The following is a 288,358-nucleotide window of genomic DNA, read 5'->3' as shown; positions in this document are numbered from 1 at the left end:
CTTGACGGGGGAGTCGAGGGTGTTAGTTGGGGTTGAGGCTGGAGTTGGGGTTGGGGTTGGGGTTGGGGTTGGGGTTGAAGTAGGGGTTGAGGTAGGGGTTGGAGTCGGAGCTGATACTTCATCTTCAGTTGCAGCAATTGCCGAGGCCGAATCTTTGCAAGCTGCCATCTTTCCTGGTTCAGGAGTTAGAAAGGAAGAAATAATCACCGGAAAGAGTACCTGTAGACATAGACCAGACTGAAACAAATATATTCAGACCTTATTTAGTTCCTTAATATAAACTAATTGTACAATATTATCTATATACTATGTCCCACCGAAATACTCAGCACTATATTATATTAAATACAGGTAGAACGCAGGACATATTAAAATAAAATGTACACATAGGCTATCACTATTACAAATGTGTTAAATATTATTTTAGAATATATTTTGAACCTCTGCAAAAGGTTCATGTGTATTTGGTTTAGTAATGGGTTGTAGAAAAAAATATCCGAACCCCAGAACTCGAAATCAGTTGTAAAATATTATATGTAGGTACTGTATTTACTTTAAAGTTTGGTGTAAAATATTCATATCGTTCAGCCAGGATATTGTGTCCGAGGGAAGCAATTTGTAGGAGCACAGCGGAAGCACGTGTTTCTCATGCTCGTGTATATGTGTGTCAGTTTCGTACTGTTTCCTGATCTCATGCAGTTGTTCTCCTTACATTGGTTCTGTTTTAAAAGTTTCCTTCGGTATATGACACGTAAATAAGAAGTATATGTTGTAGAAGATTATATAAAAACAGTTTTTGTTGCACTGTTTAATGATTGCTGTCTTAAAAATAGCATTATACAGGTAGTTTGTTTAAAAAAAATGAAAATAACTCGCCAGAAACATGCCAAGAAGTACATCAGTTTTTATAAGTACAATTTTAAATTCCGACCTCCTTTTCAAATACTGATTGATGGTACCTTCTGCCAAGCTGCTCTGAAAAATAAAATTCAGATTAAAGAGCAGATGCCGAAGTATCTGATGGGGGAAGTACAGCTATGTACTACAAAGTAAGTTGGACTTGCGTTACACTCCTTGTTTTTCCCTAATATGATTTGTTAGTTTTAGAAGGTAGGTATTCACCCTACATGTTATGCTACTGGACCGTACTGTTTTCAAATAAAATCGTATTGCGCTTTTATTTGTGTACATTTAATATTGTCTATTCTACGTGTTTCACAGTAGTTGTGGGTGATATAAGGCCTAGGGGTATAATGATTGATTTTTTGTGTTATTATTATTGTTGTTGTTGTTGTTAATATTATTATATGTCATTGTGTTTTAGTAGAACTAGAAGTACTGGTAATTAAGATGATGTATATTACAGATATGTCGACGAAATATGTTATTGTAGCAATGCATTTTAAGCCAGTTGAGAACTCAAACTTATTAAATTAAGGGCTTTTTATATGTTATGTAGGTAAGGTATTTTCTGTAAAATCTGATTGGGGGGGGGGATAATTTGACTTTAATTATGCTGCTCTGTGAATGTGCCATTTCTGGTCTTGCCATATTGTACAATCTCTGTCTCTCGATGAAGACCATATAGTCGCAGTATCTGTTTTGCTAAGTGTGTGATGTGATGTTTAAACAATAGTTTCTAATTGCAGCTGTGTTTTAAAGGAACTGGAATCACTTGGGAAGGAGTTATATGGAGCAAAAATAATTTTACAGAGGTTTCAGGTTCGGAACTGTGCACATATTAAGAGTCCAGTTGGTGCATCTCAATGTCTGCAGTCAATGATTGATGGTAATAACCCTCACCACTACTTTGTAGCCACACAGGTAACTACATCTTTATTGTGTTGTACTCATTTGTGAAACTTACTTTCTATTGTTGGTCTGCATTTCCGTCATTAATAGCCATTCAGGAATCGCAGGCATTTTTTATTTATTTATTTTTTTGTATCAACTTATTCATTTGTTTAACAGCAGTTTAAATGTGTGTTTTATTAAGCTAAGTGACAAATGAAGCTATAGTGTGTTTCTTAGATGCCCTTCAACTGAAATTAAAGTGAAGCTGTTAAGGTAGGTATTCTCGTCTGTTTATTATGAGAAACACTTGTATTTTTCCTCGTGGTTTACTGTGCATGAGTTTCATGGCAGACTACAAATATCATTTTTAATATTTCCTTTTGGTAGGACCAAGACTTGACAGCATCAGTAAAGAGGATACCAGGGATCCCTCTGATATTTATCATACAAAACACAATGGTTTTAGACAAACCTTCCCCTAGTTCTGCTGCCCACGTCCAGGCTGTGCAAACTGGACAACTGGTGACCGTTCAGCAGAAAGAAAGCATTCAGACCCTGAAGGAGGAGCAGGGACTAGTGAATTCAACAGAGCGCAAGGGCAGGAAACGCAAAAGGAAAGGTGGGCCAAACCCCCTGAGCTGTCTGAAGAAAAAAAAGAAGATCCAGGGGCAGCAGCAGCAGCAGCAGCCTGCCGGGGAGAAGAAGAAAAGGAAACGACACAGGAAGCGTACAGGAGGGGGAGGTTTGCAGGTGGAAACCGTTGCTCAGATTGAAAAAGCTTAATACAGAGACGGGGGATGGTTTGTTTCCACCTTATTAAATTGAAAACTCCCAACATGAATACATTATCAAGGCTGTAACAAGCTACTGTTTAACCACATTTGTGATTTCATGAGACCGCTGTAGGTAAACCAAACCACACACCTGTAAAGAGCTGATAGGTCAAACTAAAAGAAATTAATTCAAGAAGACAAACAGTGTGACTAAAACTGTTGAAAGCAATAGACGAAACAATTGTCTGACCAATATTCTTATAATGTACTGTTTGAATGTTTAAAGAAGCCAAAGGTCTTAAATCGTGAAGTAATTTATACAGTGCTGTGTAAAACAACATTACAACCCATAGACAAATAGTGTCCCTATAAGCAGTTGTTACTTGGGAGTCCTCAGATACCAGATCTATTCTTACCTTTTGTTGTTCTTGAATTCTGTTGTGTCACCACATGCCAACTTTCATTTCTGTGCTATAAATAGTTTTTCTTCAGTAGCAGCACAAAGTTCACATCTAATTCTGTAAATCTCTCTAAAGAGTGAAACTGTACACCACTGATGTGCTATTTTAGAGGTAGCAAGATTGGCAGTTTTTGTATTTGGTAATATAAACATGGGGCTCATTCAAGATGTGGCTACCAAAGCTATACATAGTGTAATTATTCACCATATGTTCAGGTTATAGGAATCATATTAAATCTTTACTGAATTTGTAAACCTGTTTCCTTCCATGGTTCACTGGACCTTGATCAGCAGTTAATCAATTAAAAGCACACAGATAAGACTTAGTACTTGTACAATACCAGTTTTTTTGTTTGTTTTTTAAATCTGATCAATTCAGAGCAGATTTAACTGGTGCCAAGGTGTTTAGATTGCTTGCACCTGATCATTTAAAAATACTGTTAACTTAATTCTCTAAAATTAAACCAAAATGCTAGTGTCTGAAACCTCCTAGACCAGATACAGTCAATCAAAGGAGTGAGTGTGTGATTGGCAGTTCCTACCTTAGCGCTTGCTTGTTGACAAAGCAAGTCACCGATGGGCCGATTTAATCCACGGCCCCTTATTTCGCCCCAACTGGAGGGGAGGATTTATTCATATTGTTTTCATCCATGATTGTGATTGACTGTCGTGTGTTCTTTGAAATGAAATCACAAAAGTAAGAGCAGTTTATTGTTTTTTTTTTAAATATTTTTAGGATTTTTTTTACGTGTTTTCTTTAGTTTAGATATGTCAGTCTAGTAAGTTTGCTCACCTTCCTATATTTTCCATGTAAAATGCTTTAATTCGCCCTGATATTATACAAGTAGTTTTAAGTTACACTAAGAATGAGTGTGTAAAATATTTGAATTTGAAATTCTGATGTGAAATGAATTTTATAAAAAGCATTTCAACTTGTAAAAACAATTATGAACGTATTTTCTGCTAAATAAAAATAAATACATAAATGAAGACCAAAGAGCATTCTACAGAAGTTAGAGATAAAGTAATACAAATGCATAGATTAGGGAAAGGGTACAAAATAATATCCAAGTGTTTGGATATCCCAGTGAGCACAGTTGGATCAATAATCAGGAAGTGGAAGCTGTATCACACCACCCAGGCACTGCCAAGAAAAGGCAGTCCCTTAAAACTCAACGCTCAAACAAGTATGAGACTTGTGAGAGAAGTCACAGAGAGGCCAACAATCACTTTGAAGGAGCTACAGAGTTCAGTGACTGGGTGTGGAGTAATGGTGCACCAGTCAACCATATCAAGAGCTCTGCATAACACTGGCCTGTATGGGAGGGTGGCAAGAAAGAAGCCGTTACTCAAAAAGTTTGCCAGAAAGTATGAGAGTGACCCAGCTGCGATGTGGGATAAGGTTTTGTGGTCAGGTGAGACCAAGATAGAGCTTTTTGGCCAAAACTCAAAGCGCTATGTGTGGCGCAAACCTAACACTGCCCATGCCTCAAGACACACCATCCCTACAGTGAAGTATGGTGGTGGCAGCATCATGCTGTGGGGATGCTTCTCATCAGCAGGGACTGGGCATCTTGTTACAATTGAAGGAAGAATGGATGGAGCAAAATACAGGAAAATACTGCAAGAGAATCTGCTTCAGTCCGCTAAAAAAACTGAAGCTTGGGAGGAAATTCACCTTTCAGCAGGACAATGATCCCAAGCACAAGGCCAAAGCAACATTGGAGTGGCTCAAGAACAAAAAGGTGAATGTCCTACAGTGGCCCAGTCAAAGTCCTGATCTCAATCCCATTGAGAATCTGTGGCACTATTTGAAAATTGCAGTCCACAAGCATCGTCCAACCAACCTGAACAACCTGGAGCAAATCTGCCAAGAAGAATGGGCCAAAATCACTCTGACACTGTGTGCAAAGCTGGTACATACTTACCCCAAAAGATAAAGCTGTTATTGCAGTGGCTCTACCAAATATTAATGTGTGGTAGTTGAATACTTATGCAAGCAAGATATTTCAGTTTTTTATTTTTCTTAAAAATATTTCCCAACATAAAACCAATGTCACCTTACAATAATTGATTCTGAGTTTCAGTGTTTAAAAATAAAATATCAAACAGAACGAAATTTCAATGTACCATTTGTAATTCAGTAATATGAGAGAATTGGTCAGGGGTCTGAATACTTTTGCAAGGCACTGTGTGTGTGTGTGTGTGTGTGTGTGTGTATATATATATATATATATATATATATATATATATATACACACACACACACACACACACACACACACAGTGCCTTGCAAAAGTGTTGACCCCCCTTGGCATTTTTCCTATTTTGTTGCCTTACAACCTGGAATTAAAATTGATTTTTTGGGGGTTTGTATCATTTGATTTACACAACATGCCTACCACTTTGAAGATGCAAAATATTTTTTATTGTGAAACAAGAAATGAGCAAAAAAATCAGAAAACTTGAGCGGGCATAACTATTCACCCCCCCAAAGTCAATACTTTGTAGAGCCACCTTTTGCAGCAATTACAGCTGCAAGTCTCTTGGGGTATGTATAAGCTTGGCACATCTAGCCACTGGGATTTTTGCCCATTCTTCAAGGCAAAACTGCTCCAGCTCCTTCAAGTTGGATGGGTTCCGCTGGTGTACAGCAATCTTTAAGTCATACCACAGATTCTCAATTGGATTGAGGTCTGGGCTTTGACTAGGCCATTCCAAGACATTTAAATGTTTCCCCTTAAACCACTTGAGTGTTGCTTTACCAGTATGCTTAGGGTGATTGTCCTGCTGGAAGGTGAACCTCCGTCCCAGTCTCAAATCTCTGGAAGACTGAAACAGGTTTCCCTCAAGAATTTCCCTGTATTTAGCGCCATCCATCATTCCTTCAATTCTGACCAGTTTCCCAGTCCCTGCCGATGAAAAACATCCCCACAGCATGATGCTGCCACCACCGTGCTTCACTGTGGGGATGGTGTTCTCAGGGTGATGAGAGGTGTTGGGTTTGCGCCAGACATAGCGTTTTCCTTGATGGCCAAAAAGCTCAATTTTAGTCTCATCTGACCAGAGCACCTTCTTCCATATGTTTAGGGAGTCTCCCACATGCCTTTTGGCGAGCACCAAATGTGTTTGCTTATTTTTTTCTTTAAGCAATGGCTTTTTTCTGGCCACTCTTCCGTAAAGCCCAGCTCTGTGGAGTGTACAGCTTAAAGTGGTCCTATGGACAGATACTCCAATCTCCGCTGTGGAGCTTTGCAGCTCCTTCAGGGTTATCTTTGTTGTCTCTCTGATTAATGCCCTCCTTGCCTGGTCCGTGAGTTTTGGTGGGCGGCCCTCTCTTGCCAGGTTTGTTGTGGTGCCATATTCTTTCCATTTTTTAATAATGGCTTTAATGGTGCTCCGTGGGATGTTCCAAGTTTCGGATATTTTTTTATAACCCAACCCTGAACTGTACTTCTCCACAACTTTGTCCCTGACCTGTTTGGAGCTCTCTTTGGTCTTCATGGTGCCGCTTGCTTGGTGGTGCCCCTTGCTTCGTGGTGTTGCAGACTCTGGGGCCTTTCAGAACAGCTGTATATATACTGAGATAATGTGACAGATCATGTGACACTTAGATTGCACACAGGTGGACTTTCTTTAACTAATTATGTGACTTTTGAAGGTAATTGGTTGCACCAGATCTTATTTAGAGGCTTAATAGCAAAGGGGGTGAATACATATGCACGCACCACTTTTCCATTATTTATTTTTTAGAATTTTTTGAAACAAGTTATTTTTTTCATTTCACTTCACCAATTTGGACTATTTTGTGTATGTCCATTACATGAAATCCAAATAAAAATCAATTTTAATTCCAGGTTGTAAGGCAACAAAATAGGAAAAATGCCAAGGGGGGTCAATACTTTCGCAAGCCACTGTGTGTGTGTGTATATATATATATATATATATATATGTGTGTGTGTGTGTGTGTGTGTGTGTGTGTGTATATATATATATATATATATATATATATATATATATATATATATATATATAACATGTTCATATAGTGACGTTTATAGTGTATTCCCATGCCCAACAGATGAGTGGAATGCACTCACCTCTGTCAGGCACACTGCCTTCCTTGTTGTGCAGATGCCTGTTCTGTTCCTTTAAAAAAAATTTAAAAATTGTGCGCCATTTGGTTAGTATTTTTTGTGGTGGTGAAGTTAAAGTTTTCTCTCAGTAAAATGTCTTTAGCCCATCTCTATATTTTAAAAGCAAAGCAGCCCAGTTGAGAAGCTGATGTTATTATCTGTCTCAGTGTGGACATTGTTGAAGATAATACTAAGAAGGAGGCTGCACTAAAAATCCAATGTGTTCCTCTGTCAAATAATACTGGGCAAAAACTAATTGAAGACATGTCCGATGATACAGGTTTGCAGCTGAATCAACGGCTTTGCTCTCCAAATTGATTCTGAACAGCAGTATGTATTTATTTGTATTTTTTATTTAGGATGCCCAATTCTTTTTACCCCTGATTTTGTCCTCAGTTTGATTCACCACACAGCTGCTCAGGAGAACTGAAGGTTCAGTGGGTGTCCTCCGATCCCACGACCGAGCCAGCTTCTGCACTCAGGAACTCGAGAGTGGATGTCAGCGAGCTACCGACCTCTGAAGGACAAAGGCCAGTGTCTGCTTTTGAGCGCACTGGGCACCTGGCCAGCAGGGTTTGCTCTGACAGCCCCTGTCAGTTTTGCCTCCCTAACCCACAGGACAGCCAAAACCAATGCAATGCTCCCTTTGGAATCCTTAGTGAGGACCAGCTACTTCGCACAGCCAGGATGAGTACTTGCACTATATGACTCATCCTGCACACGTCACGGCTCTGATTTTACCAGGTGAGCCACTCAGGGACCCCTCAATAGCATGTATTTTTAGGTACTGTAACCTTACTATGTTAATACTCCTGCATTTCATTAATAGAGTACCGCATGCTGTATGTTGGGTAGTAGTATTAGGTCTGCAACAGTTTTCCGACAGCAGTAAAACACATTTTGGACCAGATCTTGTCCACGTTTCAAAAGATTTTAGTTTTGTATCAATTTTTCATCATATTGTAGCAGAGAAGATTGGACAGAGGAGCGCGCTGATTGGCTTTCATCATCGATATGCAAATCAGTTACCTCTACAGAGACACCAATCGGGGGGTTGGGGGACTATTTAAAGAGGCGTGCTAGCCAGTTTGGGGGGCTGTCACCTACAATAAAATTAAAGAGAACTTCCACCATTTACTCTGCTAAAGATAAATATGTCCTCTACATCAAGCCTGCATTGAGGCTTTGAATGCCCTCACTAAAAACGGAGTATGAATGTTATCAACTTTTTAACTTCAGTTTTCAGTAAGAGCTCAATAAAAACTTTTCAAATGAATCCCTAATGTCTGGAAATCTGAATACTGTCACATCAACTGTTTTCACAAGAGTTGTACTAGATGAAACATGCTGACTTAGAATTTTGAAAACAACTCTCGTCAGACCCCTTGTTTCTTAAACAATAAGGTATCCCTGAATATATATACCAGATTGTTATCATGATTTGAAAGACAAACTTCATATCAATCCCAGACTTGCTGTGGTGACCCAAATGTTTGTTTGTTTTTTTTTCTTAAATACCAATGCAGAGCTAATTGATGGTATGTTTGTTCATTATTTTATATGGTCATTGCCAAGACTGGCCCAACTTTCCCTTATTCATCAGGATAGTTTATATGGAGCCAATAAAGCTGATTAGGGCAGACGTGCACAGCAATTCCCCCTAGAAAAATGCTTTAGATCTTGAATTTGTTTCAGGAGGCTTGTGTGAATGCTCCGCTGCCCAGCCATATTACTGCCATGCCAGTTGGTCACTAGAGATTATGTTGGAACCCTTCCAGATGTAATAGTTTCACTGCCATTGTTTTAACCCTGCGAGAACCAAGCATATTTCCAAATACATAAACAAAAATATTGCAAGATAATTATCTAATTGTTTTATACCTTAGTGGGAAATGGATATATTTTTCTATTTCTGTTACTTTTTTTGGAACTGTAGCATACAGCATATGCAGCACCAAGCTTGAGAGACTAACAAAGTGAAATAGCTAAATCTGTCTACACACATAAACACTTCATAAATCATTAGAAATAATTTACAATTTTTGCCAAATTATATTTTATTGCATATGTATATACCCATACTTCTATATGTGCTATGTGTACTTGACAATGAACAAGTCTGGAATATTTCTGCCACTCATTAACTTATTCTGCTGGCTAGCTATCATGGTACAATTAATATCTATGTTCACATTACTGTTTGTTTCCCCCAGCTACATAAACAGTTCGTTGTCCAACAATGTAAGATGAATTAAGTGTAACGCATGTTTATTTGCTGTCATGATATTTGCCTGACAACAAATACGGTGTCCAGTGCTAAGAATAATGATTAAGTATTGACTTGCTGTTCTTATTTGCAACATAAACAAACTGCTACAATGTTAGATTTTACCCTAGATTTTTAGCTGTAGAATATTTGTCTAAGAATAGGTTACATTGATTTTTTCTTTTAAGATTATTCTCCTGATACTGTAAGATTGGAGCTCGAAACTGTAGGAAGATGATACACATGGGAGGAGGTCAAAATTCCCTGGTCTTGTGTGGCAATACCATTTTACCTGCAGGTGGCAGCACTCACCAATCATGGGTCTCAGGACAGAAAAACAGAAAACACCGCCACACACTTTAGCAGGTAAAAAAAAAAAATGGTGCATATTTCAACCGTGTGTCTCACAGGGGAGGAAGAAGTTTCAAATGACATTCATTTTTATTAGAAATTTTTATTGGCCTCAACCCTTTTATGATGGTTTGAGTTGTTCTAATTGTAATTTCTAAAATCTTTTAATAATTGTTTGATTGGATTAGAGTTGCCAGATTCTTTCACCAGGCATATGCAAAACAGGCAAAATCAGTGTGTTTAGGCTTAAGATCCAGCGTCACTTAACAAAAGTGTCCTTTTATATCACCGTCAAAATGCAGTACCTGTTCACTAGATGCAGCAGACTAGAGCTGCTGCTGATTTCAGGTCACAGTACCTTAACAGAGTATATCACAAGCTAATGTAATATTGCAGTAATTACAAAAAGAATCACAAAGATCCAGGTGGATGGTAAACACATTCAATTGTTACTTTTATTGTAATGCATCAGGTTTCCCAGGATTTTCCATCAACTGTAACTAAATTATCAGAACATGACATTCGGGTATATTAAAATCTCATGCATTCGGGGCTCCTCCCGAGTGGCGCACAGTAAAGGCGCTCCACGTGGAGTGCAGGATGAGCTCTATAGTCTGAACATCGCCGGTTCAAGTCCGGGCTATTCCTTTGCTGACTGAGGATGGGAGCTACACACAATTGGCTAAGCGACGCCCAGGCGGTGGGAGGGTTAGGTTAGCCAGGGTGTCTTCGGCTCACCACGAACCAACTACCCCTGTGGTCTGAAAGGGCACCTGCTGGCTTGCCTGTAAACTGCCCAGGGCTGCATTGTCCTCCGATACTGCACCATTTTGGTGGCTGCATGGTTAGTCTGCAGTGTGTAAAAAAGCTGGCGGCTAAAGGCACATGCTTCGGAAGACAGCGTGTTTGTCTTCGCCCCTCCTAATCAGCGCAGGGGTGGTAGCGGTGACCTGAACAGAATAATTGGACACTACTAAATTGGGGAGAAAATAACAAAAAACAATAATTGGTGACTGCTAAAATTTTGAAAAAAAAAACAACCCCACAAAACACACATCTCATGCATTCAGTATTATGGCTTTAAGGCTTTAATGATACACTAATGTCATGACATGGTACTATATAGCATATAGTTGCGATATACAGGGCATGATACAATATCATGATGCATTGTCCTTATGAGGTACTTTTATGATGCAAAATAAGATCAAATACTAATTTAATGAAGGACAATTTTGTTAAGACAACAATTGAATGAGATAGGTAGAGTATGTTTTCATACCAATTATATAACACACATTTTATTCAAGAACCATTTGGTGAACTATGTTATGCAATGAAGTACAGTATCTAGTGCAGATCTTCCTGTATACCTAAGCACCTGCACCCACAGTATTTACACATACAAATGTATTAAGAAAAAACATAGGGAAGGTCAGACATATTCCAATACAGATGCATGTAGTTATATATACACAGGGCCAGGCTTAGGCCGTGCAGGCCCTAGGCAGTGATGATTAAGTGCGGGGTCCAGAACATCAAATGAATGCTACAGTAGCAACCACACCTTAAAGTTAGTATATAGGTGCATCATGTAATCATATGCACCTACATATACGAACGTTAAGATATGGTAAATGATAGCTATTAAAATGTTAATGAAAACTTGTTTGTTACACTAACATTTTATAAAATTCACAACTTGAAAAGCACTCAGAATTCCAGTCCTCTTCAGACATCACTTTTTTTTTTTTTTTTTTATAAGTTGACCATGCCCCAATAGCCCGATTGAAAAATACTGTAATCCCAGACTATAATGAGTTGACAGGTCGATGGAAAAAATACATAAACAAACAATAACAAAAAAATCCCTTTAACATGACAATGTAACAAATTAACCCCTGGGCATTCCCCCCCGCCCCCCATTTTATAGTGTTCTAAATTACATAACATACATGAAAGACATTTTTCTAGCTTTATGGGCAACAATGTCCTTTACCAAATCTGAGTATTTGAGTCATTGTTGAGCGCAAACACATCTTTATCAACATCAGCCTAGATAAGCTACTCACCAGAACCAAAGGTCACTGGAATTAATTTAGTTTTTACTGTTGTGTTACAGTAAATATTTTACAAAATGTACCCCATATCCAATCACCCATATTTGTAAAAAAAGAAATTCTGCTGCATCTCAGCCATGGCAAGACTCATAGCAGCCTGTAATGACACTTTTCTTAGTAAAAAAAAATGGGTTAGAGGGAATTTTACATATAGGTACATGTAGTTTGTCATTATTAAAATTATTCCATTCAAAAACAGTATGTTACTGGATTAAAAAAAAAAAAAAAAAAATTACAAAATGAACGGTATTAGAAACATTGTGCTGTGTGAGATTATATATCTCAACACCAAAATTGCTATATTAAGAAATCTTAGACAGCAGACATGAGTAGCCCAAACATTTGACATATGAATGAAACAGCATGTGAATTCAGCTACACTGAAATGTATTAATGGATTTACATAGCTGCATCAACAGATTATGTTAAAAATATGTGAATATATGCACTTAACCAAAAGCATGAGCACTTTTTAAACTAATTGTTTATAAACTAGCAAATCTTAACTTTCGCAGTAAATGAAGAAGCTTGCAAACACAAAACATTATTTAACAATGTATTGTTACCTGCTAAGTCTAGTATTGCCCACATACCTTTTTGACTTCCTGAACAAAGATGTAATTAATAACTGTGTAAGTGTGCTGCAACATGTTTGCTACCACTTTCCCCACACGACCCTGCTCTCCTGTGTAGGTGGACGAGTGTGAGTGGATCATGCAAGTAGTCCAGATCCAATGAAAAAATCATCTATGGTTGCCAAGGAATAAAAATAAAAAAAAAAAAAAAAAAAGTCTGGCACCAGAATTTAATGTTGCTGGTGCTATATGGGTAATCCAAATTTGCACCCCTGAACGTTCTGAGCATACGTAAGGAGCCCATTAAAATCTCAGGCAGTTCGGTTGAGCGCGGAGCCCCATAAAAGGGGTGGGGACCCTAGGTGGCTGCCTCACTCGCCTTGCCTTAAGGTCAACCCTTTACATACATAGGATACACTTTGGAGCCATGAAATCAAAGAAAGGTGAAGAGACAAGTATATTGTGAAACTGATAGTTTAAAAATGGATTTAAGATTTTTTTTTTTTTTTTTTTATTAGAAAAGTTATACATAACACAGCCGCTAATTTAGAAACAGTAAGTGGAGAACTAAATAAGCATTAAAACAACTCCATCTACCAAAACAGTTCTGTCACACTTGCAAATGATTATCCTTTCCATAATTAGCAGTATCTACATGTTCTTTTCGCTTGTTTTGTTTTACAACAGGGGGGAGACTGTTTAAAATTCAAAAGCTGCATGATGTTCAATTATTACAAAAAAGTACTTATAAAACATTACACGGAAAACAATTCCACCTAAAGGATTTCCATACATTTGTGGGGTCTAATTTGAAACTGCTATCATTAAATGATTGAGTTCAAAATTATCAACAAAAAAAAATTTAAAAAGGTAAGTGCAAATGCCAAGAAAGAACCTTCACTTTAGTATTTAACTTACAAATTGTGGAAATATTAAATGGCACTTTACAACATGTGTTTTTCCTATTCATAAAAATAATTGTTTACTTTAAAATAAAGTACTTTTAAAATATGTATTTAAAAAACACCAAACACAGCTGACACGGAGAATGCAATATTAGATTTTTTTTTTTTTTTTTTTTTTTTTAAATAAGTCTTTGAGAATGTGTAACTATGAAACACAGCACTTCTGCATAGATAAGTGTTTGTGTCTTCATAAACCATGGGGGGGCAACATTTAAGCTAGGTTCCATAACCAAGTTAAGTTTAATACTATGATCACCTATGAACTGACGAGGCTGAAATGTTACTTTTCAAGCCAGCCATGATCCAGGCCTTATTGACAACCACCTTTAATTATTGTGTTAAAATCCCAAAATTGCACTCCATCTGAGCTACAAAATAAAACGCAAGAACAGGTTTTACTCACTGACCATCTTCGTTTAAAAAAAAAAAAAAAAAAAAAAAATGGAAAAAATCTTCCCTATCCAATGCTCAGACAGGTTTAACAGTAGATGAAATAAAATAAAAAAATAAAAAATAGAAAAAAAACTTTATACAAACAAATAAAATAACCTGCAATAACCTGAAGAAACCCTTCATACAGGGTAAATGCTTAAAACCTTCGTGTGAAATGTACTAGTCAGAATTATATTTTTATATAATATGGAATCTTGGTCCTGGTGTGGCGACGATATCACTGTAAGGTTCTTCTTGTGTGAGCTCAATGGCCTGCTGCTTTTTAAGTACCAGAAAGCTGTAGAATTTTGCTGCCGCTTGTTTTTTGTTGTTGTTTCGACACAGCTCAAGAAGACTGATTGATTCGGCTCCTGTTTTTGCCAAAGCTCTCTGTGAAAAGACAAAATGACTAATGTTTGCAACAAAAACAGCAGATGACAAAACGGCTGCAGTGCATCAATTACAATTTAAATGGCAAATCCCCAAAAACTGCACCCAAAGATGTTGGTCTACTTCTCATTTGGTCAGAGCAGCTATTAAATACAGGCGACCCAACACCAAATTTCTATCCCCCCCCCCCTCTCATTTAACTAGAAAGAAATCATTCCATTTAGCAAAATGTTCTCCATTTTATAGAGGATCCACATGTTCCGACTAAAGTGAAGCCATTATGTGAAAATGCAGTTGTGTTTGACATACAAACGTCAATAATTACTTTGTATTTGTAGGCGTTCAATGTTGAAATATGGCTGTGTTGTCTTGATCTTCAATGTGATAAAATTGCTTTTTATGGTCAAATGTTTAACTTAACGTTAAACATTTGACCATATGCCCTACAGGAGAACTCACATCCTCAACATGGCTGAGTCAATATGCCATATTTACAATACATTTGATACTAGAAACTGTGCAATTTACTATAGTACTGAATTACCAAGCCGTATGATGTGCAATGTATTTAGATTTCTGTGGATGGTAAAACAACAAATTACAGTAGATTATGTTTGGAAGACAATCACTCCATCATGGCATGTCCAAGAGCCAGCACATCTGGAGCACAGCTAACGTAGCCTTACATATCATTTTGGTTTAACACAGTAGGGAGACATTTATATTGCTTAACACTCCATTATTATAAACTAATGTGAAAATTGCGGATGGTTCATAGTTTTTGCAAATGGTGTTGGGGCAATTCCGCAGTTCAATTGTCTGCGATTATATGAAATATGAAAAAGCTTGTAGTATTCGAGATTCATTATAATTTTAGCAGTGAATAAAGGCACTGTTGAATTTTATCAAGTTTGTTTTACACATTAATTGACAGGCACTGTATTTGCACGTGTAGAACACAGTATATTTAAACTTTACTTTTAATTTCTTTACTGTAGCCTTTGTAATTTTCATGTTACCAGTTTTGGACTTTTATCTTCATGGTTAGGTTATATAATTTAAAATAATGCCAGCAGCCTAAGTTAAATAAATCTATAGATCCTGCTGTGAATGGTTCGTGGCAATACTATTCAAAGTCAATCTGAGAACATTTATGTATGTCACAAAAATCTATGACGTTATTTATATATGTGTCAGGCATTCACTAACATTGCAGTAAAGGACACATAATGACAGCAACCAAACCATGAATTCACATTTTTAATGAATGGTATGCTCAGACCAGAACAATCTCTGGGGGACAAAGGCCAGCCCTGTAGGTGTTCATCTTTAAGCTCACTGGGCGCCTAGCCAGCAAGGTTCGCAGTAGCACAATGAGGAGAAACAGTCCCTGACGATTTTGCCTCCTTAACCCACAGGAGCACCAGAGCCAATGCAACTATCCCTTCTGAGTCCCCAGTGAAGACCGGCCTACTTTGCCGAGCCAGGACATGAACCTACTATCTACGACTTCCCCTGCACACCATGCTGCTGCGCTTCTACCAGGTGAGCCACTTGTGGTTGGTTTTAGATTAGTGCTAATATCTTGGACTACTCTGTTAATTTAGGTAAAAGCACCCTGGGATCCTTCAAGAAGCTGCTTGATGAGATTCTGGGATAAATAAGCTACTAACAACCAAACAAGCAAGATGGGCTGAATGGCCTCCTCTCGTTTGTAAACTGTGTTCTTAAAGCAGTCCAAGACTAATGCTAATCGATGTCTGTGAAACCAGCTGTAAGAGTTCAAGCTTACCTGTAAACCATGAAGCATCTGCTGAGTTCTCTTGTTCCATCTTCTTTCCTCTTGGTCCTGGTCACCACCTTGAACCTCTTCCTCCTAAAATAAATACACATATAATAGAGGATTATGACGGTTGGGACAATAAAATGCAGAAATTGCAATTATCATGGTGTTTGCTCATTTAGACTTTGCTGGTTATACAAAATATAACACAGTAGTCCCTCGCTAAACCAAGAACAGGTTACCTGGGAAAATTAGTTCAAATCTTTGTAGCCGTAGCCATTCCGTGAAATTGTCTATTTTTATCCGTGACAAAACACATGCCTATTCAGCAGTATCAAGATTTAAAAAAAAAAAAAAAAAAAAAAAAAAAAAAAACAAACCTAACCTGTTATTTTAGACTACTTTTTGTGTGACATGGAGGTACACTAAAGGGTGCATAAGTTCCCTCCCTTGGTCAAGATGGCAGCAGACTACACTGCTCCACATAAGGGGTATTCATAGTTGTGTGTATTAAAGCATCAAGCCTTTGCGGTCCAGGTCCGACAATTTACAATTTGACAGTTACAATTTTCCCTTTCCAGTCCAATGTTGGACCCTGTCCGACAATCAAAAAGACATAAAGCACAGGTTTCTAGTCGCTTTTTCTCTGGAAAAAGCAGAGTGAGGGGTGTATCTGATAGCCCCATGCACCAAAGAGATAACACGGACATAAACAAAGGAGATAGCTGCTTCTGCATCCAGCGCTCAAAGAATATCAGACATCTGCAGAGCTTTTTGAGATGTTATAGTAATAGAATAATGACGGATCGCATTATTGATGAGTTGTGATAAAACGAATGATCAGGAGAGGATTTATCAGTATGCACATCTATAAAGAGGTTAATGATTGGAGATTGATGGAGGTCAATTAAAAAAAAGGTCCGGTTGGAACAAAGTCGTGCAGTGGAATGGATTGGAAGAGCCATGGTTGCCAATCCCTGGATTTAAAGGGATAAGTGTCATACTTTAGTGCTCCCAAAGTATAACAAAAATACTGTTTAATAAAATATAAATCAACACCAGAAGGTTCCATTAAGTCTCCATTTAAATGCATTTTAGGTTCCAACACTTAAAAGCCTAGTTTATAATTTATACTTAATCGAAACATCCATTTAAATCAGGGCTTCTCAAACCCGGTCCTGGGGACCCCCTGTGGCTGCTGTTTTTCATTCCAACCGAGCTCAATTACTTAACTAGACCCTTAACTGAACTGACTGTTTGCTTAATTACACCTTTTTACTTGTTTTTTTACTTGAACAGTTGCATATTAAGTTAGCTGTAACATTTGATAAGTAACTTGAATTGCAACTAAGAGCTGAAAACAAGTAAAAAGGTCTAATTAAGCAAATGATCAGTTCATTTAGTTAAGTAATTGAATGCTCGGTCGGAATGAAAACCAGCAGCCACATGGGGACCCCAGGACAGAGTTGCAGAGAAGCCCTGATTTAAATGAATACAGGGACAGAGGAGGATATCTGAATAAATGCCAAGCACCCCTTTAGTCTCATATTAAATAGCAGGAAGGGAATTGGGCATTATTTTATTACAAAATATTTGGATTTACTTCTCCTGTAGAGCACAAACTGTATTAGGCCTCTTGGCATAAGTTCTTAATCAGCACAACACAATTTGAATCCATAAAGTTGTATAAATGTTTTTCTGAAGATCTCACCTCCTCCTCCTCCTCATCATCCTTCCCTTTCTCTTTCCCCTTTTCCATCAGGATGTCTAGCTCAGGGATCAGGTCAATTATGTTCTGTGGCTCCTCTGGGGGCAGCACCACAGGCGGGATCTCTAGCTGTGGTGGTTGCTGCAGTTCTGGCTGTTGTTCGAGAGCACCAAGCTGTAGTACAGCATAAATACACGGTTTACTCAGCAGTCAGAGCAAAAAGATAGATACTTTGTTAATGTTTATTTAAAAGAAACCAAAAAAATAACTGATCGCAAGGCAAGCCACCAAGAGAACAGGCTGCGAATGGACACTAAAGGATTTGGTCAGGACCCGACTTTCTTCTAGCTATAATTTTTTTGGAACAGGCAGGAATTTTCTTGTCAACATCAGCTGCTGGCACCACCTCACCCCCTAATATTGCAAGTATTTGAATGAAATGTGCATGTATTTGCATACTGGGGGAATACAGTATGAAAACAAAAATTGCACCATTGAACAATAAATTGCATTTTCATTTAAATCATGTGGTGCTGTCTTTCTGTATCATTTTCCATTTAAATGATCGTCCATGGTATGTTGATATTGCTAAACATTTAAAATAAAAATTGGCCCATCAAGTTTTAAACAACTACACCAATGAAAACAGGAGCTTGTTTACACTCCATTGACTGTGTGGTGGAAATGCAACATGTACTAACATTGAGAGAATCTCTTTCTCAACCAAAAGTAAAATATCATGAACTGTGACAAAGTGACATCTCTGGGGACTACAGCACTTTTGCAGGAAGGCATGTGAATATTTCAAGCTATACAAAAAGCATACATTGCCCTCGACCCCCACCCACCCCCACCCCATCCCACGCTTTCTGTGTTTTCAGAAAACTTCTACAATTTTGGCTGGCCCCTAAAACAGTTTGTGGATTGGTGTTGGTGCTCAAACTAGCATAAGCTAACAAACCTTTTGTTAACAAAAGGCATCCTACGTGTTGAGCTTATTTGTCAGTTAAAAATAAATAAATACATACATAAATGTGTGTAATGGTGTGTCCCGTTCCCTTGGCTGCACAAATTTTTCATTTTTAAACTGAAAACCGATTGGACAAACAGCTGAAAGAGTTGTTAAATAAAAATAAATAAAAACAGCACGATCATACCCAACTTGCATTCTTACTTTAAATGACTAATGTTTTATGGATGGTTGGAGTCTTTAGTTACACTTACAGGTAGGGCTGGCTCAGACTCAGATTTGCGCTTCTGTCCTCTTTGTTGTGGGGGTGGTGGCAGAACAGACTCATCAAGGGTGGTCCTGCTGCCCTCCATCGCAGAGTCCTGCAGACGGCTTGGTTCTTCCAAAATAGTCTGGTCTGAAATTGAAATAATTTAAATTTAAGTTTCATCTTAAAGCAAGTATTCTGTAATACTTTGTCAGTGGAATACATCAAAATAATGTTTGACGACAAACACGTCCACATACCCCCCCGATTATCAAGAATTGTGCCAAATAATGTTCAAACCAAGTTTCCCACAACTTACAAGTCAGAACCTGCACCATCTTACATTATACATAAAAGTATCTGTAATATTCCCAATGGGACTTGTATAAATAAATAAATCCCTCATCCACTGGATCTCAAACAATTTTGTAGAGATGTCATGTACCAACTTTGACAAGAAAAAGGTTCCATTCACTTGTGTTGTTGAAAAATTATCTTGTACAAAATGTGTTGTTTGAACCATCAGGGAGCAACCACTTTTATGCCAGTGACCAGAATATTAATACCTAGCAACTTCAAATTAGCAATCGTGCTCTCACCAATGATGTCTCGCTGCTGTAGTTGCTCTTCTCTTGGCACCTCTGGATTCTCAAACTCCTTGAGGAATTCATCCAGACTGTCCGCTTCCCCACCCTTTCTCCTCTTCCTCAATTCATCGGGTACCAATGGAGTAAGGCAGCGTGTAAACATCTAGAGAAAGCACAAGGCAAAGCGTAATGGCAATAAATCACAGCACCGGGATGTACCAACATCCACATCCTTCACATAACTGAAGAAATTGGCATTAAGCAATGAAAGATTATTAGAGCTTATGTTTCTTAATTTCATTTCAGTTCATATTTTTAGCTATTTCAGTTTTATAAATTTTTTTCAGGGCTTTCGTTTTGTATATACTGTATGAAATTGTTTTCGGTTACTTTCCAAAATGCTTGGGCGTTTTATTTCTGTCATAATAGTAGTAACTCGACAGTACTTACACACTTGTTGTACCTTCTTTTCTTTGTCTTCAACAAAATCCTTATGGTCACGGGCACATTCTTCTCGCATTTGTCTAGGCATTTTTGTTTTTACATTTTGCCACAATTTGCAATTCTGGTTTAAAATGTATTTATGGATTAATTAAAAGCAGGAAAGGGGTAAAGTCAACGTGAATAGAGTAACCATTTCCAGTGATTTTCCTGGCTTCTTTTTTTTTGTAAAATCGGGGTGTTTTATCATTTAAAACCGAAAAGCTGAAGCCCTAATTATGATTAAGGTACTAGTGTTGATATTGGTCAGTACCTTAAGTAGCCTGCTGTTCCACAGTGGCTGTGCAGGCAGAGAGAACAGCTTCTCAACACCACCAGTCTCCTTCCACATCATAAGCTTCTTGGTTGGAGGAGCAAGGTCAAGCGTTGTGACAATGTCGGAGTAATCACTGAGCTGTGCACGGATGGATTTGCTGTCCAGCTCCTTTACACTGTCCACAATTAGCTTCCTCTTCCTCTTAGCTTTGGTCTCTTTAACTGTGAAATACAATTCAACTTTCAAATAAGCCTGAACACCTCCAATAAATCAACAACGTACCACCTACATAAAAATCTGGGTCCCATTCTTGAAGCAAACGCTTGGAAGCACTCACCAGTGATATCAATGGGTTCCAGCGCAAAAGCTTCCTCTTCATTGGGTACTAGAGTTGTCTGGTCAGTCATGGTTGGCAGGGGCTCAACTGGATCCACGGAGTCTGGACTATCAGGGCCCCCAGCTTGAGTTGACACACACAAAAAAAAAACCATATCAGTAACATACATCCCACAGCATAGTACTAAAACAAAATCAGAGCCATCGCTGTTATTAATAAAGTAGACCACCACGACCTACAGCCACTGTATTCTGAGAACTTGTAACATGATTTTACCACAATTGGACAAACAGATAAGTAAAAATTTAAGTGCAATACATAAACACATTGACAAAAATGAAGCCCCTCAAAAGCTGGTAAACTACCCCTTACAGGGGATGCTTTAAAATCATAGCAATTTACTCACGCCTGCTTTCTGGGGAAATATTTAATCTACTTATCTGCCTCCAATTAAATACTACACAGAAACACTTACGTGACATATCAAAATCGTCATCATCACGTGCATGTTCTTGGGGCATCATCACACTTTCTGTCATAGCAGGAGGGTCATCAAAAATACCTCCATCTTCATTCAGAAGTTTGTCAACTGTAAAACAAAGGATAGTTAACACCTGAATAATGCATTCATTTAAATACCCTGTGTAGTTTATTAAGACTTGTATTTGGACTACATAACTGAAGACAAAATCCACTCAATTTAGCATGCATTCAGGGGAAGTGGGGATTTTAAATGTTACAAATAGATAAAGGCCTAAAACCTACCCAAGATCCCGCCATCATTGGTATCCATGGGATTGTCTCCAAAGGTGTCGTCTTTATACTGATCATCATATTCCAGGTGGTTTGTCTTATCGTTCAGCTGACTTATGTTGGGCTCAGGCTCAAGCAGAAGATTGGAGGAAGTGCCTATTATGTCAACTTCAAACGCACTTTCTTCTCGCATCATTTCCCGATCATCCATACCAAAATCAGCTGCAAAGTGAAATCTCTATTAGTTTGAAGTTATAGTGGACAACATAAAAATGTAATTAAAAGCTGCGATATCTTATTTTGGGCTTGCATGTTAAGCACAATAGTCCACACAAACCGCAGTCCAACCATTAATTTTAAGAGTAAATGTGTCCTAAAAGTTTAATACAGTATGGGTCCAAAGCAAGCAGACAACGTGAAATGAACACAGTTTAAAAAAAAAAAAAAAAAAAAAAAAAAAAAAAAAAAAAAAAAAAAAGGCCTAGATTTCTTACCGAAGTCATTTTCTTGCAAGAGATTCACAGTTCCCACTTCCTCTCTCATGGTGATTTCTTCCACTCTGCTCTGGTTCAGTGTAAACTGCTGTGCAACGTCAATATCACTAAAACAAAACAAAAAATGCAACAAGTTTCATCCCTGTAAACCAGTGGTTCGCAAGCTTTTTGGACCTCGTCCCCCTTCCTCGTCTGTGGTAGTGGCAAAATCAGCACAGTTTTACATGGTGCAGAACAAATTTAATGTTTTGTTTTACGGACTTTGTGATACCTGCACGACAAATGTCTTCAGTAAACAGTATTATCTACATAGACAATAACAAATCAAACATTTTGTTACAGACTTTAAACAAGTATGGCATATACCATTTTGGCTATTTACTAAACCATTGTTCAAAAACAACACACACCACAAAAATGCTTTACAAAACAAAAAAGCAGTCCTACTACAGTAGCAGGCTGTTTTTTAAATCCACTGATGGAAATCGTCCGGTCTACTTTTAATGTTTAAGAAATCAGCTTGATCATTGCCACTCTTGTATCCACGGATATCTGACACATTATTTCCCTTGTCCAGTGCTTCTTTACCCTGTTCTATGTACCAGTCTGCCAGAGGATGAGATCACTATGAGCACCGTATGCAACCCTCCGATTGGTGGAAGTTTTACTGGCGATCCAATCAAAACCGCCAATAAATACTAAATAAATTATCTGCCCGTTATATGATATAGGTTAAGATATATGCTAAAATTACAAAAAATAAATAAATCCTGAACCTTCTAATGCCCCCTCAAGATACAGTCTGCTCCCACCCGGTTTGAGAACCGCAGCTGTAAACCATGAATAAAAATGGCACACAATTCCCACTTAATACAGAGACAAACATTTGTATTTTTCAATGTTGAGTGGTTGGTTATTTAAAATATGTCAGTCCACTCTATTCTTTTGCAAACGTTCCATATCACTCACTCTAAATCCGGTAAGGGCTGGTCGAAATCGTGGAATTCTTCAGGCAGTGTGATTGCATTGTAGGCTGCCTCTCTGTTCTCTTCAGGCAAATCCACCACACCTAAAAATACATAGCTGAGGGTTAGATCTAATGACACGCTGGTCCCACTGATAGCTGTACTAACTGGGTAATCATATAGGCACTTATTATGGAAAAGTTACATTAAGTGGAACTTGCACAGGATTGAATGACCTGCAAAATAAATAAAAACAATCAGTAGAAGCAGCTTTAAATCATTGTCAAATGTTACCTGGACGAAAAGCCATTTTGATCTTGATGAATGCTTCATTACAATCTGCAAGGAGGTATTTGGCTTTCCTGTGGTAGATTCTTACAACCCCCAGGAGAAGATGACCTGAGGTCCTCAGGGCCATTTTGACCTGAAACGTTACATATACCATGAAAAATCTTTTGAACCATTAAATATCAACATGTTACTATGAACAAGTTAAACTTGTATCAACAACAACAATTACTGGTCATCAGTCAAAATATGGATTATTATGCACCAATAGTGTCTGTCACCTTGTCACACTAAATGCTGAAGACAATAGTGGTGTTCAGCTTTCAAAACGTATTTCCAAATGTGCATACTCATGAGTGGGGGTTTATTATACACACGCATTTACCCCCCCCCCCCCCCCCCCCCCCCCCCCCCCCCCCCCCCCCCCCCCCCCCCCCCCCCCCAACCACCAACTGTCTGTCAGTGATATTCTCTGAGTGCTGGATGCAGAAGCAGCTATCTCCTTTGTTTATGTCCATGTTATCTCTGTGGTGCATGGGGCTATCAGATAAGCCCCCTTTTTCCCCCCCTCGACTTCATTCAGCTCCTATCGGTCTCACTTGGCCATTGAAAGGTTTTCTCTGCTTTTTCCTGAGAAAAAACTAATAGAGACCTGTGCTTTACGTCTTTTTGATGATGTCGGACAGTGTCTGACATAGGACTGCAAAGGGTTAATATTTTGTTTTCAAACGCTAAATGTAAAACTAATTCACAGACCTTCATACAACTGGCTTCAAAATCACTAAATGTGAAACAAACAAAAAGGTCTTACCTTGGGGGAGATGATGCTTTCCACACTGCTCTCCAAATTACACTCAAACACATGAGCTTTGGTGAGTTTCTTATCCCAATGGGCCGCTAACCAAATTTTGGCTAACGGCCCTCTCTTGCTTAGGACAAAGTGGGCATAAAACATTGTCCCAGCTCCTTTTCACAGCGAGAGGAAAAACCTACAAGAGAAGCAGAACATCTATTACTTTTAATTATAAAACAAATTCCATTATAAGAACATGACAAACAAATTACAAGATTATAATTTCTATATATATATATATATATATATATATATATATATATATATATATATATATATATATATATATATATATATATATATATATATGAAAAACAAAAAAGAAAAGGTTATTTAAGGTACTTGAAAAGGTAGAATAATTGATTATAAAGGACTACAAGTCCTTCATCAGCCAAATACAAAAACACAGTACTTTTTGTATTCAGCCGATCAAGGACTTGCAGTCTGAAACGTCCTTATAATTGATTTGTAATCAATTATTCTACCTTTTCAAGTATATTAAATATCCTTGTCTTTTTTTCGTTTTCCTTATTGATCATTTTGCTACACGGCAGTTAAATAAATCCATTGTACACAAAATAAATATTTTGTCTTGCATTCAATGGAAAAGGGACACAGACAAGCATTTGTGGCAATCTATTACACTACAGCTAAAAAAAAATGTTCAATATAACAGCACTAAAGTCCTGTAGGTGGCAACAATAAGCCTCATATACTTGGCCCACACAGCAATATTAAGAATATTTACTTTTAGGCCCTGGTTATGTAGTGCAGACAATCTCAAGAACCAAACTCTAAAGTTTGAACTAATCCAGCTCAAAGTGTCCACAGTACAGTACTGTTTCATGTTTAGTCAGACATAATGCATACACACCTTATTACTATTAAAATAGTTTGGTTACAGTTCCTAGAAGCGCAATGAACAGGTGAAATTAATACGACAGTATCTCACCATGCACTGTATTTTAAAATAATGTGTTATGCCCCATATTAAGAGGTCCACATTGCTAAGAAATAAAAAGTATTTTGTAAAAATAAACGTGAACACACACACAATCACACGTAGGGCTTGAAGTTTTTTGTTTTATTTAAGTCAGGTGATATCCCTTTAAACAAATTTAGCTGATTCTGTTTCATAATTCAACTCAGAAAAATCTTTGCTTTTACAGTCATATCTTGCCTGAGCCTAACACTGGTCCCTTTTCATTTTATTTCAAAACAACTTAATCCAACTTAACTTGCATTTCATTTTTGCAGTCGCCTAATATAACATTGTGCTTTTGTTATTTTTTCCCCCACTAGTTTAACAGGGATGTCCTGATAGATTTTTTAAATCATAAAAATGAATACCTAGTGCAGAGTGTACACTGATAGCAAGTCAGCTGTCAATCAGAAGTTTTTTTGCTATGCAGTGAGCGTCTTCAGGGGATTCTCAAGAAGATCACCCGTCTCCATCTGAGCCAACTTTTTTTTTTTTTTTTTTTTAAATTTAATAGAAACTAATTGTTTATCATTCTTCTCCCAATTTAGAATAGCCAATTATTTTTAAGCTCAGTTCACCGCTACCACCCCCGCACTGATTCAGGAGGGGGAGAAGACGAACACAGACTACAGACCCACTATGCAGCCACTCAGAGCTAGTGTTAGAGGATAACGCAGCTTTGGGGCAAGCCCAGATTTTGCAGACTTACAGACACCCTGGCCGAAAAAAGAAAAATATTACACACCCACAGTAGAGTCAATTATCGGATCTTGGGTCAACCGTACGTTCTAATCAAACAAACGCACCTGTAAGCACATGATGAATTAATGTGATGTATTACACACACAGCTTCTGCTGCTAAAACCGCTAGGAGATTTAGCTACCAAAAAAAGGCCCAGCAGATTGAGAAATGAGTTACAGAATTATTGAGACCACCAAAACCTTAGATGGAGCATTGTGTGCTTTAAATTGTTGCAGTTAAGCAAATTAAGTCACCTTGTTCTTAATTTTTCTTCTATTTCGTCAGTAAGGACTGGAGGTCCTGTCTACATTATTGAGCAGCTAAGAACTTTTATTTTATTCATTTCCATTGCACGAAATTACAATGCCTTAACAGCAAGTATCAAAGTTAGAAGCATTTGATTGAATTTCTGAAGTTTAATAATTCCTAAAGTTCTGTAATGTGTCAAAGTTATACTGAATTGTATTCTTGATTTTCAAAGTTTGGTATATGGTACGTTTAATTACAGTATTTCATTACCTTAACTGTAGATGTTTGTTTTACTGAATTGCACTACTTGATTAATTGCACTAATGATTTGCAAAGCTTTGTAATTTTGTATGTTTAGTGTGATTGTAGGTATTTGGGTACAGCGCTCCCTCTAAGGCTATAATGTGCGCATTTTTCGCAGTAACCGGCAACAACCTTTGCACTCAGTTTACCAACTTTCGTAAGTTATCATAAATATCAACATCAAATCGAGACTATGTGGCTTACACAATTATATAAAAAAATAAGCATAAGGAAAAGAGGCTAACAAATAAAGTAAATAAATATGTTTAAGTCTGCAAAATATACAAAAAACTTAACACTATACTCACCGTTGTCATTAAATTGTTTTTGAGGAAGACCATACTAGAAAGCAAACCCATTATTGTATCTATTCTTTCTGAAAACTGTACTACTATTAGTCAAGTAATTGCACAGTCTACAGCTACAGCTGACTGTTGCCTTTTGTTGTTTTTTTTCTATACATTTTATATGACGCAGCGTACTGTAACTAATAGTGCACAACTTGTACATTTATAATACTGGTAAATCAAAGCTTTAAAAAGTATCAGTTTAATGGGAAATTGGCCCAGTTTGTACGGTACACTACTAGTTTATATAATAGGGACTAACTACAGTACACGTTTGGGGAGATTTGTTTTACATTACTTCTAGACGCTCGGTACAGTATGCACATTTTAATTACAGTGTCTCATAATGAAGATGTGTTATCGGTTCCAGATAAACCCATTTCTTATCCGTATTAACAATTTAACAACAAAGTTTACAAAACGAAAGGCGGCCATTCGACCCATCTTTGTTTGGATGCGAGTAGTTTATTGATCCCAGAATCTCATCAAGCAGCTTCTTGAAGGATCCCAGGGTGTCAGCTTCAACATTACTGCAGAGTTGGTTAGACTCTCACAATTCTGTGTGTAAAAAACAGTGCCTCTTTCTGTTCTGAATGCCCCTTTATCGAATCTTCATTTGTGACCCCTGGTTCTTGCTTCTTTTTTCGGGTCGACATTGTCAGTACCTTTTAGAATGCTTGAATCAGATCTCCGCGTAGTCGTCTTTGTTCAAGACTGAACAGAATACAATTTACAGGATCTACTCGCTGCGTTTACTCTCAAAACAAACAAACAAACAAACAAACAAACAAACAAACAAACAAGTCGTCGTTGTCCCCCCCATTATACCGTTACCGAGTTACTGACCTCGCAACAAGATATATATATATATATATATATATATATATATATATATATATATATATATATATATATATAATCTTCTTCTGGTCTTATCCTTTAATCTACTTCCTCTCTGCTATAATAACACATTTCCATACGACTCAATCTTTAAATACGTCATTGTAGTTTTAAATACAATGCACACACCAACGCATAAATTTAAAAAGTGTATCGGTGTCGCGTAGAAGAGGCCTATATATCCGCGTAGTGTCCTGTCGCATCCAGCCTGGCGAGAAAAATCAAGTAGCCCACAACAGATGTCAATAAAGCTCGGATAGCACACCATAGTTTCTCACACACCTTTTGCGTTGACATGTTTTAAATTTTCAGTCAAGTTATATTAATATTTATTTTCTTCTTTTAGACATGGAAATGTTAACCGAAGCCAATTTAAAAACAAACTGCAAATAACGGATCCGATTTTGGCCTAACTACATTCACGCTCAAGCGGCTGTGTAATGCAAATAAACAACAAATCTAACAATTAAAAAAAGTCACTAAACACTACAATAAATGCAAGATAAATATTTAAACATACGCATCCTCAAGATAATATCTTAGCATTTCAATAATTGCATTAACGTACAAACCCGTGCAGGATGTAACACTTACCCAGAATTTGCAAAGCCGCAGGTTTTACGGAGGTATTAAAAATCATAATATTTAAAAATCTTTTTCCAAAATTTCAAAGGACGCAAAATTGAAAAGACTGACGTTTTGCAATCGATTTTATGAAAAATAAAATTTAGAGAGTAGCATACCTGTTTATCTCCAATTGCTGTATTCCTTTTTGGTAGCTGCGATGTTTAAACCTACTTACTAACCCCAGCTTCTCCCTGACTCACTAAACAAACAAGATGGCGCCTACCCTTTTTTCCTCTTCCTCCCGCCCAAAATCTCCTTTTAAATCCACAGGATGTTTACAGTCAAAATCCAACTTCATGAGGCGGGTCTGGTGAACTGATTGACTCTTGTCGTGAACCCTGGAATAATGTAGTACAGTGGCCATTTAGATTCAAAGGCAGACGTACTTCAAACAAAGGGAAAAGTGAAAACAACATAGTTATTGAAACTTTTATTTTTTATTTCTTTGCCGTTTTTGCTTTTTTCATTCTTTAAAATGAATTGGGATTTTTACCCAACACAACTATACAGATGAGAGAATTAGGCTAACACGATAAAACAGCTGCATCCTTGTTGGCATTGTTTTAATCAAGGGATTAAAAAGAAACACCGTGGTTTCCTGAGATGGCCAAATGAAGTATGTCATGCGTAAAATAAGGCACATTTTATTGTGTACTGATGCATACAAATAAGAATAACAGCCATTCTTCTATTACTGTAGTAGTTAGACTCGAGAATTCACAGACCCTGATTAGCAGTCTTGCCTTAGTGAAGTAGTTCAAGAACTAATCGGTCTGTGATACTACCCCCCATTGAGTTATGTAAGGCTGCTATACTTTTAGACTTGCATGCCCAACAGTTTATGCTCCGCCCTAACAGTGATTTACTGCAATAGTTTAAAATAAAACATAAAATATGTGAGAAAATGAGGACACATAAAAAGTAAACTTATGACAAGCACATAGACTGATGACATACATTTGTCAAATTTGACTAAAAGCTGTAAAAAAAAAAAAAAAAACGAGCAAGTCTTTATCACATTAAACTGAAAAGATGCATTCATATTCCTGCCACTTATTATTGTATACAAGTTCCCTGGAAAGGTGTTTAAAAAGTAAAAAAACAAAACAAAAAAATCTTAATCATTATACAGTACTGGTATATAACATACTTTTTTAATGTCTTTAAAAAATGAAGAACAATCATATGCAGAAATAATAATACCATTACCCTTTTTTATTACAAAGCAGGTGGCTTAAGGTTTCTCTTAAGGCTTTACATGTCATATATTGTACACACATCACTGAGTCAATGCCACTTGAGACAGAGTTGTCCATCCTGCATAACTTCCTGACTGCTGTGGTTAGATATCACAATCCTCAGCCGTCATTGTCTTCCACTGTCACTAATTTTGTTTTCTAAGGAGATAACACCCTTAACAGATGTGAAGACCATTGCCCACATTTTGTAAGTTCTTGCAGAATTAATGGAAAATAAAAGTACAAGAAGCTCATTGCTAAACATATTCTCGTATATTCTCAGCAAGAAGACACAGACACTGCTTTCTGGCAAAAGTAAACCACTGCACAGCAATTTATTGAAATACTTCATAAATTGTACTGAGACTCCTGTAGCCAAGCTTAAAACTACTGGGTCAATAATGAAGGCACACTACTATATACTAATTAATTCATTTTAATTAAACATCTCTCCAACCTCTATTAATAATCTGAACTGTCGAATCAGCCAATCACAGCCTGTCAGCTTGACTGGCGCTCAGACAAGGACCATTCAGTAATATTGCTCCATTCACATGACTGTCCACATAAAGTATAAGCAATGCTGACAAGTAAAAAAGTTAATTTACTAATAAAGTTATTTTTTTCTCTCTCATTAAATATGTAATCTTTTATAACATTTTCAGAACTATTTTCATAAAAAGTTTCTCAGTGGAAGGGTACGAGACAAGTTCAAGGTAAATCTAGGTTTTGTTTTTGTAAAGAAAATAACAAGAAAAAATATTTTCTAATAGCAATAGTGCCCTCTTGATAAAACCTCAACGTTGTGGTAATTGACCTTGACTATTATTTCTATTACAGAAAGCAATCTATTCATTGACATAACAGTCTAATCAAGGCATTCTTATTTCTATGACAATGACTATTTTAGGAGCTTATAGTTTGGGTTGTAACGTTAAATAATTGCTATTTCATGGTCTTAAAATAAGTATTTCAATATATTTCATAATTAAACATAATATTTATTAAAACAGGAAAATAGTATCACATTCAAAATGTATTATTTTCTCTAGAAATGGTAAATGCTAAATTGTAGAATATTTCATTTTTTATGTCCACCTTTTAAGACATTCTGTCAAACAAAATAAAAACATAAATGCATGTAAAAGTAACAACAGATAAATGAAATGTCCCCTTCTTGTACTGCATAGAGCGATCTTTAGCAGAAATATTTCCAATCTTTGATGCAGTTGGTGTCTTTTTTTATTGAAGACATTTTGAAGAAATTGTGCAGCTCCATGCAGTGTGTTGAATAACTTCCCAGAAGCAAACTAAACTGGCTGTCATGTTCATCATGGAGTGTTAAAGGTAGTTCCAACTTTTGCCATATTTATTTTTAAGTGATAAAAAAAGATGTATGTTAACATTATTCTAACAGAAATGGAAATTTTCACAAGGAACTACATATTAATGCGTACATTTCACAAAATCCTGAAATCCATGATAGCTGTGATAAAAATACAGCCTTTATTATCAGCACAGTCCTACTTGGCTCTGCTCAGGGCAGGCCTACTGTATTTACTAAACTGATGGCTTTGGTATTCTATGCATTAAATAGAACAGCAGCTGTGTACTTAATAGACCACAGCGATAATCTAGGATTCAAAAGTGTGGTCACTAGCATGTTCAATTCTGACTGAACTGTGTTTTATGTAACATTTATTAAGGCTTTGGTTAATTATAAAGTTATTATTTTATTCTTGTTTAGGTAAACCTTTGAAATGGGTTTGTTTAAAGCTTGACATTTCAAGCCTGCTCAAAATTAGAGGGCTCCTTAGTTTTTAAATAACTTAAAGACTAAGGAACTCAATAAAAACTTGAGTTTTTGTAAGCCAGGCAATGTTCTTTGAAAAGAACGTCTTACAGTTGACACTTTTTTTGTAACTGCTTCAAAGGAATTGCTCTTCAGAAATCCTTCTTGCCCTTCAAAAGTGTATTAAAATGTAGTCACCTCCTTGTTGATTTTTGACTCATATTGATAACTTTCAGGAAAAAAGATTTGGCCTGGCACACCTTTTACAAAAAAAACCCCAAAAAAACAAAACATGACTTTCACCACTGGGTAGCAGCAGCACCTTACTTCAAAAACTCTTTTTCTTCTCTTGCCTCATTTTAAGGGTAAAACCCCAACAAATAGTAAGCGGTTATGATTCATAAAAAAATCTATGATATTGTTTAGTAATGCGTATTTGAAAAAAAAAATTACCTACAATATATCATGCCACAATCCTACACGTTTGAGGCAAGTACTCATTTACTTCCTGCGTTCATGCTAACAGTGACCATTCTGTACCGAGGTTATGAAAATCAAACATCTACTAGTGCATCTGAATCTTTTTAGGATATATTTATCTGTAAAAAAAAAAAAAAAAAAAAAAAAAAAAAAAACACCAGGGAGAGATTTTAATGTCTTAAGCAACCGTTATATTTGGATATTATTAGACTGAGCAGTGTCTATTTAAAATAAAAAAAAAGTTAATCAGGAGGTCACTTGGCTATATTTCCCTATACAATAGATGCTTTTCACAGTGTGGATGTTCCCAAGATATTTAGCACCTAACAAATTGGCAACTTGAATGTACTAGGACATTAGCTCAGACAAACTAGTGACCAAAGCTGGTTAAAATAGTATCTCAAAATATGTTGTTCTGCCGTCCTATTGGTAAATTTAAGCTTAATGTCTAGCACCTACTACTATTTAAGGATGTCAAATAGTTGAAGGAATCACAGTAAAAGAACAATGTCTGCTCCCTCAAAAGCTACTGCAGAAAACTTATGGATAGATTATTTTCCTCAGTCAACCACACTTCAATTCATATGACCTATTTCCTTTTCTCCAGCCTTTTGTGTATAATCTATTAAATATTTTTATGCATACAGAATGATTCTTAAGTGTCCAAATAATGCAATTGCCTTTAAAACCAATACAGATCATACATTCCAAGTGGATGCAGCCTCTCAGTCGTGCAATGTTCTGCCACAAAAAAGTATCGAGAAAAGTGGAAAGCTACACTGTATCATAAAATCAAACACTCAATCATAGAAAGTACCAGTAAGTCAGGTAGAAGACAAAACACTTAATGAACATGAAGCTAAATACCTTCTTCGTTCCATAGCAGATCATGTTTATTTATATTATGATGTTAATGTTCTAGTATTTCCTGTTGGAAGTATACATGTTTTAAAAAATGAACAACTTTGTGAATAGGTTTCAATGGGTCAAACCTTTAGACTATTTTAATGAATGTTTTTATAAGGACAGTTTTTTTTAAGTGTTTATAAACATTCTATTATGTTAAACCTTGCTTTGAAAAAATGAAAATAAAGTAGGCTTGATTCAATGAATTCAAATAAAGTCTTGTAAATAGGGCCACAAAAATGTATTATTTATAATTCAGATTGCCTCCACTGCAATTTCATGTTGTCATATATGTGATAAAACTTGCCCAAAAAGGGTCCCGATAACTACACTTTACACAATTAGTGTGGTCCAGTTCTTTTAAATGTGAGAACAAAACAATCGTGATCTAAATTTAACCACAAACAAAGCTTCTCTAAAAGAAGCAGCAGTGTTTAACAACCACTCACTGACATTTGCAGCTGTTTACAAATAATGAGGATTTTATGACAAAACACCTAGCAATGTAAATGCTTTCTTCGACATGCTAATGGAAAATAGGCCATAGCAACAGGAAGATTTTATAGAAAGGCCAGACCTATTAACAGAAATGTTGAAGTACATTTTGTTTCAATGGCTTCGGTTCCATCTGTGTAAGGGAGCTAACAGAGTAGTGATGTATTGCTGTTTCTCTACTTAATGCGAAATAAGTGGGTTTCTGTGGGATGCTGTGACTCTTTACAACTTCTACATTTTGTGACTCAAAAGCTTCATCTAACTTCAAAACACTCAGTCAACATACATTTTACAGTGTTATGGCTGTGGGATCAACTAAGTGGGATCATTGCTTACTCAATGGGACATACAGTATACTGTGTAAAGTTACAATACACAGTGTAAACCCATACAAAGGTCAGCATTATAATTCTTAGTCTGAAATGAATTCTTAGAACCTCCACAAACTGCCCTTTGTTACACTGAGATATTGTATCTGCAAAGGCTGCCACCAACATTTGTTAAAGCAACAGTAAAACTACCAATAAATAAAACAATTACATTTCTCTATCAGTAAAGAACAATATTGCAGTCTTAGTGTCCAGAACTGAATTTGCTTGAGTAAAAGAATAAAAAAAACTTACAAGTTTAATGTCAAAGCCAAGCCAGTGTGCACAAAGAGTAGAATAAATAAATGAGAGTCATTGTGTGAACATAAAGCAGTGATATTGTTCCCAGACTATAAACTGACAGCCTGGTATCTCACAGTATGGGGGGCTTTGTCTGCTTGTGTTTTTTAGTTTCCATTATTCTTCTGCATCCTTGCATGCCTTCCTGAGTACATAATGCTCAAGGGATCCCAGCAGTGTTTGAATCATGTCCTCGTGTTACAAAACTGTTGTAAGATCTACGTATGTGCTCTTTAAAATCCAAGTTAAAGAGAGAACCACTGTTTCATGTTGAAGTCATCAGTGAGTATCTGCTAAGGCAAATTTCACTGCGTTTTGTCATGAGTAAAGACATTATCACTAACTGAATGCTGTCGTTTTTCAATTGCTGCCCCTTCGTCAGCTCATAAGCATGTTCGCGCTTGAATGACCACGGCTCAAATGGAGCTTTGCTGTAGCCGGCTCTTATTTTGACACTTCTTGTAGTCAGCCCCACAACCACAAACCACTTATGTAGTTTATAAAAATAAATAAATAAAAAAAAAACCACTTCCAAATCAAGGTTTTTATATTGAGAACTAAAGAAAATATTAAAATAGGCACAAGAAGTCATCACAAAAGGTATTATTAGAGTAACAGTAATTTTTTTTTTTTTAAGATATTGCCAATTCATTTTGAATAATTTTATTTTATTATCCTTAAAGGGTACATAAGGACATTTTTATTTTATTGTGTTACATGTTCCCATGTGTTGCTACAACTGTTTACGTAAGGTGTGCGTATTGCTTTTTTTTTTTTTTTTTTTTTTTTTAACATTTTGACAACTTTTTAAAACTTTTAAATAGCATTCCCTGCATAAAGATGGTTTCCCATGTACCTGTATGGACCTCTCAGAACTACATTACAGGATGATGGGAAATGTAGTTCTGAGAGTACCATCTCGGTTAAATAGCTACTTTATTAATTACCTTATTAAGAGATACTTTTTTTAAAAATGTTTTGCTACCATGGATTAAAACCAAAAGTAAAATCCCTTTTCACAAAACTGTTATAAGGAAAGTTTTGTTGAGCACTATTTTGAATAATTTAATCAAGTTAGCAGTTCAGAAAACCTCTAAACCTCTGTAGAGCAGTTGAAAAACATTCCTTAAAACAGAAGTTCAAAGCTTGAAGGATTTTTTTTAAGGAATGCTTTTAAGCCAAGTTTTGTGAATAGGATGGGGTGCTACAACCAGCAATTTAAAAAGAAAATGCATTAGCTTGAATCATAGTATTTTACTACATGTTAAACTGAAAATGTCCTATTTTTGAGTATCTTACATTTACTTTATATCAAAACTCCCACTAATTAATAACAGATCTATGCACATAAACATTTCATTGGTGTGATTTGCTGTGTTGGTCAAACACCCTTTAGTAGTTATTATTTTCCTACAGTACAGGAATCAAATATGTGCCCTAGATTGAAAAGAATTTTCATATTACTAGTAAGCTACTGATTTTCAGAAAGCAATGTTCCAAATGTGTCTACAATTGTTGCAAGAAGCATGTGTTTCACATCTTTAAACTCTACTACAAAAGCCTGTGTGCTTAACCATGGCGACCTGTCTGTCAGTGGGACAAGTGACCTTTTATTGGTGGTGCCAGTTCAACTGAGGAATTGAACATAAATTGAAACTGTTTGAGCACCCCACCCTCCTGCCCACATTCGCACAACAGTGGCAGTCTCACCCTTTTCAAATGCTCAAACCAGTTTTTTTGAAAAGAGAGGCATAATCTTTCACTCCTCAATGTAACAATAGGCTTTGTCCCAGATTTTCCCATCAATAGGGAAGGGGGTTTTCCATAGTAACAATTACAAAAAGCAGCCAGCACCATGAAGACAAGGACAAGGCTGTAAAAACAAGTCTCTCCCAGAGTAAAACTCTTTGTTCAGCAAGTCTACATGCAATGAGAGTTTGAAAAGATTGCAGATCAGAATCAAAGGGATCATAGATTTTAAAAGATTCAACAGCAACACATCCCGGATTTCCATACAGGCAACTTACACCAGGCAATAATACACTTCAGGATCTGAACTTTCTCTCTAACTTTTCTGTTTGTAATCTTTCTGTTTTGTTTGTGTGAGCAATGAATTCTGAGACTCAGTATGAAGATTCAATGTCTACACTGATGTTAGAGAACATAAAAAATAAACTGATCAACGCTTTCAGAGACTCTGGACAGCATGCAGCTGCTTCTTGTAGTAGAAACGATTCTTGCAATTTGGTTGCAAAGGACATCCAAGCAAATGAGGAGCTGAGGAGAGCTAAAATAGATGGCGCAATAACATGGCTACGGACAGAATTGGTAAGCACTATCTCTGCACTTTCTCTTCATAAGTTTAAAAAGGTCTTGTATTAAATACACATAGGCATACTGGTTATGTGTTCATTACTGTAACAGTATAGTGGTATTTATTTATTTAATTGTTCAGGATTTCAAGTTGTATAGTACTTATTTCCTAAATAATACAAACATTATTATAATTTATCAAGCCCAACATGATTTTAATACCAATTGAGCTGTTAACTGTAGCTAAGTAGATTCATGTTAATATAAACGATACATAGACATGTACATCTAAGATATTGTAGATAATTATCTATTTATTCAATATTTTATATTTGATTTAATGTAGTGTCCCTCTGTCATTAGTCGTTAGTGTAAAAAGTATATCATAGGCACCAGTGAAATATTCGTTATGAAAACTATTAGGTTTACATTGCAAACATTTCAGAAATCAATATGCTGCATTACATTTCATATTTTACATAGATACAAATACATTCATATAGAGTTTAATAATATTTTTTAACTTCCTTATATTACTCTCTTGGGGGTATAAACTTGTTAAACTTATTATAGCCACTAAAGTAATCTTCCCTTCCATTGGACCCAATAAGGTCATTGAAAACAAAGTTGTATTAATTGGCCATTCAGGCAGTTGGTGGTAGGATCTCCTGGCCTTAGACATACATTTTAACTAGCAAATCATTAGCAAGTTGTTTGTTTCATAGGGTGGATATGCTTTGTAGTGATGGACAAGCAAACCCCAGATACAAAAATATGTTAAATATATAGCACTTATCACAAGTGCAAAATGCCTAAATAATCAATCCTTAGTAAATGTCTGGTCTGATTTGTTTCATGCCACCTATATTATAATATAAAGTAATGTGTGTGTTTGTTTGTGCATTGACAGCTGGAGATGCGATCCCAGGACAGACAGCTTGCTAAAACATTACTGGACTTAAATACAGAGATACAGAGACTAAGACGAGAAAATGAATCGTCAAGTCCAGACAAGAAACCAAAAGCTGTGACTAATAACAACGACCCTGAAACATATTTCCATGGCGGTGAAACAGATGAGGATCCATCTCTTGTGCAGATGAACTGAAGAAACAGATGCTCTCAAGCACTTGAGTTTTTATTTTTTGTGCTGAGTCATCTTTTCCAAATATCAACATGTTATCTCACAATGGACTACCAACTGTCAATGTGCATGTAAAACAGGAATACAAAATGTTATCTTATTTTAGACTTGATAGTATTTTAATAGTGGCACACAGGCAACCTAACAGAAGGCCTACTTTTTGCACTTGAGGATATGAGAATATTTTACATATCGAAATAAGTGAACATACTGTACTGGAACGTGCTTAGAGTTAAGTATTGTAAAATAGGCTTAGAGAAGTTGAGCCAAGCTTGAGGAATACATGGAAAAAAGCGTTTGATTGAAATGTTTAAATGCTTATTTTGAAAAAAGTGCAGGGGCAAGTTATTGGGAGGAATAGAATTGTTTTAACGCCATAAAACTTGCACAAAACATTTAAAGGGTACAGTTAGTGTGTTCATTCTGAGTTGATTTTCTCTATATCTGCCTTCATCTTTGAGCTTGTCTAGATAATCCTAAATGACAGGACTGTACAGCTTTCAACATTCCATTTAAATCATGTGGCAATGTGACCTTTCAACTTTGCCAGCCCAAGCTGTGCATCTGTGTTAATTGAGGTCAAAACAAGCTCAAAGCCAAGTAAATGCTAATGTAGAGACAAGTGATAAGAACAAACTGCAGAAATGAAACCCAGAACCACTCAGCACGATTGCAAACACCATTTAAATTATTTTTGAAGCTACATAATCTCTAAGAATAATAATATAACTGCTCCCTCCTATTTCTTGCAAGTTTTAAACTGTTATAATAGTTGTATACTTAGAAATGTTGCTTTCAAATGAAGGCCCTTTGGGGAAATTCAGAAAGATATTGTAATAAATCTTTTTTTTTTCCCACTCAGACAGTAAATGGCTTTTTTTAAATAGGGGATTTTTAATAGCTTCCAATGTTATTTCACTGCTCTTTTGTATTATTTATGCTATAGGAAAAGTTTGTGGTGGGCTTACACAATCTCGCATGCAATCTGCCATCCAGAGCAAACAGTCAGTGAAGTAGAAATTACAAAAGGGAATTTGTAAACCTGAGGGATCTCCCATCATATATTAATTGTTAAATTACACATTTAAAAAGCAATGTAATGCGAAAATGCTTTATAAAGAAGATCATATTTAAATATATGTTATGGTTATGAAATTATGAAAGAGAACACTTGACTGAAACTAAATTTACAGTCTGTCTAACCTCCAAGTACAGTGGCCTAACAGTGAATTAACCAAATTAGGAATTTATTGAATAGTGAGTTATCGAGGGAGCACTGTACATTGTTTATACCACACCACTGTATGCACATTTGCAAGAAAATTGCCCACTCTGTAGAAAATGTGTGATGTAGGCAATTTGCCCACAGTGGAAAATCTTTCTCAAAGTTTCTTTGGCTTATAATGTATCTTTAATTCATTTAGTTCATAGACCAAATGCACCCTCATCCTTTAACAAACAGGCCTTGAAATTACTTATTTCTTGACTAAAAAAATGACAAGCAAAAGCAAGCAGTGACAGAAACATGTGACCCTATTATGGTTCAGGCATGAGCAATGTTGCTGCTGTACATCAACAGTGTGGTTGAATTACTCTAAGTGGAGAGTGAGTGCTCCTTCAGTCAACAAAATATTGCGACTGTCTTAAAACAATTGTCTGAGATTGTTTTTTATATTTCATGTCAGCTAAATTTATCATGCACAGTTGATACTGTTAACTTTGTACAAATAAAGCATATCAGATGTAAAGTCTGTCTTTAAAAAATAAATAAATATGATTTGGGGTTATTTTTTAAACATTTTTAAAAGCTTATAGACAATGGCATACTATGTATAACTTTGTGGTAACTTCATACACTACCCCTACTAAAGACTATATTTTACTAAGTCTGAAAGAAAACCTGTGCTGTATATGTATTCCCCTATTTAAGAAATGAGAGCTTCTGATTGGCAGCTGTATTAGTGCTGCATTATTGAGATGCACCTGTGCTGGCCCTGTGGGCACACAGTGAATAAATTAAACTAAACAGTTGTTGAAACCTTTGTGATGATTACTGGTGCACAAGTGCTCTGTCTGAACGGTGTGGTATAAAAGCCTGACTCTTAGAGCAGTGGTAGCGTGTTTGCTGTGGAGCCCTGACAACCCAGGTTTACATCTCTTCCCTGACATAGGAAATTCATTACACCTTGATTCACACAAGGTGTGGTTTTTTAGTAGTAATCCCTTGAAACCTCTGTTAGTCACCAGTCACTTGACCACACAATCAGATGATGTTTTTAATTCTTTGGGGGTGCGTCACACTGTGGTCAAGCACCCATTATAACATACCTTTTAAATTTCTATCAATTGTACAGTCCATTTACATTTAGCTTCTGTTAACATATATAGTTCAGAAATGGTTTACACCTGAGTTAATTCAAATGAATATTGATAGGTATATGTGTGTGTGTGAACTGTGCGAGTGGTGTGATGAATAAAACAATTTCCAAACAGAAAAAAAAACTGAATAGAACCACCCCTCTACCAGCAATGGTATCGGGGGGAACATGGCTGGTTTCCAGCCCAAAAGAAAAACAATACATCACTAATCCCCACTCCAAAGGTCCCAAACACGAAAGTGTGCTCTAATCCGCAGGGTGGTGCTGGTGTCGTGTGGTGAGGGTAGTGCCCTGGTGATGCGGGCTGGCTCCGTGGCTGCAGCCACTGGCTCCGTACTCCTCCTCTGCAACAAAAGACAAACAACACGTAACAAAAAGAAACCGCAATACTCCGGCCGGTGGTTACCTTCTCAGTGCAAGGCAGTGTACCGACGTAGCTGCTTCCCCTTAGTACCCATACACTCCTCCCTGCAAACAACCCATCACCATGGTTTCTCCAATAGAGGGCCGTCCCGCAGCTGCTTGCAATGGAGTCATTCCGGGTACTTGCAACTATGCGCCGCTCCTAATATGGTTACCTTCCAGTTTCCACCTACCATCAAGGCAGTCCATCTAGGAGGCAGCGTACCGCTGTCCTTACACTGCGCCCTTTCTGGTTGGGAGGCAGATTTGCAACATCGATTTTTTCTCTCTCTGTCACAATGTGTTTCACCTTTTCTCGCATGAAATGTTTAGTCTCTTGCTTGCCGTTTAAACATTAAAATCCACTGCATCTAAACACCCCAGTTTTCTTTGTTATTATTATTATTATTAATTAATTACAATTAAGAGCAAACTTTTACTAAACTTTGCAGTAAACTGTAGTTTTTTCATCTGATGTAATTTCCTGATGCATCAAAAAGGTTACCTGAAGAAACTGTGCTTTTCTCTCTCCAGACCACAGTGATGTGCAGAGCTCTACAAGAACATATCCACTTAGACAAGAACTACAAGCACAGTATATCACTATTGGAAAATAATTAGTTTCAAGATTTATCTGAAATAAAACTTTGATTAAGTCTTTTTTTTTCCCCACATGTATTGTGTATATGTTTCAATTTATTGTAAACTACATTGAGGTTTATGAAATTTGGACAGGACCACTGTGATTTTATATTTAAAAAGGTTCTTATACGTTTATTTCATTAAAAACAAGAAAACAAAAATGAAGCAGTGTCTTTGTCAGGTTGGCATCAAAATGTCTTTACTTCTTGAAATATTGAGGTTTGTAAGTGCTTGTAAAAGCATAATCCCATTTACACAAGCAAACACATAAATATGTCTTTGAAGCTCTTTATTAAGTGGCATACTCAACACCTGCAGTGATACAGTGAGTATCTGTCAAGAACTAATTAGAAATGACAGTGAACAAATCCACCTGTCTAGCACAGATGGGTTATCACAATAGAACACTATTCAAACAAATACCGTAAAGTATGTTATTGTAATTTACAATTCTTTATTTGCTGACAGTATTTCATCTTTGGAAAATTTACAAAATGACCCTCTCCCATCACAAATTACAGTTTAAATGAATTTGTTTGAAAGCCATAATAGTATTATATGACATCGACTATTGCTTTAGACCCATATTTGTTTCTGTAATATGTACATAGTTGGGCTTTTAATATGCATTTATCAGAGTGTATGAACCATCCATTAATTACCTGCATTTTAAATCCTGCATTATACTGAATTTTACGAAGTCTACTGAAAATTATTAAAGTAAAACATCTTCCTTACACCCTACATGCTATAGGACACAATTAAGGCATTGAGCTTCTTCTGCTTGAGGTCTTTCTGGTGGAGATGTACAATGCTGTTGCAGAGAAGGGACTGGGACAAACATCTCCTGAGCTGGAATAGATGCTGTCCTCAGTATCGCTTTCAGAGTCCACATCATTTCCATCAGTACACTCCTGTTTCAATTCCTGGATGCCATTATGAAGTTCCATCAACTGTTTAATAAGCATCTGGTCCTGGGAGCGCATCTCCATCTGCCAAAGGAAACATAAGAGACATTCCAGTAATGGTCTTATGACTTGCTTATGGGGTAGGCATGCCACATGGCAAGATTAAATTCTCAATTCAAATTTATAATGGAGTACTTATTAATATTAGACCTGGATAATCACAACCCTGTTTTTAACAGTGTCTTGCTTCTTTGACTAAATATTTATTTTATTTGTTAGCATGCTTTAAAATATACATCTGGATAGACAGGTGAAATGTCTGAGGCTTAATTCTCAAAACTACAGTTAACTTTTACAGGAACAGGAAAGACACAAATTTTGTGTTTTAGTACGTATTTGTTACTCAACAAAATGGTGGAATTTTGTAACAAAAGTAATGTATGTTATAATCTTAAAACAAATGTGATCTGTGCTTGTACCAGCAATCTGTGTCTGTCTGGGTCTCAGACAGACTAAAGTGTTGTTCATTTAAAATCCAATAATTTATGGTAAGATTTACTTCAGTCAAAATAAATAAAATCTGCCCTACTTACGTTTTAAGAGGATTACCAGACAGATCAGTTCTGTCCAGTGCACCACCACAAAAACTACACAATAACCTTAACAAATCTGGCATGATGAAAGCACAGAAAGGCAATCAAACGTCTGGTGTGTAAAAGCTGCTTTCGTGGGATCTTAGTAAACATACCCATTTAAATCTCCATGACAGTTAATCATCAGTCATTATGATTTCAGCTGACACCCTTAATTATATAGGTAACCATAGACACTTCCAAAGACCATCTGCAGCATCCAGCATTGACAAATTACTCACAAGATGTGTCAGCAACTAAACAAATATTCATGTCCAAATGATTATTTAATTAGACAGATGTTTGTGACATACCCAACCCTCCAACAAGTGTTGGGACATGTACTTGTAGCATCATCAGAACTCCCTTATTCACTTTTACTTGCTTTAAAATGTTATACTGTAGTAAGTGTAAACAAAAAGAAGAGTCAAGGCTAATTTCAAGTGTAACAAATGCTCTTAAAATGTTTAAAACACTTGGGTTAGCATTAGCTGCAGCATATTTAACGGTGGTCTTTGATCTGTTTGCAAGACTATTAATCTCTTATTAATCTCTTGGGTGTTTCATTTGCACTTTTCAATGTAAGAGATTTAGTGGAGCAGTGTTAAATGCATGTTTGAGGCTTAAATATAGTGTCATTATTCTCAAATAGAAGATGGCAGGGCTTGATAAACTTCTTTTTTTTTTACATCCCGTGACCTATGAAATGTGTTGAGAAACATTCTTGTGTTTAACTTACTCTGTCCTCCTTAGAAACAGTTCTCTCTTAACAATACAAGCTCACTGCTGTGGAAAGCAATTTTCCATCTGCTTCCCAGAATTAAAGTGTCCTAGGAAACACACATTTAATTTTAATTCAATATTATAGCCTTATACCTGGTTATGTTAAAGGCAGCTGTGAAGACCAATTGGCTATCAACATCTTTATCTGGGAATCACAAAGAAAGTAACATTTGTTTTCTACAGTATGTAAACATCATCTTAATATAATAAAGAGAAAAATAGACAGCTGGCATTATTATATGAATTATACAAAATATACTTACTTATTTTGTTGGACTGAACAACCTTTTCAAAGTGTTGAGAATCTAGCTCTAGTTAGTGCCATAAATAATAGATACTATCTCACATATCCTCTGTATCAATCATAACTAATCTGATCATTCACCTAATTTCATCTAGGCAAAAATATCCAAGTTTTTACCAAGCAGAATGATTTATTATAATAGTTGAAATTACTAGCTAGAAATATTAGACATAACATCTATACTGTTAAATCTAAAATATCAGCAAAAGTGTTTTTACCAGACTTAATAAATAAATAAATAAATTGTAAAGGCTGGTTTTGCTGACCCTGATTAGCACTCAGGTAAGAGAGACCACAGATAAGGCAACATATTCAAGAACAGACTTCTTACAGGTGCTACATTCAACTCCTTTCTGGCTGTGTGTGTATTCTTTCCCAGCTGTTGGGAAAGTCTTTTATATTTTTATGGAACACAAACAAGATGCAAACTAACTTGTTTTAGTCCAAATGGACCACCTTTAGGGCAAAACATGTCTGCTGTAGCTGTGGTCTGACTTTGAGCACTGCGAATATAGCCTTTTGGCGACTCTCATATTGTTTGATTAGCTCTTGCAATGCTGAAATTTGCATATCCCAATTACCTATAATTCTATGTCTACTGCTTTTTCTCACCTTAACTCCATAGCTACTTTTATTTTTGTATATGAAAATACGGCTTCCAGTTTTTGTTATTTTTTCAATTGAAAGCTACAGTAAAAGTACTACAGTATATTTTTGCCAAGCTGCTTTTTCAAACAAATTATTATAAAAAATAAATAAATAAATAAATAGTATCAGCATCTTTATTAAATATCTAATTTCAAAACTGGCTTTGATGTATATTTGACAATACAGTTTCATACTGATTTTAGTTAAAGTAATTATATCCCTTCCAAATTATTATTTATAAATGATAACACCTCACGCTAAACTATTTTTCTTTGAGTGCATGATCTGATTCACTAATAGCACAGCCAGTCTTACCAGTTCTTTTCTGAGCCAAGCCAAGGCACTCTCAATGTCTAACTTCTGCTGCCTGCTCTCTTCCTCGTCATCCTGGGAATTTCTGAAAGAAGGAATTTCTGCTGATTTGCAGTCGTTGAATGTGGCAGATTTCAAAGAGAAGTCTTTAAGTCTTGTCAGAACCAGTTCCATTTTTACAGTGTCTTCTCAGCTGTAGAATATACAGCTTTGTCAGTGGCAAACTCACAGTGCTGGTGTACTGGTGGTAAATACAGTGACTGGAACCTAAATCCAGGGAAGCTTTTAATGAGCTGAAAACAACTAATGTGATGTAAATTGATTGATGTCAGCAGAACCAATTGAAATACTAAAATCCTTGTTTACAGCTTTTCTATTTAGTGCTTTTTAGATCACCCAATGATTCAAATCAAGGGGAGGGACTATGCAGTAGCTTGTCGGTGACTATGTCAACTGGTTAATAACAAAAGGTGGAATTTTCCAGGCTAACTTTTGTGTAAAAAAAATACTTCAAGGATTGCAGTATAATCCAGTAGTTTAGAAACAATACCTTTGCAATGCAATGCATTGCAGTTCTGCCTTGTTACTTTGAAACACAATACATATTACAAGCTGAAAGGAAAAAAAAAAGTTGTTTATTTATTATGTGTTCTCTTGTTTGTTTGCTGCTTGCCCAACACACTTTAAAAAGTGTGTCTTTTTTTATTTTTATAAATACATTACAGTTTGACATTCATAAAACAGGTCTGAACTAAAACTGGCATTACAAAAGTTTAAAACAGGTTCATACATATCAAACTATTAATAAAACAGGCATAATAGCTTTGTGAATAGTCCCTTAAGGTGAAGTTTCATATTGGACTATAGCCTGACCAATGCCAAGGCAACTTCCAGCATGGGGACTTGATCAGCAAAAATGTTCAAGTAACACAAGGGGTGTTATTTGCCTATTTATGTGAACTGAAGGACCCAGCTTGATTTCAGCATGGAACAGGGTGGAGAGTAATTGGGTGTCCTAATAAATTGGTCAGTGTATATACAGTACTGGGCACAGTATTGGTATACAGTTGTCCAATTTCCATTGGCATTAACGTCTCAATCGTGTTCCAATGATTGTTGGATGGGGAGAGCAGATGTTTATGGTAAATTACTATGTCGCAGTACAGCAAAGTGTTTTATATTGAATGTTAAATTAATCAATTACACATACATGTTAACAACGTGACAAAGCAGGTTTTATGTTGATGTTTTGTAAAGTTTTTTTTTTTTCATGCTGCTCTGATTTGTTCCAGTGATTTCACTTTCATGGATATGAATACTTGATCTGAGTAACAGGCTAATTTAGGGTTTCACTTGTGAATGGTCAACTATTTAGTAATACATTGCACACTGAAGTACCCTGTTACCAAGGAGACGTGGCTCTGCATTACACACACTTTATGGAGATTTAAAGTGGGGACTTGTTTTATGGTTTCCTGAAAATAACCAGGAAAATGAAAACACATTGAAATGCAGATAAGGTTGAAACACACATTTTTAAAAAGGTTTTGTGTCAGTGGCATATCAAATAGAAACATAATGCCATTTTCAAATATGTATTAAGCATTTTACAGCAATTTCAGTGTATACTAAATGTCAATATTTTCTAGAGAATAATGTGTGTGTGTGCATTTTATTATTATTATTATTATTATTATTATTATTATTATTATTATTATTATTATTATTATTATTATTATTATTATTATTATTATTTCAATTTGAAAAAAACATGATAACCTTTGCACTCATTTCAAAGTTACAGGGTTATGTAAACACAAATTACATAAACAGATGTATTTATTGGTGCCATTGACCTTCAGATCAAGGCATTTGGAGCACTGGTGTATCCCATGATTCAATTGGTCACGTTTTATTATGGCTGTATGAATGGCCCAATAAAAATGGACTGTGTCCCAGATTTCCCATTTTTGGTTTCCTGATCATAGAGACTACAGTTTCAGATGCTTCAGTTGTCTGCAAAAGCACTGCATAAGTCTACTCTATCTTAATTTGGACCTTAATGAGGGGGAACGCTGACTAGGTATGTTTTGAGTAACAATGGTCTAGATTCTCAAATATCTTTACTTCAAATTGCCATATTTTCTTTCATAAAGGAAGTGTCTTACCACACCAGAAATAAACATTATTTTTAGAATTATAATTGATGTTTTATCCTGTAAAAAATAATAATAATTGAAAAACGATCGTCATGAATCAGGCAATTGGCGTGAATGACCTATCATGAATATATAAGGAGAATATGGGGCATTCATTAATAGAGGGATGCTTCCGAGACAAACAGCAATGGAGAATGTTAAGTGGCACCCTTGGCCCTTTTTGCTAGGAGCCTGATTGTTTGTACATAGGGGTCTATTCATAATAGTACTTGCCGATTGTTCTAATTAATTACATTTTATTTTAAACTAACAAAAGTCGTCCATATTGATATTTATAAAATGATCTGTCACTAAGCTATTTATGAATGAGCATATAGTCGTTCAAAGAATGAAATCTGTGCCCTTTTGATGACATCATCAGCCCTATAAATGCTCCCTGAGAGCCCAGTTGAAAACACATTCTAAATGAATCTACGGACAGAGATACAGAGGTACATGCAAGTACGCCAAACAGGCAAAGGAAGGGGTGTTTTCGGGCACATGAAAATTAAATTACTGATTGAAAAAGTTTTGAAACATTAATATAAACTATATGGTCCAAAACCCGTATCTAAGGGTGTGGATGTGTGTGATTGTAAGGGCATTTCTGATTAGAAATGTTACGACTTTAAAGAAAATCTAACCTAAATTATAAATGTTTTCTCGTTTGGTTTGTTTTAACATTTTTTAGGGGAGGACATTTTTTAAATGTGCAAATTACTTGTTTTGACAATGGTGATCACTTTACAGTTTTAAATAAGGCTGTCGTTAGTTTAGACTTGACCGCATCAGGTATTCAGTAATACCTGTTGTCGATAGCATATTGCTGTTGTTATGATTAGCAGGTTTACAATTCAGAACTGATGAAAACTTTATGCTAATGAGGTATTCATTAACTATTATCTCAATTTGTTTAAAATATTCTTTCAGGAATGAATGTCCTTAGGGCTTAATGACACATGTCAGTTGTCTCTTATGAAAGGCAATGGTCGTTAAATAATGCGATCGGTGGGAGGGGGTGAGTGCTTGTGTTTCTGGTGTGTTTTTTGTACTGTTTGGCAAATTAGTAGTGAATGAATCCCAGCCAAAAAGTGTGTTGTTCTTTGGTTTAAACCTTTTATGTTGGCCCTTGTGCCGTGCTTTGTTTGTTTCTGTTTGTTCTGGTTAAGCGCGCAACAGCACTTCAAAACTGCAGCTTTCTATCTCTGGGTCAAATTCCTGCAGGTAACCAGCCTGGCCGTGACGCAACCCTGTTACAGTGTCATATATGGTGATTAATACTCCTCCGCATTTACTTTCTGTGACAAACAACCGTTGGAACACATCCCTTTAATAATTCAAGCTGACTTGGATAATGGCATCTGCCAAATAAATAAATAATAATAATGAATTAAAGTCCTTTACTGCCATCTTGTGTCTGTTCTTAGAAAGATAACCTGATATTGTTTGTGTGAAATAATAAACCATGCATTCTCTAACCAGTCATTTCTCGAGAAAATAACATTTCTTTTTTAATTTGCATATATCATAAAACTATGTTGTGCTGTACTACAGCACAGTATGATAAAGACACTGGGTACTTTTGGGGGATGCTTGTTGGATGCCTTGAACCCCTGGTTATAGAATTGCTAAGCATCATGCTTCCTGGTAGTGAGACAGAATGTAGCAGACTGGTGAATTGTGTTAGCTTGTACAACTGTACAAACAAAAGAACATTCAGCTACTTTACAGTTGAACCAGCTGCAAACGAGAAGCTGTTTGGTTTGAAATGGCAGTGCTGTGACAAAATACTATTAAAACACAGCACTGCGGCAGCCAGCCAGATCCATCACAATTCCTGTGCAAAGTAGCACTGTACACACATTTGTGACTACCCCTTCAACACAAGGTAAACAAATACTGCAACAAAGGTGCAGGGTCTGCTAAGAAAATGAAAACCAAAGATAAGACACAAGAAAAATGTGCTGTGGTTGTGAAGGCAACCCTGGGTTCTGTTGTACTGGACATTTCAATAAATGGTACAAAGCAAGTCGATAATGGCACATGTTTTTTTTTTATGTTTGATTTTTATTTGATAATTACTATTTACTGATTATTATTGTTGTTAGTGTTTATAGCAGTGTTTTTGTTTTCATTGTTCAAAAAAATAAATAAATTAACCTGTTTTTATCTCTGCATTGAACATGGGTATGTGGTACACAGGAGCATAAAGGGTTAATGAAAAACACAGTTTAGGTCATTTATTTGTGTTTTATTCATAATATGTTAACATTTTATCGCAATTACAGGTTTGAAAACATTATTATTATTATTTTCAAAATCTGGTACCAGGGAAGGGATTTCATTTTTACATCTGGAGTTGAAGTGGTTAACACTAGTTCCAAAAACAGGGTTTTGAGGATCTATAACATTAAGTCAATAGAACTTAGTAAAGGTATGGGAAGTAGCCCATACACTGCATTGCAAATGTCTTTGATAGATGCACCCTGGAATAAAGCCCACGAAGTTGCAAGGTCCCTAGTGGAATGGGCAGTGAGCTTTTCTGGAAGGGGCAAATTGGCCAGCTCATAGGCAGTCCTGACTGTGTCTGCTATGCATTTAGACAGCCTCTGCTTAGACAGAGCTTGACCATAGGACCCTATAGCTGACAAAAAATAATGCATCCTTTCAGCGTAGTGCCAGGGCCCTCACTAGGCAAAGCATACGGAGATGCCGCTCTTTGTCAGATTGGAAAGGAGGTGGATGAGAAACCTCCAATTCCACAGACTGGTTGACATACAATGTCGAGATCATCTTCGGCAAAAAGGCAGGATTGGTATGGAGCGTAACCAGGCTTTCGCTATGGAAAATGCCTGCACCTCACTCACCCACTTTGCTGAGGTGACAGCATGCAAGAAAGCCACTTTGAGCAATAAAAAATTCAGCACAGCTAAATGCATGGGCTCAAATGGAGATTTAATGACTGCATTAAGCACCATGTTTAGCCTCCAGCCAGGAACAATGTCCTTCACAGGAGGTAAAAGCCACCAAGCCCCTTTCAAAAATTGTCCTGCTAGCAATTTTAACATGGCAAGCGAAATAGCTGCCAGTTAGACCTTTAATGTAGAGGGGGATTTCCACTTGTCAAATAGGTCCTGCAAAATTGCAGTATAACTGCCATGGGACAGGTCGTGGTGTCAAGGCAGACACCACGTTTGAAAAACACCCCACTTATAGATACACTGGGAATGTGTGGATGGTGTTCTGGTATTCTGCAGGGTGTCAATGACCCTATTATAAAACACCAGATGAGCACATATGCAGCTGTTCAGAGGCCAGACCGACAGCTGCAGGCTCAATGGGTTGGGATACCATAAGGTCCCCCATACCTGACTGAGCAGGTAATGGCGCTTGGTCAGTCTCCATGGCTGGCCTCTCAGGAACTGCATCAGTATGCATGTCTGTAAAGAGGCATGTCAAAAATACAGTGAACAAAGGGTGGGGCTTGGCTGGAGATATAGTACTGAGTGTCATTCAATGCCTTTTAAACCTGTTTTACTCTGGGGGGGGGGGGGGGGTATTTTAAAAAGCATGTGTAAAATAAACAGCGTGTGTGAAAATAAATTGGACCTGGCGTGCCTGACAAATGCTGAATAAATGGACTGAAAAGGGTTAAAATTATTGCATATTTGCCTGCCACCTGAAAAGTTGATGGAGCGGCGATATATGACTTGGGCTTGAGATCTGGCAGGCAGAACTGAAGCATGGATAGAAGCAGGGGCAAGTTGTCTTGAACTGAGAAGAGAAGGCAAAGGACGAGGACTGGGTTGAAGAGAACTAGCTGGTGCCTTAGGGCATAAGTAGGTGGAGTGCGCAGTGGAGGCGCACACGCTGTAGGTATTGGCACGAATACCCCTGAATATACGTGTGAAGAGATCTGGGTCAGAGTGGGACCAGTCCATGATATGGTTGTCAGCAGTGGCAGCAGCTTTGGCTGAGAATGTGCATGTTATTGATAGAACAAGGTGCCCCTGCGCACAGACAATTCTATAACCAGGAAGAGATACTGATTTAGCTCCTGTATTCTGTGTGGATAAACAGAACAGAAAATCTCATGATAAATGGAGAAGGCAAGGACGAATCAAAGCATCCAGCTCAAAGCATCCACACTGAAGCACCGTTTCATGTTTAGTCGGGCTTAATGCATCCACACACTATTAGAATAGTTTGGTTACCGTTCCTAGCAGCGCAATGGGATCCTGTCTGTCAACAGTAGAACAGTGGAAATGAATAAAATAGTATCCCACCATGCACTGTATTCTATTTTAAAATAATGTATTATGCTTCATACTGATAGATGTGCATATTGCTAAAAAGAAATAACACAAGTATTTTGGAAAAAGTAAATGCGAACACAGACACGAGTAGGGCTTGAAGTTTTGGGGTTTTATTTTTAATCAGATGACATCCCTTTAAACAAATTGAGCTGATTCTGTTTTCATAATTAAACCGGGGGGGGGGGGGGGGGGGGAGTTGTTAATTACAAAACAGTCTTTGTTTTTACCTTCATATCTTGCCTGCGCCTAATTTTGGTCCCCTTAATTTTACTTCAAACAAAGCTGACAAATTACATGAATTCTTCATCCTGACCCTATTTTAACTTGCATTTAATTTTTGCAGTTGCCGAATTTAATGTTGTGCTTTTGTTAGTTTCCTCACTAGTTTAGCAGGGATGTCCTGACAAATTTTTTTTAAGCATGAAAATGAATACCCATTGTGGAGTGTACACTGATAGCAAGTCCTTCAGGAGCCAGTATTTCGCCAAACATACCACAAAGCATTTTGGGATACTGGATACACAAAAATGTAGTTCAGTATTACAGCATTCACACTTCTGATAAAGCGCACTACCTGATGCGGTCTAATTAGAACAGGACTCAAGACTACCCCCAAAGGTGGTCTGGAGTCCAGTTCTTGAGTATGGTATTAAATACTGCACAGTGTAGACGCTAACCATATTTAGCACTTTTAACATGGTTTGAAGATAACTAATACTGTTTAAAGGCGTAGTGTCGACAGGGCCTAAGAATAAGTGGTACATGTTGAGCCTTGTGGTGTAAATTAGGTGATGCACACAAAGGGAAATTGCCCTGCTTCACCCTGTTGGTCTCTCCCATGGTTACTAAAGTGAAGCAGGGTGAGACGGATGTGATGAGACATTAGGAAGCAGTGTCGTATAAAAACAAAAAAAATTCTTCAACACATGCACTTTAATTAATTAAAAAATCATTCTAACGCTAGCAGACTATTTTGCTGAATTGGGGGGTCTTGCAAGCAAAAAAACTCCTAACAGCTGCCTTAGTTGTCCCACAGCCTTTTTAGTGTCAAGCTGACCTACCTACATGAATGTTGACAGAGAGGATCCCAGTTCAGTCCTGGGATTGTAAAACTAACCCAATAACGGAACGTAAAACTAGTAGAGGAATCATTCCAGTTTAACAAGGTGACAGTGCTTAAGGGGCATCATTTAAAAAAAAAAAATGTCGGCGGGCAAGACAAAGTTGTGTCAACATTGAACATTCTCTGTCCCAAATAGCATTATGGATGAGAAAAAAAACAGGCAACGAGACAGCGTGCTGCGCTTTGTCAACATCATTCTTATTCTTAAAATGCATTAGACAAAATGTGCAATGCAAGTATTTTTAAAGCAAGGAACTGGCTTATGACAAGGTTTAAAAGTCGGTAAAGGTTTTAATGCTTACCGAATTGCTCTGTTGCCTGCTTCTGATATCCCAGTTAAGTACACATTTAACAGTTGCACACTGAAACTAGTACTACATTAAAAAAAAACAGTGGTACAAAATTCTTTTTTTAATCGTTTTACAGTAGCAGCTAGAGACATTAGAGTAGACTTATTTCAGGTAATTGAAAAAAAAGTCACATATTTTATGGGCTTTACGAAGAGCCAATGTAGTGTAACTCTTTATTTTATATCATCCATCCAAATACATCTCGCCAGATTTGACACTACATTCCTGTGAATGTCGAAAGTAGAAATATCTAGCATGTAACATGTTTACACAGATAATCATGAATAAACTGAAATAAAAAGGAGCAGCAGCTCGCTTTCATCTTGGCAAATATGTGAATTTTTTCTTTTCTCTGTCACCAGGTGGATACATTGCAGGAAGTCTGGCCATGATGACTGATGCAGCTCATTTTCTAGTGGACTTTGCCAGTTTCATGATCAGTTTGTGTTCATTATGGCTGTCCTCCAGGCTGTCCTCCAGGCCTACCACAAAGAGATTGAACTATGGGTGGCACAGAGCCGGCACGACAACAAACAGTGTTTTGTCTTTATTTGAAACCGTCAGTGTAAGTGCATATCATATTTTGCTATCAAAGTCTTGTAGGAAAGCAGCTTAAACTATTGACATTGAACTGAAGTGTCATTTCAAAAAGAACGATACCCCTGTGAGCAGTAATACCTAGCTATAGAGTAAAAACCTGGTAACTGTCAGTACTGTCACTGCTAATCCTAACTTCAAAAAGCATTGCTGCTTTTGCTAAGCGCTTCATTTGGCTGTTTTTTTCCCTTTTCTTAAGGTGTTTGCAACTATTTAAAGACATTTCTAAGAGTTTATGTACAGTGTTTTAAACACACAGTACTTTTAAAGACTGGCAAATACCAAAATGACACAAAAGACCAAGTATCATAGTTTAAACATCATAATGTTGTACATGCAAATTATTTATGAAGAATTGGTGTGTTTTCAATAAAGGATAAATATAGGCAAAATAAAATATCAATGATAATATCTAGTCTACGCAATGCTAGTAAAAAAAAAAACAGTTATATGTTGTTGCCTTTTAATAATAATATATACTAAGGGATATTTTTCAGAGTTGAATTGTATTAAAAAAAATATAGGTGTGTTTGTAAGTAGGATACTTTTTTCTGTTATTACAGCAGCGTTACTGTAACATAAAAAAGGTAATCCCACCTATAACTGGGTCTGATCAGATGATCTTGGTATTTAATTTACTGTATATAATTACCGTTGCTGTGAGCATTTTAAGAACATTTTAAAACTATGGTTTAATGGTATCTAAAAATACAAAAACAAAATATGTCAAAACAGATAGACCTTTGAGTTAATTAATTCCAGATGACACTGGTGCACAACTGTATCCTAGCAACCTGAGCAGTGTCTGGAAAGTGTAGCTTTTAAGTTAGAGACTTTTATTGTGGTGCACCGTACCGGCAAGAATGCTGACACTAATTCCAGGGTTAAAGGCAAAAAAGTAAATATACCACAAAGCTTATCATATAGACATGATTCTGTCTTTTTAAATAGTTTTAAAGCACAGAAAGTGCATTTGGCATGTTTATTTTATGAAACATTTTAGAAAAACAAGCAAGAAATCCATGGTACCTTGCTATCAATTTTTGCAGTCTGGCTTGTGACACTGGTACTGGTGTACCTGGCCTGTGAAAGACTGATAAGTAATAATTATACCATAGATGGGACAGTAATGCTTATCACCTCAGGCTGTACTGCATTAGCAAACATTATGTAAGTTTAACTTTATTATTTTGTGGCAATTCGTCTGTACAATAATTTGTTTTTATTTATTTGTTGCAATTTTCCATCTTTTTGGTGATAATCTGGGTTTTTATTTTGTATACTGTCTGAACAGTACATTGGCTGTAGTTATTTCAGCTATGGCCTCAAAAGTTATGGAGTTTGATATATTGAAGCATCCTGATAACTGCACAAATTAATATAACACAGCAATGACTGGAGTATTGCAGTGTGAGTTCTGAGCTCTACACTAACCCTAATTACACAAAATATGTTTCTAAGATGTCTTCTTGAAACAATTGTCAAATTTGTGTCTGACCATTGAACATTTTGTAAAGATATTAGAAAATATTGTGAAAGAAGAAAAGCTATGAATCTTCTTTTTAAAAATAAATGGAATAATTAAATATCAGATCCTTACTCAATTGATCAAAACATTTAAACAGTGTTGTGAACAGAATTTCTGGCTATGCCAGAGTATATTTTAATGAAAATGTTGATAATGGTCTCCTCCAGAATGGGATTAACACTTCACCAGACTGGCCATGGGCACAGCCATGCAGGGGGGAGCAGCCATGGACATGGGCACAGCCATTCAGGGGGGAGCAGCCATGGACATGGGCACAGCCATGCAGGGGGGAGCAGCCATGGACATGGGCACAGCCATGCAGGGGAAGCAGCCATGGACATGGGCACAGCCATGCAGGGGAAAGCAGCCATGGACATGGGCACAGTCATGCAGGGGGAAGCAGCCATGGACATGGGCACAGCCATGGCAACGGAAGTAAGGAAGAATCAGGTCACCTCCCCAGGCTAACGCCAGCGTGAGAGCAGCTTTTATTCATGTGTTGGGCGACCTTTTACAGAGCCTCAGTGTGCTTGTCAGAGCAAACATCATTTTCTTCAAGGTCAGTGATAAATGGCAGAAATAGGGGCTGTATTAAGAAAGCATGAGAATGCCACAAAGTATTGGTGTCACCCTCTGTTGTAATAAATAACACGAGCTAGTCAGTTTTTTATGATGTGGTTCTTATTCTCTTAAATTACTGTAGATACAATCTTTAGATAATAAGTGATCAAGCAGTACAAGTGGTAAAAATAGAATGCACTGCAGTATACAATAGACAGCTGGTATTTTTGGAGGATACTATAACATCTTTCCATATGGGTTGTTAATTCAGACTTGTGTGTCACTGCACTCTACCAGTCATATAGGATCCTCAGTTTGAGGTAATTAATTACTTTTACATTTATTTTATATTCTGTGTTCCCTAGTAATAACGTTTTAATGTTCTTCTTCAGTTAGAATACAAAATAGCAGCTCCTGTTTGCACATTTCTATTCTCCGTCTTTGTGGTGGTGAAAGCTTTTACAATTCTTTGGGATATCTTACTGGTTTTAATGAAAGACAGGTTCTTGCTTATTATAGATTGTTTTAGCTTGCTCAAGAAAATACACTATTCAGATTTGTTATGTGATGAAATGAATCATTGAACTACTAATAATAATAATAATTGTCTTTTTCAAACTGTCGACACAGTGAATCCTCAGCCACCATTGAAAGAAATCACACAAGTCTGTTTTGACAATTTCAGCTTTCATTCTGTGACTATTCAAGACCCCAAAGACTGAGCCTGCCCATATATTTATTATAGTTTGGTATATAAGAGAAATTTAGGATAGCCAGGACTTAGGATGGCCAGGGTGTCCTCGGCTCACAGCGCACCAGCGACCCCAGTAGTCTGGCCGGATGCCAGCGGACTTGCCTATAAGCTGCCCAGAGCTGCGCTGACCTCCGACACTGTAGCTGTGAGGTGGCTGCATGTTGAGTCTGCAGTGGGAAAAGAAGCTGATGGCACAAGCTTCGGAGGACAGTGTGAGTCTTCGCCTCTCCCGAGTCAGCGCAGGGGTGGAAGCGGTGAGCTGAGCCTAAATAATAATTAGATACTCTAAATTGGGGAGAAAATAATAAAGAATAATTGACGACTACTAAATTAATAATAATAATAATAATAATAATAATAATAATAATAATAATAAATTGAAGGGAATTTATCATTATCTGGACTAAATACAGTAATACATTTTTAAAAAAAAGTAATTCTTGTTGCAAATTCTTAAATCATTTTCACTGGTTTTACTTAAAAAATTGTAAGGATGGCGAAGGATGCATGTTATGTTTTAAAGCAGGCTATGAGATATCAAAAAAACCCTGTCTGTATTAATCTGTGCTATTTTTACCTTTTTTGTCTGACTATAAAAATATATATACCATATTCTAAAGGCAAGTACTGTGCGTATTGTGAATTATTTACTTGCTCGGGATGTGTGAATTTGGGTTATCAATAGTGTAAAATGTAAACACAAATAGCTCAAAAATTATGTTTTATTTCTAATAACATTTATATTTCTTATTTAATAAAGATTATTGTAAAAGAATAATAAAATTACTACTCCGATGGAACAATATATATATATATATATATATATAATATATATATAGAATATATATATATATATATATATATATATATAATTTACTGACATATTAAATAATGACTGTGAACCTTTGCTGATGTTATTCAATTGCAGACTAAGAAGTTAAAAAAAATAATTCAAGAAATACAGTGTTATACTGTGTAATAAGTTCAGATGGCTTGCAACATAATACTCTTTCCAATTACATTTTAAACTCCGCTCTACAGTCTGGAAACAGCCAGCCTGGTGCAATGCTGAGCCACGTCTTAGTCTGCAGAGTGGGTGGTAAAGGATTTGAAACAGGCACATTTAATTGGCATTGTACGTCTGGGATCAAATCCGCTATACCCATTACATTTGTTTTTTTGCACACTGCTCCAATGACACAAAATCATGGTTAAGCCTGTTATCCTGTCTCTGGTATCCTTATACACAGAGGAATGTGCTGCAGGGAGAAATACAATTAGACATTTGTGCTCACATCTCAAGACACTGTTAGTTCACAGACAGCCTTTTATCAAGTTTACCCTAAAAGAAGAAAATCCTTATAGACACATTAGTTGTCCTTTATTTTACTAAATTATTAATTGAGCATTTAATTAGGGAACTACCAAAGTATAATTCCATGTTCTAATTAAAACTTTGCATAACTGATGATCTGACCAAGCACTTGAACTTAGTGATTTCATTACAACTACCATTTCAGAACTTGACAATCTTAGCTGGAAGAAGACTCCAGTACATAAGTATTTTAAAATTCTCTATGCTGCCCACAGGAAAATATAAGGGCTGAATGGGGGTGTCCTGTTACCTGTAACACATGAAGTGAATGGGGAAAGAAAACCAAGTCATTTCATCAAATGTGATCACTGGGCTTCACCTGAGTCATAAAGGTTTACTGTAAATGTAGCCTTGTGATGTACAGTATAATGCTTCAAATACAAAAATTAAAACAAAGTAATTCAACCAAGAAAAATTAACTACTAGCTTTAAAATGTGGCTCAAACATGTGACCAGAAATACATAAACTCAAAGAAGGCATAAAACTTGGTGTATCAACCAATTTATTTACTGCAAGGTAGTTCCTGTAACATACTGGGGACTACAATTAGAAACCTCAGCAAGCAAAAAAGATGTCCAATATCTCTAGGGTCACCAGTATGAAAATGACCACTAGGGGTCTATGAGAGGTGTGCTCTCATAATGTGTCATATTTTCCATTGCAAATCTTTAATTTACTCACGGTTTCAGGGGAGAAGAAATTTGCAGTGCATACAGCTAGTGCCTCACCTTATATTCTTCCCAGAAAGTGTACTGGCTTACAGGCTTCCCAGTTCCGACTACTGACCAGGTCCAATTTTTTATAGCTTATGGGATCTGTTGAGCTCATCATCATCCATCCATTATCAATAACCGCTTAATCCTTTACAGAGTCGCGGTGAGTCGGAGCCTTGGTTACTTTTAAGTAATTTGTCACAGGTTTCACAGACTTGGAGCTTGAGACAATCATATGATGCAAGATATGACTTACAGAATTTTGCCCACAGATAAGCATTTCACATGAAGATCTCATAAAGGAAATGTGGGATTACATGAGCTCAACCCTTGCAGTATCTCATCAAAACTTAAACTAGAAACTAAGAGGTTGGGATGTCATCTTTGATACTGATCTATCATTTGAGACTCATATTAGGGACGTTACTAAAGTATCTTTTTACCTTAACTTAGACCAATTATTTCCCTATCTGATGCCAAGAGACTAATGCATGCCTTTATTTAATCTAGAATTGATTATTATAATGCACTTTTTTTCTGGTGTCCCAAAACATGTGATATCCCGCTTGCAGCTTGTTCAGAATACCGCTTCTAGAATTCTGACTAAAACCAGGAAAAGTGAAGATATTACCCCTGTTTTGGTCTCTTTACTCTGCCTTCCTGCCCAGTATTGAATTGGTTTTAAGATTTTGCTGTTCATTTATAAGGCCCTAAATGGATTAGCACGTAGTTATTTGCAGGAGTTACTAACCCTGTATCTTCCAAACCACATTCTGAGATCACAGGATGCGGGGCTGCTGGTTATTCCGAGGGTCAACGAAAGCAACACGGGAGGCAGGGCTTTTTCTTGTAGAGCTCCAAAATTATGGAATGCTCTGCCTTCCTTTGTCAGGGAAGCTCGGACAGTTTACAGTTTTCAAGTCAAGATTAAAAACGCACTTTTAGAAAATGGGTTTCTTAGTGGGTTTTAACGTAACTTTAAAATGGCTGCTTTTTTATTATTATTGTGAATATTGTTATTTAAATGGTGTGATTGTGGCTGTTGTATGAGTGGCATGCTATACAAATGTACTGTGTTTTTTTTTTCTGCTATGCACTGTACAGTGTTTTGCGATACTTTAGTATAAAAAGCGCTATATAAATGCCATAAATAAATAAATAAATAAATAAATAAATAACTGCAGAAAAGAAAAATACAACCTAGTACTGCACTTTGTCTTTAGGTAACACTTTGTCAAGGCACACAATTTAATAACACTATTATACAATAAATATTATGGTTCCATGCTAATCAATGTTATGGGATGTTGGGCCTAGGCAGTCTTATTATTTTGGAACCCCTGTGCTTCTCGGCTCTCTGGAGTCCTTTCACTGTGTCATTATGTTCTAGGTTCATAGACGATAGGTCACTCTGAAGCCTATTTTGCTGCAAACTCTATTCCCAGCATTCTATGCTTAGTAGAGCTCAAATTTTAAAGAAGGCCACTGGCCTCCTGAAAAAAGTGAAAGAAAATTAAAAACAGTACAGAAACCTTTCACTATAAACTGATTTTTTTTACACTTTATTGAGCCTTCTTAGCACTAATCTAGGACTACCTAATGTTACCCTTTTAAGGTTGTCCAAGAGCCACTCACGATCAGTGGAAAATAACTGCCTATCAACAGGGATCGATATAGGAATTGTGGCTTTTATACAGTACAGTAAAATGCATTCAGGTCTGCTCAGGATGACAGTGTATATGACATGCAGGCATGCCAGAATAAAATTCCTTTTTTAACTCCAGGTCTAGACAATTCACTAATTTCTCAGGGATTGATTGTGATCTTTTCCTGTGAGCTGTACAGAAATGTTCTAATCTGGCTTTCAGGGAGTTGGTATCCCTCAGTTTGTTAATAGATATCTGAGGTAGCTCATTGTAAAACAGTAAGCTGTACCGATGCTAGCTCCTTAGACTTTAATTTGATGAGGTCAAGACATTAGCTTTACAATGTAACTTCAAACCTTCTAACAAGCAATGTACTGAAATTGAGAAAATAGGCGTTTATATTTACACCAATACTACACAAAATCATTCGTTCAAAAAACATTTAGAATTCTGCTATTATACTGTATATCTCTGCCCCCTGGTGGTTGGAAAAAGAAGAATGCTGAGTTTCATTAAAAAAAAAAACCAAAATCTCATCAAGCAGCTTCTTGAAGGAACAGCTTCAACAACATTACTTGGTCTTGGTCAGCAGTCAATGCACAGGTAATCCAAAGGGCATCTGTTTTTGCATGTGTAAATACATAATGTTTCAGAAGAAAACCCCTTTCTCTATGCCCCTATGTCCGGCTTTAAGTGAAACACATGAGAAACATCAACCTTCCTTTAATATTTTCTTTGCAGTACCTTACACATTAAATGTCATTTGCCATGTGTCTGCCCAGTTCATAGATAGTTGCTTAAAGGATTTCTAAATCACTATCCCTGTGGTCTGAGGTTTTTCCTCTAATCAGTATTAGAAAGGTACTGTTTAGCACTGATCTGTACATTTTACTTTGACAATGAACATATCCACTGATGTAAACAATGTACAGGACTGAGTTGATTCGGTGATATGTCATGGCAAATGTTGCCACCTTGCTACATATTCCCCCACCCCCTGTAGTCGTAAACGAGTATGTGACAATTCAGTCAACAGAGTAAAAACAAAATGTTTGCGTTTTCTATTGGTATTCAATCGTAATGTTTATACTTGTATTTCTTTTGTTATTTATTATCATTGGGTGTTTTGATAGACTAGGCTAACTGAGAAATAACTTTGGTTCCTAATACTGTCATTAGTGGATAAAGCACAACAAAGGATGCGTTTAGACAGGTCTGTGTCTTTTAACAACAAATACAAAAATGAATCCTAGCTACTGTTTTGGAACGCTAACTATATTTAACAGGATCCCTAACTTTCACTCAGTCAGGCAGCTAATCAGGTTTACTTTCTTAAAGATATTCACAAATCCCAGATTTACTATACTTTGTTTTACATACACCCCCAATCAGTTAGTGTTCTTGGATAGCCACGGCATTCTGGGAGATGTCGTTTTTCATTCCTCATTTAAACAGCAAGAACTACATTTCTTTTTTACTCCAGGGTGAAGACTGCATGCTATGTGGAGTCCTATACATCTCCCTTCTACAATTTTACCCCATATTCTACCACAAAATTAATCTCCACATGAACAACCCCCTTCTAATTTTTATTTCAGATATACAGTTTCACAACATTGAATCAAAATGGATTTAATTAGGAGTGTTTGCCACTGATCAACACAAAAAAGTCCATAATGTCAAAGTGAAAAATAAAATCTACAGATTGTTCTAAATTAATTACAAATACAAAACAGAAAATAATTGATTGCATAAGTTTTCACCCCCTTTGCCATGACACACCTAAATAAGCTCTGGTGCAACCAGCTGACGTCAGCAGCAAGCAAAGCATAATGACACTTAAACCAAAGAGCTGGTGATTAAACAAAGCAGCTGATAAAAATGACTTTGACTTAGTGCAGTATGTTTATAAATGGGGCATGTTTAGCTTTGAAAAGCTTAAACTGCTCATTGTGATATCAGCCAGAATGACGTCGTTCACTTATCATGGCTTGCCAACACTTCCTTACATTTATCTAGGGGTGGAAAATTTAGTTACCCCTTTAGTTTCCTTAGTGGAAACCATGAGAGACCATGACCACATGACCATTTTGTCACCCATTCCTGCAGTTTCCATTGAGGTTTTTTTATTATTATTTTTTTTTTTACTGTAGATAAAGTGGAGATAACTGCTTTTACAATTACATTCTTGAGAGCTAATGTGGCTGCTGGTTTTTGTTTCAATCAATCTCTCAGTTACTTAATTGAACCAATTATTAGTTTAATTAGTCAAGATTAACAGGTGTTCCTGATCTTTAACTACTGATGATGTATGGACACCTATAAAACGTGCTGGATAGGGGATCTCCAGGACCAGGGTTGGAGACCCCCGCCCTAGACTGGGGTTTGCGTCTATGAAATTGTTAATTTAAATAAAATAGCTAAATGGAGTATAACAATATTCTACATATGTAAATGCAACTTTATGTCTTATAGGAATAGTTACTGGGGGTACAAGTGCATATTACTACATTTCCAGCAGATGTCAGTATAAAGCAGGGGAGTACACATTACGATTGTGACTACAGCTCAAGCACTTAAGTATGCAATTGTCTACCAAACACAAGATCAGCATCAAGCTGCACACAAAAGCTTATTACAATATATTTTGTTTGACAGCTCAGTCAATAATTTAATTACCATTTCAGTTGCTGTTTTTTGAATGTCACTATAGTTTGCTCTACTAGATATATATATATATATATATATATATATATATATATATATATATATATATATATATATATGTGTGTGTGTGTGTGTGTGTGTGTGTGTGTGCCTCAGTGGACTGAAGACTTGAAAAAAATTAGTAGAAACAATTAATTACATTAAATTTAGCAGTCTCTGCTAGTAGAGGTTGAGACGTGAATAACAGGAGTGGTTTATTCAGCTCAGTATAGTATGGTACACCACTTACAGTAACTGGGTGATCTTTTTTGTGTTTTCATAAAAAGATAATACAGTAACTCCTAATAGGCCTAATAACATGGGGAGATAGGCCTTCATGATCTGATGCTGGATGATTTGCTATATTTGAAAGATGAAAAAGGCTAGTATTACCTAATTACTTGCCCTGTTATATGGCAAAAAAAGTATTAAATGTCATTTTCAACTGATTTATGTCATTATTAAATATGTTATGGATTGATAAGTCATTGGACAAAGAGGAGGGTTTTCCTGTTGTTTTTCATGTAAGGGCTTGTATTTGTTTCTTACAAAATATGTAATGATGGTAAACTCAAATAAATAAGTATGTTGTAACCCTAGCTACTGCAATAATACAACAACAAAGTGACTCTTCTAATGCACCTTCCATCACCAAGCTCATCCCAAAGTGCCTCTCAAGAAGGTCCGCTGAAATATTTAGAATCCTAAACTCTATAAATGTGTGTTTTTATCAAGACTTAAAGTTGTGAAGCTCTGTCAAAAACTATAACTTTCCAGATCCCATAAGCACTACAAATGAATGATCTGTCAGCTGTTAAATATGTGAATATGAATGTTATAAAATCACTGCTTTATTATGGAGCCAGTCCCCTTCAAATGATTGTAGCTTACAAAATGATTTTGACAGTTTTTCACGCTGCTCACATCCATTCGCTATGTAGGTCTCAAATGTATTTGTAGCAGGGGGAGATCTGTGTTGACTCTGCTGGCATGTTCACAGTACTGCAGGAAGAGGGCGGCAGTCGCCCAACAACCGCCTGTGAGTCATGGCAGTGACACGGGGAGGTGGGAAAGTGGGTGTGTGGACTTTCCCCCTCTCTGAATGGCTGAGAGGCGAGTCTTGGGAGATTGCTAGCCGTATAAAAAAATGCTCTGCTGTTTCCTCAGGTCTGCCCTTTAAATGCGCCGAGAGTGCGGAAGCGCTGGTCCAAACCGAGAACCAGTCGGAGAGAACGGAACGGAGGTTCAGAGCAAGACAATGAGGGCGGGGAACCCTTGGGCAGACCCCTTAAAAGTATAGCTGAGCAGGCTAGTTAGCCGGCAGCGTAGGACGGTGATCTGGGTCGCACGGGCAGCGGCGACCGGGATATTGCTGCAGAGTGCAGCACCTTTTCTTTATAGTTTTGTTACTGTTTTATTTTCCCTATTTCTTAGTGCCTTCTGTTTTGAATTATTGTTTCGAAGCACCTGCAAGGGCACCGGTATTGTGTACCCTCGCTTGGTATGCCCGTGGTTCTGTTTATCATCGTTGGTAAATCAGACCACGGACCCACAGCGCCATCTGCGGGCTAAAAAGAAATAAGGCACCCTTCAAAATAAAACTGGGCACCTGTGTGGTGTTTTCAAGTACACCTGTCTGTCTCCTGGTCAGTGAATTACCCACAACCCTTCCACAGTATTGTTTTGAAAAATAAATCTTATGTTTTTAGCAAACATGTATTTTCATTTTTAAACACGACATCTGGAACGACACTGTTTTAAAGAAAGCAGCCACCAGTGAGATGATTGACCCCAAAGACACTACTGATGTTAAATGACCCAGGCAGTGGAAGGGTAGCATATTTCCTGGAACTTGAACTTGTAGTACCAGATGCCATGTTTTAAATACATGTTTGCAACATCATGTTTCCTTCTAAACTGCACATCCGTGATGTATATAGTCAATGGAACTGCATGGCAGGTAAGATTTAGGTAAGTATTTTGTTAACTGCAACCACTTTAATGCCTTGTACGTTTAGTTCAGAATCACTCTTGGGTTCAAAAAAGTCATTTTGTGGCTCGAACCTGATTCTGAGAATTAGAATTAGAATTCTTTCCTTCACCACATCCTAATACAACCTTAAGTTCACAGACAACATTATGCTAGCATAGCAAAACGACAATCTATATTTTATATAGAGACAGCAGCTTCTTAAACCAATGAACTACTAAATTTAGCTCAAGTTGTAACAAATTCTGCTGGAACCATGTTTTCTATATCCAAGAAGCAAACTGAAAGTACATACTGTGTAGTCATAGATGAATCATCAACCTAAAGGTGGGGTCATTTTCCAAGAGGTCAAATAAGCAAAATAGCATGGGGGCCCTGTAAGGATGTGCTAGCATAACAACCCCTTTCAAAGTGTAACTTTTCACTTCTTAACTGTTGCAGCAACTGATACCATACGTGAAAGAAGATAGCTCCAAACACGACGATCGCACCACAAACCAGTTCCGGTGTGCTAATGATGAGAGACAGGAGGTGATGGAGGTAAATAAGGTACAGAGGCCTCTTTTGTGATTCTTTTTATGTTGTCCATTTTGTAAGAAATGCAGCACTATGTTCGTGCTGCTTAATTTGGTATAATTCAACAGTTCCATTTGAAATATCTGCCCCCCAAAAAAGTGAATAAAACAAGCTAGATTAAAAGAAATTCAGCACACAAAAAGGGGGACCAGTGATACAACTGATTGTCGTTATAACAAGTATCGATTTTAAAATCTTGGTTATCACTACTTCAAGATTAACAAAAAATTAGAACATCTCTCAGAAAAATACCCATTATAGATGGTTCTTGAGAACCTGGTTGTAAAACAGTATGGTCATGCTCCAGTTTGCCCCATAATGTTATTCTACTAGCACTTTAATTATCTTTATAAGGCTTAACAAACAATAACACAGACTCTTAATTATGGCTCCTGATTAAAGCATTATACACGGGGCGCACAGTATCTTGTCTATCAGTCAATATACAAGTGTCTGTATACCCTTATTCACTTGTAATACCACCATTCATTGACTATTTAAGCATTCAGAAAATGGATAAAAAACCTTTTTGAATCCCAAGCTGCTTTTAACAGTGTGTATTTCTGATATTACATAGTAACTGTTCTGTTGCAATTAGGGGTCCACAGTGAATAAGATGTTGAATCTCAGAGGGATATCCGAAATGCAATGTAATCTCCATAGCAACCATAACTGACATTAGTAACAGAACACTGCTGAAATAGTATCCACATACTGTATCCTATTAGGATGCTCACAAAAACAGACTGGTAAAAACGTTATAAAATAGCACTAATATAGGACCATGTATGTCCTAGCATATTGTTTATGTTAAAACGTGTGTGTTGTAGAGTGTTAAGTTTCTGAGACATACATTTGAATCTGTTTCAGATTGGACATTTTTCAAATTTAACTTTTACAATGATTGTAAAAAATGGACCAATCATTGTTCTTTATTACCTTTTAAAGCAAAATGGATTTCCTGCAAAGAAACACATTTGGTGGTGTCAACTTAAGTCCCCAGTATTTCTTCCTGGACTGTGCACAAGTTCTTAAAAATCAGTGTGCTGGCTGTGTCGGATATGTAGCACTACATTTTATCCCTAATGCTCGGTTAAATAATGAACTCTTTGTGTTTCATGTCTGTTAATTACTATTCTCAATGACCTGTAATCTAAGTTGTTTTATTAATTTATGCTGGTGCATTGGGATTCAATACGGCAGCCATATCAACAGAAGTTCCCTTCTTAAAAGGAAGTGACAGCAAATTCATAAGCAAAACCCTTTATTCCCTCTTCATTGCGGGACTAGTCCTTTTCCTCTTTGCCAACTTTCAAGCTTACAAGTTTGCCTGCAAAATGGCATCAAGCACATTTGTGACAATTAAGAGCTTGTTTGAGATATTCGTATATGAGGCCCTAAGTAGGCTACGGTAAAAAAAGAAAATATTCAAATCATTTAGTTTCAATTTAAAGTAACCTTTCATTATTTCCGCATTGCACAGCAATGTGTACAATGCAGCAGCATGATTTATTTTGTGTTAATGGTAACCAATAGGCTAAAGTAAAAAGTGTTTTAGGTATTCATTTGATTTTACTTCTGTAAAATGCCTACTGTACAGATTTCTATTTTTACATAATGTAATGTGTACAGAGAACAACAATAATGTTATTTCTACATTTAAAATGAATTGAGCACTATAAATGTGTGTGTGATTATTATTTTCATTTTTTTAAGCCAGACACCTTATTTTGGACAACCTGTCTGTCTCCAGCCATGTCTGGTTTAGAGAGGGACTACTGTATCTCAGTACAGCCACACGCTTTTGAGTGTGTTATTGCTTACTGAAGGCATATGTGAATGCTCCAAATGAACTCTGCCCCTCCAGACTTCACTTTAATCCAACCATGGCGGTCTCAGTTAAGTTTGTTTGGGCACACAGACTTAAATTGGTCTGTTGTTTCTTTGCAATGTAAAAACAAAAATATGGAAGCGAACCAGCAAACAATTTATTTTGCACTTAAGTGTGATTGGTATTCCAAATTTACTGAATTCAGTTAATTTCTGTACACATTTAACTGGATTAATTTGGGAAACAGCTTATGGGAAAATGTCTTTATTTTAACCACAGATTAAAAATAAAAAATTGTTACCTAGCACTATATTATTTGTGTCATTTCTGTGGCCATAACTACATTGTATTTGCATTTATGGCTTTATGCATGTGTGGGTGGATGGATGGATTCTGTAATATGATTTTGTGGCTTCCTGTATCCTTGCTGAACAGCTTTGACAAAATTGGTTAGTTGAAATGCTCTGTTAGCGTCACTGCAGGGTCAACTTTGCTGGTAGAATTTTACAGATTTCTCATTAAAATTCCATTAAAATGTTTTTTTTATATATTAAATGCAATAACAGGATTTAATTATGGGATGTTAAAAAAAAATTGAATGTGAGGTCATTCAAGAAAATTGAATGAAATGTTACACACAAGGAGAAAATGATGTAGATGATCATGCTAATACAAGTGACAAAGCCAGACAGGGTCAAAGCAGGACAGACAATTTGAAAGTTCATTAAGATCAGTTCTGAAAATGTTTGTCTTAAAACTCATGTCATATTCTTTTACTTCTGATCTGAGTCACAAATTACTATTTTCCTCCTAAAAAATAAAAAAAAAAGCCTGACAAGATATAGTCATGAACCTGGTTGTGGTTCTTTGTTTCATTACATTACATCTTACTAGTTCTTAAAATAATTCACAGTTTACACTTACTGTAGGCACTTTCATTGTTTTATACCAGGTGTTTTTAATTATTTTGTTGTCCAACTCCTCTGTATTTACATGCATGTTTCAAGAAGCTTTGCACAAACATGATATTGGTATGTAACGGGGATTTGTTACGTGTTTGGATCGTCACTGAATAATAATGAGGCAGACAAAGAGCATTGGGTGTTGACACACCACACAGGCTCTCAGATTTAATAAACAACACAGACTGGACCGGGTACCAACAATGGTAATCCTAGTGCCGGATTTAAAATAAAACAAAGCTAAAAATAAAAGTTGGCCACACAAGGCAAGCGCTAGTCCCACTAAAAGGAACGTCCCACTCCACTAACGTACTACACTATCCAAACCTTGTCTGTACTATTTGGGATCTACATCCCCTAAACTGAACTACTTATGAGCTCCTGGTGTCCTCATGCCGACGCTGACTTGTTCAAACGGCCTCAGCTGGGCAATACCTTCACGAGAAGCTACTCGCAGTGGAAGGGTTTCGTGTAGTTAATCCTGCGGAGCAGACACTGTCCTCCTTGATGTCAACAAAGCACCCCTCTGTGTAGCACAGCGGTGCAGTCACCTTGAGCTGTGTGGCATTGCAACATCAGCGCTCCATGGGCCAGTGGATACCCACAACCCCCTTTCACAGAATCCTTTTTTTTCCCCTAGATATTCTTTATGTTCACTTCAAAGTGCCTTTCTGGAGAAGCTTCGAGAATTTCAATTTCTTTTCTTGGCTTGTTCCCAGAATAAATGGTTGCATTCAGTCATGCAAATGTGTATAATATCTGCTGGGCAGAGAAAGTATATGAATACATTCATGTTGCAGATCATTAATACGAAGCTCTCTAAAAAAGAATGCTGCCGAGTTGTATAATTCTCCTCAGCCTTTTTCATTACCAGTAATTTAAATATGCCGTTAATTAGAGGGAGCACTCCTTAATTAAATAAGAAAAAATGGTTCATAATACGTAACAAGATCTCCAAGCAAATAATGCTCTGTTTATAGATTACGGTGTATTGTGGTAACTGCTATCTGATCCACAGCATTAGCTTATAGGCATTTTCTTATGACAACGAGTCTCAGTTGTGAAAAAATCGCATTCTCTTTGTTGGTATAAATTAGAGGAACAGCCTAGATTAATAATCTATTCACAAGCTCTCATTACTTAGTTTATCTTTGTAGCCGAAGGATTCAGTTTAATTGCAGCCCATGGAATGAATGTGGAAAAACTCCAAGGTCAAACTGTTCATCAAAGCATCAAAGAAGCATTTAAAATGCTTGACATTTAAAAAAAAAAAAAAAAAAAAACTTCTGCATTCATTAAAGCAATTTCACTCTAGGCCCTCCAGTTCAGAGTTACAGTATCATGCTAATACATTCAGTGCTTATAATTGGTAGTCTCACAATTAATGAAATGCAGCACTTTCTGACGTTCCTACAAATTAAGTGTGATATTAATGCATAACAGTACAAAAAAATCATTCTCGTTCGAACAATGTTAGGCTATTAGAAATGCATATTACAACATGTTTTGCCACCTTGCCAGAGTTTTCACAACAGTTTCTCAACTAAAAATATGTCCCAGAAGAAATTTTGGGGGTCCAAATAAAGTACAAAGTCTTAATGTTATGGTACACAGCTCTTTTTTTTCCTTCAGTTATTAAAGTTTTGAAAAAAAATTACAATAAGAAACCAACACTAAAAACCACACACAGAATGGACATTGCAATAGAATCCACAAAAAGAAAAATTCCAAAAATAACAAAGGAAATCCAACCATTTTACTCAACCAGGCCTCCCCAATTACTGTTAGTATTAAATCAATGTTAGACCAAATGCAAATTAGGGTTTTTAAATTCATAAATCATAATTCATTTTCCAGTCTCACTTAAAAGACTGCATATATTTTTGTACTGTTCCCCGAAGTAATTTGATTATTCAGTATTGAAAATTATGTGTGCTCTGCTGTCCATGCCTATAGAAAGTCTACACCCCGTTGAACTTGTTTCACATTTTGTTATGTCAGTACCTCAGAGTATCATGCATTTAAATGGATTTTTTCCACTTATCTACACACCATACTCCACATTGTTAAGGGAAAAAAAGTTTTTATTGAGAAAAAATTATATATTAAAAATACAAAACTGAAAGATCATAATTGGATAAGTCTCCACCCCCCTGAGTTAATACTTGGTGGAAGCATCTTTGGCAGCAAGGATTAATACTTGACTAAACTTGAAAAATCAAGCTGGTAAATTATAACAAAGTGCCTCTGACAGCCGAGCGCTTCAGCTGTCATTGGAGGTCTTTTGAGGTCAACCCAAATCCTAACCCAAATAGCTTCGTAAGACTCCAGCGAATGACATCCTCCTGTAGTATTCCAATCAAAAACCACTTCTGCAATCACACCTTGACCACAACACTTCACCCACCTCCTTCACTGTCAGTGGGTGCTTGGGATTTTAAAGAAACAACTGTTGAGATTTCAGTTGTTGGTTTGATGTAGTTGGGAGACAGTGGCTGACAAGCCTTTAATCCCTGAGAAAAATGAACAAGATTTTTGCCATTTACCAATAAGCCTGTAGTGCTCTATAGATATTTATAGATACCTATTCTATGAATGTGATATTTCCTATTACCTAAATTGATTTGTGTTTTCTCCTTAGTTTGCGTAATTATTAGCAAATGGTGCAGACTGCATTGTGTGCTATGTATTGAAGTGAAAATCAAATACATATTGAAATAGCCAAATGAATTAGAGTTCCAAATGTTAGTACATGCTGAATGAATTTTATAGGCATCAAAACCAATGAAAACTGCCACAAAGCAGCTGAGTAAATAACATGTAGTAGTAATGTGACAAATTCTAATTGCAAAACAATTTTAAAACAACGCATATATCAATGAACTAGGCCATTCTGATAACATATTTCAAACAGAGCTTTTGGCTTTGGTCATTCAATTCTGATCCATGCAATGGTTCTGTACTGCAGCACCATAGTAGCATACTAGTGTCATACAATACTGAATATACATATATTTCCATTATACCAAATGTGGTGTAGTCTGGTTCAATAGGGTTTCTTCAGTGTAAAACACCTAATGGCACGTGATGTGGGAAAACAGTGTTGTCCAAACAAGGAACTTACAGAAGATCCTACAAAGGAACAGCTTGCTTTCTCCTTGCCCTGATGACAACGAACTGCTCTCAAACACGTCTGAACTATACAATGTTAGGTGTGGATATTTCTTCTATAAATGGAAGATCAAGGACCCACCAAGCTGCAAATGCGGTGACGTGTAAACCATTAGGCACATCACTGATGACTGACCGATACATGCATATTCTGGCAGAACAAGTGTACTCCACGCAGCTACCCCGGATACCGTGGAACGGCTTACAAAACTGAAATTACAACTGTAGCCTGGTGCTTTTCAAACACCATACAAAAGAAGAAGTGTAAAACACTGACATTATAATAGTACTAATAGCCCAATTATTTTGAACTATTCTCCATTTAACTAGTCGAGTCATCTGACTTCTGCCCCCAACATGCACTACTACTGGACTCCCCTACACTTTCCATGTGACGTTCACCAACATGCAGCTTATTTACCACCATCCCGTCCTCTAGCCAGTCAAGCTGTTTCTCAACCATCCCAGCAAGGAAGAGTATAGACTATGTCTTACAGGGAAATAAAATCAAGGCCAAGAAAGTTATCTGCATTTCTATTTGTCTGGCATATACAAGTATACTGATTCAATTGAATGATTAATAAAACATTTGAACCAATTTATTATCCCTGTGCCTTGCTTTTTAAATTTATACAATGGTAAACTTACATAGTAATTTTGTAGCTTTCAAATGCTTCTTCCATGGTTACACTTTGCATTTACCACAGATTACCATAGTATGTCCTGCTTTTGATAAGCTTCACCATATCTCTCTTAGCTTTACAATGCTTACCTATGTTTTACCATGCTTTCCCAATGCTTTATCACACTTTGCTATACTTTCATACTATGGAAACTTTTATAAGGGTTGTCTGACATTAATTCACGTTACAAAATTATATTTACAGAAAATTAAACAACTTTGTGCTTTATAAAATCCCAGTTGTATAAAATATGCAAGCAACGCCTTCCGTAATTTTGCTGACAGCTTGTTCACTTTCCCTATTAGCTTACCAATTGTTACATCCAGAAATTGATATTCCTGAGTTGTGTCATTTTGGTTCTTGGTTTGACACTTAGAGCTTCATTGTGAACAAAAAGGCAAGCATACACTCACATGATGCCAATATACAGTTTAGCATTAAACAGAAATGTGGTAATTATATTACATATCACAGTTGTCTTAACTAATGTATTATTCTCCTTGTTTCAATTTATTTTGAGTATATGGTATTTTCTATTTCAGTCATCAAATTCTTGTGACTTTTTAAGTTTCAGAAGCTGAAAGCCTCAATGTGGCCTCAGCAGACCTTGCAGAAAGTGTCACACCAAAGTGTAACTATTAACTTGCCCTCCTATAACATGCTGCATGGGGATAGGTTAATGGCTGCACCTAAAAAATATGGCTCTATTCTACATATAGCATTGTATATAGTGTTTTAACCAGTCCATCACCATTAAATCCTGAAATGTCCACAGTACACTGCTCTGCTGCCTAACATCAAAGCCATGTCTTTCTGAATGCAATAGCAAGCACTCATAGCTAGCCAAGTAAATATCATTCCTCTGTTTCCACTTGCATAATCACGTGACAAATAAAAATGGAGAGATCTAGAAACAGCGAGATCTAGATTTAAGCAGAAGAGAAACAAATACCTGCTATCAGGGTATCAGTTAACCATCAGCAGGCTGACACTCAGAAACCCCTTCTGGTCTCAGGCTAACAGTCCAAACACACCCTGCTGCTCTGACAGGCACTTGAGGCTGGAATCCCACTGGCTTTTTAAAGGTATCTGCCATCACACAAATGAGTCGGCTCCAAAGCGTCTATGTCTTTGTTATAAGATTCCTTACAATGCTCGATGTACATAAAGCTCATGAAACGCAATATTATTAAAGAGCATGTTGAATCGTGTGTTTTTTTAATAGATTTCTAAAAGATGTTTGCAATCATTCTGAGTGATTCTATTTCAAGTAGAAATGCCACCATAACTTCCTAAATACCTGAATCCTGAATACTTATATCAAGCCGCTCTTTGAGCCTGGGACGCTGTCATGGCCCCGCCCCCGAGGGCACAAAAGGACTGCAGATCGCGGTGCCATTTTTCCTTTCAAGATTTATATGATAAGGAAGACTTGCTCAAATAAGTACAATTGTTGCTTATATCTGTATTTCAATGTAATAGTTCAATGTAACTCGATGTAATAGTTGTTCTATTTACGAGTATTTGTGTGCACTACAGACTGTTGCTAGTTACGTCCCGCTGCAGCCTTGTGCCCAGCGTGAAGACAGCAGCTCGAGTCGCTCCTTTCCACCAAGGTTGCCACCTGCCTGGGTTTGACCTGGACAGTCCGGGAAATGACATCTGTGTCCGAGTGGCAGGTACAAACAAACCCAAACTCCCTAACGGTTTTAAGTGAAACGCATAAGAAACACCAACCGTTCTTTAAAAACTTCTTTGACATACCGTATATAACGGGACATTTTGAAGTGAAATGTATTTAGTCGTCGTTGGTGGTTTGGATTTGATCGCCAATAATACTTCCACCAATCAGAATGTGGCATACAGTGTGCGATCCCGCTGGGCAAGGGAAGGAATGTGTCAGATGTCAAAGTGAATATGAGAATGGCAGTGAGCCAATTTGCTTAAAAAACTTAAAAACAGACCTGACATTTCCATCAATGGACTTAGGAAATTTGAAATTTGTGATGATATCAGAAACTCTGAGGCTGTATAAACTGTGCCAGCTACTGTGGTACCTGTAGGTTAAGCAGTTTTGTGTTTTTATTTTATTTATATATTTATTTACATGGGGTTAATTAACTCGCAGTCAAAATTGTTTTTGTAAGACTTGTTAGAAAATATGTAAAAATGGTGCAAATTTGCTTTGGGTTGTTCTTGTCGATACGTGTAGATACTACTATCCACCATGCAGGGATCGCAAAGTCCCGAAACAATACGTTAAAATAAATGAGTTCTGCACCCAAAAAAACACATTTTGTCAGTGCTTGTTGTCTGTTAGCCAGTTTTAAATTTAAAGCGTTTTAGTTTCGAGTTTATTGTTAAAGTTTTCGTAAAATTGAAAAACCCGAACCAAATTTGAGTACATCTTGACTTATTTTGTCTCTTTTTTATCGACACAACCAATAGTGCCATAGTTTTAACGACTGTTAACAATGCTTATTAATATTTCTTATATTTATGTAATTGTTTAATTACTGTTTTTTGTTGAGAAAGTATTTTCTCATTGTGCAATTTCAGTTAATTATCTTTTCATTTTATGCTTCCCGATGAATGTCTCCCTCCAGGGAATCTTTTTTTTTTTTTTTGTGAAGTAAAAATGATAATAATATTTATATATACTGTAGTAAATATCGACTGGAAAGGAGGAAAAACTATTGTTAGCGACTTGGGGCTAATGCACCCTGGAGATAACAACAGTCTTCCCAAGAGGCATTTAAAAAAGAACATATGGGACTCATATATACTGTTCTGGTTTTTTATGTTACCAGTATAACTGTTTACTACTGTCATCAGAACAAGACATACTAGTATAAACATTGCAGACAACAAATATGTATAATAATTATTTTCATTCTCTGAAGCATTGAAAGCGCGTAAAAAGGAAGGCAGGCTGCCACGTGCAGTGCCGCATTTAGATGTGTGTGAACTCTCGGAGTTTAACTCTCCTACAGATGGACCTTGAGCTTGTTTGGAGGTTCTAGCAGGGGAGCAGCTACTCGTATACGCGTGGAGGGAGTCCTCATCGACCGAGCGCAGAGCTTCGGGAGGGACGCACGTGGAGTGATGAGGGAGGAAGGGGACACCCGTCTAGCCAGATCAGCCGAATCAACCTTAGCGATCAATGGGGAGTTACAGATGTCACAGCCAGTTCGCCCTCACATCCAAATACTAGCGTTTAAACATCTTATATATACCTCTCTGGAACCATGTCGTACCCCGTTATGGTTTTTTTTTTTTCCTCTCCTACAATACATATTTATTTATTTATTTTAGTTAATTCTAATAGTCGTAAAAATCAGAAAAAAACACTTAATGTGCTGAAATAAACTGTTGTTTTGTTTGTAAAATAAAATATCGTATTTTTCCCATGAACCTCTTATGCAGATTACCTAGGCTGCTATTGGCTGGAATCCCTTTCATAGTCGTTCATTTTCCTTTCGCAATCGGACAAACTTTTAAAAGCAAGTACAAAGCAATGAGTTTGTTTTTAGATGTCAGCAGTGTTTGTTCGATAATTCCTTTTCAATTTTTAAAGCACAGGGTCTTGGTACGATTTATGAAGCCTTCACGTACACTACCAATACATTATTACAGACTGCACTACCTTCGTCAAACTGTGCCGTGTAACACTCTACTCACACTCACTGCTAAGCACATTAATTAAGCAAACACGACTTGGAAGAGGCCCGTAATATGGAAGAATTGTGTTTGGGGATTTCATTCACTGTAGACTATGTTGTTTTCTTCACGAGATTTCCTCTCTGCAATTCACATTTGCAGGTGTAGTGCTACACCTTTAGCCATTCCGCAGGGTTGCCAGATTTCTACAGTTTATAGCCCAAAACAGCGTTTGTTTTTCAATCTGAAACCGAGCTTGTAACATAAATAAAAAAAACAATGGAAAGGTTTCGCAAAAAAAAAAAAAAAAAAAAAAAAAAAAAAGACCCAGTGTAGACTTGATAAAAACTCCACAGAAACCCCACTCTCAGCACCAGTCATTAAGAGCAGCCATTCCTAACTGAAGCTCTGAAGGCACAATTAACTTTCATAGTCCTTTTGAATCGAATTACAGCACAATTACCAGAGTTGCCAGGTCAGCGGTTTTCCCGCAGAATTGGGCTACTTCAAAAACACAGCTTCGGGAAATATTAAGGAGTCTCGGGTTGATAATGTAATAAATTAGTGGTATAACTTTAAAAGATTGAACTGTTTTCATGTTTGCAGTATTGTTTGGGATACAGTACAGGATTAGTATTTCAATAAAAAGACCACGCTGTAATTCTGTTGCTGGTCTGGTATGAATGTTGATTTGTCCCTTCAGAGTGTCCGTACGAATTTGTTGATAGTGACGTGTGGATGAATTGTACTGGGGCTTGTAGTTTTTATCAAATTTATACCAGGTATCTTTTCTTACGAAATCTTTTGATTGTTTTTTTTTATGCACAGGTCTGCGTGTTAATAAGCTTGCTTTCAGTTAAAACAAATAATTGGGCTATTTTTGACGTGACTTTTGGCTATAAACTCTGCAGAAATCTGGCAACCCTGACAATTACTTTACTAAACACGAATGGTGGTATAGCCTAGAGACCTAAAAAAACAGGAATGCAAACACATGGAAACAGTTCAGTGTCTTACAATGCCAGTCTAGTTAGATATCGTTTACATCACTTAACTGCACATTAAAAAATGACCAAAATACAACCAACAATTGACCACCGTTTAAATAAACACCAATAAAGTGACTCCTAAATATTTCCGCCTCTTATCTTTTCAGAGAATCCCGTGGACCTGGGAACTGTCATCTTGTAACTAAAAATAACCTTAAATGTAAACTGGTCTTGCTGCTTTCTGGTAGTTAAAAAGTACTTAATTGCATATCTAAGTTGTACTTATGGTGTGCGATTGAAATGACTATTGCGGTCGTTCACTGCATGTGCATTTGTTAATGGAAATGGCCATGAAATCCAGCAAATACTTTTTTTTTCTTTTCAAAGTTGTCTTTTTTTCTGCCTTTCACTGTGAAATAACCTGTAAAACAAGTGACCAAGTGTTCCTTGTGTATATTACTTTTGTTAGCTGAATCCTGCACGGTTTCATATTTTGACATGAGAATTACATTTTTAATTTATTAAACAATATCAAAGTAATTCACTATGGTCAACACAGGCATTTTAACTATGGACCTGGACGAACCAACACTACGTTTTAGCTTAAAATGCTGGAAGAGCTATGTGCACAACATGATTGGTTGAGGGAATCGTTAATACTGACACCATGTCTTATAATAAAACATTAAAATAAAAAGAAGTCTATATTTAAATGACCATGTTTAATATCTTAACGACAATGGGTCTGCTGTAATCATTCTGGAAGGTTCCTTGACCCAGAGTCAAAGGGTTAACTGCAGCAGGCGTTTAGGGATGTCAGAGATGGGAGCATTGCCAATCAGGAGCTTGGCTTGCAGCGTGAGTGGGAACCAGTTGCAGCATTTTTGTCACAAACCATAAATCGTTACAATAATGTTGCAAGAGACCAAGTGGGTGATGTAAGGATACACGCAAAATGATCTGCGTGTGCAAAACTCTAATGCTGTCGTAAATTGTGTTTAGCAGCTGTAAAGGAAGAAGAGAGCATGACATTGGGCGGGATCTGGATATTGAGCAGGCGCAAACATAATGTGATATAAGATTTTGCCTTGCACTTTGGCAATTGGTGACTCTCCAGAAACGTTACATCTCTTCTTACAAGGTGCAAATCAGAAGAGCTGTAGAAAGCACACATCTGCAGAGACCTGTCATTGGCTTCAGGATGGCTGCTCTGGTACACTTCCTGATGTGGCGACACTTGGTTCTTGTTGAAGGGAGACAGGAACACATTCGGAGGAGAAGGACAAGACTAAGAAGACCCTGCATATTCAATCCCAGGGTCACTTTGTTTGGGATGGTAGAAGATGTGGTGCTAAAGCGTTATCGTCTCAGCTCGGCAGGTCATCTTAGGCCTAGTAGTTGAATTGAGGGATGAACTAGACCCCAGCGTCAATCTAGGGACCGCTCCCTGCACATGTGAAAGTGTTGTTTTCTGCACTACTTAGCCTCTGGTTCTTTTCAGACCACAGTTGGACTGTCTGGGGAGATAACCCAATTCACTTTTCCAGAGTACTAAGCAAATTTCTGGCTGTCATACAGAAAGGGCATGATGAGTGACCTCAGTCATAAGGATTCAGCTCCTCAGAAAACTTTTATTTTCTGTTCGCCACAAAGACTTTGCTGCCCTTCCTCTGACAATTCTTTTTGGTTTGTATTTTCATGTTCCACAAATGTCATACAGCAACTACTGCTCTCTGTACTTCTAACTGCAAGTGCTGCCTCAAAATAGACTGATGTGTTCATTGAGAGCCTCATCATTTGTGCATATTGAGTAATTTGCATTGCTCTTAAGCTTACATAGGGTAAAGTGCAAAATAATTGCCTGGCCGCATGCTATTTGCACTGCGTTTATACTTAAATGTCCCCCTCAAGAGCAGAAAGCTGTGCATACTTGGGATTGCTGGCTGGTGCACCAGGGGCGTGGCCTGGACAGAGAAATAAGTAGGAGTAAGGACAGTGACAAGCAGTGTTTCCAGATCAGATGTTTTCCCTCCAGGTTTTATTTTTCTGCTCAGGGCAATCTGGAGGTATGAAATGGGCAGAGTTTTTTTTTTTTTTTTAAAAGTACGTTGTTAATTTTAGAGGATTTTCCAAAGACTTTTTTTTTTTCCCTGTCTGAAAACATTGTGTTTCCCAAGATTTATTCAAAATGTACAAGTCATTCCTTTACTAAAATGGCAGACCCACTGTGACATCATTCCAGTTGGCAACTGCGACCACTGATTTATATGATAATTGCATTTGCTTTATCCTGTTTTCTTTAAAAAAAGTGAAGCACATTTCCTATGAAAATGCACATGCAGTAGATTCCTGTGAAACACATATCCTGTGTGCATATCCCAGTAGTATGCATTTAACCAAAATAAGGAGAATATAAAATGTGTTACATTGTATATGTTACTGAGAATTGCATATGTTTTTAATTGTATAGAATGGTTACAGTAGGCACATGGGCTATGCAATTATCAAGAATGTACTGTAATATGATTTAATATGATCTGCTTCGGTACCAACAGTGTGCTTTGGACTGAGTACTCTATTTCTTTATTTTGTCATAGTCTGAGTAGCACTATGCTGCTCAGCTGTAGCGGTACCACTGCCTATTAAAGCAGCACGCTTTATCTGTTAAGTGTGGAGTCCCGGCATAATAAACCACTGCATTCGAGAACACGAAAACACAGCGCGAGGTCTGCCTTCATTTCCATGCAACGCTATTATATATAACGGCTTAATATTGCATTAGAAAAGATGATTGAAAGCAGACCTATATTAACATGAATCATAAACCATTAATCTTCAGTGTGACTCTGAGGACTATCTATCTAAATACTGCTTTAGCACTATATGTTTTTAATGAAGGTGAATTACTCAGCTATTAACCATTTTAAGACTTGTGCTTCATGCACATTGTGAGAAGGTGGTGGAATTCACTGGACACAAACACAGGGGTGTACCTTATTAAATTCACCACAATGTGGCATTGCGCTGCTGCCTCACCTGAATACCAACGATGCTAAACAGGGGGCCAATGGAGAGTGCGCACACATGCACGTCAAAATAATAGTCCAAACAAAAGGCGAAAGCAAAAGGAAAAAATAAAACAATAATAAAACTACAAACAAAAGGTTGCTGCTTCAGCAGTGTTCCCCCACCATCGCTACCCATACGGCTCGGGTCTTCAGCCTGTGCCTGCTCGCTACTCCTCTACCTAACATTGTGTGGGGATGCCCAAGGTTTCCCCGCTAAACTACACACGTTCCCGCTCGGGACTGTAATAAAAGAAAAGATTTATCCTCCCCGATTCCGGGCTATATTCTTCCATCTGTGTTGACAGGTTGGTAGCTCCAGATGCTGGCATTCTGTTCGGTCTCTCCTTTATGTTTGACCAGAGCTCCCGCTGTTGTTCTCCCAGAAGGGCTGACCTGAGGAGTAGCAACGCATTATTTTTATAGGTCAAGCGCCTGCTCAAGACCTGCCTCTCAACCACTCAGAGAAAGAGAAAGAGCAAGCCCTCTCCCAGCCTTCCCATGTCACTGCCGTGATTGACAGGCAGGCCCTCCATGGCTCCCAAGCTCCCCCTGCAGGATCATGCACGCACCAAAGAGCCAGAAGAGGCCCCCCCGTTATACACTTCCCATTGGTTTTTTAATTTGTTTTTTTTATAGTACAGGTACTACATATATAGTAGCACCATTTATAACTTAGTGATTGCATTGATGACAGAACTGATATAAATACACAGCTTGTATCTTACATTCAAATTTAAATGAAAACATACAGCATAGTGCTTAGTATGTATATATCACTTGCAATTGGTCACCATTTGGTTTTCCTGTGGAGCTCACCTCATTCTGTGTCCACTAGAGAATGCCACGATGCCGGCTGCTGTCACTTTTGATAAAAGCAAATCAACGAGGCAGGAGGGAAAAACAACAACTACTCAGTATTATCAAATATGATTTATTTTTAAAAATCATTTACAAAATTGTCATTTTCTAGTTTTTAATTCTCTCTCTATAAAAGTCATCAGAATGTTTGTTAATTAGAGGGGGATTGAAATAAGAGGACAGAATACAATACAGCATGTGTTATTCATTATAAATAGACCACTTTTTTTTTTTAAAGAAATAAAATAATGAAGTGTAATACATGCCCAGGTGCCTGTACCATAGGGACTGCAACCCCTCCCCACTAAATAGGGAATGTCAATGTCAGTTATCAATGTACCAATTGCTCCAGTGTAAGACAAGGTTTTACCAAAGAAAGTAAAAAGAGTCTTAATAAAAACAATAAAAAAAAAAAAAAAAAAAAAAATACAAGGCCAAAAAATGCAGTTGTCCAGTTTAAGACTAGAAAGCATAGTGGCTCTGACTAAAAGGCACATACACACTAACTAAACGAAAACAACAATACAGTATTTACAGAGGCTTACTCTGGGACAGCAGGCCCCCATGACAGGTATACATATTCATGCTATCTACTTGTTATGCGGAAGCAGACCTCAGGTAAAATTCTCTGAGTACTGTGACTTGAGAATACAAAAACAAAACAAAAAAATGATTACATGTTTTTATAGTTATACAGTATTGCTGTGTGTCCATATTTCAGACTCCCTCACATGTAGTTCAATCAATCCCGCTCTCAAAATTGACAAAAATGCATTGCAATAATAGGACTGTATTTAGACATCATTATGGTATTTGACTGCTACATGTGTACAGTATTTGGTTTGTTATTTTATAAAGATCTAGCAACAAACATAACCTTATTTACAGTGATTTATTTATTTTATATGCTGCATGAAAGCCAAGATAGTAATGTAGTGGTAAAACAATTTAGCTTTTTCATTTTCAGTGACACCATTTAAAATAAATTAATTGATATCATATTTCTTTTAACAATAATGAAGGTAAAAATGGTTATCAGCAGGTAACTTTTAACAGGAAACTATAGGAAGTAGTTCTCCAGGGACTGACAACTATATTTTAATTTGAACTACAGTTTGCAGATGCTGATACCAATGTATTTCTGTAATGAAAAAAAACAAAAGACAACCACCTTTTAAACTGGAAGTGCTGCCTTTCTGAAATATTTCCTTAAGCCATCAATGCACCTGTGACTTTAACAGAGATACTATAATAATGCCAACATGAGTTTACATAGACACTCATATGGTGAGTGGAAAACAGTTGTTGGAAAAAAAAAAAAGAAAAAACTAACAGCAGCAGCAGAAAGTCACATGACCTGTAGGTGAATATACAGTTCTTCTGGGGTGATCAAAAAAATTCTTGAGTGGCACACCAAGACACTTACAAACACACACAAAAAGATCAGTTTTTATCAGTGTACACAAATCTGAAGGATACTGTCTTTGGTGGCACTACCTATAAAAACAACCAACCTTCTGATGGAGAATCTAGAGGCTATTCCCTTTTTTTTAAATGAAGCTAAATCAAGTTATATGGCTTTCTCTCAATCACACTTTCAATTAGATTTTAATTGCACGGTGTCTGCATCACGCTAACCAACAGGGGGCAAACTATTTTAGAAAAGATGTGGCAACGCTATGAAAAAACATTGGCAACATATTCGAACAAAATCAAAATGTACATCTTATACATAATAAGGTATGCTTTTTTTTGTTTGTTTGCTTTACAATTTCTCTGTCTAAGTATTTTAAATCAATCATACACTATACTTTTTTTTTGTCAAAATAAATACAGGTTTATGTACATTGTGACAAGGCCTGCTCAACGTGTTTTGGTAATGATATGGTTTACTAGGCAGAGGTGGGATTTTCTACACGATTCAAAAAGAAGAAAAAAAAAGATGAAGAAAATCAATATTTAAAATGAGCACATTAAAGATATAAAAGGCTTGATATTTAATTAAAGTGATTTACAAGGAGAACGACACTTAATATTAACCAGAAGTGAGGCATTTATCTTCCCCTGTATGCTCACACACTGACAGCGTTCTCAGCTCAGTAATAGAAAGTCTATTTCTCTAAATACTATACATCATAAGCGCTCTAGTACTGTACACAACAATGAGAGTTATGCTCAGCCATTTACCATTTTTTAAGACCTGTGGTTTTAAACAGGAACAAAAAAGTCTCCTCAGCTTCTAGAACAACTTGGTAGTAAAGGAGGAAAATTGTCAAAATATTTGGTTATGAAGGTAATTCTCTGCATTTCCCTCATAGCTAACTGGGGTACCAAACCCGAGAAATTGTATTATGAAACTATTTTCTTGAGAATGGAAAACTGTCAAGTTGTACTGTTTCAAAGGAACAGCATACCGAAGGCTTCATGACTGGGACAGGGAGACTGAAGAGTTATCTGCGTTTATAATGATATTGACAACACCCTTTGATACCCAACCACAGCATTAAAAAAGAAAAAAAAAAAAGTTTTGTTGCTCAATGACTCCAATGTGTGTTCAACAATGAGTCTAACTACACCCCTCACCAGTGGTTAAAATTAAGTTTAGTCACCTTCACTAAAGGCCACTTGCTCAGCACTCCTTCAAGTCATCAGACATTCAAGTACCGGTAAAGCAAAGGCTAACATAGCCCTGCCTTTACAAAAATTGAACTTTTATTACAGATAGTAACAAGGAACTACCCCTTGTCAGAGCACCATTTCCTTGAAATTAAAATTGAAAAACAAATGAAGGTATTCAACCCACTTGATGAACCCCTGAATGACCCGGTCAAGAAGCCACAGTCAATTCCTCTATAAGGCATATTTACATGCGTGTGCATTGAAACCACGCAGCAGCTTGCCCCCCCCCCCCCCCCCCCCATTAGAGGCATAGCAGAATTCATTCAGGTACCGGGTTGGGAATTGGTGATATCTAACAGGCAATCAGTAGCTGCATGATGCAGTTAAGGGACATCTCTCTATTATGACTTATAAAGCCAAAGTAACTTACTAGAACCATAATAGGTCAAAAAATAAAAAAAAAAAAAAAAAAAAAAAAAAAAAAATGATGGTAGATTGACTTGTTCTTTATTTCTTTCAAACTTTCTCCTATTTTCATACTTTTATTAAAAAAGAATACATATATAAAAATAATACTGTAATAAATTTAGGAATCAGATGTGTAATGTCATAATTATGCAAAAAAAAAAAAAATGCTTAAAAAGTGGCAAAAGTAGAACACAGGGAAGAGGGAAAATTTGCCTCAAAGCCTAACGTAGTTCAGCTGTGGGGTATAGGAGTCCAGTGGTTAAAGAAAAGAGCTTGTAACCAGTAGTTCCCCGGTTCAAATCCCAGCTCAGCCACTGACTCATTGTGTGACCCTGCGCAAGTCACTTAATCTCCTTGTGCTCTGTCTTTCAGTTGAGATGTTGTTGTAAGTGACTGCAGCATAGTTCACACACCCTAGTCGCTAAGTTGTCTTGGATGAAGAAGTCTGCTAAATAAACAAATAATAATAATAATGGCATCCTTAAGGATGGAAACCTTTAGGGCAACAAATGGTGGTCAGGCTTTAAAATGTATTCCAAAAGAACAGGACAAGTAAAAGCACACAGTGGGTATCCCTTATGAATGCATTATTTGCTTTAGTGAATCTGTTCATAGAAAACAATGATAAGTTCTAGTGGGTTGCATGTGTACTGATAGTATCTTTGTTACTTAACCTACCACCAGCATCTGAAACTGGTGCAAGGACTTATTTGTAACTACTAGTTTATGCAAGTCTAGCCCACATCTTACTATGTGTTTTATTTCTAACTTTACCAATGAGAATAACGGATTCAAAACTACTTTGATTTTACATATTATTTCTTGATATCATATTGTATACACCCCAATAAGCAGTAGATAAGAGCAAAGCCCCCCAACTTAAGATCCTTCACTGAGATAAACCCCTCTATGGTCAAGATCCAAAGAATGATACAGAACACTGCATATTTTTTATACTCTTGTTACAGACTGCTGGTTTTGTATTTGGTGGCCCTGTAGCACACCCTCTAAATCTCAGCATGTTCACATCAAAATACTAACTTGGCTTATTAGGTAAAAAGCTTTTTTTTTTTCACTAAAATTGCCTGCAAGCAGCAGTCAGAGGGCTGAAGTTTAGAAGGTGTATTGCATCTCAGTTAGCTAAAGAATAGCAGGGTATTGCTTCAGAATAACAGCATATAAATACCCCTCAAAAGAGGGTTTTATTTTAAAAGTAACAAAAAGAGGTTAAAATTAAAAAATTGTGCTATTAGATCTTCCTACAGTAATAATAAAACACCACCTTAAAAAATACATTATTGCCCTGAATTGTCAAACCTTTCCTTTCTTATTTTGTACGAATCGTGTTTCCCTGGTACCTGCGGGCTGTCGAACAATAAAACATATATATATTAAAAAAAAATACAAAATTAAAACCATCAGGCTCTTTAATCAAAGAGCAATTTCTTTTAGCAATCCCTTTTAGCAACAGAACCTTTAATATATTACACCCACTGCTTCTCTCAAGGACAAGTGGTCAAAAAATGAAATATCCTATGTGATGTAACAAACAGCATTTCCCTACTCCGTCTTCTGCGTTGTTCTAATGAACTTAAATCAGGGTATTATTGAACCCTTGAAGGGTTATTTAATAAAAGGGGGACAAAGTCCTATACTGAAAAGCAAGTAAAAGTTTTTTTTTAAATAACCTTCATCCTTTCTTTTGTCATTTCACGCCTCACTTTAGTTTGCTTTCTGCTAATCTCAAATATGTTGTGTTTTTATTATTATTAGTCATTTAGCAGACGCTTTTATCCAAAGCGACTTACAGAGACCAGGGAGTGAACTGTGCATCACAACCGCTGCTGCAGAGTCACTTCCAATAGGACCTTGGTCTTATGTCTCATGCTTTGATATGAACAGCAGTAGCTGAGGGGTGGGGGGGGGGGCTCCTCTCTCTGTAACCTTGATCATAAAACAATACAAATCTGCACAGCTGAAAACAGAGGTGGGTGGAGATCGTTCTTTAATTTGTATCCCAGTAGTCGAACCACTTCTAGCCTGTGCAATGCTGCAGGATACCTGTGTAATAACAGTATATAGAAAGAGTTCCTAGCCAGGAGTCTTGTGATTTCATGTGCAGTTATTCCTCCTGGTTTGAAACATTGTGGGTGTGCTGCAAATTGAAGGGCTGAGACGATGAACTGATCTCTGTTCCCCAGCCCAGCTCAGCACAGTGTTTGTTAGAGTCGCTCAATGTCCCGATACTTTTTACGGAGAATGGAGACCTGGTCCTTGAAAAGGACTGGGTCCAGCCTCATCTGAGAGTGGATGAGAGGCATGGTGCCAAACCAGTTGGCAAATTTGTTCATGCAGGTCTGCCGCTGAGCAAAGTGGTCCGGATCAGCCCAGCGAGAGGCACGGGAGGACTGCAAGAAAGGAGATGAGAGAGGCATCACAATGATTGCTCACCACAGAAACATATTTACAAAATATGCCGTTATCTACTTCTTTAAGACTGCTTTTCATTCACAGATAGCTGTCACTCCATTAGTTACAACAATGTAGAATCACCCAAAGTGCTCAAATGGACCAACATACAGCAGACCTAATCAAAGGGTTAGGCTGAAAAAGACTGTCCAACAGTTTTCAGCTTGAAGCGAAAGTAAAGTAATCTATGGTCTCCTTTTCTGTAACACAAGATAAATAGGTTCCAATATTAATTTTAGCACTTCCTTATTGAGTATTGCTGCAAATTATGACAAAGGGATTAAAGTCACTTTAAACCAACATCTGGCTACTTAAGTCATTTTGCTGCTTTAAAGTCCTTATTTAGTGCGACAAAATTATTTTCCCTACCTAAAGGGTTTTTAATAATAAAAAAGCTATTGATATTGTTGTTTTTGAAGAGTCCTTGACATAACACATACTCCCTCTTCACATAGATGGGGTCAGTAAGAATTCTTCTTTTAATTGATGCTGCCTAAAAAGCTCCCAGAACACAATAACTTAGGTCACGATGACACTGCTTATGACCTGTCTGCCTCTCAGCGTTCTCGAAGTCTTTCAGTTAGAGAGAAGCATTCCATTAAGACTGAAAAGAGCAAATAACTACTGAGAGAAAAACTGGGGCCAGCAACTTTATATATTATATATATATATATATATATAGACACACAAACACAGCCTATAGAAAGATAACACCCCTTGAATTTTTTTCACATTTTGTTGTGTCAGTGCCTCAGAGTTTCATGCATTTAAATGAGGATTTTTTCCACTTATCTACACACCATACTCCACACTGTTAAGGGGAAAAAAAGTTTTTTTTGAGAAAAAAATTATATATTAAAAATACAAAACTGAAAGATCATAATTGGATAAGTCTCCACCCCCCTGAGTTAATACTTGGTGGAAGCACCTTTGGGAGCAATTACAGCTGTGAGTCTGTTGGGATAGGTCTCTACCAACTTTGCACACCTAGATTTGGCATTATTTGACCATTCTTCTTTACGAAACTGTTCAACCTCTGTTAAATTCCTTGGGGAGCATTGATGGACAGCAATCTTCAAGTCATACCACAAATTTTATATATATAATGCATGTGTGTGTGTGTGTGTGTGTTTATTTTAAATATTCATGTTTAGGTTATACACTTTCTTTACTTCCCATAAAAATGTATGTAAAAGATGAGAAAAAAATCCAGTGTTACCGTGGAAGGAAAGCTTTTTTTTTTTTTTTTTTTTTTTTTTTTTTTTTACCTGTCAACTACCATAACAAAGAAATGTGGAGGGCAAGTTCAACATTTCTGCAGTGGAACCATTTGAAGATATTTATAGGCGCCTCTCATTACTAACACACCTAGATCAAACAGTTTGTTACCTCCCTCGCTGCCTGCACTTCCGTACATGTCACCCTTTTCCATTTTGCTATCCAGTTATTCATAGGGACTGGATTTCTTTGGCAAACACTAGCTGCTTGTCTGTTTACAAAAAAAAAAGATTACAAAAGCACTCAAGCCTAGTTCTCCATCACCTGTCCCATCATGGTCTCCTTGTACTGCTTCTTTTGTGTGACTTTAATAGGAGGCAGCTTGGTGACTGCTGACACAAGGAAATTCATCAGGATGTCCTCACAGTTAGCCAGTTGATCCACCATATTCTTCAGGCTAGCAGGCAGGTAATTTGTGTACAAGTAGTGATAATATCTGCAAGTAAAAACACAGGATGAAAATTAGAATTTTTTCCATCTCACAAGAAAGACATCTAACAAGATAAGGAACATGTACACCTAATCAAACAGGACATTTCAGTATTGCTAAACTGACCAAATGCTAAAACCAAAAACCTAACACAAGTACATGTCCTTGTATCTTTCACTTGATATTACTGTGTATGGCTTAACTGTTTTGCAGTAGGAGGTAGACGTTTGATTTTTCCTGATGTTTTTGTTTAAGCTCCAGTAGCACCTGGACATTTCCTCTGCAAATAGGCTTGATTTAACTAATTTCTGCTTTGATGTACCAGATAAGTGTTATCATCACAATATCTAACTATACACAAGACCCAAGTCTTCTATAATATACTGCACATCAAAGAGTTTACACAATTATCCAATCCTGACATCTGACGTTGTACATAGAGGCAGCACGCTATGATAGAGCCATTATTCCTGAAAGAAATATCTACATTTTACATGTCACACTTTGTAAGAACTAACCACCTCCATATTATGTGAATAATACTTTTAAATTGTACTTCTCGTGCTGTGTGCATGTGTGTAGCAAAGGCACACAAAAAACCTGAAAATTGATACTCTGCTATTTAATAACATTTCTCTTTGGAATGAAGGCTATCATGGCAGAAAAATATAAACAAATCTTTAGATTCAATTGATAGTCAAGCAAACTCATGCATTTCAGTATTCCTACCAAACAACCAATTTTACTTCTTCCTTTAAAAAAAGATAATCTACTTTTAACAGTTCTTTAGTGTAGGTTGTAGTTCACCAGTCCTGTTACTTACCTGTGGTATATAGCAGCTCCGGTCAATATCATAGAATAGTCATTAGTCCACTTCGAGGTATATCCCCACCTCTCCTTGTTGCTGTCCCAGAAGTGACTCCGGGCAGGGTATCCCACAATCCTCTCTGGAAAACTCTGCCACACTGTAAAGGCAAAATCCACCTGCAAAACAGAAAGAAAAGAACCAAGATTCATATTTTTGCCTCAGAATCACTTTACTTCCAACAAACTAAACCAATTTGATACACTGTCACATCTGTACCATCCGTCAAATACCTACATAATTGCATTAAATAGTTTTCCTGTAAATGAGGAAGAAATAAGTTCAAATGATCTCTTTGTGTGGTTATCCGATTTGACTTTCCCCCTAAAGCAGTGGTTCTCAAACTTTTTCAATGTAGGGGCTGCCTTGGTGTTTGGATTTTTCCCACAGACCACTTGCCATGCATTTTTTATACAACAGCATTTTGAAGACTACTTTTTATGTGCACAGTAATCTCCGGCTAAGACGACACCAAAGCAAGCAAGCAGAGTGTTCTCTAAAACTGAGTTAGCCACCAGACACAATAGGAATCAATCAATAAAAAATAAATAAATAAATAAATGAAGATGTGGTGCACTGACAGTCAATGATATGACAGTAGTTCTGGAAAGATTTAATAAACTAATCAACTTGTCATTGCGAGAGTGCCTCAAGACACTCTCACAATGACAAGTCACTTTTGAAAAGACAGAATAAACCATTTTGATTAAAGTTTTGATGATGAGTTATAAGGTTACACAACAGTATTGAAACCGTTGTAAATAAATTGATAATGGTGCCAAGAAGGTGTTCTTTTAAGAGTTCCTGTTCCTTTAGCCGGAGCATTTACAACGGGAAAATCAGTTTCACCACAAGGATGTTCCCTTGAGCGAAGTGTCCTCTTAGGAGGTGTTCCTATACGCAGAGACTACTGTATATGTATAAGTTGCTGTTGGCAAACTTCCTGTTTCTTTTGTATATAATGTTTTAGTTTTTCACATTTTGCCTACTTTGTAGACAAATGGCACCTCAATTTTGCAGGTTTAAGAGTTTTGTTTGACAAAACCTGCTGACAAATGATGCACTGGGGCTTGGTTCGTCCTCAGATCCTGTACATGTAAATACGTGCTGGCCCTACAACCGTTACCTCCTGCAGCAAATTAATCTATCCATTGAGTCACCAGGTTCGCTTGTTGTACATATCAAAAACATTGGAATATGAAGACGAGGTGGGTGGGAAACAATTTGAAAAGTGTTAAAATGACTGGAGAGAGTACAGGATGTTACATACCACTTCTGGTGGGCTATGATGTGTAAATGAAACGGGATTGAAACACACAGTCGATAGGATTTATAGCATTTTGGTTAAATATGACAGCGTCAAGAACAGACAGTATACGTTATTTCCAAAAGTAGTGTTAACAAAATTTCCTTCTGGCATATAGCCTTGTGAGATATTAAACCTGGCTTCACATTCACACAAAGGTACAGTTCACAAGTTAAAGCTGCAAGCCTTTTTTTTTTTGTTTCACATTAACTTGTACTATATGCAGCTAACCCTGTCAAAAACATATGGAAAGAGGTCTATTCCTATATCTCTGTCAACACTGCAGCACACATTTTATATTGTTGTAAATGAAAAGTACTAAAACTGTGGTGTCGTGTTGTTGTTTTGTTTGTTTTAATTTAGTCATTCCAACCGAGCGAAAAGGCTGCGACAGCTAGATTACTTTTTTTTTCTCTGGACAGTGAAGAATAAGCACAGATTAGAAAGATGTGCATTTACGTGAATGTTAGATAGATATTTTAAATGATTTTGGCAACAAAAAAAAGTCTAATTTTGACAAGACAAATGTACCTTCATAATATGCAAGTTATTTAGTTAGTATTTGTTTCACATTAAAAAGCTGTTTCGGTCCCAGAGTGGCTCATCCAGTTAAAGTGCTGCCACTGGGAGCGCAGGATGGGTCACACAGCTTGGACGACACCAGTTTGAGTCCGGGCTGTGGAAAGATTCTGAACTTTGCTGGGGACCCTGAGGGGGACGTCACATTGGTTCTGATGCTCCCGGGGTGGGGGATGGGAAACCGGCAGGGACCCCTCCTCCTCATCGCGCAACAGCGAACCCTACTGGCGAGACACCGCGCACATTCAGAGTACATGTAAATACATGCTGGCCTTGCAACATTCATAAAAATCAAGGCTGATCTCTGTTCTCCGGGATTGGTAGGCCGCCCACCTCTGATCTGGATTGCTCGGCATAAAAGAGATTCTGGCTGTTGGCTTGTGAGATTGGAGGATGCTCACACGCCCTCAGAATGGCTGCGCTGCGGTAAAAAGAAAAACATTTCATTCCGCATTCCAAACTGGGGGAAAATAAATAAATAAATAAATAAATAATTGGTCACTCTAAAATTTAAAAAAAAAATCTAAATAAAGCTGTTTCAGTTAATGGCGATTAAAAATAAAGCTGTTTCTTTGAAGGCGATGCTTGGTATTGCATCAAAGAGAGCTGTAATATATATTAATTTCTAAACACATCCATAATAAAAGAAAATTGATAACGGGGAAACAAGCAGACTATATACATATCTTACAATTATATATCACGTGGTTAAATCTGTTTGTTGTGTTAGTATTAGTAGTAGCGCAACGTGTGATTGTGTAGAAATGGGATTTTGCAAGAACTGTACATCCCAAACTTTGGGAGTTGTTTGCACACCACCTGGAGTTTACTCACGGACCACATTTTAAATTGATACAGTTTCCCGATTTTAAGCAGCCTGAAAAAATAATATGAAAAACTTTATGATGGAGAGTGAATTGTGACTGCTTCTAACCTTGCACTTGCCTGGAGATACGCTGCTAGAACGTGAATTTACTCACGTTAAATCGGTCCCAAGCAGCAAGTGCAAACCAGTTTATAAGCTTGTGTTCAGCTAACAAAAGTGCACTATTAAGGAGGACTATAAAATGTACGGTGAAATTGAAAACTCCTCGATTTGTTTTCTTATCTGTTGATATGCAACTATGGCTTTAATAAAATAGATATTATGAGGACTTGCTTTATCTGAAGCAAAAAATACATAAATTGGCCATCCAAGGATTTCTAGGTGACGATGTATGCCACTTCAGCCCTTTCACACCACTCCGCCAACAAAGTGCCGCCTTCAACAACATTAATTCACATTAATTACCACTCCATGACTCAGATTTCTGTCTCAATTCCTCTAACTCACTTAAGTCTCTTATCTGTCTTCAAGACTTTTTTTCAGTTCCACCACACATTACTCAATCTCCTAGCAACCGTCTTTAGTGCCATTAAACTCTTTTCTGAACATCTTAAGAACAAAAATACCTTCCACACTGGGGTCACAGTGAATCTACAGTGTTGTGATAAAGTTAATGGGTTGATTCAAATTGAAAATAAACGTCGGGAAAAATACACTATTGTCAGAAAAATGACTTGAAGGTTGTTATGCTAGTAAAAGGAAAGACATGTTTTTGAAATACTTATTTATGGACCATTTAAACTGTATTAATCACGTAGGCGTGTTTAAATCAACCCTTTTATTACACTGCTAAAGACATTAACAAAGATTACAGAGCTCTGTGATAGTGCAGGGTACACAGTTTAGGGTGTCAGTATTGAAATATGCAGCAGTTTAGATCATTTAAATAGAGTCTGCTGTCTTTACTTTTTCTAGGATTTCAACAAGTGAATTCTCTGAGGAAAAGCGCTATTAGAAAGAGGCCAATTACATTGTGAGACTGAAAAACAACTTTGTAATTCTAAAGACTTGGCTGATTTGAAAAAAAAAAAAAAAAAAAAAAACAACTAACTTATAATGACCCATGATTAAACAATGAATCCATTAGGCTAATCTAGCTATTTTCTCACCTTGCCTTTAAAGCACATTAAGAAATATGACCCAGCACTTGCCCTCTTAGATGTAAGTGTTAAAAACTCCAGTGAAGGCGAGTCTGGCATTAAAACATTCCAAGGACATACATAGGGCAGGCTGCAGTGCACAGGGCTGCCTTATCTTATTAGAACAGCTTTCCATTTCAGATTAGTAGCTGAACTGTGCTTTTATGAGGCGGTTATGAGCTAAAAGAGGTAGTAGCAGATTACACTGGGAGGAGGGTGTTAAATAAATGCCTGTTTTTGTTTTTACACCCATCTCATGAGACCCTCAAGGGACAGGTGGGCAGAAATGATGGTGAACATGCCTTTTGTACAAGTATCAGCTCAAACATACATGCATGAGAGGAGAAAAGGGTTAGCACGAGACAGGCTCTAACAGGCAAAGCAATATGTGGGATCTATTTTATGTGATGAAATAAAAAGTTATAGGTTACCGTAAAATTATTTTCATAGCACAGTAAATTTGAAGGGCAAACACATATTAATCCATGATCATTATACAATTAGCATATAGAAATTCATGCATAAGTGAAACTCATTATTTTAGGCCACAGTTTATGCCAGTTTAAGCCAACTTTAAATGGAAGCTTAGGAAACTTAAAGCCACAATGGTGAGACCACTGCAATGATAACTGAAATGTCAAAACCAAGGCTACCAATGCTGGCTTACAGTAAAGCATGCATCTGAAAGACTGTGGGCCAGACCTATCAAAGTACTGGCAAATGTCAATGTTACAAAAATAGTCACAGGCAAGATAAAAGTTAACATTTTAGGATGAAACAATAAACTAACATTTTCCTTTAAGGGAATGAACCATTTGTGTAAAGACCTTTGATCTGTCTCAATGGTCTTTAAAATACATGCATGCATATATTTAAATACATTACTACACTGAAAACTCAAAATCCAACAGTTACAAGAATGTTAATATAATTTAGAATTATATATTGAATTACTTTGCAGCAATTACATGTGTACGATTTCCCATCCTGACTACCTGCTAAAATTTAGCACAGTGCCTGATGCACACTGTAGCTTTCCGATATTATGATCACAAATCAGCAGCCTTTGCTTGACTGTATATTATTAAGAACAGGGACAGAATGGAAATGCAGATAAAATATCCACAAATAAAGCTTATGGGAAGTGGTATGCAATCCCAAATAGCTTTTATTTTGCAAGGAGATGGGACACACCTTCTCACTACACCCCTAAAATGGGAGAGTTAATGGCAGCTGCTTCTACATTATTTTGTCAATGGTGATAACATGTAACTATACCTATTTCATCTCTGTATCTCAACACTTTCTTCTAAATAAATGATTTAAAGAGCTGATAAACAATTTAATTAGGATGTGTTGGTATGGCAGTGATGCTCAACATATTGCACTTGTTCCCCTTCATAGAAAGCACATAGTTCTTGCTCCAGTTTGATAGCTTTAGTAGGCATATGAGTAATTAGTGTGTGTTTTTGTGGCACAGGTACAGCACTCCCTTGTTATATTAAGTGCGATAGCCATGGCTCATTTTCCCCACAACACCATTTCACAGTCTTGCACTCTAATTATAAGGCAGATTACCATATACAAGCTCTGTCTCCTGACTGTTACAATGAGGGAGCACTACTAAAATAGAATTACTGATGAAGAGGAGGGGATAGTCGCAGATGATTCATTTTGGAAACATATACAGGAGAAATTATGGTTCTTTATTAGCATTAGCTAATGTTTGAAGGCATGTGAATTAGCATTAAATGATGGCCTTCACATAATAAGCCAGATTGTATCGCAAGATTGAACAGTTATTTATTCTTTTAACTTTTGAGCAACTTATCTGGGAGCCATACATTTAGTCAGATAGAATGACATCACTGCAAAGGTCCACTACATAGATGACAGGAGTGATTGCAGTGTGCGATTGGGCAGGTTTATCACAAAATAGGAACGCAATCCTCCCCTAAGGTGAACTCTGCAACACTTAATTTCAGTTCCAGAGTGCAAATGCTGTTTTGGATCATTGCAAAAGGAACAGAGATTTACATCTTTGGAAAGGGGGTACTCCTTTGTGTTAAAAAAAAAAAAAAAAAAAAAAAAAAAAAAAACTTCCTGTGTTAATTTCCTTAAATACCTGGATATTTCTTTACACAGTTACAAAATGAACCCATTAATTCGATTAGGGACTGCACCTAAACAACTATTTCTCAATATATGCATTACTGTGAATGTTTTTTGTAATTTTCAGGATACCAATTTTAGGAAAATACATTTAAAAAAAACCCATGCAGTAAATACAGCAATTGTAGAGCCATCTGTGAGGAAGAGAATCAAATAAAATAAAAAGATTAACATTGCATATGCTTCGAATTTTCCAGAAACCTTGTTCTAGCGAAATGTGAATTAATTGTAAATGTACATGTTTTACTCCTGATTATCCAATGCGTTCAGTAAGGATATGGTAACCATGCATGATGTAAGCAATGATGTAAGCAATGCTCCAAACTTATCATAAATAAAAGGGATGTTTGTCTAAGAAAAGTCTAGATACATTTTAAAGATTCTTTTATAAAACTTACATTTTATAACCTGATTTACAGTATGTGCACATGCTCAAATCCAATGCCTGTGAAATAAACTTTCTGACTTTCAGGGGATGTGGGAGTAGAGGCTTGGTTATCAAGAATAATAGAAAAAGTTTTTCAAAAATCAAATTTAGAAAGGCCTAATGGGGTGTAGGGGGATTGGAGACAAAAATTGGCATTTTTCGATCTGGTTTCATACTAACCTCTGTGGTTGACAGTACTGTGTCCTCATCAAGGCTCAGTACAGCATCAGTGAGTATAGTGTCATAAGGCTGAAAGCGACTGCCCATGATCTGGGAGAAAAAAAAAAAAAAAAGTTCAGTCATTGACTGTATTCCCGTTCCACCTCCAGTTAACCAGAATGAAATGTACATTAGAATAAAAACAATAGGAAAAAATGAAACACACACGTGTGGCAACGGACCACATTTAAAAATGACACCCCACTTTTCTGTAGCTCCAGTAATACCACAGTTATCACTTTGTCTTTTTCTTGAGAATGCAGTAGAGGGCGTTGTGCAACTAAATTATATATTCTCTAACATGACGGGGGGTGGTGGTGGTGGTAGGGGCAGCTTAAACTAATTTAAGGGCCACATGTGACAACGTTAGGGATCGCATTACCCCCCCCCCCCCCCGTATAATTAATAAGACTTATGTTTAATTCTCTCAGAACAACTGTTCTGGCCTGGTTTCCCATTTTTGTTTAAAACATAAATTATACAACCTTTTTTGCCTTACCTTATTAATAATCCTTGTAGTATGGGCATAATATATGTAGGGGTTGTATGTTGAACCACGGACCTTAGGTTGCGCACCTCTGCATAATGAATTGTTTACAGTAGGAGTGTGATGCAATTGCATTATGTTGGGAACAATTCAGGGTTCACAGGTTGGGAACCTCTGTCCTAACACTAGTGGTGTGTGTTATATATTATGTATGTATTCATATTCATTGCATTGCAGATATTTCTCTTCACATTCAATACTACTTAAAAAAAAAAAAAAAGGTGCAATTTACATTCTCTCATACAGGACAAGCCCAGCACACCCACACATTTCATCTCAAGTTGTTTCAGTTGCTCCACATGAGGTCAGTATATTGTATACCTTTTTTTTTTTTTTTTTTTTGCATTTCAAAGACTACCCTTTGCATATATAAAAGTTGTTATTTTATTGCATTTTAATACGCACTTATGGAACTGTGAAATGGTTATACAAGCATTTTAACACAAAGGCGAGTTCCTTTCAAAATACATAAATAAATAAAAACAATTGTATAGAAACACTGATGGTAAAGGAAGCAAGAACTATTTAGCTGCATAAAGCACTAAACAGCCAGACACTGCATTCTCCCTGGACTCATTTGCAGCTCAAAATTGGATTTTGCTGAGCAGACCCTGTTGTATGCACCCATCTGGAACAACCGGAGAACCATGCAGGGCTTTTTACAATAAACTGCTCATATGATTCCTGAGAATGTAGCCTTTCAGTTCAACAGAATATCACTGGCTTTTTTTTAGAAAAGATGTTAAAGAAACTGTAATACTTTTTAAGAGTTGCCACCATTTTCCCCTTTTGGTGCCCAGTAACCCTACACAACAACTACAGTACAGTTCTGTGTGTCAACCAGGAACAGTTACAACTTGTTTGGGTTTTATTATAAATGTCTTTGAACACTCTCCCCAGTTGTTACATAAAATCCACATTTTACAAACGTAAAATGAGCAAAAATAAGCTCTTAATTTTTGTATTTTTGGGCACTTGCTCCATTTTATTCAGCAAATTGCTGGAAATGAACAGTGTGAAGTGCCTTGTTGTTTAAAATGAAGTGTAAAACAGTTTTTATTGCAAGGTCAGAGCTGGGCGTTAAACACAGTACTTGTATGTTATACCCCTGCTTGTTTGTCCTGTTTTGTTTAGCTAAGTGGTGGTTTTAGTTCACTCACAGATGCTCTACAATGTAATTTTAGAATATTCTTCTTACTCAGTTAACCTTCAGAAACACCCACCATCTATCTCAAGTGTAAGGAAATATACAGGATTCTGAAATCTACCTTTGATTTATGTGAGTGACTAATGAAAACGCACTTCTAGGATTTCAAAAGCAAAACCCCTATGGCTGCCACTGCGAGACAACTGAACAGAGCAGTTCTGCTTTGCATTGTACTTTGCATATCTCGAATTCCCTAATCCTTTAACCACCTGGAGTAACTGCATTTCACAGAGGCTCTTTTTTTTAAATACACAGATTGCAGCTTTGCTGAATTTACAGTTCTTAAGCAAGAAAACAATACATTACCAAGGTAACAACTGCAATAGAATTTTCCAACTCCCATCGGCTCTTTACATACATACTCAAGTTCAAGATACATTTATTTTCATCTTAAAAAGGGGAGGTTGGGAACAGACAATAATGACACTCACACATCCCCCCCAAAAGACTAAGAAAGGGGGTTATCAACTAACCAAACTTCTCACATGCAGTTGGTGCTCTATGATAATAAATTTTTTGTGTTTTTCAACACTAAGAAACATGGCGTCTTCCATGGTGGCTCATACAGACATGTCAAACTAGGCCATGAGGATGAGAAGTTAATTCTGAGTGCAGAGTCCCATGGCATGCAGCTCTCTCCAGTTTACTGCATGACTGCGACGTAACAGTTTTTTTTTTTTTTTTAATCTTACCTTGTTCTCGCCTTCTATCACTATGACAGGCACAGATGTAGGTGGCCAGCGGTGTTTGGCTGGCAAGGGCTTGTCACAGTTCCACAAAACAATAATCTGAAAAAAAAAAAAAAGTTTTTGTCAGTAACATACATCCCCTGCATCAGCTGTAAATTCAAAATTACAGCCATCAGTTGAGGACCATGATATATGTCAACTACGTACAGTACAGTATAAAGTAGGCAATGACGGTTTAATGTAAAGAGGTAATTAAAACATATGTCATAAGTAGGCAAAGGGGTTAATACCGTATGATAGTAATGTATATTAAAGTGGCCGATTAACAATATGTGAAATAACGTCTGCAAAATATTGTTAATACCACATTTCCTCACACTAATAAGCATGTTTTATTTTATAGATATGTGCAAAAACGTAACTGACATACAGATGGACAAATGCCTAGGTCACAAAGATATCCCCATATATTCCCAAGTATAATACTTTCAATAACTTATGTTAAATAACTTTAATACCAAGTTTAAATCCCAATTGTTTCCCAGATATATGTAAAGTGTACAGGTATACAGTAAGGGTGTACAATCGTCTCCATTATAGCCCCATTGCTGGCAATCTCCTCCTCTGCGGGGGATGAGAAGTGGCATGTAAAGAAGCAGTATCCCACTGTTGTATTTTTGTTTTGCTACCCTAATCTACAAGCTTGGACATGACGTTCATAACTTGGCTGCTGCAGAAGCAAGTCTTCAAGAAGCGAAGGGAGGAGTAGTGCACAATTATTTCCTGATAGGCAACATTAATCAAATGGGTTTGTTTTTGTTGTATACACAGGGGTCTCTTTTACATGATAGCAGATTCCAAAAAATCAGGGATTAATGATTCAAATGTCAAACAAACCATTCCAACAGGACAGGCTGAATACACACTGCACATCAATTCCAGCAGTATTCTAATATTTCAGTGAAGTTCACTGGAATAGATAAGACTTGATACAAAACATATGGCTGTAGCTTTAAGATAAAATAATGTGAAAAATCAAAGATATTTTAGGAGTGATCTATACAGGGGTAGATGTAACGGTGACTAATGGTTAGAAACACCGGGGTCTCTGTGATTTGAATACTTCCAATTAAATACCACCACAGACAGGTTAATACCATATATAGATGTAGATAGTTTACAAAATAACGTTCCTTCTTTTTTTTCAATTTTTTTTTTTTTTCTTTTAACAAAACCGGAGCCTATTACCCATAACCCCAAAAATGAATGAAGTTTGGGTTTACAACTGCTTTACCCGAGTAATCTCCTGAAAAACTTCCCAATTTCTTCAAATCAGTTTCTGCAATTGCTGCTGCTGTTGTTCAGGAAATGGATAAGTGATTATGAATAAATCATTAAAGAGTCACGCAGTAGTGCACTAGATTTTTCATTTGAAGCTATTTCAGTGCAGTACGGAAATTATCAGTAAGGATTTTGGGTGTTAGTACAGTCTCTCTTAAAACAATTGCCAAATTATTTAAAGCTACGCTAAAATGGGATAGTAAATAAGTTTTGCCCTTTATTATGTCAACCGACATTGTAACAGTATTCTGAACTGAAACACTTCACTCCAATTCTTTACTAAGTATTAAAAAAAATTAATGAAAAAAAAAGGCAGCTTCCAATTGTGCACATCAAAATCAAGGGTGGCTATAAAACGTACAACAAAGTGTTGTATATATCAAGAGAATCACTTGCTCAATTGTGATGGAGTTTGATAAGGGAATTCTATGAGTGTATTATAATTTGGGGATGTTTTAGCTGTAACACAAGGGAGTACCTGAGCAAAAGGCAGATAAAGAAATTATCCAATAAAATATAAGAGAAGACTTCCTAAGAAAGTGTCTCAAACTCTCACAGCTTTATGTCAATATTAAGACAAAGAAACACATGACATGCTGGTGCAAGTCTCCTCACTGGACCTTACCTGTGCACAGTACTGGGACTTGGACACAGCTACAAGGAGTTTCAGAATTGGCTGTGACTGAGAAACCAGCGGAGTGACTGCATGGATCACTGCAGTAAACTTGGTAGAAGGTTTGATTCCTAAAAAAAAAACCACATAGGTGAATGAGCACACAATCTTTGTTGCTCTGCGGTAGAACAAACAATAAGGCAATGTCATAACAGAGCCTTTGGAAACAGAAGTTCTTGTAAACACTACTTTGGTCCTTTCAATAGTAATATTTTTGAGGAGGTGAAATATTGGGCCGCCATCACAAATTTTAATTGAGTTCTGTTTATACATGCATTCAAGTGTGGTACTCACAGAATCCGCTAAAAGTTATTTAAAAGAACTCTACAACAGTCTAGAACAGTTTTATGAAAACTAAACAAACCATGAAACAACATGCTCTACAATATTAGCCAAATCCATCGAGTAACATATTTGGGAGCTGGGAGTGGAGCAACTCACAGCTTGTGAAGTAATATTTGTATTTCCTTCAATTTAACATTTTCAGTACTAAATCCTTGAGCAGCTAAAGAGACCAGGGTACTTGGTTCACAACACCTACCAAGACCTGCATAGTAGAAAGGGAAATCTCCAAGATATGCAGAATACTGTGGCAATGCAAACAGTGCCCCTGGGTGGCTGTTCCAGAGTAAACTGTTGCGTGATATGTGCTTGAAAATTCTATCCTGAATGATCTGAGAAAGGAAAACAAAAAAGGTGCATATTAAAAGTAGGTGGCATTTTGGTGGAAAATAGCGTTAATTTCCTTTTTCACTTTAGCACCATTACAAAAAAAAAAAAAAAAAAAAAAAAAAAAAACATTTTAATGATTCACTATCGGAATTTAACGGGTTATTGGAACAAATTGCTAACCCCAAATGATGAGATATTTCGAGGGGAAGTTGGACAGAACTACACAAATCAATAAATTACATATACTACACACTCAGCATATCACTGACGATAAAGGCCAGTATGAGCCCAAAATAGGTGGGCCACTGTCAGTACTTCACCATTCATATTAATATATTACTAAACACTGTTAAATAGGCACTCCTAAAGGTCAATATCTACATACATCTATAATGAAACAAAGTGGCTATGAATAAGTCATGATCGTTTTAATCTCCATCATGCAGATGAATAGCATTTACACATTATGTCCTATCTAGATCTGAGGGAAGTTGTTAATGGCAAAACAAATGTATATACAGCTCAGCTGGCCATTCAATCTCAGTAAACACGTACTGCTAAATTGAGATCAAGATTGTATGCTGTCATATAGCCAAGAAAAAGGTTGATGTGATATTCCAGAAAAAGGAAAGCAGAAATTGTGTAATACTCTATACCAGTTAGGCTGGTGCCTGAATCAAGTACTGGTCGAGAACACACTTACTGCCTTTATCCAACGATATCAAACCTTCCACAAAATGTGTAAAATGTTTTTTTTCTTTCAAACCTGTTTAGTCTTGAATGACAGTTCATCACTGAACTGCAATGACCTGCATTCATCATTATGCAACAATTTTCTAACAGTTGACTGGCATTGTAATTGCTTAACAAAAAGAAAATGACTTATATAATTGGGTAAGGATTACAAAATGAAAACACATCACAAAATTAGTTTTCTTCGTCATTTTTTTTCAATATATTGTATAAATATATATAATATATATATATAGATATATATATATATATATATATATATATATATATATAATTTTCATCCTAAAGAGAACAGTAAAAAGCCACCAAACTAATTTTTAGTGACCAGGTTAAATCTAGGATGTCCATCTCTTCAAATACGATAAAATGGTATCAGTAAACTGCAGACAAACTGTAAAAAAAAAAAAAAAGTAATTGTTGTTTTGCTACATGGAGCAGTTGAAAATATAATGTAAAACCTCCTACTGTTGCAAGTCTGAAGATACTTTAAGACACCGAGTCATGGGAAGACAATAAGAATGACATTTCCAATTTGACAGAAAAACAAAAAACAACCCACATATCAAATCTTGATTTTTTTTGTTGCCCCCCCCCCCATATTCAAGGACATCAATGACAAAATCCTTCTTTTCTTCTTCATTCACCAGCATATTATATTGCAGCGAAAGCCACCGATAGCCTTTTACTTACCTCTAAAGTAGTCAATACAATCTTCTCCACTGAAGAGAAATACGCCTCCCACAAGAACTGTGTTTGCTGTCTAAGTGCTAGGATTTTGTCCTGATGAATGGACCTGACTGTTGACGGGATCTATAAGACAAGACAGTAATGGTCAGAGATTCATTGATTGAAACCAAAACCTAATTAAACTCATGTTGCCGGTGGATGTACCCTCCCGTACGTTCTGATCAAAATAAATGTTTCCCGTGCCAAAGCAGGGTACGCTACTGGATGGCAAGCAACAACTACCAGCCAGCCACCATAAGAAGCCCTCCAACACTTTTTACAAATTACTGGAGCATGTATTTCAGTGCACATGGAAATACAGAATATTAAATAATTTGTACAACACTATACACAAAGGTTAACACCTGCATGTGGCCAACAGTTTAAGCAAAATTATAAAACACATCAGTTCAAACAGTAACTACACTGCTTTTCAACAACATTTTTAAAAAGGCCTTTTCAATCTATTAATATATTTCTTATTTCGTAGCCAAGCATGGACATGTGACCGGACATAACCAATCAGAGTTTACAATTACAAGAGGCCTTTTTTCACTATTTCTTTTGAAAAAAGTGTAACACACAGGCCATTAACAGTGACTCACAGCGGGGCAGGTGAGACCAAACAAAATAACGAAAAGAAAATAATTGTTGGCACAAAAGTGCACCAAAATAATTGCCTGAGGCCAGGGAAGTAATCTCCTAGTACAGCTTGTCTAATACATATCTTGCAATTAGCCTTATTAAAACACCCATCATTCCCCAAACAGGAAATGAGAGACTGTAACATAACAAAACATTTCCCAGGGCGACCGCTCAGGTGCTGTGCCAGCAATGCTGGAAAAGACGGAGTGGGTCACTCTAGCATAGCAGAAACATTATTACAGGGCAGAGGCTAAAAATAATAAGCAACAATGCTAAGGGCACTGTTGAAAAACCTAAAAAGAACGAACCATCTTAAACCAAATCATCTATATTTTTTTATTTAAAAAAAGAAATATGGAGTTTACAAATGCTGTATTCATAAGTGGGGCTTTTGTAAATTCTCTGAGAATTACAAAATATATATTTAAACTATTTGCACTGTATGAAGAGGTGATTTCCATAACAAGCCATACCCCTAGAAATAAGAACATTAAGTTTACACTAAAAGACTAGGTAAATGGTCAAATGTTTGACCAAATATGACAAGCACAATTTAAAAAAAAACTAAAAAAAAAAAAAAAAAAACTAAAAACACACCTTTGTTAGATGCAGTTCTTTCATATTTATATATTCAAACTTTTGTTAAAAAAATAAATAAATAAATACATTTAAAGCACAAATATCATTCCTAGAATGTAAAACAACATTCTAAAGTTAAGTACTACAATGAACATCAGTGTAATTTTTCATTTGACCAGAGGCGATTTCCCAACTTTACGGAGCGCATGAGAAGTAATGTTTACTGCCAGTCTATCATACCTTCGACTAGAACACACAATGGGGTCTACATTTCCCCATAATTTAGGAACATCCATTCAGACCCCTTAATCCGGTCACTTATATATTAAAATAGTAGTAGGTGCATTATTAGCTTTTGAAAAGTCTGCATAATGTTGCCTCTTACCTGCAATAACAATCTTTCATCTCCAATGACAGCAGCTGTGTTCCAATCGATTACTTCTGAGAAAGGCAGCTCCCATCCGTTACTGAGCATAACAGGGACACAGGCAGCCTGTAAACAATACCATGCACAATTACATTTCAAACTCAGGAGGCAAACAGATATGAACTGGCATGGGGACTCCAAACCTCTGAGGAAAGTTCTGTACTGTAGTTCGAGAGAACAAGAACCTGAACGTAGAGCAGGGACGTTGACAGAGGCACTGTCAGCAGACAGCACAGAAAGATGTGCAAGTTCACAATATTTGTCAAAGGACATTTAGTACATGCTGCATACTCCCTTGAGGAGGAGTTGAGAAAGCAGAGGGGGAAAAAAGGCCAATAACTTGAAATCAACTGGAGCAGATTGTTGTTAGAGATGAGGAGAACCAATATCAAACCCCATGCAACAGTTTAAGAACATACTAGTTCAATAATAAGACTGAGGCGCTTCGCAAACCTGATGCATTATTTTACAGAACAGGAGCTTTTGAGTAAGTGAAGGATACCCTGTAAGCTTTGTATGTACTATAAAGCAAAAAATAAAAAAGACAAGCTTACTGACGAGCGGATTTAAGACCAGGTAACAGGATGGCATTATTTTGTTCTTAGAACCCAGAAAGCAGAAAGCACAATGCAATACTTGCTTTAGGGAGACCAGCAAAAAGAAAACAATTAAGCCAGCTTGAGACAAAGGCAGAGGTCAGCAGTACATCTCAGCATCAGAAAAATAAGACAGAATGAAGACTTGCAATGCTTCTCAAGCAAAATAATGATGAATGAAGATAAGCATCTAAAGAGAAGGTCAAAGATGACACCCACATTTTGAACTCATTACTAACCATTTACTCTGTTGCGCTGTATGTGATTTTTATTCACATGTTCTGGGTCATTAATCTGCTGGTAAATACAGTTCAACATATTCTACACAGTAGTCACAGGAGATTTGGCAGTACGCTGAATGGTTCTTGGCTGATTATCCAAGTAAAAGTTAACCCTGACAACCAAATTGGTGTTGCTTTTTTTCTGTTTGTAATCAAAACATGTTCAACATGGTTTGAAATGTGTTTCAGGTCATTCAGAATTTGAGAATGCAGCCAAAGAGGTGATTAAAAACATAACAACAGTATGTGTCAAATCAGTGCACCAATGCAGTATTCAATACCCACAACGCAGAGCTGTACATGTGGATACTCAGAACTTACTAATCAAAACACTCACAAGCAAATTCCCAACAGGATGCAGCAGATTTTTGTTTTTTTAAAAAAAAAAAAAAAAAAAAAAAAAAAAACAGTAACCTTCTATGGCAAATCAAGCTTCCTTAAAAAGTATCATTCATAATCCTATCATATATCATAAGACATTGTGTGGGGTGAGGTGCGATTCTATTACTTGTCACACAGGCAGTGAACAGGATGAAGAAACCAAGCCCTGCTTGTGGTGTTGACACTGGATATATTGGTGAAAGTATTCTCAGAATAAGAAGGTACTCGTGAAAATGCTGTTATGATACTGAAACTTGATAATTATACCTTTTTTCGGTATTGTGTGACCAGTTATTACAGCACCAGTGGAAGCAAACCCTCTACCATGCAGTTCCTATCATCTTTCCCTTCCATTTTATTTTTAGTAAGAGCAATTGGAGTATGTCATCTTAAGCAGCACAAGTAACATGACAGTAACATGTGACACATTCAGGGATGTTTCTTTCCTTTGAGTAATCCGCTAAGCTTTGTGCCAATCATAACTGTCTCTAGATAAGTGTGCCTACTTCGATTCCCTGTCACTAGTCTGTGACCGGGAGAATACAGCAGACATTTCTTATTCTCTGTCACAGAAATCAAACTGTTGTGATCATTTGAAAAAAAAAAGTATGACTCATATTTGAAATACTTAGGTCACTGTGACAGTTGCATTTATTTATTATTTTTTTTTTTTTTTTTTAAACAGTTCTCTTCAAAGTACCAGGTTAGTAATACTGAAGATTAAAATGCATTACAATTTGGGCATTGGTAGTTGTTGCTTCCATCACAAAATCATCTAGGGTGACCAAAACAACAACCACGTCTGACTCGAGAATATACAAATCGTCACATGACTTTTAGATACTATCAAAACAAGACAACTAGAGCGTGAACATGTATCCTTCAATGAAATATCGTTAATATCCTCTCTGCTCACGTCAACTGAGAAGGAAAAGGTTTTTGTGATTTGAGTTATTTCTGGTGTTAGATTTTGAGAGAGAGCGAGAGAGAGAATAGGCTATGTAATTGTTACTTAAGGGTTTACTTAAAAAATAAACAAATAAATAAATAAATAGATAAATACATGAATAAATCTAGTCCTCTCAAACTTGTCAGTTTTTCATCTCCTTACCTGCAATGCTTCCAGGAACCGGAAGGAACCCAGCCTGCGCCCTCGAGGAGCCAAACAGAAAGTAGCGTTGTGCAGCATTTCTCGATAATCATATCTGCAACGAGAGGTGGGAAAAGACATTTTCATTTTGTCCTGAAAAATGGCACCTTGTTGATAAACAATTGTATTATCTTTTTTTTTTTTTTTTTTTTTTTTATGTATTTAATGCCAAAAGCAATATAATTATGCACTTTTGGGAAACTAAGGCATATTTCTGAATAATAAGTATAAAAGAGAGAGACATTGGTTTAAACAATACCTTTTTTATTATACAAAGGCTAAAAATTGATTATATATACTTTAAAATGGATTATAGTCATTCAGATAAACCAGAATGGAAAATTGTATGATAAATAAAGCTGTGATTCATTATGACTCCATTTACATAAACATTACAGCAACAGTTCAAGTTAAATGATGCTGAAAGGCATCTAGGGGGGCTCCATAACCTGCAGGGCAGCCCAGAGTCCTAATTACAACCAAATGTTCAAGACACATACATGGGAATCTGTTTCTGTATAAAAATGCAAGATCCATCAAGATTACCTTATAACAACTGCTAAATAATCCTCCCAAGGCTGTCTGAAGAAACTGACACCATACTGAAAAGAAGAGCAGAAAGGTGTGGCCTGGAGTCTCTGAGCAGGCAGTAATAAGCTCTATATTAATGTGCGCAGGTCTTGTGGGAACAACGAAGATCTCACTTGTGCTGGCAGGCTGCCAACACCTTTTCATACAGTTACAGAAGTGCACCTGAACTGTGGGTGCGTTGACGGTCTCTCTGGTGAATTGCTTAATTGCTCACAAACTGAATTATCAACTTGTTGAACTTAATGATACAAGACTGGAACCTGAAATAAATATGACAGCAGGCAGAAGCAGGAGCCAGTTGGCGATGGCCAGTTCTGGTTTTCTTTCTTACCAGCTGCTTTGACCTCTGTGACAAGGCAGCTAGCCCCACTAAAAGCAGACAGTATGGCAGGATTTAGGACTTCGCTGAGCACTGTTTTCACAGGTTTGCTCTGCTAACTCCTAATGAGATTTAGGCAGAGGAGATTATGATTGAAGCTTTTATAGATATACACACACATTTATATATATATTATATATATATCTATATATATATATTATTATATATATATATTTATATATATATATATATATATATACAAGTGTCGAATAAATAATCATAGAGTTTTTAATTCATATTGCAAACTTGGATATAGTTTAATTAAATATTTTTTTTACTATCAAATTAAATCTGGTTCTGGGATGACGCAATTATAATGAAAGCATGTGGAAATGCCACATTAAAACACTGCTGGGGGTGGGGGGTGGTTTACACAAGCGTTTCATTAGATGCAGACGGTAAATATTTCTTGGGCTGTATACAATTTAAAATAAATAAAAACATATTTTAAAAAGTGTTCCACTCATGTAATGGAATTTCATTGGCATTGAGACAGGGGCTCTCAGATTGCACAGCGGGCACAAATAACACTCCAACACTGGAATATTACAAATGACAGAGGGAGGGCATTCTTTGTCCCATTATTGACCCTTAGTTTTTGTGAATGAGATGTACTGAACAGTACAAATAAGTATCTAACATTGCTTGTATAGGCTTTGTGGCTGTTGGTAAATAATTTGAAATACAAACAATGAACCTTTTAAAAAAAAAAAAAAAAAAAAAAAAAAAGGTTACCCACATTTCCCAGCTTTCATTTAATGATAGCCCTTTAACAAAAATAAAAAAGTATTTTATTTTTTATACAAAAATGGGAAGACAGAAGCTAGCCAGTTTCTTTACTGAGTGTGCCACTAAGGCCTATTTGCTTAAACAATCATGTACAGCTAATTTGCACAAGAAAAGGTTGCAGTGAACAGATTAGAAGCCTCCCAGCCGAGTGTAAATACAACCCCATGCTGTACTAATTAAACTTCAAAACTGACTTCAAAGCTGATACACTTTTTAAAACGGACTCAAAATAAAAAGCGAATCGATCAACCTTCGAAATCCACACACAGGGAAAGGAGCTTTGCGTTATTCTGTTAATCTCAGTTTTTTATGCACAGGTCACACTGCTTGGAGGGCATGAACTTATCACTCAGTAAATTTTATTGACGAATGTGACACTATCAAAAATAGATCTTTCAGGTAAATCCAGAAGCGTTCAGCACAGTGATATTCCTCACAAGCATGTTCACAGCTGCTGGTATTTGTAATTTGTAAAATCTAAATAGTGAATTTTTATTGACCTCCATATAAATTGAGAACATTTCCTTGTTTTACTATACCACTTGACTCTGTACGCCATTTGTGCCTCTACTGAATTATCAAGATTGTCATGTGATATCTCTTGGGGAGACACAAAGAATATAAAAAGATACAAATCTGTACACACGCGCTCACATGGGTGCAACTAATTGACAGAAACGTTTTAGAAGCCTTGACAAATGCTGTACCTGCAAGCTGCTACATCATAATTCACAAGTCAGCCACAGGAAATTACCATATTAAAAAACGCAGGAATAAGCTTATAAAATGCACATAAAAACAGCCACAATCCCTACTTCAAACCTGTCAAATATAGGAAAGTGCTTTGCACTGTGCCAACTACCATGTAGAACTCAGCAATTTAAATATCACTTACATATATTTCATCTGTATAAAATACTTTATGGTTAAAATATCAATTAAGAGTCAAACTTCATGAACATAACCAATACAACACAGGGAGTCTGCATTACATAGCAAGTTGGTTTCAGTGGGGAAAAGGTTTATAAATGGAGGAGTTTAACAGTGGTGGTTACGCAAACTATTTTCATATGCATCCAACTGGACCTGGAAGGAGGTCCAGTGCAGAGGCAGACTATTGGAAGTGGGTGTATGGAGATGCAGAAGTCTGGGGCCTGTCATCTCTCAGCAGGCTCATCACTGCATTGCAGTTCATAACTCCCCTCTGTCAATGCCAGAAGCCGAGCCTGGCTATCAATTACACTTCAAGCAGTAATGGATGAGCATCACTACCATGGATTCCAGTGGAGATCTCTGAACAACAATAAGAGCCACTCACTGCAAAACACCTGGGAATCTGGGATTTCAGCTCCAGTTCCTGGTGGCCATATTACTTTACAATAAACCTTATCTTAAAGAATGATTCAAAGTAGCCTTATTTTCAACCCTGCAGTTGCATTAGCAGTAGGACAATAAGATTTTACAGTGCCTTCTGGTAATGTCTGCCTTGCTACATTACCTTAGGCACCGTCTTGAGTCACTATTACTAACTCTAAACATCTTCTTAATTATGTACACCTGTCAAGTAACACACTTTGTCTTTTTAATCCCACAGGCCCTGAATAACTAAATGATCTGCTAATAACACTGTTGTTTCTGAGGCCATGTGCTGTTGCTGAACATGGTGTATATTATTAATATATAATATTGTTATATGAATATGGGACATTGCTATTTTTAGCTCACCATTGTTATATATTTTTCTTCTACTAAGATATAATGTTCAATTTTGGTTCATTACTAACCTTGGCAAACTTGACATAGGATTTTCCTACCTAGTCATATCAGAATTCTTGTTTATTTAAAGAGCTACTGTACATAATTCATATACAGTACCTGTTATTGAAATAAGTGTCCATGTTCTATGAGCAACTAAAGCGCTATGTAGATTAAATCATATTAACGTACTGTACCTTTCTAATGGACGGTGGATACAGAATAAAGGTAGTCAAAATACTTTCAGGTCTTAGACACACTGAAGTTCAACTGTTTCTAAAGGGCCTGCTTTTAAATGCATGGTCTTCAGCTTGAAGTGCAGACTGTAACATTTTTAAAAAAATCAAATAGCATTTCTTAAGACAACTTAGGTAATGGGCAGTATCAATTTTTTCAGTACCTTGACTATAACCTGATAGCAGCAAAGCCCCATTGGCGTGTTCTTGTCAGAGATGTTTAGCATTTTCCTCACAGATAGTAACTTCTCACCTTTACCAACTCCCTATTTCAGGCAGCACTTGGATTAAGGAGCTGCTTGGAATCCCTAATTTACCATTATCATGAGCAGCAGAGAGTCTCCAGTGCAGTTTGATGACTAATCAGAAATGCCGCACATTCTTTTCCAGAGTCCAGGGCTTTTTAAGCCACTCAGTCACTGATTGGTTGGTATAGAAGGTTATCGCAAATTACTTGCAGCTGACGCCCAGTTTTACCACGAGTACTACTAGTACAATACACCTAAAGTTTGAGGAGGTGCATTTGTTGTCCCGATGTTTATCCTTTGTAGAGATTACCTTACTGTTTGCATCTGCAATGTCTCTGGCTGTGGGCTCTTGTCCCTGTTTACATGGGCCAAATGAGAGGAGCTTTTTATCCCAAAGTGCAGTCCTTTGCCATAAAGGCAGGAATCAAACAGAATATAAAGATCACCCAGATGTTCTTGCTACAGTAGGGAAACTAATGTCATTGTAGTAATTGACAGTACATAGATATCTGACAAGAACCAAGTACTGGTCACAAATCACACATCACTTTCATGTTTCAATTCACAAACATGGAAAAAGGGTGTGGGGCCATAGAATAGCCATAGAATATTTCTATTCTACGGCTAACCAATTTAAAATGTTGCCATTTGTAGACAAATGTCAGTTTTACTCATTTGTGTCATTTTCTATGTAGCACCAATTCTGAAAAAAAAAAAAAAAAAAAACACGCCAAAACATTTTGCTTGAAGTTTTTGTACCCCTGATTCAACCTAATGTTTAACCAACAGATTATTATCTATTGCACATCTGAGTGCATACCTGACAGTAATGACATTGGTACCCTCCATCAGTAGCACTGGAACAATTTTTAAAGTGGGGGTGCTGAAAGCCATTGAACAAAACTAACCCCTGTATATTATGGAAGGCATGCAAAGCCAAGGGGTGCTGCAGCACCCCCAGCACCCTACTTCCAGCACCCTGTAAATTACAGATGACCCGGTTCAGTGAGATTTTGACTTGTTACTTTGCTTTAATAACATTTCCTAATATCTGATTGACTTTTCTGTTTCAACTTCAGCAAAATAAAATAAGTCACGGTGAGGCTTCAGTTCATGTTGTCCCGTCTGAAGCCTTTAATACAAAACATGCCTAAAGCCTTTTTTTTATGATTTTGCAATTAGATAAATCATGAAAATACAGTACAACACAAACTGTAAAGATAATACTTACTTTTCTGGAATGTAGTGAGACAATACATTGTACTACACCAACAAAAGTAATGCTTACTAATCTTTGCCTAAGCCATCAAGTTAGCCAAGAGACAGTGAGGTAATTATAAAGCTGAATGCCTCAGTTCTTTGAAATTTGCAGCAGCATCATGGGGTGACCTTGAAAGTGATAAGATATATCTTTTGCCAAAGTCAGACTCTAAAAAGGTGCCATTACTGATGTAGCTCCTTTTCTTTCCGGTTGATTAGCATTGGAATGAACACGCTGCGCAACTGTACACCCCGGCTTTACCACTATAGTAAGTAGTGCAAATCTATGCAGTCTGTTTGATCGGCAAATGCTTCAAGTAGGATTATATTTAGCCTTGCAAAAGAGATGGGGAATAAACACCTGACATTTTGCATCAAATTCAGCTCCTAAATCTCATATGAGAGTTTTATAGAGCAGGATTGGCTTTCCACAATGATAGTAATTTGTGTTTTTTAATGCAATAAAATTTGATTGGGTGGGCTTTTTATTATTAGATAAATGACAACTGAAAAATACCAGCATTCATTGTGATAGAAGCTTTTGCTACCTGTTCACATGCAGCACATTAAGGACGGCATCCCACAGCTTTTGCAGACCACAAGTCCGATACTTGTTTTACAGGGCCCATTAGACCGAATTCTCTTCAAGGAGACACGGATTGCAAAGTCAAATGACAAGGTCGTTTTTACTTTCTCTAACAGTATTAGTTTTCTTTGTATTGTTTAACCTCTAGTGTACTTCTCAGGCAACTACTAGACTTCACTACATTTCTGATGTTTGTATTTATGTACAGACAAAAAAAAACATACCGTTAATAACACAAGTACTTAGAACTACACATACTTGCCAACATTTGGAAGTTGCTCAGTGGGACGCTCTTCTCCGGAGGGGGGGGAGGGGTCCATACGGAGCATACACATGGGCGGAGTCGTACGCAGAACACATTCAATCATATAATAGACGTATCCCCCCAACTCAACACAACATGACCATCATGACAATAAAAATAGGCAAAATGAAGTGTTCTTACCTATGTATAAATTACTGAGAAGCAGATGTGTCAGGTGCAAGTGTGGTTTTCACTAACACTGCTGTGCAGAATTATTATTTTTTTTTTCTATGGGTAAATGTCGGGACTTTCGTCGTATGAAATCAACATTTGCTAGGACTGTCCCGACCATATAGGGATGTATGGCATGTATGTGCAACAGTACTTATTTCACACTACCGAAAGGTAGAGTTATTTTTGTGAATGTAAGGTGAAGAATAAAAATACTGGCTACACAGTAGAGACACAGTGCCTGGAGGCACCATAACACATTCTCCTGATATGCTAGCACATCTCAGCCCAGACCTGAACACCCCCCTTTGTGCCTTTCAGTCACAGGACTCTCTCAGACAAGACTGAATTGTAGAGAAGGGCCTGGTTGTTTTGTAAATGTGGACTAGAGCACCAAATGTATTTCAATCCCAAACCTTCCAGAGGTGAAGCAGTCATTTAAAAGAATGTAGAAATAACTCAGTAGACTCAGTTCTTTGTTTTTGTTTTTTTCATTGGGGGGGGGGGGGGGGGGGGGGGGGGGGGGGGGGGGGGGGGGGGGGGGGGGGGGGGGGGGGGGGGGGGGGGGGGGGGGGGGGGGGGGGGGGGGGGGGGGGGGGATTTGCGGCGCAATGGGAGAGAAAATAGCAAATCGTGATGAGAGCACTGCATCTGCAAATGACTCTCAGAAAATCAAATTGGCTTTTGATGTATCTTTTATGTCTTGCGCACCTGCTATCAGGACTCAAGGGAAATGCCAATATTTGCTAAAATACTAGCCTCAATTTTTACTTGCGCTTCATGACCTCACTATATAAAAACATATTTTGCAAGACTGCAAAATGTTGTTGTTGTTGTTCATAAACACAAAAATACAAACTCTGAGCCTTTAGAAAGCTTTAAAAAGGATTGCCTGCTCATAAATAAAAACCTTGACACAGGCAATTTCCTAATTATGGTGGCCTCAGTACTGAAGCTGCAATACAGGAGCACATTATTATACAGACAGTAGAACATTCTGGATACTTTCCATGCTACACTTTAAAGGAGGACTGCAATTATTTTTGAGAACTGTTTGTTTGCTTTCTATTCAGATACAAGTTGGAGTATTTTCTAAGTGTGTGGAAATGCCAACATATAGTACGAGGAAGGGTTTTGGCTCTGTTCCACACAAAATGCTAATTGTTTAAAATGTGGGTTTTTTTTTGCATCCTATCATTAGCCAAAGCAGGAACTCGGTAGCTTGAAGTAGTCTGCAGCTTATAACAAATGTGTTTTACTTCTGTTACACATGTAATTAACACATTACCACAGAAAAAGATAGGCCTTCTAAATAAAAGCCTTCTTTACTTCCATTCAATAAACTAAAAAGTAATAAACCAATTGCCCTTCCATACACAGTGTTCAATTCGTGAGTATGAACACCACATTATAGCTTTCAGTATCATGAAAACCATGTTCACCATGACCTAAATCTAAAAGCATGTAGAACTGCATTTCACAACTTCACATATTTAAACCATATTGAGGATTGGCTTTTCATATAAACAACGTTGACTTTTAAAATCCACGTTTAGCATACATATGTTTCTTTTTTTTTAATTTGAAGTGGTTGCCTATTCTAAACTATATCTTTCCCCATCTGCATTGTTTTTATGTGAAAAGGTGTCCCCTTTATACAGCTTCTCTGCATCTTTAAGCGCTGCTTCCATGGTAACGGCATGCAGCACATTAGAGTGCTTTAATGAAAAGCTTTCTATAGTTCGAGGGAACAGGCTAGTCCACTGTCCCTATTGTTGTTATTCTCAATGGCTTATTCAGTAACTCAGCCACACTGGTCAGATTGTCGTAAGGCCTTGAATTTTGTGGAGAAAAAAAAACAAAAAAACATTAGCCACTTTGACACAAACCATGGAACCTAGCTTTATTTCCACAAAGGTGAAGATTTAATTCACTTTTTACCATTTTACAGGCTGCATGTGCGCTACAAAACTACAGATCCATCACATACTGAAAATTAGCCACTCCCAGCCACTGGTGACAGAGGCCAAAATACGCCTGCAGCCATTTAGATAGGGCAAGAGCCATGGAACCTTTCCCTTACAGTATGAATCACCCACAAACTGGATTTGAATCATATTATAAAGCCCACTGTGCATACCAGTCCCCTCAACCCAGCCCCTGTTCTAATGTTCACAGGAATGAAAACCACTGCTTCTGTGATCCATTCTGCAAGTTCAGCGTGGCTAATAGAATTACATAACAGCTCATTATTATGCCTCTGCTATCTGTGATTAACATCCTCATCTTTAGTCAATGAGACAAAGCATATACTTATACCAGAGGCAATAATCACACCTAATGCAATGGCCATATTTCACCAATAGGTAGAACAAATGAATTTAAGTTTTTTGCTTTACTTTGCAAAGCACTGCACTCACTTAGCTTACATGAAACAAGATGAAGTAACAAGCAGCTGTCATCACTGACCTACATCAGGTTCAATGTCCAAGTACCAGTTACTAGAGTAATGGATGTTTAAATAAAAATGATAGATTACAATACAGTAAACAAGTAAGCATTTGTTATAACTACCTACAAATAACTAACTATATTTTAAAAAGCTTTTAAAAGATCTTTTTAGAAACATAAAATTGTTTAGCGACAGATCAATGCAGAGCCAACATATCATCCATTACTGCAAACAAACTGTTTTAATTTAATGTACAAAAAAAAAAAAAAAAGAAAATATGAGACATGCCATAATTGATTTCCACTACATGAGTAGATGTTTAAACTTCTTGCTGATTTGAACTCGGCTCTTGCCAAGATAAGCACAAACAGACGTAACTTTACAGTAAACTAATGTGATCCATCTGCATCTCCATCCATTTGCGTTTCTTTCCATCCGATGATGTTGATATCCTTCTGCCTGGTGTTGATGGCTGAACTGTAATGCTAATAATGTTATTTTGCCTCCCCAGTGCATCAGCACATGCAGCGGCTGCAATGCTGTCTCTGGGGATCAACCACAGTGCGGTCTCGCCAGCACATCAGGAAGACAACTGCCTGGATTAAGTCAAGTAGGGTATATCTCTGGGGTCTTCAAGTGGGCACCTTTCGTCCTCTGGTTTTTCGTTGCCCACGACACCTCAAGAGGGCTCAACAGTGATTCTGGCATCCCAGCATCACACCCCTCCATCTCCCACTCAACTCAGCCCAGCTTACTTACCTGTACATCAGCATTGCTTTCTTTCTATTGTGCTTGAGATCTCCAGCCACAACCTTTCCATATCAACCACAGCCAGTTGCTGATCCTTTCTGCTGCTTCAGATAAGTTCTTCACTGTGTGACACAACTCTTGGCCACTGAACCCGATGTCTCAGAGAAACCGGGTTGTAGTGTGTGCCACAAATCCTTGACAACCCACCTCCACCCGGACTCTCCATCCTCGCTGTACCACTTCAGCAGCTAGTTGAGCGTACCAAAGTTTCTTCCTCTCATATGCCTCATCCACAGCATCCTCCCATGACACTTAACTCCACCAGATGAACAAGGCATGCTCATCCAGACCACAAGACAATGTCTGGTCAAAAGGTTAGTGGTGGCACTCTCAGGTGAAAAACAAGCCGTTGACCAAATTCTGCCAGCAGCTTCCAGTTGTCCTGGGCGAGGCTTGGTTCTAACACCTTTGCACATACAATCAAACCCATCAGCTAAAGGATTTTCTCTGCAAATGTGCTCATCAAACATAATAACTAGTGGTCAGTCTAAAGCATGCCAGAAATGCTTTCTAGAAATGGAAATATATTCTGAACTGTTAGTTTATTGCAGTACACTCCACCGTGTCACTTTTAATCTGAAGTGATCCAAAGTTCACTGCATGAAATGTGTTGCGAATTTCCTTCTTGAACTCCCTGCCTTTGTGAATACAGCATCAGCTCTTGACAGCTGGATGTCTATTCGCAGCTCCTAACAAACGTTCCCCTCGATATTATTCTCCTGGATTCCAGATGATTTCCGGATCTGCACCATGATTTTCTTTTTTTTTTTTTTTTTTTTTTTAAAAGTATGTCTGTTTGGACATGTGAGATGTCTTAACTTTTTTTCTTCATTAATTTATTATTGTTCACGTAAAGTGTTTCTACCTTATGAGCAGCAGGGTAAACAAAGCATCTGTTAAGAATAAATAACCCAATCACATGCCTCATAAAGTGTGTCCATTTACCCAAATCCATTTAAATACCAAGTCACATGGGATATCCCAAAAATCCCCCCCCCCCCCCCCCCATTTCTTAAATGTATGTCTATTAAATTAATCCAAATTAGGATATAGTATGTGTCTGTACATACAATTACATTAAATACAATATTTTTCATTGCATTGTACAGTGGGTGCAGTTTATTCCTCTGTACAGAGAATCAAGGAAAAGGTGCTGTAAAAAGACTTGTTTTTTTTTCCCTTTGCTTGATCAGATGAATTACTTTGTGGTGTTGCACTGCTGTAGCTTGGGGTTGACAGTACAGTATAGTATATCCAGGTTCTGTTACAAGTTTCTTTTAATCAGCTGTTCGTATATTGCTGCTTGCTTGTACATTAAAAAATAATAATTTATTTGTATGTGTTATTCAGTGTCCATTATTTATAATGTTAAAGGGGTAACATACAGTACATCTTTCAATAAAGATGCATTTAACTAGTACAACTGGACTTCTCCAGAATCGCCTTGTCGTAAACATACAAATGTAACATATGCCTATATTTGGAATGTATTCGTGTAGCCAGAACTCTGTTACTAAAATACAAGTGTATAATTTCAAGAATAAAAAATAAAACTAGTAGAGCTGTCTGATTGGTTATTTTATTTGTCAGTAAAGCAAGAGATTGATTATTTAAACCATAATTCAGAAGGAAATGTGGTTCAATCACTCACAAAACATGTCATAAGCCTCAGAATCAGTCAAAATAAAAGACCTTACGTTAAAAAATAATAATAATATGTAAATTTACCTCAACACCAGGTAATAATTTCAATATTCCCCAAAATGGCATTCTGATGGGCAACACAATAAGGCCCCCAGCCACATGCTCATAATTTTAAAATACATTTGGACAGTCCATCAGCTACACTGTACTGTAGATAAATACTTTTTCTTTAGGTGCCTTTCAAAACATGGTGTTAAGAAGCACCACATGTTTCATGTGGAACTGGAATATTTAGTCTTGAAAAAGTAGAATCCTGGATGAAGAGTTCAGGGATAGAAATATACTTTCCTATGATAGTAATTAGCCACAGTGTTGGCGCAAGAAACTCGGGTTACATGTCTCATTAAGCTCATAATAAGAGTAATTTGATTAAAAGATTTTCATACACTGTTACAGCAGCTTCACTAAATGCAAAGCAATTAAGAAATGCTTTGTCAGTCAAATTGGTAGATTTGTACACTGATCATTTCAATTCTATTGCATTCTTAGTGATGCTTTATTATTTTCGCAATGCTAAAGTGAGTTATAATGCTTTAGTTACGACAAATAAAAAAATCGATATTAACACAGGAGAACTGCTGACTCAGATAATTAGGTGATGTCATTTTAATAGCTGTTGCTACAATTTCAGTTGTTTAAGGGAACAGCTTCATTCAAAACAGTCCAGAATTGCATAAACTTTGTTAAAAACAATTAATACATTTCTCTGGATACTTTTTTGGGGCCATCTGTTACAGTCTAGTTCCCCCATGAGTTATCCAACACCTAATTAAGCAATTTATTTGCAAATATATTCTAATTTATTCAAGGCATACTTTCTTACAGTTAAATCTCATTGACACTGTACCATATGGAGCTCTTCGAAATATAGTTTGATTAAAAAAAAAAAAAAAAGGAGATCAGCAGATAACCAAAGAAAAGCCTGAAAATCTACAGCAAGTCAGAGCAATGTTTGCTCCCTAATGAGCTAGGTACGGATATTAACATCACATCTATAATAAACAATAATAATAAAAAAAAAAAGAATTACAGATAAAGCCTTTCAAAGAGCATCTTAAACACATGGGGCTGTGCAACAAAATCGGGCTGCATACACTACATTAAGTAGCATACTGTATCTATTCAAATAATTACTGTATTTACTATAATATTACATTTCAGTACTTCAGGTTCCACTAACTAATTGGCATCTAAGCCACTGTAGCTAACTGAATCAACTCTAGTTGTTAGTCTAGAAGGACTTGGCCTCAAGGCAATGGTTCATAACCTTGCAAGGGTAACTGTAAAGCTTATGTACCCGAGTAGTTGATTTTTACAAATATTAAAACAATTAACATATGATGAGGTCATAACTTAAGAACAATATACATTGAAATAGTTTATTATTTAAACATTATATTGCAGTGAGGCCTATTATTGCCTTACTGAAGCTCCCGCAATATAAATTACTCTGTAATCCAATCTCTAAAGAATTTTTTTTTACGTTAAGATTAACACTATAAACAAATCAACATAAGTGACATGACTAAAGATTAATGCACTCCACTCTGCCGTCCCCTCTCCCTTCCTCCAACCATCTCCCCTGCCCTCCCCTCCTGCCCCCTCCCACCACCTCCCTTGCCCTTGCCGTCCTCTTCCATCCCTCCCCCCCAGGACGGGAGAAGGGCCTGGAGGACTCCTTCCCTCCCCCAGACCCCTCCCTTCCCTATTCTCCTGCCTCCTCCTGCCATCTCCCCTCCTGCCCTCTCCCCTGCCCTTTTCCCACCTGTCCCTCCTCCCTGCTCCTCTTCCCACCCCTTTCTGCTCTCTGCCCCCCTGCTCCTCCCCCGCCCCTCTCCCTCTCCTTAAAACTAGATTACATCCTGCAAGAAGGAATGCATGGACTGTACACATTTCTGGCAAAAATCCACAAGCTGTCTTGGCCGGTCTCACGGCAGAACAACAGACCCCCGCCCACTAGTTTCAGTTGTCTAGTTGTGCAGTATCTTGGCCTAAAAAATATCATACATTAAGCAAATCATTGTTCCTTCTCCCCTAAAGGACTAATACTACCAACCCCTTGACAGCGACAGAGATACTTGTAGGCACACTGGTTTACACTTTGCCATCCCTTTTGAATTGTTTTGGTCTCATCACTCACAAAGGATCTGAAAGTACAAAAAGCTTTGGCAAAATTCAATGGGCTTTTTGCAATCACATGCCCATAGAAACCATGACATTAAATACAACTGACACTGTTTGCCTGTCTAACACTTTTTCTTGCAATTAGCGGTTTCGTTAGTCTGGGAATTGTCTACCCTTTCTGAACTATAACCTAATGAAAATGACTATTGGCCTTCACAAATCTGTATTCATTAGTATTACTTTGCATCTTATGGACCAGGCATTTGATTTGAGTCACTGTATTCAAAGTGATGGTATTGGCTTTGACACAAAAGGAATTATTCATTGTACCTCACAGTTCAGGGCTCCATAGATTTGGCCATCAAGTGCAATTTTGCAGCCAAAAAGCCTTTATTTATTATAAAGCCACACCCGGAAAATGAATAGCTATGGAGTTTGGTAAATGGATTGGGAGAAGTTTCTATAAACATCACGTAAAGCAACAGAGGAAATCACAAACATGTTTGCCCAAGTACTGTACCAAGAGTCATTTACCTAACCAGTTTAAAGCTGGTAATACAGAACTGGAAATAGGAAAGTGACTTGTCCAAAGTTACAGCTATAGGAATTAAGATTTACAGTCAAGACTCCCCAGAGTTAGCCACCAGACCTACATTGTTTGGGCAATCATGGTGAAATGTTTTTTTTCCAGGTAACAATTTGAGAAAATATTTACCAATGTCTACCAGACATATATTTCACCCAGTTGTACAGATGGGTGTGGGGGAGGTTTTAAACTCACTAACCCAGGAGTCCCAATAAAAAAAAAAAAAAATCAAAACAAAAAAACCCCTTAACATTTAAAACGTGGGAACAACAATTGTTAGAAAAACATGCAGAGAACACACTGTACAAACCACTGAACAGGAACCAAAAACATGTACTCACATGTTTTATCTAGAGATGCTCAAGCAGTTCAGTAATTAAACCTGAGGAGAATGGGTAATGGCACTGCTCTATCAGGACGCCTCGGGAGAAGTAAAAATATCCTGAGTAAGCGGCTGTCCCAATTAAATGAGAGGCATTTGAGATGACCAGTCACACTTGTTCCTAAATGAATGATTTTATTTTTTTATTTTTATTCCTAAACCATTAAAATCGCTGTTTTATATGAAATAAAAAACAATGAAATCACCTCTTATCTTAAGGTGAGGCACCTACGATGTTGACATGACAACCTAATTCAAGCATTCAAAATTCTAAAAGGTATTGACAGTGTCGACCCAAGGGACTTTTTCAGCCTGAAAAAAGAAACAAGGACCAGGGGTCACAAATGGAGATTAGACAAAGGGGCATTCAGAACAGAAAATAGGAGGCACTTTTTTACACAGAGAATTGTGAGGGCCTGGAATCAACTCCCCAGTAATGTTGTTAAAGCTGACACCCTGGGATCCTTCAAGAAGCTGCTTGATGAGATTTTGGGATCAATAAGCTACTAACAACCAAACGAGCAAGATGGGCCGAATGGCCTCCTCTCGTTTGTAAACTCTTATGTTCTTATGTTCTTAACTTTCTTTGTAACAGCAGCCTAAGAAGCCACAGCAGACTCCAGATCAACGTGGTTTATGCAATCTACACAAGAACCAGCAGCTTAATCAGGTACTCACTGCACTGTGCTACGCAAACCTGTCTTGTCTGAAAAGTGATCTCTGTTCATCATTTGAAAATATTGTATCGCAATTAAACAAATGACATCCCAATTAAATGAAATAAATAGCATTAGGAAGAACCAGAGTTGTATCCCACTTAAGCGGAAATCCCAATTATTACTATCCCGATTAGGTGGTGCCGACTAAACCAGGTATTGAATTGCTCCTGCATCAGGGTGTGCTACCAGGGTCTAATAAGCAAACTGTAATGCACTGCTCTGGCCAACATCCATTATCATTAAAAAATACTGTAAATGAACTTTTTTTTTTAATGGATTTCACACTGCTCAAGTATGTAAAACTAGTACTTATCTTGTGTTTTTCTAGGGGTACATTCCCCCAAAACACACTAGCCTAAAGCTCTTTAGAAGGATGTTTTTGAAAATTGGTAGCCAAATGATTTAACAAAAATGTGCAACTTCTTACAGCCATTAGAAAAAAATAAAATAAAAGACACGTGGTATTTCCAACTGCAGCAACCTGCTTTAAAATACATAGTCTGGTCAAAGCTCTATAAAGCAAAGTCACTGGGAAGAACACAGGATTTTCATGTTCGGGTATTCGCTCATAATTTAAATATCCATTTGAATATTCGGATATTTGTCCCAGCACTAATTAATTAAAAGAAAAACAGCTGCAGGACTCTCGGGAGGCAACCAGTGCTTGAAGGAACAAGCACGGGTGAGATGATCAGGTCACCATTTGAAATGTTTGTGAATAACTTTTATAATGTTTTTTTTTTTTTAAACAGATGAGAAAGCTGGGATGTGCCTAGGGGAAGCTACAGGTTAAGTACTGTTACAGTAGGCATGTACTGAAACTGTAATTCCCTTTAACAAATTTGAAGTTGTTGGGTATTAATTAAATGGAATAAAAACTTGTTAATCAGGGTTTGATTATTGCAAGTCATTACTGGCATGGCCTCAAGAGACAGTTTGAAAATGAATCATATTATTCCACCATTAGCAAATTTCCACTGTCAATCCATCATACAGCGTATTACAACCAGCACTGACATTTTGTACCATCCTACAAGGCCAGTTTAATTTCTGTTGTCGTTTCCTAGTCAACTATTTTTAGGATTATTATAATATGATAACTGTCATCGTAAATACAAATAATTGTTGTTATCTTCATACTGTATGAGGTTCAGTTACGCATAACAGAATATTAAAAGGGACAATGTTGGTTCTATGCAGGTCAGGCATTCTTTATTGTGTTGTACACATTTTCTGTCACTTTCACCTCACTACCTCAGAGATGTGTTTTATTTGAAGACATATTATTAACACCTGTTATCTACAGAATGGAGTTTGCGTTTCTCATTAAGTTGGGAAAGGAAAGTCTGCAAGTAATCCCTTATTCCCTAATGAACACAACTACAGAGGATAGCCACAGCATTTCTGTGTACACAGTGCTGTTTTGCCACCTTTTGCAGGACGAGTTTGCGACGCTATATAAGCCCATCAAATTCCAGGGTAAAAAGATAGTCATTTGTAAATAAGCCACAGCAATGATTTTCAAACTCCTTTAGGTCCACCATATTTAGAATTAGAAAACACAAAGTAGCAACACAAGGAGATCAACTAGAAGACAGAAAACACATTCTCTTTTTCATGTATTAATAAAGGGGGTGGCGCTATTTCACTATTTAAACTGCAATAAGTTTTAGATCTTTTAAATTAAGAGGGGGCCAGGCATGGCAATACAATGGCAACAAAAACAGAAAACGGGAGGAAAAAAAGTTGCCAAACACTCATCCACCTCCGCAGATTACATTTTTAAAAAATGGTCTTCATGAAACAAACAAGGAAAAAAAAAAAAAAAAAAGGGAGTTACAACTCTAGAAGCAACTCGATTCAACCTAAAAAAAAAAAAAAAAAAAAAAAAAAAGATATTTCAGAATTCGGCTCTCATGGAGAACTGTATGGAAATTGTGCACAGTTTCATTATTAAATGTTCTCTAATGGGCATGTATGAAAACACACCAAAGACCTGTAGACGAGAAAGGCTATATCCAACCGCGATTCTGCATCAGGAAGGTGGTTCAGCGACACTACACCATTCTAGGAGGCGCGGTAATGGAACGCTTGGGTTAAGCAGATGGCCAGTAAAAAGGCTGAATTTAAATCTCGCTAAACTGGCTCTATTTCCCCATCAACTGTGGAAGAAAAGCTATAACAATGAATATCTAACAAAACTAAACAAAATCCACCCATCGAAGAACCTGCCTATCTGCAAATAGAATCAACTGAATCATAAATTACGTTTATCCCTCTGCGGTCCTATGTCGGACCAGGGCCGACATTACAATTTTACCTTTCCAGTCTGATGTTGGACCCTGTCTGACATCATCAAAAAGACATCAAGCACAGGTCTCTAGTCGTTTCTTCTCCGGAAAAAGCAGAGAAAACCTTCCAATGGCCGAGTTTGACCGCTAGGAGCTGAATGAAGCCGAAAAAAATATATGATAACCCCATGCACCACAGAGATAACATGGACATGAGGAGTTTGGTGATAAAACTCCTCATGTTGGTGATAAAAACAGTCATCAGGAGAGGATTTATCAGTATGCACGTCTATAAAGAGGTATGTGAAAAAAAAAGCGAACAATGGGTGGGGCTTGACTGGAGATGCAGTACTAAGTGTCTTTTTAAGCAATTCAGTGCCTTTTAAATCCATTTTACTCTGAAAAAATATTTTAAACAGCACGTGTGTAAATAAACAGCGCGTGTGAAAATAAATTAGACCTGACGTGCCTGACGCTGAATAAATGGACCGCTAAGGGTTAATGTCTTAATCATATTTTGTGCTCAATGACAATGGAAAAAAGCAGACTTAAACTGATCTCATACTTAGTTAAATCTCACTTGCCAGTAAACCAATTGACTCTGCATTGTCACAAGGTGCAGTTTCTCAACAATTAGGGACGGTTGCTCTTTAAAATTCGATTTGCAATGTAGTAAAAGTAATGCCTGCAGCATTTTGTCTGGCTAATTTGTGTAATTAACCTCCAAACAGTTGCGAGGGTCCAAAGCAATAAACACCACAAGCTATTAAGTGCATCTGCCACCTCAATGATACAAATTATGAAACAAGTACAGAAGAACTTGCTATCATACTATCTAGAATTTGACTTCACAGATTGGCACAAAAAGCTGCAAGTCAATAACTACAGAGGGTCACCACACATTATAGGTCTTCTGTCTATGATTTAATGATTCAAGGGATTCTGGACATTAGAATTTGTTCCATACTGCTGCCATGGTCAATTTTGGTTAGAAACGAAAAAGGCTTCATCTAGAATGACAATGAATCAAATTCCATACCTCCCACGTGACCAGCATGGCCAAGCATGACCTGAAGATCACACACTCTCCATATCAAGTCAATGCTACTGACCTGGCTTCCGTCTATTTCCATATCTGAAGAAGAATCTCAGAAGGCTGCAGTGTGAAAAGCGCCACTGGCTGTTTTCTCCACCAGCAGAGTTAATAACTCCCACAAGACTACTCCAGCACTGGTATCCAGCTTGAAGGCAGATGTGAGCTGTGTGCAGCTTTAATGAAATGTTCCACTAGCCTGGTATCATATTAAAATAAAAACAAAACAAAACAAAAAAAACATCCATATTCAAAAGATATTGATTCCTCATGTTCCAAACCTGATCAACCGACAACCAAGCTGTTAGTGTACAGCCAGAGAAGCCCTGAAGCAACATGTCCCACTGGTATACAGGAACAAGCAAAGAGACATGACCAGATGCAGTTTCATCCAGAAGACCTGGGAACTGATTAGGCGAGAGGGTTTTTACAGATGCTCACTCTCTGTGGCGATTATTAAAGTATTGCAATACATTTTTTACATCACAGGAGTACAGAGTGTATGTGTTGGGGATAGAATATCAAGTCAAGTCAAGCAAGCAGGCAGACAAACTTATAACGATATGAACTGAAAAATGCGTATACTTGGTCTTGTTTCTCGTGAAGTTATGGGGGAATATACTATACTGGTTAAATGGGACACAGGGATGAAAATAAGACTCTGATTGCACGTTAGACCCATTCCTGGTTTTACTACGAGTTTAACAATCCCTCTTTTCTACCGTACAACCGGCCCGCGCAGAGTCAACCCAGCACGGCTTAGGAGGAGCCTGGTTGTTTATTCACTGCAACAAACGCATCAAGTAGCATGTAGAAGATGTGGTATTAACAGCCGCTGTGTTTGAGTTGAGAATGGCAGGGCCAGGGGTGATGGTTTTCTTCGTTTTTGTTCTTCATATATTACTGAATATAACTGAAATGCAATGATGGGATGATTACACAAAGAGAAAAAAAAGCTTTGCTACATGCAAAATTGTTCGTCCACCTTGAGTGGACAGACTGTCGCGACGTATTGATGACAATCATAAACCCTGCCACTGGCCTTGCTTGGCTCCGAGTCAGATTCAGATGTGTTGTGAGGCCAGTTTCACAGTTTGGTTCTCATTCAGCTTGACAAATAGCCAGTGTAAAATCACTGGTACCGTGAATCATGCCTCAGATGTGCCAGTGATAAAGGGGTATAAGACACACCTGAACTTGTTACCTATACACTGAGGTAAATCAAGCTTGCAGTAAAACCTGGAATGAGTGAAACTGCTATGCAATAGGTGTACTTTTTCCATCCCTGGGATATACCACTTTCGTTGCCTCAACCCCTCCAGAGAATAAACCATACTGGTAGTAGAACTGCACTTTTACTACATAGCCTTACCAAAACATGATTTAAGTTAGAGGAATTTTAGCCTCCAAGGCAATACTGAAAGTGAATGTCATCACATTTGCAAAAGCGCACTAGTCAGCATTGACAGTGCAAGTTATACCAGCTGGGAGTTCTCATTTTTCAAAGAGCCAGATACAGCGGCTTGCGAAAATATTGACCCCCTTTGGCATTTTTCCTATTTTGTTGCCTTACAACCTGGAATTAAAATAGATTTTTTGGGGGTTTGTATCATTTGATTTACACAACATGCCTAACACTTTGAAGATGCAAAATATTTTTTATTGTGAAACAAACAAGAAATAAGACAAAAAAACAGAAAACTTGAGCGTGCGCAACTATTCACCCCCCCAAAGTCAATACTTTGTAGAGCCACCTTTTGCAGCAATTACAGCTGCAAGTCTCTTGGGGTATGTATCTATAAGCTTGGCACATCTAGCCACTGGGATTTTTGCCCATTCTTCAAGGCAAAACTGCTCCAGCTCCATCAAGTTGGATGGGTTCCGCAGGTGTACAGCAATCTTTAAGTCATACCACAGATTCTCAATTGGATTGAGGTCTGGGCTTTGACTAGACCATTCCAAGACATTTAAATGTTTCCCCTTAAACCACTTGAGTGTTGCTTTAGCAGTATGCTTAGGGTCATTGTCCTGCTGGAAGGTGAACCTCCGTCCCAGTCTCAAATCTCTGGAAGACTGAAACAGGTTTCCCTCAAGAATTTCCCTGTATTTAGTGCCATCCATCATTCCTTCAATACTGACCAGTTTCCCAGTCCCTGCTGATGAAAAACATCCCCACAGCATGATGCTGCCACCACCATGCTTCACTGTGGGGAAGGTGTTCCCAGGGTGATGAGAGGTGTTGGGTTTGCATCAGACATAGCGTTTTCCTTGATGGCCAAAAAGCTCAATTTTAGTCTCATCTGACCAGAGTACCTTCTTCCATATGTTTGGGGAGTCTCCCACATGCTTTTTGGCGAACATCAAACATGTTTGCTTATTTTTTTCTTTAAGCAATGGCTTTTTTCTGACCACTCTTCCATAAAGCCCAGCTCTGTGGAGTGTACGGCTTAAAGTGGTCCTATGGACAGATACTCCAATCTCCGCTGTGGAGCTTTGCAGCTCCTTCAGGGATATCTTTGGTCTCTTTGTTGCCTCTCTGATTAATGCCCTCCTTGCCTGGTCCATGAGTTTTGGTGGGCGCCCTCTCTTGCCAGGTTTGTTGTGGTGCCATACTGTTTCCATTTTTTAATAATGGCTTTAATGGTGCTCCGTGGGATGTTCCAAGTTTCGGATATTTTTTTATAACCCAACCCTGACCTGTACTTTGGAGAGCTCCTTGTTCTTCACGGTGCCGCTTGCTTGGTGGTGCCCCTTGCTTAGTGGTGTTGCAGACTCTGGGCCTTTCACAACAGGTGTATATACTGAGATCATGTGACAGATAATGTGACACTTAGATTGCACAAAGGTGGACTTTCTTTAACTAATTATGTGACTTCTGTAGGTAATTGGTTGCACCAGATCTTATTTACAGGCTTAATAGCAAAGGGGGTGAATACATATGCATGCACCACTTTTCCGTTATTTATTTTTTAGAATTTTTTGAAACAAGTTATTTTTTTCATTTCACTTCACCAATTTGGACTATTTTGTGTATGTCCATTACATGAAATCCAAATAAAAATCCATCTTGTCAAAACCTGCACATTACCTTTGGGCGCAGCATGTATTACTGCCTTCACTGCATGTAAGAACAACTTAGATTCAGCCAAAACCAACTTCAAGCAAGAAGGCTTCAGTATATTGTAGATTATTTTTATTTTCTTTTTTGTTTCGTGTTTAAAGTTTCCAAACACATGCCTCAGGCATATACTATTCTAATTACAAAATGTACAAAAATACAACACCCCTAAAGCCAGGAAACAGAAAAGGTATTAAAATTTTACCAGATAAACACATGGTTCCCTTTCAATTCGAAGACGACCAACAGCAAAACTTTTGGGATATGCCTGCCACAGGTCAGGTATTTACTGAGCATTTTATGTCAAAGCTGCAGACAGGCCCCTCCGCAGAGTGACGTCCTCGGTCCCACGGACAGAGGTAATAACACGGCCCACACGATGATCGTGATGGCACATCTGATGAGACTGGGTCTTACCCTCAACCAATTAATACCAGTGCAAAGTACAGTTTACTTGGGTCTCCAGCTGGAGTCCCTTACAATGCGAGCCTACCTGTCACATAACAGAGTAGCCGCCATTCACAACTGTCTAAGGCTGTTTCAACAGGGATCGATTGTACAATTGGTGTTGTGTTAGAAATTACGGGGTCTGATGGCTTCAGCTTCATCAGCCATCCATCTAGGGTTACTCCATATGTGCCCGATTTAAGTGTGGCTTAATGCCTTCTGGCTACACCCCAAACGCGTCAGATACCGTTGTCTGATTGTGTCTCGCGTATGCTGGGAAGCCCTGCGTTGTTGGTTGCGACGGCTTGGATACACTTTCCCAAAAGTATTATTTTTGGTCATCTTCGAATTGAAAGGGAGGTTTTGATGGTTAATATGCTTCGTAACTGAGGCTTTCCTGTTAAATAACTGCAAATATTTTTTTTTTAATTTTAAACACCAATAAAATGTTCTAGTCAGGCCATTAATGAAGGGAGCAATATGAATTGGTATTTCCCAAATTAAACTGTATTCAGTTTTAAGTGAGTCCAGAAGTTCAAAATGTGCATAATTATGGTAAACGTCTGCACCCTATTTCATGAGCTTAGGTGAAGTTCTATACCAGCAAGTATTAAGTAGGTAACATGATGTATAAATTATCTCCACACTTTGAGCCTGCAATAAATCTTTTAGGAATTGGCCTTCACAACATCTAATGATTAAATCAATAGGACCTCAGTCCATATCTGATAATATTAAATTAGACAATGAAAAATGCAGGCCTGCTAGCCATGACTGCACCAATATCCTGTCTCATAGTGGCCGAGCCTCTGAATACCAGCCAGAAACTGTAGATCAGAATCTTTGATACGAAAAGGTAAGAGTTCTCGGTTCACTGGGGTGACAGGCTATCCTTCAAACCAATGACTGTAGACCTTTCTAGCGGCTGAAAAGGATCTTTAAAATTTAAACACCTGTATTTTTTTTTTTTTTTTTTGTCTCTTGCACATTTTGTGTTAAAATTGAGGCAAAATAAATAGTACAGATAAAAAAAAAAAAAAAAAAAAAAAAAAAAAAACACTCTTAACAAGGCAGATGCATTTAGTGACAATTAATTGCCTATTTAATTATTGTTTAGTTTATTTCGTTCCACTTACATGCATTTAATACAGCTATAAATTAGCCATGTTAAACCACGACCGTTTCATAATTAAGTTTATTATCTGATGATAAAAAAAAAGAGCTCAAAGCTATTTTTCTAGCTATACACGTCTTAATTAAATTGATCTCTTTAATGTGCAAATGATGTAGTCACTACACTACACACAGTGTGCTTCATAAAGACATTCTGTCGGGACACCTCTTGCTAAATTTTACAAATAAGGCAGAATTAGCAAAGAAACAATTGGGAGGATTTACATGCTATTACACCAACAAGAGTCTGACTGAAAATCTTGGGTTTAATAAAAATAAATAAAACGTGTGGTAATATTTATGACACTTATAACTATCAATATTAGAGGTTTTGCTCAAATAAAAAAAAAAAATAAATAATAAAAGGGAAGGTGTTACTAAATGGCTCGTGACTGGGAATATTTTTGTAAAGCAAAAAAAAGGGTTACATTGGATATTTTATACATTTTCCCTAATGACTGCAAAATGAAAACCCCTTTTTGTCAAATTAAGAGAAATCCTACTGATACGGCATATCTAAACAACATGATATCAATGGGACCTGTCAGTATAAATATTTATATGTATATTTGAAATATATGCATCTATGCCAACACACTCTTCAAGTTCCTTATTCGTTCACAGATGCTTTGTCCCACAGTGACCCATGCTGGCACAAACACTGCCTGGCAGCAGCCTTGGGTTACCCCCTGTGCCCACTAGCCAATTCCAGCTCTTGTCCAGCAGCCAGCCACGCTCTTGGCAGAGAAGACTACTGTATGTTAATTTAAAGGACCAAACCAACCCCCCTTCCCCAACCTCCACCCTGCCTGTGACTACAGCCTTTGGGCAGGCCAGCCAAAAATTGCTTAGTGAAAAATGAAACCTCAGGCATGACAGAAATTCATTACTATACAGACAAACCTATCCTGGTGATGTAGAGCTTTCAAGACATAGTGGTGATAAATAAATAATAATGAATTGGGGAGGGTCTCAAAATTCAAACCAATGAATTGACAGAAAAATTGATTGCCTGACAGGTAATATTCAGGTAAAGTTGGAAATGGTATAGGTAAGACCTGTATAATATTGAATGTCAGCAAGTCTTCTTTCCATGTTACTCTAACATTATATAATAAAAATAATAAACAATGCTTTGTATTACATGTATTCTTGATAATTAATTTTGTAACCTTGTCTTATCTTTATTTATATACAGTACAGTATGTATTTACACTGAGGTCTAAACATAGGCAGAACACATTGCTGATAGTAGCATGGGGGCAAGATAAATAAAGGCCACATTTTGCAATGTGGTACACAGAACATGGAATATAGTATAATAACAGAACATCCTCCACGGATGGCCAAATGCAGGGCAAAAATAAATAAATTAATAATTCAGCCCCTTTGCCCTCAGAACAGATTTTTTAAGCTGAGGATAGAAGGCTCTCATCTATAATCTATTTTTTTTTTATGGTCTTTTGAAGTTCTTGCTGATGTTGCATTTGAAGTACACCATATTTTACAGTTCAGAAATGGTAACATTCCCAGTGGCAGTACCTCTTTAAAAGACCAAATAAAAGGGTTATATTTAGCCAAGGTTTTTCGATGCAGAAATGTTTCTATGTCTCTGACAACAAGACACCAAAGTATGCAGCTATGATCAAACTATTTTCCGACAGACATTAACATAGCTACCCATGATGTTCACGACCAATTAAATAAAAAAAAACTGTATGACAGCAGCCTTCGATGGCTTATGGGTAGGGCTTCTGATTTTCAGGTTAAATCAATGAAACACCCCTGGTGCAAAAAAAATGTAATCTGTGTATAGCCAATAAACAGCGGAAAAAATACTGAAAATGGTATCAATACATGTTGACTTGACCCCTTTCGCCATGAAAAAATAAAATAACCTACAAAAAAAAAAGTAAATGTCCCTCCTTCCTGACTTGAATCTAGCACTGATTTGTTCTGAATATTTAAAACCCACCCCAGCTACTGAGTGGTAGCAAATTCTTACATTTCTATTGGAGAATTGTACATGCTTGCGAGATTAAAAACTAGATTACAATTAATACAGAGCACTGTTCTTGCTTGTGAGACTTAAAGCTATATTACAGGTCAACAGGGTTGATTTACACACTCGTGGAATTTAAAAACAGAATTAAAAATTGTGGCAAAACATTAAAAATGCCCAAACATACAAACCCCAGAAGAATGTGCCACTGACCTTAAGGATTTAGTTGTGGAAGACAGCAAAGGAAAGGTACAATTGAAGTGTGCATGTACTGTCGAGTTACTATTGTATACATACACGGTTTTGTGAAAGCAACAGAAAACAATAATTTCATACAATATATAAAAAGCAAAAGCCTTGAGAAAAAATAGCTACAAAACAAAACCGAAAAAAGAAATGAATAAAAACTGAAAAACAGAAGCCCTACTTATGGGCAAAACTTGACGTTTTCCCTCTAAAATGCTGTCAATTCTTGAACAGTTACACAATTTGGGGTGGCAGAAACAGAGGTAAGCTGTAGTGTTTTAAAATAGAAATAATACATATTTCCGAAGGTTAGTCAGTGTATCAAAATCTATTAGATACAGTTGTTTGCAACAGTACAGGCATTAGCAGGTCCTGTTTGGCTCCAAGAATATTAAAGTGTCAAACAAATTTTTAAAAAGGCAGCCAAAACTAATTTTGGTGTTAAGAAAAACACAGTGTACTGTCAAAGGTTTACTAACGTAAGGAGAATCTGGGGCCAGTTTTGCATTGCAATGTAAAACTGAACGTTCTTGTGGAACACTGCGGCTGCAACACCTTCCACCGAAAAACCTTTTCAGCCAATTAAAAGTGCTTTTTCTTGGCTGTGAAAATACAGTGAGTGAGAGACTGATCCAGGCCCATTGGTCCCTCGTGACCACGCTAAGGATAAAGAGGGCCGAGACAGACCAGCTGGCCCCTATTTTTTTTTTTTTTTTTTAAAGTACCACTGTGGTCGGGATAAAACAAGTTAATCCACTCCTGCCAATTTTTCTGATCCTAGCATAACAAAAGCAATCATCTGGATTAAAGGGGTTTTAATCATGGTAGAAAGTCGGAAGGAAGTGCGAGGGCAAGGCTAAATACCACTGTGAGGACATGTTTAGAGGAAAGAAGGACTACATCAATTTCTAGTGTGTTTTTTTTTTATTTGTTCTACAGGCAAAGAACTGAAAATGTATTTAACCATCCAACAGTTATTATTGCATAAAGAAAAACAGATAGTACCAAAAAATAAGAAATGATTGGTGGTGTTTACACAATATTGTGTACTTTTTGTGTGTGTTTCTTTTAACAAATCACATTTGGGAAGTAGAAACATTTTGTTTTCTGCAGCTTTTGAAACTATGAAATATTAATTTATCCTTTTTTAAAAAAAAAAAAAATCAGTTCCATTGCTAATTGGGCAAAAGGAGGAGGTTACATGATTTTCAGAATCAGGCATAAACTGGTAAAACTAAGAATCAGGATATCCTGAAAGGGCTCAAATTGCTCGAGTACGTATGCAGAGAAGCCTACATTTAAAACCCTACTTCCTTTTACCATTTTTAAATGGATCTAGAATTTCAGTGGATGCTGTCATGCCATTTACTACACATGATAGGCACATGCAGGTCAGTAATTTGAGCCCACAGGATAGGAAGTTGTACCACCAAGGGCAAATGGAAGTACAAATGCAGCCCCTTAATGTATGGCAATCCACTGTTCTACTTTGATTCCATGGGTGAATCACACTTCCAGTGTTGCTTATGTAAGCCCAATTTTCTGGAATGGCCTATGTGGTCATTTTGCTTCCTCCCCCCCAAGCATGTTTTCTTCAGGCAGCCTGGGATAAGTGACTCATGGCTCGAAACAAAGTCAAACAGCTTTTTAAATTGACAGTACAGTATTTGTGTTTCTAAAACCGCTGGTTTTGTTGTGAAAGCAACTAAGCAGAGTGGGTGAGGTGTTTCTGTGTTTTGAAAACAAAAAATCAAAAAAAAGAAAAAGAAAATAAAAAAAATGTGTCAACTCCAGGAAGCCACCAATAAGCCAGATGTGGAGGACTTAAATTATAAAAACACTCGTTGATGGATACCATTCTCATGTCTAAGTAAATGACCATCAGTGAGCTATAATACATTCCCCTCCTCCGACGCCTGAGGGGGGTTAACTTATTTTCATCTTAATTGCAGAAATAATGAGAATAGGCTCAGCCAAAGTTGTTAAATGCATTTTATTCGCTTATAAAATAGAACGGGAAGCTCTACTGTGGCTACAAACGAGGCTCTCTTTTGAAGAAAGAATTCTTATACTGGTGCTTACTTACTTATAGTGGTGCTTAATTAAATCCATCTGGATTGTTATGTTAGCAAAAATGCTCTTTGAAAAAGCCTTGGTTAGGTGTATCAAACATGGTTCATAATATTAAGTGTAAAGGTTCTAGATTGTAAAATAAGAGAAAATATTGCACCTTGTAAACTGAAAAGTAAATCCCAATAAATAAATTAAAAAATGTACCAACAGGTAAACCATACCGTACATCTTGAGGTTTCAAAATCAGTTTCTTTGGCAAATAAACCTCAGAAAGCCTATCAAATCCTCCTTTGTACACCACTGGGTTAATAAGAGAAACTGTACAACCATGATATAAATAGAACCACCACAATGGAATATCTGACTGTAACATAGACCTCAAGGAACATAGTGAGTTCAGTTCAAGAAATGGGTTGCCTTCAGGCCTATGGAGAACATTGGTGGGCAACAAGGGAAAAAAAAAACACCTAAAATCAAAGTGAATGTGTACAGTACAGTGTGTAGTTGGAAGCCATAGTTACAAGACCTTGCTATTTGTTTTCTGCCTTATAACCAGCCATGTCAAGTATCACACACTTAGCGTGAGCCTCCTGTGCATGTTATCTCACTGTCTCATGCTCAGCCTTGTTTATCTCACACATTTAAAAACAAAAAAAAAGCCTTTAACTGAACACCACCCCGGTAAAAAAAGAAAAAAAGTGCCTTGGACAGGAGTGAGTGGTACTGCCCGGTGTTGCTGTCAGTGATACCCCAGTATCTCCAAGACCCGAGAACAAAACAACTCGCATTCATTATTCAGCAGAGCTCTGCAAGCAAGAAGAGGGGGAACAGGGAGGTGAACATTTCACCATTTTTCTTTGTTACTGTCATTATTGTTAAAATAACCAATTAAAAAATAATTTGTTATCAGAGGGTTAAAAATGGGATGCAGTAAGGAGGCTAAAGATCTTGGAATTTCTGGATTAGCTCTCGTACTGCCATTGACAGGAATAAAACATTTAAGTTTAAAAAGGAATACACTGAAAGAAACATATTTCAACCCTCTGCTATTTCAATACACGACACAGTAACTTGAAGCAAAGCATACAGCTCTGTGACTTAAAGTTAATGAGCCAACTGCCTCATTCAGTAAATGGTACTAGGTGCATAATAAATAATGAATTATATTCCTTTATAGATAATTAAAGGTACAGTAAATTACACAGCACTCAACAAAAGCAATGTTTTGTAGCCCATGTAATTACACCACCACCACAGTGAAAAAGGGGGATAAATAGTTCATATTGCATACAAGTGATGATGTGTTTCAATTATATATACCAAAAAGATCTGTACACTCACTGTAAAGTAATCTGATTAATAGCACATGTGCAAGGTATTACAGTTTAGAGCCGAATAATCAAAGCCAGTGTTACCCCTTTCCTTACAAAGCGATATTTAAAAGCCCCAACACTTTGTAACATATTTTGTGTGACTGAGGAGGCATTGGTTACCACAATCCACTTTTCTAAACCTTAAACACTGATTACAATACTTCCCAAATGTTGACCTAAATGTCGAGCATGGCATAGAGGAATGTGAGCTATAGATAGATATAGATAGATACACACACACACACACACACACACACACACACACACACACACACACACAGTGCCTTGCAAAAGTATTCAGACCCCTGACCAATTCTCTCATATTACCGAATTACAAATGATACATTGAAATTTCGTTCTGTTTGATATTTTATTTTTAAACACTGAAACTCAGAATCAATTATTGTAAGTTGACACTGGTTTTATGCTGGGAAATATTTTTAAGAAAAATAAAAAACTGAAATATCTTGCTTGCATAAGTATTCAACCCCTGTGCTGTGGAAGCTCCCAGTTTGCACCGATGAAAGAAATTGCCCTAACGAGGACACAATTACCTTACCATTGGCCTCCACCTGTGAACCACTACAATTGCTGTCAAATTTTCTGGATAAAAACCCCATTGTTGAAGGATCATTGGTAAGGCTGTGAATCTGAAGGAAAATGAAGACCAAAGAGCATTCTACAGAAGTTAGAGATGAAGTAATACAAATGCATAGATCAGGGAAAGGGTACAAAATAATATCCAAGTGTTTGGATATCCCAGTGAGCACAGTTGGATCAATAAATCAGGAAGTGGAAGCTGCATCACACCACCCAGGCACTGCCAAGAAAAGGCCGTCCCTCAAAACTCAGCGCTCAATCAAGGAAGAGACTTGTGAGAGAAGCCACAGAGAGGCCAGCAATCACTTTGAAGGAGCTACAGAGTTCAGTGGCTGGGAGTGGAGTAATGGTGCACCAGTCAACCATATCAAGAGCTCTGCATAACACTGGCCTGTATGGGAGGGTGGCCATTACTCAAAAAGTACCATCTGAAAGCGTGTCTGGAGTTTGCCAGAAAGCATGAGAGTGACCCAGCTGCGATGTGGGATAAGGTTTTGTGGTCAGATGAGACCAAGATAGAGCTTATTGGCCAAAACTCAAAGCGCTATGTGTGGCGCAAACCTAACACTATCCCTACAGTGAAGTATGGTGGTGGCAGCATCATGCTGTGGGGATGCTTCACATCAGCTTGTTACAACTGAAGGAAGAATGGATGGAGCAAAATACAGGAAAATACTGCAAGAGAATCTGCTTCAGTCTGTAAACAACTGAAGCTTGGGAGGAAATTCACCTTTCAGCAGGACAATAATCCCAAGCACAAGGCCAAAGCAACATTGGAGTGGCTCAAGAACAAAAAGGTGAATGTCCTACAGTGGCCCAGTCAAAGTCCTGATCTCAATCCCATTGAGAATCTGTGGCACTATTTGAAAATTGCGGTCCACAAGCGTCGTCCAACCAACCTTAACAACCTGAAGCAAATCTGCCAAGAAGAATGGGCCAAAATCACTCCGACACTGTGTGCAAAGCTGGTACATACTTACCCCAAAAGACTTAAATCTGTTATTGCAGCGAAAGGTGGCTCTAACAAATATTAATGTGTGGGGGTTGAATACTTATGCAAGCAAGATATTTCAGTTTTTTATTTTTCTTAAAAATATTTCCCAACATAAAACCAATGTCACCTTACAATAATTGATTCTGAGTTTCAGTGTTTAAAAATAAAATATCAAACAGAACAAAATTTCAATGTACCATTTGTAATTCAGTAATATGAGAGAATTGGTCAGGGGTCTGAATACTTTTGCAAGGGTTTGTGTGTGTGGTGTGTGTATACAATATATATAATATATATATTAATATTATATATATATATATATATTATATATATATATATATATATATATATATATATACACTAGACACAGACACCTGCATGAATGACTGACTGACAAAGGAACAAACAACCTTAGTCCCATCTTCTCATGCAGGCTACTTTACAGTGCGTTATGCAGTCAGTCATGTAGAAAGAGATATTGGTATGCAACTAAATTGATTTAAAATTCCCTATACCATAGTATGCACTCATTGTGAATATACTTAAAAGTGCTTCTACTGAATAATTTTGATGCTATCACTTCCAGAATTATAAAGTGTCGCTAGGTTCCTTTCAGAGGTCCAATACATATTCAATAAGTTCCCCGTGCCGTTTCAGATTCATTATTACTGTGGCAAAATGTTGATTGCTCATCCTACTTTTACTCAGGACTTTTTCTTTTAAAAGTAATTTTACCTGTCTAGGGAGTTGGAAAGCTTATAACGATTTAAGGGATTTTCCAAAACCCAGCGTGGTCCCGTTTTGCAATTAAGACTTCTGAAATGAGGAATGCCAAGTGTATAGATTTTTTTTTTTTTTTTTTTTTTTTTTTTAATGAATACAATTATTAATTTATCTACTTTCTGACTATGCATACATAATGCCTGTACTAGGAATGCAACGCTTATGATTTTAGCAGAACGAAAACAGGCATTTGCATAAAATTCCAAACCCAGCGATACAGAGAAAAGAGAAACCCGAACCAAATATTTTGCACAAGAAAAAGCATTAGCCGTGTCAGCACTAAGCCCGAGAATTTGTAGACTAAGCGCATTCAACATTTTTTTTTCTTTTTTTTAAATCAATCTCCAGCTTGGCAATTTATTTTACTTGAAATCCTGTCCCCGCTCCCCACAATAACGAGCACTATAAATCACATATCAAAAATCAACCAATCATAGTGATGTATTTGCCAGAATTCCAGTACATCTTATCCAGTGTACACATGTAATTCCATTCCAAAGCTAATTAGCGTTGTAAAATCTAAACAAACAAAAAAAAAAACCATACCAGATACCTTTTGAAAAATGGATCACCCTGTTAATTTCACTCTTTCTTTAAAATGTTAATGAACTTGACATTAGTTGCTGAGGAAAGCATTACCAAAATCACTAGACTTTTAAAAACAGGCAGAGGTTCATCTGCAAAGCCAACAAAAGGTAAAATTCAGTCTCCAATTAAACTTTCTTCATTACTGAACTTTTTTTTATTTTTTTTATTTAGAAGATGATGCACCTGTGCAATCGCTGTCATTTTTCACACACCACAAACCGATCGATTTTATCTAAACAATATTACAACGTGCCACGAATAGAACAGTCACCGATTTCTTAAATATAAAATTGCACATAATTGGGTTTCTGCTTTATTAAGCGCATTTCTCCAGACTAAACTACACTTAAAAGGAAAGAGCTGTCAGTGACACAGGTAAGCAACCTACAAGTTTTGTAAAACCTGTAATTTAATTGAAGTTTAAATGTGGTGTGAAATAGTGTTTCAAAATCACAACTGTCTGAATTGTATCCTGTTTCCGCCTCATAGTGAGGATTCTTGTTTCTATGGTTTATAAATAAATAAAACCACCACAAGTCAGCCCAGTGTTTGTACCCTGTTGCAACATCCATTGTAAAATCGGGGAAGAGACCATTGCATGCATCTACACATCAATATTATCTCTCGAGAACCAAGTGGTATCTGTTGCAAATCAGATAACACATTAAACAAAAAGCAATAAAAACATTAAAAAGAAAAAGGTTTTAGCAGTTGGGAGCAAAGGTATTGCAGTTTCTATCAGGGATCAGGGTGCACAGCATGTAGCCTCTTGTTAGATCAATTCTGTGAGAACCAAGGGACATATTTGGTTACAACTGATAAGTGTTACACAAGAACAATACAATTACCTTAGGGTGTTTCAGGTTGGGAGTCAAAGTACTGCAATCATTAACAGTAAAGTCTTAGTGCAGGCAGCCAAACTAACGTACAGGACTAAAACAAATCTATTTTTATTGTTGTCCCTTGTCCTCCCTGAAGAGCACATCACTATTTTTCTTGGAACAGCTGGGAGCGTGGATTGGTTTAGTGTAAAGTGAACTGGAATGATGCTTAGTGATTGGGATTCCCTTTGGAACGTTGCTAATGGCGACAAAGGAAATATTTTGTTTCACACCTTGGTGTTACAGATCTCATGTACAGTCGCATTAGCAGTGCTTGCCAACCTCTAACCAAATACCCAACTTGAACTACAACCACTTTGAAAGGAATATTTCAGCAAAGAGGCTAAAGAAACATTGCAAGTTCCTCAAACGAGCAAGTGTTCCATTGCTTTCTGCACTCTAACAGTGCATTCCATCTCCATTACTCAAAGAATGGAACAAGAATAAAATCTGTTTAAATTGGTCTTAACCTTAAAATCTGCGACACCATTAGCAGAGTTAAACCACACATTCAGAGGAAATACAAAAATAGCATTGACAGCTACTATATATATAATATATATATATATATATATATATATATATATATATAGATATATAGTATATATCTCATACTCATATCCAAAAGTAGTTCACATATATTAACACATGTATCGTGTATTGTAGATTATATTGGTACCACATTGCAGGAATCTACTGACGTGCACTCAACTTACAGCTATGGTCAAATGTTTTGCATCATCACCCTATGAAGCTAAGTGTGTTAGGGTAATTCCATAAAAGTCGAATGAACCCTGCTGAATGTTACATTAACATATTGAATTAAATACCGCTTTGCAGTTTTGCATACATTTTTGTCATTTTGTAGTTTCTTTGATTACATGTCAATTGTGTGTCAATCCTAAAATTCTGGGTGAAGCACAACTTTTGGCCAGAGGTGTATTTTAAAACACGCTTCTTCTTGTTTTGTGCTTTTGCCCTGTAGCTTGTCAGGCCTGTTGCATACCCAAATCAATTAACCTGTGCCGTACACTGCTTACCTTACAGAAAAATACATTATCTCTGGCAGCTTCCCTACATAACATTATTATTATTATTATTATTATTAGTATTTTATTGTTAGTATTATTATTATTATTAATAATAATAAGACATGGTAACTTCTCTCACTCTTTTCAGGAATGGGACTGTTGCACATAATAATTTATGAATCTCGTTGATATTTTACTAACATTGCCTAGAGCCAACAGCATGATGAAGTACCTGCATGGCAAACAGTGATGGATTAAGACAGTTTGCAGCTGAATTTATGATCTCAGAATGCAAATGTTGAAAGTAAAATATTTTAAATGTAAAATGAATGACTGAAACTTATTACATATCATAACAATAAGAGTTACCGTTACAAATTTCTCTGTGACAACTAAAAAGGGATAACAGGATATGTTCTAAAGCAATGAATACCTGTGGTCAAGTCTTAGTATTTCTTAGCAGTTAGATGGGGAAACAGTAAGCTCCAGGCCAAATCTTCCACTCCTTTTCTATTCTTGGTACAGCAGTTATGATGACACCTAAGGCAACCTGGGAAACTTAACAAACCCTGTGCCTAACCAGCAACGTGATTTACAGGGGTTAGAAACGGCACCTTCTGGCAGTAAGCACAAACTTCTGCCTCAGTGATCTTGCAGGCATGCCTGGACAACAAGTCTGTGTTAGCATCACTCAATCACGGTCAAAGGTCTTTTTTCCTGAGGGAAAAGTACTGAACGACTAATCTCTTAATGGAAATGAAAATCTAGAGTGTAAGGGGAGGGGGGTGGATGACTTTTTCTTAACTATCCTTGAAAACTGGAAAAGAGGAGACAACTATGGTACCCTTTTCATGAATCTGCCACAGCATGCAATACTGACTGCCACCTTGTTTGCCAAGTTAAAATGAATTGTGGGGAGTGAATTGCTAGTAAATCTCAGTGCCAGTGTGACTCAGACTTATCACTGCATGCTGATACCTGTATATAGATATACTGAAGCAATCTGTTTTGCTGGAAGCTACAAGGTCTAGATTTTTAATCCCAGCAGAACCATTTGCTTCCTCCATGACCTTTGGCATAAATGTTACTATGAGACAGTGTGACGATCACTTCCATTCAAGCCAGGATTCTACTTGGGGAAATTAGAAGGCATCAGAGTCTTGGAGTGACCAGCTGCCTAGAACCTCCTGGGGACTTGTCCTGAATATAAAGGTTAGGTCTTGAGGGAAGATGGAGATGCTTCTTTTGATTTTCCCCAGGAATATTCATGAAATTGTAGTCCATTAACTTGCACTGGTCTGAATGGTCAGAATAATGAGAGTAGAAACCCACGGTGCTCCATGATAGACAAAAATGCACAATTTAGTTCTCAAACTTGCCTGGCTAACTATGGTAATTGCAGAAAAGGGAAGACGAGAGTGGGAAAGAAGAAAAAAAAGGCGCTTTTCTTGGCTCAAGAAGGTGATGTTGCACAGACATGGTTTAGGTATTCCCTCAATTTTATCTGGAGCTGCCCTTGTCAGGCAGATTGTTTACACTGTACAGACTTGCCCTGGGCCCATCTTCAGGCGGGGGATTACCCCAAACATGACCTTCCTGTGGGTGGGCCAATCAAGCAACCGATCAGCCAACTTACTAGACATCATGCCTGGAGAAAAACCCTGCCTAGCAGTGAACATTGACTACAGCTCTACATCATTCAGAATATAGACCACAGGGAATTGAATGAGCTATATATTCATTAAGAAATCTCCAGTCAATAGTTAAAGTAGGCATTAAATATTAAGAAACATTATACCATTTCATCCAGCAAGAACAAACATATACTGTACTACACACAGATTTCTGTATTCCTCTACAAAAAAATACCTCAAGAAGCAAAATGGTTGCCTCAGCGCACATCCATATAAATATAAAAACAGACCTAATGTATAATGTTGCAATTGACAGATACCCATTTTCCCTCTACATTTTTTAAATGTATTTTGTGAAAGGCATTGTAAAAAGCTAAATAATATTCAACCTGACAGCTCAGAAGTTAAACACAACACCCAAAACTGGCTGAAAATCTTATGAATTCAAGCACAAGTTAAACACAACACCCAAAACTGGCTGAAAATCTTATAAATTCAAGCAAATAATCAATCATAAATCTACTGTTTAGCTTCCTGGCAAGACTGTTCTACAGTATTTGCCCTTCCCCCTGCAAAGTCTACCAGTATCTTGGGTTGAGAGGTTAATTCATGTTCTCTGCTCATCTAAATCATGGGGGGTTTTTTTTGTGAGTGTGTGTTTTTTTTTTTTTTTTTTTAAGATGTTGCCAATTACCCTGAATTGTAATGCAGTTTAGCGATGAGGTCCACTGGGGACATGCAAGACTTTCACATTAATTTCACTTTTCATTAGTAGTGAAACTCTGAAATCATGACTAGATGCACAAGTTAAGTTACTGGAGAGGTGCACCCTGACCTTTTAAATCGAGGGGCTCAATAACTCCACTCAGTAGCCACAATTAAATTGGGGATCCTGACTGAGGACCCCCAAACAACACGTTTTTTGTGGTACACCCATTTAGTTGAAGCAAAGACTATTTATGATAGAGTTTGTCAAAACTCTAAATCATTTCAAGCACTTAAGAGTACAGCATTCATGTAAATGAATTGATCTCCCAGCCTGGAGAACATTGCTTTGTCAGCTGCCGAAGCCCCCTTGAACACCCCCACGCCCCCCCACACCAAACTACTGTAAGAGCAAACATATAAACAAGTCTAATTGAAAAGAAAGGTAATAAATTATCACAGTAATAAATTAAATAGCAAATGGAAATGGTTTGTTGTCCACTCTGCTTTTGCATCTTAGAATTACCCATATGCCAGTTGAATTAGTTTGGGGTCTGAATTGAGTCGCACTGCAGAGCTTTTTTGGCAGAACTGCATAATTCTAATATGAATGTCTGGGTATTTTTTTTATACTGGACGGACCTGCTGTTCCTGGGACCTGGGACCCTGGACCCCCCCTCCCCCCTCCCCCCTCCTCCCCCCCAAACTGACAATTTCAGGCCCTTCTACCGATAAGTAAACATTTTAATAAATAAAGCTCAGTAAGAAAAAATGTGTTTCCAGCTGCAGAAAGAGGGTGTTAATTGGAGTTCTGAGGATCTGTCATGTCACAAAATCCAATATACGTTCCACCAGCCCCGCAGTTCATTTAAAAGCATGTTCCTGGAAAGTGGACGGAATTTTCTCATTATCCTCTGCAACTGCTCATGTGTACGTACCAGGGCTTACACAGCTCCAACGATAAGCAGTCAGATCCCAAAATCTCCACTATCAGTCACACTGATTAACATTCCCATTAATCTGCAATCCCTATACTCACAGGGAAATATGGGGAAATGAAATATGCAAAGGGAAGCAGATCAGGAGAGCTGGTACAAGACAGGTTTAAAGAGAGATACTGGCTCTGCCTGTGGTCTTAGTTCAGCTTAATTATTTGTGTAGCATTGAAAACAAATTCTGTTGTACAAGAGGGATAATTACAAGAGCCTAGTCACACTGGGGGTTTTTGTTATGAGATTTTGCCTGTGCCGCCACTGATGCAAAATTTTTTTAGCACCAATTTAATTACAGCAGTGTTTGCAAATAAAAACATGTCTTTGAAAGAACAAGCCTTTCCTTTCCTCAGAACTAGAAAGTTAACACCCTTTTTGAAGATGGATTAGCTAGCTAGTTAACACCAGCATACACATTATTCATCTTCTCCGCAGAGTGTCTTTTTTCTTTTAAATATCAACAACAATAAACTCAGATAAATCTCTTTTAGAGACACAGAGTGGCTTGGGGGAAAAAAAAAAAAAAACTGAAACAGTAGTGTGAGCTAAAAGTAGAGTTACTTCTTTCTATGCAGTTGATGGTGTAAGAGGCAAATGCAAGGTGTTGGATGTTGCCTACCTTAAAGCAAGTGATGCATTTTAAGACCTGTATAATTTCTGTGAACAATTTGAGAAATTAATTCAAAAGAGTTGCACTGTTTTTCAATGCCAGCTCTGTGTTTGAGTGCTTGTTGGAGAACAGATTTACACACCACTTAATATAACTGAAGACATACACAATAAAAGTATTCTTCCTAAACTAAATCAAACCATTAATTGTCAGCTTTTGGTTTGGCTGCATAATGTATAGCATAGTTCTGGATTGAATTCAGTTCAAGTGAAATCCCTGTGAACCACTGATTTATGATGTCTGACTGACACTTTTCTGTGCTCCTCTCCCTATCATCACTGCTTGTAGGAGACACTGATAAATAAATACAACCTTTTTGTGCCTTGGCAAGGGGCCTCAAAGTACAGCACATAACAGATTCTGTGAAGTCTTCTTTGTGTTTTCTGATCATTTTTCAAAACACCACTTGTATGCCAACAACAATTATTCTGCACTATAAAAATGGGAAGCAATACATTCCACATTCCTTTTTAATGCTTTAAAATGGGGACAGTGCCCTAAAGACAGAAGTCTCATTATGCCACCAGGAGCACACAGTCTCACAGGCTTTTCATTTAGAGTTCATCTGCCCTATCCCCCGGTCAGGAAACCAGCTGGAGGAACAAAATATCACCTGCCACACGAGGCTTTGTACTGTTATATGTTGTGATGCTGATATCGAAAAGGATGAAGAGGTATTGTACTATTCTGAGGAGCTTTTAAGGAATTGTGTTACTATATTAAGTATCATAAACAACAAATTCCCAGAATATTACTATCTGTGCTTTTTATTTTATTTTTCAGATATTAAGAGTACTGTATCTTCAACATAAGAATAATGTATGTTTTAATCAAATAAAATAAAAATACCAATGTCAGAACAGAACTGCTGTTCCCAAATCTAGGATAAATATTTCAGTATAGTCATTTTGTAACTCAAAAATCCACTCTGACGTCTATATTTAGGATTGAAATATCTTTAACCTTATGTTTTACTAAACTCTATGTAGAAAGAAGAAGCAAATACAAAATCGAAGGGCAGTAAACTTGGCCACGCAATACAGTTGACGTGGCACACCTTGTGAGCATTAGCAAGTCCTATCAGGAAACCTACGGGAGGATGAATATACAGGATATGCACAGTCATCCCACAAAAGCTTCTTGTAAACCATCCAAAATGCTGCACAGGATTTTGTCTGTTGGCAGTTCCAACAAAATGCCTGACGATATGAAACGCCCATACTAGCACAGAACTGATGGCTACTTAAAAATCCATTCATGTTTCTGAAGTGGAGTTTCTCGTACCCCTCCCCTTCTTCGCTGGCAAAAAGCAGCATTTTTAGGTTTTAGAAAGGTTTGATTGCTTTTGTTGTGGCACCACAACAAAGAATGAGTAAATGTGTCCCACTAACAAATTCCTTGTGTTTGCATCTAAAGAAAACTAACCTCCATCATAACAGGTCCCACACACAAGTAAACTATCAGGCTAACAAAGAGTAGGTCCAGACAAACCCTCCTTTTTAATTGCAAAAAAAAAAAAAAAAAAAACACCCTTCCAATTCTCCTTAACCCTTGCCATCTCCAGAGCTGATTAGGTGGCAAGACTAGTTGAAGGTTAACTTAGTTGACCACTGCCTGCCATTACATGCCTCTATTCACCTTGAAAGAAAAATGTATCCCTCTTCACACCTTCTTATGCCAACACATTCCAGTCGACTCAAATCACAGTTCAGTTTTATCAAACTTGCCACACCAGGTCGCATTCAAGCAACTTTCTAAGCAAGTTTGAAGTAGGATTTTTTATGATTTTTTAAACCAGGTACAGGAACCTCAATTTCAAAGCAGAAATCCAATTGTTCCTGCCACAGCCAAAACAGCCTGTAAACTTAATAAGCAGCTTTTCAAATTTCCTAAAGATAACTAAAGCTAAACCCCCTGGCAGGAGAAGCAGACATCTGTGCAGACAGATTTGGTTTATTTTGTCAAATGTAGTAAAGAAAATAAGAACAGAAAAACAAGAGAGACAAACTCAATCTCTAGAGGCTTACTTTGTTGTATACCTGGTAAGGACAATGAGTGATTGCATTTTTGCTTCTTTTTTTGACGTGGCAATGGAAAATAAATTCCTCCTTGAACCACAAATGAACCCACAGCCTGCCTTTCTTATCATATTCTCCCCAACTGTGCCTACTGGCTATTCTGCTCTGCTTCATGCATTGTCCAAACCAACACATACTGTCCTGCGTTTCAGGATCCGCCACTGCCAAGCCTCTGGAAGAAGGGCAAGCTGGCTGTCAATGCAAGTCACCCTCTTCTGAGGAGTTCGCATTAAAATGCATAGCTCTTCAAGTTCATTCACTAGTCCTTGATACAAGGAACTAGATTTAGCTTTCAAGGTTAACAGTGCAAAAAAAAAAAAAAAAAAAAAAAAAAAAAAAAAAACAATTTGAAAGCCTTAGCAGTGCTACCCTGCCTTTTCTGAAATGTGTCTGAATTTGCTGCCACTATGTCAAATATCACATCATGTCTGGCTACTACATACTATTTAATAATAATGACAAAAAAGGGGGCTACATCCCTAAGCAAATACAGTGTAGTTGATATTATTTATTCATATGTTCATTTGCTTTAAAATAAGAAGCTTGAATAAACTCCCAAGAAGCTTTACCATTTTGCAGTATTGAGTCAGTTGCTACCAAGGGAATGCTGTAGCCATAATACTTGCAGTAAACGCCTGCCTTCTTCAGTAGGTAGCATTAAAACACAGAGTTTGAATCTCCTCATTCATTTTAGAGTGGAAATAAACTGACATCGGTTGATATATTCCCAGAAGCTCAACAATATTAAACCAACTGTAATTAGAGTCAAAGTCAAATGCACCAGACCACCTTCAAATTGTATCATTCAAAGGGACCATGGAAAATGTCATTAAGATGTCTTCGATACTTCTCTGGAGATTTCTATGTGGTGCATTTGTTATGGGCTGCAATATCTTGAAGGAATCATATCTAATTTTAATGCTCTGTTTACTGCAAAGCATCTATAACAACCAAAACATAAAAATACTGAGAAACTCTAGACTCCCACAGAAAAGGCATTGAGTACCCAAAATATATTTACTATTCAACACTCAAATTAATTTAAGACTTAATGAAGGACTGAATTAAATTTTCCTTTCCACTAGAAAGAAAAAAAAACGCACACCTCTTCTTACCTTTTATTTGTATTGTGGCTCTATTAATTATTGACAATAAATACACAGAGGGACCTTTCACAGAATGCTGAGCCTGTCCCCTTACCAAACATTTGCAACATGTCCTTTGAGGTCTTTGCCTCTTATTTTCTAGATAGTCATTGGGTTTCACTTGAATCCTGTGAAACTAGCTTCGTGTTCAGTCAGATCAGAGTGGAAAGCCCCTAATTATGCGCCCCAATCATTAAGCAACTCAGGTCTCCAATTCACAACAGGAAACCTTTTATTTTTGAGAAAATGATTTGCTTCTTATAGGTTTATAGCACAGGGATGGTAAATGCAACAATGGACAAAAGGTGTAATTCCAAATCGTAATTTAAAGCATGCCAACTCATCCTAATTGAGTACAGACTGGCTACATTTGCCAGTATGCAATGTTATTGAAATGCACTGTAAATGCAAATTTTAAAAACCACATTCTTTGCTTTGTAGCAGATCCAAAACGTGTAACTGTCAACATATCTCAAACCAACAGCATGTAACACAACAAATCATGCACTAGCACATTTCAAAACACATTCAAACACACACTTTAAAACACCAACATCATCTTGCTGTCTTATTTAACCCTTCCTGGGAGGTGTTTGCCCTGTTTTAGTCTTGCTAAGCCCAGCAGACTTATCTCCTGTCTTGTCATATTTATTTCACGCAAACACTAGCATGATCAAAGTTGGAGCTTAGTGCGTGTAAACCTTGCCAGGTAACATGTAATATACACATGTAATAAGTATAGTATTCACCAGGTCAAAGTGCTAAATGGCAAAGCTATTTCTTTTTTTTCTAGGTTCTAGGCGTGTGTGCGATTATGCCCTTTATATAAAAGTGTTACATTTATCAAAAACTTATTTTAAACGATTAATTTAAAATATATTTATTTCATTTTCTAAGACAATGATCCTGTAACAAAGTCTTATCAATAAGAACAACCTAGTTAGGACAGACAAACTGAACACCCTTGTCAAGCTGAACTCTCTCAAGAAGCTGTTATTAGACTGACTTTTTCTTCACTTTTGGTGCACTCTTCACCTCTAGTACTCAATTCCTGTATACCACAAAAACATGGTTTCAACATGCCCAGGCCTGATGGCGAGTGAGTGAGTGAATCACAGCTTTATGGAAAGTTCCCTGTTAAATTCCAGTTTCCCATTAACATGGTGACTAGATTGTGTAAGACTGACAGAGAGTGTAGGAGTGATTGCCTAACCAGAACCCCTGTTAACAAGTTCCATCAGTTATGATTCTTGCATCTGAAATTTCCATACACAAAAAAAAAACCCCACCATATCCAGGCTTTTTTGATTTGCAAACATTTTACATCACCTAGAATTTTTTGAATTGAGATATAATTAAAAGAAACTAAAAGTCTTACTGGAAGCCATAATAGTAGTATAGTATTTAATGTTAGATTTAAAAATGTCACATTTTTCAATTTGTCAGATTTTTTTTTTTTTTTCGTTAAGTATAATGGAAATGACAAAGTGCTATGTAATTCAATATGTTAATATAACATTATTCAGCAGGTTTCACTCTACTTTATGGAGCAAAATATGAATACTTAAGTATGAATTAAAACAGATTTCACTTTATAAGGATCTTGAACATATGAAATTGATAATGGGATTTTATTACAGTACAATACAGTTAGCGTATCCAACAACACCCCATTTAAACCTCAACCTTGCACTGAAGGGACCACCGCTTAAGGGGTAAGAGAGAAGCTCTCCGAATTGGGCTGAAATAAAACCCAGAGATGAATGGCCTATCTCAATACCAACCCATTTAGAACTGCTTAAACTCTCCAACATTTTCTAGACAAAGAAAACAAGGTTTAAGAGAATCTATGACAAATTCCAGACTCCTATGCATGATATTCTATGCACAGGCTGAGCAGTGAGGCTAAAATGTTTGAAAAACGCCAGCTAAATAAACGTTAGCACTGCAAATTAGAAGCATCTAGCAGATTACAAGCAGCAAATTTAATGCTGCAATTTATTCATATATTCAATCGGCACAGATGCTTGTAGTGCCTGAAATGAACTTTATTACAATTCAATGATTTCAAATGAGCCTTCACTCTATTCTGGTGCTTTCAAATGACCTCTTAACAAAAAATGTCCTCCGTTGATTAAAAAAGGGGAGTGGAGGGGGGCAGACTGCCTTGCTTCAGCTGATCATCGTTGTTTCATTTTTGCAGGTCAATGTGTTTTCAGGCATCAGTGCTGCTTATAAAATGTAAATATTACTTCATGCCTTAACTAATCCCACCACAGGAAGTTTGGTGGTAAGCAGATTGCATTCATTTAAATAGTCTTTGGTCTTGTCATCCCATGGGCTATTATTCTATGTTAGAAAAAAAGTGCACCCAAGAAAACCAATATAAGCATTTAAATAAAAACAGCAATCATTTAACAAAAAGCATTTGAGAGAAATTCTAAATGTTCATTACTAAATTAAAAAAAAAAAAAAAAAAACACAAAAAAAAGTACAGCATGTTTTTAAGATTAAATTCCATTGTAGGGGGCACCCGAGTGGCGCATCCAGTAAAGGTGCTCTGTGTGGAATTCAGGATGTGCTCTATAGTCTGGAAGTCGCCGGTTAGAGTTCAGGCTATTCCTTTGCCGACTGAGGATGGGAGCTCCCAGGGGGCGGCGTTCAATTGGCCAAGCGCCGCTCCAGGGGAGGGACAGCTAGGTCGGCCCAGTATCCTCGGCTCACCGTGCACCAGCGACCCCTGTAGTCTGGCAGGGCACCTGCGGGCTTGTCTGTAAGCTGAGATGTCCTCCAACGCTGCAGCTCTGGCTGGTTGCATGGCGAGTCTGCAGTGTGTAAAGATGTGGGTGGCTGACGGCACACACTTCGGAGGACAGCGTGTGTTCGTCTTCACCCCTCCCAAGTCAGAGCAGGGGTGGTAGCACTGGGCAGACCTAAAAATTGGACATTACTAAATTGGGGAGAAAACAATAAAAATAATTGGCGACCACTAAAATTATTAAAAAATGTTTTTTTTTTAAAAATCCATTGTATCAATTAAATAATTCGAAGAAATGATGGGCACAGATTCAAGGTCTTGTGGTGTAAATGTGATGTCAGAGAAAGATACAATAATTTAGTTAGCTAATGGAGTGCCCATTCAGAGTAGTGTCCCACTGCACAGGAATATATAAAAAATTTAATTGCAACATCCATCTGCAAGGCTGTAAAAAAATTTTAATTGCAACATCCATTTGCAACGCCTAGGGTAAATCAAATAGACAGACAACAGATTAAAAAGCTACCAGTTTCCAGCAAGGACTTTTTATATTTTTCTAGTAGGCTACAGGTTTGCCTCGCACCTTGTTCGTTACAGAGGTTGGTATTCATTATTTTCAGGTAAGGTAAAATTGTTTATAAATTTTAAAAAAAAATGCTTCTAGATATTTAAGCTTCATCTATACTATATTTAAAACACAGTTTTTGCACTGTAACCCTGTACTGCCCTGTACCATTTGCAAGTTGCCTTGGATAAAGGCCTAATGAATTAAAGTAAATGAAAAAATATTTGAATCTGTTTGCTTGGCAGCAACAGACCTGCCAAATACCACTTTGTCTGATCAGTTTCTGTCCCACTATTGATGTTGACATGTAAAGCAGTTTATCCCAGGCGTCTCTTAAGTGGTCCTTGATTCTGAGAATCGATGTAGTCACTTTATAAAAATACAACACCCCTCATTGATCTCAGTTTATTGCAGAGGGTCTGGCAGCACAACACAGGGCAGCCATTTTGGCACTATGGCAATAAATCCTTCACTCCTTAACAACCACGCTATGGAGCATCTCTCTTAACTATGCTTGTACCACCTGGTTTTCTACTTTTTTCTTTTTTAATTTAGTAACTGGCGTCAATTTCATGCAACTACGCCAGGAGACAGACGACATGGCTGCCAAATATATCAGGAAGATTAGTTAAGTATCTGTTCTGCTGTTATACAATCTGCTGTACACAGTATCTTTGGCTGGCCATGTAACTGCCATAAGAAAGCTGTAGGCATATTCTGTGAAAACTTAACATTTGATACACTACTGAAAACTTATTGATATCACACTACTGAAAAGCCCTTGATTTTTATGCTGATGGTGATTAGAATACACTTGATACTGGCCTCGGCTTAATAAAGTCAAATGAGTAAATCTCTTGCTAATGTCTGATTATTGCCACTCTGTCACACATTTTTGTGGAGCCCACCATTCATGATTCCACAGATAATGCCAGCAAGAGTCAGAGTTCAGAAAACTGGCTCTGTTTAGTTACTGTAGAGGTTGCTTATTCAAAGCTTTAGCAATAGATAAATGGGGGGGAGCCACAACAGCAGGCTTTTGGGTCACAGGTTTAAAAATTGATTGACAGCCAAAATAATAAAAAAATAATAAAATCACTGTCAATGCTGCGTTCAATAAACAGTTTAAGAAATTCAACAACAGCATTTCTATAATAAGGTTGTTAGAGAGTTAAACCTTGCCTCCAACAAGCTTTGTGGCATGCATTTGAGGTACAGCAGGCCTCTGACCAGGGCTGCAGAATGGTTGTGTCCACGCACACAGCATGAGCCAAACAATTTGATCGGAAGCCGAAGACTTCTTCTGAGTTTTGACTTTTGCAAGTATCCAATAGGGATCTGAACCCCTGATAAAAAAATAAAAAAAATGAACAGATAAAGTTTGTTACCACTAAGAATAACAGTCAATGGCATTATTTGAAAAGTATTGTCTATTGTATAATCCTAATATGTTTCAAATCTATAATTAGTGCTTATGATTTTCATTTTTAGAAGTGCTGTGTCTCAGATATCCTCTTACTCCCCTCCCAGTCTCACCCTAACCCTCCCTCCCCTCCCTCCCCTCCAACTTCATCATCATCAGCGCTTCACTTGGGATGATCAACAACAATTTGTTTCTCCTACTTGTGCTTCACATCAAAACGCATTTCCCCCACCCACAGTTATTTATTTATTATTTTTTTTATTCATTACGTTTCCAGATGTAACCTTGGAGCATCCATACTAATTCCTCAAAGAGGTCCACTCCTTTTGCTTGGGTTTACTCAAACTACTGGGGTTACAGCACTGAGGTATTGATTCAGTAAATGGTCAAGACAACTCTTACCCGTTATCCTGTGACTTCTCTAAATGTAGCCCCAGGCTCCAAATGGTACAACAATATTCCTGACAACTTTGTACACAAACTCAAGGGTAAAGTTTAAATGTCCCCACAAAAAAAAAAAACAGCATTTAGTTGCCCTTTAAATGCAGTGGAGCTCCATCTACAGCTTAAGTGATAAAGCTCGTATTTCCCTTCGCCCCAATTATCCTCCATAGAGACAAATGATTCAATTTCAGTGCAGACGTGCTGGCGATACATTAACATTACATTTCTATACAAGGTTTTAGAGAGCTTCCCCACAGCTCCTGGCAACACGAGGTGCACCACTATTAACATTCAACTACAACTGCTTCATGGGCCCTTCTGTTTTCCATCCCAAGGTTAATACTGTACATACAGGAGACAGTGAAGCTGGGAACTTCTTTGTTTCGCAGGGCAGCTGTCTGTCGGACAATGAGAGCTAAACTTTGTTGTGAATAGCAGAGACCCCCTAATAAAAGCTGTCACCTAACAAAATGGTGATGCTTAAGCACTGTTTTTAAATGAAAAAAGCAACATTGACTAAAATACCATAGGTACTATTTAGTAAAATAAGCGCTGTTCTTATGTTAAATATTTTTACTGATGATACAAATACACAGAAACAAGATATTTTCATAACCTTATTTCAGCCAACTCAGGTACAAGATAAAAAGACTTCCACAACTATTCAAGTGCTGCACTTCTATCTTTTACAGGAGAGGACTTATTTCTGTTGTATACAATAGGGAAATATAGTCAGCTGTGGATGGAAACAGTTCATTACCACAGCTGTGGAACACAAAACAATTGTTAGCAAGAAAGAGAATTAAAGTCAGACTCATTTCCTTACAAAAAGCACACAGCCTTGCCTTTCATTCAGCCATAAAACAAGCATGAATGCTCAATGTTGTTCCCTTTCTGTTTCCTTTATGCCTTTGGAAGTAAAACTGTTCAAAAGAAACCCCCCAGAAAGTGCCAATAAATCCTTAATTGACTTAATTCCGTTTTATAAAGATCATGATTGCTTGAAAAATGGTTGGTGCCACTGGTTATGCATTTATATTCAACCAGACAGATGGACATGTTTACTGAACAGCATTCCGCCAGCTGTGCGTCATGTGAGTGCTGGATCTTCATTTAGAGGAGAGGTCCCAGGATCGCCAGATAATTGCTATAAAATTGTAATTTATTTTTCTGCTACTTTGTAGGCACATGTCATTTACACAATTTACGACAGAAATGACAAATGAAGGCTGCTTCTTTCATTACATTCAATCTACTCTACCTTCAATCTACTGATTCAAGAGATAGCAGTATGTCAGCAAAAACTAGTTCAAAACGTGTCGGTCACACAGCTTTACAAATGATGCTGCTGTAGCCCTCGGCCATTGATGGGCTTCCATCCAGAAAATCGGCAAAGCAGACTTTCTTATTAATCTTGCAACATTTCCTGTTAACTGATTTTAAAAATGGCATGACAGGGGTTCACAACACAATTAAATCAGATACCCCTTTGCTTTACATTTTATTCTGGCTTTTACTGCAATTTCAGCTTTGGATCATCTTGCTCATCTGCTTTCACGGTTCATTCTTTGTTCTTCTAGAACATTTGTTTAAAAAAATGTTGCTTTGCTTTTCAGTGAAATTTTGAACTTTTTCAAGCAACATACACAATATAGTCCCTCCCCAATCTGTGCACCTTTGTTGGATGTCACATACAGCATGGAACTCACATTAACAAACACTGAAATCCACAATTCAGTCGCCAGTGTACTTTTTTCAGTTTTTTCTTATAATACATGGGAAACCCAAGGTTCTGTCCGATAAAAGGCAGAACAATGGATGTTAATAGATGCACTCCAATGATCTGTTCCAGCAGAACTCGGTTGATAGGCCCTCACTATTCAAACGTTGGCATGTCAGCGTATAAAAGAGCGATTCAAGCAACTGGTGGCTTTAGCAGCTAGGAAGAGAATCATTAAGATCCCAGGTCTCAACTGGGAAGCCCTGACAAACAGGAGGAATGACATACATTGCTACTTGACACCAGACAGAAAGGGGCTTTAAAGCTTGACCAGGCCCCAACTGGTCCCACAGGGCCTACATATTAGTAAAATGCAGCAAAAATTGGACAAGGCGATATCTCGGGGGGGGGGGGGGGGGTTGGAATCTTGGGATCATTTAATTAGTCTGAATGGTCAGTGCACTCAAACAGTGCCATAGTTAAAATGTAGTGCTACATCATTATTCCCTGCTGCTTCACTACACTTTGAGTACTAGTGCTGAGCTGAACTGTTTTCCATCCGGTCAACAGATCTGCCCTTTCAAAAAAACACACACCACACAAAACACAAATTACAACGTTTCTACAGTAGTTCTCATGTTAGTCTATGAGGGACTGTGTTCTATGCAATGTTCATGTATTTAAGTTTTGGAAGACATGAACTTTCATTTAAAAAAGTAGTGAAAGGGTCTTTGTTGTTTACCATACACATTGAACTTACAGCTGTATGACAGCATCTATTTATTCTTTAGGCATTTTTTTATAGTTATACAAATGTACCCCAACACTTTTAGCAGTATCAAATACAGTACACAGTGTTAAAACACTTGGTAACCATTTGAGAAAGCAAAAAACCTACTGAATTTTAAGTTAATATGGCTGTCATCTGAGGGTTAATGAAGAGAGAGAGGCTATGGGAAGATTTACTTGTTACTCCTGAGAAAAATCTTACATTTACAAGCATGTCAGGGACATTCATCCCCCACCACAGCTGCAAATGCAAAATTAGGGCTATCAGTAACAAGAAAATGTAATCTCCATGACTTACATCAACTGTGTGCAATTTGACATGCAGCGAGACAGGTGCCTGCACATGCCCCCAGACTCTTGTACTCTTGAATGTCCAAATCAAATTTCTTTACCACTGAAAGAGTGCTTCTACAGCAGATGCATGTACAAACGTAAGCGTGAAGTAGAAAATGCAGTAAAACAGACCACCAAATAAATAGTAATCTTCACACCACCTTCACAATTCAAATATAACACCTGATTTTAAAGACAGAGAGAACAGTCTCCATAACAGAGTTGGGGTGAATTCCATTTTTTTTAATTCCAATTCCATTTCTAATCCCAATTCCCTTTTACTCAATTCAAATTCATATTCCAATCATTTTACAAAAAAGGCTTTGTTGAGCAAACAAATACTGTATACAACTTAATGAACTTGTCTGGTAACCGGATAAAGACGTAAAACGGAATGGAAGTTGGAATTGTATAAAAGTAGAAAGCCCTATGGGATTGTTCCATGTCCCTGGTGCAGTTTCAATAAAAATGATTCCACTTCACTCAAATATTGTTCCCAGCATAAGTAAAACTATATACCAGAAATTCAGTATGGCTGCAAGGCTTTCAAAATACTACTGTTTTGAATGTGGCTTCCTTTTTATTTTTATGGGGAAAGAGAGAAAAATATCCTCTAGACCACAAGAAAGGTGGCTTATTTCAACCCTGAAAATGGAGGCTACATTAAACATTCTCTTTTGAGGGAGGAAAGGAAAAAAACATTTTCTACACAACAGCTTATTTCCTTACTATCCACGCCTTTTTAACAGATTGCTGCTAAACCCATCTCTCTTAAATCTTTTTATATTACCTTTACATTCAGCTTGTATATTGTGCAATTCAATCTATCTCATTTTCTGTTACAAAGTTGATGGCTTAATTAGATTATTAAATAAAAATAATATTAAACTGGGTCAAACATTTGTTTCAGCAAGTACAGCCAAGACTTTTGCGAAGCTTTGGGACATTTTAATATAGATTATAAAACAATACACTTAGTATTTGGTACAATGCATTCTACTTCTACAAAGGAGCCCTTAAAGTTTTACAATATATCTGTTGACTGTCTCTCTCCACACCCCACCACTGTAACAAGATTTAGAGGTCAATAGCCCAGGACATTTTCAGAGCCCTCAATTAATTACTTGTTTTTTTACTCATTGTTGGTGCATTTACATCTTTAAAACATAGAACATGTATTCACTGGCAGGCTCCACATGCTGAGCACTTGAGGTTGTTGTTCATAATTTGTGGTTTGATTCTTCGCTCAGGAGAATTTTAGGCTTCTATGGAAACAGCCATCTGAGGCCAAGTTCTGAAGGACCTTGAGGTTCTCCTCTGGTCAAATTCTTTGTTGATTCTACTAAAAGAACATACAAGTAATTGATGTTTGAATTGTGAAGATAGGGTGAGAGATGCTGCCAAAAACAGATTATACACATTAGCCTGAAATCAATTCAGAGAGTAAATCTACCATGCCCATGTTTGTTTACTTTCTTTCTTGTTGTTGCTCTACATGTGTGGGTCAAACACCTTCTTACCCAACCTAAGGCTTAAAAGATGGTGTGTGGATTTTAAAGGTATTAAACATTTATGGAAGTCTGTGACAGGTTTCACCTGGGAAATCTCAAATGCCAGAACCTTGACATCTGTTCACAGCATTCACATTATGAATTTTATTTTACAAACACACAAAAACCTCTATTTATTTTAGGTCTAAAGAAAAAAAAAACAAAAAAAAAACTAATATATACTGTTTGTAAACGACAGATCTAAACCCAATTACTTCTGAATTATCACAATTGTAATGCTTTTGTCAAAAACAGTACACACCAGTTTTTCTTCTTTCCAATATAGCTATCTTTCATGGACTTCCATTATTATTTAAAAAATAAGAAAGTTTGGCCCATCCTGCTCGTTTGGTTGTTAGTAGCTTATTGATCCCAGAATCTCATCAAGCAGTTTCTTGAAGGATCCCAGGGTGTCACCTTCAGCAACATTACTGGGGAGTTGTTTCCAGACCCTCATAATTCTCTGCAAAAGTGTGCCTCCTATTTTCTGTTCCGATTAGCTCTATGTCTAATTTCCATTTGTGACCCCTGGTCCTTATTTCTTTTCGGGTCAAAAAAGTCCCATGGGTCGACACTGTCAATACCTTTTAGAATTTTGAATGCTTGAATCCGATCGCGGTATAGTGTTCTTTGTTCAAGACTGAATAGATTCAATTCTTTTAGCCTGTCTGCATATGACATGCCTTTTAAACTGAGAATAATTCTGGTCGCTCTTCTTTGCACTCTTTCTAGAGCAGCAATATCATTTTTGTAGCAAGGTGACCAGAACTGAACACAATATTCTAGATGAGGTCTTACGAATGCATTGTACAGTTTTAATATTACTTCCCTTTATTAAATTCAACACTTTTCACAATATATCCGAGCATCTTGTTGGCCTTTTTTATAGCTTCCCCGCATTGTCTAGATGAACACATTTCTGAGTCAACAAAAACTCCTAGGTCTTTTTCATAGATTCCTTCTCCAATTTCAGTATCGCCCATATTATATTTATAATGCCATTTTTATTGCCTGCATGCAGTACCTTACACTTTTCTCTATTAAATGTCATTTGACATGTGTCTGCCCAGTTCTGAATCTTGTCTAGATCATTTTGAAAGACCTTTGCTGCTGCAACACTGTTTGCCGCCACTCCTATTTTTGTGTCATCTGCAAATTTAACAAGTTTGCTTACTATACCAGAATCTAAGTCATTAATGTAGATTAGGAATAAGAGGATCTAATACTGATGATCCCTGCAGTACACCACTAGTTACCTCGCTCCACTTTGAGGTTTCTCCTCTGATCAGTACTTTGTTTTCTATATGTTAACTACTGTCTAATCCATGTACATGCATTTCCTTGTATTCCTACTGCGTTCAGTTTGAGAATTAATCCCTTATGCGGGACTTTGTTAAAAGCTTTCTGGAAATCTGAGTAAACCATGTCATATCCTTTGAAATGATCCATTGTCGATGATACATCCTGAAAAAAATCAAGCAGGTTAGTTAGACACGATCTCCCTTTCCTAAAACCATACTGACTGTCTCCCAGGATACTGTTACCATATAGGTAATTTTACATTTTGGATCTTATTATAGTTTCCATAAGTTTACACATTTGTCGCAAACAGCTGCAGATGAAGGTGAACTGCAGTCACTGTCTAAAGGGTTTCCTTTTATAAAATGTAGAATTTCCATCTTAAAATCATGGTTCAATTTCAATGTCAGCATCTAATCTTCTCCATATTGCAAGTATGGGATTACACTCCAAAGTCCTCAAATCCAAACCAGACAAATGTTACAGTAACACTCACCAATAAGAAAGCCTTTAGAAACTGGTGTACTAATAAGCAGGGTTATGAACAAAAACTATGCTTGCTTTCAAATCCCTAACTGGTACTAGGGGCAAGAATTGATTTCATAAAGTATCAAAAGGCTAATCAGGCTCAACGTGTAGTCTTGGATTAGGAAATTCTAAAGCCGGGCAACTATTTGATCTATTTTTATTTATTTTTTTAACACTCTGGGTAAAGTAATTCCCAAAAATTGGACATTTGTGTTTAAAACATATCGCAACAAAAAAATGTATTACAGTAATATTAAAAAGACACAAAGGGCCACATTTAAGTAACATAGAGCCCATTTTTTCTAGAATAAAAACATATATACATATAATATAACCAATATTGTGTACAGTCCTAAAACTGGATTACTTCTTGGCAGTTTTTTTCCCCCTCCTGTAGAGATACATACAACTGTAACACTTCGTTCTTATCACCAGGTTTGGACAGTACACAAGGATTTATTAATTAAAACAGCACGTCCATCACACTCTTAAGAAACAGATACTGTCATTACGAAATGTACCCCTGCAAAGTTGCACCATGTTTATTCCATGAAAGATTTTTTTTACATTTGAGGAATTCGATGTCTAGACAGCACTCCCTTGGCTATGGCTCAGTATTAAAAAGAGGGTACTGTGAAGTGCTAGGTGATAGACCTTATCCACAGCCATGCACGGACACCAAATTGGCCTTGAGCAGCTCCACGCAGAGTTAATACCAACATGTCTGGGAGTAGCGAAATTAAATAGAAACAAAACTTTTTTTTTTTTTCCTTTAGGTAATTGTTTCCGCTTGCATCAATAGAGACCACAATAGCAGTTCTAAAATTAAGAAATTGTTATTATTTTGCAGCAATATCATTTCTGCTACAATCCAGGTTTCAGAGTGTTTCTGATGGTCCCCTCCATGCTTTTCTTGCTTTTGAAAAATAAAAAAAGCTACTAGTTATTTTCAATGAAAGCTGCTCAATACACCCTAGTTATAAAATTCTTCTTTTAGCTGTAATACCCAAACCCATGGCAATTACGGAGAAATTACGAGGTTAGGATGTTGTTAACATGTCAAAGTGGTCAGTAATCCAGATAGATATACATAAATATGGGTTTAAATGAAACACCTGTTTCTGTAAAACAGGTCTACCATAAGCCACAATAGTAGTACAGTATTTCATGTTAGACTTTGAAATGTCACATTTTTCCTTTTTCTTTTCTTTAAGTATATGGAAAACTACAAAGCGGTAAGTAATTCAATATGTTTAAGTATTTAAAAGGTAATGGTCCCAGTATTTTTTTAATGCTTTGTTTCATCCTGTTAAGTAGCCAAAAGCAGTGTATAAACTTTCACCATGTAGAGAGAAATGGAATACAAACCACACACTGCCATAACCCCCTCTGTGGTCAGGCAGTGTATAACACCAGTATATTCCAATATAGAAATAACGTTCCTGCTCTGTAACTGTGAACATTTTAATAAATGATAGCTGGAAAGTCCGCAGAAGAAGCATGGATTAAATTAAGCGCAAGCACGGCTAGCAGGGACTAGCTATTGTGGAAAAAGCCGCTTTGAGGTCTATGCCATGTTTTATGGTTTTGAATGAAAAAAAAAAAAAATGACTACGACCAATTACAAAGGCTAACACAACACTGCTGTGGTTTACTACCCTTACACCTCAATCAAAGGCTGATTTTACACAGTATAAAACTGCATTGACTAAAGGTCCTTGAAGTGCTGGATCTGACGCACAGAGGGTGCCAGGCTTTTTTATGGAGCGAGTACACAGAAAAAAAAAAAAAAAAAAAAAAAAAAACACTTGTTAAAACAGTGACAACCCTTTCGGAAAGGACTTTATACCCGTTTCTCAGCAATAATGTTGCTCTAGCACAATGTACTTGACGTGGGGCTGACAGAGTAATAATATCAACATCCAGGATTTTAGTTGGCGGTTTCTGTAATGGTGCCGCTTCTGTCAGTGCTGGAGAAATTCAAGGTAGGCTAGTATATTGTAATGGGCTGTTGCCACCTGTGGGCTGACTGTGTTCTGTGCCCAGAGCCGGCCTCCACAGATATGTTAATGAGCAGCAGAGGATGGCTGTTTTATTTGACAAATTATGAAGTTATTAGTTTAACACTTGTTAAGTGTACATAGTTTTTATACAGAGTACAATTGTCACCACAGTAGTGTTATTTCCCAACACTTGGGTAGTTAATTTTACAATAAAAGGGGAGCTAGCTATACACAGAAAGAGATGGAAATGTAACTGCCACAGTGTTAAATGTTTACACTGTGTAAATGTTATTTTCTTTGAACATTTTAAAAGGTGTAACTATTACACTGTACATTGAAAAAGTGTTAGATTCGACTCCTACAGAATTTAACACTGGCCAATTTGCTGTGAACCAGTCACAAGGAATATGCCCTTTGAGAAGGGAGTCCTATAGGACAGAAGTTCACTTTGTTACAGTGAAGGCAATCTAGACAACATATCTATAGATATATGGTAGTAAATCAGCATATTTCAAAAGGAAATTTGCTTGATACTGTACATTTTAAATACTGTGCAAAATTATTTACAAATCTTAAGGAGCTCTCTGTCCAAAAGCACGGCTTTCATAAGTTTTTGCAGGCTGATGTTCCCTGTACCTGACAGACCCAGGTGTAGGTTGCAGACTGAGAGTTTAAATTTATATGTACCGGTTCAAATCTTGCCTTCAAATGTTTAAATGAAAAGGAACATGCTGAATTTGGCAGTTTGTTTGCTGGAAGGCTCTATAAAAAGAAGCTGCTTCATTAGAGCACCCCATGCAGCAATAACCTTTGTAGCCAGAATTTATAGTAAAAAGTATCATTTAGGCCACGTGAGATTATACAAGTTGATGCCACACCTCTGGGTAACTGACATTATCCTACATCTGTAGAATTCAGAGTTATGAAAAATGTACTAACTGTACTAAAAAAAATTATTCCAATAGCTAATTGGCCAGAACAAAACCTGGAATCTCAGAAATTTCAACAAGGCAGGACACTTTTCAAACCATATCCCCTTTGGAACAGATGGAGCAACCAAGAGTCATAATAAGTGGGAAAATAACACAACTACTTTACATCTGGTCACACTGATTCCAAGACCGCACTGGAGAATTCCAATAAATTTGTCAATTCACAAAACTGTTAAATTTGCTGACAATCATTTTTTTTTCTCAAACAGTCAGACCAAGACTTACCTGAAATCAATCTAGTTAAGATCTGAATGGAGGCTTATGCAGTTAAAATTGGCATAAACATGGAAATCACATATTCCAGTTTTATATAAACAAACATATCCAATAAATACCCAATAACAGCCATTATCCAGTACAAAGCCACTCCAAAGTACATTCGTAGTGTAGCACGAAGTAGAAAGCCCTGAATTTTAGACCCACTTGAATGACACCACACAAACATAAGCAAGCTGTTTGTTTTACCACTAAATCGTAGTGAAATAGACTTAAGACAAACTAGCGAATTCGACTGCTGTGGTGCCAGAGTAAGGCAGATATTAATTGCCTCCAAGCTGTTGTTCTAATTGGTGCTACAGAAAGACTGACACTGGGGCGAGTGTTATCCTCTGTCGATCTGGCTCTTCAGTGGCACATTCTTTCATGCTTCAATAGGTATCCAGTCCACATGGTAAGAGGCAATGACAAGCGTTTTTTCTGACTTTTTATTTATTTATTTTTTTTATAAAATGGCATCTCTAAACAAAGAAAAGAGGCAAACCAACGTTTGGAAGTATTTTGAGGAACTGGATGAGAAAACCGCGTCATGTAAATTAGACCTTCAAACACATCGTATTTTCATTGTACCTTACTTGTACAGGACAGTATTGCATTCCTTAACTACTATAAAACTGGTATCTAACATGTAGGTTAGTGATCATATAATCGTGAACAGCAAATCGTCCGGTACTTTTCTTTTTTGTATAGGCAGGTCCTTGACTTAAGAATTAACTTTAAAAGAACTAAATAATCTTTACAACGTGTTATGAAAATGCTTAAATGGCAAGAACCACTCTAATTTCAGTGCCTGTGTACCGATGAAGCGATCTATTTTCCTTGTTGTGTCAAGGCAGTAATAAGCCATGCAGAATTTTTTTTTTTTTTCTGCACCTTCAAGCAGTATTGCCAATATAGCGAGTTTCTCAACAAATCTCGTGACTTTAAGCACTGACTTGGCAAGATTTATTGTAAAAAGCAACTAGCTACAAATCTAGCGATTTCCAGAACAGTCATTGGAAAATTTCAGAGATATAAAATCAGTAAAATGTTTCGATTATCCTATATTAGCAACATCCTTTTATAAGAATCATTGTCAGGGTAATTAAATGAAGTCCAATAATGCCATGCCCCATTTGAATATGCAAGGAATTTCAATGCATCCTTTGCTTACCAATAGGGTCAAAAACCACAAGCCTGTTCCCAGGGGAGACCGGATTTTGCACCGTCCGATTTACCCCCCCAACCCCTCCCCCTGCGTTCACACACTTCCAAATTTAGGACTACACCAGTGATCATTTTGCTGAACAAGAAACAGTGATCTAAGACGTTTAACATTTTACGACTAAATAAATGTGAAGTATAAAATGTAATTATGTACAGTTTGTGCCGCTCCCTTCAATTTGCCGCCCTAGACGGCCGTCTGTTCTGCCTATATGGTTACACCAGCCCTGACTACACATCTGTCTTAAAATATTTCAGTATGTTTGAGTAGTTTTATGTTTACAGAGCTCTAGAGTCACTACATATCACAAAAGACAATGACATCTTTCATATTAAATCATAATAATAATTTCTCAAAATAGTACATACATCTCACAAAATATTATTCTTTGGATTGTACAATTCACCTGGCTTATATTTGGCAGAAGAAAAAAAAAACTATATTTTTTTTAAGTTAATTTTATTGTATAACAGTTTGTTCAAGACAAGCGGCCATTGAATTTCCAGACTTAGCTTTGTAGAAGGTGATGGATTTCGAGATGTGATTAAATGTGTTGAGCCATACTGTGCCGATGCATAAAACAATAACCACGAGGCTGTTCATACAAAACATTCAAAAGCGAGAAAAAGTTGCGATTATCACAGACTTGTGGACCCCATTCCTATAGACGGAAGGCTTTTTTCACTTGAAATTGTTCTGTAGGATTTTGGACCGAACGACCGTTTGTGTTTAGTACACAAACAAAAATTGTACTGGAACGACTGCACTATAGTAAAAGCCCTCCGAGACACACTTCAAACACGTAGGCCAGGCATCTCTGTTTAACAATTTAATGTAAAGCTTGTGTGAATTTGAATATGTTACGTTATTTAGTAATACTTATACAATTAACTAGACAAGGCGGCAAACGTTATATTCATTACTTAATATACTTGACTGTGTGTTAGATTGGCATTTAAAATAGGACTTGTGGCAATGTTTGGGAGGTTTATGTACACTAGTATGTAGAGGAGCGTGGCGCTGGAGTCGAGTACTTGGAAATTGAAATGATCAAGTACTCGAGCAATATATTTCTGGAAAATCCACCCCTACTATCAAAGACTGCAAACTTTTAAATCTCTAAGGCAGACCTCTTAGCATCAGTCATAGTGCTCTATCCAATTCCAAAATATTGTGCTACTTTATCCCTGGTATCTCCATTTTCCAGAAGTGAAGTATTTAAGTTACTTTAATTACAACCACTGTTGGGTTGAAGTGTACATTTAAATATAAAAAAAAGGATTATCATCATAAGGATTTCATGCTTTGGTGAGTAAGTCTTTGCAATGTTAAAACATGATTTGCTTATTTAGGGTTTCTTTGTTTAGAAAGCACTATACCAGGGCTGTCAGTATACATCATAATGTAATATAAACAGTGTGTGTGTGTAGATATGGTTTAAACGCTGACACAAAATAACACTTAAACGTTCATAGAAATATACATCTCTAGTACATTTTCTTTAAGCATAATACTATTTTGTTGCTGGAGACAAGACTGTTTCTTTAAATACTGTAGAGAGTTTAATTTGACTGAGTACATGTTTTCCTCACATTTTTTTTATCCATTTGAAAACAAGTTGAAACAAAGTTAGCTGCTTGGGAAAGTCGGTCAGCTGTGACCTCTACAATAACAGAACCAGTTAAGTCAACCATGCACTAAATTGCTACTGCAAACACACTGCTTTTTTCCACACCGCTCCTGACAATCTTTTTTAAAGACATTCAGCTGCCCTGAACACCATTCTCCTTTCAATTTATAATTGCATTCGGCATGCTGGCGCTGCCAAACTGCAATTCAAACTGCAATTCTATTAGGTCTGCTAAGGTGAGTCACAGAAATAAAATATTCAGCCTTACCAAATACATTCAAAGGACACAAAGACCACAGGGAGTAAATATAGGAAAATCCCACTGAAAAAAAATACAATTTCTACAACTGTGTTCTGTACTACTTTGTGTTCCAAAATGTAATGCGGTGAAAACAAACAAACGGGTACTCCATTTTCTTTCTCTCCTTTTCATCCAAGCTTTTTGCTTCCTTTCTCAGTAAAATCACAATTTGTCAACACTAGATGAAAGGAGTTGTGATGGACTGTACTATCAGGATTCCTAACAAAAAGAAAAAAAGGAATTCTGTGCATTCGATGAAGCAAGAAAAATACCTAATTAACAACGGCAGTGGTTTACTAGATTGTTTTACCAAGAGGAATAAAATATATATGAATATGAATTTTTAAATGAAAAGGCCACTGTTCCTCATTTACTTTTCATCATATGCAATGACATTTTATACAGCCCAAAACAGACCTTACCATCACCAAATGACTGAACTGTAAAAGGACTGAACTGGAAAAAAACATGTAGGTTTACTGACTGGTAAGAGCATTACAAATTCTACATAAAGTATATCAATCAATTAATTTTTATTTTACATACTGCCTTTCATAGTGGCCCACCATCACAAAGCACTTTACAAGATGCAGTAACAAGAAAATTCATAATGCTTTAAATACAGAGAAATGCAAAACACATACTATATAGTATATAAAAAAAAACAACTGCAAAATACATGACAGTAGCATAATACATGAAATAGTAGCAGCTACTAGCAGATATCAGGCTTAAAGAGCATGGAAAACAAAAGAAAAGTTGGATCTTGAGAGTTGATTTGAAGCGGCTATGGTAGTGATAGAAAATAAGTGAAGTGATAGAAAATACTGTATATGTAATATTCTAGCAACTTTCTTGCTTCTGTCATCATCAGGTCTTATTTCTAAAGTCCATCTAGCTAGGATTTGCCCCGAACTGTTTTTTATTTGCTACCCGAGAAGGCAGGAAGCTGAAAGCAGTTGTAATTAATTGAAACACCTTTATTCAGTCTGTGTTAGTGAGGAGATGGAGGGAGAACAATGACAAAGGCATGAAAAACCGATAACAGGATACATCACCAAGTTTATTTAATTGTTAAAGTACTACATAGGTATGGCCTACACTGTTTCACATACAGTCCACACACACACACACACATTCAATAGTTAGATTTAAATAACCTTCAGTTTGGATCAGTAAAGTATTGACTTGTTTTACTAAATCAGGTTGGGGTAGGTCCCAATCTACTCTAAAATTGAATCTTCTTTGTAGTTGCACACAAACAGGTTTCTCTACAAAGCAAACACAGGAGTGTATAGAACTTGTTACATACCAGCACTGCTTTCACAAACAACTGTCCTGGCCGAGATCACAGCAGAGCTGCTTCTAGCCTTGTCATTTTTTGGATGGACCTCTCAGGTTCCCTGATCAAAAGCCAATACATTCTTCAGGGTGGGTAGCCTTATTTCACTCAGCCTCAGTAACTGACTCAATGAAGGGGACTCTGCATAGTAGTTGCCAAGAACAACCCTGAATGGATTCAACTGTACTTGTACAGTACAGTAGCGCCTGAGATTTTGCCAAGACCCATCCCATGCATCTGCAGACTAACATGATCTGCTCTCTAGGGAAAGAACATAAAAAACACACAAATACTAGCAGACACCCACTACACACGACATTACAACACTCCATACACACAGTAGTTAAGGAAGTAATAATTTGTTTAGAAGGCCAAGTCTTAAACATGTAGAATTCAGCAAAACATTTATTCTTTAAAAAAATATGCATGTCAAACATTGATGTTAGCCTTTACAATCAGAGTTCCAGACAGATGTTTTGTCCTATGGCCCCTAGGCCAAAAAAAGAGACACCAAATCCAATTGTTGGGTGCCACTTTAGGAAAAGTTGATTGGTACTACATTCAAGTGCTTAAAATTCAACACAAACTTGTTAAGACACTAAAGTGATACTAAAACAGTAACAATATTTGTACTCGCTTGTTTCTTGCCTCAATTCATTGAATGATTAGGCGAATATATGCAGCTGATGACTGCAATGAACTCAGCAGGTTTATCTTTTAGATATCTTACAAGCCTGTTGTCATATTTCAGATATTTCCAAAAAATAAATGAACACAATCTAAGAGCTAAATTTAGTGACTGGCAGTTTTTCTAGTTCAATCAAGTAAGCTGCATTACATTTCTTTGAATCTTTTTTTTTTTCTCACCAGTTACTTTTGTAACAGATTATTCTAGTTATTGTTGGTGTACACTTTCTAATTACTGTCCAAGTCATGTCTAAGCTTTCTGCTGTCCAAGTTCATCAAGTGGTCAGTTTGAGAAATAAACTTAGTTTTCCCTGCAACAGCTCACCCTGCTTTTGTATAGCACAAAACTCGCAATGCACTGACTTATTTCATTACGGTAATGTCTCGAACTGCTCTTTTGGTCGAAAATAGGGAAGCTGTTAAACAATTACCTAATCTATAGATAGGTGCTGCTGCTAAAGATGATGCAACAGATAAAAAAAAAAATCAGTTTGTGTTGACTCAAAACTTTATTTAGACACCCTACGATTTGATTGGCGAAAGACAACATAAGTCCACAAAGCCTTTGAGTTATTGCTGGGATGAGCATGGAATTTTCATGTTCTGATATTCGTTCAAGATTTAGATAACCCTTCTTTTTCATAGAATTATCAAAGCCTTTATATGTATTGCTTAAAGTTGAAAAATATCCCAGAAGAAACAAAGGCCTTACTTTGCCCTTTTGAATTAACTACAAAACAAAGAATGCAATAGAGCAGTCACGGTTAAAATAAATCGTGCGTGTATTTCAAGTAAAAACAAGTAATCCTTGCCATTGTTGCGTCTTCGCAATAAGCAAAGTGGCCACGTTTTCATAAAAGTTATAACATTTTTAACTTGAATAAACATGTCAAATAAAAGGGGGTGTTGTACAATATTTACTCAGCTTTTTAATTCCCTTTCATTACATTCCATTTAATAAAAACTAGGATCGCATCAAGAAAGAAAATTAAAACGTCGATCACAAGATTAGTCATTCCGTTTGAAAGCTGGAGTGACGTAGCCTGCCTGGCCTGTATCATGTTGTAGACAAATGGAAACTGATTGACACTTCCTAAATCAGAAGCAGCACTGGTGGCATTTTTGCATGTATGTATTTTGGCAGCCAGTGTTGCGTGTACAGCCTAAGCTGGACTTTGTTTAAAATGCTTACATGTTTTGTCGAGTCAGGACTCCCCAGGAGAACAATCCCCACTCACAGCAGCAGCGACAGCGGCAAGCAGGTGACAAGCAAGGGAAAGCGAGCAGAGGAAATCCCGCCACTGGCCTCTGTTACAATTTATATACAAAATCTCACAATTCAACTAATTTCTGACAGACACGGGCATGTTAAAAAAAAAAATTTCCGTTCGGATATTCATCCTAGCATTACTTTAAATAAGTTGGCCACTTTCAAGTCTCTCTTCTAAACACCAGAAGGTTAGTCATAGTTTTGTTAGCAATGTAATGGTATAATGAACCGCTACTGTAGTAAAGCCTTCGCTAATCCCCTGCCTTGGCAACCGCTGAATAATCTGGTATTTATTAAAAAAACGCATTCCCTGAATGAAAGGCCAGAAAGAAAGGAATCACCTCATAATTATTTTTTTAATGTTTTTAGCCACATTCCCTGATGTCACAAACCAACAACAAGAATCAAGACTCTTAAAGTCTAATACCACGGTCTGTGTTGCTTCAACAGCCAGTTTTAAAGCCACTGAATTTAGCCAACAAGCAGCCACAGGAACAGCCCCAATCTCAGTCGCTTAAAAAGAAAAACACATTGACAACAGTTCTCGCTTCCAGCTTTGCGACAAATCACAAAACCAGATTACGGAGTTTAATGCCCAGTCCCACTGGGAGCTGATTTTACGACTTTCTTAAAAGATCTTCATGGTGGCCTTTGAAGCAGAACAATAAAACTTGCCATCTACTCACAGCAGCAGTTGAAATTACAAAAATATTCCCTATACCTGGATACAAATGTGACTAACAAAATAAATTAAAAATAATACCCAACTCTATGACTCCATTAGCACTGCAAGGCCTATCTGTATTGGAAGCAGGGAAACTCTTGACAGTATACTATACTGTAAGCCTGTGACAATAGTGGCTGACAGCTAGCTTTTGTAAAACTCATGAATCATGCAAACTGCAGAACGTCATGGTCCTGAAAACAGACCAGTCCTCTCATAATACTTTAACACATGAAAGTACATTGTTGTCAGCACACAATTTAAATGCATTTCACACCAGCCAAAGTTCAGTTTATTAAATCTGCTTACGGCATACTGAAAAAGTTCATTTGAAATGATTCTTCAGTATGCTCAACATTACTTTTTAAAGGAAACAAATTGTATTAAAACATTAAAACTTTAAAAAAAGTGAAAAAATATATATATTGATGATGGGCAACAGCCTATCCTAGCCACCAAGTTAAACATACAGTATACAGTAAAGAGGCATCTTTAAAACATTGCATTACAGCAGATTGACTGTCACTGATTTCAAAGAAAGAGTAGCTTAAAACATCCTTCAACACGTATTTATTTCACAAATTAGATTTTATATACTTTATATAACGGGCATTCTATTTTAGCACTATTTTATATTATAGATCATAAAATATTTGATATTGCTAAAATAAAACCAAGGTTTATAAATATTCCTACACAACACTTACAAAAAAGGCAGTTGTTTGGCTTCATATGTTGTTTTTGCTTATATTAGTAAAGGCAACTGTACAGCCTGTCAATTGCTGAGAAGTACTATTTAAATTGCAAATGTGCTGAACAAACAGAACAGTAACTGCACAGTATTATTCTGGAGCAGAGTCCTAAAACAAGCTGCAAGGAAACCACCTGGCCATGTGAAATCGACGGTCCAACTGCTGATTCATAATCCGCTCTATATTTCGTGTCACACCAGTGCACCATCAAAATGTCTAAGGTAGAACGTTCCTTTTTACACACTGTATTGAACTAAACCCAATAATCTAAACAAACAGTCTGACCACTCAACCCTCACAGTGTCTTTTCTGACAGGTATAAAGCACCACTAATATATTCTGTTGGATGTAGCATATTAAATCACTCGAGGTACGTCCCTAGTCATCAACCTATCCATCTACTGAGGTTCTAGAGTTTCAAGTTATTTTTCAGCCTGCACTGAGGTATGTCTAAGGTAAAAAGACTTTCACGTGCTTGAGTGACCTCAGTTTTGTTTTTTTCTTTTGCTTCAAGCTGACAACTTTAAACATCATTGTCTTGGCTTCTTTATGTTAGGTATACTGTCTCAATCACCCAATCATAAAATCTAAATTAAACTAACTAATCTGGAAGACAAATGTTTAAGTTATGCAAGTCAGGCTGTACTTTTAAAAAAGACCATCTTTAAAAGAAAAACTAGGCATTTTGTACCCCATTGCAAGTGTGTTTATCAAACACAAAAAAACCAACTCCACTATCCCAATCCAATGTGCATGTCTCAACCATTCAAAACAAAATGTTTCATCCATCACGTTTAGTCAGAAGCTACAAATGAGCAGGGGAGAAAATTGATTGTTCCAGTAACAAATTGCCAAAACAATTTGAAAAAGGAACTGTCAAAAAATAATGGGGGGCTGGAGCTCAGACTTTGCCTGGAGACCAGCCAAATCTCTTGGTGCTCTCAAAAGTAATTCTCTCTGCCAGACATTCTGGTTCTTTCTCTTCCCCAAGAGCAGGCCCAACGATCCGTGAAGTGTCATGAATTAATGAATTAATGAGTGCCGGTGAAGTTTCAGGACAACGATTGTGTGGTTCACAAAGTTCAAAAGCAAGTTGGAAAATAAAACGGCACTGTCAACTGGTTCAATTGAGGGAGAAAAAAAACACTCTAGGGCACACCAGGCTGGGGCTTATGTGGTGGTAGTGGGGGGGTAGTTAGGTGAAGAATTGAGCATTACAAAAGCTCTAAGGAAAAGTCTCTCGCAGCAGAAAGGTTTTTCAAAAACATCTTTTTTTTATTGATTGGAAGTACATTTTACTTATTGAACTCATGGTGAGGTATTGTGCTTTAGAAACCCTCTTTGTAAGTAATCACTATGGTTAAGCCAGGAAGCGATGACTTACTGCTGGAAATCCTTTACAATTTTTTTTTCGACTGTTTAATTCCATGAGTCGCAATATGGAATAAAAAAACAAACAAACAAAAAAAAAAAAGCTTTGTATCTCTACAAAGAATTAATACTTGAATGAGAAAAAAGTACAGTGGTATGTTGCTTTTAAAATAATTCACTGCCTGAATGATTTATTGGAAGAATACACGACTTATTCAAAAGCACTTTAAAATAAAAAAGGTATGTATATAAATGATATAGACAGCAGATTTCAGAATAAAACAGACTACACTCTTTTGTATGTGCTGGTATCAAAAGGCAAGGCAAGTTACTTTTATCTGCACTAAGACAACTTTGTCACAAATTCTTAAATCACAACACTGTTGTGACAAGAACGATGCCAGCTTCATTGACATAATACAAGAGGTTCATCTAGAATTAAATCTTTAATATGAACGTTTGCTTACAGTGAAGCCAAAACAATATGCGCTTAAGATCATTTCTACAGAGGTCGAAGCCAGTTTGGAGAACAATTATTTTTTATATACTTTTGAATAGAAATATTATTTTTATTACTGTTGGGCTCATCATCAAAATAATAAAAATAATAATAATAATAAATAATAATAATAATAATAATAATTTATTGGTCACCTTTCAAGTTTGTAAAGCAAGAAATAAACAGAAAAAAAATAAGCATTTATCACCAGAGAGAGCAAACTGTCCTTGCGGTTTTAACGTGCATGGCATTCCTACAGTAGTGTCAATTTGCACAACAAAAGTATCAAGCAGCCATGTTGCCTAAGACCATTTTAACCCATCACCCACCATAGCTCTAATCACCGGCTGGCTGTATGTTTTTTGGTTTTGCTGGAGGGGTCAGACTGCCCTTTTCAAGAGTTAGAGAGAACAAGCATTCCTTTGCAATGGTCTTCACTGCTTCACAATAGAGTGATGGCTGGGAATTGTTGAACAAACAGTAGAAAGGTTGAGTAACTCTGACTTTACCCACTGGCACCAGCACATTATTCATTTTAATCCATCAAAGAGACACAAATGTCAAATACAAAGTGCAGCATGTTACCAGTAAAAACAGTACAAAAAGACAGGGGGCCATTTTATTCATCAGATTTGTATCTGCTAAGGCGATGGCAAAGGCAGGTGAGTTTAGAAGCTACAGGTTTTGAAAGCCATTTTCTACCTATAACACTTCACTTCCAAGTAATGCTGACATAAACAAAAATGCTTTTGAAGTGTTAGACATAAACAAAAATGCTTTGAAAGTGTTATTTAATACTTTCTAAAGTTTTTATATATTAAAAAATATATATATATATATATATATATATATATATATATATATATATATATATATATATATATATATATATATAGACACATATATAAACACAAAACACTAGCAATGATTCAACAGGAAATGTTCACCTGTTTACCAGAGGCAAATTCTGCATCAGCTTTAAAAGTTTTTATTCCACTCAGTTACAAAGTTTCTATTGAAAACACAGGTTTAAACAGGTTGTGTAAACAAGACCTAATAATTGAGCATGCACATCCATATACTTGCATTGCAATTCATCACATACTGTTTGTTTTCACTGTTACCACATCGGGTAAAAAGCAGACTCTGAAGCAACCAATAGGACATTGCATTACAGTTTTATTAATGAACTGATCCAACCCTTATTAGAAGTACAGTTGCATTCATTCCACAAAGTCCCCTTCCACATTAATGAAACAATAAAACCCCTACACTGTCTAGAACCATTACCACTTCCTTCCTTTCAGTCCTTTGTTCACTTAATGCCATGACTCTCAATGCTGCCAGTTGCTGAAACACAACAAACACGTCAGTGACATTCACCCACCCCCACCAGATAATGTCCTTAGCAAGTTTCATCATAATTGGATAAGCTGTAACGTAGACATATGGCCTATGCAAGTAAGCCTCTACTACAGAATATGCACTAGTAAGGGGATAAAAATGGGTTTAGGAAATTAATACATTTGAACAACTTGTCTTGGTTTAACACCGTAACACCACCTTCTTATCCAATCTTATCCAATTCTTGTATTGTCCAATAAGTAGCCAAGAGATGTTTTTGTTAAACTCCAATACCAATAAATAATGCTGTCTGAACACCTGAAAAAAATCTATTAACTTTTGAAAAAAAAAAAAAAAAAAAGATAGAAACAGCTATTGACAAGACATGTTTTCATCATAAATCCATTACTCTCGCGGACATTCAAAACTCTATTGGCTCAAATGTCTGCCATTAAGAAGAAGAGAACATGTAACCACCACCCTGCAAAGAATCAACAAAAAAAAAACTCACACTTGAGTAAATGGCAGTGTGGATTTCATATTGCACATATTGGATAAAATATGTGCAGATTACAGATTAACAATTTTGTCTTAGTACTGTAGTGGCAACAAAATTGAGACAACAAATAGAACATGTTATCAGACACAATACTGGCAAAAGACTGGTTGCATAGAAACAAAAAGTTAAAACTGTTCAAGCGCAGTCTCTTGGGGACACCGGGTGTGCCCTTCAAGACTGAGCTGAATGCACAAAACAAAACTGCATGTAAGTAATTCTGATTAAAAGGAAAATACCAGTCCCTGAAGCCACTGTAATGATTATACAAGGCTAACTGGAAACCCACTTTCACCCAGCATGCAGGCAGCGGAGTCAGCAAGCAGATATTTACTGTAAAATAACTGCTGAATTAGTACTGGGAGAACATTTTCAATGCAAGCATTTCCCAATGGAAGCCCACAGAGGAGACTACTGTATGTTCAGGCTGGCAATCCCTCGGTTTCAAGACACGAAAGACCCCATGCAAAAACAGCATCAGTCATATCAGCTAAAAAGTAACACACAGCTCCAGAGGCCCAAAACGTACACCAAAAAGATAGCTTTGTATTTATTAGTGAACAAACTGGAAAACAAGGTCAGTCTAGTGCCATTTGCATGATTTTTGCTTTTCATAATGGCTTCCAAGAATATCGCTTGTTTTGTTTTTTGGCATGGACTAGTGTCTATTTTGGATTATGTGTAATGCAATACCAGAATTAATGTTTGCAGGTTATGCTGGATTAGATTATGTGTATGATAAAAGGAAAATGGCTTTCATGCAGTCTCTCCCAGAACACAGTAGAAGCTGAATTAACAGAACTTCCCCTTGTCCAATTAAACTGCATGGATTCTCTGTGTGGAGAAATACCTTGTATATGAAACGAGAGAGGAACCAAACATCTCAGTAGCAAGGGTGCAAGGAGACAGTGAAACAACTGAGGGCTGAAACCAACAAACAGAAATACCTTGTATTGAAGGGTTTTACCAGATCAGTCTGTAATGAGCTTTGTTGCAGATAGCCATTGCTACGTGTTGTATCATTTTTCTGGTACTTCAGACTATACCATTTCGTACACTAATATGCACATGGCTCCAGGACATATTGAGATTATGAAATACTCCAGGGAGAAGGCAGATGATTCAACTTTTTTGGTTTTGTAACTAATCGTCATGCTAGCTGCCAGTAAGAAGTGGGCAGACGTTTCATGGGAAAGAGGATTCCTGCCCTTCCCTTCCCAGGAAAGTTGTCAATCAATCCAAGACAAGATCCAATCAACTTTGCCAACTCTAGCAATTTAAATTGAGTCACGTGGCATTGCAATGTACATAACTTAACCCCATGTTGCAATTTCCAAAAAATGAAATAAAATCAGAACATATCACTCACAGATCAGATTTTTGTTTTTTTCACAGACAAATTATAAATCATCAGGGGTGTGGAAATTAAGTTCTCCTGCACCCGGTGTAAATACAATAATGTACTATACTATCAGAGCCAGGTAGGGTTCCTTCTAAAGTGACCAACCTGCAGGTACTTAATTGATTACCTACTTAAAGATCCAGTCTTTCAAGAGGGAAATCCAGTCAGAGAAAATTTAGTATGAGCCTGGTTGCTGACACTGTTCATTTCAGGAAAACATTTCCAAAAATTAAAAAATAATAATTATACAACACACACCATAAGTTGATTTAGCCAACCCTTCCAGTAATCTTACAGAAATAAAGGTTAGATTATCAAAAAAAATATCTGGGGCTGCGAATTGCTAAAAAAAATAACACGCACGATTACTCTTGCATGTTTTCAATCCCCAATCTCTCCAAACGCTATATTCCCTGCTACATTCAATATTTACTACATCTCTATTGAAGTCTAACACTTCTCAGGGTCACATAACCATACTCTTTCAAGATTACTTTTGTTTGTTTAATATTAACATTTGATGATTGGGAAGGATTCACATTCATACCCAAAGTTTTGCAGGTCTCATATTTACCTCAGGACATCCCCAAACATCAGAAAGGATATTTTTCAACACAGCCCTTACTTCTCCCTATCAACTCATTAAAAAAAAAAAAAAAAAAAAAAAAAACACCTCTGCTGGTTAAGTTTGGGATAATTGTAACATGAAAGAATACCACATTTTGGATTAGGCCTAATTATAATTAGGAAAGGAACTTTAAGGTCTGTTGACATTGAGAAAAAGCTCAATAACTATCCAACTCAGTAACATGACACTGATTGAAGGAATTGTACTGACCTAACAGTAAGCAAGAACTAGGCTGGAGAAGTTCCTGCAGTGACAATAATGTGCTGCCTATGGGACAGGCTCCCTCAACAGCTACATTATTATTATATGTTTATTTAGCAGAATCCTTTATCCAAGGTGACTTAGAGACTAGATAATGCAAATAAAATAAAGGTTTTATTTTTTTCCGCTTTTATATCACAGGGATCTAGTGTTTCATCATCTAGTGTTGACATACCTGACAACTATATATATAATTTAAAAAAAAAACAACAACAACAACAACAACAACAACATTGCCCAAACTGAGTATTTAAAGGCTACAGACCATGTATTGCATTGTATGTATTGTTAAGTAAAGACTGGTTTTATTTTGTCAAGAAGTTCTGATTCAGGGGGACACAAAGGGTTCCTTTCATTATGCATACTTTTACATAATTTTCTTTGATGGTAGAAATAATAAGAAACCACCATAAAGTGAGAAATCGTATTTTAAAAAGTGCTTCATTTTGCAAAACAAGTATAAAATAAAGTATTGAATTTAGTAGTATGGGTATCATTCTAGCTAAAGTGAACCTAAAATTTGCGTCTACTCATTTTGGTATTTGGAAATATGCTTTAAAATTATACCATTGTCTTGGTCATCCACACAGGAGATAAATTATGTCAAAAGGCAATCAACTAGAACAGGGCTACTCAACCCTGGTCCTGGAGGGCCGCTATCGTTCCTGGTTTTTGTTCCAACTGTACCCTAAATTACTTAACTGGACCAATTAATTGTTTATTAGAAGCTTAATTGGTCAAGGTAATCAATTTAGTGTACAGTTAGAACATAAACCAGGAGGGACAGCATCCCTCCAGGACCAGGGTTGAGTAGCCCTGAACTAGAATGTGTGCTCTTTACACACACACACCCCTGGTTCTCACAATGTGGGGCACAAGTCACACAGCTCTTACTTTGCATGTGCACAACAAGGACACTGGAGACAGTTCCTCCATCGCATGTGGCTTATGACTCTTCTACCCAAATGGTCCAAGCCACTGCCCAGGATTTGGTCCACTTCAGCTGGAATGAACTCTAGTATAAGTTCAATATGTTCTTGTCTGTAATACACACTGTCTTATGGTAATTTCTACTGACCTACACAGATGACAATGCATAGGTCTGCAAACAGGATGTCACAGACTAGACTTAACTTCGTCATGAAACTGCTCATTAGGCATACACAGCAGCAGGGATTCCTAATGATGGCCTCCCTATCTGGATTAAAATGATGCTTCTCTTCTGTGAAGCATACTTCACTATTATTAATGGATTGCACAAGCACAACATCAGTGCGGGAGATCGGTAGTTGGTAAAACATTTAAGCTAACTCAGTTTTTTTTTTCCAAAAAAAAAAAAAAAAAAAAAAAAAACCGAGACCAACAACACTGATTTTTATTTTATTTATTTTTTGTCTAAAAATAATGATTTACACAAACAGTTTCATAATGAAGTGGTGTGTGTTTTTCATTCACGTCTAAAAAGACCCAGCAAGTTCCTTTATTAGACTGGCCAGATATTTTTGCCAGTCCTGACAAGGTGTTCTAATGCCGTTAAACAAGGAGATGGCAAAATTTAACTACCAGCAGGTTGTAATATGGCATGATTATATCCCCGTGACCATGCCAAAGAAGCTCTTCTGTTGGAATTTTAACGACTGCATTTTACAGGCTTAATTACATGTGATACTTTAATCTATACCTAATAACGCAATATACATAATAAACAAGTTAAAACCCCATACTGCTGTAGAAAAAAATGTGATTCGTCGAGGGCTTAATTTGCGAAAATGACAAAACCTTTACTGCATGACATTTGTTGTACTGCAAGACAGCCAGCTGCACCTATGTACCCAAATGTAATACATGTCATCACTTTTGTACAACTGGTAAGAAAAACTTAACCCTTCACTTACTTGTCATATTCTGCGTTGTCTTTATCGCAACGGGCGTCCTTGTGCTTTTGCCAGTCTTTGCCATGTTTGCAGGTAGTCAGTAGGACTACATCCTCCGCATTGTGTACATGGTATAAGGCATTCCTAGTGTCTGACCCGATCCCAGTCAAATATCGCTTCCCTTTGAACACCAGCATGTATTTCCTAAAAGGTGGGACTGTATTAAACTTTAAATAACCCCTGTCTCCACCTGTCCTGGGGTGATCTTTAGAAAATAACGGGATAGAAACATCAAAATTAGGTCTAAAGTTTTCGGTCCCGATGCTAGCTTTTGCTAACATGGCCTGGCCGATATCAAATCCCAAGTCTTCTGTGTAATCGGGCCATGTGCCCGAATATAAATTAAAAATTAAGTGATTTCTACCATTGTTCCATAGGGGGAGGTTTTGGACTTTTGTTTTCAAGCTATGGACGTACTGAGGAGAGAGCTGGTCTCTGTCCAAAGTATCCAAACTTAGGACAAACAGACAGGCTTGGCTGGGGTCTGATGTGTAGAACCTGGATGTCTCGATCGCTGACAAGATATTTTGGTAACTTTCCGAGATTTTCTCCCCCTTTTGTTGAGGATATGTGTATACTTTAAAGCCGTTTTTCTTGCAGATTGAGAAATCAAAGCATGACTCCATGCGACACCGTTTACCTTTGTAAATGCTTGAATTCGCGTCCCTTTTCTGTTTTGGAGATATGTGCACGTTGTAATCCTCGTTTTCCAATTGATCCCAAGGTATAAATGGTTGTAAATGGTCTGAAAAATGCGGCCAGGTCTGATCCGGACCCGAATGAAAAACATTTCTGCTATGATCCTCACGCCGGTTCGGAGTCCTCCTCCTAGCTCGAACTTGCAAGCCTCCAAAGTAGAACAGTAGAATCAGACAGACGCCGGCGGACAGCAAGATTAAATAGCGTTTTTTGGCCTGCATGTGTCCTGTTTGGGTCGAGATTTTTACAAATAAACCCAAAAACCCCCGAAGTTTCGCTATCACCACTTCCAGATCCAACCCGCCATCTTCCAGTCTGCAAAGATTTCAAACAGTTGTCCTCCACCACCTTCGTATTCCGTTCCCAAATCCTTAGATTGATCCAGCGCATGTGGGCGACTTCTTTATCTTTCTCCCCTTCTGTCTATCATTTTACAAACCGGTGTTGGTGGTGTATCGTCTAATCTAGCAATGGGATCATGACTGTTCGTTTTAACCAGCCGATGTGTTTCTCTCCCAGTAGCCGACCACAAGCTTGCTGAAACCGACGAACTACTTCCACTGAGTGAGTCCGAGTTGGACTGCTGCACAGCACGGAGAGCCCCCTCTGTTTAAATGCAGGGACACAAACAAGCCGCGGAGATCATATATTTTAACACCATGGACGGACCAACGCACCACAGAATCAGAATCTCGCTAGAATCTGGGGGTTATTTCATGAGTCTTGAACAAAGCTCGTAGTTTATTTAAAGCACTGTAACCATACAAATCCTGGCATTTCTTGTCTCTCTGAAAGCAATCACGGGTGCCAAGGTTTACAAAGATTTCAATGCTGCGATCTCTCTAGACAGAGAGAGCTCGAACAGTTGTAAACTGGAAAGTCCCTGATCCTAGCGTCCACTTACCAAGGGCTTAGTGGTTCCGACTGCTACACTGTAACATTCCAATCCCCACACGACGACGTCTGACGTCATAGCCTTACGCACAGGACTTTCCCATTGGCTAGCGTCATGTCCGTTTAGGCGATGCTTCCGCTGCACCCATTCATAACTCCAACCACGTATGGACACATAGCGAGTTAAGAAGACAACTGCTTCTTTAATGTTTGATCAATTTTCCATGTATAAATACTACTTAGATATTATGGGTAATGACGAGTTACATGAAAATATCTTTGTATACTTCAGAACACGTTTTTAATTTTCTTCTATGCTGTAAACTTGTTTTTGTTTAATATGTTCCGCTGAAACGGGTTGAAAACCGCTGTTCAAGCGCTGTTTATTACATATTTTAACCGTATTATTTTATTTGAATTAAACTATTATACACATGGTGCAGTGCCCCATATAGTTTTAAAAATAGCTTTTCATTTTTTTTACATGGGTAATATTTTTAAACAAAACACAAAAATAAAAACTCAGATAATCTGTTGGGAAGAGAAGGCAAACATGATAATATGTCCAGTCTGGGACTGGTAAGAACACTTCATTTGGATCGCTTTGTAGATTTGTAGCTTGATATTTAAACCGTTATATGTAATGTAAATCAGCATTTATGTGCAATTTATATTTTTGCAATTAAATAAACTTATTCACATTTGTGCCTGAAAGTAAATGACACAAATGGAACAAGCCATGCAACTACTCGAGTTTTACCTCATTTTTTACAAGCACAGCTGCTAGAGCTGGGTCCTTCTTCAGATATTTACAATTAGATATAGTTTAAATAACAAAATAAAATATTTGTATCATTCAGAAAATATTTAAGTAATGGATAAATACTGTAAACAGCTTAAGCACACACATACCACAGGAACCTCTCAGTGTTGAACATGAAGGAGCTAGCCATTTCTGTGACAAGGGACCAGAATGATTCAGAGATCTCTTACACTGCTGATTGTATCTTCGGACACTACAAAAACTGTAAATGTTTTGGGGTCTTTGTGCGAAATCCACTGGCTGAATTTATCTCGCTGTATGTCACTTTCATGGTTAACACACATTTAAATACACTCCTATATACGTTGAGAAATTCATTTGCTTAATCTCGTAAAGTATTGATTTTATATAAATTTTACAATTATTTACAAGATCACAGGGACTACCCGTATGTGTGTGCACTGGCTAGGTTATATACAGTAAAAAAAGTATATTGCCAGGTAGCAAAAATTGTTGGCTGCTTCCTATTCCAGGCTTCAATTTCACAGTAAAGTTGATTGCATAAGATAAAATGTAATTTAGTTTGATTTGTAAAATATTGTTTCGCTGTCATAGTGATGTATTGCCTGGGCTTGGTGTCATTTATGTTTGTTGGGATTGTCAGACAGCCTCTATAAAAGTTCACTGTACAATGGTACATTTGTACAGACATTTACCAATGCTTGCACTACGCATTTACCGTAGTCCCACACTGGTAATGGTAATCTAACCATACAATACATCTGATCTGCGTTTACAGGCTACTTTGAGCACTTTTTGCACTATATCACTTTTTTTGCCTGTCCTAGAAATGAAATTCAGATTTTATAGTGGTTTTTTTATGGGCACTCTTCAAATAGCAGTGTGCGGATCATTTTGGACTTTTAATTACTTCATGCATTTGGAGATATAAGCAGCCGGTTTTGTTTTTGTTTGGACTTCGCTTTTAAGGCACATTAAGGACTTCTTTTAAAACTTCATTTAAATTATTTCAATGAACAACATTGACACAGTGATAATTCCAGCAGTGTTTTCATGTAGAAATGTATTGAGCTTCCTTTGCCTTTATCCTTTTCAGCACATCAAATGTAAATAAAATAAGAAACACTTGTTGCAAACAAAACCACCAGACCTCCACTTATCACAGGTTAGGTTATATGTCATCAGAACTGTTTGTTATCTTATAGATGGAGATACAGCAGCTGTGTTAAAGCATTTCCTGTACGAATGTTTGCTATAAAGACATTAAATGAGCCGCTGTAAAGAGAAACCTGGCAGTAAAATAGAAACCACAGCTTCAATGAGGTCTGAAGAAAGAGGAGGCAAATAATTTCCCAGCACAGATGAAACTCCTGATAAACAGTCAAAAGGACACCATTTGTTCCAGAAAGAACATACCATAACATAAGCATGAGAACCTAGAAAGCAATACAATCAACGAAGAATATTTGATATAACAATACAAGTACAAATATATTATCTGGCATAAAAGGCAGCATGGATTAAAAAAAACAGTGGCCCGTGGTAGCTTTTTGTACAAAATCATTTATATACAGTGTTCCTTATTCTGTGTATGTTGAAGATGGGATATTTATCTATTCAAGCAGAGCAAAAGGACTCAGAGAAAGCGAGAGAGATAAGATGGCAGGCCATATTTCAGATGAACTTGATTAGAAAACCTTTTCAGCTGAGCTAATAGACAAGATGCCTATGTTGTTATTTTTTTTAATTATTTCAGAAGAATGATACTTGTTTGGCTTAAATAATCTTCTATAATCTCTTTTGTTGTTAAATAAACTTAAAAGCAATAAGATGTGAAAGTCAAAGTTCAGTCTGACATCTCAGGAAGCTCTGTGAAAGGCAGCTGCAGAGATGATAAGGGTATAGTACAAGCTCAGGAAGTGAAACAGGAGTGCCTGATATTTGCAAATGTGACCTCGGAATTTATGATCTTTAAAATGGCCTTATTGAGTTGAAGAAGTATTTTGTAACCTTCAGTGCAAGTACATGAAATCACAAGTGGATTTAACAAATTAACTGAAAAAGTTTCACATGTCAAATGATTTAATCTGTTCATAAGAGGGCCTATTCAGAGTAAGACTTTGTTTAAGTTTTAAAAAAGTAGGCCTAAAGCCTTCAGTGTTATTGGGAGGCCATAAACATTATATATATATATATATATATATAGTTATATATATATATATATATATATATATATATACACACACACACACACACACACACACACACACACACACACACACAGTGCCTTGCAAAAGTATTCAGACCCCTGACCAATTCTCTCATATTACTGAATTACAAATGGTACATTGAAATTTCATTCTGTTTGTTATTTTATTTTAAAACACTTAAACTCAGAATCAATTATTGTAAGATGACATTGGTTTTATGTTGGGAAATATTTAAAAAAAAAATTAAAACTGAAATATCTTGCTATGATTGATTTTGGCCCATTCTTCTTGGCAGATTTGCTCCAGGTTGTTCAGGTTGGTTGGACGATGCTTGTGGACTGCAATTTTCAAATAGTGCCACAGATTCTCAATGGGATTGAGATCAGGACTTTGACTGGGCCACTGTAGGACATTCACCTTTTTGTTCTTGAGCCACTCCAATGTTGCTTTGGCCTTGTGCTTGGGATCATTGTCCTGCTGAAAGGTGAATTTCCTCCCAAGCTTCAGTTTTTTAGCGGACTGAAGCAGATTCTCTTGCAGTATTTTCCTGTATTTTGCTCCATCCATTCTTCCTTCAATTGTAACAAGATGCCCAGTCCCTGCTGATGAGAAGCATCCCCACAGCATGATGCTGCCACCACCATACTTCACTGTAGGGATGGTGTTAGGTTTGCGCTACACATAGCGCTTTGAGTTTTGGCCAAAAAGCTCTATCTTGGTCTCATCTGACCACAAAACTCATGCTTTCTGGCAAACTCCAGGCGTGCTTTCAGATGGTACTTTTTGAGTAATGGCTTCTTTCTTGCCACCCTCCCATACAGGCCAGTGTTATGCAGAGCTCTTGATATGGTTGACTGGTGCACCATTACTCCACTCCCAGCCACTGAACTCTGTAGCTCCTTCAAAGTGATTGTTGGCCTCTCTGTGGCTTCTCTCACACGTCTCCTTCATGTTTGAGCACTGAGTTTTGAGGGACGGCCTTTTCTTGGCAGTGTCTGGGTGGTGTGATGCAGCTTCCACTTCCTGATTATTGATCCAACTGTGCTCACTGGGATAGCCAAACACTTGGATACCCTTTACCTAATCTATGCATTTGTATTACTTTATCTCTAACTTCTGTAGAATGCTCATTGTTCTTCATTTTCCTTCAGATTCACAGCCTTACCAATGATCCTTCAACAGTGGGGTTTTTATCCAGAAAATGTGACAGCAACTTTAATGGTTCACAGGTGGAGGCCAATGGTAAGGTAATTGTACTAAGGGATCTCACAGCACAAATTAGGCTATATCTGGAAGGAGCTTAATGAAGAAAAATTGGCCATGCTCAATTGATCATAAAAATTGAGTTTATTGATTTCTGAAGATTGCATATGCACTGTAAATGTCATGTCTCATTCACAGAGATTTGAAAGTGACAACATAAAACAGACTTCAAACAATTAAAGGACAAAAATAAACTGTAAAAGGAACAGAGGTGTGTCACTGGCCTCTTGGGGGCATGTGTACGTTTGTAGGAGAGCGCCAGATACTCTGCCAGTGAAGCATTACCAGCTGTGTTTGTTGTGGAGCGTCTCACTATAAAAAGGAGCCCCTGACCCCCCCCCCCCCTCTTCTTGAGAGCTGGGACCAAACAGGTTACTACTACCGTGAAAACAAAGACTCCTTGTTGGAGCTTTGCAGTAAGCAAATACCAAGGGGGAAAACAAGGTGGTAACCTTCGATCTCAGGGTTGCTAATCATTTGCTGAAAATGAACAGAGATGAGTTTAGGGATTTTTAAATCCTGTTTAAAAAGTATAGTTAGCAGGTGTGTGTCAGCAGGACCTCCTTTGTAGTTTGAGCAGTGCATCGCCGTTTTCACGGCACATGTTATTTCATTTTGTTGTGTTTTGACAGTGTACTCTTTTTGCTTTTTGTTCCTCTGCATTGTACACCACCGTGTATTGTCGCCTGGCTAAAACATTCCCCAAAGATGCTGGTTATATCCGCACCAGAATGCCTATATACCAGTCTTGCTGTAAATAAACTTGCACTCTTATTTATCCAAAGTCTTGTTTCTGGGCTTTATTTCCACACTGCCAGGAAGTGAAGGATAAACACATAGTTAGATGTCTCTTGTATTGTGTAGTGTATTAGTGTGGATCAATAAACAATGCTTTTAAGCACCTTTCAACCTCAAGCTTGTTTTGCCTGATTGTTTCACCGCCACTGCTGATCCAACCTCCCACTTGGAACCTACAGCGCTCCCAGCGCTACATTGGCATTAGAGTGGGATTGGGAAATGGATCCAGCGGAGACAGAGGGAACCCGCCCCAGCTCAGAGCACCCACATTAGGAACAGATGGCTTGGCTGAAGGCAACACCAGTAATTAAAACACTCTGGAGGGGTGAAGAAAAGACGTTACGGATTGAACAGAATCTCCAGGGGAGAGAGAAGGATCTGAATGCAGTAGGCAGCTATTATGTACCTTCCATTTAATAAGTGAAAAAAAAGAAAGTGAGGAAAGTCAAAATGTACAAAAAATACTACTGTACTTTAAAATTAGTCATCTTTTGTCTACCACATTTCTCAACCCTATTAGGAATTTTGATATTTGTTTGTACCCAGTACTATGGCAACTAACATTGCATTGACCGAGTCAATTACATCATGTGTGAAACACAGAACAAAGACTCTCTTTACCTCAAGTTGCCATTTAACAGAACATGGAGAAATACCAATGGAAAATGACCAAACAAGATTAAATAACCTTTAGAGACAAAGTGACTGCGTAAAGGAAACCCTGAGAAAGGCATCCAGTCTTTCAATCATTGGACTGCTATCAAAATGAGTCATATACTCATATCCTGTAAATTACAAGAAAACAAATTAACAAGCCAAACACAAAGTAATTGAGAAAAAAAAAATTAATGTACTAAAATGAAATCGGGTTCGAATGAATTGCTTTTGTTACATTTAATATTAGCCCCAAACCGTCTTGGCTGAGGAGTAGGCTGTTTCCATTGAACAAGGCAACAGAACCCCTTTTTGTTTTAGAAAATGTATTTGACGAAGGGGTTAGCTACAGGAGCTGAAAGGGGTGAAGCAGTTTGTAACTGTTGGAATTAAATTTTTTCCTGTTTTTTCAACCCAATTCTGAAATGCTCTATTCAAATGGTGCCTCACCGCTGCAACCGACCAAGAAGACTGAAGATCAACAGGTAACACTCATTCCAGCAAACCAATCACCTCATTTCACACTGTTTTCTGGAGTCAAGGGCCCAGGGAAGTCTCCCCCCTGGACTCATCTGATGCCTGACCAGTATGAGGGGAACTTGCCCCAGCCACCTTTCCTTCCTAAACCCACAGAGGTACAAAGGTCAATGTATCTCTCTCATTGGTTACCCAGCCAAAATCGTCAACTTGGCGAGAGGGGGATTCAAGTCACACTCGCTTGATCCACCCTACACTCCAAAGGGAAGTTATTTTTATTGATGAGGTATAGTGGACCAAGATAATTAAATCTTTTATTTGTTTTCCTGTAATCTACTAACAAAAAATTATCTTTTTCTTTTTTTCCCACAGTATTGAAATAAGAATAATGCATTTGCTGACAAATACATTCAGTTGGATGTAGCAAGATTATCTTCTATATTGATTGAGAAGATGAATTTGTCATCTCATTTTCTCTTAGTTTAGAATAATTAGTTCACCAAATTATTATGGAAAATGTTGTGACTGATACTTAATGTCATCTATAAAAGATAGTTAGCAATCAAATGTTTTCTATATAGATGTTGAAGACATCTGTGACGGAAATATATTGAGTTCTGGTTGGAAATCTCCCTCCTGACCTGTGAGGGCGCTAAGTAGGAAAGGAAAAGTCTTTGGACAGGCTGGCCTGACAGTTCATTTCCAGGGTCGGGAAGTCGGTCAGCCTGGAAGAAGGCAAGACTTCATTGCAGGAAGGTAGCAGCTGCAAGCAATAAAGGCAGCTGCAATCGTTTACCAAGGAGTCATGCGTGATAGCATAAAAGGGGCGGAGAATCGTTAATCTTTTCCTTCGCTTGTTTTTTTGTTCACTGACCTGGAAGGACTATGAGAGTCGCAGTAGTTACTGCCTATTTTCAGATGTATTTAAAACGCTTCATTGTACACAATGAAATATAACACTTAGGGGTAGATGTGCTAAAGTGTTGTATCGTTGCAAACCACATGCAAACCAGTCGGAAGTGTAGCGTGAAATGTAGTAAACAAATGCAACGCTGTTAGCATCATTTTAACGAATGCTTTGCAGTTGCAGTTCTTATTTGCGCTTTAGCCTTAAATGAATATGTAATTCTGGGCATTCCTGTAGAAATACGCAAAAACATGGGGCAAATTAGGGATCAAAAATATTGTAATGAGATGTACTAAAGCTATGGGAAATTGTGACACTTACAATTGCACCAATTTGTTAAGAACTTTTGAAAGCCTGCTTTAAACAGTCGCAATTGTTACTGGCATTTCCCAGTCTGCTTTTTCTCGTGTGTTGCCAGTTGTGCTCAATGTATTGTTGAGAAGAACACCCCTACCTAATTTTTACTAAAATCAGGGTGTACTTACAAGCCTTGAAAACAAATTTCTATGACATTTCTGGTTCACCCTGCATGTTGGGAGCAAGAGACTGCACACATGTGCCACTAATCCCTCCAGCTCTGTATAGATGTGTAGATGTGTAGATCTGTATAGGACCATGATCTTTGAAAGCTATAAACCACGACGGGCCGTGCGGTTCCCATGCTATATACCATGCCTGGGATGGTGATATGTGGTATATATCATTGGAACTGCATGGCCTGAAGTGGTTTATACTGCTTATAACACTGCTACCTGTAATTTGGGGGATGAAAAAAATTAGAACACATTTCAAATTATTACAAAAACAGAAACTTTTACTGTGTCTACTCTTGCTGGTGCACTTATTTCTTTTTTTTTCCAGATGGACTGCTGTCTTCACCCAAGGTTGGTGTTGTACCAGTTATGTGGAGTTTCACCCCCAAATATATATAAGGAAATAGGTGGAATGTCATTCATTTTTGGCAGTGGTTTTGTAATTAATAACAAATTAAATGACAGTTTGTCATTAAATTTAGAATGTAGTGGTGCGTAGTGATTTATTCAATGTGAAGCGGCTCATTAGTATGCAAGCTGTGCTGTATGCTATATATACGATAGTCATGTGATGCTGTTTAGCCAATCATAGGTTGTTATTTTTCCAAGCTATGTTATAATGTTTGTTAATTGTCTAGGCTACTAAGTAGACCAAGTTAAAAATAGTAATAATTAAAATTATTAAATTAAATTATTAAAAAATTAAAAACCTAAAATCATTTAGTTTCAATTTAAAATAAGTCTTTTATTACACCAATGTGTGCAGTGCAGCAGCATGATTTATTTTGTGTTACCGGTAGGCTAAAGTACAGAAAAGTGTGCTGGGTATTCACTTGTTTAGGCCTGCTGTACAGATTTATATTTTTACATAATGTAATGTGTAGCGGACCCAAAACACACTAGTGTTATTCCAGCACAATGATTTATATTTAAAATACATTGAGAACTGTAAATGTATGTGTGTGTGTGATTTTATTGTATTGTTTTTAAACCCGAGGGGCTACTGTATGATTATGAAAAGCTTTTTGGGGGTGAAGGTGGGGGCCCCACTATAGAACCTGATGGGATTAAACTGCCTTCTATATTATATATATAATATCATTTCTTATATGTTGTTAATTACATATATATATATATAGATATATAATATATATAATATATATATATATATACTATATATATATATATATATATATATACATATATATATATATATATATATATATATATATACATATATATATATATATATATATATATATCTATATATATATATATATATATATATCTATACACACACACACACACACACACACCAGGATTAAAATAGGTCAAATTAAGACAGAACAGAATGCATTGTACTGATGACATGTGATGAGTCAAAGGGGTTTCGGTCTGTGATTCAGCCTCCCGACAGTAGGTGGCATCAAACCAACTCGGGACTTCCCTTACCAAGATCTCGTGACCATGGCAAAAGGCACCTTGGTGAGGGGCGGAAGTACGAGTATGTAACTTCCAGCCACTGGAGTCAAGTGAAGGATAAGGACACGTGTCGGTTGGGGATTGGTGTTCCACTGACTACAGAGGCGGGACATTACATACTAAAGGGAACGTACTACTGTGTTCGGGGTTGGTCCGAAAGTAAAAGTAGGAGGAGTCACGGGTGAAGGGAGATACTGGTTTTGTGCAGCGGGGTTTTTTTTGAAATACTAACATTTCTTTTGTCTTTTTTTTGTTTATGTATGGTCACCACGAAGACAAATTAAAGACGAGTCATCAGTTTGTTTTGGATTTCACCCCTGCACTCCTTCCCTCACACCATTTTGTTTTTCGTTTGTTATTTAATCCTTTTTGTTGTGTATAGAAAATAAAAATAAATTATTTTATTTCTGTACACATAAATTACTGTCTGGACATTCCATTTAATACACTCTCGCCTCACACGTGGTGTCAGAAGTGGGATTGGATCCAGCTACAGTTTTGACAATGTTTAGGGAGCAGGAGGAGAAGCGAGAGGAGAGAGAGACACGGCACCTGGAACAGCTCGCCCAGTTCTTGGGACAGCTGGTAGAAAAACTATCAATATCAACATCAGAGAGAGCGGTTGTCCGGATGTTTGCAGCTCAGCCTAATCTTCAGAAGATGACCTCGGAAGATGATCCCGAGGCTTTCTTGATTACGTTTGAGAGAGTGGCAGAGGCTGCAGAGTGGCCTAGGGAACACTGGGCCATGAAATTGGCACCCTGCCTGACAGGGGAAGCTCAGGCAGCGTATCGAGCCCTGACGGCCACGAATGCAGGGGACTATGTTAAAGTTAAAGAAGCCATTCTCTCACGCCTCGGGATCACGGAGGAAACATACCGGCGCCGTTTTCGGGAATACCAGCTGTCCAAGGGGATGCGGCCCCGGGTTGCGGGACAATATCTTTTAGATCAGTGCACCCGGTGGCTGCGGCCAGAAGAACATACACCCCAAGAACTGGTGCAGAAAATAGTTATAGAACAGTTTGCGTCTATACTACCGCCAGGGAATCGAGAGTGGATTAAGAGGAATAGACCTACCACTCTCGAGGATGCCCTCCTCCTGGCGGAGGCCTACGAAGACGCAAACGAAGGTGCCGGGTCAGACCCCACTCCTGCCCCTAAACTAACTCGGACCAACCAACCAATGAAGCCCAGAGGGGGTAACCGGACCTTCAGACCATGGAGGTCGAGGTTAGCCCCATCCTGGGCGAGAGAGAATCCCCCTAACCTGCCGGTCGCGGACTCGCAGGACAGATTAACTCCGTTGATGCCTCCTAACCAAGTGTGCTACCAATGTAATGAGCCTGGACACATTGCCAGGAATTGTCCAGTAATAAAGGTGGACCTGGCGACAAGATCCTGGTCAGCAGTAACAGGTAGGAACACTGGGGAATGTCGGGAGGGCCCTTATCAGTTAAGAGTACAGGTCGGGGGAAAGAGTACTTACGCATTTGCGGACTCTGGGTGTGCACAAACATTGATTCGGCAAGCTCTCTTGGATGGGGTAGCCTGGGAGCCACAGGGTAAAGTGGCTATCTCCTGTATTCATGGAGAAACTCGGGTTTATCCCACCACTAAAGTTAGACTTATTGTAGGTGATTATTCAGCTTGCGTTAAAGTGGCTGTAGCGCAATGTTTACCATACCCTGTTCTCCTGGGAAGAGACTGGCCGTTTTTTGATCGTATTTTAGGTCGGGAAATGGTCTTAGTTTCTACCAGGGGACAATTAAAGCAACAGGAGAAAACAATTGGCGAGATTTTTCCGTTGCAATCCGACCTGTTTAACCCTAAAATCCGCCCAAGAAAAACAAAAAGAGAGCGTCGGGTGGAAAAATATGAGGGAACTCTGAGACGACAAGGGGAGGGGTCTGACACAAAAGTAAACCAATCGTTGAAACGGCAAGGAAAGGGAGTAGGTATTCAGTGTAACCGGGGCTGCGAGGTTACTGAGGTGGAAGGTCATGTAATAAAAGACACTCCTCTCTGTGTACCTAACCATTGGGACCGAGATATTGACTTGGGATATGAACAACAAAATGATCCCACGTTACAGTATGCTTGGAAACGGGTTAGATATATCGAGGGGAAGGATATGCAGGAAGGACAACCGGTGGTATTTCCGCATTTTTCTGTATCTGGGCACTTATTATATAGAATAACGAGTCCGACTTCCTCTCTGTGAACCCCTCAGTTCCATTGTCAGAACCATACCAACTAAACAGACAACGTCCTGTACCAAAATAGGAGATCACATATGAAGTTGGGATAAGACGTAATCACGTAAAACCTATAGAATGATTCCCACGTTTACGGTATGCTGGAAAGCGGGTTAGATATACGAGGAAGACCATAATACCCGGGACGGGACAGCTCGTAAAACAGTTATTGGTTCCTAGGCCTTTTCAGTCAGAAATCATGAGATTGGCGCATGACATTCCATTTTCAGGTCATTTGGGAACTGAAAAGACTCAGGAACGAATTCTGGCCCGGTTTTTTTGGCCTGGGGTTTATGGTCTGGTGCGGAAGTATGTATCGGAGTGTCCTGAATGTCAATTAGCTGCCCCTAAGTCAGTTCGCCCCGCACCTCTGGTTCCACTTCCAATTATTGGGGTTCCGTTTGAAAGGATTGGTGTAGATTTAGTAGGCCCTCTGGAGGGAACAGAGTCAGGATATCGGTATATTTTAGTAGTAGTGGACTACGCAACGAGATATCCAGAAGCTGTTCCCTTACGCTCTATGAATGCAATAGCTGTAGCGAATGAATTGGTAAAAATATTCTCTAGGGTGGGAATCCCGAAAGAAATTCTCACTGATCAGGGCACTAATTTTATGTCAGACTGTATTCAGCAACTATATAAATTATTGAAAATTCGTTCAATTAGAACCTCAGTTTTTCATCCACAAACGGATGGGCTTGTTGAACGATTTAATCAGACTTTGAAAAATATGTTGCGCCGCTTTGTAGATCAAGAAAAACGCAATTGGGCTAAACTGCTTCCCTACTTGCTCTTTGCAGTTCGCGAGGTACCACAATCCTCAACGGGGTTTTCCCCGTTTGAGCTCTTGTACGGTCGGCAGCCGCGGGGTATCTTGGATCTCATAAGAGAAGGCTGGGAAGAACAGTCAAAGGAGTCTAAAAATGTAGTAAAATACGTGTTGCAGTTACGCGATCGCTTAGAATTAGTCGGTCGATTGGCACATGACAATCTCAAAGCGGCACAGCAGAAGCAGCAACAAAGCTACAATAAAAATGCAAGAATTCGGAACTTTCGACCTGGAGATAAAGTGTTGTTATTGTTGCCCTCATCGGAATCTAAGTTGTTTGCTAAATGGCAGGGTCCCTTTCAGGTTATTCGAGCAATTGGTAAAGTCAATTATGAGATCCGACAGCCTGGGCGTCGGAAAGAAAGTCAAATTTATCATGTTAATCTCCTGAAACCGTGGAAAGAACGGGAAGTCCATTTTATATCTCCTGTACAGGAGGGAGAGGATTTTGGACCCTCAATTGAGTCAGAGTCAGCAATTGAGGTCCCGATGGGGGAACAATTAACTCCTGATCAGCGTGAAGAGGTAAGCAATCTAATTAAAATGTTCAGTGATGTGTTTTCTAACGTGCCTGGAAGAACGCATTTGATCGAACATGCTATTATCACTCCGCCAGGTCTAAGAGTTAGACAGAGACCGTATCGCATTCCAGAGAGTCGGAGAGATTCTGTTCGAAGGGAGGTGGAGTGTATGTTGAAACTTGGGGTAATTGAACCTTCCCGAAGTGAGTGGTGTAGCCCAATAGTACCAATAGACAAGCCAGATGGGTCACTACGATTATGTATCGATTTTAGGAGGGTGAATGCTATCTCCAAGTTTGATGCATATCCCATGCCTCGAGTAGATGAACTCTTAGACAAACTGGGGCAAGCTCGGTTTATTTCAACTCTGGATCTGACGAAAGGATATTGGCAAATTCCATTAACGAAAGCCTCTCGTGAGAAAACGGCATTTTCAACCCCAGAGGGTCTTTTTCAATTTTGTACTATGCCGTTCGGACTTCATGGAGCGCCTGCTACTTTTCAGAGACTAATGGACAGGGTTTTACAACCTCATCGAGAGTATGCAGCTGCGTATATCGATGATGTAGTCATTTATAGTTCTTCCTGGAGAGAACATTTGACTAGATTAGAAGCCGTCTTACAGTCTCTGAGGAGGGCGGGGCTCACAGCGAACATGGCAAAGTGCGCTATTGGAAAAGAAGAAACTAAATATTTAGGTTTCATAATGGGTAAGGGTAGAGTGAAACCGTTGGTTTCAAAAGTCCAGGCTTTGTTGGATTCACCGGTACCTACCACGAAAACCCAGGTGAGATCACTGTTAGGGTTGGCTGGTTATTACCGCCGCTTTATTCCACACTTTTCCACTATAGCCGCCCCTCTCACTGATCTCACTAAAAAGAACGCTCCAAATAAAGTTAAGTGGAGTGCAGAGTGTCAGACAGCCTTGGAATCTATTAAAACTAATTTGAGTCAGGCCCCAGCATTAATAAGCCCGGATTTCAGCCGAGAGTTCGTCCTGCAGACAGATGCATCGCAGACTGGTCTGGGGGCGGTTCTGTCCCAGGAGAGAGATGGTATAGAACACCCGATACTATACATCAGTCGGAAGTTACTGCCCAGAGAACAGAGGTATTCGGTAGTGGAGAAAGAATGCCTGGCAGTGAAATGGGCAGTGGAATCTTTAAAATACTATCTTCTGGGACGACCCTTTGTACTCATCACAGATCACGCTTCTTTAAAGTGGTTAGACACGATGAAGGATTCAAACGCTAGGATTACGCGGTGGTACCTGGCGCTCCAACCCTTCGCCTTTCAAATAAGGTATCGTGCGGGTAAGTTACATCAAAATGCTGATTTTTTTTCCCGGGAGGGAGGTAAAAGGGAAGGGTTAGAGGTTTCCGAGTGTTCCTTCGGCTCCACTCTGAGGGGTGGGATATGTGATGAGTCAAAGGGGTTTCGGTCTGTGATTCAGCCTCCCGACAGTAGGTGGCATCAAACCAACTCGGGACTTCCCTTACCAAGATCTCGTGACCATGGCAAAAGGCACCTTGGTGAGGGGCGGAAGTACGAGTATGTAACTTCCAGCCACTGGAGTCAAGTGAAGGATAAGGACACGTGTCGGTTGGGGATTGGTGTTCCACTGACTACAGAGGCGGGACATTACATACTAAAGGGAACGTACTACTGTGTTCGGGGTTGGTCCGAAAGTAAAAGTAGGAGGAGTCACGGGTGAAGGGAGATACTGGTTTTGTGCAGCGGGTTTTTTTGAAATACTAACATTTCTTTTGTCTTTTTTTTGTTTATGATCACCACGAAGACAAATTAAAGACGAGTCATCAGTTTGTTTTGGATTTCACCCCTGCACTCCTTCCCTCACACCATTTTGTTTTCGTTTGTTATTTAATCCTTTTTGTTGTGTATAGAAAATAAAAATAAATTATTTTATTTCTGTACACATAAATTACTGTCTGGACATTCCATTTAATACACTCTCGCCTCACATGACATTTAACAAAAACAATGTTATTTTGATTCTTGCACCCTTGCATGTATAGACATTGCAGCAAACCAAAACTCAACTTCCACTATTTTATTTGAAAAAAATGTTGCACAACTCTCGCTAGAGATCTCACTAAGATGACGCAAATAATATTTAAATTTGTATACTGCCGCTCTCTTTATGAACATATTTCTGCTTAGTACATTCGACAAAAAAATGTGCACTTTGCAAATTGTCGTAACGAAAATGCAAATTGTGGTATCTTTGTGCTGCTACTGGCCCATCTTAGTACACCTACCCCTTAGAATCATATACTGTGGTGAGCAGCTACTATGCATTGTAAGAAAAAAAAAAAACGTACTGTAGTCTACATAATTTACAGTAGCCTTGTACTAGCTGAAGCTGGTTCTGACCACTCTACAGTGCCTTTAGTTCATATACATATTATTTTACTGTATTGCTGTTGTGGTGGGGCCATCGGTCTGGTAGATTAAATTAAATTAGGTGGACCAAATTCAGGAGAGGTTTCCTTTTGGTAAATAAACCATGTGTGATATCAAAAAGAGAAGGGTCTTGCCTCTTAAATTGTAAGTTTGATGACCTTTACTCTAATTGTTAGCCATCCACCTGGACAAATGGTGGTAGTATCATTATCAAATAAATTGAATCAAGTTATTGAAGTAGAGGAAGAAGTCCAGTTCTGCTGGAATAACCCAATACTAGCATATTACTTTTTTGTTTTAAGATAGGTTGTCGAGTTATTTATACAGGGTGAAGGAGGGTGGAAAAACTGGCCTCCCAACAGACAGACGCGCTAGATGGACCGACTGACGTGACCTTGACAAGGTGGCACATACAGCAGGTATAAAGTCCGGTTGAGATGGCCATCTTGTGGCGCTCAACTGCACAGGTGTACTGAGTTCCTGCTAGTTAATATCAAGGTTTCAGCAACAGCTGGTTGAGTAGACTGTTTGGAGTGGATTAACAGTGTGGGACTTGTTATATATAAGGAAACTGTGTAGTTGGTGTAGTACTGAGTCGGTCGGTTCGGTCAGGGAGAGTTTACTATGGGAACAAGTGACACAGGGCAAAATAAAAAGCAAATAAACCAGGGAGGGTTTAACCATTGAACACTGCCTTTCTCAGGAGGTCAACAGCTGGTGTGGACGCACAACAAAAGGGGGTTCGATGTATGGACGCGGAGCACCAGCACCCTGCACAGGCATGAGAGAACGAGAAGAACTGTGGGGCAGTATTGTAAATACCTGTGTGCACTGATTCCCTGTCACCATTGTAAATAGCACTGTAATGTAAATATGTGCGCACTATATATTTATTGTGATGAAGTTGACCCTTGTATGTAGTGTCCCAGGTGTCAGCTCTCACCAGTCCTGTTTTCTTGTAACAAATAAACTTTATATATGAGGTTGTTAATGAAATATAGAATCATGTATACTTGTTTTGTTTTGGATTGAGGAACGGTCCAGGTCCACATGATTGATTTGGACTGGACCTGTGCTATATATATATATATATATATATATATATATATATATATAATGATATATATATATACCACTTCTTTTGCACTAAATTACTGGACTATTGTGTTTCTTGTTCTTAATCCCCACATCCCACCACAAAGACATCATCTACTTATTCATAAAATAGTATTCTGTTTACATGCAGGTGTTACACATCCTATTCCATAAACTTCTGTTGAAATTCGTCTTTGCTACAATTTGCTGCCATTTTGGATGCAAAAATGTGGTCATTAATAGGTATAGTTTGTATTATATACAAATAGGAGTAAACTTTATTATGAAAGACTATTTGAAACCAGAATTTGTGTTATGTGATAACTGGGGTAATTTTTTGCCAGTAGCTATTTTTGCTTGACCAACCCCTGCTTGATCATAAATCATACTGATAGGTAGTTCATAGGTACTTCATAGCTTCCAGACGCTGCATAGTAATCTGTTTTAAACAGAAACTCAGATTACATTCACATAAACATGCCTGTGGACTATATTAATTTACAACAATGGGTTTACTGAATCATATTGTAGCGTTTGCTTCAGAAATGAACTGGACACAGAGTCAGAACTGGAATTCCAAAAGCCAATTTATTTATGCAAATGAACCGGAGGTCACTTGTGAGGTACTGCTGGAAATCCCAGTAATAAAGCAGTGGATTTTAACACAGCAGTTACAGTCTAGATTAATAAAACTGGTCACTGTGGGCCGTAACCATGCTAAACCAATAGTCAATATTCATTAAATTTTCACGTTCTCAGTTTGTTTTCCACTTCGCTCAACTTTCCATAACAAAGTCCTATAAGATGCGTAGACTGTCGATGTTACATAGTTCCCCCCATTTTAAGATCTCTCGTCCTCGAAGGAGTCAATAAAGTCCTGAAAATGTCAAGATGGTGTGCGCTGTAACTGTGGCCTTCCTGGGGCAGGTGATGGAAGCCTGATGCAGTTGTGGTTGTTACAGAGTGAGGGTGGGCCTTCGGCCACTGTCCTATGCCTAATCCTTTTTGGGTGTTCACCTACAATCATGCATTTTTCTAGAATCAGGTTCTGCATTATCATATTGAAATGTCTAGCACCTTGTAGACAATACTATCATAGCACCAAAGGGTATGAATACTTTTGAATTAGCATTTATTTGGTTTTGCAAAAAAACTGTTGAAATAAATAATTGTAGACATCTATTTCTTGTAACTTTTTTCCCCTCATCCACAAAAGCTAAACTTTTGCTAGAATTTTTTTTTACTATAATTATTTGCTTTTGAGAAATTTCTAGAAATTCTAAATTTCCATTACGGTACCGTAAAACAAAACAAAATAAAAAAAAAACGCCCTGGCATTTATTTACAATATTTGCCAGTAGCCCCGGCACCTATTGAAGACTGGCGACTATTTGAGACTGCGTTTATTATGTAAGATCACTAACATCTGCAAATACTTCAGATGCAATCATGAAAAAGCTGCCTGCACCCAACCTTATAGAAACGACATAAGTAAATTACAACATTCCAGCAACGTCATTAGAGGTTGTGTCAGTGGGTAGTAATAGTTTGTATTGTAATAATAATAAAAACAGTAAAATCCACTGAAGACAACCCTGTAAATATCGAAACACAAGCGTGTATTAAGGTAGGCTTGTAGCACAATAGACAAACAAACATGTTTTTAAAATTAATAAGTGTTTAACACATTTATTAACACTTTATTAACACATATTTATTGTTCACCCTCAAAATGTGTACATTGGTAAGAATGGACAATCGATGAAAAATTAACTAGCAATGAATCTTCATTGCAAAACAACCGCATGAAATACTGTGTTAGTACAAAAAATGAGTTCACACTGTTTGCCCACAACACACTCAAAAATGCTTCAAACTGTTTAAAGATTAACAATAAAATCAATACAAATGCCAGTTTTATCACAAAATTAAAGCAAAAGTGACTAATTTGTTTTTATAACATGTACATTGATAAATAAGTAGCAGGAGCAAAATACGAATATTTATTGCAAGACTCAATGCATGAAATACTGTTAAAAAAAAAAAAAAAACACGTACAAATACGCTAAAAGGCAATCCTGTTAACATCAGAAAACAAGTTTATATTTCACATACTTTCTGCACGTTCAAAAAAGCTTCACAACTCGTTTTAAAACTAATAACGTCACAACCCCCCCCCCCCCCCCCCCCCCCCCCCCAAAAAAAAAAAAAAAACCATTGTATGCATTAATTGTACCTTAAAATAAGTTAAATTCCGTTTTCTTATCATTCATCCTGAGCCTCAGGGTCTTCTTCATCACTGTTGAAAAACAAATTGTTAAGCTTGCTGTACAGCCATGTGTGTGTATCAGTGCAGCATAACTGTACTATGACTAGTGAAAAGCTCAGGAGAGTAAGTACAATATATAAACTAATGGCCTTGTCTGCTCATTCAACATCATCCCACAACAAGGACTAAATCAAACAATCAATTGCAATTACAAACATGTGTTAGTGAGGAATTAATAGATGTTTTCAATGAATGTGTGAATGCACTTGTACATTTACCTCAGTCATTCATATATAAATGTCATTGCAACAACTTTTGAGGTACAGACAAGCAAGCTGAAAAAAACAACATAAAATCTTCATAGGAAAATACTTCTATCAAAAATGGATCAAGCTGATATATTGTGATTTTCTAAGGATGACTTAATGCTGGGTCATCAGCAACCAACATTTCACAATGGCCAAATTAGACTTTTGATAAAGTTAGTCAGAGAACTAAACTCCCACTTGCTTTTTATGTGTATTGGGTGAAAAGAACAAAGACATTCGGAAGACATTCTTACATTTAAACAATATCTTTTGAATTTCCTTAGAGTGTATGAGCAAACATCCCAGGGTGCTTTATAAGAAATATGCATTTGACTACGCATATGCAAAAAAAGATGTATTTTAACCTGAACTATAAAACTGTTAATATAACCTTAAGAGAATACTGAGGTGCAGTGATAACATATACTGCATATTAATAAGAAAAATATGCAAAATCAGAAATCAGTACCATATGTGGCATTTATAACTGCATGTGTTGTATATAACAAATTGCATTGTAAAAAAATTCTAATTAGTGTTTTATACAGTTAAACATTATTCAATTATACTTTCTGCTTTAGGTTTTTTTTTTTTTAAGACCGAAGTAAAATAATCTTCAAATGAGGCATTACAATTACCCATTATTTTTAGAATTTATTTTGTGACAAGACCTCAGTCATTGACACATTAGGAAATACAGCAAAATGACAATAGCTCTCAACAAAATAACTGGAAAGGTTCATTAAACCCTGCACACCAAGACAGGTGTAATTTTGAAAAATTTGGATCCTAGCTGCAGAGCATGGGACATGTTCTGTTAATGTTGACCTGGATAGTCTAGGAATCTATACAAGCAAAATATTGAAGTTATCATTTCACAGTGCCACAAACAACATTCGCTAAAACATTTTGCAAAGGTCGAGAGATGCTACATAAATAAGAAAGAAACTAGGGTAGCCTTTTAACATAAACGTGTTAATATTCAAACCACGACCTAACTGGTAGAGTTATAGATTTTGATCAAACTTAAAACCCTACCCATCTTTTAAAGCTAAATGCCTATCCGCACATGTTGACATATTCAGCCAAGACTCTCTGTGCTGTGGGAAGGAATATATTTTATGTGTTTACTGCATCCTTCAATAGTTTAGCCTTCTCTGCACTTTATCAGAAAGCACACAATTCAGTTGGGTAACATTTCCCTGATTCCTGAATTACTAGCACTATACTGGGCTGAATTTTCAGCTGCTCCTTCAACTTCCCAGGTGATTTTTATATATTAATTTACATTTTAAAATGTAAAATGACCCCTTTAAAAGTATTGGTGAAATGAAAACATGAGTAGATAAAAATCTGAATTATCACCAATACCTTCTTTCAATGAACCACTGAAAGATTTCAATCCCATTTGGGCTGTTTCCATATTACTGCCTCTAACTCAAGAGAGCAAGTACTGTAGCTTAAAATTAAAATGTATTTGGCTGATGTAGCACAGGTAATATACATGCAGTGGTAGGCAACAACAACAGAAAAGCAGCTCTTGAACTTATTGTCAAAACACCAAAACACGGAAGGGAATGCAGGAGTGGAGGTTATTGCTAGAATCAACAGCTTTATAAACAAAACAAGATTCAGTAGTTCTCCTTACACAAAACCTTTCAAATAAGTCACTCTCAAATCCTTAGCACAACTCACTTTAGCCTTTAACTTGCACACAAGTTATCATGGCCGGTCGATTTTTGACAAAGAGTATGCCAGCTTTAGAGGCAACTCCTTCTGAAATAGAACAATCTCAGTAGATCTGAATGTAAATACAAACACACATATTAAATTAGTGAAAAGTATTATTCAACCAATTTAAATGAAGATGAATCTCAATTCTGGTGTCTGAATAATTAAAACATATTTGTATACACTTTTATACCCTCAATAAACGACCGTGCATGGTTAAATGTTTTATTTTCATATTTGCGTGATCTAAACAGTGCTGGTATTTACCCCCCCTTCTATTACCATGACAACATTGTCACAAGTCCTTTATTGTTTTTCAGATATTATTTTCAGTTTGATTTTTCATGCACTTTAAATTTACTTCTCGTATTACAGGTAACAGGACCCCACTAAAGCTGCACATTCTCTGTGCATAGCAAAAATGTGGGGACAGATGGTGACTAAACAGAAAATAAATGGGTAAAGTAAATAAAAAAAAAATACTATACTTCCACCAAACTCACAGTGATGCAGCAGGATAAATGAGCTTTATACGGGTCAAAGTCAAAATAATGTCTAGAAAACCAAATCATCAACAGCAAAGTCATTATGCTAATAAAATGATTGATGGAAGTACTTTGCACATTTAACTGGCTATAATAAAGACAGAAAGCATGTTGTCAAGTAGTAAAATAATTGGTATTGCTTGACACCATCCATCAACGTAGTGGAGCAGAGCGATACAAAATGGAAAATACACAATATATGGCACATATAAGGAGTCATGCACAACTGCAACAATAACAATAAATAAATAAAAATAAACAAAACATGATTCCTTCATCTTTATTTTTTTGCAACATATGGAAAGAGAACAATCAACTCTTAGACATACAGTGTTCGCAGGCATGAAATGCAGAGAGCGAAAATTACCCAAGCAGGTTGTTTAAAGTACAAAGTGTTAATTTATCTTAAGAGATATTATGAATTAAATTGTTGGTTTACTCAAGAAAAAACAATATGTAATAAGCTGCAGTGATGTCAAGTACCCATACATAATAGCAATGAAAAGATGTTCTGTATAGCTCATGTCTGCTATTGCAAACTTTTCAGCATGGTCAACATTCATCTTGAGAGATAGAGATCTGTGGATATTTAAGTCAGTAAAATAGACAAAAAAAAAACAAACAAACAAAAAAGCAAGAGTGACATTTGGGAGCATTTGCCCAGATAACAAACACACTATAAAAAGAAAAGTGAAATATTATGTAGAACACGTCTGGGTGTTCTGTATAGCTTCAAGGAACACAGTAAAGACTCTGGCAACATGTCCAAGCGCAGGTCTTTCCAGTAAACTGTACCTGTATGTTATTGTTACATAAGCAAAAAAGATAGTGACTGATTTTCTTTTAAATTAAACAAATACAAACACATGAATGAACAGGTTACTAAACACCCTGGGCACTGCCCACTGTGAATGTGGTTTTCAGACCTATGTTCTTTTGGCCCGTGCGGCCTTTCAAAACCACCACAGAATGTGCACCTTAGTTCTGTTTAGAACAGCAATAGAGGTAGCATGATATGTCCATAGTGCTATTAATCCCATTTTTTCATTTACTATAACCTCTCCAGGTGTATCATTTTTTATATCTGCAAAAAATATATAATGAGGATGGTATGATTACATGCATTAACATTGTAGAAAAAGAATGTTTCATTCTGGTTCCCAAAAGTAATTGTAAACATTTAACCAGAAGGCTCACTTAACCACAACTTCTGCTTTCATGCCTGGCCTAAAATAACATTTTACTGTAAAGGTGAGGCATGCATTGAGTTGACCAGTGCAGTACACCATGTGCTTAGTACACAAAGTTTTCATCTTTTTAATACAGTAATTATTCCTAATATTGATCTACAATTATTTACATCTCTATCAGCCAGTTAGCCTTGTTATCCTATTTTACATCTCTTTTACAATACTAATACATTAAAAGTGTACTTGGACAGGTAGTAAAAAAAAACAAAAAAAAACAACCACAAACAAATCCGTAAAAACAGACATTTTCGTAGCACTGAAGCTTAGCGCTGCGTAAGCCATGGATTGTTGTGTTCAGACAAGGGAATGTCTCTTTGCGTCTTACTATTGCAAAAACAACAATAGAGCATCCTTTTCAGTTTCAACACCCATCAACTCCAAGGAAGATTATCGTGTGATCACTTTTACATTCTAGTGGTGTGAAGATCAGGTGGGGCAGACAGCAAAGGTGATTGATATAATTTTAATCACATTATCATCATGTTCCAATATCTTATACCATGTCTCCTTATGAAGGCTCACCTTTATTCAGGACCTCAAGGACTAAGACAACCTGCTCTATAAAAACTGTTTTATATTCAACCCTTTCAATGCTAAGTAACTATAGTCTTGGAAAAGTTTATCCTGCAAGAACTGTTGAATGAAAGGTTTTTTGGAATGTGTTGCTACAATTCAAGTTGGCTTCTTAGTAACCTGAGTAAGAATAGGGAATTCTGAGTGATAAAAACTGTGAATACAGTTCATGTTATTCTTGTTTGTGGAAATACCTGGAACCCACAGTCAAAAGAGGAACCAGCATCTGAGGATGAATTCATCTTTTTGTAATTTTTTAATGTAAATTTAGCATTCTCATATGAGATGGGAATTGATTACAGCTGGCCATGATGCAGCCAGAGAATAAATCCAAACATCATACTTACCCTGAACACTGGTTGGTCAATCCTGGGTCCAAACACTATAATGTGCTTAACTGTGAGTTTGTTTTGTGAAGGCTGACAGCACCTTCACAGAAATGATGTTTTTTTTTTTTTTTTTTTTTTTACTGTAAAGGTAAACATGCAGCCCTGTTTTAGTTTCTCAGTTTATATTATTAGGTTAGGCTAAACAAATACAACTTTCTGGTTGTCAATACGGGTAAAATACTTTATTTTACAGAACAACAAACAAGGCATATGTTACACTGTAAAATGCTGATGTAAAAAGAATGTTAAATGGATAAGGGCTGTTATAACAATCCTCGGCCAGGATGTAAACCCAAAATTATCATGAAAAAATAGATCATCAAAACCAATATGTTCATACTAAGTTTTATTATAATATAATAAGAGGTTGTCTAAGTACAGACCGATGGATAGGCGCCTCCAGATACAACTTGCTACTTTTGATAAGAATTGGATAAGCAGTTCTCGTCTCAAATGTGAAATATATAGATCTATAAAATGGCACCTACATTATATCCCCAGTTGCCATCGATTATAAGCCTGAACACTGAAAGGCATTCGCTAAAACATTTGTCTTTTTATATTTGTTTATCCACGATAATTTGTTAGAGAGAGGTTTAGATATTGTACAACTGATTAGATATCGTACCATTTTCATTACAATCCTTAAATGAATACATAAAATCTTCAGTTTGTGTGTAACAAAACAACAACAATAATGTACAGGGTGATTACAGTGTAAGTTTGCCACATCAACACACCATGTGTTGATGTAAACATACTTTCTAGTCACCCTGTATATAAAGCAGGGTGATTAGAAAGTACGTTTACATCAACACACGGTGTCCTAAAGCAAATCCATGTAGATGTTTCTGTATTTTACTTCATTCTGCTTCTGAAAAGCCTTTTTTTATAGACATTTCTGGGTGATGTGTGGGGCGGTACAGCTATCGGGTGCTGACAGGAGCTTGCAGCTTGTGAGTGTATAGTAAATGACATGTTAACTGACTAATGGGTAGCATGTTACGCCTACAGTAGTTCAAAACTTTTAAATCTCCCTAGACACCAGAATACTTTAATAATTAGAGTCAGTCTGACAATTTGATTGATTAAGGAGGCGCTGAACTGTGGAGGTATTTTTACACCCATTAAACATTTTAAATCAGACACCTGTCCTCTTTCCTTTTTTTTTATACTGCTCCAGTACAAAAGAGGATTAATATTTGTTATCTATCCTTTTTTCTTAGAAAAGCAGCAATGCTAGATATCCACATTAACACATCTTTTTTTTTAAATTATCCTCTTTGAATGTTGGGGTGCTTGTTTTGGTTTAATTGGGCATGGAGATGTTACACAGTGATGATTGTTGGTCTTCTAATAGAGTTTAAAACACATACAACTGTAACTGCACTGTTATTAAGGTAGCTTAGCATAGTTACAGCATTGTAAATATGTAGCAAAAATCTGTAGTAATACCCTTATAAAGGTTTACCCTGGTTTGCTATGTTTGTTCTTTATTATTTAAATCTGCTTTACCATATCTCTCTGTCTTTACAATGCTTACCTGTGCTTTACCATACTTTCACTGTGTTTATAATACACTGATATTTTTTTACTATGGGAAACCTTTATGAGGGTAATTATGTGATGTGATTCACAACTTGGTACTAACTAAGGTTTGATTAAGGTAATACTTTTCTCCCTTCACATACAGCAACACTAATGTAAACAGTGACAATAAAAATAAGCATAAAAATTAATACTATTTAAAAATGTAACATTGCAAACGTTCCCTGATTCCATGATTTTAAGGTATATTTAACCACTTTTTCAAAATCATCTAATTACAAGCAGCAATCTCTCTTTTTCTCAGGTATCATGGTAGCTGCTGCACTTAAATTTTATCTTTACTTCAGCCTTCATGCCACGCTGCACATTCACTCTATTAGCATCAGCACTGAAGGGGTTTGAGGTGCTGTGCTGCCTTCTTTACTACATGGGAAAAACAGGTGTACTTTTAACACAGGCTGGAATCACAGTGAACTTTCCCAACACTCATGGGTTTCAAGAAAAGCTGCAGACAGTCAGCTGATTTCACAACCAGAAAACAGTACTGGAAAGTAAAAAGTATCGAAAAAAGGCAAATATTCCTGATGCAATACAGGCAACAAGTGATTTACTGTAACATCTGGTATACTATCAGTATGCCTAAGTAAGCTTTGTAAGAAGTGTGTATGCCAGTGCTAAGACACACACACAATAATATATATATATATATATATATATATATATATATATATATATATATATATATATATATATATATATATATATATATATATATATAGAGAGAGAGAGAGAGAGAGAGAGAGAGAGAGAGAGAGAGAGATTATATATTATATATAAAGTGCTATTTTTTATTTGAAGTACAGTATACTAGTAAACAAAGGGACGCTTCCACTTCCACTTTTTGGAAACATCTCTTCAGACTTCATTTTTCTTCCATTTTCTTCCTTGAAGAGGCCACTTGCTTGTGATCTCGCGGAAGCGGCAGTCAGGTGGTTCTCTGCCTCTGGAATGGGGACACTACTGTGAACTCTCCAGCGAGGCTGTGAAGAGGAAACAGAGTGTGGTCTTAGCATATGCAAACCAAATTAATAAAAAAAAAAAAAAAAAAATGTTACACAGATGTGGACATTACATGCCTGGGATCACCTGTCTGAAAGAACAGCCTCTATAGATAAATATGCAAGAATTCAAACAACAGAGTAATTTCTGTGACAGAAAGACAATGATTCTTGGTGGTAAACCTCCCTCCCAACTGATGACGGCACTAAGTAACGGGAACAAAGTACTCTGGACTGCTTGGCCTGACACTTCATTCCAAGGGTTAAAAGGCAGTCGGTCATTTAGAAAAGGTGGCAGCACTTCGGTATATTAACTCATCAACCCTGAAGGGAAATGAAGTGGCAGCCACAGATTGGAGGAGCAGCTGCAATCATTTATCAAGGGGTCATGAGTAACAGTATACGTAGGGGACGGAGCGACACAATCTGTTCTTTCATTTTGGCTAATGAAAAAGAACCCGGAAGGACCTGTGTTTTGTGTATCCATATCGTGAGTGTCTGTTTGTTTTGTCTAAATGATACTTAGACGGCTAACATGTTCCGGAACTGTCGCCAGTGGCCAGCACACACCCGGAACTGCACTGCACTTGCATCACAAATAACTGTATTTGCACCACGTGCACTAATTCACACACTAACAGACTTTTGTATGTGTTTTGTGTTTCACGTGGGTGCACAATAAATGGGACCATTATTTCGGGACCAACCCGGGGATTACAAATTAAGTAATACACGCAGCTGTAAATGTATATTACCATCATTATTGTTTACTGTTTGTTTTGCCGTCAGGCACTGGACATGCAAACCCATTAAACAACCGTCCACCTGGATTATAATTGTCTGTCTGTTCATTGATCACTTGCACCTGCACACTGTTAACTACTTTGCCACACTCCTGCACAATATTTTAAGAAAGCCTAGATGTACAGTCTATTGATGTAAAAGTTACAACACATTATTTAAGATTATCAACTGAGAGGAGCGCCTTTTATCCTGGACACTTCAACAGATTGAGTTTCCAAACCAGCCGACCAAAAGTCTTCAAGTAACCGCTGTGTATAATTCCAGTTGCATTTTCCTTTCATGGATCTAAATTAATCGTAGAATTCAACTATTAATTATTTCGTTTGCACATCTTGTGTGTGGAAAAACTTTTAGTGAAACTTAATGAACTAACTATAAGTAATTTACCTCATATTATTTTTTATTTTTTAAAAAAGTAAACTTGCTATATTATTAATTTATAAACCATTAGTAAGCTTAATGTGACATATTATAAGTCTGCACCATTTCAGTTTAGGCTGTGTGTGTGTGTGTGTGAGCAAGTCGTATCATATTTCACTGGCCTGCCAGCTGCTTGAGAGAGCTTTGACTTGTGCTTAGAAACTAAGAGATTTACTTTCTGACTTTTGTGATTTCTGTTTAATATTTGAGAACTTAATACAATACTAATATTGATTAAACATTTCTTGTGTGTGCGCATGTATGTGTGAGCGTAGTAAATCCTTGAACTTGTAACAGTTTGTCAATTCAATATTTTTAATGAGAGAACTAAATCAACCTAGATAGGCTCTATTAAATATAGAATTGTTCTCACATCTCATCCATATGGGCTCTAACTTAACATGGTTTGAATTTTATTTTTTTTTTAATTTTATTTCCATTGCCATCACATTGCTTGTTTTGTTTACAGTGATGTACATTATGCGCCAATTGGATTGTCACGCGGGACTGATGCAGCCTAATTTGGACGCCTGAAAGCTCTCTGTATTGCAACTGAATTGGGGGACTGAGTGTAAGTGTCAATACAGGTTTATTTAACCTTGCATCCATGGAGATCACATCTTCAAATAAAGCAGGTTTTGCCTGCACAAGTATTTTACTTAATACAAATACATCAATAAATTAAAAAATAACAATAATATAATAATGGGACCTACAGGCAAGATTCACAGCTGACTGACAGTTACAAAACAAACACAGTCAGCTTTCTGTTACAGAAAATCCAGCTTCTTTAATTTTTCAAGAAAAGTCATAAATATTTATTTTAAATGTAAAATCTAGGATGCCTCTGAAGGACTTGAGAAATGACACAATGAAATAAAATAACAATTATATTAATAACAACAATAATTATTGTATTGTATAAATTATACTAACACCACATATTTTGCTCCCAGCATCTAGAAGTAGGAATTGTACAAATAAAAGACAGGACTTCATGCAAAGTCATGGATTGGTTTCTTGTGCTCCCTTCCTTAAATGCCAAAGGCTCAGCTTATTAAAATGCTATAACTCTGCTCTCCCAACTGCAATGAAAATGATTCAAACATACCATTTAAAATAACGGGGCACTACAGCTTGACTCCTGCAAGCAACCGGATTTACAACACAAATCAACTAAGGGTCCAAGAAAAATCAAACATTCTAATAAGTGAACAGGACATACAGCACAACCTGTATAAAAGCCTAAGCCTTTAAAATGGTGGGAGGAGGATGAAGTAGTACAAAGAGATCAGGCAAAAAATAAAACCATTGCAAGTGACACTGGGAACAGAGTTGATTAAGCAATTCCCATATCATTTTTACAAATCAGAACAGGAAGTCTGTATTGTTAACGGTATCTGAAATACTCAAAGTGTGGAATCAGTGAGAAAATAAACTTCTCGTGACGGCACTTGAAACAGTGAATTATTTTTAAAGATTCAACCCATACCGTTGTTAATCTATACTGGAATTTCAGGAGAAGGGTTGTTTTGGACTGTTTAGACTGGACCACCACAAGACAGTACAATAAACAGAAAACACAAAAATACTACAAGCATCACTTAGAACCATTGCTTATACTATATACAGCATATACAATAATGGCCTTTTCAGCTTTTTTTTTTTAAATGAAGGAATTTATTTTATTTTTTTACAGCACAACTAAATGTACAAATATTTTGGAACAGGAGAATGACTAAGTGTTACGTAAGAAAAAAGAAAACAGACACATTTAAATAAAATTATCATTGCACTGTAGCACTGTAGTCTACAAAGAGTGTGTCTACTTGATAGGTTTACAGATTGTAGATCTCCTGAGAATTTATACCTTTTACCTCATAACATTATCTCAAAAACAGCTTTGGCAGACTGGACCGGGGGGTGGGTAGTGTATGAAAGAATGCCTGTAAATGTAATGCATTATACAATAAAACTAGGACATTACTTTCTACAAAAATATATATTTTTTAAAAATCACCAAAGTGCCTTTGATACTACAGAGCTACTACACTACAGAACAAATAAAAGGACATATAAAACCTTCTAGTAAAAATCTCTATAAATAATATGGGCACATCATATTATGCGGTACGTGTCAGAATACATGTGATGGTGTTTGTATTATGTGTAATACATTTTAAATGATCTTGGATTTTTATCAAAGAAAAAACGCATGTGAAATAGAGAGGGCATACTAACTATAAATCATATTTATCTATCCTTCAAGAACCATTTAAGGGACTACAAGTTGCTACGTATTACTCTTGGTCATGTTTCGCAGTGCACACCACTGTCACAATTAGACATACACTATAACCATTTACAGACACACCCCTAATAAATAAATTACATTTAAAAAGTGTAGTGGAACCATGAAGTCAGTTTCTATCAAAATTGTTTAGCCTTGAGATTAAAGGTCTCAGACTTGTCATTGCATGATTCTAATCACCAGCAGTATCATCTGTAGTTGCACAAACAAGCAGGTAAAATGAGAAGATTAAGGACCAGTGCATACAGTACCTCCACTTTACATAAATCAGAAATCTAAAATTAGTGGAATATTTAAAAAACATTTTCCAAGTAAGAACCACCCCATACCACTGGCAGTGTCTGTAGCAATTCTTTAAGGCCTTTCAGAAAATTGTTTTCTGTTAATGACGAAGCACTTTGGATCCGAGTGTGCAAACACAAAAACTTATTGAATGTATGAAGACAACTGACAAAATACAATCCACATATCTGAATGCATAAACTTTTTGATTCCCATAGTTGTTCCTTAGCAACAGCTTTAAAAAATAAACAAACATATACCATTTATGCGACTGGTATGCTAACAGGATGCCATCATTTTGAGATCACCTCAGAAACCCACCACTGCTTGTTAGGGCACAACGTGTCTTTGGATAGGAGCAGCAAATTAGGTGCCTGAACCAAGGCAGCAAGGAAGCTCGGGATACTTTCCCGGGTGTGTCGTCCGCTCTCCTTTGGCGCAGAGCCATGGGGTGAGGACACAGCCACCTGTCTAAGAGAGGGTGATGGGGGAGAGTGCTGAGCAGGCTAACCTCTTCACAAGTTTCACAAAATTCACCAAGCTGTGATTAACCCGTACCTCCTGTGCATGCTCTAGCCCCAGGCAGGAACAGGCTCCTCCACAGGCAGACAGGCCTTACATGTCTCACAGGGCTTGAACCTGGGCATGATGTAAGGAGCAATCAATGTACTCTACAGTACAGGGTTGTACAGCTGTTGCCTCAATCTGTTTATCATTATATATACTATATATATATATATATATATATATATATATATATATATATATATATATATATATATATATCATCTCGACCGGGCGGGTCAAGACCTGAGTGGGACTTGTTTAGTACTGGACCGGTGACCTTGACACCGGTCGGTAGTGGGCTGGAACCGGTTCGGTAGAGGTACGGTACAGGGTTGGAACTGGGTCAATACAGGTGTGATGACTTTAGCACCAGGTCGGTACTGGTCCACCAGTTCACAGTCACTGTGGGTGGCAACGTACATGGACCACTGGCAAAACCACTCAGTCAGTATCAACACAAGACTGAGGGAAGCCTGCTTCTTATAATGGACTAACAGCCTTCGCAAAAAGCTGTCAACAAAATGTAATCAAGATACCGAGGTTGAAATTGCAAGCAAAAACAATGGAAACAAGTATCTCAGTCCTGCCCAGCAAGCTGCACTTGCTGCTGAGCACCACACTGCAGATAGGTCTGCGTGTGGTGTCTATAAAAACAGAAACAACACAATGAGAAGAGACTCTCAACAAAAAACAGTAATTAAACAATTACATGAATATAAAACGTCTTGTATAGTGCTGAAAAGCAAAAAGGCCGCAGCAGGGCGTAACTAGCAACAAGCTGTAGTGCACACAATACACGTAACAGAAAATTATTACAGCAATTACTTTAAATATCACATATAATTTGTGTAAACCACAAAAAATGTGAACTATATACAGACAGAAGCAAAAAGTACTTATATGAACAAGGCTCTTTGATCAGGTCAGTCTTGAAATGAAAAACTGGGCTGAGATCTGTGAGCGCAGTCCTTTTGATACCTCGGGGGTGAAGTGCTGACTGCGTCACAGGCTTGGTGAGCAGCTTTGGTATACAATTTTCAGGATTTGGGTCTTTAGGAGGTAAATACCCATTCAGTAATAGTTACATTTCATACTTGAAAGGGAACTGTTTTATGGCTTTTATTTCTGAGCGCTCTACCTGCCTTTAATGTTGTAATTAGCAACATTAAACCATCTCAGTTTCTTAATTTAATCGTGGAAAATGGTAACGACAAAACAAGCTCACATATTTTTCTACTTCTACATTCCTAAGACCACAGTGATGATCGCTTTCCCCTCGCTGCTTGGAGGTTGTAGTTACAACACTAAACCACCTGTTTCATAAAACAATGACATCACCATTGTTAAACAGAGACTCGACGTAAGTAAACAATTTAAGCATACAATATGTCAAGCTGCACACTACTTGTCTCAACATGAAACAACCACTTAAACACCCAATTTCAACTGCGTATTGGACTATTCAGAGAGCCCAAATGTATAAGGCATATTTATGTATACAGTAAGCTACAGTGTCCCCAAACCCCCACCTAAAAAGACCTAATAATATTCACAACCTGGGATTCTAAACTACTGTATAGAATTGCTAAAAAGTGCATAAACTGGGTCCAGTAAGCTGCAGCTTCCACTATACCCGTGGTTTACAATTGGAACATTAATAAGATGGGTTCGCTAAACCGTGGACTACCAATGGAATTTATTATTCCTTGCTATTAGGCTGATATGTACTTCTTTCTAATCAACGTTATTACTTTGCAAAAAAGTAGCTAATAAACCTTGGTTTTTTCGAAGCCATTCGAACATGTTTAACTAAAACGGCTATGGTGGTATATGCTACACCGTATGGTGTTGCTGTAGTTTGCAATGACAGTGCAAGTTTCTGAAGATCACAGAGGCTATAGTATCAGCGGGACTTGGGAATCCATGTATGCACACAACAAGGGATTTTATTTTGCGGCAAAGCAACGTGGAAGAGAGCCTAAATAAATAATTATAAGTATTATTTTAACAGAGGCCTGTGCCTCGGGAGCTTCATAGCTGGCTATGGCCTTGGCCATGTTATTTTAGCTCCTTCCTTAATTTTGACAGAAGAGGAGAAAAAGATAAGCAATGTATAAAGGAGCCAATTGTGGTTTTTCAACATAAAACAAATATATATATATATATATATATATATATATCAAAGTAAAACACTTTTATCATTTGGTACAATATGCATGGGGAGCATGTTCAATAGCATTTTATTACAATTGGTCAGCAAACATGGAATCACAATGTGATGGCATTGAAAACACAATAACAAATTTAACCACAACATACATATGGTACAGATGTACCACAACCCTCATTCACATTATTTAAAAGTTGAATAACTTCTTGGAAAATCATAAATAAGTAGGTCACATATATTCAAATTCAGTGCAGGAACTTTTGTGAATGAATATCCTTGCCAGGTTTTATCACAATTAGAAGACTGGTTCTACATCTATTTATGTGGGTCATAAAGCATTTCCAAGTACCTCTGCTAAATACCTTACAATGGAATAAAAAACCTCATGGGGAATAATAACATGCCCAGCTTGTGTACAACCTTGATCACTTCAATTTTCAACCTTCCTTTCATTTGAAAGCATATGATTCAATCAGAGGTTATTGTTCAAACTCGTAAAAAATTTAGTTCTATTCAGATGCCTCCTCACTAGCTCAAAATGCTGAGAGAAAAAGGCTTCATGGGCCAGGATATATTCTTCAACAGCAGGCAAACATAAGATCAGGAGCTGACAGAAACACTTGCATTTTAATTTAAATAGGCAAAAGAAACCAACTTTACAATACTAATGTACAGAATTGGTCAGATTCTCAAAGCTATTTGCTCCAATCATCATTAGCATTTTTTTTTCTGTAATGAAACTACAATTCTGAGAAACAATTTAGGCCTACATTAAATGTAATTGTTTGATCACTTTATTGTGCAAATTACGTTTCGGAGTAAACAGCTTTGCTCTTTCTTTTTTTAATGCAATTTGGACGTTCATTATTTTGTCTGACAGGTATTTGATAGAAGTACAAGGAGCATAATTTAAAAACATTTCTTAATTTTTTAAAAAGGCACTTTTTTCTACTCAAAGTAGTTACACCACCATCAAAAGCATACCAGAACATTGAAGCCGAGACCTTTCTATAATTACTAAAAAGCGATAATCTCTGAAATTATTGCCGGACATAAATCAGATGTGGGAGGATTAATGTTCTGCTCTTATTAACCAATTAAACAGATATAAATTTCACAATTACTGATATGCCCTTGAGCAGATATTAGGGGCTGGCAATATTCCAATGACCAGTGGAATGTCTTGAACCCAGAATCTGATCTTGCTTAATGAAAAGGTATAAGGGGCCCTTCACTATAATTGCAAGATATTTCTCAAGCTAATGCTTTTATAAAGTAAAAAAATATCTTCAATGCTGTGCTATTCGCTGTGTTTATCTCAAATGTTTGTTCACAAAAGAACCACACTAGAGATGCATTCATTAATCTATTATGATCACCATGTTTTTTTGTTTTTTTTCCCCCAAACCCCAATAAAACATTTATTGCCCTGATGCCCTATTCAGAGCCATAAAAACCTTGTGTATATCATATATAACAAGCACATGCTGGTTTTCAGTTGTATGTGAAGGTCTCCCTTTTTCTTGCTTCTTTCTTTTTAATATTAAGGTTTTCTCAATGAGCATGTATGATTTTAGTTGTATTTGAAGACTTTCAATGAAGAATCTCCACATATTTGGTTGTTGACTGCACCTCTAATATTTTATAGAAATATGATTTAAAACATGATATATATACCAGCTTTATAAGAACTAATGTTGTCAGCTTCTCCCCTGCCTCTTCTGTCTGCATTATTTCATGGTGGCTGCTACTGGAATCACAGGAGACATAGCAGTTGCTCCTTGTAGGAAGCATTTGAAACATGCACACCAAATAACCATTTTAGCCTTTACACTGTACCTGGCGCAATTTTCAGAATTGTTGGACAAAGTACAAGTTATAACGGTTGGATAGTATACAACAGCTCTGAAGTTGCCAAATACATACATATATATATATATATATATATATATATATATATATATATATATATATATATATATATATATATATATATATATATTTTTTTTTTTTTTAAAGGGTAAAACACAGTTTTCCTATTCATCACGGAACATGCTATGTCTACCAACTGATATCTGGTAGTTGAAGTAAGCAATTACTAGGAAATCAAAGCATGCATGAACCTGTTTTTTATTTGAATCACAGTATTTGCATTGTGTTCTACTCTTCTGTGTGCTTACAAAACTGCTGCACCAAATGAGACTATATGCTTGTCTATTCTATTTACATATTTCTACTCGCATATTTTACATGCTGTCATGTATTAAGTTGTCTTCAACTAAGTCCTACAATTTGCTGCTATTATAGTTATATATATATAATATATATAATATATATATAGAGATATTATATATATACTAATATATATATATATATATATATATTATTAACATTGGTAACCTTGGCAGGTTCTAACTTAAAATTGTAGTAGATCAGTAGTAAAATAAATCTCCTGCCACGTATAATGTATAAACCAAATTTCAATTGAATAAATGGTTTTCTACATATATTTAAAACTTTGTGTGAAACATTTATTCACTATATCAAGTCACGTCGGGAAATGCGTCCTTTCGTAAATTTAAAGAAAGAGGATGTGATTAGTATTGTGAAAGAAACATAATTTACTGTAAAAGAGTTCTTATCAAACGCCTACACTCTAATGTTTTTTTTTTTTCTAATTACAAACCCTATTTTACCAAACAACAAACCCATTACTTTGAACATGATGAGAAATCTAATTGACTGACATGACAGTTGTCTCATGGATTAACATATCCACCCACTTGTACACTTCTTTTTGTTTAAATCAGTTTGTCTATGGGTACATTTTTGTTTTTTTAAACTCCTTCAACCTAAATTTAAAATATCATCAAATACCCTCCTTTTCTTTGATATTCTAACACAGAAACTGAACATGTTATATTGTTGAGCTTTTACGCAACAAGAACAGAATTACAGTAAATCTTGCTAATGGTACATAAATGGCCACAAACCAGACTTTAAACGAAAATCTGACCAATTACCTTGTGGATACCACAGTTGTTTAAAGGTCAGGAGACTAACAGGTTGTAGTCTTGAATCAGTTTACTCAGCCTCAATTTAATTCCAAAATGAATACTCTGTATCAAATGTTATGGAAAATGGATTTTGTAATGACAGTTTGAGTGCTTTTTACTGATCAAGAGCAGTGTAAATCCTTTTAAACTTATCAATAGGTTAAATTACTGCTGTGATTATTGCATTGTCTTTGTTTAGATTCTAGAAACCACTGTGGGAAATTCCAGCATTGACCAAAACTGGTTTGTCCTGATCAGAGGTGGTAGTGTGCTGGTTTTAGATGTATCATGTTGGTCCTAATGCTGGTTGAAGATCTGGTTAATCTTGTTCAAGAAAAAATAAAAATAAATTGTCTGTTTCTTTCTAAAGTTATGCATAATTTCTGTGTACCTTTTTAAATACCTGCTGAGGAAATAAGTGTTCCAATTCCCAACTGTTGCTTGGTCACCAGTTTACCAATAGGAATTTCGGCAAGGAATTTACAAGTTATACTGACCTTGTTTTAAGTGACATGATCATACAGACAGTATATTCAGTCATTGTCATCACATCCACAACACATGGCAATTAAAGTTTGGATGCAAACAGAGAAATTGACCGGACAAGAAATATTTTTGTTTTCTCTTGGAAATTATAGTGTGGGATGACTGACCATTTAATATGGAAAATATGAAGACACAGGAACTCCCTTGAAATCACTATCTGTCAGATCTACATGTATTTTTTATAAATTATTTTATATTTAAAGACATTTCTGATATTATTTGTTCATACACCAAAACACATCATTAAGTTAAGATGTTTTAGGAAAAACCTACGATTTTAAAGTGTGACCAAATCACCATATATCAATGCCATATTCATACGTTCATTTATCCAGTGCCTATATTTCCATTTCCAAACTCATACCTCAATAGATCTTTACAACTCCAATCTTATCATAAAACACACAATAATGCACATGCATGAGTTTGTTAGTGAAAGACAGCTTGTTAAATGAGTGCAAACAAGCCTCAATTATGGAGCAATGCAGTAATCAGTCACACGGTAGACATATTTTAGAACAGCTCTTCAAAATACCCCCTTTTTTTTAAACAGATGTCAACCAGAAAGCAACCTACTTTATACAATGTACATATTAAGTAATTCATGGCATACATCTTCTATGGAACCTTCTCAGAAACCCCTTACAAATACCAAATGGTTTATGTATTACAGGTACTTTTACCTCCATTAAAAAGGGATTCATTATCAGTAGTGCTACCATTTCAGCGCTCCGTTTTCACTTCAGTGCTGACAGATTTTCTTGTTTCACATTGTGTTACAGTCTTTTGCTGGTAATTGCGGTTGGCACAACAGGGATTTCTATATACCACTGCCAGGTTGAGGCGTCTCAGTCAAGACAAGGAGTTAATGTTTACTGTATGAATGTCTGACTGTGTTTCTTCATCTATTCCATTTGTGCACTCATTCCATGGCATCAGAGATAAAAGATCGCCAGTGCCAGAGGAATTCCACATTGGATAAACCACAGATTTTAAAACGACTCCCACCTCCAGTGTTGTCTAATGCATCTGGATATTTAGGACAACCTCAAAAGACCACATCAATCACAAAATTGGAACTCAAGCACATAACTAGAATGCACATTTTAAAACTGGGTGTGAGTTATAACAAGAGACACAAGTAACACCTGAAAAAGTTCATATAAGTACTCAACGATGTGGCTACATTTCTCTAGTCACTGTATGTAAGCTTAACAGTTTTATTATGACCCCCCCTGCAAAGTGGATATAAAGGCTGTGTATTTACTGTATGTCACATGTTACATATTTCCATACATCCATATTATACTTGGTATTAACATTTAGCATAATTTATTGAGAATATCAGATTCTGAGTACCGGTATACACAGTGGTGCCTGTCTGTCCCTACATCCGTCCATCTGTATGTCACATAGGTTTGCCACCTTTTCCACAGACCAAACCCGGAACATATTTCTGTCAGCCTAGGTCTATCAAAACTGAAATACACTGTAATACAGTTTAACAGAATACCACCAGATCTAGGTACAATAATCATGCAGTATACACAGTATTATACAGTTGATATTTCTCTCAATCAAACTTGCAAGCCAGAAAAATAGTATCATGGTACATTAGAGGCTAATTTTACCTGAGACAAGTAGCAGTGGTGATGAGTAATGCCATGGTAAGTTAATGCAATTTCTGAAGCAACGATGTGTGGCGGGTTACCTCGCCCCTTTGTGTATTATGTATTATTTTGTTGTATTATTATTTATATGTGCTGTTTATTTAAAAACATGCTGTTTTATTATAATTATTGTTTGACAGCCTGTATGGGGTTAAAATGCCCCATCCAGATAAAATCGTGAGAATGTTTGATCAACGGCAAGTGCTTATTTTTTCTCTTCTAACAAAGTGACCGTTAAGATTAAAAACGGTACAAAAACACACAAGCAAAAATCTAAAAGAAACAATCTCTCTCTCTCTCTCTCTCTCTCTCTCTCTCTCTCTCTCTCTCTCTCTCTCTCTCTCTCTCTCTCATTAAAACTCATCATTTAGAAAATATATAAAATAGTACCTCCACAGTGTGAACACAGATTCAAGCACAGCCTGTCCTAAGCAAAGGGCGAGGCGTTACAATAAATAAAATAAATCCCAATAAAATTATACGGGGATATTCTGTGGCATGTCCAATTTATCTGTCAGCACGTTTTCTAACAAAAACAGCCCAGGAGAGTGACGGAACACTTTAATAAGCGTGTCAATCAGGTAGTAATTACTTAAATAATTAACTTCAAATTGAAGCTAAACTACCTCTCCTGGATCTCATTGTCCCACCTGCTACATTCATGTATTTAATCACATGCAGATCAATGTAATGTAAAGCACCCAGAGATGATTAACACAAGCAAGAAAAGTATCAACATTACAATTAAATACCAATAATGACATCACCATATCAACTTGGATTTTTAAGTTCAGGGTGAAGGATTCTCAGACCTAAAATCCCAACAGTCCTGAATCACAAATCAACTCAGTACTGTACTGGATAGTTTACATCACGTGGATATGTTCGTTGTCCCCAGCATTATAAAAATGTCATATCACTGACATCCAATGCCAATAAAAGAATGGTTAGAATTCACGCATCAGCTAATACTTCTGACCATTACATTAAAATAGACTGCATTTGACTTTACATCAGGTGTTTGTGGGAGACAGCTGGAGGGGATGGAACTGCAAGCAAAATGAAAGAAAGATCTATTGCTTTACATGCTGGATGCACAATATACAGGAGCCTCAAAGTGAAAATCTAGCGAGGACAACGATATTCTACTTCATTGTTAACACTGAACTAAATTGCACTTCACTTTACTATTTGCAGTCGTTTGTATACCAGATCATGGCAGACAGGCAGGCCGGCAATGTAAAATCTATAAACTAGGCCAGCAAGCCAAAGATACATTTTTTGTACAAATCACAATATAAAAAGTGGCCTTCTCACACTATTTGACAGTAAAAGCTAAAGCAAATGTAAGACAGGGTTTTTTAAAAAGGAGGAGCTGTTAGTTTTTGAATTTAAAAAAAACAAAACAGTGGAAAATATATAACCCTGCCCCTGCCAGAAATATGCCAGCTGACCTTGGTAGCAGTTATAAAAAATAAAAAAAACCTTTTAAACCTACTGGTAATTACAGCTTTTGAATTCTCCTAACTTGAAACCCCTTGTTAACATTGGTATGTCACCCTGTTACAATTAATGTCATGCTATAGTACCAAACTCCTGCACTGCTATCCGCGCACTGTGTACAGTAAGGAAATTAAAAAGCAGAAGACATGTATTCAGGCTTCCAATTAACACCTTATTTTCTTTTTACGCTTAAGCAAACCTGTCCTTTGTCAGCAAGGGAGACATTTATCATTGTTTCAGTTCACAGCTTACACAATAAGTTCAATATAAAATATATTAAAGAAAATAAAATAAAAAGCATTCTGTCAAACCAAAGACTCATGGGTAACACTGACGTAAAACCTGAAATATTACAATTTTAAATATATTTAGCAACATTTCATGGCACACATGGTTCCCTTTTTAGTTTGTTTGAAAGTAAACCACTACATCACTTTGTCTCAAACCAAAATGTATTTAGAAAAAAGGCCTTATCTTGGTGGTAAATCAGACATTTAAACTGTTGCAGTCTAAATGTCCAGTTTTATAGGTTATTTACGATACATAGTAAAATTTAACCATTACTTATGGGTGTTTACCTTCTAAAGGCACCGAAACCTGAATACCAAAGCTGCTTGGACGGGCCTGTGACGCAGTAATGGCCTGCCCCTGAGAACATAAATGGACTGCGTGCACAGATCTTATCGTCATTTTTCCTTCAAGCCTGCTGCAATCATGGACACACCGACATTGAAGGCTAATGGTTACATTTCTATTTCAGGGAACCAGAGTTATGATAATAACCTAGCGTTCCCTTTCAAGTATGAAATGTAACAATTAGTTAATGGGTGAGTATATCAAAGCTGCCGCAAGGCAAAGTTTGCAGAATGACTGGAATGTTACAAGGCTAAGCAGAAGCTGCCTTGTGCGCTCCCATTAGGAACCCCAGTAACAAGTAAAAATATGACGGAGAACTCACCTTTATGCCTGTGTTGTAAGGAATGACTTGGAAGCCACCCTTAACACTCTAGTTCTAAAGCCAGAGTTTTGAAGATCCAAGACATTCAGTCTTTAGAACCTAGTAAAGGTATGGGGAATAGCCCATAACTCCGCACTCCATATGTCCTTGACATAAAGCCCACAAAGTTGCCATGCCCCTTGTGGAATAAGCAATGAGCTTTTCTGGGAGGGGGCAAGTTGGCTTGCTCATAGGCAGTCCTAACTATGTCTTCTATCCATTTGGATAGCCTCTGTTTAGACAGGGCTTGACCACGGGACTTCGTCCCATAGCAGACAAAACTAGTTTGGACTAAAAAACCCTGCTGTCAAACCAGGCCTGCAGAGGGCACATGCGAAAGAGACCCAATTGAAGGGTCTGGGAAGCTGCTGCCATCAAGCCTAGAAGTCTCTGGAACATCACTACTGTGAGTGCTCTGTTGAGCTGAAAGAGCTCCAAACAGGCACTATTCTCTGCACTGTCGTCCGACAGAGTGGACAGCATGGACCGGGAGTCCAAGCACACTCGCAGATAGGAGGCTGTCTGAAAAGGTGTGAGCTGTCTCTTTGTAGGATTTAATAACAGGGCTTGTGACTGGAGGGATGAGGGATCAAGGGAGGGTTTTTTTAAGATGTAGATGTTGGTGATTTTGAAGCAGGTGGTAAAGTCATCAACAGAGACAGAGGAAGGTGGAAGGGGGGAGTAAGGTGGAGAAGGTAGAGAAACATTTACAGGGATTGTTATAAAAGACTGAATGATACAGTGGAAGTGGGACCATTTGGCAGACGTGAGTGTAGAAGAGAAGGAAGAGAGGAGAAAGCGATAGAGATCCAAGGCAGCAGGGAGGTTTTGTTCCATTTCATTTCAACAGAGCGCAGTTCAGTATGCAACCATTCACATTCATTTATTGTCTGTTGGTATACTCAATGTTTTTTTCACTAAGCCATCGTAATTCTATTTACATGCTTCCCTCTGTTTGCTCTAATGCAGTCACTTGGCAGAACAGAAACACCTTTCTTGGAAAGTGTTCACGTGTTTCGCCAAACAGTCCATTTGGTCCATTTCACACTGAAGAAAAAGATTATGCCTGCGTCTACGTCAGACAAAAGTTATCCTTAAAATCCCCATGTACAAAAATGAATGGGACTATTTTCTGGCTTTTAAGTCATAATGTGTATTTTTACCACTAGAAGTGCCCTAAAATAAGTGATGAGCTACAGTACTGTGCAAAAGTTTTAGGCAGGTGTGAAAAAATGCTGTAAAGTAAGAATGCTTTCAAAAATAGACATGTTAATAGATTATATTTATCAACTACCTAAATGCAAAGTGAGTGAACAGAAGAAAAATCTACATCAAATCCATATTTGGTGTGACCACCCTTTGCCTTCAAAACAGCATCAATTCTTCTAGGTACACTTGCACAAAGTCAAGGATTTTGTAGGCATATAGTCAGGTGTATGATTAAACAATTATACCAAACAGGTGCTAATGATCATCAATTCAATATGTACGTTGAAACACAATCATTAACTGAAACAGAAACAGCTGTGTAGGAGGAATAAAACTGGGTGAGGAACAGCCAAACTCAGCTAACAAGGTGAGGTTGCTGAAGCAGTTTACTGTCAAAAGTCATACACCATGGCAAGACTGAGCACAGCAACAAGACACAATGTAGTTATACTGCATCAGCAAGGTCTCTCCCAGGCAGAAATTTCAAGGCAGACAGGGGTTTCCAGATGTGCTGGTCAAGCTCTTTTGAAGAAGCACAAAGAAACGGGCAACGTTGAGGACCATAGACGCAGTGGTCAGCCAAGGAAACTTACTGCAGCAGATGAAAGACACATCATGCTTACTTCCCTTCACAATCGGAAGATGTCCAGCAATGCCATCAGCTCAGAATTGGCAGAAAACAGTGGGACCCTGGTACACCCATCTACTGTCTGGAGAAGTCTGGTCAGAAGTGGCCTTCATGGGAGACTTGCGGCCAAAAAGCCATACATCCAATGTGGAAACAAGGCCAAGCGACTCAACTATGCATGAAAACACAGGAACTAGGGTGCAGAAAAATGGCAGCAGGTGCTCTGGACTGATGAGTCAAAATTTGGCTGTAGCAGAAGGCAGTTTGTTCGCCGAAGGGCTGGACAGCGGTACACGAATGAGTGTCTACAGGCAACAGTGAAGCATGGTGGAGGTTTCTTGCAAGTTTGGGGCTGCATTTCTGCAAATGGAGTTGGGGATTTGGTCAGAATTAATGGTCTCCTCAATGCTGAGAAGAACAGGCAGACACTTATCCATCATGCAATACCATCAGAGAGGCATCTGATTGGCCCCAAATTTATTCTGCAGCTAGACAACGACCCCAAACATACAGCGAAAGTCATTAAGAACTATCTTCAGCGTAAAGAAGAACAAGGAGTCCTGGAAGTGATGGTATTGTCCCCACAGAGCCCTGATCTCAACATCATAGAGTCTGTCTGGGATTACATGAAGAGAGAGAAGCAACTGAGGCTGCCTAAATCCACAGAAGAACTGTGGTTAGTTCTCCAAGATGTTTGGGCCAACCTACCTGTCGAGTTCCTTCAAAAACTGTGTGCAAGTGTACCTAGAAGAATTGATGCTGTTTTGAAGGCAAAGGGTGGTCACACCAAATATGGATTTGATTTAGATTTTTCTTCTGTTCACTCACTTTGCATTTAGTTAATTGATAAATATAATCTATTAACATGTCTATTTTGAAAGCATTCTTACTTTACAGCATTTTTTCACACCTGCCTAAAACTTTTGCACAGTACTGTATGTACTATTCATATTTGAGGGGGAAAAAAGAAATCTGCATACTTGTTACAGATACTCATTTAAACCATTACTTGTTACAACCCTATTATTCAACTCATTTACAACTTCAGCTTCATGTTTACACAAGTCACTTGACCTCCCTGAACATCTCACCACTTAAGTGTGCATTGTCTAAGTGTATATCCTGCCTAGGCCTATTAAAATCCAATATCCAAAACCATTATCATGCTGCATCACTAAATTTACCCAGTTTAAGTATAATGTTGTAAGTTTGTATTCCCATTTTACTCTACAGTGGTAACACTTTTTATACCGTTAACTGAGCACGTACATTGTGAACGGATGTAAATGGGCTCAGGAATGAGGCCCCCCCCCAAAAAAAAAACCCCAGACTTTTCATTAAAAGACTATAAAGGTCTATGATGTGCTAAAATCAATACAGCTTTTGTTAAAGGTACATCATAATGATTTCTGGATGATTTTCAACAATGGCAATTAGATGTAGATGTGTGAACTGAAGACACTGAATTAAGTTTTCAGAATGAATATGGTAAATTGTCTGTGACTTACATACAGCACTTAAGTACAAATTATTTCCATTTAATTCCTGAATATCACTGTGCAAGGTTTACCATTTAATGTACATTTAAATACGTTATAAACCGATGGCACTGTGTTTTCTTATTCAAGTAAAATAACTGTTAGCCTGAGTTAAGCAAAGCCTCAAAAAAACGGTAAAAAAAATGGACTGTACCATAATTCATTTTGTTACAGGTACAGTAATAATAAGAACTGGGATCGCAGATCACCAAACCGCTTAAATGTATAAATATTCATGAAAAATAAGTTGTACACTTAAGTGGGTTAGACTGTATCAGATCAAAAGAGTGGGAATAAATTCTGGACCTGTCAGAATTTCCTTGTTAGCAAATCTACAATGTGCCTGTAGATCAGAGCTGACAAGCTTTTGAGTGTTTACATTTACAGATGATGCTTTTTGGAGTCTGGCAAAGGGATAACAAACCCTCAACTCAATTAAATCAAATATACATCAAGTATACATTCAGAAATTCTTCTAACCTGACCTTTTCAAAACTAAACAGTGACCCCTCTGGACACATTAGTCAGACACTGCAATGACAGACTTATTATTACCTGCTTACACAATCAGCCTACTGTACAGGAGACCATTATGACTGATGTGCTAGCCAAAAAGAAATATAATGAATATGCTAGTACAGAGCAGTGGGCTCAGTTTAGGATTTTGAACTGGCCAAAATGATCAACTAGTTGACAGCTGGCAGACTTGATCAACTTATAGCCCTCTGGTAAAGGCTTCAGCAGGACTTTATTGCTGCATTTTTCAGCACTGGGAATCATCTTGCATCTCATTAACCAACTATTCTTAGGGTTAATCCTTGAATAACCACAAATGGATGGTTGATGCATGACAGAGGGCTTCCCCAGTGCTAGAAAATGCTCCAATAAAATCCAGCCGTAATATCCCAGCGGGACATAAGCTGATCAAATCGACCCCTTAGGCTCTTATGTCTTATCTTGTTTGAAGTTATGGATGAATCACGAAGCAACATTGCCACCTGCAATACCTAGGCACATATAAAAAGCTACTTAGATGATATTTTTTTTTACTTGTTATTTTTACTACGTTTTACTAGTCTAAGGCAGCGGTTGTCATGCTGAAAGAAAACCCATAAAAAGCCATGTATATATGCAACATAAATATAATGAACCTTCGTTGTAAATCCCCCTCCTAATCTGTGAGGGCGCTAAGCAAGGGCAGAGTTCTTTGGACGGGATGACTTGACAGTTCTTTCCCGGGGTCGGGAAGTCGATCAGTCTAGAAAAAGGCGAGACTCTGTTGCAAGAACGTATTGACCTGGAAGGGAAACAACGTAGCAGTCGCAGATTGTAAAGGCAGCTGTATTCGTTTACCAAGGGGTCATGCGTGTCAGCATATAAGGGGGCGAGGAATTGTAATCTGTTCCTTCGCTTGGTTTGTGAACTTGAACCTGAAGGACTGTGAGAGACACAATAGCCACTGCTGAAATAAACCTGTGTTTTAAGAATATTCATGAGTGTTCTGTACCACAATCACTAATTCACACACTAAACTGACTTGTGTATGTGTTTTGTATTTTGTGTGGCGATATAATAACGGGACTATTATTTCGGGACCAGCCCAGGGATTATAAATGTAAGTAATACCAGCATTATTATTTACTGTTTGTTTCGCCAACAAGCACTGGACATAAAAATAAATAAAACAAACCTTTTCATCTGGATTACAATTATCTGTCTGTTCTTTAATCACCTGCACCTGCACACTATCAACCACTTTGCCACAAGAGATTACAGTATAAAGAAAAACAAATATGAATAACCAAACAACCATGGAAAAGTAAGTATTAAAAGTAATTAACAAAACGTATTTAAAACAGAGTGATATTCAAAGTGCACATTTTATTAGTAATGATTTCCAAATCCCTCACATGGTATAATTGCTCCCCAGCATCTCTCCCGTCAGTTGACTATAGATTTCTGAACACCTCATGGTTTCATGCCATTTTAAATTCAGGTTGTTTTCATAACGATAATACCATTATAAATCCGCCCTCCCCCTCCCCTCCCCTCAGCTGATAAACAACTTGACGCACACATGACCTAAACCAATTCACAGCAGGCTAGGACAGAATTACAATTGGACTGCATTTTCCCATTACTGTATGCATATGCTATAAAAGTAATACCCTTTGTCTGTCAGGAGCATGCAGTGGGGCTCCAGCTGCTGGAGTGTGATGGGAAAATTAATGAAATGAAATGTGGGATCTTATTTAATCACACCTGGTGCTTCAATCTCATATTGGCATCAAGCTGTTCCACCGTGTCAAATTGTGGTTTGTGGGAGAAAATAGATGAACTATTGCTGCACCAGAAAGAGAAAAATAACCAGGAGATATGTTAATCATAACCTTTACCACATAAATGTGTTCAAGGGGCAAAGCTGCAGTACCAGTTGAACTACTCACTCCTCTATTATTAATATTAACTTTTAAACTGCGTTTTTGTGGGATACTCAACAAGATGTAAACCTTATCGTATTGTAAACAAAAACATGGCTAAACGTTTACTTAATAATTAATATTTTATAAAAACGCACTTGACAGTGGCAGTTGCATGAAGACACAGTAATACTGCTCTCCCAAAGAAGTGATGCAGATCTGCGTTTCCCAAACTGTAGGTTGCTAAAGGTCCCAAGGTGGGTCTCTGAAAAGGGTACAGTTAGTACATACAAATGTATTTGTTCATCAGTGTAAAAGGACAGTATTTGTTATTAATAAACGATCGCTAGATTTTTCTTTTTTACAAATAATCTGTTTAAAAAAAAAACAACTCCCCTTATGCAATGGATTTAACCACAAATACACTGCATCATATTATTAGGAAACCTATCAGCAAACTCATCAAAAAAAGTTTAAAAAAAAGATTTTGCTCAATTTCCTGATTAAAAAAAAAAAAAAAAAAAAATCAGCCTCTCTTCGTATTGCAAAAGCAAAGCAACCCTTTACAGACATTGAGAAGCTGATGTTATTACTGGTCTCAGTGTGGACAATGACATAATGCCAGGTAAGGAGGCTGCACAAAAAAATCCAATGTGTCAAAAAATACTGTGCAAAGGAAAGACTAATTGAAGACATGCCAGATGATAGAGGTTTATAGCTGAATGAACGGCTTTGCTCTCCTAATTGATTCTGCACAATGGTAAGCATTTGTAAAGGCACTGTAATACTCCTGCATTTGATTGAAACAGTGATTACGCTGTATTCATGTGTGTGGTAGGGTAGTGTCACCGGCAAGGCTGTTTCTTTCAGGGAGAGAGACTCAGACGGGAGAAGCTGCAGGTTAAGCGCTACTGTGCACGTTTATCACACAGAACAAGACAAACAAAAACAGCGGTGCGGGGCACTCCAGAAGTGGCAATGCTGGCAGCGGTGCGGGGCACTCCAGAAGTGGCAACGCTGGCAGCGGTGCGGGGCACTCCAGAAGTGGCAACGCTGGCAGCGGTGCGGGGCACTCCAGAAGTGGCAACGCTGGCAGCGGTGCGGGGCACTCCAGAAGTGGCAACGCTGGCAGCGGTGCGGGGCACTCCAGAAGTGGCAACGCTGGCAGCGGTGCGGGGCACTCCAGAAGTGGCAACGCTGGCAGCGGTGCGGGGCACTCCAGAAGTGGCAACGCTGGCAGCGGTGTGGGGCTCTCCCCACAGGCGACGGACCAACTTGAGGCCTCACTGCAGAAGTAGGCCTGGTAGAGGGGGTCTACCCATGGGCACTCCTAGAAGCCGTGCCCAAAGTCCCCACATAATCCACACACGGGTGCCCCTTCTGTATCTAACCGGCGCTGCTGTTCGACCAAGCTTTTTCTTTTTTTTAACGAAAACTACAATTATTGTCTGAGTCTCCAGGGGAGCTATCCCACTCTTACACCAACTGGGGTAGGGTAGCATCACTGGCAAGGCTGTTTCCTTCAGGGATACAGACTCAGATGGGAGAAGCTCAAGTTAGGTCTGCATCAGTTTTCCTACAGCAGTAAAACACTTTGTGATTTTTATTAGAGCTTCATTTATTAAGTGTTTTGTACATTTTCAACCTGACCCCTTTGTTAGTAAGTGGCATAATGACTGCTTCAGAGGTACAGCAGTTTATATGTAGCCACCTAAATAAATAGTGAGAATATTGTTAGAATTAATGCTATTAGGCCTATTACTGTTTAATTAATCAATACTTGGTGGCAGTGGGTGCAGAGAACGCTTTTAGTTTGAAATGATTTTCAAATTGGAAAAAGACAACTGACAAATATAGCAATCACCAAAAAAGTGGGTGTGAAATAACACTGATTAATTAATTATTAAAAGCGCAAAAATATTTTTTCAAGAAAATCTTGGTGGTACACAAAAACCCATGTCCATAACAATAAACACAAACTCATTATATAGCACATAAAACAGGACTAACAGGCATACAACCCATGTGCTGCTGTCATTGCAACCCACGTGCACTGGTTAATTTCCAATACAGGTTAATTTCTCCTCCAACACTGGCTTTTTTCATTCCATTCTCCCAACCCCCATACATGAACACAGGGCATCCAAGCATTGAGAAGATACATCTCAGAGGACCTCTCCTGTATAGACAACTTCAAATAATACATTAAAAGTAATTTATACTGGTGCAGCATTTTAATCTAAAATATTCTCCAGACAATGCAAAGAAGGTTATGCTTGGCTAGTTGTCTAATAGCTGAATGGAGAATACTGCTGCAGATTTCTAAAATAACATTTCTGCTCAGATGGTGTACACCATGTAATTACTATTGGTGATTTTCTTTCAATATCTCTTGCTTTATTTTCAATTGGAACATTTAGTTAAAAATAATTCCTATTTCCCCAAATCCCTCAATCTGGATTCTTATATGTAATAAATGAGGCTTGAACACAGAGAAAAATCTGCTTTGTGTGGCATCTTGTTTTCTTCTATTTCACTATTTTACCTGTTTCTTATCTACTGTTATGTGTCTACTCTTGACAGTTGCTGATGCTCTTATATATATATATATATATATATATATATATATATATATATATATATATATATATATTATTTATTTTTTTTTTTTTTTTCCAGGTGGACCGCTGTCTTCACTCAGAAAAAAATTAATTTGAAGGATCGCATGCTTGATTTTAATATTGGTTATGTTATGTTTAAAACTGACTACAGTTCAACATTTTCAGTATGCACTAGAAGGTTGCTATAGTGCTGACAGAGTGTGCGGAAAAAAACCCCCAAAAAACAGTAAATCAGTAAAGATCTCTTTACTTACTCGTGTGGCTCTAATATTATTCCTACCTAGGTCAGTAATGCCTGGGGGTTATTTTGCAGATGACAAGTACTGTACAAACAGGGATAAAGAAACTGCCCTCAGCATAGTTGGTATACTGTAAAACAATGACCAAATGTAATTCACACCATCACAATCATTACCATTGATTGAGCTCATAAACATGACTGGATAGACATGGAGAATAATCTACCTTCTCACCCTCAGAAGAGAAGTCAAAACTCTTTAGTTTTTGGTAATGCTGTCCCTACCACTCTTTCTTTGGATAATTACAGGGCTTTAGTGTGCAGTTCTGCCAGAACAAACTTTTACATAACAGATGGGGCCTACTCAATAAATCACCCAAAGAAAATAACTCGTAAACCAAGAAAACTACAGCTGGCACAAGCCCAGAATATTCTCCAGACAGAAGTCAAATATTGTTTTAGAATTATACTTCGTGGCACTGACATACAGCAAAGAGAAATTGCATGTTTTTATTATACATTACTGTCGTGCTAACAAGCCTTGTGCTAGGATATCAGCAACTATGTTTTTACTTTGAGATTTACTGAAAAGTAAATGTATTCTCCATAAGTACATTATACCGTCACAGACCATGCAACAAAATACCCTGCAATACCGAAGTAATTAAGACGTACTGCGAGCAGAATTGTTTTGACAACTCTATCACAGAAGCATCCATCATCTATGAGGTTGTAGAGAATAATAGGAAAAAACTCTCTTTACCACAAAGGAATCAATACTAAATCTTCTAGAGCTAAGATTGCTATATTTGAGGCTTGACTATATTGATGCATTGTATGGAAACCAGAAAAGCACACTGTTAACTATAGGCATTTATATTACCGGAGACACAACAGGCTAATTCATCTGCCTCGGTTTAGGTCAGAAGTCAGGTTTGGTGGTCTCAAACTAGCTAGCCACCACTGGACATTAGTTCACTGTCCCAAAAGTACCATACAGTTCAGCACAATTGTCAGTCTATGTTTGAGATAGAAAGGGGTGTTAAAATCTGGATTGAGGTTCGCTCACAGAGCTGTTAGGGATACCTGCAAATATGAAATCACTACCTCCGATGGTTTCTGAGATACGAGGGAGGCAGCTTTGTAAAATAACTGCCATGAAAGGAAAAGTGCAGCTACTGCAAAAGGTCAACCTCAGTTAATATACGGGAAACCTAATAGTCCAAATGAAAACATGCATTAATTCAAACCTGTAATTTAAAGGCGTAGTCACACATTCCCAACATAGTGTAACTAATACAACTTATATATTTTTGTAGTATTAACGGTTTTGCAAATTCATATACACTCCCCTCACAGGGACGCTTAATAAAACTGCATTGTTACCGCCTGGAATATTCTCAACCTTTTGAAGACTTTTAACCTCTTACCTGCAGGCACACTTAAGAAGATCAATCTTGCATGGAAAAACTGTACACCCTCCTCCAAAACAAACAAATATGAGTCTCCATCACAAACCTGGAAGTTGTGATTTATATACGAAGTGTGCAAAGCGTCTACAGTGCTGTAAAATCTTGTGCTGCTCTTGAATGCAGTGCACTACACTGACTGAAGTTTAACTGCTGGGTTGAGGGGAGTTTACAAGGTTATCAAGAAAGAGATGTGCTGAAAGGGAAACAAAGAACACGTTCATCTTTACCCCTGGTCTCTCACAACCTCTCAGGGTGAACGCTCTAATGCAAGAATCAAGACAGTCAATTTTAATTGAAAATCAACAACTGCTAGATGGCGAAGGACAGCACATTACCACTTGAGTATTCATTTGAATCGGCTTGTGCAAATTTTAAATATTACAGCACTCTTAAGGTTTTGAGCACTGCATGTGAATGTCAATTAAACCCATCTGTGTTGTAGTGAACAGTTTTCCTTGAACCTTGAAATATTATCAGACTGTAGATTGATTGTTTTTCATTTTTTGTACCTCTCACTTGCAAACCTCACAAATGTGGAATACTCATGTTTTCTCATTGCACATGCGGTACAGTATACACCTCTTTCACTCTCATGCAACATCCTTTTGTGTTCATCCAAACGGACATTTTGAGGTTTTTGGTTTCTGGTTAATTTAACAAAAGTCAGCATCTCCTTATGTATCACTTGCCCTTTATCAAGATCATTAGTCTTTTTTTGTCTAATATCACTCCAGCCTCACTACATGCTGTGCCCCTACAAGGAGCTATCACATACATTAATAACAATACAAAATAAAAAAATTAAAATCTGCAAACACGCCCCCCAGCCTAAACCTAGGACCATATAAAGAAAGACAGGACAATGATTGGCAGGGTTAACACTGGAGCTCTAGTTCGGAGCCCAGAAGTGAGAGTCTGAGAGTGTACTCGCTATGCTTTTTACCTATCAATGCCTGACCTGGTGAATGTTTCTTATAATATTTAAAACAAGAAGATGTACTAATATGTTTTATGCTTGAGACACCATGTCTGCCTACTGTACAGCTGTTGCACTTTGAGCAGACTTGCTTCAATACTGAACAGAATTAGCATTTGCTCCAGCAGTAAAATTGGCATTTTTCAGTAGCTGTCACAAAGATGGCTGCAGTGGGTGACGTCAGACAAGAAAACCAGGAACCAGGAAATAAACAACAGAGGTGGAGTTTGGTGAAGCTGAGCAAATGGTCTCACTCAGCATTTAATAATGAACAGACAGACAGAAAATAAAAGGTTGTAAGACAAAAAAGACACAGGACACGGCACTCGTAGCCAAAACAAAAAGACAAACAAAACGGAATATACAGACAAAACATGGTGAGCTTCTATTATTATTATTATTATTATTACTACAATTACCTCCGTCACCAATCCTGTTCTCCACTCACCGAACACACAACCCCGAGTGAGTGAAAACATGCAGCTTTTATACAGCTGTACCGAGACTCGATTGTTAATCAATCATTCAACTGGAGTCTGCACGTGAATTAATAAAGTGCAATTCCCCGTGCTCACATATTATTACATTTTACTAGCACGTGAAGTGCTGTGCAATCCTCGTGCCTAAATAAAGATATACATTTTAAACACTTGTGTTACACAGACCCGTTTATATCCGTGTACCAATGACTATACACCAACATTAACACACAACATACAACATAAAATACACACAGGAGCGGGGCACTTTGCCACAGTAGCATATGCAGTATTTCAGCAAGTCTCTATTATTTTTCGAGAGACCTCATGACAGGTAGTCAGCCACTGGGTGCACTTATCCAAAGTGTCCAACACATACCCAGTGGAGTTTTCACAGGACATTAAGTATGGATGGTTGTCCTGCATAAAGCTGTACTGGTTTTTGTGATTACTGTAAATGGCTTCTGAAGGATGATGCAGATTATCTTTGCTTTTGAGAGATGTTAAAATAGCTGGGGAAAAGCATGAACAGAGATCCCAAGAGTCGTCAGCCAGTCAGTCTGACTTGGGCACGACTGGGCAGGCTTTGAAACAGTCGTACTCTCTCTCCTGCCAGATGTATATGTGAATCGGGTTACAATAGACAGGCAGCGACACGCCCCCCTGAAGCAGACAGGGACACTCCTCACTCCAATCTCAAACTGAGTGGGAGGGGGGACTGCAGGGACTAGCCTGCCAGCGGAATCTCCCGTGGGACTTCAAAGTTTTACTTCTGAAGCATTTTTTTTAAAGTTTTTGTTGGTTACCTCGAAACTGAGTAATCAGATCGTCGCTCTTTTATTTAGTTTAACGTATGTCCAGAATCTGGAATGATACTTAATAAACTGAGTGCATGCAGTGTTTACTAACCACAAGTGAAGTAAATAAACCACTGCTCATCTAACAATTAGTTTGATATCCCATGCTATACTGGTAAGGCTGGACAAATATAGTTTGCAGGAATACAACTAATTCAATATTACAAAGCGATTGTGCAATATGATTCTAAGTAATTGACATATATTTAAAAAGGGATTGAACAGTCAATGAAGTAAACAACTGATATTCTCCATAGTTTGGTTATGAGACTGATGTGTGCAAAACAACGTAATGTAACACTAAGGTATGAATTGATCAATACAATGATTACTTAATTCTCCATGGAGATTTAGTTCCCGAAAGCATGAATGCTTTCATTGTCAGAGGGATTATGACGTGTCACATGGATACTGTCTTAGAGATTGAGTTCTCTTCAGGAAAGTTTATAAACTATCTTAGCCTAATGGTTTATAATGAAGCTAGATTGAATTCTAGACATCTTAAAGAGTAAAGTATTTCACTTATTAAAGTTGTTACATAACCTAAATCTCCTGTGGGAACACAGTGATAAGGTATACTGACTAGCGTGTTGACGAGCTGCTGTCACAAGTGTGATCTGCAAGGTTACCAAAAATATTTTGCAATACACAGTTAGTTATTCTGACTAACTATGAAGAAATATTTTTGTGTAGATTGTGTGTAAAGAGTCAACACAATGATGACCTCCCCACACAACCCTGTATACGATTTGGATATTGTATTTCATAAATAAGTTAAATTACTGGATATGGTTTTAATATAGTTTGGTAAAGGTGTGAAAATGTTTTATCAAAACTACCTGTACTTCTGATGGACATTAGAATTATTCCAACTATGTCTACTAAAATTTCATCCCACAATGAGTAAGAATGGTCTTGCTCTCTATAATGTACACATAGTAAATGGGGAAATGTAACTGATTAATATCATGTGGGCTTACCAAATGTGCACCACCCTGGAATAGCATTTGCTTGAAACCTTTGTTTTCGCAACCAGAATTAAGAGTGCACAAAAAGAACTCACTCACCTCACCTATATGCGTGGATACTATTGTCTGAGATTAATCAGTTAGTCACATAATGGGTTTGAATATTTTTTTTGAATCAGTAATGTTCAAAGGAACTTACGTGATACTAATAGCCATTAGTTATTCCAAATGCTTTTACTAAAATGACATCCCCTTTGAATTAATGTCTGGTAGAAAAATAGTCTTAGCTATATATTTAGTGTATAGTAAGGGGGAAGGGGGGTGTAAATTTGATTTGATTCAACTTCTACCTTTTTCATATGTAACACACTTGAAAGAACACATGCAAGAAACCTTTGCTTTCATGCTACAAATTTCATTTTCACGTATGTTCATAATAACTAGTTGAGGAAATATTCTCCTGTTGAACAAGATATTAGTAAGCCTAATAATCTTTTAAAACTGTAAACTATGAAAGGAAGAAACCTGCAACTATGACATTTGGTGATTTTAATAATATCTCCAGAATAGGAAAATAATTCAAGGAATTATCAGTGCAACCACAATGGCAATTATTCAGGTCTCTGGGTTATAACTTGGAAAACAATTGAGAAACTTGAGATAAATAACTAGTATATTGTTGTTGACTTAAAGTTAACTGAAATTTGTAAGAATATAACTCACACCGTTCTATAAGAATGGCTCACATGATGACGTGAAACAGTGACAGATATTGGTATGTATTCTGTGTCTAAAATAGTAGATCTGTCAGTATAAATCTCATGTTAAGAAAACATGATAGATGTGGTCTGTGTTGCTGTATATTGTTTGTCTTAAGGATCTGTAAGTGAATTAGACTGAATCTATTAAGGTTGGATTACAGTAATTCCATTCCTGTGAATGTTGACTGTCATATATTGAAGTCAGTAGACATGTTTCGCACACATGATAAATGGTGAATTGTAAGTTCATAACACCATGCCACAAAAATGATATCCCTATTAAGAACACTGTTACAGTAATACTAAAATATACACTTTCTAATGTAGAACTGGTAATTGTTGGTAAAACTAACCTTAATACTGTTAAGTAATTCTTTACCAAATGTCAAGCCTTTTACAAGAAATACCTGAACATTGAGATAATTGATTCCTGGTGTGTGTAAAATGTGTAATACTTTACATGGTGAGATTAGAGATACAGCACTGACTGAGAAAAACAAGAAAAAAAAAAACATTGTACTTTAAATGTAGGGTTTTTAGAAATATACCATTTAAATCAAATTTGAAATCTCCTTTTTTGTGAAGAACAAAAACAACCATACAGACATAATTATTATTTTTTTTTGAAAATGAAGAAAAATATAACAAATATTCATTGGTTGTGTCTGGTAAACCCCTCCATTGAAATTAATTACTGTACAATACATGTGTGCAATAGGAAGTAATTAAGTTACTACAAAGGTTGAGAACCCTTAATGATATAATATCATAAATAAATATCAATAACTTGCATGCTAAAGTTAGTTTACCTCATGACTGACTAGAAACTATTAAACTTGATGGCTTCCTAATTTACTGTAATTTTCTTTTTAATATATGCAAATGTTTTTTTTTCTTTAGTTCTCAAGTCATAAATTATTTAATTGGTTGTTGATGCTTAACTTGCTACAATAATGAAATGACCCAGCTTAATGACTTTTTCATGTCTTGAAGGACCCCAGCGTTTCGGGACCTCGTTGCCCTCAAGAAGGGGGGAATGTAGCATCAGAGCGATTCATAATATCATTCTGTGTGTGAAATTAACAGAATTGAAATATATAGAGGGGGGGGTCCTAAGCCATTTTCTGTGTCTACTTCTTTTCTGGTAACAAACTCTCCACTGACAAAGAATGCTTTTAAAAAGAGTCAGAAACTAACTGTTGGACAAGTGTTTGATCTTCCCCCATCGCTGAATGGATCCTTTGGTGCCACAAGCTAAACAGTTTTGGGTGCTTTGACACCTCAGTACCCCTCATAAATACAGCCGACAGGGGTCGAAACCACAGACCAACTGAGAGCAATGGGCTGTCTCTGACCAAAAACAACCAATGAGAAGCACCCCACATGGACTTGGGCACAGCCCAAAATAACCAAATTAACCAATAACAGGGTGGAAGTGCGAATCACAAAACCAGCTGAGCGACTTTCAAACGAAGCGCACTCTCCACAAAGAGTTTTTCCACACTAAGCAAGTACCCCACAGAGGGAACAGCGCTCCAGGCAAGAGAGAGCACTCTCCACACAAGGAACAAGTCTTTGAACTTTGACAATCAGAAGGAGTGGAGAAATTAATCATGGGAGCATAATTGCTTGAATTCACGGAAGGCAAGGAAGAACCAATGTTCTGAATAATGGCTAAAATCATCTTCTGAGGAAGGGCCCTGCTGTCTGTCCTAGGAGATACTGCATTAATCGGAAAGCAGGTCTTTTTGTTTCCACGTAGCTGCAGGAAACGAACTGAAGCGAAGCAATCAGTTATGCTTTTGGAAGATCCTGAGAGAATTGCAAGAAGACTTCTACAAACTACATACCTTTTCAATTGTAACACATTATCTGAACTGAGTTATGCCTGATCAATGGAACTATTCCTAGTTGGAAAATAGTAGTGAAGAGATAGTGGATATACTGTTCTAGGAACAGAATATAACTTCCTGTTTTAGACTGTGTAAGAAATGTATTATGTTTGTTGAAATGTGCAACTCAAAGGAGTTGCCTCGTAAATGCAGTGAATTAGATCATTGCCCCATTTCTGAGTTAATTTGAATATATAATCAACTGAGGTCGATAACACATTATTATTTTGGTACATCACAACTAAACTAAATTAACATGGCAAAACTACTTTGCTAAATTAGGTACTGGAATGTTGGATTCTGTTCTGAATGGAAAATTGAATTAATTTTCATGCATATTGACATGATCGATTACAAAGAGAACCGGGTATTGAAAATACAAATGCAAAGTAGACACTTTGTATGATAAGCCACATTTAATATTAGTATGTTAACCATGTATGCTAATGATGTTATGGTCATTGTAATCGTTTGACTATGCAATCAATGAACGGTATACTATTCATGCATACATCTAACCAATAGACTTTCCTTTCTGTAATATTAGATTAGTTGTGCACCCCTGATTATTCTTAAATAAACAATTGTTTTATATTTCTGATACGTTGTGTGAATGTTGGTTATTGTCCAAGGGAATCCAAGTTCTATATGGTCCAGAACTTAAATATGGTATGTCTCATTTCTAACATTTTGTCGTTCTTAAACAGGGCGCCTAGAGACTAATTTATATTTAAATAAATTGCATACCTAATTCACTACAGCTGATATACCTTCAGTAACGCCCCCTTAGGTAGCGAGTGCAATCACGTATCCTCCAATCCATGACTAACACATCGCCTACCGCATTAAGGCGATGACTTCTGGTATTGTGACTTAAATATTGAACTCTCACAATGTTAGCATATATGAAACAGTATAGGACTACATGTAATAAAAACATTTTCTACTCACCTACTTGAATAATATTTTGCATGCATCTTTACACCTAACACTACACTATTTTTAAACATAAGCTAACAAGTTTAATCATCAGTCCCTCCACCATTCCACAATTCTGCGATCGCAGGTGGAGAATTCCACGCAGAAATGTTCTCATAGATAAAAATGTTTTACAGGTGGAAACACAAACGTGTTAATTTGCTTTAGTTTATTTTGGCACACAGCAACGCCTGTTAACACCTTCTGCCTAAACTACAGGACGAATCAAATCGCTCAGAATATAACTGCAAAAGACTGCACTGAACAAAACCCCAAAGCGTTCCTTGAAGGCAGTGGGAAACTGTTTTACAGTACTGTGCGATTACACAGACAACACATAAAAGAGTGCCTAGTATCAGCCTCCATTCAAAGAGTTAGGAAGATCATTTCAATTCAACAGTTTTCTTTCTTTAAACATAATTAAGCAAATAGTAGTACCTGTTTAAGCAAGGAAGGATAAGGATTTCCAAGTGTACAGTGGTTTTATTTTTTTAAATTTTGAAATACCACATATGTATGGAACAACACTCCAGGACCCAAAGGGCCACCTAGTTATATGAAGGGGATATCCTTGCTTCTTGCAGTATGTAAATGTTTGTTTTAGAATATGTATCTGCATCAAATTTGTAACAGTTGGTGCTGTCTTTCCCCATTTTAAAAAATGAAAACAACAATATCAAGGGTTTCATTCTGGTGAAGTAAATACAATTGAATTGAATTTTATAAGATTGTTTTTTTCGACTTCATTATTAGAGACAGTGGGCAGAAGACTGAAAGACATTACCTAACACCTTCACTGCAATCAGAATTAATTCAGTGTTATAGATTTGTTCTTCGAAGGGGTCAGTCACCTTGTCATTGAAGAAGGTCACTGAGAACAAACAACTTTAATTTGGTTTGTATTTAACCTTAATATAACCTCAAAGGAGACATGAGCATTCAACACACACGGTTAACAGCAGCTTTTAAAGCACAGATATGAGGCTGCCATTTATAAAGCCTACATACAGTATGAGGTTTTGAAAGTGAGGGGCGGCAGCTTTGTAAAAATTACCACCTGAATCCCCCCCCCCCCCCCCCCCCCCCCCCCCCTCGACCTATAGAATATGAAGACAATATCTCACAGCGTTTGTCCTATATCACGCAGAAACCAGTCACATGACCACAACATGGCAGCCTTCATTATTATTAGATAAACAGTTCAGCAAAACACAGAGCAATGTGCACCTCAACTGGCAGTACTAACAGAAGTACCATACCAAATATGCAGACCATGCTGAGAAGGCAGTGTAGTTAAGGACAACAGGGTCCTCAATACGAGGGCTAAGGCCAACTTTCCAAAGGTTAATTAGATTCAACACACAGGGTGAACTACTGTTACAAAAACAATTCAAATTCACTGCAAAACAACAAAGTTAAGATAATGTTAAGTTTGTGACACAAACCCACAAAACTTGGGAAATTGGGATATTAACAGTACAGCAATCTTAACTGAAACATGCTCTATCTAGGCATTGCAGTATAGACAGTCTCCTCAGGTACCCACATATAGTTGGTCTGCCTCCACTATTGTCGAATGTACAAATAAGTCAATAAAATAAATAAAACCAAATAGCAAAATGTGTGTTAGCTTAGTACTTTGAATACACATTGCATGTTTGCAGATTTGGAACAGCAACATGGCAGTGTTTTGAACTCACTATATTAATATTTGTGACTAGAACATAGAATAGAACAGGGAAGCCATTTATAAAATGTTCCCTAATGCTTATCTGATAACTATTTATTAATGTCTGAGTGTTTAAACACATTTCTATGAGGAAACAAATACTTGGACTACTGAATTGTAACTGCAGATAAAGACTGTGATGTTATTTTGTAATATGGTGTTCTGGAATGTCAATAATTTGATTGTCATGTGTTTGTTATTGTTACTGCTGTCATCCAGGACACCCTTGGGAATGAGATATAAATCCCAATGGGTTTTCATCCTGGCTAAATAAGAAAGAATGGAATCATAGCATGTCCATTTCCAAGGATTCCAAGGCGCCAGCCACAGTTTATTATGCTCAGTTTTAAACTAACAAAGGTGATGGTTCAGTTTATCAGAATGTTCAGGTGTGATTGGCAGGCAGGTAATGTAGAAATAGACTGTCAAAGAAATGGTCCAGATTGAGTTTTAGCCATGCAAAGTGATATCAATTCCACTATTACTGCACTCACAGTTCAGGCAATTCCTTTGGCATCTTTATGCTTTTTAAATAAATCACAAATTAGTTATGAAACCAAGATTTTTTGCTACTGTTGCTGTGCAAAAATAACTCAACATCTTTATTATTCCAACACAAAGAGCAAAACAATAACACTGTGTTCTGCCATAACATGTGGCAGCAATGTTCATATTTACTAATTGCTTCTATACACACAATGTGACCATAAGCTTAAGCTGAACTGGTCAAGGGAAAAAATAACAATGGAGGCCCACAGACTGCAGGGAAATATGATTCATTCTCACCTCACACTGACCTCTGTATGACACAAGTTCATTTTAAAGTCACCCTACCACAGTAAAGCTTCACCAGATACCATTGGGTTTCTGTACATACAGTCTACTCTCATTATTACAAATTTCAAGGGACCAGCCAAAAAAAAAAAAAGTCTCATCAGTAATTCTTCTTATCCAGAGTCTAAACCAAAATAGCTCCAGAATAAAAAACAACATTTTATACTTGCACTATATTATGGTTTAATATTAAGCTCAAGGCTTTAACATAAGTGTGGCAGTGCGATTGCCCTGCACTGTGGTAAATTAGTGTTTGTGGTTTATATGTGGGAATGGGTTTATTTTGTGACGTTTTGGGACTTGCTTAGTTTGATTGTATTATTGTTTACAGACGGGCGCTCGATTGAGACTTGCTGCCTCCTATGCTTGGTTGAGGGAAGGGCAGCAAGTGATTGGCTGTGCTGGTCCTCAATCAGCACGTGGGCGGGTCTCGACCGAGTGTCCGTCAGTTTAAAAACACCCGCAGGAGATTGCTCGGGGCTGCTGCAAGGCCTGCCCTTTTCACGGCACCTTTTGAGTTATAGTTTGGGGTATTGTGTTTTATTTTGCACTTTTTGTACGGTTTACTGTATTTGTCCTCTGTGCGTTACCATCGCTGGTAACGTCACATGACCGCCTTTATTTTACTTTCACTTTCTGTTTGTTGTTAATAAATCCCGCGCGCCTGTGCCGGCGTTTCAACACCAAAACCTCTGTCTCTCTGTATGCCTGAACAGCGGCGACCCACACGCGTGACTCGAGGAAGACCCTGTCACAATAAGTTACTAGATTTACAGCATGCATAAAAGCAGTTTGCTAAGCTATCACACAACTCTGCAACAGAGCATATGAAACAGATGAGTTAGCAGCTTTATGTCATTCGTTATGTGGCTAGCCGAGTAGCTGACCTCCGTATTTTACGGATTACCACAAAACATAATGCTATTTGCTTTGCAGTTCATCATTCTATTTAGTTTAATGTCTACAGCAAATATATGGAAAAAAAAAACACAAAAAAAAACAAAGAACTTTCCCAGCAGCCTGTTTTCTGAACACCAGTTTGTTATGCCTCCACTCCGCCAGCTAATATTGCTGATAATGATACAGTATTGTACATACTACGGAGATGTTCTGGTGACACTGTAAACCCACATGAGTGGAAAGTCATGTCACATGAACCCACAAGATAAAATGACTTATATGTGTACTTTATTTGTTATTCTTTCTGAACACATTATTCTCAGTTACATTTTTTGCAGTTATAGGACAATGTCACAAAGATGGCTGCAGTGGGTGACGTCAGAACAGGGGAACCAGGAAATAAACAACAGAGGCGGACTTTGGTGAAGCTGAGCGAATGGTCTCGCTCAGCATTTAATAGTGCACATACAGACAGAAAATAAAAGGTTGCAAGACAAACAAAACACAGGACACGGCACTGGCAGCCAAAACAAAGAGATGAAACAAAACTGACTAACACTAAACAAACATGGTGAGCTGATATTTTAACTATTATTATTATTATTGTTATTACCTCCATCTCCAATCCCATTCTCCACTCACCGAACACACAACCCCGAGTGAGTGAAAACATGCAGCTTTTATGCAGCTGTACCGAGACTCGATTGCTAATCAATCATTCAATTGGAGTCTCGGTACAACTGCACGTGAATTAATAAAGTGCAATTCCCCGTGCTCACATATTATTACATTTTACTTGCACGTGAAGTGCTGTGTAATCCTCATGCCTAAATATAAATATACATTTTAAACACTTGTGTTACACAGACCCGTTTATATCCGTGTACCACTGACTATACACCAACATTAACACACAACATACAACACAAAATACACACAGGGCTGGGCACTTTGCCACAGACAACTGTAGGATAATTGTAAAATCCTGTAGTTTACACATGTGTAAATGATTACACATCATAATATTTTCTGGTAGGTCAGCATTTTAACCCAATCACAGCTTTTCAGAAGACCACTCACCATCCTTCAAACTACAGGTTGCTCAATAAAGAAGGTTATTAAACTGTATACTTATATGTGAAGCCAGCCATACAGCCTGTGATTTGAAAGACATAACATGGGCTGCATTGGTTGCACAGAACGTGGGCAGTTTATGGTATTGCACAACCTGTAGTGCAATGCTGGAGATTTGCCTGGAACTTGCTGACTGAAAGAGACATTCAGCATAGTAGCATAATTACAAGTTACACGGATGATAAACAGAGAAAATACGTTCATACCACAAATGGATCTTGTGGCAGAGCAAAGCTCTGCCCTTTTTAAATTGGCAGGGATGGGATTAAATTCCCCTACCTGCCTGGGTTTATTGTATTCAGGTAGCTGGGGTTGATTGGAGTAATTAACGATCAATCAGCGCCCAGCCACCTGACATAAAAGGAGGCCTCTACTTCTCATTTGGGAGGAGGGAGCTGAGGAAGCAGGTTGGTGTTTGTGGGTTTTTGTATTTGTGAATCCAGTGAAGGCATTGCCCAGCCTGGAAACCTTAATTTTGCAAGTTTTGTTTTATTGTCTTTCTTTTTGTGTTTAAAGATTTTTATTTTGCCCTTGTGCACTTTATTTTGTGTTTATTTAAAATAAAAGTATATTTGTTTGAACTGCAGTCTGTCTCTGGGCCTCTATCCACTCACCAGCCTGCCACAGATCTAAGTATTTATTTACTTATTACTAAACCTGTCTAGACAATAAAAGGCAGCACCACTATTGCAATCAATGTAAAATTAGGCCATAGCAGAGATCACCCACAAATAATTAATGTACTTGCTGATTAAACTCCAAATGTAAAACAGTTTCATCCATTCCAGGTTTTACTATGGACTTTATTAGCTACAATGTGTAAGAGATACTTTTAAATCTTCATCCCTGTCAAAGCAAATATTGTAAATTTATTAACCATTTATTAACCAAAATTGCATTAACCATTAATGGAAATCAAATCCATAAAAGTTTCATACTTAAGTGTTGCTTCTTAAGTTTTTATGAGGAAAAGAAGAACTTAAGACACAATACGCCTGTAGTCTAACAAGCACAGGGAAACAAATGTAATCAAGACTATTTAAAGTCTGAATCAATGCAGAACCTCTGTAGTAGCAACATAAAAGACTTAAAAGAATCAGTCATCCGAAATAGCTAAAAGGTCTTTCACTGAACTTCCTTTTATCACCTCACAATGTTACAATCTACTTGAAAGTTAGCATCATAATGGTGTCTCTTGGGTTTAATAACTAGTCTTGGCTAAGAAAATACATTTTTAATAGAGGGCCAAAACAGCCTGCAGCTAATAACACTCTGGGAATTTCAACATCACCTACCCACAAAGCAATATCTTACATTTTTGCCATCAGTTGCTTGTAAATATTTATAATTGAATTAAATCAACAATAAAGCTTTCAGGATATGAAATCTGGCATTGGTATAGTACCTACACCTGTATATTCGATTACAATTATCCATAAAGATGTCAAAATATATTAAGTTCTAAAAACAGAGCCACACAATTATTTTTTAATATTATCTACACATTTGAAGACAAACTGTTTTCTCTTTTAAATATGCATGCGCAAGAAAGAATGTGCTCTTGTGTGACATTCAAGAAAACTATGTATCAAAAAGAGCAGTGTGTAAGAGGTATAGCAGAATCTGACATTTTTTTCTTACATCAAGTGGATAATTGCAATGCCGTAGATACTGCATCCACAACTATAAAACACTCAATAGGGTTGAATTTAGAAATACCGTAAGAAAATAGATACATTGAATGACAAACATCTTTCAAAACATCTTCATGTTGAATTTTATTTATTTATTTAGATTTTTATAGTGCCTTTAACCAATGTGCTTTACAAATTTAGACAAAATGGTACAATCAAGAATACTGGGTGAAGAAAGAATGTAAGTTTATTGGGCTAGGGTGGAGAGATACAAATTAGTTGCTTAAATGAAAGCAGTGGGCCAGAGGCTAGGTCAAGGTCAGGCAAGCAGGGTCATAGCAGGAGGTCAGGGACCAGGAGTATTTGTAGTATGGGCTAGGAAGAAGAGATGCGTTTTGAGGGAGGATCGGAAACTACGTATTGTGGGTGACTTTTATGTTCAGTGGGAGTCTATTCCAATGAAGGGGAGCAAAGAAGGGAAAAGGAACGGAAATGGGATTGGACAGTGGGCAAAGGGCGAGGGTGGGACAGAGAGGGACAATAGGGATTGGGAGCATAAGAGACACGGAGGAACAAAGAAGGTGATCAGTGCAGCCAGATAAGGTGGGGCAAGACTATGGAGAGATTTGTACACAAGGGTAAGGAATTTGAACAGGCAACGATAATAGGGAGCCTGTGTAGTTGGAGGAGGAGGATGGGAGGTATAGAAGAAGCAGGGGAGGTTGAATATGATACGGGCAGAGACGTTTTCAATTTGTTGTAATGGTGTAAAAGTATAGGAGGGCAGGCCAAGGAGAAGGGAATTACAGTAATCGATAAGGGTGAAAATGAGAGGGTGGACCAAAAGTTTAGTAGCAGAAAAGGAAATGGAGGGGCGAATTTTGCGGATATTGAATAGTTGGAAATGGCAGGTGCGTGTTATGGCCGAGATAGGGTCAGTAAGGGAGAGGGTAGAGTTGAAGATGACGCCGAGGTTACGAGCCGAGAGGGATGGAATAAGGAATGAGATGGTGGGGGAAAAGAGGGAGAGGGGAAGAAAAGGATTTCAGTTTTTGATGGGTTGATGAGGAGGTATCAGAGACCCATCCAAGACTGGATAGCAAACAAGCAAGCTGATATACGGACAGCAAGGTCGGGGGGAACGATAGAAAAATTTGGGTGTCATCAGCAAGCAAAGAAATTATGGGTTAAAAGTTAAATGAGGAAATAAGAGTTTCTAGGGGTGAGGTGTACAGGAGGAATAGCAAGGGTCCAAGGACAGAACCCTGGGGGGACACCGACAGTCAAAAGGTGGAGGGGGCGCATTTGGCTGTTGAAAGCAACAGCAGAGGTGCGTGAAGTTAGGTATGACTGCAGCCAACCAAGGGGTGAGCCAGAGATACCGACTTTAGATAAAGTGGAGAGGAAGATGGGGTGATCAACTGTCAAAAGGAGGAGCTGGACAGATTATTCTGGGCAGTGAGGAGGGTGGTCTCAGTGGAATGGGAGGGACGGAAGCCAGATTGATATGTAATGTGATAGGCATGAGTGGACTAACTGCTGAAGGAGCTTAGAGAAATATGGGAGAAGAGAGATTGGGCAGTAATTTGCAATGAATACAAAGTGAATCCCAAGGGCTTGTAAAGATGTTGAAAAATTTCAAGAAAAATAATCCAACAGCTTCATTCCTAACCAATGTGAAAGCTTTACCATTTCAAGTTTTTGAGATTACACTATTAAGAAAACTTGATAAGCACCAGGGATTTGTTTTTAACAGCAGTAACATAAGCTGTGCCAAGGCACTTCAAAAAACTTCACAAAGAAACAATTTGCTAGGCTTGCCAGGATAGGTGATCTCTTAAAATCTTTTGACTTCTTACTTACGTATTCTAAAACAAGAAACATAGTGAACAGCCTAGGTGATTAATTTATAGAAGACTGTGATTTATTTTTTTTTTGTTACTTTTGCAGCATCGGTAGTTTTCTTTAAAAGCAAACAGCAACACAAGCTGGTGGATTCCAGAAAGTTCTGTGAGGTTAATTATGAGAACAGCTTTCAAACAATATACAAGGGGAAAAATAGCAGCATTGTTTTCTTTGGACCTCCAAATCGGTGAACCATGTTATTGGATTTACTGCACATCTGTGTAGAAAACTTGTCTCTGTACTTGCACAATTACACAGGGCATTAGTAAGGTGTGCCCATACCAAAGAAAAACAAAAAACAAAACAAGGCTAATGCTAAGATCAAGCAAAACCATAACATTCAAATTTCAAGCAATAACTGTCCAAGTATATTACAATTATAAGGAAGGATTTCATGCATATTACACAGTAAACAAATAATAAGAAGAAGTTAATCTAGATGTGATGTCACAAAGGTATGGTGACGTATTTCAGTAGAGCAGAGGCAGGGACAGACTCTAGCATGTTCAAATCTTGAAAATTCCTTGCCAACTCTTTAGTAAGCAATCTCTATTTAGTTGAGCTGAGACAATTTCTTACTCATAGTGCACTTGACCTTTTATTTCTGTCGAAGTCATGGACAATATTAGTGAAGTGTTTACTCAAAAAACATCCAAATACACATATTTGGTGTTCGTTTGTTCTCCATAAACAGGTACTTGTTTGGGAGGAGGGGAGTATATCTAGTACCATCCAAACTACTGAATACAGTAAGATAAGCCCTAAAAGGGAAGGACATGAGTTTGAATATTATTATTTTTAAAGAAGATTATATTTAACGTATGTTTTGTTCATGCCATCTGTTCTGAAATGCAGTCAGGAATTCATACTTATTTAAATGTTTCCACAACAGAAATCACAGTGGATAAAATAAAAACACAGTAGGGAATTAAGGATCTGCCGTTCTCCTAATATTTATCATTAACGCTCTTTGTGATGAAGCTGTCTTTGAAAACATGCTAATGTTCTTTTTCACTTCTGTTTGTTATGAATGCTTTTAGGTTTATTGAATACTAAACATATGTTATGATGAAATTGTTCAATGGAAGCTGATATACAGCAATTTACAGTGATGCCACAAATGATTCAGCTACCCTCAGTTTTAATATCCATAGATTTATATTGTATATTAAAGTAACTGTACTTTTAATTGTGTAAATAACAACATTTTCTCAAATATACATACTGAGACCACAGATACAGATACGAATACAAACATTGCCACCTGACCACATTATAGTGATTCTGACAGATACCTTCAGTATATATTGATTTAATAAAGTGAGATGACAAAGAATTTCAGCACTGCATTGTGTTATGAATCCCCCCCACAGGTAAAGCACAGTGGACTGGAGCCTATTCAACACTGACACTTCCTCACCTCATCTCATCTCAGAAAATCTACAATCTTTTCAGAATACATTTTTGCTATAGTAGTTAATAAACATAGTAACTATAGATCTAAAGAGAAACACAAGTAAAGAGTTATACAGAATACAGGTTTTCTATATGTTTTGCCTTCACAAAAAATAGAATTGGATGTCCCATGATTTTCTGAATTGGAGTTGCCTCAGCCAAAATGTTATTCAACATGAACATGAGCTTTCAAGTTGTCCTTAATAAAATGTACCAGATGATTTACCTTCAATTAGGTCACTCAGTATCGGGCCTTTCAATTGTGGACCTCCACATAAAACTAAAATTAAAAAAAAGTCAAATATAAAAGTGTAAGGCTTGCTGCTTTTGTCTGTCTGCCTTCAGTGTAAAATAGTCAACCTCATGAGCTAATTATCTGGATTATCAGAGAAATGGATGCAGGGACAAAGTCTTAAACAAGATCGTGAATTAAAAACAAATGTAGAATGGGTTTGTGCAAAAGTATGGGGACAGCTTGGTTTTGCATGTATCGTCTCTTCATAGCTTGGATGCCCCAGTGGTATTTGCAGCATACGACCCTGCATTATGTGCAGTTATGACTGCATCTTACATTAAAAATCAATGCAACAAAACAAACATGTTTGGCATATAAAAAATATCCAGTTTGCTTCAAATACATTTGTAACACAAACTACTGTACACCTCCATATGTATCCAGGATAAAATAGAACTATCTCAGTACACAGTAGTGCCTCTCTAATACAGACATAGTTATGGACACAACGTATATCTCCAAATAATAATTTAGTGTGAATTGCAAAGAAAAGAAAGTCTTACTTATACCAACAGAAAGAAAAGTAGCAGGTAGACTATGATTTTTACTTGCAGCCATGCACTGTAAACATTTCTATGCAAGTTTAAAAAGTATTTATTTCTGTAAAGTGCATGCAGTATATGTAAGCTACTGTATAGTAACATAACGTGTCAATGCAGCATTGGGGGATTACTGCGTGCAAAACACATTACATTATTCACATTTAGTGAATGAGGCCCTAGTTCTGTAAAGTTACTTAGTACTGCAAAAGTTGAAAAATAAGTTAAACCACCTACCTTACCATACCTAGTATAACTTTTGTCATTTACAAAACTGAATCAGCCTTGCCACAAATGGCACTAATTGGCAATCTGGAGGTTTATGCTCAGACAAGATGATAACAGCAGGAGAATGTGGACCGTGAAACTGTACAGATGATGAGTCAATGTGCTCTACACAGGTCATAAATCATGCCTGACCTTTACATTTCACCAATGTCATATCTGCAGCACTGAGATCTGACAACTTCTCCATCCTTGCTGAGCTCAGAATACAACTTGGGATATAAAAATGCACTTGATAATCCTGTGCCACCCCCCCCCCCCCCAAAAAAAAGCATTATGAGCATTAGCAACGTTATCACTGGTTCACCGATTACCTTTTTTTCTTTTCTTTTTCAATTCTAAATATAGATCTTAATCACTTCCTCTAGACTACTTGGGTGAGAATCAAATTGTGCACAGGAAGAGGTTAGATACAAAGAAATGTAAACTTTCAAAACTGTCATTATGTGTACTGCATGATGTACTCGTCAATGAACGACAGAATAAACAAATTGCATACATGATATTAAAAGTTAATGTTTAAAATGACACTGTGGCGTATACTCCTTTGTAAAAAGCAGGCAGTTGCTAAACAAACAGTTATCATTGGCAAACCATCTGCATGTCAGGACAGATTTGTAAATAAATGCTGTCACAATTCTCTGTGTAAAAAAGTGCCTCCTATTTTCTGTTCTGAATGCCCCTTTGTCTAATCTCCATTTGTGACCCCTGGTCCTTGTTTCTTTTTTCAGGCTGAAGAAGTCCCTTGGGTCGACACTGTCAATACCTTTTAGAATTTTGAATGCTTGAATTAGGTCGCCACGTAGTCTTCTTTGTTCAAGACTGAACAGATTCAATTCTTTTAGCCTGTCTGCATATGACATGCCTTTTAAGCCCGGAATAATTCTGGTCGCTCTTCTTTGCACTCTTTCTAGAGCAGCAATATCTTTTTTATAGCGAGGTGACCAGAACTGCACACAATATTCAAGATGAGGTCTTACTAGTGCATTGTACAGTTTTAACATTACTTCCCTTGATTTAAATTCAACACTTTTCACAATGTATCCGAGCATCTTGTTAGCCTTTTTTATAGCTTCCCTGCATTGTCTAGATGAAGACATTTCTGAGTCAACAAAAACTCCTAGATCTTTTTCATAGATTCCTTCTCCAATTTCAGTATCTCCCATATGATATTTATAATGTACATTTTTATTTCCTGCGTGCAGTACCTTACACTTTTCTCTATTAAATGTCATTTGCCATGTGTCTGCCCAGTTCTGAATCTTGTCTAGATCATTTTGAATGACCTTTGCTGCTACGACAGTGTTTGCCACTCCTCCTACTTTTGTGTCGTCTGCACATTTAACAAGTTTGCTTACTATACCAGAATCTAAATCATTAATGTAGATTAGGAATAGCAGAGGACCTAATACTGATCCATGTGGTACACCACTGGTTACCACACTCCATTCTGAGGTTTTTCCTCTAATCAGTACTTTCTATTTTCTACATGTTAACCACTCCCTAATCCATGCACATGTGTTTCCTTGAATCCCAACTGTGTTCAGTTTGAGAATTAATCTTTTGTGCAGGACTTTGTCAAAAGCTTTCTGGAAATCTAAATAAACCATGTCATATGCTTTGCAATTATCCATTATCGATGTTGCATCCTCAAAAAAATCAAGCAAGTTAGTTAGACACGATCTCCCTTTCCTAAAACCATGTTGACTGTCTCCCAGGACCCTGTTACCATATAGGTAATTTTCCATTTTGGATCTTATTATAGTTTCCATAAGTTTGCATATAATAGAAGTCAGGCTTACTGGTCTGTAGTTACCTGGTTCAGTTTTGTTTCCCTTTTTGTGGATCGGTATTACGTTTGCAATTTTCCAGTCTGTCGGTACCACCCCTGTGTCAAGAGACTGCTGCATGATCTTGGTTAGCGGTTTGTAAATTACTTCTTTCATTTCTTTGAGTACTACTGGGAGGATCTCATCCGGCCCAGGGGATTTGTTTATTTTAAGAGCTCCTAGTCCCTTTAACACTTCTGCCTCAGTTATGCTAAAGTTATTTAAAACTGGATAGGAACGGGATGACATGTGGGGCATGTTGTCAGTATCTTCCTTTGTAAAAACTTGTGAAAAGTAATAATTTAATATATTTCCTATTTTTTTTTCTTCATCTACGATTTTGCCATTTGTATCTCTTAAACATTTAATCTCCTCTTTGAATGTTCGCTTGCTGTTGTAATATTGGAAAAACATTTTGGAATTGGTTTTAGCTCCCTTAGCAATGTTCATTTCTATTTCTCTCTTGGCCTTTCTAACTTCCTTTTTGACTTGCGTTTGCAGTTCTGTGTACTCTTTCTGTGTACTTTCTTTTTGGTCCTTTTTTAATGCTCTGTAAAGTGCCTTTTTTCGCTGAATATTTTTTTTAATTGATCTATTAAACCATTTTGGCAATTTAGTTTTACATTTAGATTTGTCTACTTTAGGGATGTAATTGTTTTGCGCCTCTAGTACTACATTTTTGAAGAACAACCATCCTTCTTCTGTGGGTGTTTTCTCTATTTTACTCCAATCTACTTCTGTTAGTCTGTTTCATACCTTCATAGTTTGCTTTTCTAAAATTGTAAACCTTAGCTTTAGTCATTACTTTTGGGGTTTTAAAAAACACTTCAAATGAGACCATGTTGTGGTCTGAGTTTGCCAGTGGTTCTCTGACCTCTGTTTTAGTTATTCTATCTTCGTTATTTGAAAAGACTAAATCAAGGCATGCCTCCCCTCTAGTCGGTGCCTTGACAAATTGTGTTAGGAAGCAGTCATTTGTCATTTCCACCATTTCTATTTCATCCTTCGTGCTACCCACCAGGTTTTCCCATTTTATTTGGGGGAAGTTGAAATCCCCCATTAGTATGGCTTCTCCTTTGCTACACGCATTTCTAATGTCATTGTATAACAGATTATTTTGCTCACCGTCTGAATCTGGCAGTCTATAGCATGCTCCTATTATTATGCCCTTTGAATTTTTGTCCGTTATTCTGACCCATATTGATTCGGCTTTATTTTCTTTGTCCAGGTTTAACACCTGGGCTTCAAGATTGTTTCTTATGTATAGCGCTACCCCTCCTCCTCTTCTGTCCTGCCTGTCTTTCCTATACAGTGTATACCCACAAATATTATATTCGTCCCCATCACTCTCAGACAACCAAGTTTCTGTAACACCTATCACATCATAGTTACCTGTTAGTGCAGTAGCTTCAAGTTCTAGAATTTTGTTTCTGATACTTCTAGCATTTAGATAAATACATTTAATGGTTGTCTTACCTGAGTTGTTGTTCTTGTTTTGATGCGGTCTCCCTTCTGTTTTTTTGTTGATTTCTCCCCCCTTCCTTTCTAGTTTAAATGCTTCTGAACCTGCTCGAGGATCTTTTCTCCAAGTAGACTGGTTCCCTTGTTATTTAAGTGCAGTCCATCCCGTCTATACAGATAGTCCTCGTTGTAGAATGTGGTCCAATGATCAAGATAGGTGAAGCCTTCCCGTGTGCACCACGTCTTCAGCCATGCGTTTTGATTAATTATTTCCAGCTGTCCATATGGTCCTTTGCAAGGTGCCGGTAGTATACCAGAAAATACCACAGTTTTGTTTTTCTCTTTTAATTTCCTTCCTAGCTCTCTGAATTTGTTTTGCAGGGATTTTGGTCTGTCTCTTCCAATGTTGTTTGTACCGATGTGGACGACTACTACCGGGTCGTCTCCTGTTCGTTCTAGGAGCCTGTCCACGTTTTCAGTGATGTGCTTGACCGAGGCTCCCGGAAGGCAGCACACTGTTGTAGTAAGGGGGTCCAAACTGCGAATTGAACTTGCTGTGTTTCTCAATATGGAGTCCCCAACAATCATGACCTCCCTTCTTTTTGCTGTCTGGTCACCACTGTCAATGGGGTCCTGGATGGTGTTCCTTTCGTTCTCTTGTTATTGGTTCTGCTCATCAAAATTCTGAAGTGACTCAGATTTGTTGGTTGTTTTGATTTCTGGTGGTTGTGTTTGAGGAAGTTTCTTTTTTTCCCTGCTTCTGCCTACCTGAACCCAGCTGTTCTGACCTTCTATCTCCCTGGTGGCTTTCAGTCTGTTAGGGGTGATGCAGACTTCCATGAATTGTGGGTGTGCCAGTTCCTCAAGATCCTGTTGCTGTCTCACTTCTTCCAGCTCCATTTCTAGCATACTTACTAGTTTATGCAAGTCCTGGATCGCGCGGCACTTTACGCACACTTGGTTTAGTTCTGCTGGGTTTTCTCGGATTTCCCACATCAAGCAGGTGTCACAGATTACTGGCTTGAAGACCAAAATACTGGCTTGAAGACTTTTGTATATCTGAGACTTTTCACTTCCTCCCTGAATGTTCTTTTGCTGTTGTAATATTGGAAAAACTTTTTGGAATTGGTTTTAACACCTTTGGCAATATTAATTTCTATCTCTCTCTTGGCCTTTCATAACTTCCTTTTTAACTTGCATTTGCAGTTTCAAGTACTCTTTCTGTGTAGTTTGTTCTTGGTCCCTTTTAAATGTTCTGTAAAGTGCCTTTTTCTCTGGGTATGTTTTTTTAATTGAACCATTTTGGCCATTTTGTTTTAGATTTTGATTTGTCTACTTTTGGGATGTAATTGTTTTGCGCCTCTAATACTACATTTTTTTTTAAAATAGCCATGCTTTTTCTGTGGATGTGTTCTCTATTTCGCTCCAGTCTACTTCTGTTAGTCTCTTTTCAGTCCCTCATATTTGGTCTTTTAAAAATTGTAAACTCCAAACATTCTGATCTCCTCTCAATCACTTTCGTGTGTCAATCATCCCTAGTCTTTTTGCCAGGTCTAGTACATATGTAGAACAAAAAGTGAAATACTTAAGCTGGGTTTTTTTTCTTGAAATGTCTTGCCTTGGTTGTGGAATTTAGGGGAATGGGGTTACCCAACAGCTAACTATTTCTTTAAAATTGGTTAATGTATTTACATTTAAGGAGTTTATTTCTAGTTATTTAATTACGATGTCTTGTGTTATAACAATAAAAAACAAAATCTGTAACTCCAGCAATCCAGCGATGCATCAATAAAGCCAGAAATCAATGTCTAAAGTGCTTGGAGCCCCAGGAAGATCAGAGAAGATGTGTGCAGTATGAGATTTTTTTTTTTTTACTATAGCTTCAATATCTTCTTTAAAATGTGTTTATTTTTTTCACCTTACTGATACCTTTCCATTGTGACCTTTCAACTCTACTGGCCCCACCTTCCTATTTCTATTGGGCTAGAAGAGTTGAAAGGTCAGCAGATAATGTGATTCCTAACAAGCAACTAGGATCTACACAGCTCGAATGATGATGCCAGGCTGGTTTTGACAGAGGATTTAATTTTTTTTAATTCAATGTCTGAGCAACAGACATCATGTTAAGCTACTTACACCTACCATGTGCATTAGAATCTAAGAGTTCCATTTTGCCTTTTGGTTGAGCGCATAGCATGTGTACATCCAAGTACACATAGTCCAAGGCATTCTGAGCCACATCAGGATTTAAGTTTTAAGATTAGTTACATTTCCTGGGCGTCATGACTAATTACCCTTTATCATGTCTCATTTCTGCCATCCCTCTCCTGTTTAATTGTAGATTGCCAACAACACTTAATTTTATTTTTTTTATAGCAGGACCTGTCTTAGGAGCACACTCTACTTGAAAAGGTCTTGGCAGCAGCTGTATTTTCAAAAGTTTTTCATAATGAAAAGTACCTTCAAACACACCTCTCACAAACCATGTCAATCCAAACTGAGCTTTTCATGCATGGCACAGAGATTTATTTTCTGAGCCGGCATCAGTGTAGATGTTTCTTAGCTGAGCTGACCCGACCTGACCAAAAAAATGACTTCATACAGCACAGATATACAGCTAGCTTACGTAAGTTCCTTGACCAAATTTGGTCTCATTTCCCTAGAATGATGCAAGGTGTGAGACAAAGCACATATGTGTTTCTTCTTCACTTTACCAATGTCAGCAGAAACCCAGAGAACAAAAAGTTACATTTAAGAACAATGCTATGAGTTCTGCTCAATTCTCATAGGCAGCATAGCGCTATACCCACACATCACAAGGTCGAACAAGAAGACTGGTGATTGCAACTCAAGGTGCGTGGTTATCGGAAAAAGCCTACGTGTTCCAATTGTATAGTGTGTTATTATGCATTCCGTGACACTTAACTAAAGTTATAGCTTGTCACTTTTAACAAAAGTAAATGGTTTTGGAACCAGTTTCAATTGGTTTGACTATGGTTTGTATATAGGCTCAAAACAGCTTATTAAGCAGAAACAATTTATACGAAAACAAAAGCGTTATCTGTCCCGAGGTCACAGCTGCACTCTGAGTTATGAAAAGCCAGGCACTCCCTACAAGGCCAGGGTAAAAATCCTTACACTTCCATCCTAGAGAAAAAGCCCCCGCCTACATTCAAGTGTACAAAAACTACTGTATTTCTACACTGTCAAATGTTGTATAAAATGGGCCATATTCCTAACAGATAATTGCACACACACACACACACACACACACACACACACACACACACACACTTATAGTGCTTGGTTTATTATTGAATTACATACTGCTTTATCAATTTTTATATAAGAATGAAAACATGACATCGAAATCTAACATGAAATCCTGTACTACTATTATGGCTTCTGATAGACTTTTGCAATATTATTTTCTAATTTCTTTGGTTACATGATGTTAAATAAAATATCAATTATGTTAATTTCTTTCTCTCCTCTCTCTCTTATTTTTTTTAATAATGTCTCATTTCTAAAATTCTAGGTGATTTTGGCCGTAGCTGCACAGCACAGTAGTAAAATCAAATGAATAGCTAGCGCATTTTCTTTTTACTTTGACCTATAGGCTACCGGTAACACAATTACTTAATTACAATAATTACTTAATTGTTGGACAGTTAAACATAGTATTGGCTTAAAAACATGCTCCTAAATGCAGAAATTATGATCATGGTACAAATGGAAACTGATGGATGAATATTTTATTATGGGTCTAAAACAGTAAATTCAACTCTTAGCAGGACAGAATGGATTCAGTTGCAGATATAGTCAGGCACTTGAAAAAATGGTGCATTTCGGAATGTAGTTTTACTTTTTACATGGGGTCACTTTATGGAAAACTGCCCAGTTTAACCATGTTCAGTAAAAGAAAACAAGAAAGCAAGGGATTTATATAATTACTGTACTGTAATAAAGCTGAGTTTGGTCAGTTTAAAAATAGCAAACTACCAGGATAAAGCATCCAGTACTGGTCGTTGCTGGAATTTCAAACATGAACTACTGATATCCATAACAAACTTTCAAAATGTACCAATACAAAAAAAACCCAAACCCACATACACTGTAATGGGAAACAGTGAGGTAACTGGTGTTTAATGAATATTCTTCATTGAATAGCATCAAAGGTCTGAATCATGACTCCAATTATATGCTGATAACATGCTGTTAATAAATCCTATTTTCAACCTTAATCACAGGTTTGTGCAATTGTGTGGCTAAGATTGCTACTTGGGGCAAGTGAGATAGCTTTTTCATTCCAGCCACTGAGGTTTGAATTAATTTTTCTATTATACAAATTAATCTTCTTCTTTAAACAGATACTAATTCCATTGGGAAATTAAATAGTTGCAAAAGCCCAGGTAACGATGCAGTGGAGTTAATTTGATTTTGACCAAATTATTCTTCAAAATACACATTTTTACCAAGTGCAGCATCTCTTATTTGAGGCACAAAAGAGGCTTCCAAGTGAGTGAGAATTCAATGTGTTTATGTATACAGTATGTGATGTATATACAGATCCAGTGTATCATTCTAGGTACTGCATTAAGTATCACAAACCTGCAAGTTCTGGCTTGAATCTACTGTAAAGTAGATGCTCCGAATAAACCTGAAATAAATGAAATTACCTCATGAATGAACCTATGGATTAAAATCAGCAAATATTTTACCTTCTGGTGCATTAATAGACATATAGAATGTCCTTTCATGTTGTCCCATATGTTTTTAAAAGAGTGCTATTGTCTTGTTCAGCTTGTTTGTATCTGTTACTACAAGAGTTCTTTTCATTTAATTACCTATGCATTAAGGGGTGTTTCAATATGTTTCATGAATCTTAAGTGTTCCCGAACAGACTGCATCACAACACATTATTTATCATAGCTGCCTGCTGTTTTGTATGTATTCCTGCAATATCTTTTTCACTATACTCATTATGGAAATGTCTTGCATTAATATCCCAGCATGTATTATTTCTGTCCAAATAAAGCACAATTACTACAAATTTACGTGCAAACTTACAGATCGCTACTCAATGAAATAAATAAAATAATGTAATAACACGATAATGGGTCTATGAAGCAGTAGTGCAAGCGCCTGTTTGTGAACAAAACCAAGCACCACATTTTTTTTTTTAAGCGTTTTCTTTGCGTGTAGGCTCAGACTGGCGATAAAACTGTAAGGAGGGTGGGCACCTCCAATATCAATGCTTATGTGTGACATCAAGATTTGTGTTTATGAGCGACAACATGTCAAACAAAAATAACTAGTAAAAAATGAATTATGCCCATGAATTTGTAAATACAAATAAGCAACACAATCATGATTACGAAGAAAATGATATTGGAGGAATGTGTACAACACAGCAGGTACAAATGGTAACTAATGTGTTTGTTTGTAAACCCTATGGTCTGTTCATTAACACGATACAATAGAAATATGTGATATATTCATGTACTATACATATATTTGAAGTCAATATCTTTGACTCTTTGCAATGCCTAATGGAGGCAATAAGGCTTGCCACCTCTAACTGAACAGGGAAAGAAAAGTAGATTTTCATATGGGGGTGGGTAAAATATGGTTCCTTCCTCTATTTGCGTGACAGTCAAAGACACTATTTACAAAGCAGTACAGAAAACTAAAATAATTAGGCCTACATACAGTGTACAAGCTTCAACATCCCCTTCTACAGGGCACTTCTATTGCTTGAGTATTTCAAGTATCCACTTTGTTTTTTTTTTTTTTTTTTTTTTTTTTTTTTTGTTTTAACTCTAGGCACTATGGATAATCGTATCCCGACATTTCAGATCATAACGTGCAGTTTGGGCATTTTAAAATGTGTTCATTAGTGCCTCCAGCTCCGACCAAACCAATTCAGTGAGTCTGATAACTTACAGTGGTGTATCCTGAAACTAAATGTGCTAAGAATGGCATTTTGTTTTAACAGTATTGTTTTTGTAGTATTGCCATAACTCGTACGGTACGTAAGCAGAATACAAATAATACAGGAAATGGCAGCTGTGTAACCAAACACATGAAACCCTCTAGGTTAAAGGATTAAATGCAAATTTATAAAGGTAAGTATTGCTTTCTAAAAAGGATAGCCTAGTGTCCGGCCACACCTGTAGCTATCTTTTACCCATTCACTTAAGATTATCACTTATTTAATCATCTATACAAGCAATTTTTGAAAGAAAAAAATATATCATTTTAAACTTGAAGAATGAAAACACAACCATCTGTCAAGGTAACAGACCCGGATTAGCACGAATCTTTGACTACCATACCTAAGGTAATCTATAGTAAGGGATTCATTAATAGATGTTGTTTTACAAGAGTTCGGTAAGACCTATTACAAATGCACATATGTTCTGTCTGGTACCCATTTAAAAAATGCAATACCGAGAAGCTTGAGTCTGTGCAAGAAATTGCTTGTAGGATTGTACTGAATGACTGGAATTGGGATTCTACCTTTGATAACCTTCTTAATAGCTCCTCTCTTAAACCACTAAGTGGCAGAAGGTCCTATTTATTCTTGTTCATTTCTATCAGGTTCTGCATTCACCATGTTCTACCTCTATGTCAGTCTGTGCTCATAACAGACCTGGACTGAGAGAACATAAGAACATAAGAAAGTTTACAAATGACAGGAGGCCATTCGGCCCATCTTGCTCGTTTGGTTGTTAGTAGCTTATTGATCCCAGAATCTCATCAAGCAGCTTCTTGAAGGATCCCAGGGTGGCAGCTTCAACAACATTACTGGGGAGTTGATTCCAGACCCTCACAATTCTCTGTGTAAAAAAGTGCCTCCTATTTTCTGTTCTGAATGCCCCTTTGTCTAATCTCCATTTGTGACCCCTGGTCCTTGTTTCTTTTTTCAGGCTGAAAAAGTCCCTTGGGTCGACACTGTCAATACCTTTTAGAATTTTGAATGCTTGAATTAGGTCGCCACGTAGTCTTCTTTGTTCAAGACTGAACAGATTCAATTCTTTTAGCCTGTCTGCATATGACATGCCTTTTAAGCCCGGAATAATTCTGGTCGCTCTTCTTTGCACTCTTTCTAGAGCAGCAATATCTTTTTTATAGCGAGGTGACCAGAACTGCACACAATATTCAAGATGAGGTCTTACTAGTGCATTGTACAGTTTTAACATTACTTCCCTTGATTTAAATTCAACACTTTTCACAATGTATCCGAGCATCTTGTTAGCCTTTTTTATAGCTTCCCCACATTGTCTAGATGAAGACATTTCTGAGTCAACCAAAACTCCTAGGTCTTTTTCATAGATTCCTTCTCCAATTTCAGTATCTCCCATATGATATTTATAATGTACATTTTTATTTCCTGCGTGCAGTACCTTACACTTTTCTCTATTAAATGTCATTTGCCATGTGTCTGCCCAGTTCTGAATCTTGTCTAGATCATTTTGAATGACCTTTGCTGCTGCAACAGTGTTTGCCACTCCTCCTACTTTTGTGTCGTCTGAAAATTTAACAAGTTTGCTTACTGTGTTCAGTTTGAGAATTAATCTTTTGTGCAGGACTTTGTCAAAAGCTTTCTGGAAACCTAAATAAACCATGTCATATGCTTTGCAATTATCCATTATCGATGTTGCATCCTCAAAAAAATCAAGCAAGTTAGTTAGACACGATCTCCCTTTCCTAAAACCATGTTGACTGTCTCCCAGGACCCTGTTACCATATAGGTAATTTTCCATTTTGGATCTTATTATAGTTTCCATAAGTTTGCATATAATAGAAGTCAGGCTTACTGGTCTGTAGTTACCTGGTTCAGTTTTGTTTCCCTTTTTGTGGATCGGTATTACGTTTGCAATTTTACAGTCTGTCGGTACCACCCCTGTGTCAAGAGACTGCTGCATGATCTTGGTTAGCGGTTTGTAAATTACTTCTTTCATTTCTTTGAGTACTACTGGGAGGATCTCATCCGGCCCAGGGGATTTGTTTATTTTAAGAGCTCCTAGTCCCTTTAACACTTCTGCCTCAGTTATGCTAAAGTTATTTAAAACTGGATAGGAACTGGATGACATGTGGGGCATGTTGTCAGTATCTTCCTTTGTAAAAACTTGTGAAAAGTAATCATTTAATATATTTGCTATTTTTTTTCTTCATCTATGATTTTGCCATTTGTATCTCTTAAACATTTAATCTCCTCTTTGAATGTTCGCTTGCTGTTGTAATATTGGAAAAACATTTTGGAATTGGTTTTAGCTCCCTTAGCAATGTTCATTTCTATTTCTCTCTTGGCCTTTCTAACTTCCTTTTTGACTTGCGTTTGCAGTTCTGTGTACTCTTTCTGCGTACTTTCTTTTTGGTCCTTTTTTAATGCTCTGTAAAGTGCCTTTTTTCGCTGAATATTTTTTTTAATTGATCTATTAAACCACTTTGGCAATTTAGTTTTACATTTAGATTTTTCTACTTTAGGGATGTAATTGTTTTGCGCCTCTAGTACTACATTTTTGAAGAACAACCATCCTTCTTCTGTGGGTGTTTTCTCTATTTTACTCCAATCTACTTCTGTTAGTCTCTGTTTCATACCTTCATAGTTTGCTTTTCTAAAATTGTAAACCTTAGCTTTAGTCATTACTTTTGGGGTTTTAAAAAACACTTCAAATGAGACCATGTTGTGGTCTGAGTTTGCCAGTGGTTCTCTGACCTCTGTTTTAGTTATTCTATCTTCGTTATTTGAAAAGACTAAATCAAAGCATGCCTCCCCTCTAGTCGGTGCCTTGACAAATTGTGTTAGGAAGCAGTCATTTGTCATTTCCACCATTTCTGTTTCATCCTTCGTGCTACCCACCGGGTTTTCACATTTTATTTGGGGGAAGTTGAAATCCCCCATTAGTATGGCTTCTCCTTTGCTACACGCATTTCTAATGTCATTGTATAACAGATTATTGTGTCGTTATTATTTCTTTGGCACAGCCTTGGAAAGCCCTTCTGCCTCTCCGGGTTTGAACTTGTTTTAGTCGCAATTAAACTTTTATTAAAATATAAATATCTTCTTTTAACATATTTATATGTATTTGTATGTATATGTGTGTCTGTGTATTTTTATTGATATTACTTTGGATGTATAATAATTGTTGTATTGTTTATTATTGAGTATGGTCTACGTCGGTCTCCCTTTGTATTAGTGCTGCACTATTGAGATGTACCTGTGCTGGCTCTGTGGGCACAAAGTGAATAAACTAAACTAAACAGTAAGGGTTCATTAATAGATCAATGTAAGTAAATAAAAATAACCCACTTTCAGAAAAAAACAAAAAACAACCCAGGTTTTCTAAATGCAGATCATACTTTGTTTATTAAATGTACCTTGCGTAAGTAACTGCAGGTTCCTGACTTCCTCCCTCACTCTCAGCTGCAGAACCTGTTGCAAGATGTGCTGTCGCTGGCTTTCCTGTACTATCCCCATCCTCTCCAGCTTCTTATCTGTCAGTCTCATCAAAGCCCGACCTGAGGGAGAGAGGAATACCAGTGCAGGTCAGGCCAGGGCAAACACAGCTGGTTAAACCAAATGTGGTTGTGCTGATCCTTCTGTTAGAGATAATGTGGACTCCTACTATTAAGATGTAGTAGTGGGATATAAGCTCTGTGACCAATCTTGTAATATCCCTTAATTGTTTGGAACTGTTAAATGCTAAATAAAATAAATGGTGCTCATAATGTCTCCTAGGGCCCTATTCATAAAAGTACTTGCAAACTGCCGTAATAAATTTAGTTTAAAACTAACGAAAGTCGTCCATATTGCTTTCCATAAAATGATTTGAGCAAACGGGTGACTGTCGCTAAGCACTTTATGAATGGGTATACATTCGTTCAAGAACGAAAATCCGCCTCTTTTTGATGACATCATCAGCATTATTAATATTCCCTGGGTGTTAATCTTAAATGTTTATCTTACAAACTCTCAATTATTATTATTATTATTATTAATAAACCCTGGTAAAGCAGGGAATTAATCGGGAGTGAGTTTATGTTTCTGAGTCCGTGAAAGTTTCACGCCGTATTGCACACTGTACACAAAATCGATCATTTTGTGGTTTGCGAAAAAAAAAAAAAAGGACTCCCTTTTCAACACTGATCGAGCCTCACATGGTCAATCAGTGTTTTTTGCAATACCAAGAAATGTTTTTAGTTACAAAGAATGTGGACAAATTTTGTTGAAACAAGGTACAGTTAAACTAGTTAAGTTGTATTTAATTGCATCCAATGCTTGGTGAGTATGAGGTGCAGTAGCTTGTTTGTGCACACACATCTTCCACAAGGAACACCAGAGATTTGGACAATCAGACCTATTCTTTCATAATAAGGCAATAACCACAGGCAGTAAAGACATTGCACTTATAGCACCAACCCAACTATATATTTGTAACTTACACTGAGAGACTTCAACCTTGTTCACACACAAATACACACACTGTTCCATGAAAACCCAGTATATACCACCTGTCTTGGCACTGTGCTGAATCAGTGACAAAGTGACACATTAGTTAACTAACTCAATGAGCAAGTAATAACAGTGAAGATTCAGGTATTTTCCCACAAAGTAAATGAGAGAAATATTGATTTATGTGCAGTCCATATTCCCAAACAGAACCTTTTACAGAAATTTGAATTTTACACCAAGTCCACTACAGACTTTTTTCACACCCCTGATTTGACATAAGCAACCACAATGACAAGTGTTGATACCCCAGCCACAGTTACCAACCCTGACAGCTTGAAAAAAGCAGCCAGCGGAAACCTGTTAATGGATATCTTTTGTTATATGACTGAATGCCGCTGTTTTGTGAAGGCTGAATCCAGTTTTGGCTATAACTCAGGTCAAAGTAAAATCTCAAACAACTTTTAAACAGAATACTACTGCTTGTGACTGTGTGGTTCAGTAGGCGTTTACCCTTCATAATTATCCAGTAATCAAAGTAGCCCTTGTTTTAAATTCATCATGTTGCTCCATCTGCTCAATTTACGCTTAAGATTGTACCCATCTCATGCTTTTGACTCTTCGATCAAAAAAATAGTTTGCTTGTAGTTATTATACGACTAACACATTCCGGAGCTGTCGCCAAGGGCTAGCACAAAACCCAGAACAGCACTTTCCTTTTGTAATGAATAAACTTGTATCACCCACCACAGGCACTGCAGCATGCACACAGGACTGGTGACCCTGTTTCTATATTGTGGGAAAGATAGGTATGTTTATTATTTGGGACTGCAACCAGTTTGTTTGTTTCCAGTGCAATGGGCATTGTATTGCCTGGAATTGTTGCTTGGTCACCAGACCAGGATTATAAACAAATAAAAACCCCTTTTCCAACTGGATTACAAATCTCTGTCTGTTCACTGTGCACTGCATCACTCCTGCACCTATAGACAATCAACCACTTTGCCACACCGAGCTAGAACAGAACTTAAAGCATGTGTTCGAGATGCCTGGTACCACTTTGCAGCTAAAGTCTGTTTTGCACCAGTCTGTAAATTGTGTGTGATGGGAGACTAGCAAAAATTACAGTAGTAGCCCAAACCAGAGCACACGACAAAGGGCCTTCACTTAAGCAGTAGAGAGATGAGGGGCGACCATGGCCATGTTCTGTAGGTGTGCATTTTTACTGTATATTTCTCAAGAATAAGGAGTGTTTACATATTTTATTGGTGCTGTGGCAACAGAAAAACTCCAAGAAGCAGTTTACAATCTGTTTGTGAGATGCCAAAGCGGTCAGGATTAAGGTGCACTAGCAATGCTTTTGGAGGATGCTTACATTGCACTTACCAACTCCATGCCTAATGCCTCCTGTATTATTAGCTGTTTTAGAGAAGAAAATACATTTTTTCTAGGTTTAAAGATTTTGTTTCTTTGAATTATTTTAAGAAATATCTGTATTTGAGGGCTATTAAATAGACTTGAGGAACCAAAGCCCTACAATGCTGCTAGAAATCTTAATGACTGGTTGAGGAAGCCATTTGTGACTTTAGCCAAACACTTCCCTGCATCTTAATAAGAGCTGCAAAATAGTGACACCATTTCATAATAAGATTCAGCTGAAGTCACACCGTTTTCTGCAATGCTACTGATTCATTTTAATTAGGTAGCTAGGAAAGAGTTAATAACTTACTGGAAGCAGTTTTGTAGGTGATTTACTCCACTGATGGGAACGGAATTGGTTATTGATTAAGTATGCACTTCAGGTTTTAATTTTTTTTAAATATCAAATTTAGGGAAACAAAGTCTTTTACAAGAGGAAATTTGAGAGGGGCTTATATTAAGTGAATTACACCACAGTGCATTTCATGGGAGTAGTAAGCTGTGCAAATGGCCACAAAGTGTTCTTACAGGAATATGATTGAGTTGCTATGTACTAAATGAGATGCTAATTTTATACTAAAGGTAGGAACCTGCAGATGTACTTAAAATCGGTATTCCAGTTTGGTTCTTTAATGTGAATAGCTTATTTAAATAGGGCAGTTTGTTACAGGCGAAGCTTGTACATGCTTCCAAGAAAGCAGTGTTAAAAAGGAACTGCAGAGCGCAAAAAAGATAAATGCCACCTTGGGATTTGTAAAAGCAAAAAAGCTTCCACACCTACATTAACTTACATATGTATCCACACAGTATTATACATAATTTGTTTTTCATTAAAACATGTATTTTCAAACCTTGGAAATAAATAGTTTTTTTACATATCGGTATTTAAGTTGAAATACACAATATAAATGAATGGTTAATTACAATAAATTTGTGTGTAGGATTGTCTGTTAGGACAGCTGAAAACAAATTAATCATGGTTATCCATGAAGGACATCTTCAAATCTCAGATCATTTTCCCTCAATAGAACCAATGTTAAAGCCAGGTTGACTAGTTACATTTCTATTACAATGCTACATAAAGGTGCAGACTAAAATGAAATTATATATTTTTCTATTTGAGGTTACAGATTGACATAAAAATCTATTGAGTTTTCCAGACGTTTAATTGTTCAAGACAGCTGTTGGCCAAAAAAAAGAAAAAAGCTTTAAAAACAGCCTCTTTCCTTCTACCTGTTATATCATGCTGTTTGAAGGACGCACTGTAGATTTGATACTGGTTGGGGCAATGTTTCTTCAGCCACTTACAGACATCCTGCTGGGTCCATAGAGCTACTGGCTTGGACAGCTTCACATTGCCAGGCTGTGAATAAGAGAGAAAAATAAAAATAAAAACACACGTCAATAACCACGACTGCAAATATAAAAATATCAATACAGTACACCCTCGCTATAATGGTCTTCATTATAATGAACCTTCGGCTATAACAAACCTGGCCCCTGGAACTCAATTCAAAAAATAAAAAAAGATAATATAAACACGCACTGTATGAACAGGATGTCACCTCCGCAGTGAAGTCAAGTCTTGTGTCTTAATAGAAAGTGTGCACTGTGTAACTGCCTCTGAAATGAAAATAATTTTATGTTGCAACAAAGCTGGAAATTATTGGGATCGTCTGAAAAAAGTCGTAACGCAGGCATATCTCTGTCGTAAATATAGGTTGTCAATAAGCACTTATTCAGCAAAGATGCAGCAAAGCAAAATTGAATAAAAAAAACTTTAAGATCTGATCAACTTTTCATGTCAAATTTTTCATGTCGGGTTGATTTGGAATAAAAGCTCAATTTGGGTTTCTTGCATGTTGGAATAAGATTTGGTGCAATTTGAAACGATTCATGTCAGATTGATTTTGAATAAAAGTTCAGCTTCAATATGTGATTTTTGCTTGTACTGTGTTTTAATTCTTTAACGAATAGGATAAAGCAAAGGCAGAATACTGCAGACATGACGCAAAAAGGTATATGTAATTCTACTTGTATTCACAAGCTCATCTCATTTTAACTTACTCCAACAGTGTATCATTCATTTTGATTGTCCTTTTGCTATAACGAACTCCTCAATATAACGAACAAAAGGCTTGGAGCCCAACAGGTTTGTTATAGCGAGGGTGTATTGTATTATGAAAAATAAATCAACCATGACCTAAATCCACAGTATTCACATGTAAAAAAAAAAAAAAAAAAAGTTTGTTTCCCATGCAGACAGATGGCTTTCATATATCCCCAGATTATGGAATATCCTTAGCTATATATCTTTATACAGACACACAAACTCCATATACCTCCAGATTCTTGTGCTCAATAATTCAATGCTAAGAAACATCCTTAATAAGTTTCACTATAACTGGATAAGTGGTTATTTTGATATATCTGTCTCCACTGTATATGGTTGCCTCCGATATAGCCCTGGTGCCATGCACATGAATCCCAAGAGGAAGATAACAAAATAAGACACTTATCTTAAACATACAGTGAAACATTAAACCTACAGACCATACTGTGTGCCACATGGATTTAAGTTAGTACCATAGATTGCACTACAGAACACCATGAGCTACACCATTGACACATGAGTCACCTGTGACAGGATAGTGTCACGGCCCAAGATGTTACCGGCAGGAATTAGAGACAGAAGCTGCGCTGAAGCATTGTGGTGCACTTTATTAAACAAAAAACAAACAAAACACAGGAACACATAAACGCGGCACGAGGGCCAAAACAATTGTTCAAACAAAACAATACAACACAATACAGGCTGAGCATTTGCATTCACTATACAGTTTCAAAAGAATACAAAAAGTAGCAGCTACTGAGGTTGGCCTGGCAGTTGTCCTTCTTACTGAAGACTGTGAGGTTTCTCCCCCTTGCACTGAAGACGGCGACGGCGATGGCTCCTCCTTTGGCTCTGGAGACGGTAGTGGCTCCTCCCTCTCTGGCCTTCGGGCAGATAGCTCCTCCCTCTCTCGCACTGGGAATGGCACTGTCTCCTTTGCTCACTTCTGTGAACGGCCGCTCCGCCCCTTCTTTCATTTTGGGGCAGGCAGTTCTGTGTTCTACGGCATTCCTCTTCGTGGGACAGCATACCACCATGTGCCCAAACTCCCCACACACAAGGCACCAACCTTGCTCTTCCATACAGCCAAGGAGGTCTTTCAATCTGTTGTCTCACTGGGTCTGGGTCGCATCAGGGTTTTGGCAGATCCAGTTATCCATTTTTACATTTTTTTTATTTCAACTACAGTCCTGCAGTCTTTAAGGGGCACCTAGTGATTTTATATATATATATATATATATATATATATATATATATATATATATATATATATATATATATATACACACACACACACACACACACACACACACACACACACACAGTTATACATTTGGCTATTGCTACCTTAACTAACAAAATAATTACATAAATCTTACCTGCAGTGAGTTATAGGGACCTGCAGTATTCAGTATATAGGTCTCAAAAGTGTAGTTTTGAAAGAACACTCTGTATCACGTCTTCCTTTGAGGTTATCTTGAACTTCACTTGGAGAGTGAAATTGTCCCTGCTCGGGTAATCCTGAAATCAAGTCAAGAAAACTTTGATATTTTCTTAACCTTGTGTATTAGGTATCATGTTTTATTTCCAAACGGCACATTTGATGCCTAATTATTATTATTATTATTATTATTATTATTATTATTATTTAAATAAAATGTAATAATGTTGACTATACTTAAGTTTTTTTTTTTCACCTAGGATACAAAAAAAAAACAGTTTCCATATTACAGAAACACTGGAGTGTAAATATGAATACCTTTTACAGCTTGGATGCCATTCCATTCACTATTACGACTACTACTACTACTAATAATACATTATTATTATTATTATTATTATTATTATTATTATTATTATTATTATTATTATTATTCCACAAATAATAAAATCAGATTTGGCCTTTTGTAAACTTCATTTACCTTCTGAATGCAATATAACCAACAAAACAGTTGGTACTATACCCAGTTGTTATTTATTACATGTACTGAGAATACATTGGGAACCCATCTTGCCATCTGACATTCAACAGTCTAAAACATAACCTTGTTCTATGTTCATTCCCTCTGGAGGTAGGTCTGGGCTGTTAATTGGCCTCAAAGGAGAGCTTTGTTGCACCTTATGTTGGAGAATTCTCATTAGCAAAATACTTGAAATTGGTTTTAACCTGTGAGTCTGTCCAGACCCACACTGCACATTTTATGACAATGGTATGGTTTGAGAGAAGTTTTACACAAAGACTGATTGATTTGATTTGTAGCAGCCACACTAAAGGCTTTGAGATGTTTTTGGTTGTTCAGTGAGTTTAAATCTGTCATCTATTTCGTTGTGTACCCAGATGCAGTAAAATATGGTGAAATGTGATTTAATTACATCTGCCAATTAAACTTTGAATCCACTGTTTTGCTTTGGGAAATGGTTTTAAAAGGAGGATCACTCCTTCGGGTCTTATTTGCATATTCAAAAGCTGTACATGCCATCAATAAATTAATTAGAGATTTCTCATTTTTACAAATAATTCTAAGAGCTTTTCTCTTCCCTTTACAGCCCATGCAGGGTGTTAGTTTGTTATTAATGAATGATGTTATTGTTTTCAAGTTTATATTTACATAAATGTGTTTAATTTATTTTGCATTATTTTAAAATTAGATTTTCTACAATTTATCCACGCTGACAGGATATTTATGACGGTAAATAGGAAAATAATTAGAAAAGAGTGTCCACATTTGCATACGGAATAAAGAACTGTGCTTAACTGCAAATCATTTTTTATCTTTTCACTTAAAAAGTATAATTGTGATACAATTACTGAAATGTAAACTGTTTTGGAATAACTCGGCAAAGTGTCCTCATGCAGAGACAAATTTGTATACATATTTTTAGTTCACTTTAAATATACTGTATTGGCTAATGTTTGATAGTATATACTGTATAGTATACAATTGTAAAACTAAATGCACAGCTGGGTTAAAAGACACAATTAATATTGAATTGTCTAACTTTCTGTAAGGTAAAATTAAGCAGCTGAAGAATAGTGCTACTAAGGGTATGTGAAATCATCCACACTTATCAAGCACAGTGATAAATAAAAAAGAAAACAGCGTGAGACAGTGGCAGACATTTTGAGTCCAATATACATTTTAGTTTGCACAGTGCAGGATTAGCATGAAGAGCATGGGTGAAATAGGATGAACTGCCTCTGAAGTGAGTGTTACACAATGAGCTAATTGCATCCACCAGCCTGTTAAACTTGAATGTTATTTCACCGTAACAAGGAGACTAATTACACACAACATTATATGGGTGAAATCCCTCTAATTTCACTACCAAAGAGAATGAATAAAATTATCTTAATTAAGTGCTGGTCCTCAGGTCTTCAGTCTGTTTTCAATGTGCAAGTGGCTGGCAGAGAGTGTGGTCTTACAGTGAGCCGCTCTTTATATTCTCTGGGTGTCTTCATTACAGTGAAAGAAGGGAGAAGGCAACATGATTGTTTTTAGCAAGACATGATGTTTCTGGAAATATAATAGAGGGTTAGTGTTATATTTTGTGTCACTGATAGAAATCCAGCAGCCTTAGTTACATATATAAGACCCTACAACCCTTACATGCCCCATTTGCTTGTCCTCTGCGGCTAATCTCTATTTTAATAACTGGTAAATAGTGCCATCTAGTGAGTAAATCATCCAAAAACATGTATTACAAAGTTTTCTTTAGTCAAACTACCTTACACAAAATTCTTATATTAAAAGAGAACAAAGCCTTGATTAAAATATAATACTACAGTGAATGGCTAATATTTACTTTGTTATTCATATTTTATAAAAGAACAGAAATCTAGAATCAATTATAGTATGTAGTGTAGCCAATCAAATAAGAGGTAAAATGAGTTTTGCCAGAGAAGACAAATATGTAACAAACACATATATTCTGGTTTAGTAACTTCATTGTGTGTTTGTGTGTTTTTTTTTTTTTTTTTTTTTTTTTTTTTTTAAATCATTCTAATTGTAATTGTTTTAGAAAGACACCAGCTAGCCCCAACTACTACAAAAACTCTTGAAAGGTAACTTTGGAATACAATTATAAAACAAATGTATTACTGTGACGAAACATTGGCAGAACCAACACTGGATTTATTGCACAATTTTCCTGAAACAGCAGAAAACTGGGGTGGAAATAATACTGTAATCGACTGACGCTGCATATTGGTCAAATACATTGTGATAGACTTGGTAAATCAAAATATGAATATATGACTCTTAGGTAGGGTTGCCGCAATTATCGTTTACTACGGTATTTTCAATATTGTACTCCTACTATTTATCATATTGGTTTTAAAATACCGCTGAATGCAATCGAACCATTTGATAATCGCGATAATGGGAAATTAGCTAGTCCCATTGCCATCAATAGCACCCTGTTTAATTTAAGATCTTGTGTGATTACAAAGCATGTAATTCAAGATTAAAAATAAGGGAAGAGGGGTTAACCATCAGTGGGATTTTTTTTAATGATGGTTTAAAAGCGAGGTGGAAAGCGAGTGTGTGCCCGAGGCAGTACTTCCACTGACACAGTTTACACAGGGTAAAGCAACTGGACTTGCACCTAACTTAAAAAGACAATGATCCCAAGTTTGGGATTATTTTGGTTTAAAAAAAATGAAAAAGGCGAACCAATAAAAGATGCTAAGCCTACTTGTTTGGCCTGTGATAAATCAATTGCTGTGAAAATGGAGAACACGTTAAGAAATAACCCATGACAGAGTGTGTGGTTAGACTATTTTAACGGCACACCCTGGGTGCGTTGTGAGATTTGTCTTACCACACACCCTGAAGTTGGTTATTTCGCTTACAAAATGGCTAGATTTGTTTTTTGAAAATAATTACATAAACTAAATTTTTTAAGGAAAAATTTGAAATGTATTATGTATCCTTCCACTGAAAAAAAAAAGTCATACATTTTGTACTTTATTTGTCATAAACATCACATTGAACATTCCCATTTACAGTAGAATTTGAGATAAAATGGCATTTGGGAATTGAAGACTGACTGATTTCTCACATCTGAAGGAGGATTCACGGAACAGCCAAACACTGCATTGGCACTTGACATCAAGGGAGTAGCTTCCAAGTGGTTTTCTTTTTTTTGTGTAGGAAATGATCCTACTCAGGTTTTGTGATCTTCAAGAGAAGCTGACCAATAATTTCAGAGGCTGTTTTCACATTGATAGCTGGTAACCAGCATAATTTCCCAAGATTGTAAACCAGCATTAGTTAATATGAGGACTAAACCACTTCTGTGTCAGTTTGTGCAGTGCCACAGTCCTTTCCATCCACGGCGAGCACAATGGAATTCTATGCCGAACCTGCCCAAAGGTTGTGTCATAAAAGAACAGGGAGAGATTTTAATTTTGTTTGAAATATGTTTTTGAAAATTGGAGGGTAGCGGTGAGATGTATCTGTTGTGTCTAATTTAAACATTGCATACTCACAAGTCAGTTTTATAAGGCGATATTTAGTTTAATAAGTAGATGCCGCTGCTGCATATATATTACATGCTGAGTGAGACTTGCATGGTGATTTCTCAGATGGCTTTTGAATAAAGTGTTACCGATACTGCTTACCTCAGAGTTTTCTTTGTTCTGTTCTCTGACTAAATACCACAGTATATTTGCCATTTTTTCTGTAATTCTTAGTGACAGATGAAAAAAAAAAACATTGTTGGGTGATTTAAATGCTGTTTCAGTTGTATGTTGACATTTTACCTACAGAAACACTGTTTGGATAATTGTTACTATTAAGGTGTAGTAATATTAATAAATCAGTAAATAAAGTTGGTCTATGATGTCAGAGCCGAGCGGTAAGACAATTCTTACTGCACTGTCATGTGATCTTGTTAAACCAATCACAGCAATTAATTTATCCAAGCCATTTTATAACACCAATTTATTTGCACATCTTAGAGAATACCACCCAGAAAGTTATGCATCTGCAAAAGAAGACCAGAAATGACAGCAAGATTCACGCAAGAAACGACTGGCAAACTTTTCAGGACTATAAAATAAATGTAATTCAAGCTTTTTGCATTTATATTACTGATAGTGTCACTAGCTGTGCTTGTGTGCTATGTATCTAAGATTCAACTTTTGGACGTATTCTAAATATTTTTAGTACATTACTTTAGGTAATATTCTTGATTTAGATGGGTAATTTTCTACTGTATATTTTGTATGCAACTATTTAAAAAAATTTTAAGCTCCTGATAAACAAATTAACAAAAAAAAATATATACTGTTTACTAGTTTGGTATTACAGTATATAATCCATTTATGAGTGCAAAAACTTAAATAGGATGGAAAATTGGTAGCTAGGCTGTAGAAATGTGATTGGTCCTGTTAAAAGTTAAGTGCACAATAATGGTAAATGTTTTTCAATCAGATTTTGTCAGTCATTCACTTGCATACCAGAACATTTCTATCTAAATTCATAAGATGATTTAAAACACTTTAAAACTAAGTGAGTTGTAACTCAGATTTATATAAAATTATTTCAAACCATTTACACAAATAGAAAAAAAATTACCGCCATTTGTAATGCTAAAAAAAATGTAAACTAATTTAAATATCGTATCATAGATATCAAAATTTCAATAACTGTAGAATAAAAATGGTTCAATAATCGAAAACTGTAATTTTGATATCGTTGCAACCCTACCCTTAGCAAAAAACCACTGGATTGTCATTGTTGTGCTACTGCATTGCCACTGAAGGTTAATTGGCAAGGGCAGACTCAACTATATTTAAAACAGCTCGCATAGAGCTCCTTTCAATGAAAATTGACACCAGAGTTACTTTTCACAAACTGTCGATTTAGATGCCAGCAAGATTTCTGGCACCCAGTGGTTAAGCAGTAGAAAACAAATATGTGATCTGATGAATCCTTGCTGTTTCATGTTATTTTGAACTATTCTATCTATACTCCAGCCTCCCGTTCACTTCAGTGAAGCAGAACAGTCAGGTTATACCTTGTTTATTGTTTGATTTCTGCTTTAACAGACAGGCAGAGGGTAGTGCTTTTTTTCTTATCTTTATGTTTTCATGCTTCGGTGGCCCTTTATGTTGTAGAGCTGTCTGAAGCAGTTTGATTTTCAGCTAGCCACAGTATTTTTTAAATGTGTTTTTAGTTTATATTTTGGACTGGCTTGCCTTGGCTGCTTGAAAATGCTGTTGACTTGGAATAATGACCATTCTACTCTGAACCTGATTGGCTGAGGCAAGTTTACAATATAAACCACTAGCCCTCGCTCAGGCTTAATCTTAAAGTATCTCTGTGCTGCTGTTGACTCATTATTATTTTACCTGTTGAAAGCTAGCTTGTTCACATCACCCTGAAACTAATAACTTGAAAGTGGAGGAGTGAGTTACTTTGTTTTTGTCACTAGGGGTCTTTTAGAATCCATATGGCAAGGTGTTTTCAGCAATAATTAACAGTATTCACAGAAGGGGGAAACAAAGCCTGCAGTTAGAATTCTATTTACTAACTTAAAACCATGTCACTTCAGAAATTCAGCTTAGAAGTGTTCAAAAGGGGACTTTAATGTCACCATTAAACATAGAAAATGATGTTGCACATGAGGTCCTCAAATTGGCTTCTTTTCTCCTCAGCCAGAGGCAGTTGCCACTTCTCTCTGCCTCCTCGGATAGAGCCTTCACTACACACCACAACCCACTTCTACTGGATAAACCTGGACTTTCCAGCCTTGCTGTTCCACCTCAGCGACTAACTCAGCATACAGGAGTTTCTTCTTCTCGTATGTCTCATCCATTCAATCCTCTGATGGCACTGTTAGCTCCACCATGAGAACAAGGTGTGCTGTTTGATTACAAGACAATGTCAGGTGGAATGGTGGTTGTAGCAATCTTAGGTGGGAAAATAAGGCGCTGGTCTACATCTGCCTGCATTCTCCAATATCTAGCAGGCTCCAATTGTCCCAGGCGAATCTTAGTTTTAATAACTTTTTCTTTGTGGAGGAATGTTGTTCTCTGGGATGCTAGGTACTGCTGATATTGGTAGAGAGCTGTTGATCTTAATATGTCATTCTTCCAGTGCTAATGCCAAGCATCAAAGTACCTCGTGACCCTGGCTCGCAGTCATCTTACACCCGCTAAGAATGTGCTTCAGGGAAACTAGTGATGAACACAAAAGGACATGCAGTGTTCTCTCCTAACCATATATTCAGGTTCTGCTGTGATGGAAGAATACCATATGTGGACCTGATCAGGAAACTGATCCTCCACTGTTCTATTGTCTACAGGTCTCGCCAGCCAATTTTATGCTGTTCCACATTCTCCCGTTTCATCCATGTTTCCTGCATAGCCTGGGACACTGCCTTGACACATCTCATCCTCAGCACCTGCTTTTGCACTTCAGTAACTACTTATCAACTTCCTTCTTTCAGCTGGTGTTGTTTTGTGCCATCTCAGGGAGCCAAACTGAGACCAAGGCCTCCTCTCTTCCTTCTTGTACTTGCCCCATGATATCACTGATATGATGGGCAGCCTTTGCATCTTCCACAGTATCCTTTTGCTGCCCACTTTCTCCCAGTTCTCAATATGAGTGCTACCTGCCTCACGCACTCATCACATGATTCCATCACTGTCAATCTGTTACCAGATCACACCGACATGTTCCAAGCATTCCAGAAAGCATGGAATTCCAGCTTTCAGTACTGAGTTGTCGATCCTATGGTTCTTCAAGAGACATGTTGACAACCTTTGTGCCACAGTGCTAAAGAATATCTTACCTTCCACATTTAACAGGGAAATTGGACAGAACTGGTCAATGCTGGTAGATTATTTTTCATAGGGGATAAAAATCCCTCTAATCAGGTGAAAAAGAAAAGGAGGAGAGGCTGCAAGAAGGAATACAATAGACTTTGACAACAGGCCACTCATAGGAAAAGCAGCAATCGGTACTCGGTAGACGACCCAATGCTGGAGGCTTCTGGGATTTTTTGTTATTTTAAAGAAAATAAATGGCAAACATTTGGTGTAGACTGTTCACCAGTTTTCTTTGTTCACAAATAACTATGAAAAAAATACCTTTAAAAACCAAATACATCATACAGTAATGTGTGCATCTTTCAAATACAAAAATGTGAGATCTGAAAACTAATGAAAATACAAGACATATAAGATATGTCTTTGCTGGAATTATTAGTTAGCTTTATGTTTTTTTTTTTTTTTTTAAACTCCTTCAGTTTCTTACCCGTGTTGTTTCTGCATCCGAGTTCTGTTGTTTTGGGCTTCCTTTAGTCTCTGGCAGACTTGGATTACTCTCCTCACTCCCCGCTGGACTCTCTGCGCTTTCTGTCTGCAGCTCTAAGCACACTTCTTCTGTGCAGGATGAATGATCTATGCCATTCTGACTCAGGTTGTAGTAGACAGCTGAGTAAAAACAACAGGAAAACAATAATGTACATTCAGAACAGGTAGCATAAACAGGCAAGATGCTACTTATTTTATAGGATGAGTATCGCTGTTCTCAACTGTATTACCACTTAATTACCACTGATTCAAAGTAATCTTGACTACCTAATGTTAAACTGGACAAGGCAGTCCAAGATTAGAGGTAACAAGGGTATGTAAAACCAGCCTCCTAGGGGTGGAAATCTACAGCAACGACTGAAAAGCCTAAGATCATTATGCAGTCTTTGACATTTGCATCCTACAACGAGCTTACCAATAACATTATAGAAAAATATAAGCACGACCAAACATAACACAGAGGCAGAACTATCTATCACAGCAAGTCAAGCAAGAATAGGCTATAATTCTGAATTATATTTGACCAAATTAGACACATGTAAGCAGCAACAGATCCTGGGCATACATTGTTCATGGAAAATATTAACTTTGTGGCTCCTGTGAAGTAAGAGTAACAGGGTTTCTGGTGTGAAATACACATAAAATAGATGTCTATAGATGTGTTGTGCAACATTTATTGATTCTCAAATGCAATTTGTAAACAAAGGATGTTACTACTATATTGCACGAGTAATACTTTCAAAAAGAAGAAAAAATTCTGATAGCTTTTAGCCTGGAGATCGCAGGTTTGAATCTAGGCTATGTCATTGCCGACTGTGACCGGGAGTTCCCAGGGGGCAGCGCACAACTGGCTGAGCGCCGTCCGGGTAAGGAGGGGTTAGGTCGGCAGGGCCTCAGATAAACTTAGTCAAGACCATATTTTTAACAATAATCTTAAAACCATACTTCCCTGGCCAAGGCTGTACACATTAACCATCTATCTTTAAATACAGACTGAAGTTCTGGAAAGCCGAGATCTACTTTTTTCACAATGCCGATGTACTTTACAGACATACTTTTAGTTTAGTTACAGCCTAGCCAGTTCTCAACTCTTAGTAAACATTGTTACCTATAGACAGCCCTGTTTTCCGTGTTTGTACGCAAGTGCACTGCTGCTGCCTGGGTCTGACAGTGTCTCTTTCAGAGAAAACGCTCACCTGCCGTTCACCAGTTTCAGTACAGCAAGGTGGTATTCAAGCAATGAAAGTAACCAGCACGGAAGAGAGGGATATTTTATTATGTATTTATTATTCTGAGACTTTGTAAAAATGCATTCAAAATGCGCAATAATAATATAGGAATACAGTAGAGATGAAATATAGGGAAGGAACACAGATTATAAATGTCAGACATATTAAACACATTAGAAATGAAAATAATCACAAGCTTAACCACAATTTCAGCTCAGAATGTAAATGTTACTTATCATGAAGACATGCATTTCCTAAGGCTTACTGACAATGTCATTTATAGATGACAAAAATGCCAATATCACTACAAATGTCCTTGTGAATTCAATATTGGGAAAATAGCATTGCCTTGGGGAACACTGCCAACAGACACATACATGCAATACTAATAGTGACTATCAACATGTGATAATGCTGCTTGCACTACAGGCAAGAAAAATTATTTAAAAGCACTACAATCACTCTTTACAGTAACAGCCAGGGCTAGTAACATAACACACATTCATGTTATCCTAACCAGACCACTCATGGGTGTTACAGGTTATTTTAGACAACTACTGTAGCAAATGATGCCGCTTTCTTAATGGTGTGCCAATTTAGTAGAGGTTTTGTTCCAATTAAAGTGGCTATTGCTTTCCCACATCTTATTGTCATCTGGGGAACTTTTTGTTTCGTTAAAGTCGGCTATTGCTTTCCCACGTTATTGTGCTGGACATCTGGTGCATAATATATCCCCGATATGCGTCGCATGTTAATTAACCTCCTTTCGTTTAATTACCACAGTCGTTCCATAAATGGACCATAATGTTGTAGTACGGTTGGAGCCAATATATATATATATATATATTATATTATATATATATTATAATATATATATATATATATATATATATATATATATATATATCTTATATATGTATATTATACATATATATCACACATATATAGATATATATATATATTACGTATCTATATATCTAATATATATATATATATATAGTCATATATATGGTGTGTCTGACTTCTAGATCTTCGGTGCATGTGTCCACAGGGACGGCTGGGCCACCTGGCAAATATATATATATATATATATATATAGGTAGATTTGTTTTTAGCGCACGACCAAATACAAATATAACAAACTGCAAAGAGGTGCACAGTTCCAAAATAAAACCAAATAAAAAACATTTCAGGATGGCTCAATCTGCTCTGAAACTGGCAGACAGCATACAGACTGAATCCAACAGGTTCAGAATAAATGGTCTCAGCTGCACAGAAGATTACAGCTTCTCTTGGGTAACATTCAGAATAGCCCGTGTGGGGATGAGACTAGTCATTCTTTACCACTGTGGCTAAAAATAGCACATGATGCTTCTTCCTATTCACTGTTATGTAGTCATGACTGGCAAAACTGGAAAGCATGCCTACACACCCAGCAGTTAAAGGCACACACGGAGAGAGGATGTACAGTAGAACAACAAGTGTAATATACATTGCCATGTGACTTTAATGCAAATATATGAGCATTAAACCTGAAAAGGTGGAAAGTAAAAAGTGAAAACAAACCATTGAAATGCGATATGAACTTCTGAATTGAGTTATCTGGTACATTATGTATATCTTTATGAATCCATTTCTCTAGTGTAGAGGCATAGTAGCTATAACTGGTTGAATATGTTTCCATCTCCCTGGAACGCTTTTCTAGTTTCTCTCTGGTTGGTGCCCTTGTTCCCATCCTTTAAAAAACTGCTATATAAGAAAATGCACTAATAGATACTCTTAACTGCCACTGGCAATCTATAGCCTGATAAATTAGAATGCCCAATGTTTTTATTGTGATATTTGTAACTGATGTGCAAGTTATTGCTGGCTTTCAAGGTCATCATTTTAAATGACTTATTTTTTACTTTTTAAAAGGTCACAGAACTTGCTTTAAAGATTTTAAGTGATAGTGAGGTTTTCTTAGTAATGCTACTCAGGTTAAATCATAAATATTTTTTCTCAATTACATCAGCGGTCGCTAGGGTACCAACAATGGTAACTCCTAGCATGATCTACTTTCAAACAAAACAGAAGATTCTCAAAAAAATGTTTCCTAACTAAGTCTTAAGCATTCAGTTATGGCAACCAGATATATTCAGGGTCCCTCGGCTGTCCACAGCCTACTAATCCTGACCACTGAACCCTCAATACTTTCTACCACACAAGACTGAAGATCCAGAAGCCACTTAGCATGTGTCCCTGCCGACCCGACCTGGCAAATGAACACTTTGTTGTTTTGGGTTAGCAGAGCCCAGGCAAGTAGTGCCACCTTCTGGCAAATTCTCTGGATTACCGGTTTCTTCAATTTAACATTTAATCATGCCTCTCGAACGAGCCGAGTAAGAATATAGCAATCAAACTCTGCACACTCCCCTTCTCACCAGAAGCTGAATTAGATTAGCCTGAGAAAGTTACTTCCGGTTCCTTCTTTATTTTCCAACACCAACAACGTGACTGGGCTACAGCCCTATTACAATGCCCACCTACTGTAGTTACCAATTTAGAACTGCCCAGTGCCAATTGTGTGAGGCGAAAACCCAATTGCAAAATCTCTTTTGCTGAAGCATCATTCTGTTGGCCTGTTATACAGTAAGGCAATTATCAGACTCAAATAAATGTCCAAAACCTTAAACTACTTTCTGTTTTATTTTTAAACGGTTTAAAAAAAAAAAAAAAAAAAGATTATAGGAATGAATTCAGATAGTACTGTGAACTGGTCATAACCTTATAGGCTATAATATTGTGGTTCAAATAACGGTCAGCTCTAAATTAACCCCTCCCCGCTAGAGCTTCTCATTAAACAGAATGTAATGTTTTTCAACTATATTCCACCCTTTGAAGTCACAAAGTTAAGTTCAGGTTTGACAGCCTATGACTAGGGGTCTACTTAAATTGCAGAGAATTTACATATTTTTCGGGGGTAGGTTATGGAATAAAATTAGGATTTGTTTCGACATTTCGTGGACCTGTTTAAACATTAAATAAACCTAACAGATAATATTTCAGAGCAACATAAAAGCCTAAAATGGTGGTACTTGCTTCCTTACTAAAACATTGTGCTGTCATTTGTTAAAGGCAAGCATGCAGTTGCTGCCAACATTCCGTCTGCGTTGTAAAGACTTGCCCATACATTGAGACTACACATTCTGCATCCACTGAATTGGTTGGAAGTGTGGCAAAGCTTTGCCAAGTTATACAGATGTGGAAATCGATTAGAAAAAGTCCCAAAACTCTGTTACTCAAGGGCATCTGGCATTCTTTAATGAAGGTCTGTGGCAAAGTGCCCGCCCCTGTGTGTATTTTGTGTTATCTGTTGTGTGTTAATGTTGGTGTATAGTCATTGGTACACGGGATATAAACGGGTCTGTGTAACACGAGTGTTTAAAATGTATATTTGTATTTAGGCACGAGGATTGCACAGCACTTCACGTGCAAGTAAAAAGTAATAATATGTGAGCACGGGGAATTGCACTTTATTCATTCATGTGCAGTTGTACCGAGACTCCAATTGAATGATTGATTAGCAATTGAGTCTTGGTTCAGCTGCATAAAGCTGCATGTTTTCACCCACTCGGGGTTGTGTGTTCAGTGAGTGGAGATCGAGATTGGAGACGAAGGTAATAGTGATAAATTGTAAGAATAATAGTTAAAATATCTGCTCACCCTGTTTTGTGTAGTGCTAGTCCGTTTTTTGTTTGTCTATTTATTTTGGCGAATGTGCCGTGTCCCGTTTTTGTTTGATATAACCGTTTATTTTCTGTCTGTCTGTTCATTCATTAAATGCTGAGCGAGACCATTCGCTCAGCTCCACCAAACTCTACCTCTCTCTTTGTTTATTTTCCTGTTTCTGGTCGGATGTCCTCCACTCCGGCCATCTTTGTGACAAGTTCATATATACAGCATGTTCATTGTCACTGTTTGTCTCATAAAGGAATTTCATTTATTTTATCGAGTCAAAAGAAAGAAAACATGACACCTATTTTTTTTTTAGTCTTTAACTTATGTACTCTAACTGATGTACTGTAAGACTAATTTAGATTTCCGGTAGTTTCTTTTTAATGTGGTATGTGAAAATCATTCCACTATTACCTATATCAACCAACCAGGTGAGATAGCTCTAGTTAAAGCAGACTGCATAGAATGCAGTGCAGAACTGTAGTGTTGCTGTAGCATGTTAAGTGAGGGCCTTTGAGTTAGTGTTTGTGTAAATGTGATTTGGAAGGGTGTTGTATCAGCTGTTTTAAAAGGGAGTGGGATTGCAATTGTCATGCTTTGTGTCTGTGTATTTGTATTTCAGTCGTCAGGCATTGGTCCTCCTCGAGTCAGTCGTCAGGCATTGGTCCTCCTCGACACATGTCAATCAATTGTTCGACAAGTAGGTGGTAAGAAGTTATTAAAGAAAAGATGACAGTATAATTTAAAAAAATAATGAAAATGTAAAGTAACTGCTAACAGTACAGTGCACCTGCTGACTAATCAATGGATTTTACTCTTCTTTTGTATGTATATTTAATATGTATATTTTTCAGCATTTAAAAAAATATGTTAAGTTACAATGTGCAATTTAATTATTTGAATTTGCTTGGATTCTAATTATAAGTCAAATCTTCTCAGCATATGACATCAGACACCCCATCATTTATCAAATATACAGCAAATATGAAACCTAGAACTTTACACACATAAATTATCCCACAACTAAAATAAACGTGTACTAAGGAAAAAATCATTTACCTTTCCTGCAATTCTCTCCTAAGCTCGTCATACTGTTCATTTACCTGATACATGTTCGTTTTTTACACTTTTAGGGTGAGCAAAATAGAAATAAAACAATTATTAAAAAAATTAAGTCCAACCATTGAATGTGCTAGATTAAATGTAACTAAAGAACGGTAAAAATGCATCGACTAATCAGCAGCTACATTGTATTGCTAGCAATTAATTTACATTTTATTTATTTTTTAAATTATACAATCATCTTTTCTTTAATAACTTCATACGCACCCACCACAATAAGTTTTTTGCTCTAGTTTGATTGAGTGATCGACGACTCCACACAGCCTCTCACTCTCCCCTTTAAAAAAAAAAAAAAAAAAAAAACTTGAGGAGGACTGATGCCTAATACCTGATATCTGACAGCAGACTCGAGGAGGACTGATGCCTAATACCTGATATCTGACAGCAGACTCGAGGAGGACTGATGCCTAATACCTGATATCTGACAGCAGACTCGAGGAGGACTGATGCCTAATACCTGATATCTGACAGCTGACTCGAGGAGGACTGATGCCTAATACCTGATATCTGACAGCTGACTCGAGGAGGACTGATACCTGACACAGGAAGGAGTGTTATCTGAGGATGAATTATGATGAATTAACTCAACTTGGCTGGGTGTAGTGCAAAAAAAAAAAAAAAAAAAAAAAAAAAACAGAAAACTGGAATTGTGAGGAGAACAAACATTCCATTCCCAAAATGCATAATTCCGTTCCAATGACTAATTACACAATTCAGCCCGCAATTCCGCTATTGTGGAAAATCTGCAGCCCTAAATTAATCATAAGCTTTCAAGACTTCAAAGGTCTCTTCTTCTGGACCTCAAGACCGGAATCTTTTTTTTTTTTTTTTTTTTTTTTAAATTTAGTATTTTTTTCTCCAAATCTGAAATATCCAATTGTATTTTTTAGGCTCAGTTCACCGCTACCACCCCTGCACTGACTAGGGAGCGGCGAAGATGAACACACGCCGTCTTCTGAAATGTGTGCCGTTGGCTGACTGGTTCTTTTCACTTTGCAGTGCCCACCATGCAGCCAACTGAGAGCTACAGAGTTGGAGGACAGTTTACAGGCAAGCCTGCAGGCACTGATCTATCTACAGGGATTGCTGGTGCGCGGTGAGCGGAGGACACCCTACCATTAACCTGCCCCCAGTAAGAAATACCACACAGAGCAGTTGTAGTATTTATTATACCCACTTGCAGCAGTGTGTGTCAGAGGGGCAGGTTAATGGTTACACTGGTTACAACACATAAAGGTTGTTAGCATTCAAAGTAATGTTCACATGTTAAAACATACCGTAGTAATTGTATAGTTAGTCTTATCAGAGTCAAAGTGAAATAGAAATATTAAGTCTAACCTATACATTTTGTTAATTATAAATGAACAATTATTTGGCTGTGTTAAATAGCCATGATAGCTCCAGTTGCGTCAGCTCAAGTTACATCATGTACATTTTCTTAAAATCACTGTGCCACTGCTACCGCCCCCCCTAAAGATTTCTGCTACGCTGGTAATACCTAATTATTACCCCCCCGTCAAGCATGAACTGCATGCTACTAAACAACAGTTTACATCACACAATCACTACCAGCGATACATATTTAATGTCTATCTTACATTTCGTTTCTAACACTGTGGCATTTTAATATTAAAGAGTAAGTAGCTTCAAATGTATTTTTATTACATTCCCCTTGCCTTTTTTTGGTGGGGTGTTTGTCATGATTTATTACCATTTATTTTCTAAATCTGGTTTTACAGCTTTGAGCTTATCTGGAGAATCTGTCATTGAACTGCCTTCCTCATTCCATTGTTCAGAAAATCTTAAGCCCCTTTCACACTGGCATGCTCTACCCAGGTCAGAACCTAAGCGATTTCACACTGCTTTTGATAAAGCAGACTTAACCTGGGTGACACACGCAAGTAAACAATATACGTATCAACGTCCCGGAAGCAGCTTGTTACAGACGCTTCCATCCAAGCTTCTCTAGATTGAAAAGGTGTGTTTCTTTTCTTTTCAATTCATTGCGGAGGTGAAATCTTCACACAGGCGTCATGCATTTTGTCTCGCTCAACCCGGGTCAAAGCGTTTCGACCCACAACCTGAGGTGGGCCACTGGGACCTGGGTCAACCCGGGTACGGCCCAGGTACGTGGTTTCATACGACACGGGATTGTGACCTGGGTAGCCAGAACCTGGGTCCGGACCCAGGTAGACGTACCAGTGTGAAAGGGGCTTTAGTCTTTGTTTCTGTTTTGTTTTTGTTTCCCAAAAAATAGTCTTAGCTGTAGAGGCACAGGCGTCTATATTCACAGAAACATACTGTAGTTGCCCAGTATCATACTTGCAGTAGATGGTTAAAAGTGAAATCTTCAATCTCATTTTTAACTTTTGAAGAGAAACTGTGTTTTTGTATAGAACAGCTATAAAACAGCTAGGTTTAAAGTTGTAGTGGCAGCTAAAATTCTGCTGAATTTCCCATAGTTCTTTTGTAGCAAGTTAATGAACCCAAAAACACTTGCTGTTGCTACAACACTATATGCTAACAGTGTGTTTCAAACTAAAATTTCTTTACAATCCTGGGCGCATTAAATACATATAATGCTACAGATTAGTTAATAGTCAATATGTATTTTAATGTAAGGTCTATCTAGAGGCAGTAAAGGACATACTGTGGTCTATAGCCTGCTCATCACACAAACCACGCAGACAGCACAGCTTCGGCTGCTGGGATTCTGACTCAAAATAATGTGAATGATCCTGGTTCTTTTCCAATGTCCAAAGAAGCACCGCATTTTTAATGGTAAAACACTGGTAAATACATTGCATAGCGCAAGATAGAAACAAATGTGTTGGTACCGGTTTGTTAACGATAGTGGCCTATCCACGTGAACAATACATATTACACTAGATATGTGTTATTTACAGTAAGCATCGTTTCATTTTATATACTGTGTACACACACACACACACACACACACATACAAACACATCAGCGGATATATGTGACATCCACCGTCAAGGTTCAGAGTACCTCTGCCGTTTATATTTCCCCTATAGAAAAGTGGTCATACTGTCATACTGATAACAAAAATAAATAAATAATCAGTCCTTACCTTCAACAGCCATTATATCACTCTTTCTGTATTTCGTTCATTATTCGGCAACTAGAAAGAGAGCTGGGCTTCAACGTATTACATCTATGCCAAATGGTTTCGCTTCCAGTCATCTGCAGCCAGAGTCAACCCAACCTGCACTGCTGAGCCGTATTGTGCCAAAGGACTCTGGGAAATGTATTTATTTTTATTATCAAGGTGACGTAAATAATAATTCCACCTCATGCTGGGTGCCATAGGGTGCGTTCACAGAGATCATTCTGCGCAGATTCTGTGCAGAATTTGACCAATCTAGCCAATGATCTCTAAGAATGATCTCCGTGAACGCATTCATTGGCTAAATTGGTCAGATTCTGCACAGAATTGGCGCAGAATGATCTCCGTGAACGCACCCAGAGATTCCTCGCAGTCCTCGGGGGAAGGATTGTAGGTGCCAGGTATGCATGTGTATCTTGCTGTCAAAAACCTGTTTGGATACATTACTGAATAACTACAAACCCCGTTCTACCACGCATTCTCTTTTGCTGTGTTACTTACTGTTAAAGTATTAAGAGGGAGTATTCAGCTGTAGTAACATTCCGTGAAATACACGAGATATTTGATATGACATGAAAGGTTTGCTCCCATAGATACTAACACAAATCGTTTTCTTATGGATGTATTTGTTTACGCTGTTTCTGGGTTTTTGTTTTGTTTACCCAGCCAGTTTAACACAACCTGGACCATTATGGTAAACCAGTTTAAGCAAGCTGCAGGATATCATTTAAACATTTAAATATGCCCTTGCCTATTTTAAAATTAATTAGGTCATTTGAATTGTGAAGGATAATTTCTCTCCCTAAAAGAAAACTTAATATAGAGACAAATTGCCCGAAATATACTACCAAAACAGCCTGACAAAAAGGTGAGAGTTATTTTTATTTTTGCATGGAAACCATCTTGAGATTGATTATGTAGTGTGGACAGGGCTAAGAGTGGACTACATTTTTGACTGCTTTAGACTGTTAGGAGATGACATCTTCAGATGAAGACTAGATTGAAAGTACACAGGTTGTTGTCAACTAGACTAAGGCCCTGTCTACACTACATAGCCGATCTCAAGAACCGTACTCAAAAATGTTTGAATTAATCCAGCTCAAAGCGTTCACACTGAAGTACCGTTTCATGTTTAGTCGAGCTTAATGTGTCCACACACTACCAGCGCAATGAACAGTGGAAATTAATATGACAGTATCCCAACAAACACCATATTTTATTTTAAAATAATGTGTTATGCTTCATATTAATAGAGGTGCATATTGCTTAAAAAGAAACAAGTATTTTGGAAAAAGTAAATGCAAACACACACACACACTTCAAGTTGGGCTACAAGTTTTTGGGTTTCATTTTTAATCAGGTTATGGATGTAACCCCGGTTCCCTGAATGAGAAGATGACCACCAAATTAAATACTCTGTCTATTTTGGGATATGCCTGCTTGTCAGGTATTCACTGAGCATTTTATATCAAAGCTGCCGATAGGCGCCTCTGCTGAGTGATGTCCTCGGTCCCGCCTCAGCGAGGTAATAAATAGTCATTGCGCGGAGATCTCAGCATCTTTTGTATTAAATCGGCGAATGCGAGTGATGCGACCTCACAAAGGTTGGCGGTCATCTTCTCTTTCAGGGAACTGGGGTTACATCCATTCCTACGACAACTTAATCTACGACATTAAGTTGGTAGAACCTGGTAAACGTTCGCGGGGTAGGGGTAGTCAGCACTGCAGTACATATATCGGTCAACGAGGCACATTTGAAGAGGGCCCATGACATAGCCACACCTCTGGTTGAGTGCGCGGGCACCCTACCAAGTGGGGATAGGCCGGCATTAGTATACACAGTCAAAACCATGTCCACAATCCAATGGGACAGTCGCTGCTTAGAGAGGCCTTGACTTCGGGCCCGTTCACCATGACAAACAAAGAGCTGGTCAGACTGATGCAGCGCTCTCGTTCCATTCACATAGCATCTCAATGCCCGAACCAGGCAGAGGGAATTTAATCTCCTATCTGACTCCTCCATGAAGGGAGGGTGATGGAAAGCCTCTAGTTCCACTGATTGATTCAAGTGAAATGCTGTAATCACCTTAGGGAGGAAAGCAGGGTTAGTGCGCAACGATACCCTGTTTCCATCATCCCAAACGCACATACAGGAACTGTGCACAGACAGTGCCTGTAGCTCACTGACCCGCTTAGCGGAGGTGATAGCTAACAGAAAGGCTGTCTTCATAGAGAGATATTTTGGCTCTATGGTATCTATGGGCTCAAATGGGGCCTTAGTGAGAGCCTCCAGTACCGTGTCTAGACTCCATTCGGGGAGGACATCCTTTATAGGAGGTCGTAACTACTGAGCACCCTTTCGAAAATGGGTTGCCAGAATATGAGCATCTGGGGATACTGAGTTGAGGGGAACATGGCAAGCAGATATGGCTGCTAGGTACACTTTCAACATAGATGGGTATTTACCCGCCTCTAGTAGATCTTGCAGAAACTGCTATAGGGCAGTACATGAGATCATGGCATCCGGCCACGCACCAGTTTTGAAAATATTTCTACTTGTAAGCATACAGTGCTCTTCTGGAAGAAGCCCTGGCGTTCTGAATTGCACTAACTACTGCATCTGACAGATGGTCCTGTTCAGGGGCCAGACCCACAGCTGGAGTCAGCCCTGTTCTGAGTGCCAGTGGGTGCCTTTCACCTGGCTGAGGAGATCCATGCACAGCGGGACCTCCCAGGGCTGGCCCTGCAGCAGCTGGCAGAGGTTCGAAAACCAGGTTTTCCTGGGCCATCTGGGGCCACCAAGAGAACTGTTGCTTCCTCTTTCCTGACCTTCTTGAGGAAGGCAGGGAGCAGCGGTATAGGCAGGAAAGAGTATACAGGCACTTCAGGACAATCGTGCGCTAGGGCGTTGATGCCTAGTGGACTTCCGCAGCTGTGGAGGGAGAACCACAGGGGGCAATGGGTCATCTCTGCCGTGACAAAGACGTCGACCTGGGCTTCCCCAAAGCATTCCCAAATGCGCTGCACCACCTGAGGGTGCAGTCGCCATTCTGACTGGTGAGGACCCTCCCTGGAGAAGAAGGTCTGCCGGCCAGTTTGCCGAAAGGCTATGTGGTGTAATCGCGGGGACTGAAGCCCTCCCTGGTGGTTCACATACGCAACCACTGACACATTGTCCGTGCGGACAAGCATATGTTTGTTGCGGAGAACAGGGAGAAAATGTTGTAGCATGAGGTGGACTGCTCTCAGCTCTAGCGCATTTATATGCGGGATATCCATGGCCTGACCAGGATCCACAGACTCCTCTGACTGTCCAAACCACCCCCCCGACTGACGTTGGATGCATCTGTTGTCACCACTTGATGGTTGTAAATAACTACCATCCTTATGCCTTTGCTCAGGTGAGGGGCTTGCCTCCACCGGCGTAGCACATTCCAGCACAGAGGAGACACTGTCAGCAGACACATGCGGGCACATGTGAAGTAACCCAGTTGAATAGCTGAGGATGCTGCGGCCATCAGACCCAGTAGTTTCTGGCACAACAGTTATTGCACTTCTCTTGCGTCTACACACACCAGCAGCCCAGAACAGACTGGCTGCTTTCTTTAAATACCCCGCACCCAGTGGTTAAAGTGGGGCGGTATGCGCCGGTATGCATATCGGTTAAAAAAAAAATTGGCGGTATACCATACAGGCAAAAAAAAAAAAAAAAAAAAAAAACATAATAAAAAATTATATAAAGTCTTACTATTGATGCAAAACGCGGATCTTGTTTTCCATCAACAGAATTACAGTTGACAACTTGAGTTATCATGGGTTGATTGACAGGAATTCCCTCCACTCACTTACAAGTAATCACTGAGACTGACTAGCCTATCAGAGACTTTGTTGAGTTGTTCTGTTCTTGTTTGAACTGGTGCAAGTACAATTCATCTCGCTTTCAGTAAACACTGAGCTGAGAAATGCCACAAACTGAAGTGTGAACTAGTGTGGTGTGGTTTAATGAAATTAGATCAAATTGGTTACCTCTGCTTTTATTTTATTAATTATTCAGTATATTGGTTTTGTCTGCCGTGTCTAACAAAAAAACAAACATTTGCATAACGCCACAAAACCGCCCTATTTTTTCAAGATCACAACATGGCAGCATCGTAAAGAAACGCCATCTGATTCAATATGTAAGTATATTCAATAAGTATTTCATTCAAATATTCAATAACACTTAAGAACAGGCATGCACGAGATATTCACATACGCAGAGATATTTAAATTTGAATTGCAAAAGCCGTTCAAAAAGCGGTTATGGCATTGCTAGTGTTAATAGGCACCAGGGTCCTTGAGGTTGCACGCTCACACCACCAAAACTAGATGGTGTTTTTTTAAGCATAAATATGAATACCCATTACGGAGTGTACCCTGATAGCAAGATCATCAGGTGCCAGTATTTCGACAAACATACCACAAAGCATTTTGGGATATTGGAGGATACACAAAAAATGTATTACGTTACTGTGTCCACACTTATGACAAACTGCACTACCTGATGCGATCTAATTAGAACCAGACTCGAGACCACGTCCTGAGGTGATCTCGAGTCCAGTTCTCGAGTATGGTTTTAAACGCTGTGTAGTGTGGACGCAAACCGTATTTGGCACTTTTAAGCGGGTTTAAAGGCATAGTGTGGACAGGGCCTAATTAACACTTTTACTGCAAAACTACTATATACAAAATACTAAATACTAATTTTCCATAATTTTTATGGGGATGGGCATCACATTTTGGCATTTTTAAAGGTTAATAATAATAATAATAATAATAATAATAATAATAATAATAATAATAAATGCAACCAAAACACATTAATTTCCTGTGGCTAATGTTAGTTACAAAACAAAGCAAATATATGCTTTCTTTTTTAAACTGTCAGAAAAAAATAGTATAATCTGCAGTTGTGCACCTTCAGATTTTGCATGACAAATAGTAGTTTCATTAGCACAAAGTGTGAAATATTTTCTGCAAAATAAATAAATACAGTTGCTTATGTAAGATTTATTGTTAGTTCTTATTTCATACAAACAAAAGCATGACATCTACACAATATAAACAACATGATCACCCTGATGCAAATAAGCAGCTTTTGAGTTAATGTGGATCTTTATTTTAGATCCTACTGGATATATTCTGTTGCTTCATTACTTACAGTAGAGGCTACCCTAGGAGCAGGAGGGATCTTTTGATGTTTTCTGTAGTATTTCATCTGATTTCCCATGGCAATTATGTTTTTTTTATTATTTTCAAATCTACTTAATCCATGACATACCATCTAAGCACAGTGATATTCACACAAACCGTATAACAATACGAAATTAGAGTCCAGAGTTTGGGATAGGAGCCAGATCCTACAGGATCAGTTTGTGGAGGGTGTTGAGACAATATTCTCTATTTTTTTAGGCTCTGGGATGAGGCAATTCTCTGGTGTGAGGAAGAGGAAAGGGGGTGCTCCCAGAGGACATAGGAGGTTTCCTAAAGCATACAGAGGCTTTTGCTAAAGAAAATGCCAAGCTAGGTTTTACCCAAGTAATTCATCATGAGATACCTACTGTTTGTTGATTATAACCCCATTCGAATGAGGTATAGGCAGATCTCCCCTAGTCAGTTACAGGAAGTGAGGGATCATATTCAGAAATTGCTCCATCAGAATGTAATTGAAGAGAGTTGTAGTCCTTATGCTGCTCCAATTGTGCTTGTCCGGAAAAAGGGTAATTCCATTGGACTGTGCATCAATTACAGAGAGATAAACAGTAAAACCTGGAAGAATGTGTTTCCTATTCCAAGGATTGAAGAATCACTTGATGCTTTAAAGTGGAGCACAGTGGTTTTTCATGCTGGATTTAGCCAGTGGATATAATCAAGTAGTTATAGAGCAACTGGGTAGGCATAAAACTGCATTCTGCACCCAGTTTGGGCTTTACCAGTATAAACGCATGCCCTTTAGTCTCTGTAAT

General features: G+C 37.3%; 7 protein-coding genes across 7 annotated transcripts in view; 2 read left to right on the top strand and 5 right to left on the bottom strand.

Moving 5' to 3' along the window:
- The window catches only part of LOC121314902 (eukaryotic translation initiation factor 3 subunit H-like), a 122,305-nt gene extending 122,101 nt beyond the window's left edge, over positions 1–204 (bottom strand). Inside the window, exon 1 of the mRNA XM_041248645.1 lies at positions 1–204. This exon is cut by the window's left edge and continues 21 nt beyond it. Within this exon, the coding sequence (XP_041104579.1) occupies positions 1–168 (168 nt within the window). The 5' untranslated portion in view covers positions 169–204.
- Positions 205–670: 466 nt separating this feature from the next.
- Positions 671–4,046, top strand: utp23 (UTP23 small subunit processome component). The gene is made up of 3 exons (XM_041248644.1): positions 671–1,049; positions 1,650–1,824; positions 2,182–4,046. The coding sequence occupies exons 1-3, from the start codon at positions 862–864 to the stop codon at positions 2,575–2,577; spliced, it is 759 nt and encodes a 252-aa protein (XP_041104578.1). The 5' UTR covers positions 671–861; the 3' UTR covers positions 2,578–4,046.
- Positions 4,047–10,755: 6,709 nt separating this feature from the next.
- Positions 10,756–28,361, bottom strand: LOC121314900 (double-strand-break repair protein rad21 homolog). Its single transcript, XM_041248643.1, has 14 exons — positions 28,272–28,361; positions 23,964–24,141; positions 23,159–23,288; positions 22,869–22,968; positions 21,900–22,006; positions 21,418–21,627; positions 21,128–21,241; positions 20,653–20,775; positions 20,313–20,536; positions 19,571–19,721; positions 18,979–19,121; positions 17,758–17,928; positions 16,056–16,139; positions 10,756–14,263 (listed from the first exon to the last, which is right to left on the bottom strand). The coding sequence occupies exons 2-14, from the start codon at positions 24,105–24,107 to the stop codon at positions 14,072–14,074; spliced, it is 1,893 nt and encodes a 630-aa protein (XP_041104577.1). The 5' UTR covers positions 24,108–24,141; positions 28,272–28,361; the 3' UTR covers positions 10,756–14,071.
- A 12,405-nt stretch (positions 28,362–40,766) lies between these two features.
- LOC121314899 (protein FAM167A-like) lies at positions 40,767–44,551 on the bottom strand. Its single transcript, XM_041248641.1, has 2 exons — positions 44,204–44,551; positions 40,767–41,605 (listed from the first exon to the last, which is right to left on the bottom strand). The coding sequence occupies exons 1-2, from the start codon at positions 44,372–44,374 to the stop codon at positions 41,375–41,377; spliced, it is 402 nt and encodes a 133-aa protein (XP_041104575.1). The 5' UTR covers positions 44,375–44,551; the 3' UTR covers positions 40,767–41,374.
- Positions 44,552–49,215: 4,664 nt separating this feature from the next.
- On the top strand, positions 49,216–76,132 carry LOC121313976 (zinc transporter 8-like). The gene is made up of 8 exons (XM_041246745.1): positions 49,216–49,414; positions 52,550–52,708; positions 53,801–53,954; positions 54,480–54,523; positions 54,756–54,871; positions 55,266–55,375; positions 72,821–72,960; positions 76,098–76,132. The coding sequence occupies exons 1-8, from the start codon at positions 49,216–49,218 to the stop codon at positions 76,130–76,132; spliced, it is 957 nt and encodes a 318-aa protein (XP_041102679.1).
- Positions 76,133–83,289: 7,157 nt separating this feature from the next.
- Positions 83,290–178,600, bottom strand: LOC121314898 (exostosin-1). The gene is made up of 11 exons (XM_041248640.1): positions 176,940–178,600; positions 105,342–105,435; positions 102,931–103,038; positions 101,286–101,405; positions 99,712–99,844; positions 99,123–99,241; positions 97,160–97,255; positions 94,675–94,764; positions 87,944–88,104; positions 86,955–87,126; positions 83,290–85,351 (listed from the first exon to the last, which is right to left on the bottom strand). Exons 1-11 carry the CDS (start codon positions 177,896–177,898, stop codon positions 85,166–85,168), a joined length of 2,238 nt encoding a protein of 745 aa, XP_041104574.1. The 5' UTR covers positions 177,899–178,600; the 3' UTR covers positions 83,290–85,165.
- Positions 178,601–204,212: 25,612 nt separating this feature from the next.
- LOC121314897 (sterile alpha motif domain-containing protein 12-like) lies at positions 204,213–282,539 on the bottom strand. Its single transcript, XM_041248639.1, has 5 exons — positions 282,318–282,539; positions 273,097–273,275; positions 262,951–263,080; positions 259,227–259,367; positions 204,213–204,458 (listed from the first exon to the last, which is right to left on the bottom strand). Exons 1-5 carry the CDS (start codon positions 282,328–282,330, stop codon positions 204,436–204,438), a joined length of 486 nt encoding a protein of 161 aa, XP_041104573.1. The 5' UTR covers positions 282,331–282,539; the 3' UTR covers positions 204,213–204,435.
- Positions 282,540–288,358: the final 5,819 nt, after the last annotated feature.

This window comes from Polyodon spathula, chromosome 4 (assembly GCF_017654505.1).
Source record: "Polyodon spathula isolate WHYD16114869_AA chromosome 4, ASM1765450v1, whole genome shotgun sequence".
Lineage (NCBI taxonomy): Eukaryota > Metazoa > Chordata > Actinopteri > Acipenseriformes > Polyodontidae > Polyodon > Polyodon spathula.
The sequence above is the reverse complement of the archived record's forward strand: the minus strand, read 5'-3'. Positions and strand labels throughout refer to the sequence as shown.

Excerpts from the sequence above, each read along its gene's own strand:
- LOC121314898 (XM_041248640.1), bottom strand. The coding sequence starts at position 177,898 with ATGCAGGCCAAAAAACGCTATTTAATCTTGCTGTCCGCCGGCGTCTGT. Across the intron at positions 97,256-99,122 it reads AGTCCCAGTACTGTGCACAG|ATTATTGTTTTGTGGAACTG; the intron begins GTAAGGTCCAGT and ends TTTTTTTTTCAG. Across the intron at positions 88,105-94,674 it reads CAGTACTGTCAACCACAGAG|GTGGATTTTGCCTTTACAGT; the intron begins GTTAGTATGAAA and ends TCTGTTTTGCAG.
- LOC121314899 (XM_041248641.1), bottom strand. The coding sequence starts at position 44,374 with ATGGAACTGGTTCTGACAAGACTTAAAGACTTCTCTTTGAAATCTGCC. Across the intron at positions 41,606-44,203 it reads CTTGGCTCAGAAAAGAACTG|ATGGAGATGCGCTCCCAGGA; the intron begins GTAAGACTGGCT and ends TTCCTTTGGCAG.
- LOC121314897 (XM_041248639.1), bottom strand. Across the intron at positions 263,081-273,096 it reads CGGATGCAGAAACAACACGG|CCTGGCAATGTGAAGCTGTC; the intron begins GTAAGAAACTGA and ends TCTTATTCACAG. Across the intron at positions 204,459-259,226 it reads CCTGCAGTTACTTACGCAAG|CCTCGCTGGAGAGTTCACAG; the intron begins GTACATTTAATA and ends TCCTCTTCACAG.
- LOC121313976 (XM_041246745.1), top strand. The coding sequence starts at position 49,216 with ATGGAGCGTAACCAGGCTTTCGCTATGGAAAATGCCTGCACCTCACTC. Across the intron at positions 54,524-54,755 it reads TGGCCATGGGCACAGCCATG|GAATCAGGTCACCTCCCCAG; the intron begins CAGGGGGGAGCA and ends GGAAGTAAGGAA. Across the intron at positions 55,376-72,820 it reads CTGGTTTTAATGAAAGACAG|ACTGTTGCTAGTTACGTCCC; the intron begins GTTCTTGCTTAT and ends TGTGCACTACAG.
- LOC121314900 (XM_041248643.1), bottom strand. The coding sequence starts at position 24,107 with ATGTTTTATGCCCACTTTGTCCTAAGCAAGAGAGGGCCGTTAGCCAAA. Across the intron at positions 20,776-21,127 it reads TGACGATTTTGATATGTCAC|CTGGGGGCCCTGATAGTCCA; the intron begins GTAAGTGTTTCT and ends TGTCAACTCAAG. Across the intron at positions 20,537-20,652 it reads GGAACCCATTGATATCACTG|TTAAAGAGACCAAAGCTAAG; the intron begins GTGAGTGCTTCC and ends TGTATTTCACAG.
- utp23 (XM_041248644.1), top strand. The coding sequence starts at position 862 with ATGAAAATAACTCGCCAGAAACATGCCAAGAAGTACATCAGTTTTTAT. Across the intron at positions 1,050-1,649 it reads GTACAGCTATGTACTACAAA|CTGTGTTTTAAAGGAACTGG; the intron begins GTAAGTTGGACT and ends TTCTAATTGCAG. Across the intron at positions 1,825-2,181 it reads ACTACTTTGTAGCCACACAG|GACCAAGACTTGACAGCATC; the intron begins GTAACTACATCT and ends TCCTTTTGGTAG.